This window comes from Equus caballus, chromosome 15 (genome assembly GCF_041296265.1).
Source record: "Equus caballus isolate H_3958 breed thoroughbred chromosome 15, TB-T2T, whole genome shotgun sequence".
NCBI classification, from domain to species: domain Eukaryota; kingdom Metazoa; phylum Chordata; class Mammalia; order Perissodactyla; family Equidae; genus Equus; species Equus caballus.
Genome location: NC_091698.1, coordinates 48,076,591 through 48,295,857, shown reverse-complemented (window position 1 = coordinate 48,295,857; position 219,267 = coordinate 48,076,591). Strand labels below are relative to the sequence as shown.

The following is a 219,267-nucleotide window of genomic DNA, read 5'->3' as shown; positions in this document are numbered from 1 at the left end:
CCCACCACTGGGTATCTATCCAAAGAACTTGAAATCAGCAATTCCAAAAGTCCCATGCACCCCTATGTTCATCGCAGCATTATTTACAATAGCCAAGACGTGGAAGCAAGCTAAATGCCCATCAACTGATGATTGGATAAAGAAGATATGGTATATATATATATATATATATACAATGGAATACTACTCAGCCATAAAAAAAGACAAAATCATCCCATTCACAACAACATAGATGGACCTTGAAGGTATTATGTTAAGTGAAATAAGCCAGACAGAGAAAGACGAACTCTGTATGACTCACTCCACTCATAGGTGGAAGTTAAACATAGAGACAAAGAGAATTGATCGGTGATTACCAGGGGAAAGGGGGGTGGTGGGAGGGCACAAAGGGTGAAGTGGTGTACCTACAACATGACTAACAATAATGTACAACTGAAATTTCACAAGGTTGTAAACTATCATAATCTTAATAAAAAGTTAAACAAACAAACAAACGAGAAACAAAAGGCATAGTACAGTTCCTCCCCAACCAGAGAGTTTGAAATTCTTCCCAGGGTCCAAGGTACAGGGGTATAAAAGCAAAAAGCCTCAAACATCATCAATCACTGTTAACTAGTGGTCAGACTACATTAATGGGGGGAAAATTACTGACTCAACAGCATGCATCCACATGTAATGATAAAGTAGGATAAAGTAGGATAATGATTTTTTGTGAAATAGGACTAGCAAAGGTAAAACAAAATTTAACCGAGGCTAGAGATAGAAGACGTGCAGAGAATCACAGATGGTTAATGTTGGTTCTTATATAGGGTACATATATTTTAAATATGGTTTGCCTTTATTGAAAAATTACTGCCTGGTTGGGGAGGGAACTTATAAGCAAGTGTGATCGCAAGTGTTGCCCTTACCCCACTGTATCCCACTCAAATCCCATTAAAATGGCGTTTAGAATGAGGGAACTCAAACCATGTATCAGAAGCATAGAAGACTTTTTTCCAGATACAGTGCTGAAGATACACAGTGCTGGATAATCTACATCCTGAGAGAGAGCAACTTGATCAGTATAATAAGGAAGCCCCAGCAGAATCCCGTGTCTATCCCACATCTTAAAGGGACAGGGGACATTGGGAGACATCATTTTTCTTCCCAGCTAAGATTAATCTCAGGGCTGTCCATTTAGGGAACTTACTCCTTTGTGTCTTCCTTTCTCTTCTGTATCTTTACTTTTTTTTCTCTGTATTGACTCATTCACGCCCATATTTAAATGCGCTTAAAGTTTCTCCCATCTCCGAAAAACCTTCAGTCACACATTTAGCTCCACCCACTGCCGTATTTTGCCCTGTATCATCAGGCAAACTCCGAAGGGTTCTCCAGACTCTGTCCCCACTTCAAAATCCATTCACAGCTCAACTCCACTAAAACTTCGGAATCAGCAAAGAGCTTGTTGCTAAATCCTATAGGTTAGATGTGTTTTCACTTTTATTGACTAACAAAGTTAACCACTTTGTTCTTAAAAAGCAGTCTTCTCTTAAACTTCTCTGACATCACACCCAGTTTTTCTTCTGTTTCTCTGGCCACTCCTTAGTCTCCTTTTGGAGACTCCTCTTAGTCTGCGGTCCCCAGGCCCTTTTCTATCCCGAGCCTGCACCAGGTGATTTCATGCACTGCCATGGCTTCAAATGAACATCTGTGTTCTGATTCCTTTCTCTGTAGTTCCAATCTAGATCTCTCCTCTGAGTTCCAGATACACATTTAGTTGGCATCTCCTCTGGGTGTTCAAAATGGCACCTCAAATTAGCATGTCCATTTAGCGTGAACATCTTCTTTCCCCAGAATTTTATATGCCTTATCTTAGCAAATGATGCTGCCATCTACCCACTTTCACAAGCCAGAAACCTGGATGTCATTCTTGAATCTTTAATTCCCTCATCCTCTGCATTCAAAAATCAAGTTTTTCCAGTTTTACCAACTATTTCTCAAATTCAGCCACTTTCCGCTTTACCTACTGATACCATTCTAGTACAGGCCACTGTAATTTCCAATCTAGATTATTGTACCAGCCTCCCATTATATTCCCCCTCTAGTCAAGTCTCCACATGACCCACAGTGTTCTCTGAATAAACTCAAATCTGATTCCCTCCCGTCCTTAAAGCTTTTCAAAGACTCCCTATTGCCTTTGCCTCAGGATGACTCTTTGCCATAGGTTAACAAGCCCATTCTGCTCCTTGCTCCCTCGGTGGCTGCCATACTTTAGTTCTCTACATAGCCCACACTCTCCCTTGGCTCTTGCCCTTGCACATTCAGTCACCTCTGCCTGTACAGTCTCTTCCACCTCTCTCCACCACAAACATCAGCCCATTTCACCTGGCTAATTTCTACTCATCCTTAAGGTTTTGTTTGGACATCATTCCCTCCTGGAAACTTTTGACAATCCTCTCCTTCAAAACCAGTTAGGTACAGGTCTTATGTGCACTCATAATATCTTGTTCTTCCCCTATCAATGCCCTTTCACATTATTTGCTTGTTTGTATCCCTCACGGACTTGTATCTTTTTCACTGATTAATCCTCTGGTACATAGGTGTGCAATAAATGTGTGAATCATTGTATTAATCATGCCTTTTTATTTCTTTTATTTTCTGATGTTTTGACATTTGGGGCCTTGCTGAGACGGCCCCTCCACCCAGCGGCTAGCTAATTCCTAGAGATAGCAAATGTCTCCCCTTTTGAGTGTGCCTTTCGTATGTAAAGCAGCCAACCGAAAGCCCATACCCTCCAACCACCTTCTATATCAAACTCTCACACGCCAAGACAATATTCCTTTGCCCCCGGGACCCCAGGGCCAGGTACCAAACAACTCTGGACAGCCCCTACATCCCAAAGCCCGCTGAAATTACTCAAACTAGCCAATCTTAAACCTCTGCCTGCTTACCCTGCCTCTGCTATTCCTTCCCGCAAAAACCACAGTACAGGCTCTTACCCATGCTTTCCCCTTGCTCCCTGTGCCCCTTGACCCGCCCTAGTGCAACTGTTTGCCTATGTTTAGGATTGGTTTCTTATGAAATAATGCATATGGACAAGAACTGGAAAGAGAAATGGGGAGAAAAATGAGAACTGTGTTAGAGTGATGGATATACGGGTTTTTCCAGGCGTTTCTAAGAATAACATGAAGTAGCACATTTTAATGCTCACAGGGGACACTAAAATATGGGGACGCCAGCACGAAAGTGCGGCTGGAGGAGCCGAGATGACAACTCTCTTCTCACCAGCATCTCTGGGAGGCACTGGGGCGGGGCCGCAGGATTCTGGGGTGGCTCAGCGCAGCCTCCCTTCTTTAGACACCGGAACCCTCGCGAGTCGTTTCGCCGTTTTCCAGTCGGCGGTGAAAGCTCAGTACCCTGCCCCCCGGAAGTTGTTCCACAATCGTTTCCGGGGCGGTGCAGGGTGGAGGAGGGCTCCGGATGGGTCGCAGCCGCAGCCGCTCCCCGCGGCGGGGTGAGTCCAGAAGCAGTTTGGAGGGTCTGGGGCTCGGTCGGAGGCGCGTCCCGACCCCGCCAGTGCGAGAGCAGCGGCGGCGGAGGAGAACCGGGGGTGGAAGGGGGAACGAACACCTGGGCCCTAGATTCTTCAGCCCTCTTGTTTGAAGGCAGGGGTTTTTTTTTCCCCTCAAAATTAGAGTTTCGCCAACTCTTTGTCAACCTTATATGACTTTTGTTATACTTGTGGTTGGGGGATTTAGAATCAGACCACGGTTCCCTCGCTAAATTTCTGGGTGACCGTGCGCAAGTCATCCAACCTTTCTGAGTCTCAATTTCCTTAATTAGGAATTGGGGGCAATATTACCTACCTTTAAAAACTGTCACATTCCTTAACATTCAGCATGTGATACTGCCTGGTTCTTAAAAGCTCATTGTTAGTTTCTTTTGCAGTTTATAATAGAGAAATCGATATTTAGAATTTTGCGTCCAGGGAGCTCACCTGGTAATGTTTTCTGGCCCTCACCCCCGTAAACGAGGTAGTGCGATGTAAAGAACCCAGGACTTCGATCAGGAGATCTAACTTAGACCCTCGGTTCTGCCCCCTGGTTAGATTTTATCACCTTCAACTATCCAAGACTGGATTTTCTTAAAAGTTAAGTGAGGCCGTGATCCACACATGGCTATTAAGCGCTTAAAAAGTGCTTATTCTGAATTAAGAAGTGCTGTTTAAGTGTAGAATACACACCGGATTTCCTTGATTTAGTACCCAAAAAAGGATGTAAAGTCTGTCATCAATAATTTTTTATACTGAGTACATGTTGAAATAGTTTGTATTGGGTGAAATAACATATATTGTTAAAATTAATTCCACTTGCTTCTTTTTACTTTTTTAATGTCACTACTAGAAATGGCTCTCATGATATTTCTCTTGGATAGCTCAGCTCCAGATATTTGAGGTAATTTTGTGGTTGTGTGATTTCGTGTGTTTGTATTAGAGCGTAGGCGGTCCCGGTCCACGTCCCGGGAGAGAGAACGCAGGCGCCGAGAAAGGTCCCGGTCCCGGGAGAGAGATCGGAGAAGGAGCCGCTCTCGATCCCCGCACAGAAGACGCTCCAGGTGAGTGCAGAAAATAACCAAAACTTTCACCACAAGCCTCAGAGAAACTAGTCACTGCCTTTAACTTTGTTTTTATCACTTATAAGAGAATTTACAATTTCATGAAATGAAGGGAACTTAAACTCACTTTATGCTAAACCTAACATTTCCATTGGTAAAATGGGGTGTAATTAACACTCTCCATACCCTAGAGTTGCCTTGAGGAGTAAATGAGAAATAATACATGAAAAGCACTCAGCAAGGTGTTTGGCAAGAGTAAGAAATAGGTGTTTTGTATTTTTGTTTTGTTTTTTTATTAGCTTTTTGGCGATAACCATTTATTCAAGGATGTAATCAAGAATGTGAGATCTTGAAAGAACCTTAGAAAGGGACTCTTGATTCTTGTTAAGTGTCAGTTGCTGTTTAAGTCAACTTTTTGTGTGTTTGTGTCCAATTGTTAGAAACTGCCTAGTTATATTTTTCTGCCTTACAAAAAATTTTTTAGCCCTAGCTATACTGAGTAAGACTGATGATTAAACAGTAAACTGTTTTTTCGATCTTTTAGTAGCTATCAGGACCTAGGCAGATCCTTGCACATTCTGCTCTGGGGAGTGGAGCCCTGGTTCTCTGGAGCCTGGTTTTCGCTCAGCCTTTCCCTTTCAGGCACTCATGTATATCTGTGCTGATCGACACATCTCACTGGGTGTGTCTGTTTCTGACATTTTTACTTGTTAAATATTAGATCCCCAAGACGACATAGATCCACATCTCCTTCCCCTTCTCGATTGAAAGAAAGAAGAGACGAGGAAAAGAAAGAAACAAAAGAAACAAAGAGCAAAGAACGTCAGATTACTGGTAATGTTGTTAAATAAATAACTGTAGGAAAAATACAGCCTTGTTTAGATAATATCAGTCATGATAAAATTATAAAAGTATAATTTTTGAACATTTAAATATTGTTTTTTATAGTGTTCTTTGCATATGGTTTTAAGATTGTTTTAATTGTTCATTAGTGAGTTGCTGGTTATCTGTGGTGCTCCTAATGTAGGAAGGACAAGTAAAAACATGAGAATATTTTATTTTGGAAGTACTTTCAAAGCCAGTGTCATGCCTGATTTTAAAGGTGGTCCTGCCTAAAGGCTCCAGGCTTGTCCTTTTAAGCAGTCTCTTCAGATGGAGGATAGAGAGCACATTCCTTCCTTGTACCTTAAGTAACATTCTGTCCAAAATGAAGAGGCGTTTTCTTTCATTAGACTCAAGTCTTTAGCTAATTGTTTTGTATGTTCTCTGCTGGTGAGGTGGAATGACTGTTAATCTATTGCCATCTCTCTTTTTATATATATAAAATGATAGAGTTAAAAGAATTATCACTGGGGGCCGGCTCCATGGCCGAGTGGTTAAGTTCTCACGCTCTGCTGCAGCAGCCCAGGGTTTGGATCCTGGGCGCGGACATGGCACCACTCATCAGGCCACGTTGAGGCAGCGTCCCACATCCCACAACTAGAAGGATCTGCAACTAAGATATACAACTGTGTACGGCGGGGGGGGGGTTGGGAAATAAAGCAGCAAAAAAAAAAAAAACGAAGATTGGCAACAGTTGTTAGCCCAGGTGCCATTCTTTAAAAAAAAAAAAAAAAATTAAATTAAAAAATTATCACTTACTTTTGCAGAAGAAGACTTAGAGGGCAAAACCGAGGAAGAAATAGAAATGATGAAGCTAATGGGATTTGCCTCCTTTGACTCCACCAAAGTAAGTAAAACATGCAACCAGTTAAGCATTCTCATTTGAATTAATCCATTATGACTGTCCCGTTTTTCCAGATTCTTTTACTGTCACTTGTAATTTCTTGCGTTGATACAACTGTCTGTGAGAAGGGCCTTGAGAGTGCAGAGACGGAAGCAGTGAGCTGCTGTTGGAATTCAAGGAGTGTTTGCCTGGGATGTTTGAGCTAGACCTTAAAGGAGATCAGATGAAGAGCAGGAAGATCATTTGAAGTAGAGGAAAGAGCTCATGAAAATACCCTGTAGGTGTGAAGGAGCATAGTGTATTGTGGGAATTTCAAATTCAGTGACTGGTGAAAGGGTGCTGATGGGCTAGTAAGTACGAACGAGGCTAGAAATAGAGGTAGGAGGCAAATCAGTGAGGGCTTTTGATACCCTTAGCCATGCTAAGGCATTCAGAGTTGATTCTTTAGGTATTGTGGAAAGGAAGCAATGATTTTTAAGCAAGAGGATGCCAGGATTCTATGTGTGTTTTAGAAGGATGACCTGGGGTAGCATGGAGGACAGATGGGAGGTGGGTTAGACTGGAGGCAGGAGAACTGCTGAGTTGTGCAAGTGGAAGATGGTGAAGGCCTGAAGTGAGAGAAGGGGACGGCAGATTGAGAACCATTCAGGAAGCAGGGGTAGTGGTGGTGGTGGTGGGAGTGGGAGTGAGTAGTCAGTGATGTTTCTGAGGTAACAGGATGAAAGACTGGGTGATAGTACGGTTAACCAAGAAAAGATTGTAGAAAGGAGGAATGCTGTGAAACAGGAGAGTGAAATTCAGCTGACAGATAAAGATGACATTGGGTAGCCGCATACATATCTCATCGCTCAGAAGAAGGGTGGATTGGAGAGTGAATGCTGTCTAGCCTTGATCGTAATACTGGAGAGAATAAGGAAGTGGGGGAGGAAAAAGAGGGAGGGAGATGAAGAGAGGGCTTTTAGGGAGGGAGGGGGAGAGAGTAGAGGGAGATAGGAGTAGAGAAATAAGGGAGGGGGAAATGGAGAGAAAGGAAATGACAAGAGGGGAAGAGAGGGGGATGGAGAGAGGGAGCTGGTCAGGATAGACAGGGAGAGTGTGTGTGGAAAGAGAATATATTTTTAAAACTTTGTTTTCTAGAATTTTAAGTCCATTTAGTTTTGCAAATGGAAATTGAGACTTCTGAGGAAAAATGTCAAAAATAATCAACTTCCCCTAATCTCAGATGCTGTAAGAGTTTCTCTCTAACTGATGTGCCATGTAGAGCTCACACGTTTCCTTAAAATGGCGGTGTATGACCTAAGAGGAGCACTGGGGCATGACTGTTTTGAGGTGAGAAAATTAAGAATGAGCTCTTGTTCTCTCAAGTGGTTATGTGAACCCACTTTTGGAATTTAATGCAGTTTATGTATCAGATTTTTTCCCTTGAATATACCAAATCTTGTTTTCCAAAGAATATTTTGTAAGTGAAATGGTTTATTGATATATGTATTGGATGAATAAAAATATCTCCAAAGTAAGGCAACTATAATTTTGGTATTTTAGAAGAATAGGAAAGGAATTCAGTGTAATTCTTTTTTTTTTTTTTTTGCTATTGCCTGCTGTTACGTTTGAAATCTCTGAGAATCATATGTAAAGATGGAGCCACACTTCACTTTTAAATGTAGTCTGTGCTAAAGATGTTTGTTTATAAAGGAAAAATTAGGTGAGAATTCATAGATCCCATAAAAATTATGAAGTACCACCAGAACAAATGATGTCAGTTATTTTTTTTTTTTTTTAAGATTTTTTATTTTTTTTTCCTTTTTCTTCCCAAAGCCCCCGGTACACAGTTGTATATTCTTCGTTGTGGGTCCTTCTAGTTGTGGCATGTGGGACGCTGCTTCAGCGTGGTTTGATGAGCAGTGCCATGTCTGCGCCCAGGATTCGAACCAACGAAACACTGGGCCGCCTGCAGTGGAGAGCGCGAACTTAACCACTCGGCCACGGGGCCAGCCCCGATGTCATTATTTTTTTAATGACATCTACATGGATGTTAATTTAGTTCTTATGCAGTTGGCTTCATGACTATTGATTGTAAAATCCCTCAGCCCGTTTCTGTTTTTCAGTAACGTGTATCTTATGATATTTCATCATTGATCTATGGTGGAACCTTTTCATATGCCAATGTAATCACTTATTTTCCCTTCCATTTTAACATTCCAGAAAGTTTCAAAGTTTGGTTATGTTTATTAATGGAAAATTTTCTTTTCTAGCATGTAAATGAAAATAGGGCTAATAACATACAACTCTGCAAATAGTTTTCAAAAATTAGTAAACCTTGGGGCCAGCCCAGTGGCACAGCAGTTAAGTTCGCATGTTCCGCTTTGGCAGCCCGGGGTTTGCTGGTTCGGATCCCAGGTGCAGACATGGCACCCCTTGTCAAGCCATGCTGTGGTAGGTGTCCCACATATAAAATAGAGAAAGATAGGCACAGATGTTAGCTCAGGGCCCGTCTCCCTCAGCAAAAAGAGGAGGATTGGCGGCAGATGTTAGCTCAGGGCTAATCTTCCTCAAAAAAAAAAAAAAAAGAAAAATTAGTAAACCTTTAGGAATTGAACTTAGTAAAAAGGTGAGCATCATTTACTCTTTTTCCAAGCCAGTCTTTCCAGCTCATGCCTATTTCCTGTTCTTGGGAGGTCAAAATAATACACCTCCTGTAATTTACCCAATATCCCACCCCACCACCGCCCTACCACAAAATGTAGTAAAAATAGGACTAGAAAAGGAAGACCAAATATATTTATTTAGTTCAACTTCAAATATTTACCTCACCTGTGCATGCCTTTAGGTCAGTGGATAGGAATACTTTTTTGGCCCTAAATCAGATGTCTGATAAGTATACTACACAGATAGGGTACACTCCCATGAGTAATAATGGGGTTGGGGGGCGTTGGGGGTCTTGTGTGTGTGTGTGTTTGAGATGGCATTGATCAGTGATGTTCATACATTTAACTGAGTCATTTTCTGAGCACCTAGAAGTGCAGCAGCTTAGGATGTCTGAAGGGCAAGGTGACTTGCAGCCATATCCCTCCATCAAGAAGCTTGCAGTCTCATAGGAGAAATAATACCATGTATATGCATCATGATAGTGCAGGGGAGAAAATGGGGGATATTGTGAGGAAAGCACAGTTAACTTTCTCTGGGAGTGAGAGAAGAGGGTGCTTCCTAGCAGCTCAGTCATTTGGATTGGGCAGAACGGTGGATAAGAAACAGAGTTGAAGATTGGATGGGGGTTGGGAAAGCAGTTCAGGCCTAAGGAACAGCAAGTGGTGTGGTGAGTTGGCTGAATCAAAAAGACTCATCAAGCAGTTAGTGATAAAGAGGGTAAATGCCACATAAGTAAGGTCAATATAGAAGTTGACACAATATTAGCATCTGTTATCCTGTATTCTGATTCTTGATTTAAAAATCAAAATTGCAAGGCCTGTGTAAGAAATGAGATTTAGATGAATGGTGACTGTGAGAATGCTGTGAGCTAAAGTCGTAAGTTAAATTTTGTGTGAATGTGAATATTTCTAGAAAAATAGCCGTAACTTGTATTTGATTTCAAAGAATTTTTTTGACCAAAAAAGGTTAGGATCTGCTACCCTGTTTCCCTGCATGCCTTGCACATAATACATATACCATGAATGTTTGTTGCTTTAAATATTGTTTCAGTTGCTTATGTGTGACTAGAAAAATGTGGACAGAGAGTTGTAACACTTGGGGGTTCATAGGATATCATCAGGATCTAAAAATTCTCTTTCTCTGATTGGATTACCCCATACTTAAATGGATCTTGCCATTTAAATGTGTCTATAAGATCCAGCTCTGCATCAGGGCATTTAATATATCCTTTCTGTTTTTAATATTTGTTTATTGCTTTCCTCCAGGGGAAAAAGGTGGATGGCTCTGTAAATGCTTATGCCATAAATGTGTCTCAGAAGAGGAAGTACAGGTATGCATAGCCCCCATTATTATGTTTGAACTCATGATATAAATTATGTGCTTGGGAAAAAATTTATTGTGGGATAATTGTGTTTACACAAAATGTAGCAGTTTTCCATATAGTCCCTTGTTTTAATAGTTTCTGTACTGTCCCTTGTTTTAATCTTCCCTGCTTATGTTCTGATATGTTAAAATAATTTCCAATTTACATATGAATTAAGAACTATTATAGAGAAGGATAGTTGGTGTAAATAATTTAGTGCTATAGATAGTTCTCTCGATTCAAAACAGCATAGTCTCAAGTCTTTAGACTTTAATTTCCTTATAATTATAGGTTTAAAATAGATCCCTCTTGAATTATTTACCTAGATTGATTGTGTAAGGATTTCACCTGTAAATATATTCTTCTGTTAAGTATAGGCGTATTTTATTAATACCATAGAACAAACCAATCCATACTTGAAATCTCCCTGAGTTCCTGATGAAATGAAAAGTCGAGACATCTTCAAACATTGCCTTTCTCTCTACCTTTATCGCTAATGAAAGACTAATACTCCAATTAATTTAGAATATGAATAATGTGATTGAGACTCCTGTGAGTTAAGTTACAAGAATTCTCTTGACAGTCCTTTGTAAAATTACCTTCAAGTAAAGTCGTAAGGGGAGAACTAGTACAGTGTGAAATCGTGTTTGCTTGATGGGTACCTTTTTTTAAACTCTTCTCTATTTTCTTAAACTAGAAGTTTGATGTTACCTGAAATAGATATACATTGTCAATTGATTTTTTTTTAAGTCTGTAGAATCTTCTTAAGTAGTTTTGAAAGTATATTTCCATACTTCTATTTGGATTTTAAACAAATCTAAAAGGTTTTGGCTTATTTTAAAAGTGAAATAACCTCTTTTTAATGAGCATTAAATAACCTTGAATACTTCTTACCCTAGACTTTGCCATTTTAAAGATGATTTATAGCTTTAATCTCTGAAGCATGTGATTATTCTTTTAATAAGAGGAGTCCAGAATTTTTTTTTAATAAACAATAAATTTTCTTGTTGTAGGCAGTACATGAATCGAAAAGGTGGATTCAACAGACCTTTGGATTTCATTGCATGAGAATTGAAATGCTGAAGAATGATTTTTCCCCTCCCCTTGATGAGAAGAGTGGATTTTGTATTTAATAAGCGTCACAAACAGGATCACAGTCCTTCAGCCTTGGAAAGTAAGAAAATCTTATTTATGATGTGTGTACTTCACTTATCCTGCCTCAAAAGAAGAAAAGTTAAAACATTACATTTTTTTCTTTTAGGAAATATCACTTGGGGCAATCATCAACCCCATTTTTTTTGTCCTTATTCCTATGGAAGCTATATGTGTTTTCTTTTCGGACACTCTTTAGGACTTTTTAAAACACATAAAAGTAATTGGGATGTATGTTTCTCAAATAAAGCAATATTTCTACCCTTTTGTATTTGGTAAATATTTTTATTAGTAGATAGAAGAGTCTCCCTACACATTTTCTTTTTTCATACATAGATTCAGATAATCAAGATTCTCTGTAGTTTAAATATTAGAAGAATGAAAAAGTATAACTAGATTTTTGTATTTTCTGTGTTTTTTCCCTCAAATACCATTTATTGTTTTCTCTCTAATGAAAAAGTATAACTAGATTTTTGTATTTTCTGTGTTTTTTCCCTCAAATACTATTTATTGTTTTCTCTCTAATTTAAAAGCAATACGTGCTTATTGTAAAAAAAACTTGAGAGAAACCAAAAAGTAAAAAGAAAAGCCAAAAATCACCTGTAATCTGCTCCCAGAAATAATCAGTGTTAATATTTTGGTGTATGTCTTTCCAGGCTCCTATGGGTGTGTGTTTCTTACCCCTACCCGTGAGATCAAAATGTATATGCTGTTCTCTTTTGCTAATCCTTTTTCTCCCATGTGCTGTGTACATTTTTTAAATACTCTTACATATTCTTTGGAAACTTAGCTTTTAGTAGCTACTTGGTTGTACCATAAATTACTAATTAATCTTTTATTGGTGAACATTGGCTTCCCTCCCCTGACTTGCTGTTAGAATTAAAACTGTGAGTAGTATCCCTGTTGCATAGATCTTTTTGTACTTGTTGTTTTATTTCCTTGGGTTCAGTTCTTAGATGTGGCATTGCTGGGTGAGATAAAGGGGTGTGTGTGCACACTTTAAGGCTTTTGATATGTATGGCTAGAAAGGTAACAATTGACTTTAACCAGTAAAGTATGAGCATTTCCATCTCATGTATGTGCACCAACATTGGGTGTAATAATGTTTTTAAAGTTTCCAATCTGAGCCAACCCTAATGGCCTAGTGGTTAAAGTTCGGCATGCTCTGCTTCAGCGGCCCAGGTTCAGTTTCCCAGGCCCGGAACCCCGCCACTTGTCTGTCAGTAGCCACGTTGTGGCCGGGGCTCACACAGAAGAACGAGAAGAACTTAAACTATACACAACTATGTACTGGGGCTTTGCAGGGTTTAGGGGTGTGGGGTGAAGGAAGAAAAAGGAGAAAGGTTGGCAACAGATGTTAGCTTAGGGCAAATCTTCCCATACAAAAAAAAAAAAGTTTCCAATCTGATGGGTAAAATAATGGTATTTGGTTTTAATTTGTTTAATTTCTAGAGAGGACAAACATTTTAAAAATGTGTTAGCCGTACATATTTCTTTTGTAAAATGCAAATTCCAAATCTTGAATCCATTTGCCTATTGGCAAGTTTTTCTTTTTCTTATTTGAAGGAAGCTCTTTTTATGTTGAAGATAATAATGATTACTCATTCTGTTTTATATCTCGCTGATATTTGAGGCTTTGTGGTTAGATTTTAAATTTTGGGTTTTTGAGTAGTACAGACACACAGAACATAGTTCAGACAGCACAAAGGGTTTATAGCAACAAGATAATTGTATATCTTTTTAGAGATATTCCATATATACACAAACATAATATAGATGGATATATTTTATTTTATTCAAACTCTACTCACTGTTTTGCACCTAGTTCTTTTTCCTTTGTTAGTACATGTTAAGGTTATCAGTACATGTAATATTGCCTCTTTTTTTTTTTTTTTAAGGGCAGCAATTATAGTCCCGTGTAGGATGGACTATAATTTATTTTAACTAATTCCCCATTGATGGACATTCAAGTTGTTTCTAATCTTTTATTTTTTGAAAAAATTGTATAATCACTATCTTTGAATGTACATAATTTTACAACTTTCTTTAGCTGGATTTTAAAATCCTTATTGCATCTGAAATTTGATCACCCTATTGTAGTTCTTCAAAAGCTTTCCTGGTAAATTAGTCCCAGGTAAAGAAAATAGTAGTAATATGACTGCATTGCATAATACAGTGTATAGAGCACCTTGGTTCATTTAATCCTTATGAGATAGAGCAGGTGCTGTTATCTCCATTTCCCAGATGAGAAAGCTGAGGCTATTCAGACCATAAAGGCAGAAATTTTTGGTTTTTATACCACCTGCTGCCTTCTGTACTTAAATATTTGAATGTGCTGCATCACTTGCGCAACTTGTAGTACCCATTGCACAAGTGTCACTGCCCCAGGCAGTTGGGTGATTTTCCTTGGACTTTTTCCCAACTGAGCTAAATAGACTCTCATACCCCCACCCACCAAAATATTGTGTATCTATAAATTATCTCTGACACAGACTACTTGTGACCACATTTGTGCACACCTAAGGAAAGCAGACCCAATTGTTGTGTAATAGGGAAGCTAAAACTTCTGGGATGAAATAATATGCCCCAAACCCAATTATTGGTTTTTGGACTGACATCTTAGTGTGGTGTTAGTAGAGATTTGACTTGAGATCCTCAAGGCAGCATACTTTCTAAAGAAATAATCTGACAATACCTGGTAGGTCAATAAATTTGCTCTCCTTGAACTAACACCAAAAAAATGAAAGAGGAAGAAATCTTTGAAAGTCAAAGATAAGACACCTCTGATCCTAAAAGAAGTCTTGGTTTGAAGGAAATTTTATCCATCACGTCATCTGATTCTGTAAGAATAACAAAGATGGAACATCCTTTTTTTCCTCTAACAGGCTGCTGCCTCTCAGAGGACATAAATTGTGCCAAGTCGTCTTTTTCTAAGTATCTTAAGTGTCAGAGTGCTCCAGGACTCAACCCCTGGACTCTGCAGTCTCTTGCCGGGTCACCCATTCACCCAGTCACCATGTGACTTCAAACATCTTCTGCCATGGCTCTCAAATTTATACTTCCAGCCGTACCATTTTACTGAATTCCAGGCTTGTATATGCACCTAAATTATTAGGCACCTCAAATTTAAGATTAACTGAACTCTCGTTTCCCTGCCCAGTCATCTTCTCTGAGGCTTCCCTCTCTCACTACGTGGCCCCTCCATTCACTCCTTTGCTTAGACCAGAATCCTTAGGGTCATCTTTCACTCCTCTCTTTCTCCCAGGCTTCACATCTCTCTCATTAACAAGTCCTTTTGGCTCTAACCTCAAGAGTATATTTTGAATCCAAACAGCGTTTGTTTTTGTTTTTGTTTTTTTCAGGTTTATTGCGGTATAATTGACATGTAAAGTTTTAAGATGTTTAAAGTGTACATCATGTTGATTCAATATACATTGAATCAAAGCACTTTTCATCACCTGTACTAACCTAAGCCATCTCTCTTGCCTGGACTACTGCACTTAGCCCCCCATAGGTCTGTTTCCTTCTCTTGCTGCCTCAGCTTATTCTCCACCCAACAGTAGAGGTGAACGTTTTAAAATGTGCATCAGGTCACATTGCTCCTGGCTCTGATGGTTTTCTATCAATTAGAATAAAGTCCAGTCCTTTCTGTGGTCTATAAGTCTTTACAGTCTGGACCCTGGCTTCCTGCAGCCTCATCCCCTTGCTACTGCACTCTGTTGGTGGCCTCCTTGCTTTTCCTTAAGAACAGATATGCGTCTACCTCAAGAGTCTTCCCACTTGGTCCTCCTCCTGGAATGTTCCTCCCTCCCCCACCCCCCAGATTTACAGGAGTAGCTTCTTTATTTGGTTCAGGTCTCTGCTCAAAATAAGGTCATTCCTGATCACCCTATCCAAAATAGGAAACTCCCTTCCCTCTCTATCCCTTTACTCTGCTTTATTCTTTTTTTTTTTTAACATTTAAAAAATCAAGAAAAAATTCATCCTTTTCAAAGTATATTATTTCAGTGGGTTTTAGGATATTTACAGAGTTATGTATGCATCACCACTAATTCTAAAACATTTCATCACCCTGAAAAGAAACCCCAAACCCATTAACAGTCACTCTTCATCCATCCCCACCCACCTCCACCCCAGAAATCACTAATGTACTGTCTAAAGACATGCCTATTCTGGACATTTTCACATAATAAATGACATTTCATATAGAGGTTCCCCCACTATCTGAAAGTAGAGCGTGTCTGTGAAAACTTTCATAAGCCAAAATGGCATTAATCGAAGAAGCAACTACCGTTAGTTCATAGGGGACAATTTTTTGAGTGCTCCCAGACCTCAAAAATAACCTAGCAAAATAAGTGGAGATAAAGCCAGATGCCACAGAGTTCAAAGCTATGGCGGCTTGATGCTGAGATGCTGAGTGTAGTTTCCGGGAAGGAGCTTGGCAGCGCCACTCTCGCTGCTCAGGGTGCACACTGCCCCTATAAGGGCTCGCTGCAAAACAAACGCTGAACGCTGTTTTTGATTTTCACTCTTTCTTGTAAAAGTGAAAATCCTCTTTGGATTTCTTTGGGTTAGCAAAAACAGTGTTTAGTGTAGGTCTTCTGTAAAAGCGAAGTGACGTAAAGCGAACTTTTAAATAGTGTGGAAACCTGTTAATGGAATCATACAACATGTGGCCTTTTGTGTCTGGCTTCTTTCGCTTAGCATAATGTTTTCAAGATCCATCCATGTTGTAGTGTGTGTGGGGACTTCATTCCTTTTCATGACTGAATAATATCTTATTCTGTGGATATACCACATTTTTATTTATAATTCATCAGTTGATGGGCATTTGGCTTGTTCCACTTTTTCGGCTATTATGAATAATGCTGCTATGACCAGTCCTATACAAGTTTTTGTATGAACATAATGTTTTCACTTCTGTTGGGTATATAACCAGGAGTGGAATTACTGAGTCGTAGAGTAACTATGTGTAACTTTTCGAGACACTGTCAAACTGTTTTCCACCAGTAGTGTATGAGGCTTCCAGTTTCTGCACATGCTCTGCAACATTTCCCTTCCCTTATAGCTTATCACTGCCTGACACACACTGTCTCCATGTATTACTGTCTGGTTCTTCCGCTAGCCATCAAGCTCTGAGAATTGGGGCTGCTGACTTGTTTGCTGCTGTAGTCCCAGTACCACACGCTGCCTGGCACAGAGTAAAGCACTCAATAAATATCAGTTGAATTCGTGAATATAGTTCAGTAACCATTTTTCACTTAACCACATCCCTTGAGTTCTTTGTTAACCTTTAGTTACCCAAGTAATAAATGAATACATTTTCTTGTAAAAATTTTAAAACATGTCAGCTAAATCCCTTTTGAACAGTACCCACAGTTCTAGTCCTCTTGCCCCTTCTTCCCTGTGAATCTTTTGTAGTATATCCTTCCAGACTTTTTGTCTATGCATGTATGTGTTGGAAATGAGGAACATAATTTGGGCTTTTTTTTTTTACACAAATAATTTGCTGTAGGGATCATTTTACAACTTCCTTATTTACTCAACAATGCCTTGGAGATCCTTCCATGCCAGTATATGTACCTCTACCTTTTTTAAACTACTAGTGTCTTGTGTAATGTATATATCACTGTTTAGCCGTTGCTCTGTTTTTAAAAACACAAATAGGGGCCAGCCCAGTGGCACAGCAGTTAAGTTAGCACGTTCTGCTTCTTGGCAGCCCCGGGTTCACCGGTTCGGATCCCTGTGCGGACATGGCACCACTTGGCAAAAAGCCATGCTGTTGTGGGCATCCCATATATAACGTAGAGGAAGATGGGCATGGATGTTAGCTCAGGGCCAGTCTTCCTCAGTAAAAAGAGGAGCATTGGCAGTAGTTAGCTCAGGGCTAATCTTCCTCAAAAAAAACCCCAAATATTTGTGGAATAACTAATTTTTGCAAAGCAGCATTTTTAAAGGTATTTAAAATTAATATGATACTGGATATCATGAAGTAGCCACAAAGAAGGAGATTGACAATTATTGACCTAGAAAATTCCATCCTGATTTTTACACTTCAAAGAACAACATCAATTCCTTGAAAACTTGTAAAACAAAATTCATATTAATGTCATAGTGGTTAACTATGTCCAGCTCATAGTGTCAAACTTGGTTATAAATAGAGTGTTTTAATTCCACAGTTTGGGAACTTTTTAGACATTTAAGGATTATACTGTAACAGTTGTCTTCCCTGCTGCTCTGAGGCACTCACTAAAGAGGCTTCTCTCTCAGAACTCCCATAGCATTCATTTTATTTTATTTTTAAGATTTTTAATTGCTTTTTTATTTTTTTCTTCTCCCCAAAGCCCCCCAGTACATAGTTGTATATTTAGTTGTGGGTCCTTCCAGTTGCGGCATCTGGGACGCCACCTCAGCATGGCCTGATGAGCGGTGCCATGTCCCCGCCCAGGATCCAAACTGGTGAAACCCTGGGCCACCAAAGCAGAGCGGGGAACTTAACCACTCGGCCCCGGGCCAGCCCCCATCCCATAGCATTTAATGAACCTGCTGCTCAGCATTGGCATTTACATACAATCCTATGCCCATCTGAAGTGTAAGCCCCTCACAGGAAGGAGACTGGGGCTTTCTGAAAGGCGCAGTAAAAGTTATCTGACAAGTATAATGTGTTATGTCTTAGTGCTTCCCTATTTTCAACATTTTTTTTTTACTTCCAATTTTGATTAGTTTATCTTGATCCTTGCTCGAAGACATAAAATATTGTCAGCCCATGTTTATGCTATTACACATAGCTTTTTATTTAAAATTCTCTTCATAAAATATGGGTTCAGACATTTCCTGATTTTTATTTTTGGAGTTTGTCCTTATCAGTCAGTGCTTATGTAATGCCTTTGAGGTGCTAAGTGCTGGGGGTTACCCCGGGTTACCCCATCTACTTTGTTTTAGGATTTTCAGCTTTCTTCAAAACCTGTACTTTGAGATTATTTTATTTAACTAGTCATTGTATACATTTGTGTAAAATAATTTCTAGAAAAACAAAACCAAACCTTTGTTTGATGCTGACTGCTTGATTTCCAGTAGATGGCACCAAATACTCTTTGAAGTCCTTCATGACGCTAATTCCTAGTTGGTGTTGCTGGCCAATTGATCATTTAGCACCAGGGAATGGAAAGGATCCATTCTTTAGTCTAATTCTCTGATTGTTGTATAATTTAGTATTTTTATTTGGAGTTTTAGACCTGTTGGTGTTTAAATGATTAATTTACTATTTCTGACTCAGATTTCAACCTTTTTTCCTTTTTTATAAGCGTGATTTTCAATCAGGTTGTTTCTAGGGGAAGGATCATAATATTGAAAAAAGACTGGGTTAAAAAAAGAGTTGAGGGTAGGAGAAAGAATAGAGAGAGATGCTGAATGTTCATAAAATCAAAGAGAAAATATAAAAGTATACAAAATCCAAAATTTAGGTAGTGAAATCAGTGTTTTTACTATTGGTAGTTTTGGTACTTTAGAATTTATTCATTTCATTATGATTTTCAGTTTTACAAATAACTTGCAGTTAAAAAATGCTCTTTAAAAATGTTGTATCTCCATTCTCATTTCCAGCCTTTTGTGCTTTCTTGAAACCCTTTGTCTTCAGTATATTTATTAGTTTTCATAAAGAATCAGGTTTTAGATCCAGTTAACCATTAAAACCAGAAAATATGTTTCCCATATATCAGGCATGGTTTACTACGTTTATTCTACTTATTAATTCTATTGAGTTTTCTTAATTTTAATGATTTGTCAACTATTAAAAAGGACACGTTTAAAAATTTCCCATTATGTACGTTTTTCTTTCTTTTTCCCTTGTGTTTGAGTGTCGGTGTTTTGTGACTCAATCTGGAAATCCATTTCTTAACTGTCTTGTTTTTTAGCACAACTAGCAGTGGGACATTGGTAGCACGGGCTGGGCGTGAGACACATCTAGTTTCAGTTTCCATCTCTTGTGGAATGGATGGCCATTTAGCTTCTCTGGGCCTCAGTTTCCTCATGAGCAAAATGTAATAACCTACCTAATGGGGTTATATTCAGGATTAGAGATAATATAAGTAAATTACCAGATTAAGCTATTATTGTCATATATTGTCAACAATAAACTTTAAAAAAATCTTTGTGAAATATGTTCGAGCTTTATTCATTTCTATATTCAGGACTCTCAATTTACCAAGACACTTGTTACTACTTTTTAAAATGGAGATGTCAACGTATTAACAATGTAACTTGGATGTCGAGATAGCTTTCATCTCAAAAATCTTGATAGGCTTAGGGAACAATCCTTAAACTTTTTAGTTCTATATACATTTATATTGGTACCACCCCCCACACAAACACCATTTAAAGACGTCTTGAAAAGGAAGTATTTCTTTGAATGTTTTCATTTAAAACGAGAAGAAGACAAGACTCTGAAAGAGATTTGTGTCAAAGAATCTCGGGATTCAACGTCATTCTGTCGGTACAGGAGGTTTCCAAGCTTTTAAAACCCACTCTCGTGAGAAAGTAACTGTGCCAGCACTCGGGGGAGGGACGGGAGTGCCTTTGGCGAGCTCAGTGCTCTATACAGCCGCCCGATTCTAGCGCTTTCTGAGGAGAGAAAACGCTGGGCGGCGAGCGTTTAATACGAGCCAGGCTTTTCCCTCAAGCCCCACAGCCACGTGGCGCCCGCTGGCTGCCGGCGCCGCTCTCCCTTCAGGGGGATTCGCGGCGGGGCCCTCAGCCACCCGGTTCCCGGGAAGCCTGGAGCCGCGGCCGCCAGACCCAGGGCTCCGGCCTCGAGCCCGAGCGGGGCAGAGCGCTCAGGCGACGCTCGGGGCCAGCCTTCCACTCGAGAGACTCCCGGCAGCTCCCGGAACTTTTCCCCGGAGACAGGTCCCGGCAACAGGTCCACGCCGGGTGAAGCCGGGCTCCGCGGCGGCCGGAGAATCAGCGCCGCCCGGCACCCGGGTCTGCCCTCCCAGGCAATGCCAAGGTCCGGGGAGGAGGAGTGGCCACCAGCCACTCAGGGCTCGCCGGGCCTGCAGAAAGGTGACGTCATCGTACTGGGAGGTTTCAGAAGGCTCCACCAATGGGAGGCAGGCGAAGTGGCTCGCTTTCTGTAGCTCTTGACCAATACTAACAAAGTCAAAGTGGGCCTGGTTGTCTGTATAGAACCAATGGAAAACAGGGAGGGAGCAAGAGGCGGAGTTGCGAATCCTGTCACCAATTGAAAAGAGGGGGTGGAGCCCGGACCTTGTCAAGCGTGGCCAACGAGTGAGAGGAGCGGACCCTGGGGGCGGGGTCGTGATGCCCTCCCCCAATCGGACAAGGCCAGGGGCGGGGCATTCTTTAAGGTGCCCAATGAGGAACGCAGCCGGAGCGGGCCTGTCAAGAGAAGGGGCTGGGGGCGGGGGGATGGTGAGTCGGGGATAAACACTCCGCGGCGGTGGCGGCGGCTGCTCTTCTCCGGATCTGTCACGGTGTCGGCGGTGGCCAGCTCACCGGCCCCCTTTCCTTCCCGCGAGCGTGGTCTCCAGAGAGGCTCTCTCAAGCGAGCTCCGCGGGGTCCACAGCGGGGCGCAGGTGTCCGGCGGCGGCGAACCTGTGGGCAGTGGGGGTTGGTCCCGTGGCTCCGGCCCCCGGTGCAGAATGGCGACGGCGGTTCGGATGAACATCCAGATGCTGCTGGAGGCGGCCGACTACCTGGAGCGGCGGGAGAGAGGTGCACGGGGACGGGAGAGGTCCGCCCCGAGCCGGGGCCGGAGGCTCTGAGGGACCGGCCGCGGGTCCGGGCGCCTAGCCGCTCCGGGGGTAGTTGGAGACGCGGAGAGCGCGACCGCGAGCGCTCCCAACCCCTCCAGCTCTCCCCACGCGCGGTCCGAAGGGAGGCCGCCGCTGCCTCGAAGGCAATGAATGGGGGTGGAGAAGGGGCCGCTGCGCCCCGGGGTCCCGAGCGCCGCCCCTCCCCACCCCGTCGCGGTGGGATGCCCGGGGCCCCCTCAGCCAGGCCCTTGGTTTACCTCATCGGGGCTCGTCCCGGCGGCCCCCAGCTGGGCCGGGCGCCCCGTCTCCCAGCCGGAGGAGCAGCGCCTCCCCTGCCCACCCCTCACCCCCCAGCCCCCGGTGTTTGCCCCGCACCTTCGCCTGAGGCTGGTCCCACTTAACACACACCAACCTGCTGGACGTCGCCAGTGGGAAACCCGGGCTCCGTGAGCTCGGCGACTTGCTGTGTCTTTCTCAACAATGAGCAGCTGGAGTGCTCCTTACACCTGCTCCGAACTGACGGCATTCACACAATTAAAAAAACAATCATTGTTCTGAGAATTCCGCCTTGCTCCGTTTAATTGTTTCCACAATATTCGCTTAAGGAAAAATAAATTTTAAAAAGGAAATACTGTGGCGGGGAGAGAGTATTGAATGCTCTGGGCTCATTCATTAACTGGATCCTCCGGTTTTCTAGAAGCTGAACATGGTTATGCCTCCATGTTACCATACAATAACAAGGACAGAGATGCCTTAAAACGGAGGAACAAATCCAAGAAGAACAACAGCAGTAGCAGGTAATTTGGTAAATATTTCTCTTTCTCTTTTAGATGCTCCTGCAGATGACACAAACTGCAGGGTGGAAGTTGCCCGTTGTGATTATAACCCTGTAAATTAAGTGGCGATCAGGATTGAGTCTTGCACACATGGTCTTAAGCCATTGGAGGAAGCAGCCCTTCCCTCTGGGTTGAGGGGGGGACTGAAGAGAAAAGAGAAATGGAAATGTTTTACATTTCTTTATGAACTTTTTTTTCAATTTAATTTTGTTTTTCTTCCCTTTTGGAACAAAAATCTGAAAATTTCAAGTGAGATTAGCAACAGTGACAATATTTTGCCTTCAGAAATTGCAGATTCAGGGCAAGTTTTCTATAATTGCGAATACTGGACATTATCCATTTCTGTTGCTTTTCATAGTGAAGATTTCATAAACATGTTAAAGTATCTGACTTGGCATAGGTGTAGAATTTCCTATTTGACATGAGGTTAAAACCTGCCTCTTTGGTGATGGAGGAACATATGGTATTAAAATATTAATCTGCCACAACCCTATTATGTTCACCTTTTAGTTCTTTAAATCCGTGAATCTCACTGGGAAGTGTTTGGTTAATGGTCAGTGAAATCCCATATTAAAGCCCTGAACATAGTTCCTGGTACATATGAGTACTCCATTAATGCGATTGCCCCATTTTCCCCATCTTTGCCCTTAAAATACGTTAGCTAGGAAATCTGTTTTATTAGATCCATTCAATTATACCTTTCATCCCAGTTAATTAAAATCATTGATATTTTCATCACTGATTTAGAATCCTTACCCCTTTCCTATCCTCATGAATAGCTCTCTGCAAGTAACTGTATCTGGTTAGCCTCTGTGGCATAATACAGACCACTACAAGCCAGAAGCTTCCCACTTAAACCTAAAACTCACATGTTCTGGCTGCCTCTTCTGTCCTTGATTCACCCTCTTGTCCTTAGTGCTGGTAGAACCACAGGATGTGAGCCGCACGCAAGTGCTGAGCTCTTGAATAGGAAGGCACGGGAAGGATGAACCTGGTAATTAATTACCTCGTGGTTTTTCCTTTCCCGCCCTTCTTTAGCATTACCTGAAAGTGGCAGCCAGTAGATGTGTGCATGGGTACTAAGGGCCTTTAAGAAGGATGTTAATACTGACTTGTATTATGCAATGGTATAAAATAATTTAGCTCTGTTACAGTTTGTTACACTATTAATTTTTTAAATGTTGTTTGGAAGAACTTTGAAGCCTTTTGGGTTATTTTTCTGGAAAAGTTTTCTTCCCTTTTGGAATAAAAGTATTTTGGGTTTTTTGTCGCTTTTACTCTTGTCCACTCATGATTTGAAAGGAATTGTCCATATTAATAGTCAAGGCTTAATCCTTAGCGCTTTATTTTTCCTGAAGTTTCACAAGGAAAGTTGTGGAGTGGATGTTCATTAGTAGGGAGAGGAAAAGAAGGGGTATTGTTGAAGAGAAGTAGCTTGGTCCCAAAAGGTGATTAGGAAAGAAAAATAATGATCGTTGAGAATTTCAAACCAAGAAACAGATTCTTTCTCCTCTCTTTAATATCCAGGATTATAACTGAAAAATGGCTGCAACTCCTAATTTTGGGAAAAGTTCTATTACTTCTGTTAATGAGTTTGGTTTGCTTTCCATGGTTAGAGACAGGAGACTATCACACTTGCCCATATTCTTGACTAATATGGGTTAGCCTGATATCGTCAGTGGTGCAAGGATCTCTGAGAGACCATGATTAAACCTGGAGATGGCACGAAGCAAACAAGTGAAGCAAGAGCGGGCTGTTTTGTTTAAATGTGATCACTTCCTTCCTGACATGTTTGGAATGACCCATCCCTGCGCAGTGAGACATCTCCCCAGAGAGTGCAGTTTGACACCTAGATTTGAATCAGACTTATATCTAAGGCCATGTATGGCCAGGATTTTGAACTGAAGTAAGGGCCATGGAGAGATGACTGCTGGTTTGGGTAACCACTGGATAACATTTATTCTTGTTAATTCGGGTTGAAACGCTGTGCTCTTTGCTTGTAGAGTCAGTACTGTACTTTTCCTTGGACGGTAAAAAGATTTAGCCAGATATCAAACTTCTTGGGAACTAAAAATGCAAATAGTAAGTTTCTCTGGTTGCTTGTTTAAAAAAAAAAACAACAAAAACAAATGAAATTATGAGTATTGATTATTTTGGAGTCATCCAGGGAACTACTGGAATACAGGGAGATGGAATCTTTTTTTCTTTCCTGCTGATTTTTGAAATCAGTTACTGATTATTTATAATTGAAATCCAGAGTTTTTAAAAGTATGTTTTGTTAAATTGGTAAAGCAGACTTTGGCACTCCTTGAAAGAGGAAGTTCAGGACCTGCCACTCAGTTCTTTTATGAGACAGTGGCTATATAGCTGACCTGACATGGGGAGTCTTTTTGAACCCAAGGACTTTTCCTATTCTCAGATACTCGGTAGTTTGGCTTAGTTGTCTTTTTGTCAGTTATCTTTTTAATGGGTGACATTCGACCTTTATCAGTGATTCCAGAATTATCAAATCTTGTCAGTAATCACATAGAAAGTAATTTTGACGCAAGATGTCTACGTATTCCTATAATGCTTTAATTAAAAATATAAATGTTTACCCATCAACAGAATTGGCAAGCAATCTCTGAACTGGTCATTTTTTGAAAGGCCTGCTTTTCATTAAAGACAAACTCAGTTTCAGTAAACCAAATGCACTTCAAATGCCGTAGCCATTAGGTATAAGTCTCCTTGTAAAAATCACCATGTGTTCAACACTCTTAAGCAATCAAATAAGATCTGTAGTTTCTAAAACTCTGTTCAAAGTTTTGAAGGAGTTGTGCCTCTTATGGAATTTGTTAAACAGTTTTTGTTGGGGATTCAGAATATTTTTATATGTATCTTCAAAGAATCCAGAAATTTTGGGTAAGGGTACCCTGTGTGCTGTTATTTTCTATAATCAGAGACCATGTTCTTTTCAAATATCCACCCTCCCCTATGCCACCACCTTCCAAGGATGGTCCCTGTCTGTGGTTAAATGGGGGAATCTTGACCAGCTGTTGTCGTATACTTTCGTCCATTCAAAAAATCTGTGAGACTTTGAACTTGTTATTCCCTGTTAAAACTAAAATGCCACGCGCTTTAAAGCCAAAGGTTTGTGGTTGCAGGCCAGATTCTTGTTAACCATGATATCCTGCTCGCCATTGCAGGAAGTAAACCTTCAGAAAAATGTAACTGAAGAATGCTGAGGGATAACCAAGTAAATCGATTTAAAGCTTGTAAATTAACCAGTTTTAAAAGGTTCACATATCCTTTATCTAGAAAACAAATATTCTAAAACTTAAAATATCGTCATTATTGTTTTTCCTCGTGAATAAAAATTGGTATCTCAAGAGCCTTGTGGAAGAGAAGTTTTAGTGCTGTGTTGGAAATTTTTCAGGAATATTCCCCGCCACATACACACTCTCACCCACCCCAGTCTCTGGTGTGAATGAACTTGGTGGCGGTACCCCCTCACCCCCCACCTAAAGGAGTAACTGAGCATTCACGGAAGTAGTGTTCTTCCATGATTACTGTGAGAATTTATCTCCTAGGCCCAGTAAGCTTTCCATTATGGCCCCACAGAATTCATGACCTGAGCCAGGTGATAGTCTCCTGTACTGGTTAGATTCCAGAGACTTTCCATAAGAAAGGTCAAGATTCAGCTCCTTTATAATGCTGGGAGGTTCCTCAAGTTTATTTTATAACTTGTTAGGGAGGAGTTGTGTGAGGAAGACACTGAAGTGACCACATAGACTGACTTCTTGTGACTTCTGTGGAAACCTGTCCATAAATTCTTAGACCCGACCTTATGTTCAAGGTCAGCTATAAACGTGCTAATAATATGATTTCACATCCACTACAGCTTTCATCCAAGGCTCTCTAATCACTTTTACAGTTGCTGCCTCATTGCTCTATGCTTGTTCAGTAGATAATTGGCAATAATTTTTATTCCCATTTTACAGAGGGGTTAACCAAGGACGGAATAGTAAAGAATTTCATTTCTTCCACAGGGCTAGTCAGTGTCAAGGCTGGACTTCAGATTTCACCCTCAGTGCTGCCTTAACCAGTCTGTCAGCTTTCTGTTGGGCTGAGTTTTAGAAGCCCCTTCCTGAAATCATTTGGTAGCTCTTCAACAGTTACTTCAGGGAGTAGAGAGATTGAGGGAAGAGAGGTTACTTTTATTCATTTAAAACTATCCTATAGTCAAACAACTTAGCATAAAATTTTGGTGTATACTACGCACAGAGAAAACTACAGGGCTGGGGTAGGGGTGCCACCTGCACTGTTCTACCCTCAGCCTGAAGGAAGCTGGTGGGATTATATAACCCTAATCCACATCGGATTGTGCAGCTGTTTTTCTCTCTGTAGAAATAGACCCTTTTTCCTTTCTTAAAATGGATTACTTTTCCACTAGGGAATGCATGCCTCTTAGTTTGTCACTTCTTAAACTCTGTTTTAGATATTTTTTTTCGTTTCTCTAACTCCCCAAAGCAACTAATTTCTTTAGTAGAGCCCAGGGAGTTTTTCTCCCTTTCCCTGTCTTCTGCTACCAACTTTGGAGAGAAAGAAGTTAAAATAATTGTGTAGGTGTTGAAGTAGTCCTTTAAGACAAGAATAATCTTACTCTTTTCTTATTGTTTCCTCTTTCAGATCAACTCACAATGAAATGGAGAAGAATAGGTGAGTTGGGGATTTTTGGGAGATGGGGGAGTTTTGATGCATTCTCTATTCATTGAGTTGAGACTTGGTTGCTCTTCTTGACTCCTCCCACAAGTAGCACCTGAGTTAAGAGTTCGCTCAGGGCCGTCTAAGCAGCACTGCCCGTAAATCACTTAGGTAGGTGAAGGGCTCCCCAGTTCCAAAGACCACACCCCAACTCTCACCCCTGCAGTCTGCTCCTCCTGAGGAATACCTTTCTGTGTGACTGTTCCACAGGCCAAAGCATTTTAGGTCATGGACATTGTTTCCACAAGTAGTGTTTTTAAAAAATTACATGCTACTGAATATAATTGGCAGTGCTGTCTTAAGTCTTGTACACACACAGATATATACACATACATACCTATGTGTGTTTATAGTTTACTTGTGAATAAAGATTCTCAAAATTCAGGTAAATATGTACATAGGAGAAATTGGAGATGGTGGCCCAGTAGAGGAGGCCTGCACCTCACTGGGCTCCATCTCGCCGTCAGCCTGAGTTGATCTCTCTCACCTGGATTACCTCTTGCTGCTTACTTAAATCTTTGCTTTCCAAATCAAGTTTTCCCATCCTTCTGTGGTGTAGCCTAATGGTTCTCAACTCTGGTTGGATATTAGGATTGCTTGCAAAGCCTTTAATGTTTTAAAAAATATTTTTATAAGGGCCAGGCCCGTGGCCGAGTGGTTAAGTTCACGTGCTCTGCTTCAGCGGCCCAGGGTTTTGCTGGTTCAGATCCTGGGCACGGACCTAGCACTGCTCATCAAACCATGCTGAGCGTCCCACATAGGAGAACTAGAAGGACATACAACTAGAAAATATACAACTATGTACTGGGGGGCTTTGGGGAGAAGAAGAAGAAAAAAAAAAGAAGAGGGGCCGGCCAGGTGGTGCAGCAGTTAAGTTCACACCTTCCGCTTTTCGGTGGCCTGGGGTTCACCGGCTCGGATCCTGGGTGCAGACATGGCACCTCTTGGCAAAAGCCATGCTGTGGTAGGCGTCCCACGTCTAAAGAAGAGGAAGATGGGCATGGACGTTAGCTCAGGGCCGGTCTTCCTCAGCAAAACGAGGAGGATTGGCAGTTAGTTAGCTCAGGGCTAATCTTCCTCAAAAAAAAAAAAGAAAAAAAGAAGATTGGCAACAGATGTTAGCCCAGGCCCACTCTTAAAAATATATATTTTTAATGTTAAATATATTATACACATATATTTGGGGAAAGAGAACACATTTTTATTTCTGCTGATTTTATTTTAAAAATTTTATAGAATTTTTCAAATATGCAAAAGTAGACTGAATAATGTAATCAACTCACACGTGTCCATCACGCAGCGTGAACAATTATCAACATTTTGCCAATCTTGTATAATCAAAACCACCCCTCTCCGGGGGCTGGCCCCGTGGCCGAGTGGTTAAGTTTGCGCGCTCCGCTGCAGGCGGCCCAGTGTTTCGTTAGTTCGAATCCTGGGCGCGGACATGGCACTGCTCATCAGACCACGCTGAGGCAGCGTCCCACATGCCACAACTAGAAGAACCCACAACGAAGAATACACAACTATGTACCGGGGGGCTTTGGGGAGAAAAAGGAAAAAATAAAAAAATCTTTAAAAAAAAAAAAAAAAACCACCCCTCTCCACGGAGTATTTTAAAGCAAATCTGCTTCTATCTCTAGTAAAGACTTTTTTTAGAAAAACATAACCACTTGCTTTTACCATGCTGAAAAAAATTAATGATAATTCTTTGTGGAGCTTTAAAAAAACAACAAAAAATCCAATGCCCAGACCTCACCCCTAGCAATTCTGATTTAATTGGTTTGGGTTGAGACTCTGCACTAGTATTGTTTTAAAAGCTCCCCAGGTGATTCTCATGTGCAGCAGGGCTGAGAACCATTGAACAAGCCTCATTCTGGTCTCTGAGCTCCCATCAATTTGAAATACAGGCTACCCATCCAGATTGAGTGGCTTTCTCGGTGCCCTGCATGAACAAGATGATGATGTGTAATGATGGCTCAGTAAATACATGTGGTTATTTCATGTAAACCCCCTTTGAAGAGGAAGCCTAACAGTGAAAGGACAGACCAGACCCTTACTAGGAAGGAAAATATTGGAGCAAGGCAAACATTTAGCATTACTCCACTGTGAAATATCGTGTGTGCGCACGTGTATGTGTGTATGTGTGTTTGTGTGTAGGGGGTTGAGTGTGCCTCACTGCACATGTGCTTCTCCCCATCCCTCCCTCTTCCCTTTTAATCTCTCCATGAATGTGACCATATTCTAAGTCAGAGCTTCCTTTACACTTAGGGATTTACATACCACGAACTGGAAACTCAAAACTCTTTCTTCTGAAGGTAGAAAGGTAGTCAGGTGTGGTTTCTCTTTCTCATCTTTAGATTCTTTCCCATTTTTCTGCCTTTGGGGTGAACTGGGTAAACTGGGACTGTTTCTGCTGAAAAGTCTTCTAACTCTCCTTCTCCCTTCTAATATTTTACTTAGGCATGTATTTTTCTTCCTATTAAAATTTCATCCCTTCAAGTAGGGGCTCGTAGGCTTACTGCAGCTTTGTGCCTTTCCCGTCTGCAAGAATGCCACAGAATGTCAGTTTTATCATTTATTTTAGCAGTTCAGGGATGTTTTCTGCCTGCAGTACCCCAAGAACTTGTGCCCAGTACTTGGTATCAATGAGTTCACACTAGAGTATTAAGTTAGATGGCTCCCATTCTAGAGAAATGTAGTTTGTCTAATTGAGAAAGACGCAAAGACAGTTTCAGTTAATTCACTAAGCGCTAAGATGGTATGCACAGGAGGCTATGGAGGCAAAGATTCTGGAAAACTGGATTGGAAGTTGCTACTGGGCAAGCTGCTTATCATTCAGACTGCCTCTGTATGACCAGTCAACTTCTGCTCATTGAAGGGTTAGTTATCTAGTTTCCTTACTGCCCTTTCTTTTTTAGAATTTGGTCTTTTAAAGTCTTGATAATTCTTTCTCTAGTCTAAAGCGTGTGAACAGAAGAGAAGGAAGTAAGGAGTCAAGTTTACTTAATTTAACCAAGCATTGGTTGCTGTAGCTCCGGAGGGGAGGTTAAAGTTGTCGGACTCTTCTCCCTTCTTGCCGTGGATGCTTAAGATTTTAGTCTTTTGAGGTCAGTTGAACAGCTGCTCTTGTAGTCCCCCTCGTTTTGGTAGCTGAATCCTATAAAAGAACATCGCTTTGCTAAATGCTAATACACATTAGCCATTTTTTACCCTAAAACATCACATAATAAGATTGGTATGGCTCTCAAAAAACAAAAAAAAGCAACTTAGGAGAACAGCTTCTAATGATGGGAATGTTTTTCTCTTTGATATTGCAGAGTTGATTATACTTGGGTTAGCTTTTTTACACAGAAACCTTTTCTGTGGCACTTTAGAGATTCTGAATAATTGGTGTTCATCAGGACTCCACTATGAGGATTTTGTACTCAACACTACCATTTTAATAATCTTGGCATCGGTGGGAAGATAAAAGGAAAGACTTCTAGAATGGCAGAGATGGGAGGAGGTGGTGGTGGCGGTATTTTCCATTCAACAGACAGGCCTCAGTGGGGCACCATCGATGCCATGTGCGAGGTGCTGGGAATACGGAGCCCGACGGAGACCAAGCCCCTGCGTGGAAGGCTCAGTGTAGTGTCACTCTAGATATTAGAGTCTGTTACTCAGCCTGTGCTTCTCTGCATTTTAGCTAATTTTGTGGGTCTAGCCTCCTGAGGAAACACCCTTGGTGAGTGTGTGGTATTTCTTTTTTAGAAACTAATCTTGTAGAAAATTTTGAGAAATATAGAAAGTCATACTAAAAATTAGATCATCCATAATTCTAGCAGCCGGAGGAAACCAGCGGAACTTTGAAATGTATCTTTCCAGTTGTTTTTGGAAAATAACTTTTAAAATATAGTTTAGTGTAGAAAATTGGAAAGTTCAGACACAAAGAATATAAACATCACCTAGAATAGAACTTGCAGTGGTAACAACAGCTGACACTCCTGCTAAGTTCTGTATCTGTCTAGACTTTTGTGCATACTTTTTTTTAATCAACATGGGATCATATAGTAAATAATCTCAATCTTTTCAAGGTATGTTATGAACATTTTCCAGCGTCGCCAAATCTCCTTTTCTAGCATTACTTTTGGTGAACGCCCAGTATTACATCATATGGATGTGCCATAACTCATCTAACCAGTCCTCCATTTTAGATTCTTTCCAGCATTTTGCTAATATAAACAAGCCTTCCTTAAACTACTTTGTAGATAAATCTCTGTCAAACATCGTAATTATTTCCTTAGGGTAAATTTATAGTGTGGAATTAATGGTATCCACATTGTTAGGGTTTTTGATGTTGACTGCTGGATTGCCCATCAGGCAGGTTAGAGGCCATGTTTTCCTTATACCTTTACAAGTTGATTTTATAATTAAGACCTTTATGAATTTGATAAGTAAAAAACAAAAACACGCAGACAACTTGTTTTAATTTGCATTTCTTTTATTTCTAGCACAGATGAACAATTTTCAAATCTTTGCCAGTGTGTGTGTGTGTTTGAATTGCCCATTATATAATAACCTTTGCCCAATTTTTTCAGTTTATCTTTTTCTTTATTTTGAAAAGATTCTATAATATAAAGGATATGTATGAAAGAAATTACCCCTTTGTGTATCGCAGAATTGTCCCATTTGTCATTTACCTTTACAGAATCAATCTTCTCTCACTGTTTGAAGTTGCTTGCCTCCATTGTATTCTAAATTCTTGTTTATGGCTAAGTCTGTTTCTAGACTTATTCTTCCATTCCGCTGATCCATCTGCTCCTCCTGTGCCATATACATTGTTTTAATCATTGAGGTTTTATTGTACATTTCAGGATCTGGTAAAGCAAATCTTTGCTCTTCCCTCTTCCTCTCTTTTTTATTTTACCATGTTCTTAGCCATTTTCACCAGTTTATTTTTCCTGATGAATTTTATAATCAACCCATCAATTCCCTATACCCAAAATTCTTTTGGGATTTTCAAAATCAAAATTAAATAATTCCACTATAAGTTAACCTTAAAAAGTTCATGTTTAAGTATTAGATCTTGTTTTCCAGGATTTATAGTGTGTCTTCATTTATTCACATCTCTTTTCTGTCTCTAAGTAAAGTTTTGTAGTGTTTCCATGTAGGTTTTGCACTTTTCTTGTAAACAGTATTTCTGGGTTTATATATTTTTTAATTGCTATTGATTTCCCATTTAATTACTAATTAATTATTGTTGGGGAATAGGAAATCTTTTCATCTTTTGTCATTATGTGCCATTTATTGATAAGTCTGCTGTTTCCTTCTCTTAGCTGGGAATTCCTCTGGTTTGAATGCCTTTCAATAAGCCCTTCAGCAAATGGAGATTGAATGAGTGCATATAAGCTGCTGCCAGTGGGTCAGGTGTCAGGTGCTAGAATGGACTCTTTTTTCAAAAGAAGGCTCTGGCATCTCCTTTGATAGTAGACACTCATTTTTCTGGAATGGTACGTATGCAGGCCTTGCTGGAATTAGGCAGCTGGTCTAGAAGATTACCTCTGCCAGAGTCTTCTGACCCCATGACAAAAGATTTTTGCGTGTGCTCTGGGAGGAGGACTCAGCAGCTTGATCTAAGCTGTTATTTTCGTTTGGTCAAACAGTGTGTTAGTGGCATCTGGTCTGGCATGAGAAACCATTCCAGTCAGGTCTCTTCTGGCAGGCTATTCAAATTGATTAAAGGTCCCTATAGTTGTTTCTTTTGGGTTTTGGCTTTTCAAATGGCCAAGCTCCTTATATGGGAAGGGGCCTGACTTTGGCCCTGGGTCTGAGTTGTGGTATGCATTGCACCACTCTTACTGCTTCTGAACTCCCTTGACCACACTCAGATTTCACTCTAGGATGTTGTAACAAATCCACGTTGCTTTGTTGCCACATGGGGCTAAGGGCCCAGCCTTGTTATTACAAAAGAGAGGGATATAGGTATCAGTGTGCAAATCTTGTCTATGGTGATGATGTAGAGGAGCTCTCAGATTTGTACCGCTAGAATCCATCTTTCCTGGACTGTACCTCTTGGGTAGATGGCATCTGCACTTGTAGGAACTTGGGCAAGAGACATATGCTGGTTATTCAACCAATTTCCAGTCCCCTACCTGGAGTATAGGGGGCACTCCCTGACTTTTTTGTCATAGACATTAGTAGTCAAAGAGTGAGATAGAGCTAGCAAGTACTACTAATAATATATATTTTGTGTTTTTTAAAATTGGGCTCTAAAAGGAAATATTAATGTGGTATACTTATGTATTTCACACTTTTAATGGAGAAGTGATTTTATAACTTCAAAATGTAACCACCATGAATTGCTATTTTTGCATTGTTCACTGAATGCTATGTTCCCATTCAGCTAGCATATATAACTACCTTTGTATTTTTTACAAAGATTACTATCACAATTATGAGAAATCTTCAAAACCTTCCAAGGTTCCAATTAAGTTGGTAATAATGATGCTTTTGGAAATTGTTTATAAAGGGATCATTTTAGAAAAGGGAGTACTTTTTTTCTCAAAGCATGACTTATAGTCTTCACCTGGATTTTTTTGTGTAACCCTGTAAGGCTTTGTTCTCAACCCAAAATCTGGAGGTTAGGATCTCTTGTGACCTGTAATAACTTTTAGGGAATAATTTTTGACTCCTTAAGAAGATTTATTTGTCCTTACTCTATACTAAATAACCTTTTTTTCTCACTATACAGCTCATACAAACCCACATCTGAAATTATTTTTGTTCAATCTCCAATTATCCTATAGGATTTGTGAAGCTATTTAATTGGCTAAGTCTGTCCACAGAAAGGTAGGAGATAAAATGCTGAGACCTTAGAGTTAATAGGTTATTGTTTATGTAGCTCTTTTTTTCTCCTTTACTAATAATCTTAGGCTCAGTTTTAATGAAAACTAGTACTCAATGAGGTACAGTGATTCATGTTTAAGTAGGACGTTTCTCAAAGAAAAAGACATGAATTACCAAAGATGTCAGAGTCTTCTCTTGGGTCAGCATCTGCAGATGCGTTGTTTCTAGGCTCCAATGGTTGACATGAAATAGAAGACTTGGTCTCTTCCATTGTTTGATGATGAAAGAAAACAGAACAGTTAGATACATAGGAGGTCTGTAGCACATAAAGGAATGTGATGTATTTGGAAAGAAAAAAACGGCTTATGATAGGCTATGAAAGCTTGAAAATCTTCACGGAGAAGTTAAGTCAAACAAGATGTAGATTAGGGAAAAGAAAGAATATGTTTGGTACAGGGCAAAGGGGAGCGCATTCTAGAACTTTCTGTGGGAGCTGATATTTGTCATGGTCTGAAAGTAGCTCAGATAAATAATTCTGCAATAATTTGTTTACATGTTTGATCACTCCAGCTAAATTTTGAGTACCTCCAAGGCAGGGACTTAGTCTTGCTCAACATTATGTCCCCAGCACCTAGGAAGGTAGCAGTGCATAGTAATCCTTTGAGAAATGCTGCTGGAGTAAATGAATACAAGAGCCACGTGTACGTTCAAAATTTCTGCTGTGAACTTACTTATCTGCCCTCTTCATTGGCTCCAGGCTGTGTGCTCTGACCTTGTAATTCTTTTATATGTCGTGTACTTTACTGTGAAAGTCTCCAGGAGAGAGTTCAGTTACCCCTTCAGTAAAGAGGAGTAAACTCTGATAACAATGTGTCCCCCACAACACAGACACATAGGCATGCACGCGCAGGTGCACTCACACCTGATTTAACACCATTCCTGGTCTTGACTACCCCCAAGCCAGGGAGCACATCGGGGTAACAGAGTAAATTCAGGAGCACTATCTTCAGATGGCACAGTCTGCCTATAGCCTTACTCTTTTTTGCTGCATCTTTTCCCCAGTTTACACATCTGCCAGCCTGGGAAAGAGACATGGATAGACTCAAGAAACCTTGAGACTGGAGGCAGAAATAAAAAGAGAAGCCTTCAGGATTGTCTGAGAGTGCGCTGGTTAGCCCAGGTACCTTCTCTCAGTGCCAAAGCTCTGATAGGAGGTGGTGCCTCAGACAGCCCCGAGTCCCCTTCAGGAATGACTTCCTGCACTGGCATATTTAGTTTTCCATCATTCGTAGCTGACAGGAGTTAAGGAAGACTAACAACAGAACTATATCTGAATATATTTTATATTTAAATATTTAATATATTTGGAGTTTATTTTGATGTTAACCTCCCTACTCCCCTGCCATTTTCTGAATAAGCCATTCTTCCCTCAAGGATTTGCAGTGTTATCTCCACTATATGCTGGATTCTTATCTATTCTTAGCTCTGTTTCTGGGAATTTTTGCTTCTGTTCACTTGATTTGTCTGTCTATTCTTATATTAGTATATATTGTTTTTAATTATTGAAGCTTTGTAATACAATTTATTATCTGGTACAGCACATTCCTCTTCATTATTCTTCTTTTTCAAAACTTTTGGCAGTCTCTCACACATTTATTCTTCTAGATGATGTTTAGATTAATTTTCCATCATCAACAAATACTGTTTGGATTTTTCTCTTGGAATTATGTTAAATTTGTAGGCAAGCTTGGGTAACATTGACATTTTTACTTTGAGGGTTCATATCTAGGAATGTGCTACTTTTCCCCATTTATTCAGATTTTCTTATGTCTCTCAACAAAGTTTTATAGTTTTTCTTTCCAGAGATCCTTTGAAACTGTTTTAAGTTTGTTCCTAAATATGCTATGCTTTCTTCCTGCTATTGTATGTGAGATATTTTAGGTTCTCTAGATATGGACAGCACATCCAGAGGTGTGCTTGGATTTCCAAGGTCAATACATATTTGCCGCTATTTTTATTTCCCTTTGGCTAGTGCAGTAGAGAGGTAGGAGGCAGGCCCGGGTGCGCTTCAGAGGCGCCCCTCCTACCCCCACCTCTACATGATGTGAGTGGCCACAAAGGAATCTGTCCTTTTGCATGCATTAGCTTTATATATAAAATCCTTGCTAATTTTTTAAACGTAAAAAATGGTAGCTTTAGCATTAGCAAGATCTGTGTTTCAATAGAAAATGGGTTAGATTTTCCATTAAATCTTTTAATGATAAAAGATAACCACTTTCTTTAAGGAAAAGTTCAGTGAATTGGATTTTACCAGATAGCCTGTATCTACCCAGTGAGACACCTTGAGTTCCCTGTTGATTTTAAAAGGAATATTATAGTGCTGTAATAATCTGTGTCTGTTCCTGGTAATTACCCATCTACAGACGAAGGTAGGATTGAATAATAACTGCTCCCATAGATGGAGCGCTCCATGTCAGACTCTGGCCAGGGGCTTCCATACCTTGTCTCAGTTAATACAACAGCCCCCTCCGGTGTTGTCATCCTTCCTCTATGCTGAGGACACTGATGCTACATGGAGTAAAGTAATTTGCTCAAGGTCACACAGGGAGTAAGCAGCAAAGCTAGAATCCCAGACCTTCACTCTGAATCACTAACACTATTTGGTTGTATAGTGACTGACAGATTCAGAATATAAAAATAATTAAAAACAAAAATAAATAAAATTTGAGATACTTAAAACTTACTGAAGAGACTGTAGTTTGTACCTAATTTCGTTATCACTGGTTATAGGCCACACTTGATTCTGAGCATACTGACTACAGCTCAGATCACAGATTGGTTTCTTTATGCTACTGTAGACCAAAGATATATCAGTCCATCCAGAATAATGAAAGCGCTGTTTCTGAAGAGTCAGCAGGTGAAGTTTGTCAAAGTTCATGACCTAGGTACAAAGCAGTTAGATCAGCGCAAAAAGAAGAGACAGTCAGGGGCACGAGGGAACCAGGATTTGGCACAACGCTTTTCTGCTGGGGGTGGGGAGCTGGGAGGCAGCTCTTGGCAACAGGAGGACTGTCTGAAGAAGATGTGATGGGAGGAGATTCAAGGAGGGGTCAGGTGAAGGTATTGAGTGGCTTCCTGTTGAGGATATGTGGCAAAAGCCCTGCTAGTTCCTCAAAGGGGAGTTAGACCTGGTTCAAATGGGTCACTAGGCCCCTCCTAGAGGAAGAGAGCCCTGGCCAGGGGAATAGTTAGGACTGAGGAGGGAGAGCTGAGACAAGAGCTTGACTGCATCTTTCAGATCTGGGTGCTCCATGCGTGCGCTGGGCTGGCTGAAGGATTCTAGATCCCAGGGTAGGGAGCGTATGTGGCTCAGGGTCGAGGGTCCTCTGTGGGAGCTATTATAGAGGGGTCTGTTTGCTTTTTCACCTGGTTCAGGAATCGAATTTCACTACTCTGTGATGGCACTGAGCCTGCTTCACATACCTCATCCCTCCGCGGTAGTTGGCCCAGACACCAGCCTGGGGATGTGTCTGCAGGCAGGTGGCAGGTGGGTAGCCATCAGGCTGGAGCAGTGAGGCACTGGAGAAAGCCAAGGCCGCACTGCCAAAGACAAGTTGACTTTGGATCTCTGCAAAAATCCAGAAAGTGCTCTGGTCCTATTTTCATAGAACTAGGCCAGAAAACGCTGAATGAACATGTATTATCCTGAGCTCAAATTAGTCAAATTGCTTATTTCTAGTTTCACAACTGGGAATGTTCTTTGGGAACTCACATTTGGGTAGTGAAAATTGTACTTGCTGGGCTGGACTCCTTGTGTAACTAGAAATGACGATGCATGGAAAGATGATATTATTCTATTTTTATCTGTAGACAAACTTCCTAAAAAATGTACATACTCATATCTGTAGATAAACCCACATCGTAAAAGGACTAATATGACACTGTTCTGAATCATGCAGTCTTTGCAAATAACAAGCAAGCTGAAAAGTCTACTTCTAATTTTTGAATTTTTTTCTAATTTGAAAATTAATCTATAAACTTTATAGTGAGAAATAAGTTGGATAACTGTTTAAGTGACTAATTATACTTTTTCATGGTGTTTCTAATAACGTGAGCTATTTTCATGGCTCTCTTTGAAGAGTATTATCATCCAAGGTGAACAAGTACATTTTACACACACAGCTTCTGCTTTTTTTCCCCTCATGCAGGAGTGAGAGGAGGAAAACTCTAGCATGAGTCTTGCTTGTGGCCATTCCACCTGGACAGGTTTTCAGAGCAAGAGAAGTCTTATAAAATAGTAGGGCATTTGTCCCGTTAAGTCTTCCCAGCTCAGGAGTGAGTGCTTGCTCCTCGAGTTTGTCAAGGCTAGAGAGCCCTTGGAGAGTCTAGGGCAACTCTGTCAAGAGCCAGCTGAGAAAGGAGGCTCAGGAGGATGTCTAATGCACCACTTGTTAGATCTGCCTTGGGGCAACATCCTGAAGTCTTGAGATGAACGGTGTGAATTGACTTCCTCGGTCAATAGCATGCATATTGACGTGTCTTGGAGTTTTCCGAAGCAGTTTTCTTCTTTTGGTCTGCATTCCGAACTTTTGCTTTTAAGAGGGGGACAAAAAGGGCGAACTAAGCTTTAAGGTAGGCTCCCAGGAGCTCTGCTCCAGGTCGTTGTTTGTGGACAGTGGCCCCCAGGACCCTGAGCACTGCTGAAGGTATAGAGATGGACTCTGTCTTCAAGAAACTTAAGTCTAGTTGGATAGATGACAGAATCCATTCAGCAAACATTTATTAAGCATGCGGGAGGGGCAGACACTGGGAACACAGCCCTGATTAAGCTGCAGCCCCAGCTTTCTAAGGAGTTCACAATGAATGGTTAAGTAACAAATACCAAACAATTCAGGCAGAACAGTGGACTTCCCAGTGAGTAGTATAAAGAAAAAGTATTCAGAAAATGAGGAGTCACCACAGGCTAGAGGGACCTGCAAAGGCTTTAAGGAGGTGGTGGGCTGAAGCAAAAACTGAATCTTGGCCATTTCTCACATTCATGGAATCTGCTAGGTTCTAGAAGAAGGCCCAAACCAAGGTTTCAATTAAGTGTAATCAATTGCCGAAATTTTACGGACTCCTGCGCTTCTGGTCACTCTGTGGCTAGAGGCGCTCTCTTCCGTGGGCCCCTGCAGCTTCTGCCTCACCCAGCCTTCCTCCCTTCCCCACTCCGTCCCATTCGCCATTCCGCCATGCTCCAAGACCTCCCTGTGGTTCTCTCCAGCTGCCCAGCATGCTTGTTGGTATAGCAATACCAATGATGGACTTTTTCCTTATGTTGAAAAACTGTATCTAATTTTCTGAATAGCAGTAGTTTACCTGGTTGAAAAACCAAAAGTAAAACAAATTATTCAGTAAAAACTCCCCCCCTTGCCTTGTCCCTATTCCCTGACTTCTCTCTACCCAGCCACTGTTCACTAGTTTCTTATGTATCATTCCAGACTTTATGGCGGTACAGGAAACCGTGAATATAGATAATTATTTTTACCCAAAGATAGCATATTGTATGCATGGTTTGATATCTTGCTTTTCTTTACTTAACAATATACTTTCCTAATAGACGTAGAGCACATTCTCGTTCTTTTTTCATAGCTGTGTAGTCCCTCACTATGTGGATATACCATAATTTATTTAACCAATTCCCTACTGATGGTCCCTACTTGGGTTGTTTCAATCTTGGCCATTACAAATAAAGCTGTAGTGAATAACCATACGTGTATGTCATTCACATTTGTAAATACTATATACAGCAACAATATAGGCTAGCGATTTAGTGGTCCTGAGTGTTGAAAGAGAAGTATTGGGTTAAAAGGATTCTCACCCTGGCATGTCATTATTTTCTGAATTTGGATGTTCTGTGGGTCACATCATAACCCAGAAACCTGGAGATAACTTGATAAATGTGCCTAATAGAGATTAGTCCCTACCCCAACACCTGTAGAGACAACTTTAGAAAACTCTGGATTTTGCTTCTCCTTGATTTTCACCAGGGTTGTCTAATTTCAAAAGATATTTATTTGACCAGAGGTCATTGGTGGCATTTGCTATCACTGGGCCTGGGCAACTTCACACTCTTCTAGAACTTGCTCTTCCAGGGTGCCTTCTGGCCCACTGTGAAATTCTCAAATGCTGCTCTGATCTTGTTTTTGTAGACGGGCCCATCTCCGCTTGTGCCTGGAGAAGCTGAAGGGGCTGGTGCCACTTGGACCTGAATCAAGTCGACACACTACACTGAGTTTATTAACAAAAGCCAAATTGCACATAAAGGTAAGTGTATCCTTGGGATACCTTCTATCTTTATTTGTCCAGTAAGAGTTTGTCTGTTATGAGGGACAGTAAATGTATGCCTCCACGACAGTCCTCGCCTGTGAACTCCTCCATCCTGCCTCGTGAATGAATCACGGGTACCCCAAACTCAACATGTCCAGAATCCAACGAAGTATTGCTCACCCATATGCACCAGAAGTTAAATGGTCCATCCAGCTGTCCATCTGACTGTACAAGCCAGAAACCCAGGCTCAGCCTTGATAACTCTTGCTCCTTAGCTATCTGTGTCTAAGTCTTCTCCAAGACCTGAATATTTCACAGCCTGGTCTACTTCCATTTCGCCTCACCATTGTCTGCTGCAGTAAAGTCCTCAGAGGCCTCCCTGTATTCCTCTGGCCTCCCTCCAAGCTAATCTCCATGCTTCCCAAGAACAATCCTTCTAAAGCTCAAATCAGTGTGTCACCCTGTTTAAAATTCTTCTGTGGCTCAGGACATACCCTGTCACCAGGTCTGCCCCAGGCTCTGCCTGAACTGGCCCTCACCTGCCTATATAGCAGCATCTTGTGCCATACGCTCCTTTCTGCTCCAGCCCTTCTTTCAGTTCCTTGAACTTGTCATGCTCTCTTACCACAGGGCCTTTGTACGTGCTGCTCCCTCTATTTGGTATGCTGTCCCCTCCCTTCTTCACCCAGTTAACTTCTTGTCATCCTTCAGATCTCAGCACAGGTATCACTAACTCAGGGAAACTTTCCCGACTTGGTCACCTCCTTTCTGGGACTAGTGATCCTGTTATTGGGTATCTCTCTGTCAGCACTTGTCACAGTTAACATCTGACCATGGTTTGCATGACTATTTGGTTGTCTCCATCATTAGAATGTACACTCCACCAGGAAGGGGACTGGATATTTGTGCTCACCTCGTATCCCCAGCACCTCCCAGAGGGTCTGAAACAGAGTTGGCACTCAGTACGTAGCTTGAATAGCAAAGGGTAAGGGAGTTGTATTCAAACTCTGGGAGCCGCAGCCAGGATCACTGTCGAGCATGTTTAGATCGTCATGATTGGACAAATATCACTTGAATTATGGTTAGTAGCCCGCGTACATGACAATTCTGGGGGGAAAAGTACCTCTGTTTACAGCAAAATAACCACAATTAAACAGTCTTAATTATCTGAAGAATATGAGAAGCTAGAGGACAGATTTGTAAAAACAAATGGTCTATGGAAATGTATTTTCTAAGCTCTTATGTTGGACAATTTGGAATCGAGACTTCAAAAGGGACTATTTCCTGCTAACAGAAGTTAATTGAGATTTCGCATGACACAAAAAAGTGCTCATGTTTTTGGGATGTGTACTTGGATAAACATCCGTTTAAATGGAAGTGAGTTTCTTAAGCTACCGTCACATGCAATGCTCTTGTTCAGAGAAATTAGGAGCTCAGGGCACCGCCGCAGACAGGGGAGACCAGGTTTGGCTGCTGCCTGCAGTCTTTTCAACATCAAAATTGAGGAGTACCAGGATGCTAGAGTGTCAGAGTTCACCCCCAGAATCCCTGTGACGGTTCAGGTACCCACAGTATTGTCAATGCTGAAGAAGTTAGGTGAAGATAGGAGTCACTGCCCGGTCAATGTCCTGTCTCTGCAAGAAGCTAAATGAGTGACACACCAAATGGCTTCTGAGGAAGATTGGGTATTCCACTGCTAGACAGGAGGATGCAGGGTCATTGCCAATTTTGAAATCTTCCTGTGGGCTCCAACAACTGCCTCTTTGACTTGCAGAAACTTGAAGATTGTGACAGAAAAGCCATTCACCAAATAGACCAGCTTCAGCGAGAGCAGCGACACCTGAAGAGGCAGCTGGAGAAGCTGGGCATCGAGAGGATACGGATGGACAGCATTGGCTCCACAGTCTCCTCAGAGCGCTCAGACTCTGACAGGGGTGAGCCCTGTCCCTGCCTCCTCGGCCACCCTCCCGCTTCCCCCACCCTCCCTTGCCCTCTCCCATCTGCCAGCGGCAGAGAAGGAGCTAAGAACCTGCTCGTGATTTAGAGAAGCTGGGTAGTGTGACCTCCAGTAATAGCTCCCTCTTTCCTTTTAACAGTTAGGCACCAGCATCCGAAGAAGGGCTCGACTGGAGCCACTTTGATTCAGCCTGAGTTTTCTGAAGAATGCCTTCACCCATGTCTCTCTCTCTTGTCCTCCCCACAGAAGAAATTGATGTGGACGTTGAAAGCACAGACTATCTCACGGGGGAGCTGGACTGGAGCAGCAGCAGTGTGAGTGATTCTGATGAGCGGGCAAGCATGCAGAGCCTCGGCAGTGACGAGGGCTACTCCAGCTCCAGCATCAAGAGAATAAAGCTCCAGGACAATCACAAGACGCGTCTTGGTCTATAAGAGAGAGTGGTCCCTTCGCGGCCTCCCGGATGGTTCTCCCTGTTGGATCGGATTAGGTAGTGTATTGGACCCGCCCACAACTCCCTTGCACGTAAACTTCAGTGTACCACCTTCACCAAAATCAGCTTTGTAAAAGTTCCCAAGGAAGTGCTTAGGATTGTGGGTTTCTGATTGCATCCACTAGCTTCTCTTTCTCCATAAAAATTTGTCTCTGAGAGACTGTACATTCCAATCAATTTGAAGCACCCAAGAATTCTTAGACTGAATAAGCAACTTTCACATCTCAGCAATTTCCCCTTTTATTTCCTGTCCCCGTGTAGTCTACCAGACCTTTCTTAATGTTTTCTGGCTTACTGTGTTATTTGCCTAGCAGAAATGTACAAATGTGTCTTGTGCTTAGGAAACTGAAGGAAACAAACTTTTCAAGTTGAGATCCTGATCTCAGCGCTCCAAAGTAAGCTTCGAAAGCAGCATTTGAGAGCACTTAACCATGGACCTCACCCTGTGAGAAGTCAGGAATACCTCCAGAAAACACCCCCACACCCCCCCCACACCCCGCGCTAAGTCCCCTGAGCCTCGCGGGGATGGGATCAGTATTCTCACTTTAAGATGGACAGCTTGACACCTTGATAGCATGTCTTTGGGGTTGCACATCTTATCAAAGTTCCAACCTTGTTTGTTCTCACAAACAAAACGGTACAATCTCTTTTTGTGCAACGTTCTTGGGACCGCGCTGTGTACTGCTCCCCCAAGGCACACTTTCCCCTGGAAGTTTGTTATGCTACTTGTCTCTGGAACATTTTTTTTTCCTACCTCAGAGATGAATGAGATCTCCATTTCCCACTTAACACGAAGTGATTATGCCTCTCTTTTTTTTTTTTCTCCGAATAAGTGACATTTGGTCCAGTTCTAATCTATTTTCCTATTTAACTCTCAGCAATAACTGAGCTTTGGCACTAGCTGAGCTAGTGTCCATCTTCAGTGAAAGGAAAAGTCCACATTGCTACTCTCTCTGTTGCAGGTGAACAGGAGGGGATGGTACAATGGTGCTGGAATCCCTCTCCTTAGTGTTTTTGGACACACCCAGAAACTTCTTTACGGAGGCTTTTGGGTTGACAGTGGAAAAGGCTGATTTCTTTTTGGTTATGATTTCTCCCTTAAGTGGTCTCCCACTGTGTAGCATTTTTATTTAAGCTAAAACAGAGCACATGTATATAACACACATTAAATCTATAAATACTATTTATTCATTTTATATAAACTAATGTAATGGAAAATAAATTCTTATGACTTTGTGCTTTTTATAGATGTTCTAGAAACTTTGTATGTAGGTATCTACAAAATTGGTTCACTCCCCTTAATATTTTTGCATTCATATTTTTGAGGTCTTGATGTTTTCAGCCTCCAGCGAATCTTTTTCATTGAATTTGAACCATTTGTAAAAATCTGTGACGCTGAAACAGAGTATGTGTCACAAAGTGATGAGAACATTCCTAAAATCCACAGACGCACTGCAACCTTAAGGGCTCAGCGGCTGAACCAGTAGCGGGCGGCCACCGCGTGCTCCCCCTGGCCTGCGGTCTCTAGCACGCCACAGCCTCGCAACTCCTCCAGCGCCTCCACCTTCCACACAACCAACGTAAAGTTCTAAGGCACTCCACATGGGAGCTCCTTCCATGCATGAAGAGCAGTCTAACAAAGCGAGATTACTTTTGTGGGTTTTTTCTTTTTAATGATTCTTTAATGTATTAAAAAAGTTTCAGTTGGAAGTAGTGGATTCCTAAATGATTCCAAAGTCATCTGTAATTCCTTCTGTTTTTGTTTTGTTCTGTTTTTTTTTTTTTTCATTTCAGCTTTGGGTAGGGGGAGGGGCAGGTGACACAAAGGATTTTTTTTCTTGTTGGAATCTTTTCCAATTACCAGCTGAAGATTTGCACTGAAATACAACTTGTATGCCTTTTGCATTTTTAAAGCCTGCTTCCTGAATTTAAGCAGAGTGATAGTGTTCAAAGAGCCAGCTCAGCCTGTAACACGTTTGAATAGATATATCTGCACTTTGAGGTCCCTTTCGAATGCCATTCGCTAGACCTCACAAGCATTTTGTGTAATTGCTCCGTTCAAGCGCCTCACGAGTCCATGATGCTGGATGCTGTACGGCATCGAAACTCAAGACTTTGGGAAAAGCTTGTGGGCTTGCATTGGGGGAGGGAAGGGAACAAAATTTGTGTATTTGTTTGTTTAATTTAGAAATAAGGCATCTGAGAGATGTCATTATTTTCTGTGTTTTAATTGTTGTGCCTTTGAGTTAAACTGCATTTTTGTCTTTTGGTTGAAATATGAACTGTACTGTCCCAATATAAAACAGTCATTATTTGACCTTTGCACTGTTTGTCTGGTCCTTTTCAATTTGATTGCATATATAAATGTGGAACTTGATAGATCTCTATATTTTTACTGCACTTGTGATAAACTGGCACCAGGGTGAGACGTTGCTTTCACAGTTCGAGGTAGACGAATCAGCATGCCAGGCAGGGCTGGCTCTAACCAAAACTGTAAGCTTCAGGACCAGCAAACTCAGCCCAAGGCAGCTACTCCCCTTCCCCGTGGCTGATCGGCAGCCCTGATTCGCCAATCTGTCCTCTCATTCACTGAGCCACCAGCGTGACTGTTAAGAGCTATACAGTCTTTTTGGTTGTTTTGGTTTTTTTAAGCAAAATGAAAAACCTTTCTATTAGGGTTGTTGGGGGGAGGGGATGGGCAAAGATATAAACCCCAGCCTTTAAGACTTTGACAATTGTACGTAACTATAGATGTGTATAAATATAGGCACATGCATATTTTTATGTGAAAGTTGATTTTAAAAAACTAAGGAGATCTAAACTACACTCTTCTTGATACCATTGCAATGCAAATAGGGAAAGAAGAGTATGTGGTCCAGTTTCCTGTAGTGAGAAAATATATATGTGTGCTTCTGTTAACATCCCAGAAAACGTGGCTTTCCATGCCTGTTGGCTTAGAACAGCAGGCCAAGCTCCCAGGGTGTCTGTGCTTTGGTTTTCTTTTCTAAGCAGAGATCTTGAATCCTTCAAGGTGCTGAGAGCGACTGCTGCCTCCTTTCTCTAGTCACAGACCTAGTGCTAGATAGTGATTCAAAGAGCATCACATTTGAGTGGGACCTAGATTCTTCTCCCTTATCAACCCAAAACTAAAATAATTTCAGTGTCAGTTCAGACTTGAGCGTTAAGTAGGCCCTGAGCCTGCAGTCAGCCACGTGAGTGGGTTTGGTTTTTTTAAGGTGGGCATTTTCCTTTAACCTCAACTTTTTTCAGAAGAAACAAGGGTCCTTACCTGGGTTTCCTGTGGGCTTCTCTTCTCCATCCCTAAGTGGCCAAGAGCAAATCCTGAGGTGTGAAAAAAACAAAAGTGTAAATGGGGCAGGATTGTGATGTTCAAAACAACTGTCTAGCAATATCTTGGGTCTCGCTAATGGATTTTGTGGGCTTTGTTCTTCTTGCCTCTCCCCCATCCTTTAGAGAGAAAACTTATTTTTGAAAAGTATATATATACACACATTATTATTTAGGTTTTTATACCATCCTATACTGGCAAGAATACAACTTTCATTGTGCTTTATAATCTGATTATTCCCCCAGATCTCAGTCTTTTCTTTCTTCTTAACTTGTTTCCCCGAGTTTCTCTGTCTTCCCCCTCTACATGCCCCGTGTGAACACCAGGAAGTCCAGGCTGCAAGGAGTTTCCTGCCTGTCAATCTCTTCTTTTTCTGTCTAACTCTTGGATGCAGTATGTTTAGGTAGCTGGCTACTCCCGATTTTAAAAATCCTTCCTAGGAGAAGATGACCCAAAGACCCTTTTAGATGAGGTGGTTTTTCTCATTCTGCATGATCAGATCTCTGTAGACTGTGATATGTTTTGTTTTCGAAATACCTGGGGGGGGGGGTGCGATATGTGATTTATCATGAGTTCATTAATATTTATTACATGGATGATTTTCTTATACCATATCTTTCTGAAAGAAGAAATAATTGCCTGGCACTGCTAGGGTCAGCTACTGAACGGCTGAAGAAATTGAGTATCTTTGTCTTCTCTCAAAAGCATAAAATGAGAATTAGGCACCCAATGTTAAGACTTATCCACATTTTTACTTTTGATTTCTTATTCTCTCTGGGGGTAGGGGGTAGAGGGAGCGTTCTTCATTTTAGCTTCTACCTGAGAACCAAACTTGCCTTTACCCCTTGTCCCTGGAATTGGTGCTCTGGGAATATCACCGTTAACCACCAATGTTGGGGGCCATCGTCCTTGTGGTAAACACAGCCGAAAGAGGGAGCAGCAGATGAGAGAGTATGAAATTCTGTTTCCAGATGTTTATTTCTTTATGTAAATATGACGCCAATGTAAATCCTGTGTCAAGACATAGAGAATGGTGCTTTTTACTACAGTTAGCACATGCATTTTTAGAACTATTACATGTTTTAGAGGATCTTTGCTGTGTATATGTAAACTGTACTGTTCAACCGTTAAATAATAAATTATTTCATTATTAAAGAAATTTTGGTCTGCCTGATATTTTGTACCCTAGTTGAAACTTCATGGTTTTTACTTACAGAACTGGATTAATCAGATTTCTCTTTTTCTTTTAATTTTATGGAAAATTTCATTGGCCAAAAGTTTTCAGCCCTTGGATCCTGTGAAAAGAGTTTAGCTGTGTGGCTCCAGTTGAGCCCATTTGTGGATCAGAATTAGTAACAGTGCCAGCTGCTCCACTTACCCATTTCGCCTGCTCACGCACTCGCTCTTGGCTCACTCTTCACCGTAATGCCTCTGAGCGTGCGGGCAGCGTGCCGGGCTGCATGACAAACAAGGCTTCCCGTCTTTCCAGCAGTCCAGGGTCTGGTGGGAAAGACAGACACATACTCACAATTTAATGCAATATGGTTAGCTCGTGGAATAAAGCTGTACAGGGACATGCCATGAAAAATCAGAGGTGGTGGCATCTGAGTTGGGCCCTGGAGAAAGAGTGGGTGTTCACTAGGAAAGGAGCCTTGCAGGGAAAGAGGACTCCTGTGCAAGGAAGCAAGCATTCGGGAAAGGGACTAGCTCCCTGCACTGGGGTGTGGCCTGGAGGCTGAGAACATGTGGTATGCAGTGGGACGTGTGCGAGGAGGATGCCAGACTGTGAAAGACCTCGTGTGTCACGTGATTCACTGAGAGGAGAAATGCACCCGGTTTAGGAGGTTAGTTCTGTTACATATTGACCCCTTCGGCTAATTTACATTTATTCATTCATGGAACAAATAGAGATTGAGCACCTGCTCTGTGTCAGGCTCTGTCATGGAGCTGAAGGCACATCAATGAACAAAACACACACGCCCCTGCCCTCTGGAGCTGCCTTCCTAACGTAACTGACTGACTCGGGAGCTCAAGTCCTTGGCCCGGCAAGTCTGCTGAGCTGAGCGCACCTTCCTGAGCTGACTCTTCTTGCTCCCTCAAGAGAGCACTTGTTTAGACTCAAGAGGAAGGAAAAAGCTGTCTTTCTCCTTCTTGACCAGTGATTTCTTATTCTAAAAACCACCTAAATTTTTGGAAAGGTTTTTATGGTGCCCTAAAAGTTGACGACGATGGCCTGCAGCCTGCGGGTCTTATGAAAAAAGATCTTTCTGGCACTTCTCCTTGGGAAAAGTGGCCTAGCTCTTCCACTTTCTCCAAAAAGCAGGGGCCACACGCTGGGCCCTTCTGGGATGTGTGATTCTAGGACCCATCTCTGTGGACAGGCTCCAAATGGAACCCAAAGAGTGAATTGTCAGCAACATTGAAGAAAGCTATGTTCTACCACAGCATCAGGATCCCTGTTTGCTGTGGCTGAGGAGAGGAAGCTTTGAATGACAGATAATTACGAAGACAGCGCTCACATACAGATAGCCTCCCTCCCAAGATGACAAATCTTATTTCCAAGGTTTCCTGACTCTGTTTGTTCACAGTAGCCTGGTGGCAAGTGTCCTTCATTATGCTGTGTAGGTCCATGTCATGCTCATGGACAACTCCCAGGTGCTGAGTGCTTACGTGGTGCTGAGCACTCTCCTCCAGTGCCTCATGAGCTCTCACACCAGCCCTGGGGCTGAGTTGTGTCTTTACCCCCATGTCACAGATGAGGAAGCAGGGGGAGGGGTGAGGCACTTTGCCCCAAGTCCACAGAGCCGGTGAGCTCTGACTCCAGAACCCCACAGTGCCTTACCTCAATTTTTGCAAGAGCTCTATCAACCTGTATTCTCTTTTCCATATATAACATCTTTTTCTTTTTTAAGACTTTGAATGCAGCTATTTTCCATGGAGGGGCCTTAGGTTCCAATTAATGGGGCAGGAACTGGGAATACACAAGACAACTGTGGATTGTCATTGCTAAGTCATCAGCCCCTGCTCCCCTCGAGCTTAACTTCTCTCTCTGCCTATCGTGAGGAATAACCCCTGACTCCTGAACCTCATGGGGATCTTGTGGCAATAACCCAGCATGCTCTTGGACAAAGATTCCTGTGCAGGTGTTGAAGTCATTCTTTCCGTACCACGTCTTTTTGATTGTGGACCCTGTGACATCACTGTATTGATTCAACCAGTATTTATTAAACACAACTTTCACCTAGGCCTTGGTGTCCCCATTAGCCAGTGCCAACTTGGTCCGCCTCTTAGATGTCACTGTGACCTAGACAAGGAGGGACACACCCCAAGGCTCTCTGCCAAGAGACTCTGGAATAGCAGCCCCTTGTCCCCTTTACCGACTTGGGCCTTCCCATCAATTAGGGACATTCAGCTTCCAAACGCTGAGGGTTCCACAGGCAGGAAGCATTTTTCAGGGCTCAGCACTGACTAGGTGGCAAGTCAGCTCTCTGCCCACTCTGTCCCACGTGGAACTCTTGGGGTGTCCACGTGGAGATGAGGCGGATGGGGCTGCTGGCTGCTGACTAAGGGTGAACAAGTTGCCCAGAAGAAAAGGAAGCTGCATGTCGGGAGAGAGTGACTGATCCGCTCACAGGCCGGCAGGTAGGCAGGCTCTGCTCGGCTGGAGCGGGGCGGGGAGCCTCCCTCTGTGCGAGCAAAGGCAGTGGCTCTGCTGAAGACACTCTCAGGATATGGTGGGACAGCTGAGGCAAGAGGCAGTGCAGAAGCAATGAGGATGGCTGCAAGGCCAAGACAGAGCTGATGGGCTGGGGACACGGGGGCAGGAGAGGTGCACTGAGGCCCTGGGGGAAGAGGCAGGAGCCTTTTACAGCCTGCCCTTGGCCTCACCCAGGGGCAGAGGTGAGCGATGACTATCAGGGCGGGGAACTCTGGGTCAGGAATCTGTCTACCTTCAAGGAAACCAAGGTCCTGGGAGAGCCTAGAGGACAGAGGAAAGGGAGAGACACACCAGCCTGACCAACCCTGTTGGCCACCCAGAAGGTCAGGCTGGGTAACACCTGGCAGCAGTCCCCGGCCCTGCACAGTGGCCACTGGGGATAAGAGATCCAACATGCATCTGCTGGAAAGGTTGTTTAGTTAAAAACAGAGGGTCTGTCAAATTGTTGCCTTGCTGATGTTCCCATCGCCCAGAAGGTAGAAGATAGCGTCATCGTGAAGCCCTGGAGCTAATTCCGATCAACAAAGATAGGCGGGCAGGCCAAGCAGCGTGGCAGAGCCTCACGGGAGTGCATGTCCCTTAAAGGCCCTGAGAGGAGGTCCTGAGTGACGGTCAGGCACACAGACTCTGGTCAGATGGATCCAAGGGCCAATGCCAACTCCACCCCTTACACTCGGGGTGACCCGGGCAAGTGTCTTGGGCTCTATTTTCCGGGTCTGTAAAGTAGGGATAAGAGTAAGTCGGTCTCCACTTACAATGGTTCGACTTACTAATCTTTCACGTTACGGTGATGAAAAGCGATGGGCATTCAGTAGAAATCCTACTTCAAATTCTGAATTTTGATCTTTTCCGGGCCAGCACTAGATCTCTCTCGTGATGCTGGGCAGTGGCAGCCGCGGCAGCTCCCAGGCAGCCGCGCGATCACGCGGGTGGACAACCCGCACACTCACCCCCACGCTGCACCCGTACATCTGTTCTTCACTTTCAGTACCGGCCTCAGTAAATTACTGAGATATCCAACACTTTATTATAAAATAGGCTCTGTGTTAGATGGTTTTGCCCAACTGTGGGCTAATGCAAGTGTTCTGAACACATTCAATGTAGGCGAGGCTAAACAATGATGCTCAGTAGGTTAAGTGCATTAAATGCATTTTCTACTTAGAATATTTTCAATTGACAGTGGATTTATTGGGATGTAAGCTCTCCGTAAATCGAGGAAGAGCTGTCCTTACTTCCCAGGGCTGTGGGGGGCAGTTAGTGAGGTAGGGTATGGAAAGAGCGCAGCCCAGTGCCTGACGTCCAGGAAGTGTTCACTACACATGAGCGACTGTGATGGTTTTACCAGCGAGGAGAGAAGCCGGAGCGCTACCGGGACCGTAAGCTAGACTTTCAGAAGACAAAATTCCAACATTCAGAAAAGGAGTCAGCCTGGAAGGGAAAATGACATTAGACGGTAGGGAAGTGTTCAAGTATGTCATTCTGACTGTGCTATTTAGACAACAAATAGTGGGCAGGAAGTGGTTAAACTGAAAGGGGGTGCAGGGAAGAGCGTGACTCAGGGACGGAACGGGGCCGACAGTAGGGGAGGAGGCGTCCTTCAGGTGGTGCCTCACCTGGGTGCTGCTCAGAAAGTTGCAACAAACCCTAAAACCTCTCCAGCTCTGCAGGGCAGCTCCGAGCCTCTCAAAGAGAAACCAGGCCGTGCAGGGCGGCTCGGAGAGGGAGACCCTTGCTAAAGTGCCTACCTTTCAAGTAGCTCATCCGAAGAGTGGGGGCTGCCTTAAGTCCAGTATACACACGTGTCTTTCCAACAGCTAATTCAGAACAACGGTAGCTAGAGCTCTAGCCAGACAATCAACAAAGATGCCACACTTCTTGTGGAAACTCTGAGCAACTGCAGAGGTTGTGACAACTCTCTGCAACTTTGCAGTTAAAAGCTTTGGTCAAAGCAGCTGCCTGTCAAATGCAGACCAACCCAGGGCATGGAACAGCATGGGGCCAGAAGAGGCATCAGTAGAAACAGATGATCAGAACAGGACCTGGGCAAGGCACTCCTCTCTCTTCACCTCACTTAGATCCTTTAACGTTGGGTGAAACAATCTTGGAGAACTCAGTGCAGGAATCCCATTGCTTTCCCTGAAGAATGGGTGTGTGTTTCCTTAGGGAAACAGTGAATCATGAAATGGATCATCTTTCTCTTCTTGCTTTGGCTGCCAGGAAGCTCAGAGTCATATTCACACCTCACCTTTAGTAATTATGTAAGACTTTGTGATTTGTATATTTGTGCCCTAAATTCCCCCTAGTCTTTTCTCTGGCCTTGATTTTTATTTAAAAACTTTCCTATTTTAATATATGTGATTTTGAAGTCATTTCAGATGCATCTTTGTAGAGAACAAGGAGGACATGGTCATTTGGAGCACTGCCTGTGTATAATGAAAAAATGTTCTAGTCTTCTTTTGTAAGTAGAGGGAACTGAGGTTGACTAAGCAAGGGTGAGGTTATTTGGGTAGAGAATGTAGAGAGGGAAGAGTATGACTTTTTTTTAAGTAGTGGGAACAAACTTGCCAAAGAATAGAAGGGAGTTGCCTCAGGGCTGAAGGTGATCTCGACTAGTCTAGCGGAGCCGGAGTGTCTCCAGGGGTTTCCACAGAGGCTGCAGACAGCAGCAGAGTTGACCTGCGTCTGAGTCACCTGTCAGATGCAAAGGAACATCACCCTTTCTCCCCAACTCAAGACAGTATATTGGTTTGCAAGTCAGAGAATTGTGCTTCTACAGGACGAGCCTGGAATCTGCGCGGCTGCATATTTTTAGAAAGTATATCAATTGCAAATTTCAGTATTTTATTAACAAACTACTTGTGGCCCCAGTGAGGTTAAGTTAGTGGGTGCAGGTCAACCTACAAGAAGGCGTCCAGCGGCATGAATGGGACACTGTCCTCAGCCCTGGCCCGTTCAACATGAATGCAATAATTTGGAACTGAGGATGGATGACTCACTCTCCACATCCGGCGATGGCCCCAAGGTAGCAGGATGGCACCCGATCGCCCAACAGAATCAGGATCCAAAACATTCTTGACGGACTAAAGTGAGGGGTGGGCTGAAGTGAGGGGCGTCTTGGACAAGATTCATTTTAAGAGATAAGTGCAGGCTCCTGGATTGGCTGTGAATGCACCATTCACGGAGGAAAGCGCTGTTTACTGCCCTGGCTGGGGTGCGGGGGGGAGGGCGGCAAACAGAAAAGGGGGCTGTCTGTCGCAGAGTCTGCAGAGTGAAGGGACCAGCGCAGAGAGAAGCTCCTAGGCCGAAAAAAGAGGCCCAGAAAGCAAACCAGAGCAAGGGAGGGGACACGAGAGCAGGGCTGGGGCTAAAGGCAGCACTGGACCTCAACAAGGCCCTGAGCGGGTCTCCCCGCTTCCTCCCTTCCTCTGCTCCCCCTACCCAACTCAGGGCTCTCCCCATGCCCCAAGGATCCTTTTAAAACTGACATTGGATCCCAGGCTGCCTCAGAGCAAAACCATCCCGTGCAACTCCACTGCTCCACAGCACGTCCAGGTCTCTGCAATGGCAAGTCCCCACCTGACCTGGCCCTGCCCATCCTCCCCCACCTCCTGTCCAGCCACCCTCTGCCTCACTCACTCTGCTCCACCCACCCAGCCTACGGGCTGTTCCACGAATACCCAGGGCCTTTGCACTGGCTACTGCTTCTGCCTGGACTACCCTCCCCTCCCCCTGACACCTCATGGCTCGTTCCCTCACTCCACTCAGGTCTCTGCACACATGTCACCTTATCTATAGAGGCCCCCACAACCCCCTCTGTGTAAAATTGCACCTTCCCCATCACTTTCTATCCACTATCCCCCTTACCCTGATTCATTTCTTCTTGTCCACACATTACGTTTTTATCTGTTTGATGTAAAAATGGGGGCTCTGCGAGAGCAGAGACTGAACTCTCTGTGGTGGCTCAGTTGCAGCATCTAGAACATTGCCTGGCACATAGCAGGGGCTCAGCGGGAAACATTTGTGGATGGATGGATGGATGGACGGACAGAAGGATGGATGGATGAATGAGTGAATGAATAAGAGACAGAGATAAGCTTCAGGCTCAGAGCTGAGGCAGGACAACAGTCTCCAATGTCATGTGCCCCAACGGCAGGTGGAGAAACAGGGAGTGAGGTTTTTGTTACAAATTAAGAATTTTATTACCATCAGAGTTGTAGGAAGGCAGGCAGTGAGGGTCCCAGAAGATGCCTGGGCTTTAGAATAATCCAGATGACTTGGTCAAAACCAAAAGCAATTTGATGATAGAAAACAATTTGGTTGAGAACAAGTTGGAGGGAAAACAATGCAATCCCTCTGTGCCTTTTCAAGTACTTTGCTTAAATTTCAGAAGAGTTTTACCCTCTGCTTTAAATTTCTGGTTAATATTTTAGCCAACTGTTTTAATTCTGTTCATTTTAAAAAATTTATTGTGAAATGTGCACATAGATAAAAGTGCATAAAACATAAACGTGACGTATTATAATTCTATTTTGCCTAAAAAGGGAGAAAGAAAAAACGAGAATTAAAGAGCGAAAGAGAAAGAAACAATGATGAAAAATACATCCATATGAATGTCGACAGAGAAAGGTCTGAGAAAATGAGCCATGTTTGTCCCAGGGAGCCGGCGTAGGTACAAGGTTCATCATGAAGTTTCTTTATATGTTTTTGGACTGACCTAATTTTGGGGTTTTTCTAAAATAAGCACTCAGTTTTCTTCCTTTTCTTTTACGAAAGCTTTAAAAGGAATTTAAACAAACAAAAAATTAACCAAGCAATAATAAGTAACAATCAAAGAAAAAGATCTGGAATTTGGGGGAGGTTTTAGAGATTTTTTTTTTTCCTCCCAGTTTATTTTCAGCCAATTATATCTCCTCTACTTGTTTGGTGGTTTTTGTGAATTTTTAAATTTCGTAAATTGATAAAAACAATGAATGTTTCCAACCACAGTGAATAAGTTCATGGGTTTTATAAATCCCTTACACACTGTTTAATTAACCAAGACCCATTTGTTGGACACCGCAGCGTCTCAAACTCACTTCCACGCACTTTGTCGTGCCTTACTCTACTTATAGTAGATGAAAACAACCTAAATCCATTTTTACCAAATCTTTGTCTGTCCAGACTGCTCCAGCAGACTGAACCGAGCACTCTGAAGTCAGGCAGGCCTAAACTTCAACCTCGGTTCAGCCATTTACCGTTTGAGTAACCTTGGGCAAACTACCCTCTCCTGATTCCAGTTTCCCCATCTGTTAAATGGGGGTAAAACCTACATTACAGGGGTTTTGTGGCACAGAAAGAAGTTGCTAAATCAGCACCCTGTGTGTCACCTCAGGCCAGTTTCTCAGCCTTGGCACTGTTGACATTCAGGGCTGGAGCACTCGGGAGTGAGGGGGCGGGCTGGGGGGCGTCCTGTGCATTGTGGGAGACTGAGCAGCATCCCTGGCCTCTACTGACCCCCCTCCCTGAAGTTATGACAACCAAAAATGTCTCCAGACATTGTGAAATGTGCCCTGGGGGCAAACCCGCCCCCGTTAAGATCGCTGCCTTAGTCTTTCCCTCTCTCACACCCTGACTGATGCCCAGAGTCCTTTCCGTGTCACCTCGGAAATCAGTCCCCTTCCCCACTGAGCCTGCTCAGCTCCTTCAGGACGCACCTGGGCCAGCGCGGACTCCCCACCAGACAACCTCCCTCCGTGCAGTCTTGTTCCCTGTGCCCATCCAGGGGCTGTGGGACATGAAGATACTAACATGTGCTTTTGCTCTTGATTCTTCTGCCTCAGGCAAGTGGCCAGGCCTTTTAGGGCCCTCTTACGTTCCTGGGCCAAAAGCCAGTGTTGCCTGTAAGGTGTAAGACACTTTTCTTCACCATCTTTTGTACCTGCCTAAACCCATGAACGAGAAAATGTTCAGATGCCCTGGTCAGGGAGGTGTGGGGTGGCGTCAGAACGTACAGGAGATGAGGAGAGCAGATCTGGCTGGACAGAATGGACGGTGGTCAGTCCTGGAGAGAACAGGCACCCACACACCACTTGGCAGCCTCACCCCCATGAAGCGGCAGGATATCCCAGGGAGGGGCTTCCTGGCGTCCCTAGGAAGGCAGGATCTGAGACCTGGGCTCCTAGTGCCCCCATGTGTGGCACAGAAGACAGCACAGCCGTGTGGCCTAAAGGGATTGTGTGAACAGGGACATGGACATCTCCGTGGTAACAGTGCGCCTGGGCATCCATGACCTACAGCTCCTCCCCCTCCACAATGAGTCAGTGCTGCCTAAGATTCTGGGACCTTTCCCCAATCCAAAGAAGAACAAGCCCCCAAAATGACTGAGTGACTGTCTCCACAGTGGCTGAATGGGGACGCAGAGTTGGACGTAATTAGCTTTAATTTAAGAAAAACATTTTAATATATTTCTCACACATCTCTGAGTTTGTGGACTGAGGCTCAGATGTGTTACAAATGCAGATGTCATCATGTCACTTCCCTGCCTACAACTCTTGCACGGCTCCTTGTTACCTAAGAATGAAGGTCCCTGATTGCACACAGCCAAGCAAGCTGGTACTGACTCTCCACACTTGCTCCCAGGGCAGACATTGCTAATCAATCATGGCATCTTTCTGGCCATGTCTGAGCATAGTCCCAGAATCCTTTGCAGCACCTCCCACTGGACAGCTGCATGGATCAGAGTTGATACTTGAGATAAAGTCAAGTATTTTCTCTACTTTAGGATCTACACCCATCACCACCACCATCTCCCCCATGCAGAATTTTTTACTGCTTCTTAAATCAGGATATACCATTGGTATATACACTTATTTTACAGGGTTTATTTTTTCTTTCTCGAAAAAATATTATTAAATTTATAAGGTATTTTTTTTAATTGAGTGCATCTTAGAGCTGAAGAAATCCGGCATTGGCTATCCTTGGCCTTCTGGAGTTTCCTCAAAGGTCATACAGGAACTCACACCTGGCCCTTTGTCTACCCGGGACACTCAGTCACCCAGTTAGCTGGCAGCAGCCCAGCTGGTCCTTGCCTGCCTCTCCTTCCTCCCTCCACTCAGCGTCTTCTTGGGAAATGGTCACTTATATTTCAAGACTTGGCTTAAAGATATCCTCTGTGGGGTCCGGCCCCATGGCCGAGTGGTTAAGTTCGCACACTCCGCTTCAGTGGCCCAGGGTTTCCCCAGTTTGGATCCTGGACACGGACGTGGCACTGCTCATGAAGCCATGCTGAAGCAGTGTCCCACACAGCACAACCAGAGGCACTCACAACTGCAATATACAACTATGTGCCGGGGGGCTTTGGCGAGAAGAAAAAAAGAAGATTGGCAACAGATGTTAGCTCAGGTGCCAATCCAATCTTCAAAAAAAAAAAAGAAGATATCCTGTGTGGAGCCCTTCCTGACCCCCACCCCTACCACGTGACCCTCCCTGTGCCCCCACCCCTGCACAGATGGGAGCAGGAGAGGACACAGCACCTGGCCAGTCCCAGGCCCACTTCCTGTGCCTGGCTGCCTTCCTCCGCAGACTGTAAACCCCTAGAGGGCTGGGCTCACTGCACGCACTCCCCAGTGCAGGAAGACACTCGACTAGGAGCCCACGGACACAGGGCAGGCCACGGCTGGCCCCAGGAGAGTCCCGCAGGCAACACGTGCCTTGGAGACTTCACCCCAGTCCAGGCTGGGGGAGGCTGGCCCAAGAGATCTGAGCAGTCAGAACTTGAGAATCAATTTATGAACCCACAATGAGAAACAGAACAGCTGGGTGGAGTGGGTGGTCAGAGTGGCCCAATCAGAGTTTGCCCTCCTCGCAGCCTGGCCAGGGAAGCCACATGCATTCCCCAGGGCTGCTTGGCAGCCATGGACTCTGGATGGGACAGTGACTGATGAGACTGGAATGTGTGGTGGCGTCAGCTCCAACAGCTGCCTCCATGTCTCCTCAGTGGCTGAGGACCATCTGGGCAGGCCAGGTCACCTCTCTGGGGCAAGAGGTTGGCTACTTCCTCAGCATCGCCGCAAGAGAAGGACTTGTGGCCCTGGGTCTCTGACTCCAGCTGCCCTCCTGATTGACACATTGAGTCCTCAAGATAAAGTAATACCTTCAGCCTAGCGCCTAAAGCCTCGCACACCTGGGAGCCCCAGCTCTCCCCCAGATAACCACAGTCTGATTTCCTAATTTCTCTTGTTTGCTGACAAGGACCACCCACACCTGGCACTGAGTAGGTGATTAATAACTGGCTGCTTCTAGGTTTGTTTTTCATAGGCACATGGCTTAGCAATTCTGAAACTACTCTTTGGGTATTCTAGGATTGAGCAAATAAGTAACCGGGAGCCAGGTTTCTCACTGTTGGAGAAAAAAGTTGCAAATATGGAAAGGGGGAAGTTTAGAAGAAACCCTACGGTGCTGGAATTGTAGGTATTCATATGGACTCATATTTTAACATATTTAGAGAGGTAGATATGGAAACATATATAGATTTGCTATATGTCTTTTTTTTCTTAGCTCTGACCTCTGAAAGGACCTAGGGGTAATGACACTCCAGTAGCAATGAGTACACCTGACACCCAGATGCTGGTTTCTGAATATCGGACTCCGCCAAAAGGAATCAGGGTCCTGGGAGAAATGGCCAGTCCCAGGGCCAGTGCAGGGAAAGTACGAGATGAACCTGGGATATCTGGTGACAGAAAATAAGGAAGGGCTCAGATTATGATGGGGACACGTCCCAGGAAGACAGGAGCCAGTTTGAAGAGCCTCGTAAGGCCAATCTAAAACAATTGGAACATCAAAATAAATAATGATAGAAAGAGTATAAATCATCAAATAAGAGTCTGTGAGTCTACAGCGATGTAAATAAATAATAAATAAATCAAAGGGAAAGCTCTTCTTTAGAGCTGAGCACCAGCTCATAAACGCAGAAGGGTAGAATTAGAAAATCACCATGGGCGGGCAGGGATCGTGAATGGATCCAGTGGGTGACTGATGAGAAACAGGCTACTCGTGTAGTCTCAGAGCAGCAACCCAGCAGACACAGGAAAAATAGTTTACAGTAGAAAAACCCGGCGGACACCAGTCTGACCAACTGATTCAAGTTGACATCACCAGTAATGGAACAAACGGGGATCCTGTGCCTCCTGATATGATGCGCTGGGAAGGACAGCACATCACTTCTGGGTATTTCTACCCAAAACACATAACCTGAATCTAATCCTGAGAAAACATCAGTCACCCAAACATAGATTCACATTCTACAAAATAACTGACCAGGCCTCATCAGAAACATCAAGGTCATGAAGGTCAAAGACAGACTGAGGACTTGTTCATATTAAAGGACACTAAAGAGACAGGGCCACTAAATGCAGTGTGTGACTGGATTGGATCCTGGACCAGAAAACAATTGTTTTCTCTTGCTTATAAAAGTCATTATTGGGATAATTGGTAAAATTTAATAAGGTGTGCAGATTAGATAATGGTAATATTATATCAATGTTAATATCCTGATTTTGATTGTTATATTGTGGTCATATAAAAGAAATCCTTATTTCGGGGGAAATAAATACTAAAGTATTTAGAGGTAAATGTGTATCATATTTGCAGTTTCCGAACAGTTCATTTACATGTAGATGCAGAGAAAGATGAAGATGAGAGAGAGAGAGAATGATCAACTTAACTGGTAAAGGTTCCTACTCCGGGACGAGGAGAAGCACACATGGAAATTCTTTGTACTACTCTTGTGACTTTTCTGTAAGTCTGAAATTATTTCAAAACAAAATAAAAATAAAATAAATGTTTTCTGGATAAAAGCATGAAGAATTATCTAGAATAGTCGGGGCATTAGTAGGCATCTGGTGTGTGGTCATTATTAGTGTAGAGGGGGTCTTGTGGGGGCCGTGAGTTAGCCCTTAACCAGAGGTACCAGAACGTTCTAGGTCAGAGTTTTTCAAATATTCGTGTGCATGAGAATCCCCTGGAGATCTTGTTCAGCGCAGGCTCTGGTGCAGGTTTGGGGAGCATTTCTGACCTGCTGCCTTCCTGGGGGTTCAGGGATCACCCTTTGGGTCACAGGGTGGTAGATACAGCTGGGACTTAGGCCAGGGGTTCCCAGCCTGGCTGCACATTAGGACCACAGGAAGAACCGGCTTAATGGATCTTCCCAGTGATTCCAATGTGCAGCCAGGATCAGACCTTTACATTGTTGCCTGCGTCCATCTCCTGCTTTCCATCATCTCAAATTCACCCCCAAGTCTGGATCCTGCCATGGCTTCCAAGCTGGAGTCTTTGCTGCTGCTTTACGCACGCAATCCAATACCCAGAAACCAGGTGAATCTTCCTGCTCCTCCACAGTTCAAACATGCATGCAAATCAAGTGCAAACTCCTCACCCAGGCCTCAAGAACCCCGCAATGTGGTTGCAACCCACTTTTCCTGGCTGCTCTCCAGGGCTCCCCGGCTTGAAACTCTGCTCCCAGGAGAGCGGCGTTCACCATCCTCGGGCCCAGGTTCCACCTTCTCACGTTTGCGTTGGTAACCCCCTCACACACGCGCAGCACCTGTCTTAAGCCTGACTCTGTCTCCAGTAACAGCCACCACTTGGTTCCTTCCTCCACGGGGCCTGTGCCACACGCAGCCCCCTCCTCTCGCCGGGCCCACCCGGCACTCATTTTCTTCTAGGAGAGAGAGCTGGCGGAGAGCCTGGTGGCTCAGCCAGGCTCTCCTCACAAAGAACAGGGGAAAAAGAGTCTCTGAGGCTGGGACACGGGTCCCCCGGTTCCTGTTCTCCCAGGACAAGCCTCCGCAGCCAGCCGTGTGTGGGGAAGGGCAGAGAGGGAACACTGCGGGTGCTGCCCTGGAATTCTGGCCTGGCACTCAATGCCCCAACCCCCGCCTGCCGCCCAGTGACCCACCCACCCCACACCCTCCCTCCTTCAACCTGGCCTGTGGTTAGGATCTGAAGGAAAATAGGTCACAGGGAGGTGCCACCTGGTTTGTCCCCTCAGGGGAGGGTTTGGCCTAGGAGAGAAGCCACATTTGTTAGTGGTGGAAAAACAGATTTGAGAAGGAGGACACGTGACCTGGAGACTCGAGGAGACCGTCTTTTCCAGTTTCGCCTACCTCCTTTCCTGCTTTTCCTACCTCCACAGCACGGCCTCTTGGGGGGCCCTCCCTGTCTCCAGGCCTCACTTTCCTGGGAAAAGACTTCCTCCTGATCTAGCGCCTCCCATCATGCCACGTGCCCTGGGGCTGACGGAGCTAATTCCTGTTAAGATGCTTGGCTGCCCAGGGACAGGGGCTCCAGTAATCATGGGGATTAGGGGCAGAGCGGGTGCCTCAGTTCCCAGGAGAATCACAGCTGGGATCCGAGGGAGGAGCGGCTGCTCTTGGCTCAGATCAGCTTCCAGAGGTCCAGGGTCAAGTCCCCAGAGGCTTCCTGGGAAGAAGGCTCATTCCCACCTCTGCCTCCGGCTCAGGCTGTTTGTCTTTCCCTTGGAGATGTCCAGGTGAAAACTTCCAGAAGAGGCTCATCTCACTCTCATGAAGATGGGGGCCAGCCCCAGTGGCCTGGTGGTTAAGTTCAGTGCACTCCGCTTGGGTGGCCCAGGTTCTGTTCCCAGGCATGGACCTATACCACTCTGTACACAGCCATGGGGGTTCACACACTAAAAAATAGAGGAAGATTGGCATGGATGTTAGCTCAGAGTGAATCTTCCTTAGCAAAAAAAAAAAAAAAGAAGAAGATGGCCCTTCCTGCCTCCCATCCAAAGCTCACAAAGCTTTGCACCCCCCAGTCTCCCTGCAGATCCCTTTTGTCTGCGGAATTTTCTTTCCAGATTCGCAGCCTGGCTGAGTTCCAGAGAAAGAGGCAGGAACTTGGAAGCAAATATGAGGTAGACCCCTTAAAGAGATGAACACCGCATTCCCAGATCTTGGGCGGTCCTCCCCACTCCATCCTGCCTCACTAGTCTCGAGTCCATGCCAAGTCCCTCCAGGAAGAAACTATCCTCCTGCCACCAGAGCCGCCTGCTGCCGTCTCCTCCTCTGTCCTCCAGAGCTCCCTTGGGCTGCCCCATGCCGGTCAACACATGTGCCTGGCCTTGCTGTCTGCCTCCACGTCCCGGCTCCCAAGCAGCTGTAAGAACCTATTTGCCAGTCAGATCCTTTCCCATTTGCCTACAGTAACCATAATTCTCAAATCCCCAATTAAGACCTCACAAATAACTTTAGGGTCACTTTTGGGTATAAGAGGCAATTTGGATGCTAAAATATTATAGTTTGAAATGATTAGAGGAATCATCATTAGATTAGAAATGATGACAGGAATTATGGAGGAAACAAGTCAAAATATTTTAAATTGAGGCTGTCATAGAAAACCCAAGACGTCTAGTCCCTGTATATATATACAGTCTCAAACCTCCAGGCTAGGCACTCAGTAAATACTTGGATCTTCCCTCTCCTTGACATTTACTGTTTTTCCCACCCTCTCACATCCGTTCCCCAAGTAACACATTACATGGTTTTTCCATGAGTCAATCTTTATTGGTTTTTGAAGTAATGAATTATTGACATAAGGCTCAATGCATTTCAAAGCAAATGACAGAAGGAAACAGACGATGCAGGTGAGAAGATTCAACAAGGAGGACTCCCTGGCCGCGGTGACCCTCACCTGTGAGAGCTGGGTATTGCTGGTGAGGACCCTGCAGCCAGGACCCAGCCCAGCTGAGACAGGCTGCATGGACCTGAAGGTCACTGAGCTACATCTCAGGGGATCTGAAGGGGTCCCCAGTCCTCTCTCAAAGACAATCATCTCTAGCCTTCTTGGAACCTTCTTTTAGCCTGAGAGTCTTTGCCAACGATAGCAGCTTGACAAACATAAGGACCCTCCCTCCCTCTGAGAAAGTCGGCCGCTCTCCCTCACCTGCGTCTTTTCAAACGGAAGCCTCCCCCACCAGGGGCAAATCAAGGCCCCTGCAGAGGGAAGAGGAGTGGGAGGAGGAGGGCAAGAGTTGGTTTTAGAGGGTTGGCCAAACCCAGTGACCCCTGAGGGTCTGTGCCCTTCCCTCCACTGTGGTGGGTCTTCCCACTGATGTTTGGGGATGAGGAAAAGGGGCTTCTCAACAGGAGAGCTGCTGCTGCCCCTCCTCCGAGGGCTCCTCCTCTATGAGCTCCAGGTCAAACTCATCTTCCAGGGACCCTCCAACAGGCAGAAGGCGGAACTTCTTCCCTTTCAGGGTGCAGGTGCGATGCTCGAAGTCCAGGACGGCTTGGTGGTCCTGGAGCACGTCGGTACCGATGATGGCTTCCTCAGCACTTGCGTTGGCCACTAGGAACTCTGCCTTCAACTTCAGCTTGCCCAGGGACACCACTGTATCCCAGATGCCCAGGATCTTCATTTCGGCCCCATTGGCTACTTTCACCACGTTCTCAAAGGGCCGCAGGGTGTCCAAGTCGCCATCGGTGACCTCCTCCCACAAGCTTGGGTGGACCACGGAGACCTGGGCCCCAGAGTCCACCAGGAACCTCACCGGCACTCCACCAATCTTCCCCTTGAGGTAGTAGCCCTTGCCCATGCTGTTGGCAAAGACGATCTCCTTGGGCAGGTGGCTGTGGGCAGTTCCGGACCCCCCAAAGGCCTTCAGGAGAGTCTCCTTCACAGCCGTATAGTCCCCCTGGTCCTGAGGACTAAGTGCACGGTAGACCTCCAGGGCGTCTCCCCTGAGAGCCTCCTTCAGGAACCGTAGCTTGGTGCCATGGTCCCAATGGTTGAGGTTGTCTATGGCCTCAAAGCGGTGCAGCCAGAGGTGTGGGGCTACATTAGCTCCATCAAAAGGCTCTGGCACGAAGGTACGCTCCCGGCGGCCCTCCCGGCTCCTGGCTCCGCTCTCGGCCATCCCTCTTCTCTCCCCTGGAACTGCAGCAGCAACGCACGCCAAGTAGAGAAAGCCCCAGAGCAGTGTCGGCGCAATCACGCTGGAGAACAAGGCCGCTCTAAACAGTGTTGCTAAGGTGGCCGGCCTAGGGCAGCCAGAAGGGACCGGGCGAGAGCTGTCTGACCGACTTCTAGGTGCAGAGGCGGGCAGCTGCTGTGGCCTGCTCCCTCTGCAGAACCTTTTTGATGCCTTGGCTGAGCCCCCAGGGCTCCTCATTCTCCTTTGTTCTGGAAGCTCCACCTCTCCTCGTCCCGCCCTCCAGCCAGCATCCTGCCCAACTAGCAGGATCAGTGCCTCACCCTTCTGCATCCATCCACGGGATATGGCGCAGGCCAGCCCACGTTGCAGGAAAGGTCAGCCTCACTCAGAGGGAGCCTACCCAGGTACCCTCCTCAGCCTGTGTCCCATCATAACAGATGAGGACACGGCGGACATTATGACACTCAGGGGTTTGCATCAGCTGGAGAAGGGAGGGGGAGGCAGGGACCGGAGGCCCATCAGCTTCTAGACTGGGAAAGCCCTCTTGCCCTCAAACCAAAGTGACCACAGAACAATTAAAGGAAAGGAGCTTACATTTATTGCACTCCTACTATGTGTGAGGCATAGGGTAGATGTTTCTCGTGCATTCTAAACCAACTATGGAATCCCATAAGATTCCCTGGGGAGGGAGATAGAGGAGGGTCCTAGAAACAAGAATACACAGAAATAGTTTTTGGTGTTTTTTTTTTTTTTTTTTTTTTTGAGGAAGATTAGCCCTGAGCTAACATCTGCTGCCAATCCTCCTCTGTTTGCTGAGGAAGACTGGCCCTGAGCTAACATCCATGCCCATCTTCCTCTGCTTTATATGTGGGATGCCTACCACAGCATGGCTTTTGCCAAGCGGTGCCATGTCCACACCCAGGATCCGAACCGGCAAACCCCGGGCCGCCAAAGCAGAACGTTCAAACTTAACCATTGAGCCACCAGGCTCACCCCAGAAATAGCTTTTTTTTTTTTTTCAAATAAAGGCACACACACACACACACACACACACCAGCATTTTCCATGAACTCAATTGCTATTTTCCCTCATTGATCACACTTAATTCAGAGTCAGCACTTTTCGGGGCTAGGCCTCAGCCCATGCACCCTCCTTAAGGTCCTGAAATGGGCTCCACAGGTGTTGTCTCTTCCCCCACTGGTCCCTCTCACCTTCCAGGAACCTTCCAAGAGCCTTTGCCCAGGTGCTGCAGCCCTGGCCCCACTCCCCCCACCCCCCCTCAGCTGGTCATCTATGGAAAGAGCAGCCAGGGAATTTCACCCCCTTCTCTTCTGAGAGGGGGAAATGTCTGCCATGTCGGTGAAGCCAGTGGTGAGGATCTGAAGTCTTTGGCTGGAGGAAGCTGGCTGTGTGACTTAATGTGGGAAGGGGGTGGGGGTGCAGGGCTGCCCCACAGAAGACCAGAGGCAGATCTGCGGGTCCTAGGGCTGGAGCCCGACTTGGGCCTGTCCAGGGCCATTGGGGCTGTTGGGAGGACCCACTTTTATGACTCTGTTCAAAAGTCACCCCCTCCATGGAGCCTTCACCCCTGCCCCAGGCACCCACTCCCGGTTGAGCCATGTGTTGTGCTGGTCTGTTCAGTCTGTCTCCTGCGATGAACCAGGGCATGAGGCCACACAAACCTGTCATGTATGACTGTCTCCAGCCCGCATGGAAACTGACTCTGGGGCTCAGCAGGTGCTCTCTTCTGGGCTCCAGAACTGGCTGAATGCTGTCACCAAACCGGTGAGGGGAGCAAGAACCAGTGGCACACTTGTGGCTCTGGGCTGTTTTTCCTGGCCCAGAGCCTGTCCTTTTCTGGCTCCCTGTACCACTCATCACCCAGTGCCTGCTTGAATCCCAGAGGACCCTGGCCACAGTCCTGCCTCTGGGCGGCCCCCATGTTGAAAAGCCCTTGGGCCCTGCTGCTGTCTCAGCCCCTTCCACCTGACCCCATGAGCCAGCAGCGAGGCAGCTGGGTCAACACCTCGCATCACAGCTGCCTGGCTAAGGTGGGGCCCTAGTGCCATTCCAGGAGCCTAGAGGAGGGGGAAATGAAGTCACGGGGAAGGTGTCAAGGTGGGTCTCTGAGAAGGTTACACAATGAAACACCTGCACCCAGAGAAACGGCCCCGCCACCTGCAAGACCAGGATGCCTCTTCTGCAAGTCCACTTGTGAAGATGGACTCCCAGCCCCTGGGACGGGCATTCTGCGGGCCAAGGGACTGACCTAGTGGCTTCCTGACTCTCTGGGATGCATCACTCTGCACACATGGTCCCCTGGAAGTGGGAAGGAAGTGGGAAGCTGACATGTGACCCAAGCAGGTGAGAGGCAAGGTGGCTCGTCAGCTAGCAAACAAAGACAGCTAGGACTGTGGCTTTGCAAACCGTCATGGTGGACTCTGAGGTCAGACCTCCCCGTCGCCCTGGACTAGCGGTAGATGGTGCTGGCCCACAGGTCGGGCACTTCACTTGACGGGGTTCGGTGTTCACTTTGGCAAAGCTACCTCCCATCCACCACCTCAGTAGCGCCAGGACAGCCTGCGAGGCAGCCTGCCGCCTGATTCCAGGACTCTCAGGCATAGGAACTTAAACGGCTGACCGGCATGCCTCAGGCCCCAAGGGGCACGAGAAGGGCATTTTGCAAATAAAGGCAGGCAAGAGGTGTGCTGCATTCAGGGAGGTGTAGGTTGGGGTCGGGCGGCCTGAGCTGTTGATGGCCTGTGACGTGGACAGGGATCTAACGCACAGTGAGCGAGAGCTGACTATTAAATACTCAAGAATTTTGTGAGCCAGCTGTTAAACCAACTGGCAGCTTGAAATCGGACTTGGTGGTAATATTACACCACGGAAACTGGCAAACTCTAAATCAGGACTTTTGTTTTTCTGGAAAGTCGGTTCATCATGACACCCCTGAATTGGGGGCCTTGGTCACTCTCTCTCTCTGGGGCAGGCCAAGCCCCATGGCCAGTGATTAACAGGTTTATAGCACTCTCCACTGCTGTCCACCCACTTGGCCCCAAATCCCCTCCCTGGCACACCCCCCCTACGCTCCCTCACACCCTGTACACTCCTGGGTCCTTTGGCTTGGGGCAGGTGGCCCTCCTCAGGGAGGCCCTCCAGGCTGGCTGTTCACAGAGGCCCATCTGGATCCTCAAGACAGAAGCACACAGGGGTCCCATGGGTACTAGGAGAGCTGGAAGGGGTTGAGCTGAGGGGCCGTTTCTGGCTAGGACCAGGAACATGGTGAAGTAAGTTCTCAAGTGCCCATAACCCTTGGGAGATGCCCATATCTGGAACACCCAGAACCACTCAGGGACCTTGGAATTGCTATGTTAATGGTACTAATGAGCTAAACCAGCAGGGGCGGGCCAGGTGCCACTACCTCCTCCCAGAACCTAGGAAATCACGGCTAATTATTGACAAGTATAGGTATTGGGGCAGGAGCACCCTCATTCTTGCCCATTAGCACCTCCTGAGCGTGCTCTGAAGCAGGCAAGCTGCACCTAACCTGAGGGGAGGCAAATCAGGACGTAAACAGGAAGGACCTAGGGAGTCCCCACCCTCCAACCCCTCCCTGAGGTCTCGGGCTGTGAGCTCTGCCAGCCCAGTGTGGGCCCAGGTCCCCGGTTCCTCTTTGCCGTTTCTTCCCCCCAGGACAGGACTGGGCCCACTGGGGCCCCTGGGAATCGAAGCCCTTGGTGGGCAGTGAGGACGTAGCTCCTGCTCTGTGCTGTTTCTGCTGCCTGATGACTTCTGGGAGCAAAATGAAGGCAGGGCAGGCAGGGGGGCTGGGAGGGGACCTGACTGTGCTCAGGTGATCGTTTTGAGCAAAGAGCCGAGAGACACCTTACGGATTTGGGTGTCCCAGTGAGACCCAGACCGAAGTGCAAGGAGGGTCAGGAAAGGAGCAGATAAGCCCTTGCAGGGCGCAGGCTGAGCCACAGCTCCTCTCCAGGCCGCCTCAGCTGGGTCACCCCGGGAGCTGCATGGGGAGAGCACAGCCGGGGGTGGGGGGGTGCTCCAGGACTTTCAGCAAAGGAAGGACGTGGGGAGACAGGAGGTGCATATTCTCCAACCAGGGCTGGCTTCGAGCCATTCCACCTGTGAAGTCACGTGAGCTCTGCCCTCAGAAAGGCCCCAAGCCTGGTTTGATGCTCTGCTCTTGCTATCTTGAAATTCCCAATAATTTTGAACAAGGGGCCCCACACTTTCGTTTTGCACCAGGCCCTGTAAATTACGTAGCTGGTTTTGTCTCCACACTGAGGGGGACTTCTCTGTTTTATTTATTTATTTTTTTTTGAGGAAGATCAGCCCTGAACTAACTACTGCCAATCCTCCTCTTTTCACTGAGGAAGACTGGCCCTGAGCTAACATCCATACCCATCTTCCTCTACTTTATACGTGGGACGCCTACCACAGCGTGGCTTTTGCCAAGCGGTGCCATGTCCACACCAGGGATCCGAACCAGTGAACCCCGGGCCACCAAGAAGTGGAACGTGCGCACTTAACCACTGGGCTGGCCCCATGAGGGGGACTTCTCTTCACACACACACACACACACACACACCACAAACATATGCACACAGACCCATACACACACTCCCTACCACACACCACACATATACTCCGTCTGCAAAAACACACTCCCCACACACTGTACACACATCCTGCACATGTAGAACACACACCACACACACAGTCGCACTACAGTTCTCAGTTCAGAACAGCTAAGAAACTGTGTAACGTGCATATAGAATTCAGCTCCCACCTTTCATTTCACATATTTATTTGCACGCACATTTACACTGAGTACTAGAATCATATTTACTGGGGGCACCTGCTGTTTATTAGCCTCTGGGCACACGTGCTGGCTCAGAAAACTAGGCAGGTCTCCATCACTATGGCTTTCAAGCTAATGAAAACAGGATACAGATGTTTAACAGCCCAGTTTTGAAGAGTTTCAGACCAACGTGTATGCGCTGGCTGACCACCTGAAGCAGCTCCAGTCACAGCCACCCGAGCTTCAACGGTGGGTCATCCAGCCTTCTGCGCGCCACGCTGTGGGGCCAAGGACACGATGCCGTCCATTCTTCCCACCGCTGGGCACTCACCACTGTGAGCAGGGTCCCGTTGCCTGCCCCCATCTGGCCCTCCTCCTGCCCCAGCCTGTCCTGAGGCCCGGCCCCCCGGCCCCCCTGGGTTGGTGTTGGGGGTTGTGCCGGCTTTGATGGCACAGCTCCTAGGAGCAGGGACCACAGCTGCGTCCAGCTTCCGGCATTCTGCTTCAGTGGGTTATGGCGCCAGTTCTGTGAGTTAAAAGAGGGGCAAAGAGGTGAATTCTGCACAGAAGTCTGGTTAGGGATTCAAATCAGAGCCCAAGGGGGTCTGGATGGGCTCTGACCAAAGCAAGGGGTGTGGGGAGCCCAAGGCACCAGCAGGTTCCTTATTTCCAAACCACAAGCCCTCTGACGACCAGCGTGCTCTTCCCGAGTGGGAACCACCCAGCTCCCACATGGGTTATGGCTAAAAGCACTTGGGCAGGACAGCTTGTCCTTGGCTGGTCCCCCTCCTCGGTCCCTGCCACAGCCTCACTGAACGGGCCAGTGTTGCTGCTGAGGGACAGAGCATTCCTGCCGGCAGGGCCCTCCCCCAGTTCTCCACTGCTCTGGAACCTCTTCCTCCACTTTGGGTCGCCCTCCACCCTTCTGCACCATCCAGTTTCGAACCCTCGCCCAGGAAGCCGCCTGGCTGAGCCCAGCTGAACCCACTCTGTCAGCAGGCAGCAAGATGCTTGGTGCCAGTTGTGGCCCTGGAGGATCTTGGAGGGTTCCAACAGTATTTAGGGAACAGGGACCCCAGGCCCCAACGCCACGGCCAGCCCTCCAGGCCTGGGGTCACGGACAGGGCCAACCAAGAGCTGGTCAGAAGCAGTTGCTGACTAATTCCCTGGAAGTCTAATATGCCAAAACCGGTTCTGTGCCTGTTTTATCTTTCAATCGAATATGAAGATTACTTAAGGTGTCCTAAAGGCCTCCCCACACCTCCTCACAGCCTGGCCCTCCAAACTGGGTTCCCGCCTTCTTCCCAATTGCTGATGCCCCCACCCGAGACCTGGCCCACATCCCTTCCTGCTCTGATTCCTGCAGCTCTCCCTCCGGGTTTTGCCCGGCCAGAGGGACTGGCTGTATGGAAAAACCCTATGCAGATCCCCTCATCCTCTCCTCCGTGGTCCCCTCCTCTTAGTTGAGGTTGGAAGTGGGGCTTGTAAGACATTACAAACAGCTCTGGGGACATTTGCCCACTTTCGACAAACACCCCTGCTATATATGAAATGTTCAGGCAATCAAGTCCCCAAATACTAGGCTTCTAATGCCACCAAGAAACTTGACTTGGAGCTAGACTCATGGAGGACTTTGTCCAACTTAAAATACCTCAAAGGCAGCTTTGAACTGATCCTGAAACAGTTTTAATTGCTGCTAATGATACGTGGTATTGTGAGCAATACAAACAGGTAAAATAGCCTCAGCACAGGGAACTGCTTCTCGTGAATCCACTGCCAGCTCAGCTTTGCTCCTGACTCATGGAAGACGGGGCACAAGGCGTGGGCACCTGCCCGCTGGCACATCAGAGTGGTCTCTTTTCTTCACCATGAGGAAGAAGTGGGGGAGGCTGGAAAGGGAAGGGGGAAAGAATATCAGGGCCCTTACATGTAGGGAAGTCTCCAGGTTACTGGTAACAGTAGTAACAAACATTTACTGAGCACCTACCGTACGCCAGGCACCATGCTGGTGGCTGTAAATTATGTAAGGCACTCTGAGAGTCTGCAGCATAGATGGGGATGGGCAATGCCAAATAAGTGGGTTGATTCAATTCCATACATATTTCTTGAGGCCAACTCTGCCTCATGTTGAGAGATGAATCAGACCTGAGCCCTAACCTCAGGGCTCAGGTGAGTGAGGAGACAGATCAGACACTGATGCTCCAAATCCAGAGAGATGAGTGTGGGAGGTGAGCAAGGCGGCGGTCCAGGGAACTTTGGGCAATTTGTCCCACCAGAAATCAACCCCTATTATCCAAGAAAAACAAAGAGGAGAGGAATGTTAAAGGGGAAATCTGCGTTAGCACTGAAACCAGGGAATGAGGGCATCCACAAACCACAAACTTGGATTAACTTGTTGCTCTCAGCAGACTCTCAGTGGAGGGGTTTAGGGTGGAGGCCTGGGACTAAGCCAGCTCATGTGGACACACCAGACAGGAAGGCTTTGGGGGATGGGGTTAGTCTCTGAATAAAACAGTCCAATTAAAAATACGTATGTAAGGAGCCAGCCCTGATGGCCTAGTGGTTAAAGTTCGGCGCTCTCACAGCTTTGGTGGCCTGGGTTTGTTTCCCACGGAACCGCACCACCCATCTGTCAGTTGCCGTGCTATGGCAGTGGCTCACATAGAACTAGAAGGACTTACAACTAGAATATACAACCACGCACTAGGGCTTTGCGGAGGAAAAAAAAAGAAGAAGCTTGGCAACAGATGTTAGCTCAGGGTGAATCTTTCCCTGCAAAAAGAAAAAAAAAAAAATGTATGTAAGCATAGAAAAAAGACTGGAAGGAAATACACCAAAACAATGACAGTAGCTATTTTCAGGTGGTAGAATCCTGAATGATCTCAATTTTCTTCTGTATACATTCTGAGAATAGATTCTCTAATAAGAAAAATATTATATAAAATAAAAAGAGTAGTTCTTGCAATTTTCTGTAAGCTTAAAATTAATTCCAAATAAAAAAGTTTTTAACCAGATATATATGGGAAATCTCTGTACCTTCCATTCAGTTTTGCTCTGAACCTAAAACTGCTCTAAAACAGTCTGTTAAAAGATTGTTTTAAGTTTTTAAAAAGATACTTAAAAGGGAGATCATAAAATAACATTGACATTAGTAATAATTATTGAAGCCAAATGATTTCATTTGCGTTTCCCACGACTTTTAGATGTTTGAAAATTTTCCATAGTAAAAAGTAAAATAATAAGTAAACAAAATCTCTTTGCCAACACCCTCCCCAGCCTGGCCTGCCTAGCTCTAGGCTCGCTGCCTGGGCAGGCTGCATGTCACCCAGTCTTGGGCATGGGAACTGCTGGTCACCTAGGACAGGGCTTCTCAGCTGTGTCTGTGTCCCTGCTCAGCGTCTTCTCCCACGCCTCACCTCAGAGATTCACATCTAACTCTTGCCTGCACACCAGCCCAGGGCTCCAGGCTGCGTGCACAGCCCTGCTCTCCTTCAGCCTCCGCCCCCTCCCGCAACAACCCTGGGAGCCGCACCGGCCTTGTCCTGGCTCCCAGCACATCAGAGGCGTGCCCACTCCGGCCTGGGCTCCCACGCAGCTTCTTGTTGCAGGTCTCCCTGTCCTGTACTCTTTTTCCTCAGGGATTCCCCTCTCTCATCCGAGTCAGCACGCACCAGGCTCTCACATCTTAAATAAACCCCTCACATGGTCCAGCAGCCCCCTTGGTCAATGACTACTTCTCTCCTTCCTTCCAGGTCAGTTTCCAGAAGGGCTTGTCCACTCTTGCAGGACTGTGGCATGCAGATGCCCCACTATGAGCCATGTGGGGCTGAGGTCCCGCCCGCATCCCTCCCTCGCCCAGCCAGCATGCTGGGATGAGGGACTGATCTGCCCAGAGGAAGGGGCACCCCTGTCTAATTCGCACAAAGGCATCACATGGTCTAGACACAGCCCTGCTTCCTCTTTGCCTCACTGTGTCATCTCCACTCGCCCCCAAAGCCCCTGGTTCTGCCCCCACCACCCTCCGCTGTACCCTTCCCAAGGGCATCAGTTGCCTCCCAATGGCCACATCCCACGGGCCCTTCAGAGAATTTGATTTCCTGAAGCATTTGTATTGCTGCTTTTCCTCCTACGTCCTTTCCACCCCACTGGCTCTTGTGACCCAAGTTTCCGGATTCTGTGCCTCAAAGACCACTCTCCTCAGTCTTTCCTGGACTCCTTTCTCCCTGAGGCTCCCTCTACAGCCTTTTCTCTCTCATTCTACATGCTCCCCGGGCTGTATCCCCCCGCCTAACCTCTCTCCGCTGCTCCAGCTGCCCATTGCCATGTCCACCTACAAGGGCCACTTTCAGGATTAAATGCGTTATCTTCTCCCCAGACCCGCTCTGCCCCCCACCGTGTTCTTTATCTGGGCAAAAGGCACTATCATCTAGCCAGTTTCCCGAGTCAACAACCCTGAACTCATCCTCACCTCCTCCCTTCTCTCACTGCCCATCCAATTGATTGATGAGTGGCTGCGTTCTGTGGGCCCCTCCTCCTGAGGCTCCCTCCCGCCTCCCGCTGCACCCGCACTGCCCTACTTCAGGCCCAACTATTGCAATAGTCATCCTACAGGTCTGTGGCCTCCTGCCTCCTCCCTGTTAATCCACTCTCCTCAGGGCTGCCGGAGTCCTGAGATGTAAGTCTACTCGTCATTCTTCTGCTGAAAATTCCTCCATGGCTTCCCATGCCACAATGACATCCTGACTCTCAATACGGCACGTGAAGGCCCCCTCCCTAGTTCATGCTCTACCTATACTGAATGGTTCTACATATACTAAACGCTTCCCCCAAACATGACGGGCTTTCTCGTGCCTTTTCACAAGCCACTCGCTTGGCCAGACAAGCCTTCCCCACACCCCTGTTCCCCTGGCGAACCCCAACTCTTCCCTCAGAAGTCAGCTAGGAAAAAAATTAAATTAAATTAAAATTAATGTTAAAAAAAGGGGCTGGCCCCGTGGCCAAGTGATTGGGTTTACGAGCTCTGCTTCAGCCGCCCAGGGTTTTGCCGGTTTGGAACCTGGGTGCGGACATGGCACCGCTCATCTGGTCATGCTGGGGCAGCATCCCACACAGCACAACCAGAGGGACTCAGGACTAGAATATACAACTATGTACTGGGGGCTTTGGGGAGAAGAAGAGAAAAAACAGAAGTCAGCTAAGGCATTGCCACCTCTTGAAGTCTCCTTTGATTTCCCCAGCAGACTTAGGGACTCCCTCCTCTAAACTCCCATCGCAGGGACTACAGCCCTCACACAACCTGCAAGCTCCCAGAGGCCACGTCAGACCCATTCTCTCTCTTTTTTTCTTTTTGAGGAAGATTAGCCCTGAGCTAACAGCTGCCAATCCTCCTCTTTTTGCTGAGGAAGACTGGCCCTGAGCTAACATCCATGCCCATCTTCCTCTACTTTATATGTGGGACGCCTACCACAGTATGGCTTGTCAAGCAGTGCCATGTCCGCACCCGGGATCTGAACCGGTAAACCTAGGGCCAGGGAAGTGGAACATGTGCACTTAACTGCTGTGTCACCGGGCCGGCCCCTCAGACCCATTCTGAGTTGGAGCACCGACACAATCGAGGCTTGAAAGTCGTCGTCTTTCTGGGTCTCTGCTCATGTCCTTCCCTCTGTTCGTTCACAACCTGGACATCCTCCAAACCAGCTCACCCTCACCCTTTCCCTGGAAAGTGGTGCCTGCTCTTCCTCAGCAATTGCTCTCTCTTCCATGGCTTCCAGTGGCAGGCCTGGCAGTGCCATCTTTATCCAGTAGACCGGTGGAAGACATTTTTCATCAAATTCCGGTACATACATGCATTATAATATATGAAATACCAAAAATATATGAAATACCAAAAATAAATATATGTGAGTATACGGCACGTGACATACACATGCACTGCATAATGATGTTTTGGTCAGTGACAGATGGCATATACGTTGGTGGTCCCATAAGATGTGTACCATACAGCCTAGGTGTGTAGTGGGCTATACCATCTAGGTTTGTGTAAGTGCACTCTATGATGTTTGACAATGAAACTGCCTAGCGACGCATTTCTCAGAACGCATCCCTGTCGTTAAGCGACGCGAGACTGTACACAGCCAAAATAATGTATTTACTAGATGTGATATACTCCAATATTTTCTCTTTCACCCCAGTTCTTTTCTTGTTTTAACGCTGGTAATGACTCACTAAATTAAGCTCCTACCCAGGAATTGGTCCCCGCCCACCCTTTGGAACCTCTGCTGTAGCCAGTGGGGATCACGGAGGGTTCCCAGCAGGGGAGCAACCCGATCAGAAGGGGCATTAGGTCAGTGCTGCCCAAATGTTCTCAGGCGAAGGACCGATTCTGTAAATTTCCAAACTGTCGTGTACTTTACTTTTTTTTTTTTAAAGATTTTATTTTTTTCCTTTTTCTCCCCAAAGCCCCCCAGTACATAGTTGTACATTCTTCGTTGTGGGTCCTTCTAGTTGTGGCATGTGGGATGCCGCCTCAGCGTGGTCTGATGAGCAGTGCCATGTCCGCGACCAGGATTCGAACCAACGAAACACTGGGCCGCCTGCAGTGGAGCGAGCGAACTTAACCACTCGGCCACGGGGCCAGCCCCCGTGTACTCTACTTTTTAAAAATACAATAAGAATGAATTATTAGAAAACGAAATAGCCAAGACAGAAGAAAAGGCAAGCCTGATTCGTTACTATTAGCTTCGGCAGACACTGAGGAGGGGCTCCATGAACGTGCTGTTAGGTGGACACCAGCTTGGGGTTAGAGGCGTGAGGCGCTTGCCAGTCCTTTTGATGCCCTCAAGCCCTTGACATGTGGCCACACCTGCCCTGCCAATCTGTTCTGTAGCCGTTCCAATTTGCATAGTCTGCAGGGCTTTGCTAAGGAGAGAGGCGCTGTGCAGGCTCCTGCCCTGTCAACACAGCCCAGCTGCCTGAGTTCGCATCCTGCTTCTGCCACTAACTGGCTGTGGGCCGTGAATAAAGGGCTTCACCTCTCCAAACCTCGGTTTCCTCCTCGGACTGTCCTGGGAGATTAAGAAAGCAATCCACACTGCGGGGCTTGACTCAGGGCCAGAACCGGGTTTACACCTCACCTTCCAGCTCTCACAGCTGTGATTCTGTTGTTGTTTTCTGTCTTTCTGAGTCAGGCTCATCCTCTCGGGTCCCTTCTCTTTGCCCCTCACTGGCCACGTAGGCCAAGCCTTCTCCCTGCCTCAGCTCTTCGCTTCTTCTCTCCCTCGCGCGTCAGAAGATGGCTTACATCCTACTTGGCAGAGAAAACGGCGAGCTTCCTCCCCCAGCTTCCTTCTCCTCCAGGTTCTCCTCACTCCTACATCCTTCCTCCGGGCTGACCCTCCACCTGAGCCCCACTTACCTGCCCCTCTTCGCTCCATTGCTAGGAGCTTCTTTCCATCAGTGATTCCCTCCCTCTTCTGGGAATCCTTCCAAAGTCACATCTCTGGTCACTCCTCAGCCTAAGGCAGTCTGCCCTGTGGTGTGCTGCTAAATGTCTAACAACAGGCCCTCTGGAGAGAAAATGTATGCATATATACGCAGATATGAGTTTATTATAAATTTTATTGACATAAAGAATGTTTAGCAATTTACAAATAATAAAATATACAATATTCTTCATTGTAATTGCATATAGCAAATTGAATCTTACAGAAAACTTTCACTGATTTTTACCAACCTGCTAAATCCATAACCAACCTATAATTGTAACTGACAAATGAGTGCACTTTTGACACAAATGTTGGCTGATATTTTCGTTTGTGCCAACTACTAAGAAAAAAGTGAAACAATGAAGATGCATGTGGGAACTGCACTCATTTGTCAATGGTGTAAGCAACTTCTTTACTGAATCAGATATAGTTTTTGAATACTGAAAGAACATTTGCTCAATTTTTCTGTGCTATTCACAATGTAATGGCTACAGGCACAACATACATTTAAGTTTAATGTGCATTATTAACATTTTCTCCATAACTTTCCTAAGTGTAGACAGTCAACAAAACAATAACTCAAGCCCTGATTTCTGGTGTTTGCCAGTTTCCACGGTGTAAATGTTCCCACTGTGGCCAATTTCAAGGTACCAAAGTGATGTCACTGAATGCATACTTGGGAAGAACAGGGCAGCTGCATAACGTTATATAGTATTTGCACAGACACAATAGATGTAAATAACCTTAAAAGCATAAACAATAAATGATGAGGATTTTAGGCTGGTTACTTTTAAAACTGTAGATGAGAAGCAGGCTCTGAGGACTGGAATTTGCTTGCTCTTCCAGAGATATTTGCACTTGTGAAGGAAGTGGGGATGACCTTGTAGGGACCTGAAATTGGCCACCCCAGGATATGTCTCTTTGGAATCGGGATTGTTTGGGGCTGATTGTTTTGGGACAGGGAAGAAGGCTCTGAGGAATGGAACTTGCCCTTGTTGGGACACATTTACATTTGTAAGGTAAATCTCTATCTGTAAAAGGTGCCTCCCTCTCTGTACCAGGAAGGAGAAGAGAGATGACCTTGTCCCTAGAAACTCTTAATGGGGAAGGCAAGAACTTAAGTTGGTTGCTGTCTGGCAATCTCATGCAACTGATTTAGGGTGGTGGCTTCTAACCTTTCTAACCTTTACTTAATCCGATTTGATTCTTGTCTAAAAGTCATGGGATCACCCAATGACCAGACCCCACCTGCACTGATACCATTTTAACTTTTTTTCATGTTCTTTCCTTTGTCTTGTAAAGAGATGACTCACATACCCATGCCTTATAAAATTAGCCCTAACCCTCAACTTGGGGCAGCAGCAGGAGCTCTGACTGCCCGTGGGTCCTGTCCCCACGCACCAGCTCTGGCTGCCCATGGGTCCTGTCCCCATGCCAGCAGGGGCAGCAGAGGCAGCAGCAGCAGCAGCTGTGACTGCCCGTGGGTCCTGTCCCCACACACCAGCTCTGGCTGCCCATGGGTCCTGTCCCCATGCCAGCAGGGGCAGCAGAGGCAGCAGCAGCAGCAGCTGTGACTGCCCGTGGGTCCTGTCCCCACGCACCAGCTCTGGCTGCCCATGGGTCCTGTCCCCATGCCAGCAGGGGCAGCAGAGGCAGCAGCAGCAGCAGCTGTGACTGCCCGTGGGTCCTGTCCCCACACACCAGCTCTGGCTGCCCATGGGTCCTGTCCCCATGCTATTCCACACTATTCTCTAAATAAAAGAGCACTACTGCCAGATCTTGAGAGTCCAAGAAATCTTTCTTTTGACTCCTCGGCTCACTGATCCCGCATCAATAAAATACTGTAAAATTCTTAGGAAGTGATGAGTTTTGAGTATTTATCTTTGTGTGTGTTTTTTGGTTTTTTTTGAGGAAGATTAGCCCTGAGCTAACATCTGCTGCCAATCTTCCTCTTGCTGAGGAAGACTGGCCCTGAGCTAACATCCATGCCCATCTTCCTCTACTTTATACGTGGGACACCTACCACAGCATGGCTTGACAAGTGGTGCCATATCCGCACCTGGGATCTGAACCGGCAAACCCTGGGTCGCCGAAGCGGAAGGTGCAAAATTAACCACTGTGCCACCGGGCCGGCCCCTCTTTGTTTTTAATATAACTTATTTAATTGTAATTTTATATAATTTTTTTTTTAAAGATTGGCACCTGAGCTAACAACTGTCGCCAAGGCAGGGACTGGAGAGTGGGGATTCTGGAATCGCTTTGGAACAGAAGTGGAACAGTTCTGCGTGATGACAATGCTCGATGGCTGAGGAGGGTATGGACCACGAGGCCAGGCTGTTCCCAGAATACGGGGTCATGGGCTGGGGGCACGTTTACATTCCTGTCACACCCCCTGTCAGCTAGCCACCCTGCAACCCTGTGTCTCACAGCCCCAGAGCTCCTGGGGGCAGGGCTGGTGCTCAGGCACAGAGCAGGCCCTGGTCACAGGCCTGGCTGCTCCCCACCAACACCCCCGGGACAGTTCCAGGCTAAGGCTTGATCTTCAGGCAGGAGGAAGGAGGGCCAACCTCAGCCAGAGGCCCCAGAAAGCTGAAAATCCCCAGGGCTTGAAGGTCAGAGCTCCCTCTGAGGTGAGATAAAGGCCTGGAGGGGAAGAGGAAGAGGGCATTTAACAGAGGACCTGGCCGTATCCAGGTGCTCAGGGAAGGCTTTCCAGAGAAGGCCCTGCCTGGATCAAGATCTGAGGAAGGAAAGGGGTGTCCTAGGTGAACTGGGGGACCACGGTGAGTGGGGCTCACAGAAAGGCCCCACTTGCCCAGCAAGAGCCCAACCTGCAAACTCACCTTTCCTTCCTTGTCACACTGCCTTCCCTTGGGTTTTTGAAGGGCCCTTGTTCCCTTTCACCACAGGGCCTTTGCCCATGCTGTTTCTCTCCCTAGAAACCTTCCCTGCCTCTTCCTCCATCCTTTAGGGAGTTGGTAAGTTTGGAAGTAACCCAGAAGGACTTGAGGAAACGACTGTTAGTAGCAGATACATTTGAGTTTGCCAAGAAACTTTGCCACTGGCTTCACCCACGAAGAGCCAGAGGCCAAGTCTGTGGTTTTCTCCCTGTGGTCCCACATCTTTGCTGGTAAAATGTGGGCCCTGATGAGCGATAATGGGGAAAGCAGTGGAGCGTGAAGGAGACATGAGCCAGAATCCCCCTCACTGTGGAAGGTACAAAGTCAGTGCCAAAAAATTATCTGCTAAATGATCGGTCAGATGAGCAGAAGAGCCTGGCCAAGGCTGCATAGTTAATACCCCCCAGCCCTTACTCCAGGGTCAATGGATTTGCTTTTGAGTGGGCTGAGCCAGGGTCAATTTCTAGTGGCTTTGGGGCCATAGGCACACCTCAGGGCACACTGGGTTATACCTGTCCTTGCTCAAAAGTTACGGGAAGTTGCTAAAGGGGTCAAAAGAAGAACCAGCGGCCTTGCTGGTCTCTGTTCTCTCCCCCGCCCCCCCGCTGTTGCCTCACAGAGGGTCAAAACAGGCAAGATAAAATCTGTCTGACTCATGGCTCCAAAGAAACGGGACTTAGAGATGGGACCCGACCGCACCCTGCCCTGCCCATCCCTTTCTCTCCCCTCTGGGGCCCTGGGGTCCCGACCCGACCCGACCTGACACTGTGCCCGCCTGCACCCAGCTCTCCGGGCTTCCGCTTTGAGACTCTCTTCTGATCTCACCTGAGATCCAAATCTGGTTTCATTTCTGGAGAGTGGACCCGGTTGTGTGCATCTTCTCTAACAAAAAGTCGGATGTGAGTCAGGGAGGGGTGGAAACCCCATATCCTCCAAGACCTGCCCTCGGCCGCCGGCTTCTCAGCAGAGCAGTGGTGGCAGTTCTCCTGGGGAGCCAGGCCCGGCCCACACACCGCGCTGCCTCCAACCGGATCTTGGTGAGGCGGCAGTGTGGACGGGCACCTTTAGCACCCCGCCAACCCCAGGAGGCCCAGAACCAAGAGTCAACTCTGGATCCCTTGAGGTTGAGCGGGAGCCCTCAGGCAGCCCCTGGGACCTGCAGGAGACAGGAGAGAATATAACCAAGGCACATCCCTGGATATAGCACACATCCCTCCTGGAACCTGACACAGGGCCTCTGCCTGGGGTGATTTTTAGATCACTATTTATTGACTGTTCTCCAGAATAATTTAAATGAATGAATGAGTGACATTGACATTGAGTCAGGAGTCTTCAAAACCTGTACATTTCTGGGTTAAGAAAGCCCTTTACCGGCCTCTTTCCTTTCACTGAGAGCCCCCACCCCGCCTCAGTGGACAGCCACGGCAGACGCCCTTCTCCCTCCAGGTTCAGAGTCCCAGTCAGTAAGACGGCACAAGGTCTCCTTTCCACACAGGCCCAGTTCCCTCTTCCCCACGCTTCATTCCCATTCTCTTCTGTCTCTGTTGTCGTGCCCACGCAAAGCACACACAGAGAGCCCTAACCCAGGTCAACCTATGTGAAATTGTCTGAGAATAGAAAGTGCTAGAATACCCCCCACAAAACACACACATACACTGAAGCAGCACAAACTGGGCAAATATGAAGGAATTCAATTTCACCAAATCATTTTTTTTAATCATGGGATTTCCCAGTGTTTCAAAAGAAAATTACAACCCACAGACAAGCATATATAAGTAAACAACATGCAACACTGGCAGTGAGAAACCACCACCAAGGGGAACTGCTGGCTCTGTCATTGTTTCAGAAGCGTCACTCCTGCTCCTCCAACCATAGCGTGAGTTGTGTAAGATGCTGTTGAAAGAGCACAGGACTGAAAGGCAGGAACTTAATGTTCCAAACCCACAACTGCCCCCAAGTAGCTGTGTGACCTTGGCCGATCTCCTTAGCATCTCTGGGCTGTCTTGTTTCCATCTGTAAAATGAAGGATGGCCTTTAGAACTTTTGTCTTGGCTTTCTGTTATACTCACAGGTGCCTAGCCCACTACCACCTAGGAAGGGCTTAATAAGTACAAATGGAAAGAAACGGCCCAAAGTGATTTTTGAGTCAATATAACCCTAAACCTGGCTTAAGTTAAGATTTGGATAAACAAGGTACCATTTCCCAACCGGCTCATCAGGAAAGTTGGATAGGATACATCTTTGGAAGGCCGCACGGTCTTGGGATTTTGTCTTTTTCCAATTTTTAGCCCACGGGGTGAAGGGAGAGAGGTGGAAATTGGCAGTAGGAGTAACTCTACTCCTGTGGAGACAGTGGAGGGACCCATGTGACAGAATCACTGTAGGGGAGGCTTGCTGGCGTCACTGTGAGGGGCACCATTCCAGGCTGTCTTGGACCTGTCTTTAGGTGGAAGCCCCAGATGCGGGTCCTGCGCTTGGGGATGCATGATGACAGTGGCATGTGTCTGCCCATAACCTGGATGCAAACCCAGACATAGCCCCAGCCCAGTCCAAGGAGGAAGCAGGCTGAGGTATTCCAGACCACCCTTGCCTGAACACAACTGGCCATGTGCCTGTCCCCAGCCACTGGAGAAAGGACAGCCCTCTGCAGGGCAGCTGTGCAGGCAGGGTCCTGGGCTGTATGTCCCGGCAGTGGCCGCAGAACTTTGAGAAATGCTTCTTTCACCCCCAGGGTGTCCATATGCTCCTCCCAGCACTCTCTCTCTACCTCGTCAGGACCCAGGGGACACAAGAACCTGGGAGTCTCTTCAGGGAGAGTTTTCACAGACTGGATCTGAGGACAGTCACACACTGGTCCCAGAACATTTGCCTTCCGGTTCCCTCTGCCTCCTGAGGGGACACAACCCAGTGGGCTGGAAAGCTCAGCTTCAGAGGCAGGCCGCTCCACCTCTCACCCACATGGTGGCTGTGGGAAAGCTACCTGGCCTCTGTTTCCTCTTTCAGAAAATGAAAACAATAGGACCAACCCAACAAGCAGTTAAGAAGATTAAATGAGATAATGCAGACAGAGCACTTAGGCCAAACCCAGAGCAAGCTCATACTGACCGTGAGGATTACACAGAGCTACGGAAAACCCTCACAGAGTAGACCAAAAACAGCCTCAGTAACAATCTGTCGGCGATGCTGCTATAAGGGTCCCGTCTGGTCATATGATAGTGACTGGGAAAGGCCAGGAATGACAAAAGAAAAGAAAAGCTTGCCCCCTCCCAGGAAGTGGCAGACTCTAGGACAGTGAGTGCCCATGACTGCTTTAGAGGTTATGGATCCACCCCTCACTGCACAGCTGAGGAAACAGGCTCAGAGACAATGGGTGGTGTGCCTGAGACCACATTGCAGGTTTGTGACAGTAGTTGGACAAGAGGACATAGCTTCCAGTTTGTTCTTGGTGCGGCCAGTTTATCTTCTCAGATATTAATTTGTGTTTAGATGGTTGCGTTTTCTTCCCCCTCCCACTCCAAGAAGTTCTTGGATCAGTCCTCTTTGAGTTTCAGGACCAGATACAACAGCCCCAGGCCCTCCTCTCCTTTCTGTTTTCCTGAGCCTGGGCTCCTTGCAGACTCTGAGGGCAGTGTCTTGAAGGTCATGCTGACTATGAGAGGGGAGAGAGAAGAGGAAACTGAGGAGTGGGGAGAGGAGCAAGAATGTGCTCTCCACCCCGAGGGGGCAGCCTCAGAGGTGGGGAGGCAGGGCTCTGGACATGAATGCATCAAGGAGCCTGGGGACAAGAGTCTGAGCCACACAGGGCACCTGGCCCATGAGAGCAAACGGCGCATGGAAGTGCCCCTTTCCTGGGCAGCCCCGTGAGCCTCCTGGATTCTAGGGTAACCCTTACTGGGAGGGGACCTATACCGACCGTGATGGAATTTCCTCCTAGTCAGGCAAGATGGGAGCTCAGGGTTGCAACTAGTTGATCTCAGGAGCATCTGCTGCCCTGGTGAGATGGCAGACTGAGAATCACACTGTCCACATGAGGCACTGCTCAGTCCCCTTCATGATGTCATTCCCATGACAATATCACCCATTTGTATAGGGCTTTACAAAGTGCCTCCACAATCGTCTATTGGGTCCCTGAGATTCCGCCTGTTAACCAGATGAAAAAACCAGAGCTCAGAAAACAGACTGGATTTGCTCAAGTTCACACAGATAGTAAGAGAACTAGGACGAAACCCCAGTTCTCCTGACCCCTAGAGAGTGCTCTTCACAAGATGTCACTGCCCACCCTGTACTGCTCTTTGTACACAGCTGGCCTCCAGGCCACCAGCCGAGCCAGCTCTCTAGGAGAGCACACGTCGCTGTCACCTAGGTTCCAGGGTCGGCCTGGGACAGGCCTCTGCAGGAGAAACAAGGCCTGCAGGCAGCATGTGGGCAGGCCTGCCTTTCCTAGGTGGCCCTGCCTTGGGGACTTTGCAGGATGCAGTGACAGCTTTCTAGATGCTCACCTAACACTGGTTGTGTACCAGCTTGAATGGAAACTAAAGTCCTAATCATTGACAAAAACCTCTTTAGATGATGGGAAAAACAAAACCAAAAAGTATAACTGGTCACCAAACAGATGGAAAAATCTATAAACCTACCAGCAGTTAAGAAATGCCCACTAAATTTCACACTGTTGTTGCTGTTGTGCCTATTGGGTTAGCAAAGTCTTTTTTTCCCCTATATTGGTGGGAATATAAATTGATACAACTTTTCTACACATACACACACCAAAAGACTTAAAACTATTCACATCCTGGGGCTGGCCCTGTGGCCGAGTGGTTAAGTTCTTGCGCTCCGCTTCGGTGGCCCAGGGTTTTGTGGGTTCAGATCCCGGGCACAGACACGGCACCGCTCATCAGGCCACGATGAGGCGGCGTGCCACACGCCACAACTAGAAGGACCTGCAACTAGAATATACAACTATGTACTGGGGGGCTTTGGGGAGAAGAAGAAAAAGAAGAAGAAGAAGATTGGCAACAGATGCTAGCTCAGGTGCCAATCTTAAAAAAAAAAAGTATCCACATCCTAAATACAACACGGTATCTTAGATTGGATCCTGGAATGGAAAAAGGACATTAGTAAGAAAACTGGTGAAAGCCAAATAAAGTCTGGAGTTTAGTTAATAGTAGTGTATCAACGCTAATTTATTAGTTTTGATGAATCCACTCTGGTAACCACGTTAAGACACGAACATTAGAGGAAGCTGAGAAAAGGGTATCTGGGAACTCTCTGTACTGTCTTTGCAACTTTTCTGTAAATCTAAAATTATTTCAAAGTGAAAAGTTTATTTTTAAAAATGCTTACATTTTTTACCCAGAATTTTACTTCTAAGATTTTATCTCAAAACTTATCAGAGATGCAGAGGGACATTTATGTACAAGGATATTGCATCACTTGTGATAATCACAAAAATGTGAAATTATCTACATGTCCAAGAAGAGCAGGTTGATTAAACAGGTTATGATGCGCCCAGTGATGACAGAATGTGGTCAGAAAGAATCACTTTATAATAATATTTATTGACATGGAAAATGCTAACAATTGAAGGTAAAGTGAAAGAATGAAGACGCAAAACTATATATAGTTTAAGCTCAATACAACACTTAAAATGATGTACATAAGCAAGACAAGAAGGAAATATACCAAAATATTAAAGGTAGTTATTCACAGGTTATATAATTTGAGTGAATCTTATTTTCTTCTGAATATGTTTATATATACTATAAATTTTCTACAATGAACATATGTTATGTTTATAATAAGGAAAAAAGGTATGAAAAATCCAAAACCCATGGCAGTTCCTCAAAAGTTTATAGACAGGGGCAGGCCCGGTGGCACAGCAGTTAAGTTCGCACGTTCCGCTTCTCGGCAGCCTGGGGTTCACCAGTTCAGATCCCGGGTGCAGACATGGCACCACTTGGCAAGCCATGCTGTGGTAGGTGTCCCACATATAAACTAGAGGAAGATGGGCATAGATGTTAGCTCAGGGCCAGTCTTCCTCAGCAAAAAGAGGAGGATTGGCAGTAGTTAGCTCAGGGCTAATCTTCCTCAAAAAAAGAGAAGTTTATAGACAGAATTACTATATGGCCCAGCAATTCTACTACTAGGTATATACTCAAAAGAATTGAAAACATATGTCCACAAGAAAATTTGTACCTGAATGTTCAGAGCAACATTATTTGTAAGAACCAAAAAGTGGAAAAAATCAACGTGGCCATCAGGATAAACAAAATGTCGTACAATGGAATATTATTCAGCAGTAAACAGGAATAAAGTACTGATACATGCTACAACATGGATGAACCTTGAAAACATTAAGTGAAAGAAGCCAGACACTAAAGGCTGTTTATTGTATGATTCTATTCATATGAAATGTCCAGAATAAGCAAATTCACAGAGAAAGTCGATTAGTGGTTACCAGGGGCTGGGGGCAGGGAGTGACTGCTAATGGGTCTGAGGTTTCTTTTGGGGGTAATAAAATTTCCTGGAATTAGATAGTAATGATGGTTGCAAAACCTTGTGAATATACTAAAAGCCACTGAAGTGTACATTTTAAAGTGTAAATTTTGTCGTTTGTGGGTTATTATAGCTCAAAAAAAGAAATGAAGGAGAAACAAAAAAAATATCTCCTACCCTAATGGCACATGTCACTGCTTCTCATAATTTTCTCTAAAAAAATTGTTTTTCCAAGCCAGCACGGATGGGCTAGTGGTTAAAGTTCGGCACTCACCACTTCAGCGGCCTAGGTTCGTTTCCTGGTCGCAGAACCACACCACCTGTCTGTCAGTTGCCACGCTGTGGCGGCAACTCACATAGAAACTAGAATGACTTACGACTAGGAGATATATACAACCATGTACTGGGGTGTCAGGGAGGAAAAAAACAAAGAGGAAGATTGGCAACAGATGTTAACTCGAACATTGTTTTCTGGGGCTGGTCCAGTGGCGCAGTGCTTAAGTGTGCACGTTCCACTCCTTGGCAGCCTGGGGTTAGCCGGTTTGGATCCCGGGTACGGACATAGCACCATTTGGCAAAAGCCATGCTGTGGTAGGCATCCCACATATTAAGTAGAGGAAGATGGGCACGGATGTTGGCTCAGGGCCAGTCTTCCCCAGCAAAAAGAGGAGGATTGGCAGTAGTTGGCTCAGGGCTAATCTTCAAAAAAAAAAAAAAATTGCTTTCCTTACTTTTAAATGATGCTCCATCTGATGGAGTCCAGCTGCCCTCCTGGCCAGCCAGAACTGTGTAGGCAGAGCAGGCAGTCATGTGTTTATGTCGTGGATGACTGGAAACCCCTCCCCATCAGTCCCTTCCTTCTCCACCAGTTGTCTGTTAGTTCCTTCCATCCCTCCCTCCCTCCATCCCTCAGGCACTAGAGCTACACTGCCTGGAGGCCCCACAACGAGGAGCTAATCCTTAGACTTTCCCTTTGAAATTGCCACTATGTCCCATTAAATCTCCCCTATAAAATACAAGTTTTCTGGGATTTTAAATTTACTCCCCGTGTGGGAATTAATCAGAGCTTTCTAACACACAGCTGGCTGAAAGGGACAGACACACAGCAGAGAGGGGCTTTAACAAGGGCAAAAGGAACGGGAAGGTTCGCAGCAAGTGGCAACTCCTGGAAGGGACAGTCTTGGTGGTCTGGGAGCACTGGCCCTCGGCGTCTTCCAGGAGAGAGGGGAGGACAAGGGCAAAAAGGCAAACAGGCTGACCTACCAATCCTGAGAAGGCAGGCCTGCCTCTCACCCTGGTTGAGCCTGAGGCTGGTCACCATGAAATCTTAGGCCTCTGAAGTGTGACCCCCTCGGGTCTAGAGGCCTTTGAGACATCCTGAGTGGAAGATATTGCTGCGTTAGAATACTGGGAGCAGAAAGGGCTGGCAAAGCTGGCAGCTGGGTCCCTCTGCCAAGCCCTTCCCTCCCACGGCTCAGTGGAGGGCTCAGTACTGTGTTTGCAATCTGTCTCAGCTGAGCCTCTTGTTCTATTGGAAACCCAAGATCTCCCAGTAGCCTAAGAACATACTCCCTGCAGGACTGTGCCAAGAGTAAAGTAAAAAGAAGAGTCAGTTTTGAAAAAGTAAAAGTATTGGAGAAGCAAATGAAAATTTAAAAACTGGCCTGGGCTCCTTTCTGTAGGGTGTCTAGAACTTCGTAAAGTGTGGGCAAGTGTTTGGGCCTGGGACACCTGAGGAGGGACGGGGAGGAGGCAGGAGGCCCTGGAGCAAGGCAGACCTTTGAGTCAAGATTCCACCCTACTGCTCAGGGCCAGGCTGGGCTGGCCTGGGCCGGGCAGACAGTGTATTGAAATGAAAAGTTGGTGGAGAAATTTAAGGAATGGGGGAGGGTGTGGGGAAGCAGTAGTTAATAGTTCTGCACATGGAGGCTCCCCTGGCCAGCCTACATGAGCCCCAGGGTGGGAGTGAGATTGGGGGTAGGGGGATCCTCATGTGTGATGGTCAACAGTTCTGCCTGTCTCTACCTCCCTTCTTCTGGATATAGCACCTTACTTCTCTGAGGGAGAACTCCATCTCCCTCAATTCCCAGTGGGACTGTCAGCACAGAACCCACACCAGCCAGTGAGACTCAACTGAGAGATCACACAAGGAGGCTGGCACTACCTCTACCCAAAGGCAGCCTTCCTGTTCCTGAGACCCCAGGCCCAACTTTCCTGCCTTCCTGAGGTCTCAGAGTCAATCTCTTCTTCAAGGCTGTGAGCCAGAATTCTTCTAATAAGTGACCCCTCTTTGGGCTTACGTTAGCTGGACCCACACTGATATGGCATGCAGAACAGGATGCCACAGCACTAACAATTCCCCTTATTTACTGAGGGTCTCGTATGTGCTAAGAACAGTGTGGGGTGACACACATATTAATCTCTCATTCCACAGACGCAGAAATTAGGACTCACATTAATACCATGTCTCGAGTTCCATAAGTAAAGGAGATGGAAAGGGGATTTAAATCCAGTTTGATCTAGCTTCCAAGCCTAGCTTGCTCTCTCTCCTTCCTTCCTCCCTCCCTTCTTTCCTTCTTTCCTTCCTTCCTTCCCTCTTTCTCTTTTAGATTTGGACCTTGCAGGCAGAGAGCTGAGTTAGCCAGCTCCTCAGGTCCTGGCACTTGATCACCATTGTTCCATGCAAAGCCCCTCTCTTGTTTCATTACTCAAGTTCTTCCCACCTCAGTGCACCACCTTCCTATTGTCCGTGATCATGGCTCACAGGTAATAGAGTCGGGCCCTCACTGCCAGGCACTCTAGATATTTGGGAGAGGCTAGCCTTTGGGTTTCTTTGTTTACTTGTGGATCAAAATCCAGTTTGACCTGAGAAATTTTTCCAGGTGACTCTCTAGCACTCCCATCAATTGGCCAACCTATTGGCCTTATTATGGGCTCAGCTCTGGGCTGCGCTGAGATGTGGACTTGGTGAGAAAGGGATAGACAGTTTCCACCCTCAAGAAGTTTAAAATTCATCCAGCCAGCCACTCAACAAATACATATCTAGCACTGACTTGATGTGCCAGGTCCAAGGACAGAAAGATGAATTCAACAGTTGCTGCCCTCTGAGAGCTAAGAGCGTCGTGGGGGAGAAGACGATTAAGCAATCAGACCGGTGTCACAAGGCTGTGGTAGGGGAGATGCAGGAAAGCTGGGTGGACACGGAACCCAGGCCTGGGTGTGGCTCAGAGAGTAACATTAACCCCAGAAATTATGAAGAAATATACATCTATAAGTACATTTATTTCTGCTCATCTGCCTCAGCATCGTATAATCATGGTGGATGGAATTTTCATCAGATTTGGAGGGGAAGTTTGGGACGACCAGACTTAAAATGCAGCCTATGTGGCATGCAGCGTGGGGAGCCACGGGGGACACCTCAGAGAAGGAAGAAGTCATCCTAGACTAGACCTGTGGGGACTGGGGCCAAGGGAGGCCTGTCTGACTGTTGAATAGAATACAGATGTCCCCATAGGCAGGTGCCTTTACTGGAGAAACCAACCAGGGTGTCTAATACAAATCCCAATCAAAAGCCATGGTGCGGAAGGTCCTGCCCTGCAGGCGGCAGTCAGGACTGGGCTGCTTCCCACAGGGGTAACTGTGTGTGGCCCAGGAGAGGTAGCGGGGGGCCATTTAGCTAACGGTAGTGAATGGCCCTCCTGAGCAGCCTAGCTGCCCAGCAGGTGAGAAGCCAGCAGCGAGCACTCCTCCCACCCTGGGCAGAGTGCACCCAGGACAGAATCTGCTCACCAGAGGCTGCCCCCTGGGGTGGGTCAAGGCCTCCCAGGTCAGCAAGTCCATATGAGGACACCTAAAAGGTTCTTTAACTCAGGTTTTCACATCCACAGCCCAGCTGTGTTGAGCAGGAAGAAGCCCACCCTTGGAAGTGGGAGGACAGTTTCCTGGAAGCCCTGGTCCATGCAGCAGACCTCAGGAGGTGCCAGGGTTTGGGACATGGGTTCCCAGCCCCTTCTCACTCAGAGACTGGGGACTGTTTGACTAAATGGTGAGGGACATCAGGGCCATCAGAACTCCCCCTTCTGGGGGCCTCGCTGCTGGTCCACGCTGATTGGGATGCAGAGTTCGGGGCCCGGACCACTAGGAGCCAGGCGAGTGGGAGGGGATGTGAGGTCACTCAGAGGAGAAGACAAGCATCCTGCTCCCAGCTGGAGCTCAAGAGGGGTCCCCATTGGTGTAGTGCCACAAGACCTGCTGTGGAACACAATTCTTCCCAGCCCTGCTGACCACAGACGTGTGGGGCTGGGGCTCGGCACAGGGGAATTAGAATGGCAGGAAAGCCCTGCAGAGGGTGTGGGCCTTCCTTTGGGCCTCGATGGTTGAGCCACCTTGGGTTAGGAAGAAAGGGAAAGGGTCAGGAACGGTATTCCAGGGAGCAGAAACAGCCCAAACAAAAGTGAAGAGGTAGGAAGAGGGCGTTTGATCAGAAGTCCAGCCTGAGTGAGGAGAAACCACCAGGAAGAGGAGTCCTGGAGACTACAAGACTCCCACCCACCCACCCGCCCCCGCCCTCCAGCAGAAGATGCCCATGTTCCCCTGTCACATGTGCATCTCCTGTCTCTTCTCCTATCCCCCACCTCCAGGGCCAAAAAGCCAAATTCCAGGATCCACAGGAAACAAAGGTGGGCTTTCCAAGGCCCCTCACAGCTTCCCTTCCTTCCTGTTCCTCTCGGCCTCCTGACTCTTATCTTTGCCCTGGATATACTTTTCCTTTCATGTAAAAATAAATCATCACTCACACACACACTTGCTTAAAACTCTCCAGTGGCTCCTCACTGCCCATGGGACACGATCCCAAATTCTTACTCTAGGCCGGCCCTACCTGGTCCCTGGCCCTCCCCAGGCTGGCTCAGCCCCTCCCCTCTCCTCTCTCAGCTGCCACTTGCTCAGGGTCTTCTGCACCCCTCTCCTGGCCTTTGTCCATGCTGCCTCCTCTGCCGGGAAGGCTCGTTGCCTGCAGGCTGCAACTTACTATCCTTTCCTCACAGAAGCCTTCCCTCCTGGTCGAAACCGGGTCCCCCCTCACCAGCTCTCTCAGGACCCTGTTGTTTCCCTTCACGCCGTTCATGCCACTTTCTATAGCCATGTGTCTCTTGCGTGACCCCGTATTTCGTGTCTGCTCCCCATGCTGGAGTGCCAGCTTCTCAGGCGAGGTCTTTGTTTCATTCACCCTAATTCCCCAGACCCCAGCGCACATCCAGACCCATGTTTCCTAAATATTCAAATGACACCCCTCTGGCTGTAGGGTGAAAAATCTAAGTTCTTGGCACAAAGACACAATGTGCCCTTCGCCTGCCCTCCTGCCTCATGTCCCCCTAGTTGGTCACCCCCATCCCTGACCTCCTTAGGGATCCTGGACTCAAGTCGGACAAGGCTACTTTCTATTCTTTGAACATAATCTGCTCTTTCTCATCTCCATACTTTCCTATAAGCTTTTCTCTTGGTAGAGAATAGCAAACTCTTGTTCACCCTTCAAGACCCATTCCAGCATCCTTCCTGGACTCCCCCAGCCAGAGTTCACTGTCTCTCCTCTTCCATCCCTCCCCACAGCAGGCTGTCCCCTTTCTTGTCCTCCAGCCTCTCTTCTCCATTAAACTCCTGGAGGCAACCTCTGATCTTTTTCATCTCAAGTGTCTTTTACACAGCCTAGCACACAGTAGGGCCTCAAAACAAAGATCTTACATGCTGAATGGTTTCTGCTCAATAAGAGAGGAATGTTCCAATGTTACAGTGGACCCCCAAAAAACATGGGCTTCCTTGTAAGGTAGTAGGCTCCCTGCTATGGGGAAGTCTTTAAGCAGAGGCTGCACATGCTATACAAGTGTTTTTTAAACTCTTTGTGACCCATTACACACGTACATAAATATCACACTAAAAACAAAAGTTTCACAAAGTGATACTTACTCTTTCTCCTGTGTTGTATACCCTGGTATTTTTATTCTATTTCATTTTTCATAAATGCTGGTTTTAACCACTAACAACTGGTATCACAAGCCACAAATGGGTCAACACCCACAGTTTGTAAAGCACTCCCATGCTAGCCAACATGTTAGATTCCCTGACCTCCACAGTGCCACATTTTCTCTTTAACGCAGCTCCCAACACCAGTGGGCACCTCAAGGTAACTTACCCCATCGAAAGGGTGATTCTCTTAGAGCTGAGCAGGGACTAGAAGAGGAAGGTTCTGTGGATTGGGTGACAGGCAGGAGGACTCCCTGCTACAGCTGCCCAGAGACCAAGGCCTCCCATTCATTCAACCCAACAAACATTTATTGAGTACCTAATATGTGCTGGGCACTGTCCTAGTCTCTGCAAATATAGCCATGAGCAAGAGATAAAAACCCCTGCTATGAAGACAAGGATGTGGAGAAATTAGAACCTTTGTGAATTGTTGGTGGGAATGTAAATGGTGCATCCTTTGTAGGAAATGGCGTGATACTTCCTCAAAAAGTTAAACATAGAATTATCATATGATCCAGCAATTCCACTTCTGGCCATATATCCCAAAGCAATGCAAGCAGTGACTCAAACAGGTATTTGTACATTAATGCTCATAGTAGCATTGTTCACAAGAGCCAAAAGGTGGAAGCAACCCAAATGTCCATCCACAGACAAATGGATAAAGAAATGTGGTATATACAATGGAATATTATTCAACCTCAAAAAGGAAGGAAATTCTGAGACATGCTACCACCTGGATGAACCTTGAAGACATTATGCTAAGTGAATTAAGCCAAGCACAAAGAGATAAATACTGTACGATTCCACTTGTGAGGTATGTAGAATAGGCAAATTCATAGAGAGAGAGTAGAATGGTGGTTGCCACGATCTGGGGAGAGGGAGGATGGGGAGTTATTTTTTTTTTTTTTTAAGATTTTATTTTTTTCCTTTTTCTCCCCAAAGCCCCCCGGTACAGAGTGCGCGAACTTAACCACTCGACCACGGGGCCAGCCCCCAGGGAGTTATTTTTTAACGGGTATAGAGATTCAGTTTGAGATGATGAAAAAGTTCTGGAGGGGCTGGCCCTGTGGCCGAGTGGTTAAGTTCTCGCACTCCGCTGCAGGCGGCCCAGTGTTTCGTTGGTTCGAATCCTGGGCGCGGACATGACACTGCTCATCAAACCACGCTGAGGCGGTGTCCCACATGCCACAACTGGAAGGACCCACAACAAAGAATATACAACTACGTACTGGGGGGCTTTGGGGAGAAAAAGGAAAAAAAATAAAATCTTGGAAAAAAAAAGAAAATTTCTGGAAATGGATGGTGGTGATAGTTACACAACAATGGGAATATACTTAATGCCACTGAATTGTACACTTAAAAATGGTTAAAATGGTAAATTTTATGTTATGTATATTTTACCGTAATTTTTTTTTAAAAAAAACATGCCGCATGGAACTTATGCTCTAGAGGCACAGACCCAGAGAGGAGCTCATTAACAAAGAGTAGCATTAACTCTCGCCACCTCAGAGTAGGGGTCATAAACTACATCTGGCTCTGCAGAATCTGAGTGGGTGGTAGGAGGGGTCAGAAACAGGAGGGCTGACAGGTTCCCCCACACTCTCCACACAGAATAATTCCCCTTGTATCTGTTTGCAATTTTAAGCATGTTCAGATGAAATTCTGTTTGGGAAAAAAGGCTACCACATAGACTCACCAACTGTAACAAATGCACCGGTCTGGTGGGGGATGGAGATAATAGGGGCTGCTATGCATGTGTAGGCGAAAGGGGCATATGGGAAATTTCTGTACCTTCCTATTAATTTTGCTGTGACCTAAAGCTGTTCTGAAAAAATAATAGCCTTTGGGGGGAAAAAAAGGCTAACACTGCTTTAAAACATGTGTTTTTCTAAACCACTGCCTTCCTTCTCTAAAATGACCACTGGTTGAGAGATGTTTCCATGAAGTGAGCAGGTATGCAGCACTTTGCAGACAGGTGTTGGCTTTGTGAGGGAGGTCCCATGAGTGGGCAGGGATCCAAGGAGCCAGCAGGGGACCAGCCTGGAAGGGCAGTGCTCTCAGAGCCCTTCCGGCCCGTCCCCTGGGCTGCAGTGGTCAGTTATCAGATCTCTGGCTCCATCTCCTCCTGAGGGCAGAGTTCTCAGCTGAGTCATCTCTGGTCTTGCCCAGGGTGGGGTATGGAAACAGCACCCAACGTTGGCCTTGGAAACCTTGGCTCCAAGTCCTGGCTCTGCTCTTTATAACACTTAATGTCCCAGGCTGTTTACTTAGCTGTAAAATGGGGACGACTGGACACCACCCATCTCCCGGGATACAGTGTGCATGACACCACCGGAGGACGCCCAGCACAGTGCCAGGCACAGAGGAAGCACGCAGAGGGAGCTTTAGTGTACAAGCTCGAAAGGTCAAAAATGGGGTCTGTGGGCCCTAGCTGTGCCTGGGAGACCTGGGGGCAGGGCCCTGCCCCCTCAGACGTGCCGAGTAGGCCTGGCCAGTCCTAGCACCAGCTTGGGGTGCAGAAGGGGCACCTCGTGCACAGCCACCCCCAGAGCAAATAGCCAAGGAGAGCACTGGACTGACGAGACAGCAGCCCTCAGATGCCTCCAAATGCTTTGGAGTCAAGTCAAGTTTCAGGAGATGGTTTCCAAGGAAGGATGCCCCAGCCCGCTGCCCCCTCCCCAAAGGGCCACACCCTGCCCTGCCCCCAAACCAGTCTCCACATGTGACAGTTCTCTGCCTTCCATACTGGGCTGCAACTTCTTGAAGGCAGGGATCCAACCTACTCATCTCTACACTCCCAGAACGTAGAGATCAGTAACTGTGTGATAAATCGGTGGTGGCAGTGGTGGTGGTGATGATGACAATGGGGTCGATGACAATCACAGCAGCTATCTGTATACAGCCCTGACTGGGCACGGCACAGTTCTAAGTGCCCCGCTTTAACTCTTTTAAACCTCACAAATGTCCTAACGGGTGTGTACTTATTCCATGACCCTTATTTTTAATGAAGGACTGAGGTGTAGAGGGTAACTTGCCAAAGGTCACACACGAAGTGACAGAAGCAGGACCTGAACCTGGGGGCCTCCGTTTGCCGTTTTACCGCCACTCCCAAGTGCCTGGGCAACGGTGCTTACCCTTCTGCTGACTCCTCATCCATGGCGAAGGGAGCATCTTGAGAAGGGACTTCAGAACCCTCAAGTCCCTTCCTAGGCAGGCTGTGCAGTCCCCTCTGAGATGCCCCCGGCAGGGAGGGCCATCCCAAGACTGTGCAAACCTTCCACTGACAGGGAAGACACAGGGCACCTTTCTCAGACGGAAGGCAGGCCTGCTTCCCTCCAATGTGGCCCAGCCCCTGGACATACAGATTTGTCCTCTCCTTGACCCTCAGGTGGCTCTTCAGGTGTGTGGGCTCACCTCTCTTCTCCAGGCTGATGGTCCCTGCCTCATCACCCACTCTTCCATCTCCAGACCCTCTCCCTTCTGGTGACCCACCTAGGACATTTCCTACTTGGTTAGTCTCCAGGAGCCTGTGCCCCACGGTGGATATCCCCGTGGCCTGAGCAGGGAGTGGAGATGGCCATGTCCTCTCCTTTGTCTGCACCTCTCATGTGTGGGTGGGCTCTCCTGAGCCCCGGACTCCTGGCCCACATGGAGCCTGTGGTTTCCCAGCCCCTGGCACCCCTCCACAAGCCCAGCTCCAGCGCCCCATCATCTACTTAGATGACTGATTTTGTTGAACCCAAACATAAAATGTTATATTTTCCCTTGTAAAATTCCCTCCTTTTCCTCTACTCTGACAAGACTGTTTTGAATCCTGACTTTGTCACCCCAAAGCCATTTACTTGTCCCTCCCAAGGCTGTGTCATCCGCAGCCTAGAGAAGCCTACCTGTAGGATCTTTATTGATTTAAAAAAAAAAAAAAAAAATTGGGGCTGGCCCAGCGGCGCAGCGGTTAAGTGCGCACGTTCTGCTTCTCAGCGGCCTGGGGTGCGCCAGTTCGGATCACGGGTGCAGACATGGCACTGCTTGGCACGCCATGCTATGGTAGGTGTCCCACATATAAAGTGGAGGAAGACGGGCATGGATGTTAGCTCAGGACCAGTCTTCCTCAGAGAAAAAGAGGAAGATTGGCAGCAGTTAGCTCAGGACTAACCTTCCTCTAAATAAATAAATAAATAAATAAATAAATAAATAAATAAATAAATAAATATTAATTAAAAATTACTGAACAGGACAGGTTTCAGTTTCCTCCTCTGTGTTTAAATCTAGGACTAATAAATGGATGTGTCTCTGGTTAGCCCACCTCCCCAGAGGGCTGATTCAGGGACGCGAGTCAACCTGGATGACCACCTTTGGGGAATGTGACAGGTGGACTTTGCCCCTGAAAGGGGTTGAGGGGGTTCCACTAACATCTCCTCTCCTGTTGGGAGCTTTATTTCACTCCATATGATCTTTGTAACTTCTTCTCCCACTTTGAGGACTATTCTCAGGGGAGGCAGAGTTGGAAACAAACCGGAACTGGGCACTCCCTCTGTCTCTCTGACGTTACCACTCCATGCCTCCCCCTGCAGAGGGCCTGCCCTTGCGTTGTTCATCCTTCTGCTAGAAATAGACTTCAATAAGGAAGCAGATGAGCAACCTTTGTGCTGGCCGGGCTTCCTTTATAATCACTGCTAATTCTGGACTTTGGTCCTTCTGGACGTTCTGACACACCAGGCATCATGTACATGTGAAAATCCAGTAGGTTCATTGAAAATCTAAGCTCATCTGTCTTCTTTTGCTGTTGACTCCCCTTCTCTCTGTTCAAATCATTTTGTGATTTCATCATCAGAATCTAATTTCCACTAGTTAGAATGCTTAAAAGCTTGAGTGGTTTTTCTCTACCCCACACATTATTATATTCCTATTGAAAAAAAGAATTTCATTAGGCAGCTTCTTAGAACCACCACTTGACCAAGCCCTACTCCATTTCTGGCCTTAGGGACACATCAGTGAATGGCTTTGCAAACCTCTGAAATCTTTTCAGACTTCTTTTTTTTCCTTCTTCTCCCCAAAGCCCCCCAGTACATAGTTGTGTATTCTAGTTGTAGGTCCTTCTAGTTCTGCTATGTGGGAGGCCACCTCAGTCTGCCTTGATGAACATTGCTAGGTCTGCACCCGGGATTCGAACCTGCGAACCCTGGGCCACCAAAGCAGAGCATGAGAACTTAACCACTTGGCCACAGGGCCAGCCCCTCAAAGACTTTTGATATTGTTGTTTTAGTTTATTATTGTTATTCTCCCCAATTAGGAGAAACAGTTTCATCATTTTGTAATCAAACAGTATTTGCAAATACCAACAACAGGAGGTGCAATGCATTATGCAGGCATACTATGTAATACCCTATTGTGAAGACAGAAACCTCCTGGTGGTGTGACACTTCTCCAACCCCGCAGCCTTCTACTTAACATTCACCTTCTCAGATGGTGTGGAATAAATCACCTTTGTCTCAGAAATATCCGGCTTTTCTTTGAGGTTCCCTCACTGATTGGAACACCCCTGCAGTCACCCAGGGTGACTCACAGAAGCAGATCTGGGGACCAGGTGGCCAAGAGGCCAGGAGAGAACAGCCTACTGGAGAAACAGACCTGGCCCTGCTGCTTGAGTAGGCTGTCCTCAGGCAAAGCAGGGAACAGGGCAGAATTTGTCTTACAAGCCCACCCACCACTGCTCTCTAAAAACTCACCCCAGCCCAAATCCCAGGGGCTTTGTCCTGCCCTCTGGTCATTTAGGCCACCCCACCCAGGCCTGCCATCTCCAGGGAGTGCCCAGCTCAGAGTCCTCTCTCTACACCTATCTTCGGGGCATCAGGGAGCCACTATCAGCAAGCTTTCAGACTGGAAAGGATTATTCGGGAATTCACACTGGTGAAAAAGGAATGCAAGAGTAACAAGGGGTTTGGGGCTGTGAGGCAGACTAGGGCTGGGTGGGTAGGACCCTGAGATCACAGCGTGCCTCAAACCCATGGGGACGATGGATGGCCTTAGTCAGGACTGGCTCAACAGCACCTAATTTATCCAAAATCACTGAGGTTCCCATGGATTACTTTTTCTGAAAAGTGAAATTTCAATTGCTAAAACACTATTTTAACCACTTTAAAGGGAAATCTTGCTAAAATGTGACCGCAGTTCCCTAACACCTTAAAAAAATATCCTTTTCCCACTGAAGTAGTCATCTTTAGGAGCATCCCTTATGGAACTAGAGAGTAAAGTGACTGTGTGTCCTTCTTATTGTTTCTGTCCTTCCCATGGTCTTTACTTTTCTGTTATCTACACATCTGGCTCTAAAAACCGCCTCCCACCTCTCCGGGCCATTTCTTTTCTTCTGTAGGAGTTGGGAAATCAGACAGCCACTCTTGTTAGAACAGTTTGCTAAGTAAGAGTTGACAGAGTGTGAGGCCATGAGAGGAATAAACACCCGGTTTAGAGGCAGGGATTCTGATGTAGCTATTTCTGTGGGTCCTGTTTTCAATAACTTCTGGTTCAGGGCTAAAGTCCAAAGGAAGACGGGGCTCCCAGACTCCCACCTGGAACACTCCTTACATACATTTATGACCCATCCTCTGGCTGGTAAGACGTTTCTATTCTTATGACGCTGCATGCAGGAGCCCCATGTTTTGCTCTTACTCTATCTGCTGTTTGTAGCCCCACTAGGCCCGGGAGCTTTGCCTCCATGAGGAGCCTCATCAAGAGGGATGAGGTGTACAGTCTTATGACGCCTGACGGTGAGCTAGTGTCTTTCTCTCTACTGTCTGGAGTGCTTTATAGGCTGGAACCTCCTTCCACAGCACTGAGGCAGCATCTGTGACCATGACCACTTTATGGCATGAGCAACTGGGGCCCTGAAAGGAGACTCCACGGAGAGAGCAGAGCCCCACCACGTCAACCACCACCAAGAGCACAGAGCTGCCAGTGCCATTGGCTGCCAGCTCTTCAGGAACCCAGAGGAACTGTCTGGACAGGGCCACTTGGCCTGTGTTTGGAGTTTTCCTGAGCAGCAATGACCTCACTCTGTATTTTTTTACCCTGTGGGTTGTGACCTGTTACTGGGTTGTGAAATCAGTTTAGTGGGTCACAACCAACATTTTTTTAAAAAAAATAAATAGAACAGAAAATATCCAAGTGCATCACATGTAGTGAGAGTGTTATTTTTCTAAAGCTTTTGCTTTGGTTGTATCTATCTGTATGGAGGTGTGTGTGGTGGTTGGGACATGAGATATATTGAAGGAAGTTTGAAACACAGTGATCCAATGCACATCCGTCCTGCAGCTACATATTCCTGAGATCCATCCCTGCCACCTCCACCTGCAACGGGGAAGCCAAATGGAATCTATTCAGGGCCCTAAACCTGGCTTCACCTGGAAGGGACAGGAGTCAGGGAAGCCTTTTGGGGGGGAAGTGAGGATGCTATGGCATGAGCAGGAATAGGGAGAGGGGGCAGCAGGGCAAAAGGAAAGGCATGGGCAATGTCCTAGGTAAGGAGTGGGGAGCGCAGGGGCTCAGAGAGGCCTGTGGGGGCAGCTGTAGATACCTGCTTCTTGGAGGGGCGAGAGACAGAAAGCCCATTTGATTTCAAAGTGACCTTTGGGGGCTGCTTGATAGTAGAGTGTCAGGCCTGGCGTCCCTATCGTTCATTGATCCAGTGAATGCAAACTAACAGTGCGTGCTTTTCTTCTGTCAACTTAAATTTAACTTTTAATTAATTAAAATGAAAAATCCAATTCCTCGGTTACACTAGCCACATTTCAAACACTCAATAGCCACATGTGGCTAGTGACTATCGTATTGTATAGCACAGAAGAACATTTCCATCAACGCAGAAAGGTCTACTAGACAGGGATGTTCTAGAATGAGAGAATGAATATTTCATTCCAGGATCGCCTTCCCTCAGGAATGCAACATCTTCCATTATTTCTATTACACCTATAGTTCTAAATGCAAACGCCTCTGGGAGAGGTATTCGAAGGGCTTAAATTCTTGCCAAAGAGCAACTCGTTGATATCAAGGGCCTGAAGAAAGCCAGAGTCTAAGAAGCCATCCACCAGAGGCTGAGTATGTGTGAGAGCATGGGGGATCAGGGGGTGTTGGAAGATAAGACATTGCCCCAACCAGATGTGCTGTCTGAAGATACTGATGAATAAGGATTAAGCTCCTCCATCAGAGGATGCGGAAAATTTTGAGACCTGTAAGGAAAGGAAGTGACCCATAGTCATTGGTCATCTTCAAGTGAGAAGACTGAGCTTATTCCCCAACGTCCTCAGCAAAGGGGTTATTACACGAGAAACAAGCGCTTCTCTATTGCTAGGGAGGAAACAGGAAGTGGACGCAGGCCTTCCCAGAGGTGGATACTAGTGAATGTAGCCCTCTTCTGCCCTCTATGTTTGCACTGTGACCAGGTCCATGGCTTTATCTATCTCCTTGACATCGATGACTCCCTGAAAAACACCAGAAGCCCAGGCCTAGAGATCCAAATACTAACTTGCTATTCCCACCAGGAGTCTCCACTCAACAATCCCAAGGGGAATTATAACAATCTCTGGCCCACTGCCCCACCCCACGCCCCCTTCCTGTATTCCCACTTCTGGCTCATCCTCCACCTGCTCACTCCATTGTCCAGTCAGCAGCCTGTGAGTCACCCCAGACTCCTCCCCCTCCTTCCTCGCTCCTCCACCCAAGGTCGCCACATCTTGGCTACCTCTCCACTCTGCCTCAAATCTGCTCAGCTCTGATCCTCTCCGGCTCTCACTATCGCAGGGGCTACCTGTTGGCCTTCCTGCTTCCAGTCATGACCACCTCCAGCCCAGTGGTTCTCAACCACGGATGAGCAACAGAATGAACCTGGGGAGGCATTTAAAATCTAGATTCTGACTCAGTAGATCTGGCCAGGTTGAGCATGTGTATTTTGCGAAAGTGCCCCAGGTGATTCTGATACATATCCTTCATTAAGAACCAGTGCCTCCTCCTCATTATTAATAACAACAAAAATAACAATTAACATTTTTTGTGCACTTACATGTACTGCCTCGTGTAATCTTCATGATAACCTTGTGAGGTAAGAGCTATCATCTACTCCCATTTTACAGTGGTTGAAACTGAGGCACAGAAGTCCCACGGCTAGTAAGGGGGAGGACCAGAACATGACCTGCCACGCCTAAGCATTCTGCTCTCCACACCACTGTATAGACTTGACGTTCAGCTCCCTCCTTAACACCCTTTAAAGAGAGTTCTAGAAAAAGACGGTAGCTCGGGGACACACTCATGATTTCCTTCTCCACTCAACCTCCCACCAAGAACTTCTCAACTCTAAAAGAAACACCTTGATTGGGGGGGTGGTTACATAGTGTACACATATGTAAAAATTCACTGCAATGTATGCTTAGGATTTGCGACTTTACTGTTCGTTCATTACTCCTCAATAGAAAAGATCCTGAAGAAGTCACTTAAGTAGGAGAGAACCTAGAAAATGTCAAGTAGGGAAAAACATGCAGGCTCAAAAGAAACTAGGAAGAAGCCATCACAATGCTGGCAATTATGAATAATTCTTTCTGTAATAACACACGTAGGAATAGATTAAGAAAAGATCCCCAGAGCTAACCCACAGGAAATCCTTAGAGGAGACAGGCTTGGAGAGGACACTGGCTGGAGGCAGGGTCCCCTGCAAGATGGACAGGAACACCCCAGTACAGGCTGGCTCGGCCACAGTGGGGCACATATGGATGGGTGCTGCAGCAGCAGAGACACAAGAGCTCTGAGGTCCACAGGATTGTCTTTGGACTGGAGACAGGAGGATGCCCCAAGTGGAGGTCAATGGCGGCGAGGGGCTTCTTCCTAAAGAGGCCATGTGATTCTGCATGGAGAAGTCCAGCCCCACCAAAACCAGCTCCTGGGACTTGCTGTGTTTGTATTCGTTCGTAAGCCTGGTGCTTATGAATACAAAAGCCCCTACGGGGGTCACCCATGTTTCCAGCTCCCACTGTGTAGTCCAAAGGAACAAGCAGGACTTGGCACAATGACTTCAAAGCTCATCCTAAAAGAACAAAGAAAATTCTGAGGAAAAAAGTGTGATGAAGTACACCTTACCTTAGCACTTATTAAGATATATTTAAGGAAAATGTGACCAAAACAGATGGTGCTGGTATAGGAACAGACAATTCACTGGAACAGACCAGGGAGTCCTAGAGCAGACCCACGTATACGTGGAAATGCATTGTAAGATATAGGTAGTATTTCAGATCATGAGGGCAAGAATACATATTTTAATCATTAGTGACTTCAGGAAAAAGAAGTTAAATCCTCAACTCTCACAATTCACCAAAACACAACAAATTCCACCCAGCTTAAGATTTAAATGTAAAAAAACCCCAAAAAGCCCCATTAAAGTATTAAAAGAAAATTTACGTAAACATATAATTCTGCAGCAGAAAAAGCCTTTCTGAGCCTGACACAAAAAGAGAAACCAGGCCAGGCCTCGAGATCCAAATACCAATGAGAACTCTACACCAGGAGCCTCCATCAACAACCCCAAGGGGAATTACAACAATCTCTGCCCCTGACCCCATCCCCTCCCCTTCCTGTATTCCTGATTCTGGCTCATCCTCCACCTGCTGGCTCTGTCTTTCAGGTCAGCACCCTGTGAGTCACTGCAGACTCCTCCCCCTCCTTCCGTGCTCCCCCACCCAAGGTTACCACATCTTGGCCGCCTCTCCACTCTGCCTTGAATCTAACCAGCTCTATCCTCTCCAGGCTGGCCCTGACTGAAGACCTCGACCTGCCGCCCCTGTACCAGTCACAGCTACCTCCAGCCCAGTGGTTTGGAAAGCCTATATAGACTACCTTGATTGCATGGACATTTTAGATTTGTAAATGCTTAAATAGTGAACAAAACTGAATGGCCAATGACAATCTAGGATAAAAAATTTGTAATATAAGAAAGACAAAGAGTTAATAGGCTAAATATATATCAAGTACTCTTATAGATCAATAAGATAAAAAGAATAAACCACACTAAATAATAATAATAAAATACTACACAAATGAGATGAAAAAAAGAAAAGAATATACCAACAGAAAACTCAACAAAGCACATAATCAAATAATTTGCCAAAAGAGAATTACCAATGACCAATTGGCCTGTAAAAAAAACCAGTCAAATTAATAAAATAATAATAAAAAGAAAAGCAAAATAAGGCAGCAATGATGAAATACTATTTTTGTTTATCAAATTTGCAATTTAAAAAAAATAGTAATACCTTGTGTTGGGAAGGATGTAGTGAAAGAGATACTCTCACAGGACTGGTGGTGAGAGTCTAAGTTGATACATCTTTTCTGGAAGACAATTGGGCAATTTGTACCAACATCCTTGAGGGGCTGGCCGGGTGGCATAGCAGTTAAGTTTGTGCACTCCGCTTCAGCAGCCTGGGGTTCACTGGTTCGGATCCCGGGCATGGATGTACACGCTGCTTATCAAGCCATGCTGTGGCAGGCATCCCACATATAAAATAGAGGAAGATGGGCACAGATGTTAGCTCAGGGCCAATCTTACTCAGCAAAAAGAGGATTGGTGGCAGATGTTAGCTCAGGGCTAATCTCCCTAAAAAAAAAAAAAAGAGTAAGAGGAAACATGTAAAGCTATTAAAATATATGAAAGATGTTCCATTTCTTGAGTAATAAAGAAAAATGCAAATTCATATTGTAAAAAATAAATCCTTGAAAGTGTACATATTCTTCCATCTAGTGATTCCACTTAAAGACTATACCCTAAGGATAAAAATAAGGAGGTGTGGGGCGGGCCCCTTGGCCGAGCGGTTAAGTTTGCGCACTCCGCTGCGGTGGCCCAGGGTTTCACCGGTTCGAATCCTGGGCACAGACATGGCACTGCTCATCAAGCCATGCTGAGGCAGCATCCCACATGCCACAACTAGAAGGACCCACAAAATAAGAATATACAACTATGTACCTAGAGGCTTTGGGGAGAAAAAGGAAAAAAATAAAATCTTTATTTTATTTTATTATTGTTTTTTTTTGAGGAAGATTAGCCCTGAGCTAACATCTGCTGCCAATCCTCCTCTTTTTGCTGAGGAAGACTGGCCCTGAGCTAACATCCATGCCCATCTTCCTCTTCTTTATATGTGGGACGCCTACCACAGCATGGTGTGCCAAGCAGTACCATGTCCATACCTGCCACGTCCGAACCGGTGAACCACGGGCCGCCAAGAAGCAGAATGTGCGCACTTAACCACTGAACCACCGGGCCAGCCCCTAAAATCTTTTAAAAAAATAAGAATAAATAAGGAGGTGCACAGAGTTAGTATTATACATAGGCCACAACTGTTAGTAACCTAAACGGGCAATAACAAGAGATTAGTTAAACCATGGTAGGTACACAGTGAAATATGAGAGACTCACAAGAAGTTTATTTATTGACAAGGAAAACTGTTCGCAACTAACTACAAAAAGCAATTCACAGAACAGTATGTACAATACAAACCAATTTATGTAGTGAAATGTGTATGTTTGTATATATCCACAAATACGCACAGAAAAAAATCTTAAAAGATGTAACCAAAATAGTAACAATATATATCTCTGGAAGTGTAATTAGTATGATTTGTTATTTTCTTCTTTGTGTTTCCTACTTCTTTTACAAGAAACATGGCAGTGTGATGCAGACTTCGCCTCCTACCATCCACCTGGTGAGGAATCCCTGTCCAGAACACCCATTTGGCTCTGAGCATCCCCATCCCTTATACGTGACATATATGATATTTCCTGTGCTGTGATTTAACTTTTCAGACTTAATCTTGTCTCCTCAATTCTCTAGATTATGGGTAAGATCTGTGTCTTCCATTTCTTTTGTGTTCCTCTCAGTGCCTAGTATACAGCAAGTTCTCAGCAAATGACCCAAGAAAGAATGTGTCACTTCCGTGCCCGTGCCCCTGCCCCTGCCAGCTGCCCAAGCATGGCTGGCTCTACAAGTGAGGCGTCCAAGCCCAGTTCCAGGCCAGGCTGGAGGCTGTGTGTTGTGGGCCACCTGTCAATCTGGTCCTGTGAAGATGCCTATTGTTGCTGCTAATTATTGTTGGGTGATGGGGCTGTTTGTTTCAAGCATAGGTTCTGCCCCCACACCCAGAGGCAAAGCCAATCGCATGGCATCCTATCATTAATGAGCCAATAAGTATTTCCTCTGGTGCGACATTGGCTTTGATCCAGTAATCCCTTCCCACTTCTTCCACCCCCCTCACCTCATTACAACTTCCCATCTTGGCTTTTGGAGGCCTCCTTTGGAAAAGCACCCACTTCGTCCAAACTATGGGCCTTGTCAAAATAGTCCCGTGTCCCTGGTGTCCCAAGCCTGACTCACCAGCTCCTCCTGTGATCCTGGATGATAAAGTTTGCTCTCATGTCTAAGCAAAGCTACTACCCAAGCAGCCTAGCCTGTAGGCCCAGAGACTGAAAGAGCTCTAAGAGAACACTGTAGGAGTAACAGAGGATTTTTTCATGCAAATTCAACAAGTAAATTTTCATGGTTGTCCATAGTCTCTGCAATTAGCACTCACTTCAATTAAACCCTCTGGAGAAGAAAATACAAAAGCCATCAGAAATGGAGGAGTCAGAATCAGGGAGAGAAGATCAGTCAACTTTTTTTCCTCCTTGTACAGAAATAAACAATCCCTGGTGCTGCCAAGGTTCTAGAAGGATCAGAGAGAGCAGACAAGTCCAGGAGCACTTGCATGAGCACGTGTGAGAAGCTATAGGGAGGCCAAGCCTAGACTGCCACCATGAGAACCTTGGGCTAGGCACTTCACATCTCCATGCCTCAGCTCCTCATCTGTAAAATGGGATGATAACAGTAGGGCTGCCTCATAGACTTGTTGTGAGGGTTAAACGAGTTAATGGATATAAAGCACTTAGAATAGCAGCGAGCTATAGGTGAGCAAGACATCAGTGTTTGTCACTGCTAACGAGAGCAAAGGGAGTCACAGTGACAGTCATGTGCTGGGCACTGTCTGCCCTTCTGTAGCCCAGGGTTTCTCAACTTCAACACCATTGACATTTTGAGCTTGACAACTCTTTGTTGTGAGCAGCTATCCTGTGCACTGTGGGATATTTAGCAGCATTCCTGGCCTCTCTCTACCATTAGATGCCAGTAGCAGCCCCCACCCTCCACCAAGTTGTGACAACCAAAAATATCTCCAAATATTGCTAAATGTCCCCTGCTGGTGGGGGTGGGTACAAAATTGCCCCCATTTGAGAACTGCTGATATAGTCCTACAAAAGCTACTGCCGTGGAGAAGCCATGCCACACTCTCTGACCTCCCACCTCTGTGCAGGCCTGGAGATCCCACATTGGGGCCCCTTGTGGTTAGACGTAGGAGCTGCAGGCAGGGAATCAAAGAGTGGCCAATTCTCTCTCTAGGTGGCTGCCAATTTCTCTTCTTGCAGATGGAATAGGAAACTGGGGCCTAGGCAGCCATCTAGTTGGGAGGCACCCTCTCCCCTGAGAGACAAAGAGGGTACAGAAACAAAAGGAGCCCAGGGGCTGACTTCTCTGGCAGCCTGTGGCTGTGGCCTTAGTAAGAGGGAATGAGCAGGGTTTACCAAGACTCCTGGGAGCCCAGTCCAGCCCAGAGGAGAGAAGGCCAAATAGGATTCAGAGCCGAAGCCCTGGCCACGGCAGAGAAAACGCCCTTACAATGAGGCCTCTGGGCACAGGATCTGCAGCCCCTCTATTTTTAGGAAACAAGTGGGCTCTGCACTTGTGCTGTTTTAGTAAAGTAACCTCCTGACTACTTCACACTATTAAAGTCTATCAGCACTTCTTCCGACTCAGCAGCAGCACTGCTACAAATGTACTCTACGGCTATGTTAGCACAGGTACACGGCATCCCTGCAGGTGTTGTGCTGTACTCATCCAGAGTGCAGGCTTGGGACCCAGCTGCCTGGTTCAAATCCCAGACCTACCACCTCTCAACTATGTGACCCTGGGAAAGTTATTGACCTCTTTGTGACTTAGTTCCTTCACCTGGGAAGCAGGGACAATAACAGGGCCTATCTCACTGGGCTGTTACAAAGGTTATGCGACTTACTATATGCCAGGAATGATGTCTGTGGTCAAGAAACGCCAGCTATTATTATGTTCATTGTGCCCTTAATTGATAATAGCTAAAAATCTGGAATCTTATGCCAATCAACTGGTTAAATATATGTAGCACATTCATTCTATGGAATACCAGGTATCACTGAAAGAAATGAAGTCAAACTATATCTACTTAAATAGAATTTATTCAATGATAAGGTCAAATTGTTAAAGAATCAAATGAGGTGCAGATAAGTATATGTAGTTTGATAATATTTGTATATAAAAAGAGCTATATAGAAATATATACATGTCTTTATCTGCTTAGAAAATTTCTAGAAAAACCCTCAAGAAGCTGTTAGCAACAGTTACACCTAGGGTATGGGAATGGAGGACTAGAGAACTTCTGCTTTCTCCTTTGGTACTGTCAGAATTTCCTACTCTGAGCATTTTTTTTAAATAATATTATTTTTAAAAAGAATACGATAAATCTATACATACTGCTGTGGAAACATCTTGAAGATACATTGTGAAATTTTTTTCAAAAGTGGCAGACAATGAACAGTACAAGCCACAGGAATAAATCTTAATTCACAAATTCAGGAGACCAAACTTTATTTTCTATAGCTCAACTCAATGTTTATGGTATGCTTCCATCCTGGCAACAGGAAACTTAATTCTAGGTGTATCTGAGTTCTCCAGAACACTGAGAACTGCAAGCATGGGACAGAGGAGGTGGCTGTGAAGTTGGCCAAGGTCAGGTCTAGTAGCCTCTGCTGCTCTGTGCCAGGGGGCAGCCAGAAATGTTGGGCCAGGTTGCCTGTGTCCTCACAGCTTGGCCCCACCATGTGGCCACCACTCTCTGGGATCTTACTCCTGCCTGCCCAGGAGTAAGACGAGCTGCCAGCAGGCAGGGTGGGACTCCAGAGACCACAGATCTTTCTCCCTCGTCTCTCCAGCCCCTGGCCAGTTTTGGGGGGGGAGGGCTGCAAAGAGTTGGAGTGGAGGTCTTTCTACTCCAGGGGAAATCCTTCTTCCACCTTGTTTCCAGCCAAGGCATTCAGGCTGTGTGCAAGGATCTTTGCTGTGTTGAGCTGTTCCACAAATCCTGAAGTTTCCCTAAGTGCATAAGCTCTTGGCACACAAAAGCCAGAGACACCTGAAGGTTGATTCCATTTTCTAATCTGGGGAGCTGACTCGGGGAGAAATGAGCTTCATGAATGTGAGAATGGAAAAGGGAAAAATCCAGGTGGTAAAAAGAGATTAATTTCTCAAATATTATGCCAGCCATACATATGTGTAAATACACAGCAAAAAGTCTGAACATTTCCCCCAAATAATTAACAGTGCCTACTAGTAGCGTAAGCTTAAGCATAGGGGGAGAGGTAGAAAGGGGGCTTTACCTTTCTACTCCATGTGTTTCTAAACTGCTTGGATTTTTTAATGATGAAGCTGTATTCAGTATTGCTTGTATAATCTATGATTTTAAATAAATAAATACCCACACATCTTTTGCCTCCAGGCTGGAGATGGTGGGAGATGCAGGTCACACCTGTCTGGCCTGCTGCTGGGCAGGACCTTGGGAAGTGTATTTGCATGAGGGGCTGAGCGGCCTGTTGGAAAAGAACTGTTTCTAAGGAAAGAAGGAAACAGGCACAGTGAGCTGACCCAGAGACAAAGCTTTGCTCAGTGGAAAGAGGAAGGTAATCCTGAGCTAGAGTGGTAGTTGTGAATTAGATCTATCTGTGGCGCCAAACCTCACGGCTCCCTAAGGCAATAAGCACATCAGCAGCCCCAGAGCCCTGCTCCTACAGTGCAGCTGGCTGACCTCATGCCAACAGGAGTGTCAGGCTCCCAGCAGGTGTAGGTGCCTGATGGGTGTGGCAATGTCCAGGAGAAGTGATACCTCCATGGGTGTGGCAGGAGTAAGGGGAGGTTGCAGAGCTGGAGGAGGGGAAAAGATAGCTGGGGTGGAGAGGAGGGGGTAACTGTCTAACCTTATCCACCAACACACAGGAGACACCCACCCCGGGGACACCTAAAATGCTCGTGGAGTGAGGGTGTGGGAACTAGGCAGCACCTGGGATTTTGCACTAGCAGGTAGGAGCAAGAGTCAGAGACACACGTGGATAAGCGCTAACCATGGGATGAGTGCACAGGAGTCCAGGTGTGTTCACAGGCAGGGAGCACAGGAGAGGGAGCCACAAAGTCTACGTGGGAGGGGTCAGAAAAGGTCTCCTGACAGCTGATGTTGGTAATTCACTGAGAGTGGGGAGGGTGGAGAGCACGAGGAACCAAGGGCAAAGGCCTAGAGCTGTGAAGGCACGAGCCCAGGTTGGGGGAAACTGAAAGCCGCCTGGGTTGAATACAGGGGAGTGGTGGATGAGGCCACAAAAGTTGTGTTCCTTGGTAAGGAATTTGGACTTTATCCTGCAGGCAGTGGTGAAGCTCAGAAGAGGGCTCTAAGCAGGGAAATAAGATGATCAAATTACCAGGAAACCTTTTCACCACCACACTCCCACCACTTCTGGCTAACTCCCATCCAAGGTGCACTCTCAGAGTGTGGCTTCCTCCAGGAAGTAGTCCCTGACCACCCCTCAGACTCAGCTGGCCCTCAGCTAAAGCTATCAGGGGTTCCCCAGCATGCCGCCCTTTCTCTCCATTGCACTGTGTCTTGATTAACTGTGCCTTGTATTTTTCCCTTTCCTCTCATACACTGTCGGTGCTAAAGGCCAGGGACGATGTCTGTTGTGTTCTATGTTGTATTCCCAGTACCCTGCACAGTGCTTGGTGTGATGAGTACTCAATATGTGTTTATTTAATGGAAAAAAAAAACATGAGAAGATAACTCTTGTGGTTTCCAGCCTGAGCTGTATAGGTTGGAAAGTGAGGGCAGGGGACCAGGGAGAAGGCTCTTGCGATAGTTTGGGTAGGAAGTGATGGGGGCCTGACCTGAGGCAGCGGTAGTGGAGCTGGAGGTCAGGGAGAAATTAGGAAAACGTTTAGGAGACAGAACTGATAGGCCTGGGTGATTAGATGAGGGAAGTAAGGGGACCAGATAAGGGGAGGAGGGCTCCTGGGCTTCTGGCTTAAGCAGTTAGGTGGATGATGGATGTTCTGGAAGAGGAGGTAATGTGTGGGGGAAGATGATGAAGTCAGTTTAGACATGTTGACTTTGACATGCCTGTAGGGCATTCAGGTGGAGAGGTCCCAGGGGCAGCTGGAATCACAGAACTGGAGCCCAGGCCAGACATCTGGACTGAAGATAAAGATTTGGGAGCTGTCAGCCTGCAAGTGATGGTTAAAGACAAAGGAGGGGATAAGATCACCTGAGGAGTGAAGGAGGTGGTGAAACAACAAGGAGGACGCCCACCTCTTATAGGTGGAGGGGCTAACGAGGAGCTACAAAGGGAAAAGGAGGCATCAGAGGTGGGGGGAAGAAAAGAGAGCAGTGTCACAATCGCTAGGGGAGAAATGGCTTCAAGGGCTAGCAACAGGGTTCAATATTGTGAAGAAACTGAGAGCCTGCCCAGGACCCCCTTACAGTTGAGAAAATGAGGCCCAGGGAGGTTGACTGAGGTTTTGTTTTCTGTGGGGGTTTTTTTGTTGAGGAAGACTGGCCCTGAGCTAATATGCACACCCATCTTCCTCTATTTTATATGTAGGACGCCTACTACAGCATGGCGTGCCAACCGGTGCCATGTCTGCAGCTGGGACGCAAACCCCGGGCCGCCAAAGCACAACATGCAAACTTAACTGCTGCACCACCGGGCCAGCCCTTGACTGAGGTATTTGACATCATGAGCTACTACTGCCTACATCACATGAATCAGTGGTTCTCAAAGTATGATCCCAGGACTCCTGGGGGTCCCTGAGACCTTTCCAGGGTGGTCCGAGAGACAAAGAACATTTTTATACTAATACCGAGACTTTTTTGCAGTATTCACTTTGTTGACATTTGTACTGATAACGCAAAAGTTATAGTGGGTAAAATTGCTGGGCCTTAACACAAATCAACAAAGTCACATTCTTTACTCCCATGCACTTATGATTTAACAAAAAGGCCAGCTTCACAGAAGAATGTCCACAATAGAGCACTAATAGTTAATTTTATTAATAAACACAACCCTTGAGTACACATCTCGTTAACCATCTGTGCATAGAGCTTCTGCTGCATACTGCCGTACTGGACGCATTTATGCGATGGTTTGCGTTGAGAACTGAACTACCTGCTTTTTTCATGGAACATCATTTTTTTAGAAAGAACAATTGACAAGCTATGATTATTTAGACTTGAGTACTTGGCAGACATTTTCTCACAAATGAATGAAGTGAGTGTGTCACATTGAGGAAAATAACTGACAGTATTTCTTGCCAATTATAAAATTTGAACCGTAAAGTGAAAATCAGAGTTTTAGAAAATTTGTATCCACACTGTGAGCTTGACAGCTTCCCGATACCTGAGTATTTGCTGATGAAATCAGTGGTAATATTAACAAATGTGATATTGTGGACTGAAATGTGTCTACACTGGGAAGACCTGCATAAACCACTGAGTCGTTATTTTCCAAATGACCAGCCCATGATGTTACAAAATCAGGCATGAGAAAAAGACCCATTCAAAGTGCCAGACAGACCAATGGAATTTAATGTAGCTGAGTATGAGAAGTTCACTGATATGTTTTCAGATTCCACATTGCAACTAATCTTTCAGAAACTGCCATTTGTTCAATTTTGGTGACATCAAAGAAGATATCCACGATTATCTGAAAAGGCTATTAAAATGCTTCTTTTTCCAACTACAAATCTGTATGAAGCTAGATTTTATGCATCTACTCCAAAGAACATATCACAAGACTAAACACAGAAGCAGACATGAGAATCCAGCTGTCTTCTACTAAGCTAGTCATCAAAGAGATTTGCAAAACTGTAAAACAATACAACTCTTCTCTCTAAATTTTTTTATTTTGAATACATATATTTTATAAAAAGTACGTTAATATGTAAAGAACTTATTACAATTATTTTTAACTAATTAATACTTTAAAGCCTCAGTTTCTAATATTTATTTCCATATTTGTACTATGGTAAATATCTATGGCTACAGCCCACATAAATAAAAGTCTTTGAAGTCCAATAATTTTTTTTTTTTTGAGGAAGATTAGCCCTGAGCTAACTACTGCCAATCTTCCTCTTTTTGCTGAGAAAGACTGGCCCTGAGCTAACATCCATGCCCATCTTCCTCTGTGTTATATGTGGGATGCCTATCACAGCATGGCTGGCCAACCGGTGCCATGTGTGCACCCGGGAACCGAACCGGCAAACCCCGGGCTGCCGAAGCGGAATGTGTGCACTTAACTGCTGCAACACTGGGTCAGCCCAGGAGTCCAATAATTTTTTTTTAAAGATTGGCACCTGAGCTAACAATTTGGCAATCCTTTTTTTTGCTGTTTCTCCCCAAATCCCCCACCAGTAGATAATTGTCTACTTTTAGTTGTGTGTCCTTCTAGTTGTGGCATGGGGGACACTGTCTCAACATGGCCTAAAGAGTGGTTCCATGTCTGCGCCCAGGATCTGAACCGGTGAAACCCTGGGTCGCCAAAGCGGAGCATGTGAACTTAACCACTCAGCCATGGGGCCGGCCCCATCCAATAATTTTCAAGAGCATAAAAGGGTCCCAAGTCCAAGACATCTGAGAACCACTGATACAGACCACCCATTTCAGTCTCCCAGTTCTCAGGGCTTGTTTCCAGCACACCTACCCCCTCCACTGGCTTCTCCACAGAATACAGAATTATAAAACCTAAAAGCAAAACTTAAAACATAAAAGCTGAAGAAGAAATAAGACAGCAGGCATAGTGAGCTAAAGAGAGACTAAGACCCTTTCCTTCCCTTCAAATAATGTTCCTTTAAGGGCCAGGGCTGGCTAAGCAGCCCTGCCCCGCTAGGCTGGTTCACCCACAACCCCTGCCTCCTGCCACCTGCAGGAGAAGAAAGATGGGGACAGAGCTCCGAGCAGCAGTTCAGGTGTCTTACCACCTTCAGATTCAGCATCTAATTGGATAAAATAGCCGATGAAGTAAGGCAGATGGGGCCATTTTGTATTACTCATGAGGTCTGTGCCTTGCCTAACACCAGTAAATAAAAGACAGGCTGGGGGCTGTGACCTTGGGGTTGCAATCCAGGGTTCCCTCCACTGGGCACTCCTCTAAGAGGCCTCTCTTCCCCACTCAAGCCAGCCCAGAGGTCAACCAGTAAAGATGCATTATTTTATGTGCAAATAAATATAAGCCACATTCCTTTGGGTAACTGGTCTTTTTATAATAGTTTGTAGGAAAAAGTGACCCTTTGTATTACTTTTCAATTACAAAACTAGTCTAAAAATGACTAAAAAGTAAAAGTTAATGAAATAGAAGACAAAGAAACAATAGAGATAACACAAAAGCTGGTTCTTAGAAAAAGAAAACAGGGGGCAGGCCTAGTGGTGGCGTAGTGGTTGAGTTGGTGCACTCTGCTTCGGCAGCCCAGGGTTTGTGGGTTTGGATCCTGGGCATGGACCTACACACAGCTCACCAAGCCATGCTGTGGCAGCAACCCACATACAAAAAACAGAGGATGATTGGGACAGATGTTAGCTCAGCAACAATCTTCCTTACTGAAAAAAAAAAGAAAAGGAAAATAGACCTCTAACAAAACTAATCATGAAAAAGGGCACAAAGCATTAAATAAGCAATATTGGGAAAGAAAAAAGGAAGATAAATAAAACACAGTAGAGATATGAAAACAGAAGACTATGAAAATTTTATGCTAATGATTTAAGTTTTTGACTTTTTAAACTTTTTTTGAGAAAAATTTAAAAGTACGAAAATTGACTAGAGGAAGAGGGAACTAATAGTTTTAGTAATACTTATAGTAGTAGTAGAAGTAATATTTTGGGGTCTTCTCTTAAAATACAAACCCCACAGGGCAGTAAGTGGTGGTGAGTTCGTTCCTCCGTTGCCTTGTGACAAAAGAGATGGGTCCTTGGAGCCCAGGCCTGCCTGTCTGGTTGGAAGGAAAGAGGGTGCTGAGAGTAAGAGGAGGGCTGGCACTGCCCCTTGTGTAGCAACCCTGGTTGGCCTGGGGTGAGATTACCCCAAGGCTGTACCAGGCTACTGAGACATCTCCTGCTTGCTTCCCCAAGACTCAGCACCTCAAACATGAGATTCTGCCTGGCCCACCGTTGGTCCCAGGTGGGCACAGAGACACCCCAATCAATCTGGCTCTGCCCAGCCTCAAGGTTCAGCCTACAATCCCCTTCTCCTTTACCCCCTTTCTACTTCCCTTTCCTCCTTCTCTTCTTTCTCTCTCTGCTTCCTCTCCCTCATTTTCTATTGGAAAACAAAGAGTAGCTCCAGGTGTGGCTGGAGTCATATCAGCCACCTCATCCCACATCCCGCCCTCTCCCCACTCCCACTGATTAGTACTTCTGGCCAGAGGAGTCACAGCAAACAGGTGGAGTTCTAACGACTAACCCTCAGCCTGTCTTGGCCCATTCCCCAAACTCATTTCTGAGTCTGATGTCAGAATGGGACAGAGAAGGGGCCTAAGGGGTGTGGTGGTATGTGCAGTAAAGGGAGACAGCTGGTTAGCTCTGAGCTCTGGTACTGGAGTTACTACAAGAGATCTATCATTTAAACCTTGCCCTGTCTGTGGCCCAAATGAATGTCCCACATATATAAGCAATACTGTGCCTCAAATTTGTCAATGTAGTTGGATAAATAAAAATTAAATCTATCGCTTATCAGCCTTTTGGCTAAGATCAAGCGTAAAAATTAAATCTACTTAAATGTGTTACTCTGTCCATACCAGCTTGTGATCAGTATTATCCCAAGCAACAGACACTAGAAGCACAACCCCATAACGTGTGCATGCACGCATGTATGTGTGTGTGTGTGTGCACGTGCATGCGTGCACGCATGTGCAAGCGCTGAGGGGTGGAAATCCATTAAATATTTTAATGATAGAAAGAGTGATTTCCTTCAGGGAAAGGATGGGATGACCAGTGTACCCAGCATTGCTGTAGTCAAGTCATGATGTCTCCTTATGGTCTCATCCATGGAGGCAGGAGTGAGAAGTGGGCCGCAACAGACAGTTGAGCTTAGGCAGAGAGGGTTCCTTTGTGGGCCTTGCTAATGATTTAGTCCTGGATTGACTCTAGTCCCTAGCAGGCCCTAAGGCAGCTGCTTCAGTGGACTCCTTATCTTGCTCAAAGCCTTAGAGATGGGATGGGATATGGAGGGCTGTGACCTCACTGTGACCTCCAGCCTCTGCTGACTACTTGGTCTGGAGTGGGCATCCTGTCCAGATAACAGAAAACTGATGCTGCAACGACACTGACCACACCTGAGGCCAGGACACTTGACCAGGCACATTCAAGTGCATTAATGGACATAGTAGGTTAAAAAAATTGAAATCTGGACCATAGCAGATGTGTAGCAGTCCTTACCAAAGTCAGCCTCTGGTAAGAACATGTATAGGAATCCAGCATCAGAGAACTAAAAACCGACAAGAGTAAGAAAGAGGTGCCATGTCACAGGTACTTCCCAGTCCAGTATGGCATTATGATTTGAAAGGCCCTAAGGAAGGTCCCCAGATCCTCCCTCCTATCTAATGAAATGGCTAGACTTTCAGGCCTCTCTTCCTAACGCCACCAAACCAATATTTGGGTTCATTCTTTGGAAACAGTGAGCTGCTTCTTCAAAGAACCCACCACTCTTGTCTGCCACCCAAGATCTACAAAGTAGGGAGTTTTCAGCAAGAATTCTAGGTAGGCTCAAGGGCTATAAGTGACTAACTCAAAACCTCCCTCTGGGGTGCCTCTGCATCCAGGATGGGAGCGTGCCTTGGAGGTGACATAGCAGGAAGCCTGGTATATTTTGATGTCATCTGTCAGGCGCTCCTTCCAAAAATACCCCCCCTGCCCCAGACCTACCTTGTACCTAAAATTTCACCATTAAGAGGGTCCTTGGGCCAGCCCCGGTGGCCTCGTGGTTAAGTTTGGCATGCTCTGCTTTGGCTGCCTGGGTTTGGATCCTGGGCATGGACGTACACCACTCATCTGTTAGTGGCCATGCTGTGGCCGTGGCTCACATGAAAAAGAAAAAACAATGAGGACTGGCAACTGATGTTAGCTCAGGGCGAATCTTCCTCAGCAAAAAAAAAAAGAGAGAGAGAGGGTCCTTAAAGTTATTCAACAAGTCTCTAGAAAAACACAAAGATTTCTTAACTTGGGGTGGGATGGGGGTGGAGATTAGTAAGAAGTCACACAAGAACAAACCAGTGGTAGCCCTGGAATTCCTACATGAGGGGCTTAGAGGTGGCAATCCAGTGAGAAGAGGAGTGGAGTGGGGACAGACAGTGGAAGGGTTGGGAGTAACTATAGTAAAGCAGTGTTTTCCTAGTGAGCACACAGTTTTCAAATACGCTATTTATTTGGGGTGGCTTTGGGAAGATACTGACAGAAATTTGGGATGCTAAAGACTCCCCCATAAACTACCCCTTGACTCTACCACTGCGACAAGAGAAACAAACTGAGCACCAAGACCTTGGAAATCAAGACACAGGAGTCCTGGATTTGGGGGTGGAGGGAGGACTTCAAATTCAGTCCCCTCCCTCCTTAGTCATTTTGCTTGTCAGAGGCAGGCAAACACCCCAAGGCTGAGCTGAGGAATATCCATGAGGGTTTTTTGACCCCGGAATTCTCTGCAGGGTCTCCTCCCTGGAGGAGGCCGAGGAGGGAGTGCAGCCCCTTGGACCAAGAACGGCAGGAGAAGGGCAGAGTAAACTGTGGGCTGGATTGTCCAGTCACATGACGCCATCTCACTGCTTCTTGTCACGTAATCTCTTTTTCCCTCCTCCTCTAGTCTCTCCCTCTCCTCCTTTCCCCTCCCTTTGCTCTCTTTTGATTTGGTTAAAATAGATGCAAACTCTGGTCTTTTCTATTTTTAATACCCAGCCATTACATAATCCACACCGTAATTGCTGACTTGAAAAACTACTGGCAACAGTAGAAAATCCCCAGAGTTTTAAACAGGAAAAGGATTATTACAGCACAAAAGCCTTTGGCAGTTTTACTGACTAGTAAACCATCTGTAATCGTCACTTGCCAGTGGAAGTCACATGGGCCCTGGGAAACACTCTCCCCACCTCAGGGAAAGCAGGCTGGGGGAAGGGATGAATCGCAGCCTCAGCTGGGAGGGGAACGCTTTGTGTGGCAAAGCAGGGGACAAGGTGGTACTCCTGGAGCTCCCACTGGGCCCAGAAGTGAGGGCTGAAGGAGTCAGCTTCAGGTTACCCCGGGGCCACCTTCTACAGCTTTTGTTTCCTGCAAGGGAGTGAAGTCTCCAGAATCCAGGACCTTTCCCTCATCGACTTCCCAGGCGTTCCTACAGGATCCAACACTTCCTGAGTGAGCCTGAGTGAGCATGGACTATTCCAGTTAAATAATTTTATAAAGACACAGGAGCAAGGAAGACTGCTTGTTAATCACAGAGACCTGACCCACTCCTCTGCAAGGCTTTCCACATATTAGGCCAATCACCACAATAGTGAATTCTTCAATAAAATGGTCCAATAAAAATATAAGAAATAGAGCTTTGGTAAAGGGTTTCACAACCAAATCGAAATTAGCTATCTCATTGAGACAAAATTCTCTGTATGTGCTTTAGGGTATGAATAGCATAGGAGATGCAGAGGGGACAAGGACAACTTTCCCTGATTTTGCCAATTCTGCCACAACCCTAACCCCAATAATCAAGGTGGGTCAGTCCAATTTGAGTAACTATACATGACAATTCATTCAACAGATGTTTGCTGAATGCCACACGCTGGGCTGTTGCTGGGGGTATAACAGTAAGCACAATCACTGCCCTGGTGGAACTGCCAGGTCAGCGAGGAAGGCAGACATTAATCAAATATTACATAAAAACGTCATTACAAACCATGGTGAAGGGTGACAAGGGAAAAGGATAGGGCGCTAGGGGCATTTAGAACAAGGGGACTTGATAAGGTCTGAAGGTTCCTAGAGGATTACCCTAAAGACTTCAGGGTTCTTATAATTCAGCACCTCATCTTCCTCCCCTCCCCCTCCCTCCCTTCTTCCTTGCTTCCTACAGTTAATATTTACTGTTTTTTTCTATGTACAGAAGATAAAATTAGGTTCTTTACATATATGGTCTCACTTGATTCATATAGCAAACTTACAGTTCAAGACACTTTAAGACAAAAGGATCTGGTGAGAAAGGTCAAACCATACTTTTTAATGAGAACTATATACAATTCATAACATGAATTAAGACTACTACCTGCAGATGACAAAAATCCAAATTAAATTTTCATAAGAAAAAAAAAGGAAAGCCTGGGCCTCTGTAAATGAAATGTCCAGAGTTAGACTAGCTTAAGGAATAGTTAGGTCTAGGTGCTGAAAAGACGTCATCTAGTCTCCATCTCTTTCCACCTCCCAGCTCAGCTTTCATCTGTGTTGACTTCAGCACTCCCGTGGGGCAGCAAGATAGCCACCAGCCGCCTCAGGGTTACAAACATTCTACAGGCTTGGTGACCCAGTTGGAAAAGAAATGAGAATTCACTTCTTAATAGTTCCAACAAAAGTCAGGAAGTCCTGATTGGCCTGGATTTAACACCATGCCCATGCCAACCGCTGTTCTCTGATAGGCATGGTTATATGTCCCCTATCCAGAACCCAGAGATAGACCTGACCCCATCAGAGCCCAGACTGAGAATGGGGAAGGAGGTAGCCCCAAAGGAAAATCAAGGTGCTCTTACCTAAGAAGAGAGAATGCGTACTGGGCAGGCAAAGCCCACCCATCTCTGCTGTCCTCAAACTTTGGAACTACAATGGAGGCTAAGACTATACAACAGGTTCTTCCATCAACCTGTTCTTCTTCCCTAAGGAATGAGCAAGAGTGCTTGTTCAGTGTGGCACCGGCTGGATTTGCCATGATCCCACTCCTGCTGCTCAGAGACCTTGGGTTCTTGCTTTAGGGCACTCACTCGTCTTAATATTTGCTTACATACTTGCTCAGAGCAGTCTTCAAGTCCCAAGAGTCTGCGGAAGACTTTACCCATGTCCCTTCACTCCCAAATGATGTGCCCTACTCAGTGCTGGTGAGGCTGGGGCGGCTGCAGCTCTCTAGCTCTTTGACCAGCATCCTCAGGATCTGTGGATTCCTAATAGGAAGGGAAGAGAATGACAAGCCCTTTCTTGGAAAGTTTTACTTCCCTTTTGGAGTCTGAACTGAAAAAATGGAGTCCATGGGGCAGGAAGAGGAATATCAGGATAGTTCCTGGGGCATCCAACAAATAGACCTCCATAAGAAGGATCTTGGCAGGGGGGAGCGGGGAACACTGTTAAACATTCTATGAGATACACAGCACTACAGCAATCAGATGTTAGCTGCAACCACCTTATCCTTGGACGTGTTTTTAAAAGCTTCTTGGATCCCCCTATCCCAAATCCTATGGGAAGTCCAATGACCTTCCCCCAATTTCTGCAAACTTCCAGCAGCTAATGCTCTTAGTAATCCCTTCCGGCTCTAACTCCAGCTCCTGCTGGACTTTTGATCTCACTCACATCTCACCTCCTGAGGCTGGTCTTTTCCCTCTGCTCTGAGCTGTCCAGATGTGGGACTCAGCTCTCTTTCTCCATGCTTTACCAAAAGAACAAATACACCTATACAAACTCACTCAAAATATTGTGTATTCATCAGGCTTTCCTGAAGTTATGAAGAGACAGAGGGGTTTTATACTACCATGCTGCTTGTCTTCTTCACCTTCTCCAGACACTTCCCACATTTGGGAAGGGGTCTCCCCTTCCCTCAGGAAACTAAATTCCCCTTATATTATTCAGAGCAACTTAGCTCTCCATCCTCCTTCCTCTGACATCCAATGACCCATAGCTGGAGTCAGCCGCACTACAAACCATCCACTCCAGGTTCCACCCCTGACCAGTGCTGAGGAACAAAAAGAAGTTTTGAATTTTCACTCTCTCATCACCGTTCTGCAGTGGAGAAGAAAATGGAACCATTTTTTCCCCTACAAATAAGAGTTATGCCACTCATCTTTAGAAGCAGAACTGGCTGCAGTCAGTACTGGTTTTAAATAAGTTTCTACAATTCTATGTAAAGTCTCCAGCTCAAAGAAAAGCCTATGTTACAAGTCCAAAACAATTCTCCCATACCCCTACTGGGGTCTACTGACACTGAGAATGTGACGAAGGAAAGCAATGCTTCTGTCCCAGAAGTGTTGCCTGTTTTTGAAGGACAAAAGAGTTTACATCCCTGTGCCACCTTGTGATGGAATTCCTGTTGTTTCCAGGCTGGAGCTCCGGAGCCTCAAACTCCAGTGAAATAGGCAAAACCAAGGTGTCAGCTTCAAGGACTCCTTTCACCTAGGTTGGTGTGGGCCCGAGACCAAGATAAAAACTGGCTAATAGGCTTCTCCAAAGGTGATGCAAGGGCAACCACAAGGAGCAGGTTTCCTCCCAAGACCTAGGCTAGCTCTAAGCCATGCCTTCCTGGGCCACTCAGATAATTCCCTTCCCTTTCTAAGGGGAAGGAGCAAGCAGGGTGTCCCAAAGAGAGGAGGCCCCAGCCTCTCTCAATGCTTCAGAGGCAGGAGACAGGATCTGTAAGGCTGTGAATACCAAAAAAGAGCAAATCCTAGGAAAGAATTCTGAGCTTTGAATTCCTTTGTTCATCACACCAAAAAGAGGAGCAGCAGGCAGCATGGCCAGCCCATAGAATCTCTTAGGAATCCTTCTGGTTCCCACGGAAGAAGGAATAGGGAGAGGTCCCTAAATTCTTCTTGGAGGCTAAGATTTACAATACCAGGTTAAACAAATAAAGAGGAAGAAGGTGAGGATGGGAATACACCTTTCATCTTACATAAGGGGAAGACAAAAGTTGGCATTTCATTCATTAAAGTCATGACTAGAAAAATACACCCTTAAATATTTTTTAACCTAAAGGAATCCTCTAATAAAATTTAAAACAGAATGAATACATTCCAAATCAAATAAATAGGAATGTTTTTTAAAAAATAAATGGGAACATTCTATTCCCATTGCTCTGCACTTGCTTTTCTCACTGATACAGAACCTACTTCAGCGTTTTCACAACCACACTACTTTACAGTCCCTACTCATGGATATTTACTAATGCAATGAACATTCTTGTCCAGTACATCCCTGTACTCAAGGATAACCACTTCTTCAGATGAAATTCCAGTTTGCCCTGCTATGACTTGCCTGTTTGTATTCTTTGCCCATTTTCTATTGGATTTGTTGTCTTTTTCTTATTGATTAATAGGAATCTTTTATAAATTATAGATATTAATCCATTGTCTATTACATATATTGCAAAAATTTTCTCCCAGCCTGTTGATTGTCTTCTACCTTTATTTATGATGACTTTTGCCAGACAGAAGTTTCTCATTTTTACATGGTAAAACCAATTACAAACAATTTAGAAAGTACCGCCATGGGAGCAGCACACCCCGAGCCCTGACCCACCTAGCTTCTTCTGCTGGGGGCCACACAACCTTGCTTAGGTTTCTGTGGTGAAATGGCTATTAGGCAATGATTTTCTGAGCAGTTCCCATCTGGTTTTATAGCTACAGTGGTGGTGTAAATGGATCAGGTTAAGAAGGGGCAAAAAGAATTGTGAGATTTTGTTTGTTTATTTTCAGCTATTTCGGCACTTTTTTTTTTTTTGAGGTTTGCTGAGGAAGACTGGCCCCGAGCCAACATCTGTGCCCATCTTCCTCCACTTTACATTTGGGACGCCTACCACAGGACGGCTTGCCAAGCAGTGCCATGTCTGTACCCGGGATCCGAACCAACGAACCCCAGGCCGCCAAAGCAGAACGTGCACACTTAACCGCTGCACCACCAGGCAGCCCTCAGGGCTTCTTTCTTAATTTTTGTTTAGAATCATGTATTAACAATGTCAAAGGAAACCTGAACCACTGAAAATCCAAAAACATCTTTATAAACAATAATCTGAGTACTTCCAGATTCTTTCAAACTATGTGGGCTTTTTAGGGCATTATTTACTGTCACCATGGAAGGAAAAATAAATTCCAGACCCCACAGGAACAGAAAGGCTCAAGAGTCCATTGCCTCCTAGAGTTTTAAGCAAGACCTTTACAACACTTCCCTTGAGCCTCTCACAGAAGATTAGCACTGGCCCAATCTGATCCTGAACAGTTCAAAAAACCCTGTGGCCAAATGGGATTTTGCCTGCAAGAATACTTAGTCCCGGTTCCCGCAAAATCTGCCTAAAGGCCCCGTACTTTGTGGGGATGTCTCACTTGGCCAGAACTTCTCCCGTCCCCCAACTATTAAAACTCCACTGTATTTAGGCAGGCAGTGCAGAAAGCAGGCCTAAAAGATGGTTCTGGCCTCTTTCCCCCAGCTGAAACCTGACACTCCTTGAGGAACTTGGTTTCTGGGCCATGAAGATTCTGCCAAAAAATCATTCTTCAGTACCCAGCGGTACCAAGAGGAGAAACAGACGAACTGTCTTGATGGTTCTTCAAGCTATTATTCCCACAACCTTACAAAAACCCTTCCTTTGCCAAGTCCACGGCTACACTCCTCCTCACTGCCGTCAGCTACTAACCTCGTGGTCATCAAGGACTTTGGTCCTCGATCAGAGTCTGCTTTTCTACTCCAAGTCAGACCCTTTGCCTCGTCATGAACTCCTAAATTTCTACCTCTTCTTGTCTTTACTTTTCGGCTTCTGTATTTCAACTACACTGAGATTTCCAGTCTCTTCACACCCCAGCCCCCATCATTTTGCTGCCTATCATGCCTCTTTCTCTAGCCAACTAGATGACAACTACTCTGCTACCATATCCTAGACCCCCTTTACTCCAAGTCTTCCATTTGCCCCACAAACCAGAGCTCCTATTTGAGTACAAAAGTCCTCTGCCTTAACCCCCAAGTTGCTGAGCACTTCTAAAGCAACCATTAAGTCACGAGGGCTGCTCCTCTAGAAAGTCAGCATCTCCAACATTATCTGGGTCTTAAGCACAGCTCAACTGTCCTCCTCCACGTCCTCAGATCACTGCCATTGGCACAAGAGCTTTTAAAAACCATGCCACCATACCCACTATGTCCCCTGCTCCCAGCAGATGACTTCAACTTCTTCTGCCCAGAGAAAACAAAGCCCAACAGGAGGAAACTCCAACATTCTGTCTCCCCAAAATCTTACCAAATTCCTCTGCCCCATAACATCTCTCATCCCTAGCAAATGAAACTTAAAAGAGCTCAAACGAGTGCTAACAAAAGGTAGGAAAACAATAAAGGGTGGTAGTCGTGGTGGTGAAGCTAACCTCAGTGGTAGCCTTGTCATTTGTTCAGTTCAAGTTTCAACTCTCCACCTGTGCTCAGGATGCAGTAGCCCCTTCTCCCCAGGGGCCTTGCTCAACAATTTTTCTTTCTCTTTTCTATCTTCAACTTTTCCCTCTCTACTAGCCCTTTCCCCACAGCGCAGGGACATGCTTGGGTCTCAAAAAATAAAGAACTCACCTTAGATGCTGGGTCCCCTCCCTTCACTAACTCTCCTCACTTCACAGACAAGCTCCTTGAAGAAGTGGTCTCCCTGACTGTGTCCACAACCTTGCCCCCATTCCCTAGCTGCAGAGGTACTGTCTAGCAAACAGAGTGGACTGCTCCTGGTTACCAAAGGTCTGCTCTTTGGAAACTGCTTTAGAGATCAGTAAAGAAGCACAGTGAAAGGAAATGTATTGTGTTGATACTAATTCAGTTTTAATAATGTGAATGAGAACATATTTTCCTTTGTATCAACACTACCTTTGACTAGAGTATATGCAAAACTGTTTAAGGTTTTTTTTTTTTTTTTTTTGCTGAGGAAGATTCGCCCTGAGCTAACATCTGTGCCAGTCTTCCTCTATTTTGTATGTGAGTCACCACCACAGCATGGCCGTTGATGAATGGTGTGGCTCTGTGCCCAGGAACCAAACCTGGGCCACCAAAGCAAAGCATGCAGAACTGAATCACTAGGCCATGGGGCCAGCCCCAGCAAGACTGTTTAAAGCATGCTTTAAAACAAAGAAACTTGTTTTCACAAAACTTCCCTGATTCTCTAGGTCCAAAAGCTACAAACCACCTCTCCTGAGTTCCCACAGTTTTAGTCTATATCTCAAGTTACCATAGAACTCTCTGTAGTTAATAAATATTTGATAAATGAATGAATGGATTTTATAAATACCTATTATAGATTGGATAATTCTAATTAAAAATCAATCTAATCAACTAATTCAATAAGGCCCCCTGAAGAACTTCCACTAACATTTTGCTAACTTAATATTTGGCTTTTTTTACACATTGAATTTAAAGTTGCATTCACATCCTGTAATTTAGAGTTTTACTTATTTAAACGTGCCTCTAAGTCTCAAATACTGAGGTATTACCATGTTGTTTTGGGTTCAGTCTGGAAGGACTACATTAAAAGTCAGTGAGGCAGGAATTACCCAATCCGAGGGATATGAGCAGGGCATTCCTGGGGAAGAAATGCGTTCTTCCCCTCCCTCACTTGGAAAACAACCAGAAAAATGCTCCTCCAGGAGCAACTGAGACTTCCTCTCACACAGTGTCTGCTCCTCTCTGCTTCAATTCCTTTCACATAACCTGAGTGTCAGCTCCCCAGCACAGGCACGGCTTTGCCCTTGCTGGACCTCCTGAAGTTTGCTCACTTGTGAAACAAGGAAGTTTGCCTAGAAAATCTCAAAAGTTTTTTTCTGTTGCAAATAATTGTACATTACTTACAGCGTGAAATCAAATTTTATTTTGAAAAGCAGGTTCAATGCTTAAAGAAACCTAGCAGTAAGTCCTTTTGTGATATGAAGAATCTCCAAGTCCCCCAACCACTCCCAATATAACTGTTAGATCATCTATATAAGACCAATAATTCTCCTAAGGCAAGACATGGAGATTGGTGTCAGGAGCGTCTTCCAAAACATGATATTCTTGCCCTGACAGTCCCTCTGAAGAAGCCAGTACTTAATCCTTACCCAGGCAGAATTACAGGCTTGGAGGACTGTGCTAAGGGTAAAAAGGTGGCCAGGAATGCATGCCAAGAAACACAGGGCAGGGCCAGGTGATTGGCCCCAATCCCTCTGGAGCCAGAACCAGAACTTCACAGTTTGCTTTACCCTCATAAAGGGTGCAATTTCCAGGAGGGCTAAAAATCGCCAATGGCTCACAGTCAGAGGGCAGGGCCAGGCAGGATAAGCAGAAGCCAGCGAGGGCCCCACTTAGAATCCAAGCAGTGAGAAGGAAGGGTGGCGGAGAGCCTCCTTCAGAGGACTTAGAAAGTAGCTGCCCTCTTTGGGTAACACCAAGGTTGCCAACAGGAAATCTCCTAACTCCGTGGGCCTCATCACTTGCTCCAGAGACCTTCTCAGCAGCCTGATCTTTTTAGGAGGAGAGCTCATATGACCTGGACTCAAGTGGCACCAGCTTACTGGTTTTGGATACATCCCTTCTGTGGAGTCACCAACTCACAGAACAGCAACTTCCCATGGTGCCTCCATTTCCACCCTCCCCATTACAAAATCCCAAATGATAAGGCTTGTCCTAAAACCACCCAGCCAAGCTGTAGCAGGAGGCTGTGGGAAGATAGCTCAAGACGCCTCAGGGAGAGATTCCTTCTGTCCTTCACTCGCTCGCTCACTCATTCATTCAACCACTGTTTCTCGACTGCCCACTATGCTCCCAGCACCGGGCTGCAGGGATGCCTGTGGGATTCTCTGTGGACACCAGCCCAATAGTTGCAGGAAAACCTCTTTAAAGTGGACCCTGTTGATTCAGAACTTCTGACAGGATATAACTGTGTTTTTTTTAATTTTTATTTTTTTTAGTTGAGGTCATTATAGTTTGCAACATCATGAAATTACAGTTGTACATTATTATTTGTCAGTCACCACACAGGTGTGCCCCTTTGCCCTTTGTGCCCACCCCCACCTCCGTTCCCCGTGGTAACCACTAATAGTAACCACAGAAGTCCGTGTGTTTGTTTAGGAGATAACTGCTTTTTGTGTTTATGCTATCAGAACGGGTTAGCTATATAATTTAATCCCATGAACATGACTGTCAGTTGGAAAACTGAAGTGACTTAAAAGACTTGATTTCTGCTCATTAAAGTAGATCCTCTTACGATCTCTACCACCTGGTGCCTACACAAGTGAGTTACCACGTGACTCCAAAACTAAACAAACCTAATGACTTCACAAAAAAATATGTTTTCACGTGATTAATCCAGACAAGCCTAACAATTTCACACACAAAAAATTTTTTCATGTAATTAATACAGACAAGCCCTTCCCTCATGGGCGTAAGTCAATATGCTTTAACTGTGTTGCCTTCAACAGAATGAAGCCAGAATTCAATAAACCACTAAGCCACCACACTAACTCTGCTGTAACCAAACTGGTGAACCCTACTTCCAAAACACCTCCAGGGATTTATGAACAAATTAGGACTTCCTCCCAACTTGGATGTTTCAACGGAACATCCAACATTCTCTGGTTTAGAGGACTGTCAGGGCCTACAAAGGCCAGGGGACAGGGCAGTGACTGTGAGTGACTTAGTGTCTTCTCTGGCCCTCCTCCTCCCACCTCTTAACTGTGGGTACCCCGAGCTCCAGGTTGCAGCTTTTGCTCTAGTCTCTCTCTCTTTGGAAAATTCATCTCCAAGAGACAGAGAGTGGAGAAATGAGAAATGAAATTTGAGACCTGAATACCTTAGTTTGAGTCCTAATTCTAACCCTCTAATTGAGATTCAGTAAAACGAGAAATTGAACTTCACCCAAAAGGAAAAAAATAATAATGCAAAGCATATAGGATTGTGTTAGCTAAGTCACTGTATATAATGGCCTTTGTACATGATAGAGTGATTTTTTTTTTCAGGGAAGATTAGCCCTGAGCTAACATCTGCTGCCAGTCCTCCTCTTTTTGCTGAGGAAGACTGGCCCTGAGCTAACATCCATGCCCATCTTCCTCAACTGTATATGTGGGACGCCTGCCACAGCATGGCTTGCCACGCGGTGCCATGTCTGCACCCGGGATCTGAACCGGCGAACCCTGGGCTGCTGAAGCGGAATGTGCGCACTTAACTGCTGCGCCACCGGGCGAACCCCGTAGAGTGATTTTTAAATAATGTTGTGGCTGTTGTTTTACTCTGGTGACTATTGCCCACTCCTACCCCTCCTCAAGCTCTACTCTCAGGTTCCAACTGAGACCACTGCCACACGCTCCTCTCCAGGGTCTGTCAAGACTGCCAACAAAGCACAACCAGTAGGACCTACACCTAGAATATACAACTATGTACTGGGGGGCTTTGGGGGGGGAGGAGGAGCAGGGGGAGGAGGAGGGAGGAGGAGCAGGGGGAGGAGGAGGGGAAGGAGGAGGGGGAGGAGGGGAAGGAGAAGGGAGAAGAAGGGAGGAGGAGAAGGAGAAGAAGAAGAAGAAAAGATTGGCACAGATGTTAGCTCAGGTGCCAATCTTAAAAAAAAAAAAAAAAGACTGCCAACAGGAAAAAGAACCAAAATATGACCACCCCTCCCCCAAGTACATGTCGAGGGGGTCAAATCTAGAGAGTGACTCCGGTGACTGAGTCTATTCTAGAAGTACCTTTTCCTCTAAATGAATCCCCAGCCTACAGAACATTTCCTTTTGGATGCACCTCTGGCCCTTCAAATTCAACTCCACAAATTTGTCTCACCCTTCTAGAAGACTGGTTCTCCTTTCCAGTCATGATGAGTAATTTTCAAGCTGCACAGAGTAAATAGACACCTTGGCATTATCAGTGACTTGTTATTCTTTCTTCTTTTTTTTTTTTAAGGAAGATTAGCCCTGAGCTAACATCTGCTGTCAATCCTCCTCTTTTTGCTGAGGAAGACTGGCCCTGAGCTAACATCCGTGCCCATCTTCCTCTACTTTATATGTGGGATGCCTGCCACAGCATGGCTTGTCTGCCACGTCCGCACCCGGGATCCAAACTGGTGAACCACTGGGAAGCGGAACATGCGCACTTAACTGCTGCGCCACTAGACAGGCCCTTTTATTTTTGATTCTTTATCCTCTTCCTGACTGACAGACTATCAGATCAGTGGTTTCTTCCATGAAATGTCTCTCAGATTGGTCCTTTCCATTCTAATCCTGCTACCTACCCCAGTTGATGCTTTATTATCCTAACTGGTTTCTCTAACCTCATTTTTCACTTCATTCATTTCACACATTCACACCATAAAACCTTCCCTGATCACTGCTTTTATCAACACTATTCACTACCTAGTCCACCAGGGTAAAATAACTGTCAGCCCCCACCACCCTCAAGTCGGAATCCATTTCCCTTTTTTTTTTTTTTTGAGGAAGATTAGCCCTGAGCTAACATCTGCTGCCAATTCTCCTCTTTTTGCAGAGGAAGACTGGCCCTGAGCTAACATCCGTGCCCATCTTCCTCCACCTTATATGTGGGACGCCTGACACAGCATGGCTTGCCAAGTGGGGCCATGTCTGCACCCGGGATCCAAACCAGCAAACCGTGGGCCACCAAAGCGGAACGTGCGAACTTAACCACTGCACCACTGGGCCAGCCCTTCCATTTCCTATGTTTTTAAGTGGCTTTTTTTTTCTGAATCATAAAAGATAATTTCTATTAACAATTTGTTATATGGTTTTTAAATATTTACACATAGTTATGGCTATATTTATTTATTTCAAGTGAAACAGGTTCATATGCTACACATTTCTTCATGTATATATTGTGGCCATCTTTCTGTGTCAATAATTATAAATCTACTTTATTTATCATTGTATGGACACACCATATTTGACCAATCTCCTATTGATGGCCATGGTGATTGTTTTATAAGCTCTGTAGTAATAAATATCCTCATACATATATCTCTGCACACTTGCCCTTGGGATAAATACCTAGAAGTTGAATTGCTAGTTTAAGAGTGTAAGCACTTTAAATTTGCTACATTTTGTCAAACCGAATGTCAGAGAGATCATATTTATATTCCCAGCAAGAGTATGAATTCCTGTTTCCTCAAGCCCTCATCAGCAATAAATATTTCCTTCTTTTTAATATTTGTCAATCTAACAATTGAAAAATGATATCTCATTTCTCTTTGTGTTTTCTGGATTGTAAGTGAAACAGCCTTTTTCTATATGCTTTATTAGTCATTTATATTTATTCTTCTATGACTTTGGCCCATTTTCTCTTGATGTTTTTGCTTTTTTTCCTAGAGATTTGTAAGAGCCTTGTGCACATTAGAGATACGCTGAAAATCCTCTTTAACCTGTTTGTCATCTATCTTTTATTTATGCAGACTGTTGTGATTTTTTTTTTATAGCTAATTCACCACACTTTTTCCTTTATAGTTTCTGCCTTTGGTGTCATACTAAAAAAATCTATTTTCTAGTGCATTTATTACTTTAGCTTTTATGTAGAAATCTTTAATCCATCTAAAATTTATTTTGGTAGAAGGTGACAGAGATTTTTTTTAATGGCTAAACATTTGTCCTAAACAATATCCTTTCCCATTGAAACTTACCTCTGTTTCTGGACTTTCTAATCTATTCTGAGCTCTGCTCCCCAAGAATTCTTCTTCTTTCCAGTTGGACTAGTTTTCTCATTGCCCACAATAGGTTTTATGTAGGTTGCTGCCTATATTCACATTGTTGCCCTTGCCTGGAATATCCTCTTACCTTCCCTTCACAGATGCTTCAAAGTAAACCACTCCTGGGGTAAGAGAAGTAAATGCTAGTTAAAACAAGAGATACTTTCAAAAGAGGGAAGGTCATGTAAAGGAACACATCAGAGCTTCTACAAATTCTTTGTGTGGTTAAAGAAGTGGATGAGCTTTTTACACAGCCGAGCCCTTTGGTGGGCTTTGGACATACAGAGGTAAATTTGGGAGGGAGAGTTAGAGTTCACTGGCTTTGCATAATAGAGTAAGAAGTATCTGGAGTGCTTAGTGGCTACAGAGTCAGGAAGGTTTGCAGAGGAAAGAAAGATAAGATAATAAGAGACCAAGGCCATATTCATGGGTGATATGAATAGTGACGAATCCCTAATGGAGAGGTGGGCAAAAGTACTTTAAGGCACAGGGATAGCCAGTATTAGAATTCAAGTTGCTTGCTTTGCTGCAATGTACAATACTCTCCATTATACCAAACCTTTTATAAAGTCTGCTGCATACATAAAAGCTTTAGCTGGGAGATATCTGAGTTCTACATCTGGGCCAATGTGGATGGAAACAGGGACAGCATGCTTGAGACAGTAAGATCATCTATAACCTGAACTAATACAGTGGAAGCAAGAGCTCACAATTAGAGTGACCATAAATACATGATCTTCCAGGAATTTGAAGAAATCTGAGTAAAGGAATCAGACTTTCTTTCTACAAGTCGTAAACTGACACTTTGAGCCAAAATTTTAAGGGAAAGGATACTTCCAGCTAGTAGGTTACACTAGGATGGTCAATCCTGAGAACCTTTTAAAAGGAACCAAACTGAATGAGGTTCAGTGGTGACTTACAGAAGCAGCCAGTGGCTAAGGATCATATGCCCCATCCCTTCTCCACTCCGTATGCCCCCCAAGGGGTCTTCTGCTACTTGCCCTACCTAGGGTGTCCTCGATCAATTCTCACCTCTTTCATGAAGCTTTCTCCCAAGGTTTTAGCCCTGAGATGCTTCCTTTCCAGAACTTCCACTTTACTTAGAATCTGAATGTCAGTTTAACCTTTAACTGTTATTTTTTTCTATCTTCTAACTTCTCTATTGAATTCAACTATAGATGCCTTACAGACAAGAACCACAACCGGAAGGAAGGAAGGAAGGAAGGAAGGAAGGAAGGAAGGAAGGAAGGAAGGAAGGGAGGGAGGGAGGGAGGGAGGGGGAGAGAGGGAGGGAGGGAGGGAGAGGGACGGGGGGGAGAGAGAGAGAGAAAGAGAGAAGAAAGAGAGAAAAAGAGAGAGAGAGAGAAAGAAAGAAAGAAAGAAAGAAAGAAAGAAAGAGAAGAAACCACCCACCCCCACATCCTAAACATCCTACATTACACTCAGAGCCTACTAAATTCCTGGTGGGGGAATAGTGGAAGATAGTGATGCAGAAGCAAGTTTACAAATGACTCTGGATGGCGATGCTCCTAAGTCAAGGCACAAAGGAGGAGGAATAGGAACAGGAAGGAACAGGGGAATAGGAGGAGGAGGTTGGGTTGATGAAAAATATAATTTGGCTTAGGACATGTTGAGTTTAAAATGCCTAAGAGCAGGGCTGGCCCTGTGGCCGAGTGGTTAAGTTCATGTGCTCTGCTTCGGCAGCCCAGGGTTCACCAGTTCAGATCCTGGGCGCAGACCTAGCACCGCTCATCAAGCCATGCTGAGGCAGTGTCCCACCCACATAGAAGAACCAGAAAGACCTATAACTAGGATATACAACTATGCACTGGGGGACTCTGGGGTGGGGGAAAAAGGGGGAAGATTGGCAAGAGAGGTTAGCTCAGGGCCAATCTTCCTCACCAAAAAACATACCTTAAAAAAAAAGAAGTAAAATTTCTCTTTAAAAAAAAATGCCTAAGAGCCATCCAGGTTATAATGTCAATAGTGTTTGGCCATCCTGACTCAGGAACTCAGAAAAGAGATTTAGGTTCGAGACAGAGATTTTGAGAGTTTTTGGTATATCAGTAGAAGCTAAAACTGTAAGCACAGATGACACCACTCAAGGAGAGTATATAGAGGGAAGAGAGAAGGGGGCCAAGGACAGAATCTTTGGAAATGCCTTCACGTAAGGGAGCCTGTTAGGGAAAGACTAGTCAGGGAAAACAAGCCTTCTGTAGTTATAAACCAATTGATACTAGACTGACCAAATAACAAACTGGCTCTATTTTTCTTTTTTTTTTTTAGACTTTTTTACTTTCCCTTTTTCTCCCCAAAGTCCCCCGGTACATAGTTATGTATTTTAAGTTGTGGGTCCTTCTAGTTATGCTATGTGGGACACCTCCTCAGCATGGCTTGATGAATGGTGCCATCCATGTCCGCACTCAGGATCCGAACCCGTGAAACCCTGGGCTGCCAAAGCAGGGCATGTGAACTTAACCACTCAGGCACAGGGCTGACCCCTATTTAAGATTTCTAAATGTCCATTTCAAGCCCTCTTTCCACCTTCCTGTAAGTGAGCTTAGTCCCTGACCTTCACAGTTAAAACTAAGGTCTTTCAGAAGAAGGGGCAGAAATGGACAAGTGCCATAGGCCAAGGCCACTAGGTTGGGGCTTGTGGGTGGAGGATGCCACTTGTTGGATGTTCAAAGAACACCAGAACTAAAGGGCAGGGTCAAAGCTGAGCCTTTCCATCTAGTCTGTCTTAGAATTAGCTCAGCCAACTATCTGAGTTCAGATCAGCCAACCAAAGATCTCACTCATGACAGTAAAGACACATACATCAGGGTCTCAAAGGGCCCTAGTATTTCTTAATCAGGAGTCTCAGTCAGAGATTTCTATCTGCTTCAAGTGGTCTTTTCCTGGCAGTCGTGGGAACGGCATACAGAAGAAGTGACTGGCTTCCTCTTTGGTTACCAGCTATGCCAGCTGGAGCTCATGGCACTTAGTCAAGCACCTTGCCAGATTTAAATGGCTCTCCACCTGCAAGATCACCCTGATCACGGAACACAGGTTTATCTTCACTGAAGGGTTGAAAAAAATTATAGTCTGGACTGTCCATGAACTATAAACAAAGAAGGATTTCACAGGGCAAGTAGAAAATTTATATCACACCCATTCCATAAAAACGAGCTCCATCTGACTTGACACTGACCTCCATATGTAAAGTTAAAATCCTGAACTAGCAGTGAGACTTGAGACTGTTGCTGAGATGAACAGTCTCAGAGTGGGAGGGGAGGGGTGCTCAGCAGCACTAGAGAAATCCTGGAAGAGATCAAACCTGGGGAAAGAAGCCTCAGAGAAGCCCTCCTTCCTTAGATCCAGAAGCTGATGATGTCTGTGGCCATGATGGCATCACTTCATGCACCATTTCCTGTTTCAACTGGAGGAAAGGGGAAGAGGACTGAAATATAGGAGAAAGAATGTAGAACCTCCTCCACTTTAGAGCACCACTCCAGATCAGAGCTGGCCTTATGCAGACACACAGTAAGTCGTCAAACATGTGGTGTGATTCCAGCAGAGAGACTGGTAAATAGTAGGAGTTCGGTGGCTATTTGTTGAATGAAGAGCACCAGGAGAGATTTCCTACCCCAAAAGAATTTTTTTCACTGATTGTCACATTATCTTCACCCGGAAATCTCCATATGCTGTCCATTCCTTTGGGATACAGCCTCATACTTTCCAAAACTGTGTTTCACCAAACACCATTTTCTGTGAAATTTTAATAAATATTCTTTCAAGGAAAAAAATGGTCCTCCAGTTAAATAAGCTTGGAATCTGTTATATTTCTATTTCCATTTTGGAGCTTTATAAATGCATATCGAAAGCTCTTTTTGAGGCAGAGGCAGTTGGAGAGCTAACATGAAATTCAGGACACAGGCCCAACTAAGCTAAGAGCCTTGTTCCAGAAGTACAGCTGGACAGACCAGCATGATATCCAATTAGCCCAAAGAGTATTAGGCAGAGTGCAGGGCGGTCAACACTGGGAGATGTGAGCACGTGCAGAACTCTACCTATTGATACTAGTTGCAAGAAAAAGTTCTAGTATTGGAGAAGGGACCCAGCCTGAGAGAGGCTGGAAAGCAAAGGCCACAGCCCCTGGTAAGGGGTCGACAACAGGGCTGCAGTCCTGGACAGGGATAGGGGTCCAGGCAGAGCAACTGGACAGAGATTGATCCCCTTAACAAACAGCCAAAATAAAGGTGAGATGGAGGGGAGGCAGATTGGTGGACAGAGTTGTCACTCAGGGCACGGTACGCATGCCCAAGAGCCCTTCCCTACTGGGGCCCCTGGCTCCAAAATCCTGATGATCAGCAGATCCAGCTACATCACTACATTTTGTGTATGGGGAAATGGTGGTTGGGGAGAGACGAAGGGATGTGGTACATCCAGAATCCTCCACAGAATCATGCTGATTCCAGCAGGGAAAGAGGTCCAGACCCTGTCAAACTCTAAGAAGTGAGGGGTAGAGACCATTCTTAGGATAGCCCACTAAGGGAATGTGCCAGAAGAAATGAATAAGAAGCCCAGAGTCCTGAAAGAAGCCAAAAGTCTGATCCCAAAGAAAATGCTCTGGATTTAGGGTAGGAAAATGAACAGAGTGTAAGTTGAAGCCTGAGGGTGAAGGGCATTCAGGAACCCAACTGTGAGGAGCTGGGAAAGGCACTGAGATTTGAGTTGCCTCTGTCAAAGACTCCTTGGGGGAGAAAAAGATGTGAGAATTCAGATCACAAAGGCAGTGTGACAGCACTGGCAAACGAAAGATGATGAAGAGTCAACTAGGAAGGCTCTCTCTCTCTGGAAAAATTCAGGCCAAAAAAGTTGTAGATCTGCATCACAGGCACTATGCTGGCAGCCTCTGGATTAGCTATTTTGGCTCTACAAAGTTGGTGGACAAGGAGGAACTGCACCTTTGTATGGACACCCCAAGTGCTTTGTCATTGCTTTTGACATGGCTTACTTTGCTTTCCGCTAAAGCCCTATCTCAGCACAGCTCATTGGGAAATCAAGACCAGAAGGTGTCAGTGACCAGTGGCCACGGAGGAAGTGCCCTGCCCATGTTGTCACTGGAGGCCTCTTTTGCACCACCATTCTACATCATTTCTGGGAAGCTGCCTTCCACTTCCTAACATCTGTGACAGTCTTGTCTGAGGACATCACAGCAAACCACAAACCCAAAGATCCTATACTCCTTGTTACATTATGCCTGTCAGCTGCTCTCCAGACAACGCTGTGCCTGTATACCCAGCATGCTGGTGGGAAATCTTTTTACAGCACCCCCTCTTGGGGTCAAGAGCCTCCATCCCCACCACCCTCAGCTGCTTGTGTTTACTCAGACAAAACTGTGAAGGAAACAAAGCATTTATTTAGGGACCTAACTTCTCTTTTCAGGGCCTTTATCTCAAAATCAGTGGTGCCTCCTTCCTGTCCCTCCAACCTGGGAGCACAGTGCCCTCTCCTCTCTGCCCCTGCTTTACTCTAGTTCTCAGAAATCAATCTCATAAACTCATTCACACTTCCACATACATGACCAAGACTCTTCACAATTAAACTCCTTCCTGGAGTCTCTTCATTTTTAATAGGGTACCACAGACTTAAATCAAGGGAAAGAAATTTCACTTGTAGAATACCAAGCAATAGAAAACAGCTAAGGGAAGTCTTTGAGGGGCAGGACACATTCTTGGGAAATTACACCACTTGACAGACCGTCCAGTCTCTTCTTACTCCATCCTCTGACATCCTCAAGCTGTCTCCCCTGCCAACCCATACACCAGGCTCCCCTGAATCTCGGCCAGCACCCACTGCCATCTGGTCTCCCTTGGAAAGGCAAGAGAGAGACACCTCTTCTTTATTCAGTAATATTCACTGTAAGAGTCACATAACAGGGGCCACCACCTCCAGTACATACAGTAAGGGCATGGCACACCACACCCTCACCTCCACCCCCACCACAGCTTACTCCTTGGGACACATCAACAGATTTTAATTGGATGGTAGGGCAGGGTCTCCTAAGCAGTACTCCAGAGTCACCAGTGGTGTTCTGACACTTGTGGGTTACATTGCTATGAAGACCTAGAGGCAAAGAACAAAGCCTTTTTTAATCCTCCCCTACAGCCAATTGGTATCTTTCCCACATGTGCTGCTGCAGCATCTCTATATATAGAACCTAGTATTCTATAAACAGGATGCTCTGACTAAACGCAACTCAACAAGCAAAACTGTGAGGTAGAGAAGATGGCATCTCCTCATCTGTTCTTTCCCCATCCTCTTTTCCTAAATCTCATCAGAGACAGAAGAGCTCTGTGAAAACAGCATGGAACTGGACAGACCTGAGGAGAAATAAGTCCTGGCTCAGCGCTGTCTGACCTTAGGCAAGTTACATAATTTCTTCAACTTTCAGCTTGCCCATGTGCAAAAACAAAGATGCTATTTTTTTGGTTTGCATTATGATAATTAAATAAGAAAATATGAGAAAAGCATCTAATACATGCCTCGCTCTCCAAGAATGTGAGTTTGTTCTTCTCTATCTAGCTTACTGCACACCTGGTGTCCTCATGTTACTTTCTGGCTGTCCAAAGCCAAAGTGTGTACTCCACACAAACGATCCCTTCCTTTCCTGAACTCTATCGAAGTCCCCATCCCTTAGAAGAACGATCTAATCACACTGCTAAAAAGAAATCAATTTGCAATTAATTCAAGTAAAATGTGGATGATATTGCTGGGTGCCCGTATTAACTCTGTGGGGGGTGTTTCTGCATTTAAAAGAGGAGCCTGGAAATTCAAATGAGAGGAAGGTTCTCCTAGAGGACAAGGGGCCAGTGTGTCAGTCTCTTTCCCTGCAGCACAGCCCATATCACTCTCTGTGCTGAAGAGACCATCAGAAACCACCAGAGCTACAGGACATCATCTCAGATTGCTGCATGTCACACCTCAAATCAACAGGTCCAGAATAGAACTTAGGAGCCTTGGCTACCCCTTCTGCTCTGGCCAGCACACACTACTTCCTTAGCCAAGAAATTACAGTGGCACTTTTTTCCCCTAGGAGGTTTCCAACACTATTTTAAACTCTTTGGAATTAAGCAGCAACAGGATTTGATTATGGTCATAGTGTTGAAACAGCCTATAGAAGGCCTGGGCTCCACTTCCAGAATCACACCTTACTTCTCTGAATGGTCTCAACAAGGCCCAGATTAACACAGGAGGCAGAGTAGGCCTGTGTCTTGACTTCTCTCTCAGTGATACAGGAAGGAAGACCACAGGGAAATTTCTGGGCCTTCCACATACAGGATCATGGAAGTAGATTATTATGACTAAAAACAGCCTAAGCGTAATCACTTGCCACAACGTGCTATGCTGACTATAAATCCTAATTCCACATGGGAATTCTCATATGGAGGTACTCTTCAGCAGTGTACATGTTCTACTTGACTTCCTGGCAGCACCCCTCAGAGCCCAGGGTACTAGCCAAGGTTGGAATCTCAGGACCCAGACACCCCTAGGGTGTGAAGGGGCCTGGCTGGCAGCTTCAGCAGATGGAGTAGAGGTGAGGTGAGGGGCTGGTCCAGGCAGGATTATCCAACAGCACGTACTTAGGGAACTGGCAAAGCAGAGACAACAATAACAAATGTTTTAAATTATTTTATATTTATCCAAGTAGTCACCATGGCAAAAATCAGAATTTTGCTGGATTTTTCTTATACTTTGCTAAATTTCCCTACACTTATTTTGTGTTTAATATTGTTTTTGAAATATACACTGAGGGCTGAAAGTATGAGAGACATCATAATCTTTCTATTGCTTAGGACTCTAAAGTTCTTAATCTGGTCCTTGGCTTCAGCAAGAAGCAAGGAAAACCAGGATTCCAAAGCTTCAAGATCAGTATTCATTTCTTCATTCAGTAAACATTTCTTGAGGGGCTAGTCAAGTGTCAGATCTTTGCTGAGTCCTGGGATTCAGCAGCAAACAAAACAGATATGGTTCCTGAGTTCCTGGAGTTCACAGCCTAGAGAGAGAAGGTAAGAATAAGACCAGGACCCAAAGCAAAAGGTCTCTATTGGGAAACAGGCAAGATTCCACAGCCAGTAACGGGATGCAGAGGGATGCCAGAAGAGACCCTGGGCAGACAAGGAGCTGTTCACGGAGATGAGCTGAGTCAGACAATGTCCTTATGCACCTACTCCCTTCAGCAGGAAAGCGTACCACTGTGGTGAGCTGACTTATCAAGAACAGGTGACCAGGGCCCTCACAACCAGTGCTGCCATGAAGCTGTCCCTTCTCTGTTCACAGCCATGGACTGTGATACGTGCCCTTTGAGCTGTCAGATCCTGAAAGCTCCAAAGAAAAACAAAACTTGAGTTGTCTACTGACAGGAATTCTAGGAAGGATAGCAGGCCAGAAATGGGAAGCATAAAAACAACGGCCAGAAGCAGCTGGGTGACCCTCCCCCTAATTGTCACCCACACTTCTCTAACATTGCACAGAAATGAAAAATAAAAGCCTGATCTCACCTAGAGGGGTGAGGCTGGGAAGAGAGCTGCTGAAATGATCAAGCTATAGTGCACGCCTTCTGAGGAGTTTTTGCTTTAGGGTGTGAAGGGGCAAGGACAAGGAAAGGCTATGGCCTGCTGTGCCAGAGAGAGGAGCCGTTCCAGCAGCTCAGTCCCAGCATTACCAGAAGCTGACGGCCACAGTGGAGGTGGAGCTGACAAAAGCAACAGTAGGAGCTTCAGAGTAAGTGTCCAGCCAGCAGAGCAGTGGCCTGGAGAGATCGCCAAGTATCTGACCACTCTGGGCCTCAGTTTCCTTACCTGAAAATGGAGATGATAATAAAAGCATGTATTGGTTTCCTAGGGCTGCCGTAACAAATACTACAAACTAAGTGGCTTTAAACAACAGAAATTTATTCTCTCACAGTTCTGGGGGATAGAACTACAAAATCTAGGTGTCAGCAGAGCCAGGCTCCCTCTGAAGGCTCTAGGGAAGAATTCTTCCTTTCTTTTTCCAGCTTCTAGCGATTGCCAGGAATCCCTGCCATTCCTTGCTTTGTGGCAGCATAACTCCAATCCATGCGTAGGCTCACCCCCTAATCCAGTACCACTTCATCTTAACGTGATTACATCTACAAAGACCCTATTTCCAAACAAGATCACACTCATAGCTTCTGGGTAGACACGAATTTTTGCTGGGACACTATTCAACCCAGTACAGAGCACCGACCTCATAAAGATCAGATATGTAAGGTGCTTAGAACAGTTCCTGACACATAACAGACATCATGTAAAAGCTGGCTACCCTTCATCACTAAACAAGAATGATCCTCCCTCCATCATGACTCAGAGATAAGAAACTGGATGGCACTAGAGTTCCAAAAAGAGCTGATGAGGGCAGAGCTAGGACACAATGGGTTTATTACCATTCAATACTCTCTATCAAACTCCCAGGCTGGAGTGAGGAAATACCTGCTACAGCCACTTCATTTGGTTTTTCAAGAACACAGAACTTATCCCAAACTAACAATGGCCCGTTCAAAGAAGTCCCCAAATTAGGATCCACTTAAGAGAAGCCTCCACAGCCAGCAGAGAAGCTGCACCAGTGAGCACAGAAGTCTTGTCACTCAGAGTCAAGCTGGGAGTTCTGATCCCGCACTGCTTTACACAGCACATGCATCCCACAGCTTAGCAACTGAACAACTACTGACTGAGTCCAAACATCAACTCCATTCTCTGAAGTGGAGATGTGCCATCTCTAGGACAATCTACTTTCAAATTAGGGGAGGGGAGAACAGATTAAAGGCTCTTGCTGCTGCTTCTTCAATAAATGGGTTCAGGAAACTTTCCAACAGAAAAGAAATAGAGCCAGATCTCAACTGCTGTCTTCATATCCAAATAAATTCCAGATGGATTCAAGACTTAAATTTAAAGATTTAAAAACACACACAAACACAAAGTACTCAAAGAGAATTATTTTTCTAATTTTTTTTGAAGATTTTTTTACTTTTACTTTTTCTCCCCAAAGCCCCCCGGTACATAGTTGTATATTTTTAGTTGTAGGTCCTTCTAGTTGTGCTATGTGGGATGCCACCTCAGCATGGCTTGATGGGCGGTGCCATGTCCACGCCCAGGATCCAAACCGACAAAACCCTGGGCCGCTGAAGCGGAACGTGCGAACTTAACCACTCAGCCACAGGGCCAGCCCCTATTTTTATAATTTTGAGGTAAGAAAGCATGCCTTTTCTAAACATTGGCCTAGTAGCAGAAAAAACTATAAGGGAAAAGATTATTTTGACTACCTAAAAATGTAAAGCTTTCAGAGAGGAAAGAAATTGCATAAACAAAGTTGAAAGACAACAAACTGGGAACAATTCTAAACCATATATAATAGTCAACACTTTAGCTCTCATAAATCATTAAGAAAATATTACTGGGAAAATGTGCATAGGATATGAATAAGTGATTCAAAGAAAAAATATAAATGTCCAGGGGCCAGCTCAGTGGCACAGCAGTTAAGTTCACACACTCCACTTGGGTGGCCTGGGGTTGGCCAGTTCGGATCCCGGGCACAGACCTGCACAGCACTCATCAAGCCATGCTGTGTGGCATCCGACAATCTTTCTCAAGCAAAAAAAGAGGAAGACAGTCAACAGATGTTAGCTCAGGGACAATCTTCCTCACCAAAAAAATAGTAATAATAAAATAAATATGCAAAATACATTTCAAAATATCCAAAGAGAGGCTGGCCGGGTGGCGCAGCAGTTAAGTGCGCGTGTTCTACTTCGGCAGCCCAGGGCTTGCCAGTTCGGATCCCAGGTGGGGACATGGCACCTCTTGGTACGCCATGCTGTGGTAGGTGTCCCACACACAAAGTAGAGGAAGATGGGCATGGATGCTAGTTCAGGGCCAGCCTTCCTCAGCAAAAAGAGGAGGATTGGCAGCAGTTAGCTCAGGGCTAATCTTCCTCAAAAAAAAAAAAAAAGAACGAAAATATCCAAAGAAATGTAAATTAAATCATACTTATGGTGCGCCCTGTCTCAGTTACTATTCGAAGCATTTACTTGGATTAACTACAATCATGCATCACTTAATGACGGGGATATATTCTGAGAAATGCAAAGCTAGGCGATTTCATTGTTGTGTGAACATCATAGAGTACACTTACACAACCCTAGATGATATAGGCTACTAACACCTAAGCTATATGGTAATAATCTTATGGGACCACTGTTATATACATGGTCTGTCATTGACCAAAACATCATTACGTGGCACATGACTATAATTTATTCCTCATGAAATAGGTGCAACCATTATCCCTACTTTACCAAGGATGGAACTGAGGGACACAGAAGTTAAACGACTTACCCAAGGCCACACAGTTAGTAAGTGGCTAAATCAGAATTCAGGCCCCAGCAGGCTGGCTCCAGAATCACATTATCAATTACCACATTACAGTGACAAGATCATGTTTCACCTGTCAGATGGGGAAGATGAAAAGCAGACAACCCAGTGTTACTGACAGTGTGGAACAATAGGCAATCTCACATGCTGTTGGTAGAAGTTAACATTCTTAAGGGTAATCTAGCTCCATGAATTAACATTTTAAAAATGTGCATATCCTTTAACTCAGCCATTTCATTTCTAGGTATTTATCCTAAGGAGATAAGTAGACAAGTGTGCAAAGATGTATATACCAGGGTTATTTATTACAGAATGTACATAATATCAAAAATATTGCAAATAGGGGCCAGCCCCGTGGCTGAGTGGTTAAGTTCGTGTGCTCTGCTTCAGTGGTCCAGGGTTTCACCAGTTCAGCTCCCAGACACGGACATGGCATCGCTCATCAGGCCATGCTGAAGTGGCATCCCACATGCCACAACTGGAAGGACCAACAACTAAAATATACAACTATGTACTGGGGGACTTCGGGGAGAAGAAGGAAAAATAAAATCTTAAAAAATAAAATATTGCAAATAAAATATGCAATAGAGACACGAAAAGTCCAACAAATTCATTCATTCAACAAATATTTGTTGAGCACCAACTGTGTACAAGGAACTGCTCTAAGCACCAGGTATAGCATTGGATAAAAAAGAAAAAAAAATACCTGTCCCCATGGAGCTTACATTCTAATGGAGCAATAAACAAATTGTTCAGCAATAAACAAATAAGAAAAATATGTAGTATATCAAGTGGTGCTAAATGCTACAGAGAAAAATGAGAGAAAGTAGATAGGAAAGGAAGGGGGTTTGTTACAATTTTGAGTAAGGGGGTCAGGGAAGGCCCCACTAATAAGAGATGAAATAAACATTAAATATTAGAGAATAAAATGCATTATGGTATATCCATACATTTAAATATAATTTGTCCATTTATTCCGCATTTATTGACATGAAAAGATATCTATAACACACAATCAAATGAAAAAAAATTCTTACCACACACAAAAACAATAGTAACTATGTGAGGTAATGGATGTGTTACCTGTATTGTGGTAATCATTTAACGATATATACATATATTAAATCATGTTGTACACCATGTTTATGCTTTAAATGGGACAGAGAACAACACAGAAAGAGATTGATAATGCCAAGCCAGGGTCCGGGCTGAGTGCCAGAGAAGCAGCACAGGCGGCTTTTGTTTGTTCTCCCACCCACTCACTTATCCTCCTCCCCACACCTACACTTTGTTCCAGAAAGGATTTAAGGACAGCAAATCCACATAGCCCCACAAGTTCTTTAACTCTCCTCATCCTCCCTCACCTTTCTCCCGCCTCTTCCCAGAAGCCAGGACAGTGACAGGGTGAAAGGGATAAAAGCTTACGATGGAGGTAAGCTGAGGGGGCACAGAAGGATGGAGGGAAACCCCCAGGGATCTGGATGGGATTCCTCTTATTTCAGCACATGGGGAACAGATCCTGAGAAGCACACTTCTTCCCTGCAGATCTGTAAGACTTGAAGCAAGGTATCTGATTCAGATCCCCTATTTCATCTCCTACTAAACCCCAATGCCTTGCAGGGCAGCCAGGAGCAAGAAACTCATTCACAGGGAGGTCACAAGCCACAGGAGACCAGAGCTCTGCCCCGGTACACAGGGGTCTCCATCTTCCTATAAGAAAAAATGACACAGAGCTGAGCCCTTTTTCCCCCTATGTTATCCCCTCCTCCACAGCTGGACCCAACAACCTATTCTGGCTATGTTACTCACGCCCAACCCTGCACCCACCACCTTGCCACAACTACCCTACAGAGTCAGAGACTTCCCCACTAAGATTCTCAAGACTAGGTCCCTACCAAGAAAGCTGCCCAAGGTGATCTGACACGTTAGTTTGATTGGAACATTTTCAGTCTGGGCTGAGGTTTTGAGTAACCAGGTGGACAGGGTCCAGATGTATCTGCTCTCAGATATGTGGGAGCAGATTACATTTCTTGCCTGAGCATAAAGCCACAAACAAGGAATTGGCAACCCAAAGGTGGAATCTATGTTGCTAGTCCCTACTTCTTTAGCCTGAGGGTAGGAGTAGAGGCACATGAGTAGAGGTAGGGGACCTAGGGAAAGACCTGACTGTTTCAAAATATTTCTCACATACTCTCTGTCACCTCTTGGACACCTACTATATGCCAGGCCCTCTATTAAGTGCTTTCATATAATATCACCAAAAATGACAAATTATTTTTATCAAACATTCCTACCAAGTGCTACTAAGTTAAGAAGCATTGGGGCCGGCACAGTGGTTAAGTTCGCATGTTCTGCTTCAACAGCCTGGGGCTTGCTGGTTTGGATCCAGGGTGCAGACCTACACACTGCTTGTCAAACCATACTGTGGCTGGCGTCCCACATATAAAGTAGAAGAAGATGGGCATGGATGTTAGCTCAGGGCCAGTCTTCCTCAGCAAACAGAGGAGGACTGGTGGCAGATGTTAGCTCTGGGCTCATCTTCCTCAAAAAATAAAAATAAAATAAAAGTTGTTTAAAAAAAAAAAGAAGCCGCCTAAGGCACATATAGGTCTAGCTGCCCTGCTGACAGCTGAATACCCAGGCTTAAAATTAGGAAGAGGGGAGAAATCTGAGATTCTACTCAGGGCTGCAACATAGAAGTCTCACTATCCACTATCAGGCCCCAATCCAGCTTCTGATATCTTTCCTTGGCTTTCAGAAGGGAACATCCCTCACACACACACACACACACACACAAATCCTCCAATACACTTAGTCTGCAAGTAGAAGAAATTCTTCACTAGGGAAGAGTACAAGATGAGTCAGAGAAAACCCAAAAGCAATCATCTCTTCGGGAGAGGAGCCTCTTTCTCTCTCTCTGCCTCTCTCTTGTCTTCCTTGAATATGTAGTTACCAAGCAACTTCTATCATGCTCATCACTATAGGATGTAATCATAACACATGTTTCCTGCCTTCAAGAATTTACTCCATTTAGCAAGACAAAATCAGCACACAAGAAACATGTTATAAAAAAGGGGGCTCTAGGGGCTGGCCCAGTGGCACAGTGGTTAAGTTCACACGTTTCGCTTTGGCAGCCCCAGGTTCACTGGCTCGGATCCTGGGTGCAGACCTACACACTGCTTGTCCAGCCATGATGTGGCAGGCATCCCCATTTAAAATAGAGGAAGATGGGCACAGACATTACCCTCAGGGCCAGTCTTCCTCAGCAAAAAGAGGAGGACCAACAGCAGATGTTAGCTCAGGACTAATCTTCCTCAAAAAAAGGGGGAGGGGATGCTCTAAGATTTCTAGTGCATGGAACAGGAAGAACAAAGATGTCAGTAAGACAAACAGAGGGTGGGTGAAATAAGACAAATGGTGGGGTATCCTGATGAACACAGGCATCTTCAATTTCAAACACAATCTCTTCTTTTTTTGTTCCATTCTTAGTAGAGACATGTTTCACTTCAAGAAAAATCTCAAATACAAAAATCCAAGACATAAAGTTGGGGATCATTCATTAGACAAAAAGTCTCTTCCTCTTAGCTGTAAAGTTTAGGGAGATAAAATTGAACCCACAACCCCCAACCCTGCTGCCACACACACAACGTTTACATTCAACTTTTCAGGATCACGCTTACAGGGTGAAGCAAAGTACTCAAAAAAAATGTATAAAAGCCAACGCATTGACAGAAGGATAAACAAAATGTGGTATATACATAAAATGGAATATTATCCAGCCTTAAAAAGGAAGGAAATCCTGCCACATGATACCACATAGATGAACCTCAAGGACATTTGGCAAAGAGAAATAAGCTAGTCACAAGAAGATAAATACTGCATGATTCCACTTATATGAGGTATTTAAAGTAGTCAAATTCACAGAAACAGAAAGCAGAAGGGTGGCTTACCAGGGGCCAGGAGGAGAGGAAACTGAGGAGTTGCTGTTTAATAGGTACAAGAGTTTCAGTTTTGCAAGATGAAAAAGTTCTGGTGATTTGTTGCACAACAGTGTGAATATACTTAACACTACTGAACTATACACACAAAAATGGTTAAGATGGTAAATTTTATGTTTGCTACCACAATTTTTTTTAAAAGGCAATGTACACATGGCCTGAAAAAAAATTTCAGCAATACCAGAAGATATTTAAAAATATAAAAACTTCCAGAAGTAGTCTGAGTATAACAAGTATATAGAGTCCTCCCCTTTTTTCACACAAATACTGATACTAGCATGCCACAAACACCATTCTGCACCTTGCTTTAGTTTTCTCTTAATGATACATCTTGGAGATTGTTCCATATGACTGTGTAAGAGTGTGTGCGTGTCTACCCATCTTATTCTTTTTAATAGCTACATAACATGCTAATATCCACCATAATTTACTCAACTAGTCCCTTATCAATGTATAATAAGACATATTTTTTAAGCAAAATGTATTAAAGACTTTTCACAGCAATTTTGTCTATTTTTTCCCTCAACAAGAATGTTCGGATTTCACTCTTTACATATCCTTCAAGCAACTACAAATGACTGACATCTGCTTTGGTTTGAATTTTATAGTGTTTCACCTCAGCTCATTTCTACTAGGTTGCATGTTGACTTTGTCGTCATCACAAGGAGTCACCAAAGAGATGATCAAGGAAACACATGAAATACACATCATTCTCTGAACATTATGGTCACCCTTTACTCCCTCATCCTTATAAATGGCTGGTCCATAGTATACGTTTTACCATGTTTAACTCTGAGGAAATTCATATATATATATACACTCATACACACACACACATACACACACTTACTTTTATTACCTAAGTAATTTTTTAAAAAGAGCACCTCTTTCACTTCAGTGTCTCTGGGTCTGCTATTTGGTTTCTTTGAGAGAGAGCTCAGTGAAGTTAAATGAGTGAGGGTTCTACAGACACAGCGGGATTCTAATATCAGTTCTGCCATTTCTAAGTTAATCCATCTCTCAGAGCCTCTGGCTTGTCATCTGTAAACCAAGGGCAATACCATCTCTTACACAGGTGAAATCACCACACAAGGCGAAAAGTCCATTTGAGAGGACCAAAGTGCTGTCTCTGTTGAACTAGCACTGCCTGGGGAAGTCAAAGAATTGCTTAGAGAAGTGATAAAGGACAAGAAGGAATCTTGACCAGTTGATAAGAGAAAGGGTGTTCTGGCAGAGGCAACAACACATGCAAAGGGTAAGAGATGTGCAGAGCCACAAAGCACCAACACAGATAGCGACAAAAAGGTGAAAGGCAATTTTAGTTAACAAGTACTTATTGAGTGCCTCTATGCACTAGGCAATGAAGATACAACCATGAGCAAGAAGGTCCCTGCCCTCAAGGAGCTTAAAATCTAGGGAGAGGGGCCAGCCCCATGGCCAAATCGTTACATTCGCATGCCCCACTTCAGTGGCCCAGGGTTTCACCGGTTCAGACCCAGGGCACGGACTTAGCACCGCTCATCAAGCCATGCTGAGGCAGCATCCCACATAGCAGAACTAGAAGGATCTACAAACAGAATATACAATTATGTACTGGGGGGCTTTGGGGAGAAGAACAGAAAAATATTGGCAACAAATGTTAGCTCAGGGGCAATCTTTAACTAAAAAAATAAAAATAAAATCTAGGGAGAGAAAGGCTAACGAGTAAACAGCAATAAGTGGTCAAACCAATAAACAGTGATAGGTGGTCTAATGGAAGCAAATGGGGTGCTAAGATAGAGAGTAACATGGAGTTGCTTTGTATAGAGTGGCCATAAAAGACCTCTAAGAGGAGAGAATGCTTAACTGACACTTAAAGGCAAAGGACAGTTAATGTGGTGAAAAGCAGGTAAAGAGTGTTCTAAGCAGAGAGTATAGCACTGCAAAGGCCCTGAAGCCAGGGAGCCCAAGAAGAGGTCATGGAACTGTGAGCAGGTGAGGGTGCTTGCAGAGACAAGGAGAAGAGGGGTTTGGGATGAGTCTTGAGAAACAGGCCGGGACCAGATGTTGCTGGGCTTTGTGGGCCACAATTTGGGCCAAATTGTGCAAGACTGTTTATTCCAACCTGAGACATTTGGACTTGATTGTACAGGTAACATGAATACAACTGAGGATTTGAAAAGGAGAGACAAGGTTGGGTTATTTTATAGAAGATAGTGGAAACTGTGTAGAGGATGGCCGCAAGGAGGAGTGAGGACAGCTTGGAGACCAAATGAAGACAGCCCACACTAGGACAGGGTGAATGTACACAGGAAAGAGAGGCACCCCAGAGACAAATCTGAAGTGCAACTGGCAGCCTTCAAGGTCTATGTTCTAGCCTATTTTCTAAGTCCAAAGTCAAAGCCCCCTATAAATCCCAATGGTAGTGACCTGTCATGAAGGAGTCATTAAGAAAGAGGAGTAATGAGGCCATCCCTGATGGCCTAGTGGTTAAAGTTTGGTGTGCTCTAGGTTCGGTTCCCTGAACCACTCATCTGTGATGAGTGAACACAACTCATCTGTCAGTAGCCATGCTGTGGTGGTGGCTCACATAGAACTAGAAGGACTTACAACTAGGATATACAACCATGCACTGGGGGTTTGGGGAAGGAAAAAAAAAAAGAGGAAGATTGGCAACAGATGTTAGTTCAGGATGAATCTTTCCTGGGAAAGAAAGAGGAGTGAAAACAGATTATGAAATTTGAAGGCCCCAAAGCAGAAAATAGAAGGCAGGACATTAAAGCAGGAGGCTTAGAAAGCAGAGGAGTCAAAGACAGGGAGCACCCTTGGGGAAATCACTAACAATGGCCATGATCTCCAGCTCTCTCAGGTTGGTTTTCCCAGAGGAGCGCTAGGAGGGGAGTGCAGATGCCTCACCTCATACAGACCAGGTGACCCAGCCTCAGACCGCCCAGTACATGCACACAATCACTCCATCCAACCTTCAAAAGAGAACACACTCCTCCTCAATAAGAACTGTTTCTATCCCCATGATTCCCCTTCAGCCACCACTATGATGCCAGCAACCAGGAAGTCTGCAGAAGAGCTCCAGGTTACGTAGAAAACATATAGAACACCTCCAAGGGCTAGTGATCATCACTACTCACCAAGATCCTCTACTTGGCACATCCCAGTCCCCTAATGCTGCCATAAATTCAAAGACCGTTCCAGGTTAGAAATTTTTTTTTTTCAAAGACTGACACCTGAGCTAACAACTGTTGCCAATCTTTTTTTTTTTTCCTTCTCTCCAAAGCCCCCCAGTATATAGTTGTATACTCTAGTTGTGAGTGCTTCTAGTTGTGCTATGTAGGACACCACCTCAGCATGGCCTGATGAGTGGTGCCATGTCCACGCCCAGGATCCAAACCAGTGAAACCATGGGCTGCCAAAGCAGAGCGTGCAAACTGAACCGCTCAGCCATGGGGCTGGTCCCCAGGTTAGAAATTCTGAAGCCCACTGCCTACACATCTTCAGATCCCACCATCCATGCACGCCCAGTCAGTCGTCCACTACTCCTTACTATGCCTCATCAATAGAGTCTCAACAGATATTCTACACTCCCATGTCCCTCCCCAAAATTCAGAAAGAAATTCCACAGATTCAGGTTGGGCAGAGAGTCCTGAACTCCTAAGGCTGCTGAGGCCAGCTCCTATACCTGGTTTGGTGGGAGGAGGTAGCCAGAAGGAGGGCTCACCTACATGAAGGGAGTATCCTCAGCCTACCTGAAGGGAGCACCAACGCTGCTGCAGGCCTCTGTATACGAAACTTTTTTCAAAGATGAGCTAGTTGGGGGCCGGCCTGGTGGCGCAGTGGTTAAGTGTGCACGTTCCACTTTGGCGGCCCGGGGTTCACTGGTTTGGATCCCCAGTGCAGACATGGTACCGCTTGGCAAGCCATGCTGTGGCAGGCGTCCCACATACAAAGTAGAGGAAGATGAGCACGGATGTTAGCTCAGGGCCAGTCTTCCTCAGCAAAAAGAGGAGGGTTGGCAGCAGATGTTAGCTCAGGGCTAATCTTCCTGAAAAAAAAAAAAAGATGAGCTAGTTGAACCTAGTATATTTAAAAGGAAGAAAGGTGGGCTCTTGAGAGCAGAAACTGATGTGGAGGAAAAAGGTAAGGTAGGATTTTCTGGAGATTTGACTTAAGTAAATAGCACACAAAATACAAACAAAGTAATATGCAATCTAGCTCAAACCTTTGCATGTCAACTACTTGATCCTTCTTATAATCCAAAAGCTGGTTCAATACTAAAGAGGCAAGAATGGTAAAACATGATTTAAGTAATCCCCAAGATTATTTACGGCCCTAATCCTGAACTGCTTACCCTGTTCCTTCTTACACTCCACCCACTATCCTGATTCTCTAGGTTTCTGAGCTAATGATTCAGCTTCCTGTTTCATCTTTGCCTCACCTTATCCCTAAGGCCTTTTGCTTCCTTCCTTGCTTAGGATTCCACTCCACTCTCAGTTATTCTGCCAAGAGCAACTCAGAGTAAATAATCTGCCTACTCAGATCCTCAACTTTTATCCTCAGCACTCATGCCCCCTTCAAGGGCAAGTCTCCTGCCAGGCTTACCCTGATTTTACGAATATGTCTTGGAGAGAGACAGACATATTAGATGGTTCATCTAGGCAAACAGTGGAATCACCAAAGATGTTGGAATAAGGAGAATGACAATGAGCCAGGCCCAAATGTCTAGACCTCACCCTGACATCCTAAAGCACATCTTCCTGGCCTTGAGGTGATAACCCTGATACTCCATTCCTCCTATCACCACTCCATGTCAAGGGATCCTTCCAGCCCACAGCAGCTAGGATTAAGAATACATGGTGAACAAGACACAGGCCTTCGCTTGACAGAATTTATAGTCTAGTGAAGGAGACAGACAAATAATTACAATATGCATGATAATTAAAGGCAACGCATGCAGAGCTGTAAGATTAAGAAAGCTAGTCAGGTGAAGTTACCCTTAAACTGAAACTTGAAGGATGAATAGGAGATAGCCAGGCAATGACAAGGCATTTGAGGAAGAGTGTTCTAGGCAGAAGGAATAGTATACACAAAGGTCCCGCAGCAAGAAAGCACATCTGAAGAGACAAGATGAGATGGGGGGTAGGGAGGCCAAGGGAGAGAGTGTACTGAGGCAGATGATGCTGAAGAGATCAAAAAGGGCCTCATACAACATATAAAGCTGTTCTATCATCCACTTAACAAGTATTCACTGAGTGCCTACAATGTGCCAGGCATTGTCCTATTCACTATGAAAAAGCGAATAAAATGTGCAATTTCCCTGTTCTTAGAGAATTTAATTCTAATTGGAGGAGGCTATAAACAAATATGTGAATAAACCAGAAAAATATCACATATTGATAAGTGCTATGCAAACAATTAAATTAGGTCATGTGATAGAAAATACATGGGCGGCTACTTTAGACTCATTAGGTGGTCAGGGGAAGGGATGACATAAAAGCAGGTATCTCAATAAAAAGGAACCAGCCAAAGATGAAGGAAAAAAGCATCTTAGGTGGGGGTAACACTATGCGCAAAAGCCCAACAGAAAGATCACTAAAGATTTTTTAAGCAGCGGAGTTAGATCACGATCATTGTTCCATTTTATAAACATCACTCTAGCTTCAGTGTGGAGAATGGAATGGAGGTGCAGGAGGATGAAATCAAGACTGGAAGCAGACATGAGAGCAGATTATGTAGACTAAGATGAAGAAGATAACAACAAGAGCTAACACTCACATAGCACTTACTAGGTACGGATCCATCGTTCTAAGCATTTTACATATATTAACATTTAATTCTCACAAATATTTTATAAATTAGGAAACTAAGGTACAGAGCAGTAGCAATGAAGGAGGAAAGAAAGCGACTGGATTCAAGAAGCACTGGGGAGGACAGTCCTGGCAACTGGCTGGTGTGGGCTGTGGGAGAGAAGGGAGGATTACGACGACTAGGCTTTGGGTCTAGCAACTGCATGGGTGGCGGTGCTGTTTACCACATGACAGGACATGGATGAGGAACAGTGAGGAAGCCCAGGAGGCTGCATTTTGCCAAGTCTGCAAAACATCCCAGTGGAGTTGTCCACGTGAGTATTGGATATTCTGGTCTGGAGAGAGATTTGGGCATCATCCAGGTGTAGATGGTGACTGAAGCTGTCAGAGAGGTTGAGATCACCTAGGGATAGTATGAGGAAAATAAAAAAAGGCCTAGGAACAGAATGCTGACATTTAAAACAAAATAAGAATCACTTATAACAACAAAAAACTGGAAATACCCTAATGTCCCTCAACAGGAAAAGAGGTAAATAAAATACAGTATGTCTATGCTACAAAATATTATACAGTAACCAAAAAGAAGGAGAAGTACCTTTATGTACCAACATGGCATATTGTCAAGGCATATTACTGACTCAAAGAAAAAATATCAGAATGATATATAAAATGTGACACCCCCTCTTCGTGTAAATAAATAAATAAAACACGAAAATAACACTTTAAATTTTTTCTAGGTTCATACATATGTATGCAAACATACAGAAAAAATTCTGGAAGGTACATTCCAAACCACTAACAGGTTACCCCTGGGGAACACAGAAATAATTAAAATGGGAGAGGGGGAGCAGAAGTAGTCAAAACATTATCCACAATGTTCTCATTTTTTGGTTATATTACTATTTTCTCTGTAAAATTAAAGACCAATTTTCCAAAAAATAATGGAAATCTCTCCTCAATTTTGCTGTGAACCTAAAACTGTTCTAAAAAAGTAATTCTTCATTTAAGGAAAAAAACGGGCAGAAGCAGCTTAATACAAAGGACACCCTTTACCGCAAAGACTACATTTTCTCTGTCCCTTCCGCCCCTCAGTGGCCTTGATATTCAGATCTTTCAGCTTCCCATCTACCCACATCTGGGATGTTAACACCAAGCCCCCTAATTCCATGCTCCAGCCTGAATCCTTGGCCCCAGGCCAAGCCTGGCCACCAATTCCCTAGCCTGGACCAGAGCCCCAGGAGGGGAGGTGAGACACACCAAAGTCCTAAACAAACGTGGGAGAAGGAGTATCGATGCCAGTTTCAAGGACAGGGATCAGGTGACCTTGCTGGCCATCAGAAGTCTCAAAGGCAGAAAGGTATCTGAAGGTCTGGAAGCAGCTCTGCAGTGTGGGGGGATGGGGCGGAGAGACAGTCGGGCAAAATCAGGGGGAAGTAGTATGGGGTGAGTTGAAGAAAGAGGCAGTTCCACTAATAAAGATTCCAAGTGAAGTGCTGTAATATGGAGGAAACCAGGTTTACAGCAAAGGGAAGAGAGGAAGCTGCATTCTGTGATGGGGTTGGGGACAGGGCGGGGGGGGGGTGGGGGGTGGTATCTAAGGATACCTAGATGAGTCACTTCACATCAAAGCAGCAATTCCTGGAGGCACAGTAAAAAGTTTAGAGTTTGGAGCAGCAGAAAGAGACAAGGGACTTGGCTTCTTCCTGAAAAGAAGGGAGGTTCCTCAAATGAGGAGAAAAGAGCCTGAAATAAAGCCTTTCCTTCCTCAGTAAATCAAAGGCAGAGAGATCAGGGCAGGCCTCTGGTGACCGTGCTCTTAACTTTCAACTTTCTGAGGATGAAAGACAACATATTTGTTCCACATGTTTTCCTGGTTACCCAAAGCAGTGACACTGCCTAGGCCTTACCCAACAGCTGATTCACCATCAATTAGTCTACATCACAATGTGCTGAGCCTCACGCCTCACTCGGTCACATACCAGACGGCTCCGGAAAGAAAACAAGCTGGTGTGAGCTGTCAAAGTCCTCTCGGTACCTGACCTCACCCTCTGGGGTAGGTTTCATTTCAAAACTGAAAGAGACTGAAGGGCTGGGGAAATCCAAAGATCAGCAGAGCCAGGAATAAGTGGTTCCCAGCAGAAAAGGGTCCCAGGCTGGAGCTCAAAAAAGAAACCAGACCACTGATAAGACAGAGTTTATGATGTCTGTCACCAAGCCTTCAGATATCATTTACACGTTGGCCAATATTTACAACAGGGCATGACCATGCTTACCTAACTCCTGATACCTAAATACCTAACTCTTCAAATGTTCAATCAACTTCCTAGCTCTATGAAATTTTAGAGCTTTGGGGTAGCTCCAATAACTGGGATAACAAGGGACTTGTGAACTTTGCAGCCCTTCAAATGGGCCAGCTTTTAATTGTAATGAATTTTATCACCTCTTCTTCCTTCTTCATCTCCCTACAAACCCTTGGCAAAATTACTGTCTCACTAAAAAAATTTCCAAGTTGTTCATGACGGCCCTCTTTCTAGAACAATATTCCATACAGTGAAAGTCGAGCTCATCAAAGGAGTGAGGTTATTTGCTTGAGGTTCATTTTTTTTTTTTTAAGATTTTTTTTTTTCCTTTTTCTCCCCAAAGCCCCCTGGTACCTAGTTGTATATTCTTAGTTGTGGGTCCTTCTAGTTGTGGCATGTGGGATGCCGCCTCAGCGTGGCTTGATGAGCAGTGCCATGTCTGCGCCCAGGATTCGAACTGACGAAACACTGGGCTGCCTGCAGCAGAGCGCACGAACTTAACCACTCGGCCACAGGGCTGGCCCCTTGAGGTTCATTTTTAACCAGCTGAGTGACCCTGGGAAAGTCACAACCTTTCTGGGCTCAGTTTCCTCATCTGTAAAGAGGTTAGAAACATATAGAAGGAAAGCAATAAAACTTCCCTGGGGCCGGCCCAGTGGTGCATTAGTTAAGTGCACACATTCCGCTTTGGCAGCCTGGGGTTTGCTGGTTCAGATCCTGGATGCGGACATGGCACCACTTGGCAAGCCACGCTGGGGCAGGCGTCCCACATATAAAGTAGAGGAAGATGGGCACGGATGTTAGCTCAGGGCCAGTCTTCCTCAGGAAAAAGAGGAGGAGTGGCAGCAGATATTAGCTCAGAGCTAATCTTCCTCAAAAAAAAAAAAAACTTCCCTGAAGGAGAGAAAGACGTAAGCTTTTAAGTCTAAAAGGCTCATCAAGTGGCAAGAAGAGATATTTTAAAAAGACACAGAGCTAAGCATATCCTTATGAAATGCTAAGAATGAAGAAAAAATTTACAAACTTCCAGAAAGAGAGAATAGGTCATCACTTACAAAGAAAAAAGAATCCTATTGGCATTGGACTTCTCATCGCTATCGCTAAAAACTAAAGACAGTAGAAAGCTGTCACAGACTCTGTAGAGACTAGGACTACTATTTAGGAATCTTACACGCAGCCAAGACATCATTCATAAATGAAAGTAAAAAAAGTATGTATATTTGGACTTATAAGGACCTTGAAAGTACCATCTACGCCCTTTTTCTAAGAAAATCACTCAAGTATCCTAGTCAACTTAATATTTAAAATTGGAACAAAGCTTGGAAACACAAAATGTACACAAGACATGTTTTCCTTCTCTATGAAGAAACCTTTTAACAAGGTGGTACCAGATATCGCCTTTCCGGGTACAAACAGAAACTGTCCTGAACACAACCGTCCCTGGCAGTCTGGGTTTGCAAGTTGTTCAGCACCTAGTGGCCTGATGAAGTAAATACAGTTTCATCAAGTACCCGGATAAACTTCCAGCCATTTTGTGAGCTCTGACAGCGTGTACAGGGCAGCAGCCTGACATCCTTGATATTATAAGAGTAGGACACTGCAAACCTTCCAGACTCATATACAACTTTATAGATTCAGCTCACTATCCATTCATTCTCCAAGGATGTGGGAAGATCCCATACTTTGTACCTAACTAATCACAAGAGAAGCATAGATTTGTTACAAGGCTACACTTGCAAAGTATTGAGAAATAGAGACTGCATTTGGCCAGACTAACCTGAATTGAAAACAAGCTTATATGCTAAGAGAAAACTGTAAATGTGCCTTATAAACAGGAAGAGTGTCTTCAAATGCTCACAAGATTGGAATGTGGAAGATGGATTATATTTATCCTGTATGGTTCCAGGAGATAGGCCTAAAACTGATGAGAAGTCACCTCAATCAGATTGTAATTCAAAACAAGAAATAATTTTCTACCAATGAGAGCTATTCAACAACATAATGAGATTCCTGGAGAAGAGATGAGCTCCCCAGCAATGGAAGTATTCAAAACGAACTTGGACGATCATCTGTCAGGCAGATGACAGAAAGCATTCCTGTAACCGGATGGCAGACTAGAGACAAGGAGATTGATTGTATTACCTCAAAGGCCCTTTCCAAGAGTCTATCATTCTAAACAAAACAAGCAAAGAAACAAACAAAAGCCACTAACAGATAACTAAAGAGTCCTCTCCCTGCTTCTTATTTTTAAGCTCCAAGCAGGCAGTACAACTTAGTGAGTTTGATACCACTTTCCACTTGAGTAAATGTGGACAAATTATTTAACACTATTTGCCTCATTTTCATTATCTGTAAATTTAGAACAATAATAGTACCTATCTCATAAGATTACTAGGAAGATTAAATACCATACCTTGTAAAGTACTTAAAACAGTGCTTAACATAGTACATAAAACTAGCATCTTGGAAAGGAAAGGTAGCTAGGTGGTCGGGGTGCGGGGGGGACAGTGAAACCTGAAATGTGCTGCTTGTTTCAGTTATCTCTACCCAACCCTCAACCAAAGCATTCCTGGTCATTGCTGGCCAAATGCGAGGTTCCCTTGGCAACCAACCTCAAAAAAGAATCCAGATCTACCTTCTTCAGGAAGGAGGCTGCTTCTCTGCCCTGAAATCTAGCATCTTCCCTTGCACAAAGCAGGCTCCCTAAAACCTCACAAATACCACTGCTCCAAAATCAAGGACATGAGCAGGTGCTACTCTCCTCACTTCATATCATCAATCATACAACATGAGAGTTAGAAGGGACCATTTAGAGCGACCCCTTTGTTTAATGAATGAGGACAATAAAGCTGAGAAAAGTGAAGTCCTGGATGCAGCAAATTGGTGACGGGGTCAAGACAAGATCACACGCCTCCTTATTCCTAGCCCAATAGTCAAAATCTTCCCATTTTTCCGATGGGAAAAATAGGACTGGCCCTACTAAGCCACCTGCCCATACTGTCTACACAGACAGGTAAGAGAGGAATAGAAGCAGTAGAGTGTAGAGGTTAAGAGCATAGACTCTGGAGCCAGACTGCTTATTCAAATCCCAGTTCTACCACTTACTGTGCGACTTTAAGCAAGTTTCCTAACCTCTCTTTGTTTCTATAAAACAGGGATAAGAGCAACTACCTTATAGGGCTATTTTAAGGATTAGATGAGATAATCCATGTAAAATGCATGGCACATAGAAAGTGCTTGCATGTACACTGCTCTGCTGCTCATCATTACCAGTTGTATTAAGCAGAGAGCCAATCACAATAACAAGAGAGACCAGACAAGCTCCTACTTCTGGTCCAAAGAGCACTGGGAAGGACATAGGTGTTTATTTAGCTCCATTTTCTCGCCCTGGCCAGGGAACATCCAATCAATCAGCAGGAGAAGACCATAATTAACCCATCACTCATTTATTTCTTTGGATCTAGGGAAGAAACAACTCAGGGAATAACCAAGTATATGCTATGGTGATAAGATGCTTAAGATCATAGATAAAGGGATCAGCCCAGTGGTGTAGTGATCAAGTTTGTACACTCCACCTCGGTGGCCTAGGGTTCAGGAGTTCAGATCCTGGGCACAGACCTACACACCACTCACCAAGCCATGCTGTGGCACCATCTCACATACAAAATAGAGGGCTACTGGCATAGATGTTAGCTCAGGGACAATATTCCTCAAGCAAAAAGAGGAAGATTGGCAACAGATGTTAGCTCAGGGCCAATCTTCCTCACCAAAAAAAGGTCACAGATAAAGGTTAGGTAAGTCTGAACACAAGCATGATCTTTACATCTATGCTCATCTCAGTTTTGACAAAATGCAGTTCTTGTCCAGTCTCTTCCCCTCAAGCCATGAAAGTGGTATAGTGTAATGGTTAAGAAAAAGAGCTCTGGAGTGTGCCTGCCTGGGTGCAAGCTCCTGTTCCATCATTTATTTGCTGTGTCACTTTGGCAAATTACCTGACCTCTCTCTACGCCTTTGTTTCCCCATCTGTTAAATGAGGATAAAAACTATTTTAATTATGATAACAGCTGACATTTGGTGAGTACGTTCTATGTGCCAAGCCCTATGCTAAGCACTTTACACAGTTTATATCATTTAATTATCACAACAACCTTATGAGGCAGGTACTATTACTACCCTCATTTTACAGATGAGGAAAATGAGGTACAGTTTTCTTATTCAAGGCCACATGGCTAGCTATGGCAAAGCTGAGATGTCAGTGCAGGAGATTCGACCCCAGAGTCTATGCTCCTTACTCCTACACTGCTCTACTTCTCACAACTCCAGGCTTATATGGCTGTTATGTTGTTAAAATAAGACAATCCACAGAAAGTGCTTACCATAGTCCCTCATTCATCAAGGTTAGCCATTACTATTATTGCTGTTGTTATTATCACCATCATTGATCCCTTTGAGTTTCTCTCAAATACTACCACCTCCTGAGTTCCAGTATCGCCTGGAGGATGGCTGTTTTCCTACCTACACACCAGCTCACTGGGCAGCGGGGGTGGGGTTCTATTATTTCACTTCCCTCATGTAATACAGGGTTAAGTATCTGGGTGGAGAGACAAGGAAATATTTTCTATAAACCTGCTAGTCTATAAAAACAATATATTAAAATCTTTGCTTTTAAACATAAAATCTTCATTACTCTCATCAGAAAAGAAACATGCTTATTAAAAAAATTTTTTCAAAATAAAGCAGAGATATAAAGTATTTACTAAAAACAGAATTATCTGTCCTCTACCTCCTTCCCACTTCCACTCTCCTGTTCTCAAAACCAGTATATTATTTAGTCATTTAGTCCTCACAAGAAGTCAGATTGCTGTCATTTATCTTTATCTCCTTTTGGCAGGTACTGAAACTGAGGTTCAGAGAGGTTCAAGATCAAACAGCTAGTAAGTGGAGGTCAGGGTTTCTGGAAAAGAACTTTCATATAAGGAAGAAGGTAAAGATAGCTAACTCCTTTAACTTACCCTGAAAGGAAGTGGCTATGATAGAAGGTTCCTAGAAGGTACCTAAGAAGAACCAAGACTGACAATGGCATTTTTAAGAAACTCTTGCTCTAAATGAGGCAAGACCAAACAGAAACTGTAACCCAAAAAGTCAGTAATGCAGTGAGCTTTCATCAATCCTTCCCTCCCAGAGAGAGTAGAAATTATTGATAAGCCCAACAAAGCAAGACTTCGTCTCTGAAGATATCCATCCTTTGCACACCAGTCCTTACCTCCTCAATTCCAAAAACTATGTATCACTGTGCTAGAGAGCACAGCACGGTCTAGGTCAAAATAAACATTTTTTAGACTGAGCAACCTGAGGGTATAAACAACGTCTTATTCATACAGATCTTTCCTTTATTATCAGGTAAACAACCCTCTATATATTCAATATATTTTTGTTTAAAAATCAAGTGAACTTATTCATTCAATTCCCATGTGCTAGTCACTGTTCTAGGAGGTGAGGACATAGCAATGAGCACAACAGAGTCCTAGCCATCATGAAATTTACATTCTAGTGGCGGGTGACAAATAATAAACAAACTATAGCAGAGAGAGTCCCTAGAACAGTGCTGACCTGTAGTAGGCAGCACTAAATAAATACCTGAATAATGAATGAATGAATAAGTAGTATTTCAAACAGTGCTAAGTTCTGTGGAGAAAAATAAGACAGGGAAGGGGAACAGGGAATACCGAGGGCAGGAGACGGCTTTTACTTTCCATAGGAAGGTCAAGGAATGCTTCACAGATTAGGTGACAGCTGAGCAGAAACCTGAAGGAGGTAAGGGAGGAGGCCATACTGATATCTGGAAGAAGTGTTCCAGGCAGAGAAAACAACTACAAATATCCCAAGGCTTGGCATGTTGCAGCAACTGCAAGGAGACCAGTGTGGCTAGAGTACAAAGGGAAAGTGGTAGAAGATGAGGTCAGAGTAGCTGAGAGAAGGTGGTGCAGAAGATCCTATGCGGCCCTGTAGACCACTGTAAGGACTAGGTTTTTAATCTGGGTGGGACCCAGTGGACAGTTTTCAGTAAAGGTGTGGCATGCTTTGAAATACGCTTAACAGGATTACTCTGGTCACTGTTAAGATTAGACTCAGGGGACCAAGAGCAAAAGAAGGAAGACCATTTAGGCTACTACAATAGTAGCAGGGGAGGTGGTGAGAAGAGTTCAAATCCTGAATATATTTTAAGGTAGAGCTCACAGGACCTGCTGGTGGAGTAAGAAAAAGAACAGAGTCAGGGCCTGGTGGCACAGTGGTTAAGTTTGCACATTCCGCCTCAGAGGCCTGGGGTTCGCCAGTGTGGATTCCGGGTGTGGACCTATGCACCGCTTGTCAAGCCATGCTGCGGCAAGTGTCCCACATATAAACAAAAGTAGAGGAAGATGGGCGCAGATGTTAGCTCAGAGCCAGTCTTCCTCAGCAAAAAGAGGAGGATTGGCAGCAAATGTTAGCTCAGGGCTAAACTTCCTCAAAAAAAAAAAAAAAACGAAAAACAAACAAACAGAACAGAGTGAAGGGAGAGTCCTCCATACATTCAATACAACTGAAACTGAGATGAGGAGGAATCGCTGGAGATGCAGATTTGAGAAGAAAAGTTCCAGAGCTGATTTTTTTAATACGTTAAGTTCAAGAAGCCATGAGATACCCAAGTAGAGGTATCCAGAGGAATTTGGACATACAAGTCTTGAGTTCAGGGGAAGACACTCAAGCTAGTAATTCACACTTGAGAACTGTGAGGGTATAAATGGTGTTTAAAGTCTTGAGAGAGAGCACCTAGGAATTGAGTGTAGATAAAGAAGGGATCCAAGGAGTGATCTGAGTACTTCATCTTGGAGGCAGAGGAGATACCGAGAAATTAGCCAAAAAAAAAAAGCGGGGGAGGGTTTTGAGAAGGAGGGGCCATTGAGGTGGGAGGAGAACCAAGGGAGCGACATCCTGGGAGCCAAGTGAAACTAGCATGCAAGGAGGGAGAGTCAAATGCTGAGAGGTCACAAAGACGACTGAGAAATGACCACTGAATCTACGTGCTCTTTTCTAAGCATGTTCTTCCCTACTCCACACACATCATTTCTTTTCCTTTAATCCAGATAAAATCCCAGTATTGTCCAATGAATACACATACGGTTTCTGTTTAATGTAACTATATCTGTGTCTCAAAAAACAAAAATCAATGCTTTTAATGCGGACACACCAGATTTTACAGGGTGAATAACACTGAACAGATGCTTTGTCTGGTTGAAATAACTGTCTCTCTGAAACAAAGTCCCTAAGTCTTGCTTGTGCTCAGTAGGTAGAATCAGAGAAATGAGCTATTTAAATATATTTCTTTTGTTCTGCCATAAAGCAGCAATTATTCTTGAACTCCTTTCCCTCCTCCCTAACTCAAACATCCTAACCAGCTAAACAAAGACTAATTTCCACACACACCCCTTGAAAAACAAAGCAGGACACAATCAAATCCAAAAGTTGGATGAGAAAGGGATTTCTGTGCATTACACCTTCTTTCTTTTACTACAGAGAGGGTTAACAATTATTTGCTAATTCAAAGGTTGTGCTTTCTTTACATTTTGTCCTTAGAATCTCTAGACAGGAAGTGAAATTTCTGTTATCTTCATCTTAAAAGAGAATTCTGCTACAAAATAAGGATTTTAACTTTCTGTGCTCTAGCAAGCACAGTCCAGTCTCAATGATCTACACTTCTGAAGCAGTAGAAGAATAATCACCAAAAACTGTATCATGCCAACATCCTTCACACCTTCCTGAAATGGCTACAACTTTCGAATGGACTGTGCTCTCTGCCTTTGGGCCTTTGCTCCTTCTGCCTGGAATACCATTCCCTGCCCTCCACTTTGCAATTTGCTGACTTGGGACTCAGCCTGAATGTCAGCGTCTCTAGGCAGCCTTCCCGAATTCTCTCCATAACTGAACCAAGGGCCCTCCTCTGAGCTCACAGCACCCTCTGCTTACTCATATCCTTACACTTTAACACACTGCACTGTGAATCTGTTTATTCGTCTGTCTCCGTTTCGAGATCATAAACATCTTGAGGGCAAGGACAGGATCTCATTCATTTTTCTATCCTTAGTGTCTGGGACATATAAAGCAAACAAAAAATATTTGCTGAGTAAATGAATAAGATGACTTTTGACCTAGTATTCCTTATGTAATTTTTGTAGCACATTTTCCTTGATAAACCAGTTGAACTGAGGCTAATATTAAAATTATTGGCATCTAATCACATCCCCAGCTGATTGTAGAAACAAAGAAATTTCTCCTACCTGATATTGGAAATAGGGGACAAAAAGACAGATGTGCTGCTCAAGACCAGCTCAGGAGAAGTTATCCTATCAGCTGCTCATCCTCGGCGCAAGACAGCAGCCTATGCTTCTGACACCACAGAGAGGGCCAACGGACCTCTGGACTAGTCCCTTCACCTTCCTTCCACTGATCCTGTATTCTCCTCTTCTCACCCCACTATGCTTTTCTCTCTTTCCTTTTCTTACCGTTTTTTGCTTCCTCAGTTTTCTGTACTTTGCATCTGCATTCTGTTCTCATTTTCCCTTTAACTTTTCTCTGCACTCCCTTCTCCATGCCTCATTTCAGTCAGAGTGACCCTGGGGAATCCAGGGGAATCACTTTGCCCAACTGGGAGAATTCAGGCCAAGGATGTTGCTGTATCTGCCAGTCACTTCTGAAAGGCACAGCAACATATTTCTCAAGTTTCTAAGGAAACCAAGCAGTGACCCCATAACAGCAGTACAGGGTCACAAGCACAAGAGGTCAAATGTACTCCACACAAAGTGGGTAAGCCATGCTTCTAGGCTGCACTCTGTAGTATCCTGCAAAGCAACACGAAAAAGGCCCTCTCAATTTACTAAAATCTTTCTCCTTTTTTGAGGAAGATCAGCCCTGAGCTAACATCTGCTGCCAATCTTCCTCTTTTCACTGAGGAAGACTGGCCCTGAGCTAACATCTGTGCCCATCTTCCTCTACTTTATATGTGGGATGCCTGCCACAGCATAGCTTGACAAGCAGTGTGTAGGTCCACACCCAGGATCCGAACTGGCAAACCTTGGACAGCTGAAGCAGAATGTGTGCACTTAACTGCTGTACCACTGGGCCAACCCCTACTATAATTTTAAATAAAAAGAGAAACGGAAGCTCTATCTGAAGGGCAGAAGAGAAAAGGAAACCACATGTTTTGGAAAAATTGCTGCCACATTGATAAGGCAAATTTAAAAAGCTGGAATATGCTGGCTGGGCCAGGTAGGTTAGCAAAAAAATGTGGTCCTTGCCCCCAGGGAAGTTAGAATCTCATTGAGGAATCGTTCCCACTACTTCTCAAACCCATAAACGTTAACATTAGAGAACAAGAGGGAAGAGATTCTCTTAAACCAAGAGAGTCAGGAACCTAACATAAGTGGAACAGAAGTTCTGGGACAGAAAAATACAAACTGGATGGAAGCTTTTTGAGTTTAAGATAAAGTTATTCCATGTGTCAGTCAGTGTCACAAGCATCAGAAGCCAAGGAAAGGAACAATCCACAGCTGGGAATCAAGAGGCCCAGCTCAGGTCCTAATGAGCTGTGTAACCTTGGGCAAGTCACTTCACTACTGTGATCTAAAGAGGACTCTTCCATAAAATGGGCATAATAATACGTTTTGGCAAACTTGTCTGTGATGCTTAAATAAATAATGTGAAATCACTTTGAAAAGTTTTCTATAATATGCCAATGTGAGGTAAGAGGAGCGAAAACCCTTCCTCTGAATGGAGTTAAGTCCTGTGGTTCAGTTTCCAAAGTCTAAGCCTGACTCACCTTCCCAGCCTCATTTACCCCTTTCGCCAACTTGCAGTCACTGAGTGGGAGGAGAAGAGTCATGCGTGGGGCTCCAGGGGGAGGGCGGAGACTATTTGGTCAGTTGCTCCATATCTCAGTGGCTTCATCTGTAAAACGGGCGGTGTGGCATTCACTCGGTATCCAGAAGATAGTGCAGGCCTGAGGAAGGGAGTGGAAAGCTTACTATAAGTGAGTAAAATATTTATATAACCCTCCCCCTCAGGGATAAATAACCAAGATCACCAAGTTTCATTACTCCCTGGACAGAATTAGAAGCAGCCTTAGAGATCATTTAATCTCTAGGTTTACAGACAGGAAAACTGAGGCCCACATAAATGAAGTGGGTTGTAGAAGTCTCAAAGCTAGTCAGTGGCAGAGATGGAACTAGGGGCCAGAGTCACAGACGCCCAAGTCGAGCACCCTCTCTGCCAGATCTCAGGGTCAGTCAGGGCACCTGTGGCCTGTACAATACATAATCAACACCAAGACACATTACAATTTAATCAACAGCTAAATGTGAGCTACCTAAGGGAGGAGGCTGAGCACCGGGACTGGGAGCAGAGCCCTGGAAGTACTCAGATAAGGAAAAATGATGGCAATATTTCAGGCAGAAAAGGCTTAAAATAGGCAGTGTTAGGAAGAAAGACCCAATAGATAAGTCTTTCTTTAGGGAAAATAAATAGGTGGCAGAACTAGAGGACCACAATGCTTGGAATCAGGATAATTCTTTTCTTTTCTTCTTTTTTATTTTTTTTGTAAAGATTGACACCTGAACTAACAACTGTTGCCAATCTTTTTTTTCCCCCCAGCTCTTTCTCCCCAAATCCCCCCAGTACATAGTTGTATCTTTTTAGTTGTGGGTCCCTCTAGTTGTGGCATGTGGGACACTGCCTCAGCATGGCCTGATGAGCGGTGCCATGTCCACACCCAGCACCCAGGATCCAAACGGGCGAAACCCTGGGCCACCAAAATGGAGTGCAGGAACTTAACCACTCGGCCATGGGGCTGGCCCAGGATAATTCTTGATTATATGTAATTTAGTCCTTTTGCTGTGTCCTGAGTTTTTGACTATTTTTCATTCCCTAATCAACTCTGTCACCCTACAAGACAAAGCCCTCTAAAGAGATCACGTGTAGCTTAGTGGTTAGGTATACAGGCTCTGGACTCAGACTGCCTAGATTCAAATCCTCGCTCTACCACTCAACAGCTGTGTGATCTTGCACAAAGTCCTTTACCTCTCTGTACCTCTATAAAATGGAAATGACATCACCCCTATCTCAGGAGATTTTATGAGGATTAAATGCGAACATTAATCATGTTGGTCACAACCTAACGAGTTTTTCATCACTTTAGCTTTGATATGACCTTTTTTATGTGAAGGAGAGAATTGAAATTACCAGAATACATTGCATGTAGTAAGGATAAGAAATGTTTTGCAAAACTCTCATATCTGTTATAAACGTGTGTGTATGTATGTCTCAGCTATTATTTAAAATTGATCTCTTATGATGGTTTGCTTTTCAAAACCTGAGAGGCACTGAATTAATGCATAGAATAAAGCTTCAAACAGTGCCTGGCATATAGTAAGCACTTAGTGCTATTACTGTCATTGCTGCTGTTATGGACCTACCTACTGAAATCGTTTGTAGGATTATACAAGGTAACGTGAAAGCACTCTGGAAAGTGTGATATACCATATTAATGTCAGTTAAAGGAAGCAAAAAGCCCTTCCCTCCATCTCTAACCCTGACACAAGTCAAGCGCTGTTTAGGTTCCTATCTGTTGCTTGGCCCACAAGTTGTTACCTTGAACTGAAGAGTCCACAGACTACGATTTATCTAACACTCTGTCATGCTCTGTCAATGTTTGCAGAGAAATGAGGCTTGGCGCCACAGTAAAATTATTTATTGTTACCTGGTCGGGGCTTTGGGGTGGGGAAGGCGGAAGCCATGCGGATAGGTCCCTGAAGGAAGCGAGTGAGTCACACAGGGCTACTGTTCGCTTCCGCAGAGCCAGGTGGACTCCACCGCGCCACAGACAAGGCGGGACTGACAGATACTCCAGCCTTTGGGCATCGATGAGTCACTTCCCTCTCCCTGTCCTCACCCAGACACCTCATAAAAAATAGCAGTGGAGCCCCTTACAGGTATAGCTCACACCAGGGAAAACTGGGAATCCCCAAACAGATACGGACAAAAACGGGGTGACTGAGCACCAAAAGATTACCGGGGTAATCCATCTTTAAATGACAAGCTCGCCAAAACTTCCAAATAGCATTTAAATTCTAAAACCCTGACTTACAGAAAAATTTGGAAACGCGCTCACCAATAAGGATATCGGAAGGTCTGGATTCCATCCTGGACACTGTGTGACCTTGAATTAGTCACTTCATCTCTCTGGGCCTAAGTGAATTCGTCTGTTAAAAAAAGAAAAGAGAGAGAGATAACGACACCTACCTCAGAGCATCACTGTAAAATTTAAATAGTATTCGGCAAAATGGCTAGCACAGGATCTGATGCTGGTAAATACACAAGAGATATTCCTTCTAGACCAAGTGATCACCAATTGTGATAAACTTAAGTTCACCGACCAGCTGGTCCGTGAAAAAAGTCATAGGTATCTTACGTCGCTTCATGGGAATTGTTTTTTTTTTAATAAATTTTATAAGACAATTTCTTGGTCTCTCCAGCACAACAGCCTATGCCAGAAGTCTAGGAAAGCAGAAATTTGCCATCTCATTCCTTAAAGCAGTGATTCCGAAGTGCTTCAGTACTGGGGGCCCAAATCACCCACTGCTACTGCCCCCTATTATCCATCATTAAATTTAAAACGCGCGAGACTCAGTATTCTTCCTACACTTTACGGTTATCCGCATTCCCGTTTCAATTAATGGAGGAAATGCATTAAAATTCGCCCACCGAGGTCTGGACCAGCCTGCGGGGCTTTATCCCAAAGCGGTCGGCGCACTCGCCGCGCACGGAAAGGCCCCGGCCCACGGGCACGGGGTGGGGGTCGCCTTCTAGAGCTTTCGGGCCGACCCCAATTTCTCGTTGGCGACGAATCCAGGCCACGTGTCGCCATTTTGTGTTCAGGAAAAATGGCGGCCACCGCCGTGGGGAAGGGAGGGGGCGGAGGGGCCGCCACGTTAGCCGCTATCCCTGCGGGACCCTGCAGTACGGGGCGCACACGGCCTTTTCTGCCTGGCTTAGGTGGAGGAGAGGGGAAGGGGCAGAAAGGAACGGGTACGGCAGCGTCCAGAGCGCCCTTTCTTTGACGAGAGGAACGTGAGGCAGCGACACCCGCAGGAAAGGCCTTCCAAGATGGCGGCCCGCGGGGGCCGCCCCCGGAGCGCGCAGGGCGCGGCGGCTGCACCGAGGGGCAAGGGCCGAAAGGCGGCAGCGGGGCCTGGACTGCAGGGACGCCCCAACGCACGGGTCGGCACCCCCTGAATAAATTCGGCCCCAAGAAGCACACCATTGTCTTAAATGTCTGACGCGGCTGCCAGGACTAAAACGACACTAGGGCAGGAGGTGGGGTTTCTGCGGGTTTAAGCGAAAGAAACTTGGAAAATGCAAACAAAGCATTATGTAAATGGACGCCATTCTTTTTAGGGCCGTGTTTCTAGCACTTCCCAGAAACCATGAACAGAGCCCCGATTCGGACCCCGGCGGGGGGCTGGGTTTCGGTCTTTCTCTTCACCGGACGCCACCGCGGGGTCTGGGCAGGGGTGGGGGTTGGTGCGGGGCGCCCGGACGCCGGGGACGAAAGGGCCCCACGTGCCCGTCAGCGCGCGCGCCCGCCCCGCAGGCCTCGCCTCGCCGCCCTTCCCCCCCGGAAGTCCGCGGCTGCCCCGCCCGCCTCCCCACACCCTCGCGCCTGCGCTCTGGCCGCCTCACGCGCACGTTTTAAAACCGCGGCGTCCCAGCTGCCGCCTGCAGTTACCGCCGGGGCTGCCCGCGTCGCTCCCTGTCGAAATCCCTTCTATAGAGATGGAGAATAATGTGTCGCCGCAATTCAGAACACTAACGTTTCCAAACACTTGCCGGGGTCGCTAGGGTTAATAAAATACAGGTTCCTTTTAAAACGTTGCCGGGCTCACAGCTTTTGTCCATCGGGGCTTTATTTTCAACTCTAGGCTGTTAAAAGGGTTTTTTAAAAACTACCGTGTGGGAGTTGGCGCAATCTTGTGACCTAAAAAAGACGGGTCCTCATTTTTTTCAAGGGGTCCTGCGCAGCAAGCACTTCCGGGGTCAGAGGGTACGCGGGGTTGAAAGCGGGCTTCCCGCCCCGCCCAGACCGCCGAGGCTGCCGCCGGAGTCGCCACCGCCGCGCCCTCGCCCACCCGCCCGCCCGCCGCTCCCGGCCCCGCTCGCCCCCTCCGCCGCCGCCGCCCGCCCCTGCGACGACGCCGCGGCCTCCCGCCCGCGCCCGCTCGCTCCCGCGGCCCTCGCTCGCCTCGCGCCGGCAGTTTTGGGCCTACATCTCCCCTCCCCCCCGCCAGCCACCAAAGACTTGACCACGTAACGAGCCCAACTCCCCCGAACGCCGCCCGCCGCTCGCCATGGATGCCGGTGTGACTGAAAGTGGACTAAATGTGACTCTCACCATTCGGCTGCTTATGCACGGAAAGGAAGTAGGAAGCATCATTGGGAAGAAAGGGGAGTCGGTTAAGAGGATCCGCGAGGAGAGTGGCGCGCGGATCAACATCTCGGAGGGGAATTGCCCGGAGAGAATCATCACTCTGACCGGCCCCACCAATGCCATCTTTAAGGCCTTCGCTATGATCATCGACAAGCTGGAAGAAGATATCAACAGCTCCATGACCAACAGCACGGCGGCCAGCAGGCCCCCGGTCACCCTGAGGCTCGTGGTGCCGGCCACCCAGTGCGGCTCCCTGATTGGGAAAGGCGGGTGTAAGATCAAAGAGATCCGCGAGAGTACGGGGGCCCAGGTCCAGGTGGCGGGGGATATGCTGCCCAACTCCACCGAGCGGGCCATCACCATTGCTGGCGTGCCGCAGTCTGTCACCGAGTGTGTCAAGCAGATCTGCCTGGTCATGCTGGAGACGCTCTCCCAGTCTCCGCAAGGGAGAGTCATGACCATTCCGTACCAGCCCATGCCGGCCAGCTCTCCAGTCATCTGCGCGGGCGGCCAAGATCGGTGCAGCGACGCTGCGGGCTACCCCCACGCCACCCATGACCTGGAGGGACCACCTCTAGATGCCTACTCGATTCAAGGACAACACACCATTTCTCCGCTCGATCTGGCCAAGCTGAACCAGGTGGCAAGACAACAGTCTCACTTTGCCATGATGCACGGCGGGACCGGATTCGCCGGAATTGACTCCAGCTCTCCAGAGGTGAAAGGCTATTGGGCAAGTTTGGATGCATCTACTCAAACCACCCATGAACTCACCATTCCAAATAACTTAATTGGCTGCATAATCGGGCGCCAAGGCGCCAACATTAATGAGATCCGCCAGATGTCCGGGGCCCAGATCAAAATTGCCAATCCAGTGGAAGGCTCTTCTGGTAGGCAGGTTACTATCACTGGCTCTGCTGCCAGTATTAGTCTGGCCCAATATCTAATCAATGCCAGGCTTTCTTCTGAGAAGGGCATGGGGTGCAGCTAGAACAGTGTAGGTTCACTCATAACGCCTTTCTGCTGTTTTCCCATGATCCAACTGTGTAATTTCTGGTCAGTGATTCCAGGTTTTAAATAATTTGTAAGTGTTCAGTTTCTACACAACTTTATCATCCGCTAAGAATTTAAAAAATCACATTCTCTGTTCAGCTGTTAATGCTGGGATCCATATTTAGTTTTATAAGCTTTTCCCTGTTTTTAGTTTTGTTTTGGGTTTTTTGGCTCATGAATTTTATTTCTGTTTGTCGATAAGAAATGTAAGAGTGGAATGTTAATAAATTTCAGTTTAGTTCTGTAATGTCAGGAATTTAAAAAATTAAAAAATGGATTGGTTAAACAATGCTTCATATTTGAAAAAGCTGGGAACTACTATCTTAAACTCTTTGTTGGTGCTTTTTTTTCCTTCCCCTTTTAGTGTTAGGCATCCGTACGGAGAAGGGTGGATGCGTCCTTGGTATTCTCTCCAGCCCTTTTCACCTTACTGGTGAGATTCCATTCCCTCTGTCCCAACAAAGGAACCCGGTAGGCTGGGCCTGCTCTGGGTTGCTTGCAGACGGGGCCTCTCCCACAGAGGTGACATCCCTCCAGCCAAGTTCCAGAGAGAGGCCTCTGCCCGTTTCTCTGGTAGAAAACATAAGGGTTTTCTCGGGTGGAAGAAGTATGCCCATTCGGTGGGAGCTCTGAGGAATGGCCATGTGTCCTCCCGTCTGACTATCCCCCCAACCCCCAATCTCACATGGGAAACTCTTAGCCAGGAACAAAAAAATTGTTCTGAGGTGGGAGGAGCCTGGGGGGACCCAGAGACAAGGGGGGAGGAAAGGGCTGGGCTGGGGGTGAAGGGAGGGGCTGATGGTGGGGGAAGGGAAAGGGGTAAGGGTGGGTTTGAGGGCTTGGAAGAGGGCAACTGCTGCAGGGTGGTGGTAGGGATGGGGGGTCTTTGGTTGGGCAGCAGGACTGGGTGGGGGATGGTACCAGCGGGGTGCACGTGTTAAGCATGCACCTGTGGCAAGCAGCCTGTCAGAGGATGTTATTACACCTGCCAAGTGGTGTATCCAGAAACAAAGGAGGCCCAGCTTCTAATTCTTCAGCTGTGTGCAATGTTTAGAGAAATCATTATACCAGGAAATAATCCTGCCTATATGGGGCGGTCCTCACAGGCAGGAATGTAGACTGATCTATTGACTATGGCTTAGCAATGACCTCGGTGTTAAAAATACAAATTCCTGCGTCCCACCCCGAATATAATCGGAAGACTGCATTGTTAAACACTCCAAAAAGTTCTTAGATTTGAGTGCCACTGATTGTCTTCACCAGTGGATTAGGAAGATCCTGCTGTGAAGGCCTAACAGTCTCTTGTCCACATCAGCTAGCGAGGCTAGGCTGGACTTGATGAGAGGAGGGAAATTCTCTGCATTTAGGCAGACACACTAGAAAAAACAAGACAATAGATGATTGGGTGCTGAAGTGTGTAGTTCAAACCCCAGGTACTGTAGGAGATCACTAAGAGCAGAGAAATTTCTGTAGGAGAATTTTCTCCGTGATCGATTACGTGTTGAGGCTTCCTTTCTACAGGGCATCTGCTTTTTTCTGAGGTACAGACCTGGTTCCCAGCGTCCCTGGAGGTAAGGTTGGGGTCTACCATGCGCTTTACACCCACTGTGGGATCAGGCAGGCAGTCACTGAAACGAGCCCAAATTCTGGAATTAAACCTGAGTTCAAATTTGAATTCTACCACTTCTGGGCTTGGGCAAATTATTTAAACTCTGTGAAAATGGAGGTGTTAAAAGTGCACGTCTCCTGGGCTTGAAGACAAATGAAAGCATACATGTAAAGCAGAACAAGTGCTTACAACGCAGTACGCTTCAGTATGCTTTAGATTGCAAACAGCCAAAGGCCCGCTTCTGCCCACAATATCTTCGGGCAGAGAAGACAGACATTGAAAGGTAGGGAACAAAGCAATGTGTATTAAATGATAAGCTGAGAGAAGACAGTTGGACTGGCGCCAGGACAGATACAGGAGGCCCTAGTCAAGACCCAGAAATGGGTTCACTGTCTTTTGGAAATGAGCACAAGTCAGGCTGGCAGAGTAGGGCAAGAGTGGATAATTAGGTTGGACCCTCAAACACCAATCCACATGGTTTGTGAGGAGTCCCTGAAACTCGCTGGGCGAGGTGGTTCCCATGCCCTATGAAAAGTAGGCCTCCAATTTTTCTCAACCCCCTCCTCTTCCCCTCCCCTCCCCTTAAAAGGCAAAGTTGGCAATTATTTGTAAAATAATGATTTAGGCAGCAAGGCACAGGATAAATGGCAACTTGGAGAGACTAAAGGCAGGAACAGCAATTAGAAAACTACCTCAAAGGAACCGGCCCAGTAGCGTAGTGGTTCACATGACCCAGGGTTCACTGGTTCGGATCCCAGGCACAAACCTACACGCTGCTCATTAAGCCATGCTGTGGTGGCATCCCATTTACAAAACAGAGGAAGGTTGACACAGATAGCTCAGCAACCATCTTCCTCACCAAAAAAAATAAAAGAAGACCTCAAGTAAGAAGCAGATTCTAATATAGGTTGGGAAATGGTATCAATAGGAATCCATATAGAAAGGGACCAATGCAAAAGAGATTGAAACCGGGTGTGGAGACCAGAGAGAGAGACATAAGGACTTGGAGCAATGAATTCAGACATGGTGATGGGAGTTTGTGCAGGTAGAAATATACAGCCAGTAGCTAGAAGCAGGAGACAAACTCTCAAGGAAGTCTGAGCAACAGGGAGACAGGTGAACAGGAGGAAAGGGCTAGAGACTGAGCTTTGGTAAGGGACCTAGTCTAACTGTTCACCACTGTAACTCCAGTGCCTGTCACCATACCTGACGTACAGCAGGGGCTCAGTAAAGTATTTGTAGAGTGAATATGGAAGAAGCAGCCAATGAAGAAGGTATAGGCCAAGCAGCAGGAGAAAAACCGGGGATAGTGCCTTAGAGAGGAATCGAAGAGGAAAGTTTCAAGGCTGATGGAGTGACAATAATGCTACAGAGAGGTTTAACAGATTTGGCTGAAGACCTACTATGCGCAAAACAGTTTGAACTAAAACGATGTTTTGGTACGACTGAAAGAGGTGTAGTCGCTCATTGTACTTAGAGCCTGTGCATGGTAAAGGGAGGGAGGGGGAGGTGGAGGAAACCACAGAATCATTTGAGGCTAAATTATAAACAGCCTTGAATGCCGTAATGAAGGGTTCGAGCTTCATCCTGAAAACCAGTGGCCTCCAAGCATTTTCTCAAAGTAAAAAGTCTTTGGCATATACTCTTATTACATATTTATTTATTTATAAATTGCATATATGTATACTAGTCATGCTTATTTATAAACTATATATAAGCATAATTCTAAATATTATATATATTTGTAAACAAAAAACCTTAAATGTTAACAATTAGATTTAAAAAACTGAAATTTAATTTCTAATAGTTTTTTTTTTTACCCCTTCCCCCCATCATTTTCTTTTTTTTTCTTTTTTTTTAAAGATTTTATTTTGGGGCCGGCCCCGTGGCCGAGTGGTGGAGTTCTCAAGCTCTGCTTCGGCAGCCCGGGGTTTTGTTGGTTAGGATCCTGGATGCTGACGTGGCACTGCTCATCAACTGGAAGGATCCACAACTGAAAAAATATATACAGCTATGTACCAGGGAGCCTTCTTCTCCCCAAGGCCCCCCGGTACATAGCTGTATATTTTAGCTGTGGGTCCTTCTAGTTGTGGCATGTGGGACGCCACCTCAGCATGGCTTGATGAGCAGTGCTAGGTCCATGCCCAGGATGCGAACCAGCGAAACCCTGGGCCACCAAAGCAGAGGGCTCGAACTTAACCACTTGGCCACGGGCCACATACCACCCCCCACCCCCAGTCATTTTAGAGACCACTTCAAGGGGATACTGGGGAAGACAATTTCAGCGTCATGGGTATCCTTGGGGAGCAGGGTTTCAGGGGAGTGATGGGGGGAAGCCAGGTGACGGCAGGAGAGGAAGGACTGGGAGGTGAAAGGGGAGACAGGAGTGTAGATTGCTCAAATGCTTGGTAGTGCAAAGTGGGAAAGAAATGGAACAATAATTTGAAGGGGGAGAATTGGGGCAAAGGTTTTTTTGGTTTTTTGTTTTTGAAAGGAACTTCACTAAAGGCAGATAATAAGGAGCTGATAGAAAGCTGAAAATAAAAGCTACAGGTAAGAAAGCACTGTGGATAGAAGGGGGTCCTGGAACAGTGAATATCAAGTGCAAAGCCCGTTGTTGTGTTTTTTTTTCTTGAGGAAGATTAGCCCTGAGCTAACATCTGCTGCCAATCCTCTTCTGTTTTTTGCTGAGGAAGGTTGGCCCAGAGCTAACATCCGTGCCCATCTTCCTCTATTTTACATGTGGGACGCCTGTCACAGCATGACTTGATAATTAGTGTGTAGGTCCGCACCCAGGATCCGAACCAGCAAATCCCGGGCCTCCAAAGCAGAATGTGCAAACTTAACCACTGCACCACCAGGCCAGCCCCAAAGCCGGTTTGACTATTAGAATTTAATTCACTTTGTTCCCTTTCCTATGGGGACTTGCATTTCTGGACTCTTCCTCTTTCTCTTGGGGGCAGCTTGAGCATGTCCTGTCCTCTTCTGAATTGAGGACTGGAAATCGATGAGCCCCCTCTGCAGTTGCTGTGTTTCTTGTCACAGCCCCATTCCTACCACCAGCTGTTAGGCCACAGCCAGTGCCACAGTTGGGAGGAGACTGAACAGGTTGACAAGCACCTGTTGTGTCATAGCCGCAGGAGTTGTCCCACATGTTTAGAAGGCTGGTCTCCCCTAAGTCCGCAGTCCCCTCCCTTGCTGCACTCAACATGCACACACGTACACCACTACCACGTGCCCCACCCCAGCCAGCAGTTTGGGCAATGAATCACCACTCTTGGGTCACCCCTGGAGCCACTACTTACCCTCTGTCACCTGGAAAGGAAGCAGTGTTTGCCAAGAGCTTGAGGTTTATGAGTTGAACCCACCTCAACCCCTGCTACTCTTGGCTATCCCAAGTAGTGAACCACATACCGTCCAGCATTGCTGGGCCTGTCACCTCCTGCCAATGGGACCAGCACCCAGCCAGACATATAAATAGGCCATCACCACCGGAGAAGCCTTCCACTGCCAAGTTCTCTAGCTACCTTGCCTGGCCTGGCCACCTGAGGGGCCTTCCTAAAATTCCAATCTGACCATATCATTCCCTTGCTTAAAGGCCATCAAGTCCCACCTCCACCCATGGTCTACAAAAGAAAATCCAAACTTCTCAGCATAGCTTGTAGACCCTTAAGGATCTGTTCCCACCAGCCTCACCAGTGCAAGGCCTGCCAGTCTCTTGTCTCTGCCTTCAGCCTCCCACGTAGAATGACTCGCAGTTGCCCAGAGTCATTCCATTTGGGCATCCTTGCCTTTGGGAAAAAATTATTTCCTCCTAATTCTGACTCTGGCTTTCTTCCTCGTTACCTGCATGGGGTTCTGAGGCTCCTAACTGGGGCTTCTGCTCATGAGCATCAACATTCTGCAAGGAGTATTACAACCTGCTGAGGATCAGGAGACCTGAGTTCGAGTCCTGGCTCTGGCATCAACTCCCTGGGTGCTCTTGGACAAGCTCCTCCCCCTTTTGTCTTAGTCCTCCATCTGAGAAGACTGGACAAGATAATATCCACAATTCTCGGGCTGCCTTGGGAATTAATGCTGCCTTTGTGGGCACGCATCCCTGCTTCTGCCTTCTGCCACAGGGCTGAATTCTGACACACAGGACTTCCGTAAATACTCTAAGAGAGAAAAACGGAAGTTAACAAAAAACTGGCAGCACCAAGCCCCAGCTTGGCATTTGGGGTAAGTATTCATGAGGGCTTGATGGAGGAGGAAGCAGAAAGGAAGGAACCACGTGAGAGATTTGCTCTGAACATCCCTGAAGGTGCTGTCACCTTCAGACTTCACGGGGAGGAAGAGAGGACAGTACAGGGGAAGGCAAAGAGCGGCATGCCAGAGAAGGCAACACAGAGGCGGAGTTAGCCCCTAAGAGGACCCAAGCCCCCTTCCCCTCCTTCTCCTGCTCTCATGCCCTAGCAGCAAGGGCTCTGTGAGAGGGCACTGGCTCCCCTGAGTGCCCGCTGGACCCGAGTCCACTCAAGTAGGGAGAGGGCTTGCCTCCCTCTGCTCCCAGTGGTGGATGAGGACTCCAGACGTTTGCCACCAGGCTGAGTGCACCTTGGTAAGGAGCTGAGGCAGCTGTACTTCAGTGACAGCAAACACATCACCCAGTTAGTCACTCGCGGGGTGGAAGGCACCAGATCAGTTATTCCCTGAGCAGTTCAACCACACTGAGAAGACAGACGCACTTTCTTAAACCTGCCTCCATGTGGATTAAAACCTGTGCCTCCATCTGTTAGTTTACCAACTTCAAAAAGCATTTTCTGGGCTTGCTCAGAGGGCCCTTAAGAGAACCCTCCCCCACCGGCTCCTGACAGGACCTTCCTGAGGTCAGATGTGGTCATTCCGCAGCCTGGAACCTGAGCCGCTGCAAGCAACATCTCCAGGATGGGCTAATGTTTGTCAAATGCTTACCATGTGCAAAGCACTGTTCCAAGCACTTTAAGTGAATTAACTCATTGACTCCACTGGGCCCTATGAGGTAGATATTATTTTGATGTCATTTTACAGGTGAGAAAACTGAGGCACAAAGCAGTGAGGTCACTTGTCCAAGGTTACAGAGCTAGCCAGTGGCAGAGCCAGTATTTGAACACAGGTGACGTGGCTCCCAAGCTGCTTTGTAACCACTATTCTGCATTGTCTCACAAGGCCAGAAAAACTGCCCCTGGGAGAGTCTAAATGAACGGATAGTATGCACATTGCTTTATTTTGTCTTTAATAACTTTTTTTTTTAGATTTTATTTTTTCCTTTTTTCTCCCCAAAGCCCCCCAGTACATAGTTGTATATTCTTCGTTGTGGGTCCTTCTAGTTGTGGCATGTGGGACACTGCCTCAGCTGGTTTGATGAGCAGTGCCATGGATTCGAACCAACAAAACACTGGCCCGCCTGCAGCGGAGCGCGCGAACTTAACCCCTCGGCCACGGGGCCAACCCCTGTCTTTAATAACTTTTATTGCCCAATGTTTCAATTACGACAGTGATACATATTTTTATAGAACATATATTAGTATGTAATATGTATGAAAATGCATATTGCTACTAGTATCTTCTACTCCTTGTTTTATATACTACTCTCTCTTTTCTTTTAAATTTTTTTTTAGGAAGATTAGCCGAGCTAACTGCTGCCAATCCTCCTCTTTTTGCTGAGGAAGACTGGCCCTGAGCTAACATCCGTGCCCACCTTCCTCTACTTTATATGTGGGACGGCTACCACAGTATGGCTTGCCCATTGGTGCCATGTCCACACCCGGGATCCAAATTGGCGAACCCCGGGCTGCTGAAGCGAAACGTGCGCACTTAACCACCGTGTCACTGGGCCGGCCCCTATATACTGCTCTTTTAAAGTAGTATACTATTTTACTATTATTAGTATTTACTATTATTTACTATTATTTCTACTAGTAAAGTAGTATATCCTTTTACACTATTTTTAAAATGGGACCATACCCTCCACACTAATTTGTATGCTATTTTTCTTTTTATTAAACTGAGATATCATTCATAACCATAAAATTCACCAAAGTGTACAGTTCAGTGGTTTTTAGCATATTCACAATGTTGTGATCATCGCCACTATCTTATGCCAGATGTTTTCATCACCTCAAAAAGAAACCCACACCCGTTACCAGTCACTCCCGTTCCTCACCTGCTCCGTCTACCTCGGGCCCGGGCAGCCAGTAATCTACTTTCTGACTGAATGGATTTGCTTGTTCTGGACATTTCATGTAAGTAGAATTATACAATCTATGACCTTTTGTGACTGGCTTCTTTCACGTAGCATAACGTTTTCAAGGTCCATCCATGTTGTAGCATGTAACAGAACTTCATTCCTTTTTATGGCTGAATAGGTTCCATTGTATGACTATACCACATTTTGTTTATCCATTCATCAGTTGACAGACATTTGGGTTGTTTCCACTTTTTGGCTATTATGAGTAATGCTGTTGTGAACATTTCTGTACAAGTTTTGTGTGGACATATGTTTTCAATTCTCTTGGGTATACACCTAGGAGTGAAATTGCTGGGTCATATGGTAACTCTGTGTTTAACTTCTTGAGGAGCTGCCAAATTGTTTCCCACAGCGGCTGCACCATCTTACATTCCCACCAGCAGTATATGAGAGTTTCAATTTTTCTACCTTCTTGCTAATGCTTGTTAGTTTCCTTGTTTTTTTTTTTTTGGTAGTCATCCTAGCGGGCATAAGGTGTACTTCATTATGCTTTTGATTTGCATTTCGCTAATGATTTGCATTTCGCTAATGATTTGCATTTCCTTCATTGAGTATCTTTCCTTGTGCTTATCAGTCATTTGAAAGTCTTCTTGGAGAAATGTCTATTCAAATACTTTGCCCATTTTAAAAATTGGGTTATTTGTCTTTTTATTTTTGAGTTGTAAGTGTTCTTTATATATTCTGTATACTAGAATCTTGTCTGATAGATGACTGCAAATATTTTCTCCCGTTCTGTGAGTTTTCTCTGACTTTCTTGATAGTATCCTTTGAAGGACAAAAGTTTTTAATTTTGATGAAGTCCAGTTTATCTTTGTTTTTCTTTGATTGTTGTGCTTTTAGTGTCATATCTAAGAAACCATTGCTTAATCCAAGGTCATCAAGATTTATACTTATGTTTTCTCCTAAGCGTTTTATAGTTCTACCTCTTACATTATAAAACTCTTTAAAAAAAAAAAGTGTAAATCTTCATGATTTGGATTTAGGTCTTTGATCCATTTTGATTTAATTTTTCTACATGGTCCGAGTAGGGGTCCAAATTCATTCTTTTGCATATGGATATTGATTTGATCCAGCACCATTTGTTGAAAAAACTCTTCTTTCATTATATCCTATTTTTAACTTAATAAATTGTAAACATTTTCACTACAATAAATGCTATTTTGTAACAGTATTTTTTTTTTTGAGGAAGATTAGCCCTGAGCTAACATCTGCTGCCAGTCCTCCTCTTTTTGCTGAGGAAGACTGGCCCTGAGCTAACATCGCTGCTCATCTTCCTCTACTTTATATGTGGGATGCCTACCACAGCATGGCGTGCCAAGCGGTACCATGTCCACACCCGAGATCCGAACCGGCGAACCCCAGGCCGCCGAAGCGGACGTGAGCACTTAACTGCTGCACCACCGGGCTGGCCCCTGTGGCAGTATTTTTTATTAGCTATATGTACTATATTACATTGATGTAATTTATTTAACCAATCTCCTATTTACAGACATTTAAGTTGTTTTTACATTTTGCTCTCTTAACTAATACAGTAGTAAATATACTTATAAAAATATCTTGAGATACATCTCTGATTATTTTCTTAGGACAAATTATTCAGAGGAAAACCTGGTTTAAAGGGTCGCTCTATTTTCAAGGCTTTACATGCATATGATCACTTTGCTCTAGAGTAGCAGTTCTCAAAGTTTGTGGTCTTGGGACCCCTTTCCACTCTTAAAAATTATTGAAGTTCCTAAAGGGCTTTTGTTGGTGTGGGTTATTCCTATCCATATTAACTGTCTTAGAAATTAAAGACAGAAAAATTTTAAACATTTATATATTAATTCACTTTAAAATAACTATAAAGAACTCTTTAAATGTTAACATGTGACATATTTTTTATTAAAAATAACTATTTTCCGAAACAAAAATACTTAGTGAGAAAAGTAGCAGTTTTACATTTTTGCAAATCTCTTTAATGTCTGACTTAATAGAATATGCTGGAGTCTTATATCTATTTCTGTATCAATCTGCTGTGATATCACACATCATCTAGCATCCAAAAAACCATACTCTACACTCATGAGAGAATGAGAATAAAAAGGGCAAATAACATCTTAAAACTATCATGAAAATAGTTTGATCTCTCAGACCCCTGAAAGGGTCTCAAGGAGCCCTAGGGGTCCCTGACCACTCTTTGAGAAATGCTGCTCTATAGAAAAAATTTTTACCCAAGTATAGTCTTACCACTGTGCCCTTTGCCCTGCACCTCCATCATTTTTTTTTTTTTTAGCATTTGCTAATTTGTTAAGCAAAAAGTGTGCTCTCTTTGTGATTTTCATTTGCATCCTGTCATTTCTAATAATGTTGAAACTTTTTCCATGAATTTTTGTAATTTAAATTTTCCTTTTATAAATTGCCTTCTCTACATATCTTTTGCATATTTTCTTCCTGGGATGGGCATCATTTATCTTAATGATTGTAAGAGCACTCTTCATATTCAGGATATTAGCCCTTTGCCTTATAGAGTTGAAAATATTTTTCTTGTGCAAGAGTTTTCTTTTTATTATTATTATTTTTATATAGGCAAACCTATCAGTATTTTTAATGGTTTCATCCTTTCTTCTTGCCCTACCTGAAGTCAAATAAATTGTCCTCTAATGTAATTTCCCACTGGCAGTGTGTGAATGTGGCTGTTGGGCTTAGGATGGCATCAGGAGGTACCTGATTACTGCTTTTATAGTATTAATAAAATCTTCCCATTTTTATTCTATTGATCATTTGAGTATTACACAATGAAAATGAAATCACATTTGAGCCAGAGCAGAGATCACCTTTGACGTCATCCTCCAGGACACTTCCCAAACAAATGTCCTTGGGGAGAAGACTCCTGCTCTCCCAGAACTAAGTGACGAAGGTGGGCTTTATTGTTTGTGTGTTGGATGAGGTGGGTCTCACCTGCTCAGGAGGCTGGAGACTTGTGGGTCTCCTGTTCCTCACAGGGGAGGAGATGATCCATCCGGGTGGGCCTCCTGGCCTCATGCCAACACTGTGGTGCCCAGCAGGGGGCTGTCTCCTTGAACCCTGAGGTGGGGCCAGTTTATATTGAAAATTTTAGCAAGGGATTTGGGTATCCAAGAAGTTAAAGCTTTATTAGGGGACAATAGCCAGCACTCATGACCCATTTCTTAGGAAGAGACATTTTAAAATAAGAAAAAGAAACTAGAACTTAACAGTCTGACAGGATATTCTAGCTAACCACAAATTTACAGAATTATAGCTTAGCTACAGAGGTCTTCTCCTTTCGCAACTTTTTGCAGATCTCTCCAGTAAATGCTACCTTCTATAGCTTGACTGCTCTCTGCAAAAGGTAATCAGAAACCCTTACAAAGTGGATTCTGTGTCCAAGGTAACTAGGCGCCATTAGCTGGGATTTTCTCAATATTGTCTCCCACATTCTTAACCACACTAGAGACTTTTCTTTGCCAGTCTGGCAAGTGAAAAGAATAGCATGGCATTGTGTTAATTTTTATTCCTTAGATTACTGATGAGTAAACAGATTTATATATTTCTCATTTTTTGCATTTCTCCTTTGGCAAATTACCCATTAACACCTTTTTCACCTTTTTCTATTGAGGTGTTCATATTTTTCTTATTTATTTAGGTGCTCCTTATAGAGTATAAAATTAATCCTTCATCATATATACTGCTTTTTTCCCTTAATTTGTCAGTTTCCTTTTAACTTCTGCTCTGTAGAAGTTTCTAATGATTGAGTAGCTAAATCTGTCAATCTTTAACTTTATGGTTTCTGTCTTTAGTGTCACGCTTGGGAAGTCCTTCCCTTACCACAACAATTATTAAAAAAAAAATTTCCTCCTTTTTCTTCCAACATTTTATGTTTTCATTTTCTACATTTACATCTAATCCATCTGAAATCTGTTTTGGTATATATGATGGGAAAAGCTAATAGTTTTTTCCCTAAATTGCTGGCTCGTTGTCCCAATGATATTTATTGAATAATCCAGGAATGGCAAATATGTGGCCTGAGTGTAGGCTTCCCCTCATGGGCCCCAGGAAGACATTTTAATCAAATGCAGAATTGCTGGCTAACCCTAGACTAGGTAGGCCTCACAGCCCTTCGAGAACTTTAGGCAGCTACCTCCCACCTGTAAGATTTGGCACCAAGATGAAAATTTTTGTCATTCCCTAGACTAATCCATCCTTTTCCCCATTGATGAGAAAGGACTTTATTAGATAATGCATTCTTTTTTATTTTAGACTTTCCTTTCTGTTTTATCAATATGCCTCTCTTTTCCTGTGCCAGCTCTATCCTGTTCGGTTGTTTTGTGTAGGTACTAAGTGATAGTAACTGGTAGCACAAGCCTTATACCCTTTCAATGCTTTTTTGACCATTTCCTCTCATTTAAACTTCTGACTAAATTTATTGTCTCAAAGTACCTCCAAAATAAATTGATTAAAATTTAAAATTCATGTTAGACTTTCTAATCTAGGTACATAGTATTTCTTTCCACTTTTAAAGATTCCTTTTATTTCTCTGAATGGTTTTATTCTGATAGGTCCTTCACATACATTACTGGTTAAGTTTATTCCTGGATATTTTATATTTGTGGTGGCTATTATAAGTGGGATCTTTTTTTTTCAATATAATCTCTAACTTATTCCTAGAATGTAAGCTTCATGAGAACAGAGACCACATATCAATAAAAGTTTTTAAATGAGCGAAGGAATAATGGCACAAAGCAATGCTATTGTCTTAGTGTGTCATTAATTTATAACAGGCAACCTTGCTAAATTGTTTGATTAGCTTAGTTTTTCAAGTGATTCTCTGGAATTTTCTGCACCTGCAAATATTGATAATTTCCTTCTTTCCAACATGTATTGTTCTCATTTGTTTTTCTTCTAAGACTTATTGAATTGCATGGATCTTTCTATTCAGATTTCTATTGTTCTTTCAGAACAATTCTAAATAATAGTGATGGCAGCGGGCACCTTTTTGTGTTCCTAACTTTTATGGTTATACTTCCAGTATTTTGCTGTTAAGTATGATGACTAGAGAAAGAGCAAATTTGATGGGAAGAATATAATGGGTTCCATTTTGGACATGCTCAAAGGTATTTTAGTGTGGAGATGTCCAGTAGACAGCTAGACACACAAGAAATCTGGGCTAGAGTCAAAGATTTGGGAGTAAGCATCATATAGGTAGTAGTTGAAGCCTTGGGATAGATAAATTCACATGGAGAGAAGGCCAAGGATAGAACTGGGGAAGACCAATCTCAAGGCTGAGTAGAGGAAGAGGAAACCCTCAAAGAGATGAGTGGAAATCAGTAAAGAGAGGAGTCACAGGAGAACAAAGATGGATTTCAAGAGAGAGGAAGTAATCAACACAGCCAAAGAGTAAAGAGGGGGATGATGGAAAACAGGCCAAAGATTTAGAATCTAGGAGGTCGCTGTGACTTTAGTGAGCGTCAAGAGTGTTAGCACTGTGATGGGGCTGGAGTCACCTGCAGTGGGTTGAGCAGAGGTGAGACAGTGCAGACTGCCATAAGGACTGCTGCTTGAAGAAACTTAGTAGGGAAGAGAAGCAAAGAGATAAGGTACTAAGTTGAAGGGAAGACAACTGAGGAGGAGATTAAGATTTTTCAGGTGGTAGTGACATGAGGATGTTCATAAGCAGAAAGGAAAAAGACAGTGAAACAGACTAAAAGTTTGAGAAGGAGACAGAAGAAAATAGAACCCAGCAAAGCCCAGAGGGTGTGGGAGGGATGGGCCCCCACGGTGAGTGCTTGTTAGCCTCCATCTCTGCTTTCTCTGAAGTGGGAGGGGAGGATGTAAGATGGGTGAGGATTGGTGCCTTGGGAGAAAATAATTTCCCACCTCTGTCCTTTCTCAAACAGACTGGCCAAGGACGGAGAGTGGGAGCCCCAGGGAGCAGTGGAGGTGTGCAATCACTGCGCTGGGGCCTGCCGACAAGGGCTCTGGGCAGAGCTTAAGGTTCTGGTCGAAACTGGAAATCAAAAATCCACCTGGTCACAGAGTAAAGGCCTCAAGAGAGTCTGATTTAAGTGGTCTGGTTTTTGGCCTGGGCATCAGAAATTTTAAAAGCTGCCCTGGTGATTCTAATGTGCAACCATGGTCGAGAGTTTCTGAGGTCCAAAAGTAAATTTGTGTCTGTGGAGACTGAATCTCCACATGCTAGGTGGGAAGGCAAGGAGCGGCCCGGCTGTCCTGGCTGAAGCAGTGGGTTCCTGTGGGGACCGTGGACACCGGAGGATGTCAGAGGTGGATGAATTCCTGCCTTGTTCTGCCCTTCGGTCAGGATCTGAATTCCTCTCCAACCTCTTGCCTTAATTTAAACCACAGAGAGCTTCCCCAACAGAGAGACCCAGCTACCCCTGGAATGGCACTGGAGAGCCAGGTTCAGGAACATGGTAGTAATTATGGCAAACAGTATACTTTCCTGCTTAAGAACCAAGCCCTAGTTCACTGCGTGTGTGTGTGTGTGTGTGTGTGTGTGTGTGTGTGTTTCGGGCTGCCTATTCAACTGAAAAACAAAAGCGGCTCTGAGGCTGCAGCGAAGGTTTAACCAGTGACCGTGATGACTCATGCTGCTTGGCGGCGAGGGCGGGCGCTGGGCTGCCACCCCAGCAGGGCGGGCCTGGGTGGGAAGAGTCGCAGGTACAGAGGCTCCTGTGAACTTCCCACCCTGCCCCTGGGCAGGCTGCCTTTTGGGCCAACCAAATATTTTTGTAAAAATTAAGACAGAAAATGTAACTTTCCTCTTAGGGCCACAAATTTCCCAGTGCAAACAGGCAAGCTGAAGCAAGGATGAGGCCGATGGGTCTTGCAAAGGCGTGAGGATGTTTGCACAAGGATTGGCATTTACCAAATTAGTCTAAAAACCATGGCCTTTTTCAAAAGCGGCTCAGGTTGGAACAACAGAAGTCCTGGACAGAGCGTGGATGCCCCTGTGAGGAGGGGTTGGGAGACACGACCAGCCTAACGGATCACACTCAATTGAAACAATGTGCAGGTTTGGGGAAGGAAACAAACCTTTGCTGTCCAACATGTAGCCACTTGCCACATGTGGCCGCTGAGCACATGAAATGTGGCCGGTCTGAATTAAGATGTAAAATATACACCAGGTTTCAAAGTCTTAGTATGGGGGAAAAAAGCATAAAATAGCTCATTAGTAATTTATTAATACTTTTTTATAGTGACTACATGTTGAAATGATAATATTTGGATATACTGAGTTAAGTAACCTGTGTTATTAAAATTAATTTCACTTGTCATTTTACTTTTTAAAATATAGCTACTAGAAAATTTGAAATTGCATCTATGGCTTCCATGATATTTCTGTTGGACAGTGCTGCCCTATGCCCGTTAACCAATGAATTTTTATTGGACACCTACTTTGCCCAAGGAAGCATGAAGGTACAAAGCTGTATATTAATAATAATAATAATAATAGCTCCAGTTTTTACAAGGTTGACTACTTGCCAGGCACTTTGCACTGAGTTAGTAACTTGCCCTAGGTAAGAAAGTGAGTCTGTTTCCAGAACCCCCATTATTAACCAATTGGCCAGACTGCCTTCCTGGTGGCAAAGACCTTGAGGTCTAGTTAGGGTGCATCACAGACACATGCCCTGACACAATAAAGGAGCTGTCACATGACAGAGAACACCCAAGTTAAAAACCCACCCTCAGGAACACAGACACTTTAAATGTTTTTTAACATGATTGAAACACCCCTGCATTCTCTTTCCCAATTTCTTTTTCCTTTTTTTTTTTTTTTTTTTGGTGAGGAAGATTGGCCCTGAGCTAACATCTGTTGCCAATCTTCCTTTTTTAGCTTGAGGAAGATTGTTGCTGAGCTAACATCTGTGCCAGTCTTCCCCTATTTTGTACGAGGGATGCTTCCTCAGTATGGTTTGGTGAGTGGTGTGTAGATTCACAGCCAGGATCTGAACCTGGGAACCCCACACCATGGAAGCAGAGTGAGTAAACTTAACCACTAGACCACTGAGCCAGCCCTTCTTTCCCAATTTCTTTTACAAGGATTGCCAAAGTTTTTTGACATGCTGGTCAGAGTAAGAAGTTCAGGAAGTGATCTTGGGAAAGAGCAGTGGTTTTCCACCTTGGCTGCCCAGTGTAATCACCTGAGAAGCTTTGAGAAATCCTGATGCCAGGGTCTACCCCCAGAGATTTTGATGGAATTAGTCTGGTTTGGGGCCTGGGCTTTGGAATTTTTTCAGGTGATTTTTTCAGGTGATTCTTTTTTTTTTAAAGATTGGCACCTGAGCTAACATCTGTTGCCAATCTTTCTCTTTTTTTCTTCTTCTCCCCAAAGCCCCCAAGTGCATAGTTGTATATTCTAGTTGTAGGTCCTTCTAGTTCTGCTGTGTGGGATGCTGCCTCAGCACGGCCTGATGAGTGCTACTAGGTCTGCGCCCGGGATCCAAACCAGCGAAACCCTGGGCCGCTGAACCGAGCGCAGAAACTTAACCACTCGGCCACGGGGTCGGCCCCTGCCCAGGTGATTCTAATGTGCAGCCACGCACGAGAATCACTGAAGGAAAAAGTTAACTGGTCCATATGCAGACCAGATCCCCCAAGCCCAGGCTCCCTCATTTGCTCTCCCAGTCCATTCTGCCCACCTGACCATAACCCACTGAAGCTGTGCCGATGTCCCAAACTCAGACAAGGGGTTGCTGGAGTGAAGGGAGCTCACTACAAGGAAGGAAGGGCACAGGGCCATACAGCTTCTTAAAGGCTCAGCATTTTGACTTGGGCTCTTTCTGAACTGGTGCATTTTTAAAATATAGTTACTTTAGGGCACATTCTGTTCAGTTTTTTTCATCTCTCAACTTTTATTTATTTATAAACCTATACCCCCATACACGCTAATAGATGAAAGCAGCAGGAGGTTGTAGAAAGTACACTGGACATAAAGCCAAGAGCACTTCCAGTGAGTAGTAAATAGCACAGTAGAGTGAATAGAGACAACAATATTGTATTATAAGTATCAAACTTATTAAGAGACTAGAACTTAATGATTTCAACCACTAAAAAGAGAGAATAATTATGTATCGTGACCGAGGTGCTAATTATTGCTACAGTGGCAATCACATTTCAATATATAAAATGAATCAAATTAACATGTTGTACACCTTAAATTTACACAATGTTATATGTCAAATATATTTCAATTAAAACAAAAAGCCAAGAGCACTTGTCTCCAGGTCTGGTCTGCCCCTTCAGGCATGTCAATTTCCCTATCTGTAAAATGGGCGGGTTGGCCTAGATAGGCCGAAGGCCCCTTCCAGCATAGACATTCCAGGATTCTAAATTGAGGTCACACTCTGCCCTAGGTTTTGTATCTGATCCCACAGCCAGAGAACAGGGCTGGTTCCCTTGCTAGTACAGATCCAGTGCTGCGGGCCATGATGGAGACTTCACCTTTGAAACAGAAATTTCCATCTGCATCCCCACCCCCACCCCTCCTCAGGTAAATCAGCCTGGGGAATCAGATCTTGGAGAAACTTTGATCTCTTTATCTGAAGGCACAAAGATAGCATTGCAAAGCCTGCTGCGCTGTGGAGGTGGCATAGTTAGGAATGCTTCACATTTTTCTAGCAAGTTTTGTTCCTACTCTATTCTCAGAGGAGGGAGTTTCCTCCAGCAAGGCTGTGGGGAAACTGGCAATGGAATGAGAGGAAGGACATGGACCGGGTGGAAGGGAGTCTTCTCTGAATGGAAATATCAGCAAATTCTGATATGCAAAGCTTTGAAAAATCCTTCATGTTGTAGTCACTTAGGAAAAACCTGAGGCTAGGCCATGGACTTGGCTCCCTCATTGTGTGATTTTAAAAAGACATTCTTAGTTTCCAAGCTACTAAGTGCAATGGCCCCTCACTGAGCCCCCAGTCCCATTTTGCACCCTTTAAGCCCACCATCTGTCTGCATTGCCGTCAGCGCTTGCTCTGAAATGCACATCTGATTGTGTTGCTCCCTAGTTTAAGATTGGACTCCAGCTCCACTTTCACCTCACGGCCTCCGTTACCTGTAGGAAAAAAATAAAATCTAAACTCTTCTCTGTGTCATTTGAGGCCCTTCAAAATCTGGTCCGAGGCTACATTTTTATCTCCTCTCCTGTAGATCTGCACCTTTTTCCTGCTCTCCAGCCCGCTGAACCCATGGCCCTACGGCCCTCTGTGACACGTCCACTTCTAGACATGGATGAGCTCCACCAGGAAGAACAGTGACATGGCCACTCCAGCTGTGTCTGTCCTCCAGCACCATCCCAGGTCCTCAGACACAGGCTCAGTAAAGGTTTGAAGCCTGAAGGACCAACTAAATGGGCAACTACGTGAATTAAGGCCCTTGGCCTGGACAATTCCTAAATTCCCTTCCAGCACTGACTTCTGAGCACTGTTCCCTGGAACAGAGCTCAAAACTGCTTAGAAGTTGACCCAGTTCATACTAACAATTGCTGCAATTTCCAATCCAGAAAAACAGAGACAAGTGGTCTGACATAGAGTTTAAAAGGTTTTTGTTCATTTTTAGTAAAGCATAAAAATTTTTAGTAAAAGTTTTAGTAAAGAATAAAAATTAAATTATAATGCAATTAAATATTTTATTTTTCCTTTTTCTCCCCAAATCCCCCGGGTACATAGTTGTGTATTTTTAGTTGTGGGTCCTTCTAGTTGTGGCATGCTGGACGCTGCCACAGCTTGGCCTGATGAGCGGTGCCATGTCCGCGCCGAGGATCGAAACCCGTGAAACCCTGGGCCACCAAAGTGGAGCGCCTGAACTTAACCACTCAGCCACAGGGCCAGCCCCTGCAATTAAATATTTTAAATCACATTAAAACAGACCATCCTATGGCTGCACAGCAATGTGAATGTACTGAATGTCACTGAACTGTACACTTAAAAATGGTTAAGATAATAAATTTTATGTATATTTCACAATTTTTTTAAAAAGGACCATTATGAATGTGCAGTTGCTAACAGCATACCCCTAGCCCTTCTGTCCAGTGAGATTTTGAGGTGATCAAACAAATAAAAACCCTTTCGAGTAGGAAAAGTATTAAAACCCTTTATTCTTTTTTTTTTTTTAAAGATTTTATTTTTCCTTTTTCTCCCAAAGCCCCCCCCGGTACATAGTTCTATATCTTTTAGTTGAGGGTCCTTCTAGTTGTGGCATGTGGGACGCAGCCTCAGCATGGCCTGATGAGCGGTGCCATGTCTGCGCCCAGGATCCGAACCGGTGAAACCCTGGGCCACCGACGTGGAGCGTGCAAACTTAACCACTGGGCCACGGGGCCAGGCCCAGGAAAAAACCCTTTATTCTTAAAGAAGATGGAAAAAGAGAGTATTCCTGGTGTAGTCAAACGTTCAAATGTAGCGATACTTAAAGTACCCTAATATCACTAATAATCACAGAAGCTGAAGCTGTCTGTCACTCAGCACAGGACTAGGAAATAAGTAAAAATAGCCTCCGAGTGACCACAATAAATGTCACTTGACTAATCAGAGAACCAATTTTCTGAGGTAGATAATCTCCATTTAAGTCAAAGGAAATTAAGACTCAGAAAAAGGGTAACTTGCCTAAATTTATACAGCTGGCCAGTTAAAGAACCAAGATTCAAAATGACACTGGGTGTGGAAAGAGTTAAAAAAAAGTCCCTGCTCTTTCCACTTCACTATGCCTCTAACGCATATATAAATGCTATCACATCTATAATGGTTTTCTTGTTTGGTTTGACTTAGTTTTGTTTTTTTCTGACTCCTCCCAAAGCAACTTTGACTACATGATCCAAATGGACTCTATTGGAAGGAGGCCGTGGGGGCTCAGAGAACTGAAAGAAGAGCTAACAAGGCCAGACGGGCAGCTGGGCAAACCTTCTCTCTAGAATGCCGTGGTTCATGTGACGCGGCCCCAAGCTTGCCAGGCTCAGAGACTGTTATGTTCCGGTTTCAAATTCCCAGCAGAGAGAATCTGGTTCTCCTGGCTGGGTTAGGTGTCTGCGGCCCTATCAGTCAACTCTGCCCAGGGAAATGGAGTCCTGGACCCCAAACATGACCACTGGGGCTTATCCTGGGTGTGAGCTCTTCTCAGAGAGGGAGAATCCCTGTGGGCCAGGCAGACTCCCAGGGGTGTCCCCCACAGGAAATTTTCTGGGGGAGGGAAGAAGCGAAGCATATTGCAATTTTTACCTCAAAGTAGACTTCTGAAAGTGTTACAACTCATCTTAATTGCACCTAGGTGTCTACTCTGGAGCTTGTCTTCCAAAGGGACCCTTGGGGGTTTAGCGGGTCAGAGGGAGAAATGAAGGCACACATTCTAGAAAGCTCAGAATTGCCTGGGAAGCAGGCTGTGCTCAAGATGCAGGAAGCCCTACAGGCTCTCTAAAAAAGAAAATAAGAATGGATGCCATGCGTTTGACTCAATTTAGCTTGTACTTGGGCTCTTTGCATAGAAACCTGCCCATGCCCAGCCAGTCCTAACAGCAATAACCAGAGGTGCCTGGCCTAAATTCTAAACTCATTCACGGCTATTAGACCCATTAGCTCTAACTCGAGTTCAGCTATAGGAACAAATCACTAACCAAATTAAATGGCCAAGTGGTTCAGCCAGGCTTTCAAAATCAGGAAGGCCTGTACACAAATCAACAACAGCAGAAAGTGCCATTGCGCAGTGACTTACTGCTGTTTCGGTTGCATTTCTCTATAATTGAGAAAGCTGCAATTATTATAGCTATTTATGGATGAGAAAAACGAGGCACAGAGGAGTTTTGACTTCGCCTAGAACAAAACATTGGGAAATCTCAGCCAGAATGAGGACTTGACTTTAGGTCTGCTGACCCTTGGCTGACGCATCTCCTGAGGACGTTCTAATGGACTCATCAGTTCTTCGTTCCCTTTACGTCATCAGGCTTCTTTCAGAGTATGTTACCTAATATGCTCCACCTTTACATGGAGGGGCTGGCTTCTCCATGCCAGTCTAAATGGACGTTTAAAGAATGCATCGGATTAGTTTCTCTGCCCAAGAAAATAGTGTCACCCTTTTCTTGGGCTCTAATTGCAAGAACAGCTGAGCTGGAGCAGATCCTGTTGGCCATTTGTTGCCAAATCCCGGATTACGCAGTAGACAAGAGGAGTTTTCTAGGACAACATTAAAGTGAGTATAGTTAGGGTGAGCGTTTCAGGACCAAGGAATTAGAAAGAACTTTATTCTAAACCTTAGGATTGAAATCCAACACCTGAGTTTTGGCTTTTGCTGTTAGATGTCAATCAAAGCTCAGTTCAACCCCAGCAATTATACAAAGGTCTTCAGTGTTCTCTACGGATTGACGATGGTCTGGTCTCTCCCTCACCCCCCGGGGTGGGACATGAGTGAAAGTGGCTTGGAAATGCATATGATTTGGGGAGAGAGAAAATCGGCCTCTTCACGGTTCTGATCTGTGTTTTTCAAACTCTGGGTCAAGGCTCCATTGATGGGTTAAGTCAATTTACTAGGTCAAGACTGACCTTTTTTTTTTTTTTTTTTTAAATGAAATAGGATAGAATAGAATTAGTCACATAAGAAATATCAGACTATACTACATGTAGTTAGGGTAAGTAACGTTTCATGAAACATTTTCAAATAAATATTTCTGTGGGTACTGGTTTGCAAAGGCAAATGTATTTTTTACAACAACTCACAGCAAAAAAATTTTAAAGCCACTAGCTAGGTGGACCGAGAGCTGGAATTTCCAGGTTTATAATCCTCTCCCCTTAATACTAGGTCTCAGCTGTCGGGGAATATTATGGAGGCTATTTAAAACTTGCCGCCTAGAAGCATGAAACTAAAACCAAAAGCTGCAAAGAAAAAGATTTAGAAACTTGACTTCATAAATATTCCTAAATTTTCTATGTTAAAAGTGTAGGGCTGGCCCTGTGGCCAAGTGGTTAAGTCCATGTGCTTTCCACTTCGGCGGCCCAGGGTGTCACCGGTTCAGATCCTGGGCGTGGACGTGGCACCGCTCATCAGACCATGATGAGGTGGCGTCCCACATGCCACAACTGGAAGGACCCACAACTAAAAAATACACAACTATGTACCAGGGGGCTTTGGGGAGAAAAAACAGAAAAAAAAATATTGGCAACGGTTGTTAGTTCAGGTGCCAATCTTAAAAAAAAAAGGCCTAACACTTGGGGACAGTCCAGTGGCACAGTGGTTAAGTTCACACATTCCACTTTGGTGGCCCAAGGTTCGCTGGTTTGGATCCTGGATGCGGACATGGCATCGCTTGGCAAGCCATGCTGTGGTAAGCGTCCCACATATACAGTAGAGGAAGATGGGCACGGATGTTAGCTCATGGCCAGTCTTCCTCAGCAAAAAGAGGAGGATTGGTGGCAGATATTAGCTCAGGGTTAATCTTCCTCAAAAAAAGAAAAAGTGTAACAGACTTGAAAGGTAAAAAACAAACTGAAAAAAAATACTTGAAGACACATTTCAAAGAATAAATGTTCTTAATATAAAAATGATTATAAATCAAGAAAAGAAAAAGGCTAATATCCCAAGTGAAGAAAAAAGGGCAGAAGCAAATCATTAAAAAAAAAATGCCCAACTTCACCATAATGTCAATTAAAACAAAATATGATGTTTGCACCTCCCAATGTTTTTGTTTTTGTTTTGCTGAGGAAGATTGTCCCTGAGCTAATACCTGTACCAATCTTCCTCTATTTTGTATGTAGGTCACTGCCATGGCATGGCTGCCGATGAGTCGTGTAGGTGCACCCAGGATCCAAACCTGCAAACCCAGGGCACTGAAGCAGAGTGTGCCAAGCTTAACCACTAGGCCACAATGCTGGCCCCCAATGTTCCTTAAATACCCAGTTTTGTAAAGGATGTAAGACTACCAAAGGCATCACATACAGCTGGTGGGACTATAATTAGATAAACTGGAGGAAAAATTGGCAATACACACCAAAAGCTTTAAAAATCATGTACCCTTTGGCTCAATAATTCCTCTCCAAATAATTTATCTCAAGGAAACAATCATGGGTGTGTTCAAGGTTGCCTACAATGCTAAAAACTTGGAAAACACCGTAATTGTCCAACAATAGGAATGTTATGATCTCCTTTGTGTAAAAAGTTCAATAAGTAAATAAATAAGCACATGCGTAGCAGAGTTCCCTAGCAAAGCCTGGCCTGGACCTAGTGTTTGGGCCTTTTGTGGGGCTGGAAGCCTGGTGACTCCTCTGGCTGTTCACTATGCTGAGCTGACAGGTGAAGGCAGGAGGAGGGAGGAGTTTGGGAAACATGCACTTGGGGGTGGGGAAAGGCAGACAATGGGACTGTTGAACATCAACGGAGAGAGAGGTTTGAAACGGAAGCAGAGAAGATGTTTGCGTGAAAGACTTTGTGAGACATTAAGTCTGGGGCCCAGGATTAACAAAAAACATATCGGGGGCTGGCCCCGTGGCCGAGTGGTAAAGTTCGTGCGCTGCAGGTGGCCCAGTGTTTCGTTGGTTCGAATCCTGGGTGCGGACATGGCACTGCTCATCAAACCACTCTGAGGTGGCGTCCCACATGCCACAACTAGAAGGACCCACAACGAAGAATATACAACTATGTACTGGGGGGCTTTGGGGAGAAAAAGGAAAAAAATAAAATCTTTAAAAAAAACAAAAAAAAACAACAACAAAAATCATATCATAGTGTAAAGGTGAAGAGTGTCTTGGAGAAAAGTAAAGCAAATAGGAGGGTCTAGGGAGTGTGAGAGATGGGGGGACTTTGCAGGTTTATTTAGCGTGGTCAGGGAAGACCCTCTGACGGGTTGACATTTGTCAGAGACCTGAAGGAAAGGTGAGAACTACCAAAGGAGTCTAGGCAGAGGGAACAGCAAGTACAAAGTCCCTGAGGCAGCAGCATGCTTGCTGTATTTGAGGAACAGCAAAGACGCAGCATGGATGTAGTGTAGTGAGCAAAGGGGAGAGTGAGAGAAGACAAGGTCAGGTCATGTAGGACATTGTAGCCATTCTACGGATTTGCCTTTTACTCTGAGTGAGATGGGGGGCTACAGGGGAATTTTAAGTAGAGAAGGGACGTGACATGACTTATGCTTTTAAAAGATCACTCAGGAGACTGCAACGTAGAGAGTAGACTTAGGAGACAGGTGTGGGGGCTGCAGACTGGTTAGGAGGCCACATCAATAATCCAAGCAGAAGGCAGTGGCTTGGGCCAGGGTGATAGCAGAGGTGGTAAGAAGTGTTCAGATCCTGGATACACTTTGAAGGTAGACTGGCAGGGTTTGCTAACGGATGGAGTGAGACATGAGTTTGTGTGTGTGCGTGTGTGCGTTCATTGAGACCCCACCCCATCCCAAGTGAGTCAGAGTCTCTGCAGATGGTTCATGACGTTTCTTAGAAGCTCCCCAGGAGATTCTAATGTGCAGCCAGGGTTGACAACCACTGCTCTAGGTGGTATAGGTCATAGGAGACTTTCACTCTTTTTCTTATCTTTGTTTTCCACATTTCCTACAATAAAAGTTTTCATAAGGGAGTAAAGGATATTTTAAATAAAACGTCTCCCCTCCACCACCCTGGGATATGAATTGGGGGGTAAAATAATAACCATACGGCTTTATGTTAACGATCATGTCTCTAATTGCCGAATTCCTACCATCCTTCCATGGCCAGCACAAATGCTACCTTCTCTCTGGAGTCCCCTGAGCTCCCCCAACCACCTACGATGGCTCATTTTTGCCCATTCCTGAGGCCACTGGCCCCTCTCTTTGGAGTTTAGTTCTGCAGTGTTTGTACTTGGAGCCTGTTTTTTGGCTGGAGGAGGGCTTTCCTGTAAACTCACTCTGGAAACTGTCAGAGCAGGCCCTGAGGGGTTCTATTTGTCTGAAGTCCACAGTCCCGCTGGACGAAGCGATGGAGAGACGACCCTGGAACGTCAGGCCATGGGGACACAGAGGCAGGCTGGATCTGGGACAGGCCAAGGCCTCCTCCGAGGCACCAGGCCCCTGGTTCATCTGTCCTGAATCCCTGACTCTGGGGAGGCAGGAAGTGACCTATTTCTGTAAGACTCAGGCCCAGGAATGTGTCCCAAGTTCTCTGGCACCGGGTGTGCCATTTGCAGGCCTAATATAAACCTACGAAGAGTGGTGGGAAAAACCTCTTCCCTCCTACACCTCCTCTCCACACACGCTATTTAGTATCCTGCTTTTTTAACTTTTATATTATAACTAGTTTCCATGTCATTAAATATTCTTCAAAAATATAATTTTGATGACCACATATTATTCCCATTAACCATTCCTTAATCATTCCTCCATTGTTCAAAATTTAAATTATTTCTAGCTTTTACTATTATATTTAATACCACCTGGTAATTGACCTAAAAGGAATAATTAGAACACAGTCCCCAAATTTTGAGACTGCAACTAAGAGGAAAAACTCATTTTCCAGTTTTCCCCAACTTCCTTTTTTCTATTCTGCGTTGGAAAGGCAATCACTCTTGCCGGCATCTGAGTAATATTTATCTTTACTATCATTATGTACATCTGTAGATAGCTTTACAGTTCACAAAGCACTGTCTCATATGTCATCTAATCAGTGCAACAACCCTATTGAATAGGTTATTATTCCCATTTTCCATTTGGGGAAATTGAGGCCCAGAAACACCAGGTGACATGTTCAAGGGAACACAGTTACTTAGTGTCAGGGCTGGGACGTGGGATTCCCAAAATCAGATCCTTTATCATGTACAAAGTATGATGCTAGGGGCCATGGGGTGAGGTGGACGGCAGTCAAAGGACAGCTATGGAACGATGCCACAAGGCCAAGTGGTCAGTGCTATTAGTGAGATACACATAAAGTGCTATGGACAGCAGCCTTGCAAGGACAAAGCGGTTCACCTCACTGAGAGACAATGAAGAGGCTTTTTGAGAAAAATGACAACTACAAGTCAGGTCTTCAAGGATGAGTAGGATCCCGATATTCAGGATAAGAAGGAGGGCTTTCCAGAGGCACAGTGAGAGGGAAAGGAAGGTGGGGCTGACCGGGGAAAGGGCCAGCACAGGGAGCGGGAGACGGGGAGGAGTGGACCTGTAATTGTAGCCTCACAGAGGCTGGAGCCAGGCCTGGGAGATCATCTGGTGAGGAAACCAGAGATGTGGAGCAATTTGCTGAGGGCAGTACCAGGCAAGGAAAGGGCAGGGTCCAGATTCTATCCTGGCCTCTGGTCACCCAGGCCAGCGCCCCCTCCACGCAATAAACTTTCTCAATCTCCTGAAACTAAGGGGCCATTTCCTTAGAATAGTTTTTTTTTTAAAGATTGGCATCTGAGTTAACATCTGTTGCCAATCTTTTTTCTTTTCTTTTCTTCTTCTTCTCCCCAAAGCCCCCCAGTACATAGTTGTATATTCTGGTTGTATAGAATAGTATTCGCCATGGAGTAGTGGATCAACGGGCAGTGGCAGGATGAGGGATCAACACCACATCTTGTGAGGGGACAGCCAGGAGGCTACTGCAGTGGCCTGGCAAGGTGACACAGGAGGCCAGAAGAAGGAGGAGTCAGAGGAACAAAGAAGAGGGAGTGGAGAGAGAAATATTGCAAAGGTTGCACTGTCAGGGCCCAGCACCTGATCCGATTTGGGAGGCAGCCTAGAGGAAGGGACTAGACACTACTTTTCAGCCCCTTAGAAAAAGCAGCCTCAGCAGTGAAAAGAGCAAAGGGAGAATGGGGGATAAGCTGGTGAACAGCCAGAGAAAGCCAGTGGATTTCCAAGAAGTTATGCGGCATTGCAGACCGTCTGCACCTTATGGCTACTGTCTGTGAAATACATCCATGGCTGTAATTCTTCCGGAAAAATATGCAAGAAAGCGGTACCAGTCGTAGCCTAGGGAGAGGGCAAGGGGTGGTTAGCAGACAAGGGTCTGCTGTCTCTCCCTTTTATATTATACCTTTGGATTGTGAGCGATGAGCATCTAATATCTAACAGCAAACTAACTAGTTTTTCAAGTTGTGTAGTAAATGGAAGGAAAGAAATAGGACAATTAACAGAAAGGAGGAGCAGGTTGTTTTTTCGTTAGGATGGTGAGATTTGAGCACCTTTGGAAGATGAAATTGAAGACGTGTGGGGGAGGGGTTCGGTGAAACAAGGCCCGGGAGTGGGAGGAGAGAGCTCTGAGGCCTGGAGGAAGTTAGTCTTGCAAGGGAGGAGAAAAGGCCTTCTGTAGCAGCCGGCTGGCGATGGGGAGGAGGAAGCGAGCAAAATGGAGAGCGCCTTGCCAATGAGTCCGTCTCAGCGGAAAGCTGCGGTCGGTGTAGCGACGTTTACGCCCGTCGCAGCGGCAAAATGCTCGTGGGCCTGGGGAGAACGGGTTCTCAGACCTTCCTGGTGAAAACGGGAGTTGTTCCGGCTTTGGGGGCAGTATATTCATGACAGCACCGTTTATGGTGATGAAACAGAGGAAACAAAGGAAGGGGCATGAACGGCAGAATTATTAAATGAACTGAGATGCCTTCATGCCATGGGTTAATATGCATCCATTCACAGATTGAATCCCAGCTGGGATTTGGGGTTTCCACGATGTGCTACAAAAGCAAGATGCACAGTGGCGCACGTTACATGATGCCATTTTGGAAAACAAAAGGAAGCGCCGTGTGTGTGTGTGTGTGTGTGTGTGTGTGTGTGTGTGTGTGAGAGAGAGAGAGAGAGAGAGAGAGAGAGATTTTACGTGGGCATGTGGAAAATTACGGAAGCCATATACTTATGCTAGTTAAAACTGGGATAGTGGGAGATGAGGAAGGGGGGGGGCAATCCTTCATACTTCCAGAGTAAAATGAGCAAGTGCAAAACAATAACCAAACACCACCCACGGCCCTGGGCTCGGCGATAAAGGGCCCGAGGCGAAGACGATCCCGGGCGCAGGCGGAGGAGCACCAGGCCGGGGGACGTCCCGGGACCACGCCGCTACGGGTTATTCCCCACCGTGGGCGTCAGCGCTGCGCCTCACGCGCCCTGTGGGGCGTCTCCGAGCCCTTTGTTAGAGGAGGCTGCGGAGACGGGGAGGCGCGCGGGGCCTCCACGCTCGCGAAAGGGCAGGAGCCGGGCGCGCGGGGCCGCGGCGGGCGGGAAGGATGCGTGGCCCGGGGGCCGCTGCGGGCCAGTCCTCGGCCCCGCTGCCCGCCCGCCCTGGGTCCCCTGCCCCGGCCCAACTGCCGGGTCGCCTTCCGCCCCGCAGCCGAAGCCCCCCCTGCCCGAGCCGCCCCGCGCCTGGCTGCCTGCCGGGCTGCTCTCGCCACCCGCCCAGACAAAGACGCCTGCGCCGGGCGAGGAGCGCGGCCGCACGGCTCACCTCCCACCTCCCACCTCCGGGCCCTGGGGCCCCCTCTCCCTGCTGCCGCGCGCACGCGGCCACCCACTCCCGCGTCTCTCCAGGCAACCGTTTGCTCCTGCCCTTCTCCGCTTCTTTTTTCGTAACCTCCTCCCACCCCTCAGCTCCTGGTAACCTCTTACTTTCTGTCTCTAGGAATTTGCCCATTCTAGATATCTCATGTGAGTGGAATCATGCAGTATTTATCCTTTTGTGTCAGGCTTATTTTGCTTTGCATGATGTTTTCAGGGTCCATCCATGTTGTAATATGTATGAAAACTTCATTCTTTTAAAAAATAGATTATTGTGGTAAAATGTACATAAAATGTATCATTTTAACCAAATTTAAGTGTACAGTTCAGTGGCGTTCGGTACATTCACGTGGTTGTGCACCCGTCCCCACTATCCATCTTCAGAACTTTTCAGACGTCTCAAACTGAAACTATGTGCCCCTTGAACAATAACTTCTCCAACCCCTGGCAACCACTGTTCTACTTGCCGTCTCTATGAGTTGGGGGCAGGAGGTATCTGCAATGGCCCTGTTCCCACTGTGGGGGGTTTAGGGGGACAAAGCCGTACACACTGGAGAATATTCAGATGCAGATGACAAAGATGACAAATCGTGGTCCTATGAGAAATCATGTATGAGAAAGAGTGGAGGAAACTGAATGTTGAAGAAAGTGAGGTCCTGGGATGATTTTAATTCATGTAAAAAAACCCCCACAAAACACTGGAGCTTTTAGTTTAACAGCAAATTTAAAAGAAGCCAACAAACAATATGATGTAACTGGAAAAGACTCAAGGGACCGTGAAGACTGTCTTCACCCAAGTGAAGGATGGCAGTGTAGGAAAGTGGTTAGAGCCATCCTGTCTGTAGAAATATCATGTGGTTCATATTTGAAGTTTTATAATAGCCACATTAAAAAAATAAAAAGAAACAGTAAAATATTTCACTTTGCCCAATGTGTTAAAAATATTATTTCAACAGGTAATCAATTTAAAAATTAATAATGAGATGTCTCCCATTCTTTCTTTCATTCTTGGACTTGATCAAGCTGGCCACATTTCAGGTGCCCAACATTGACATGTGGCTACTTTACGGGACAGTGCAGGGTTGGGACCTGGGACCTGGGAGTCGGAGAGGTCTGGGATAAAGACCCATATTCCATCCTTTCCTAGGCTACGTGATTGGGTAAATTACTTAACCTCTCTTATCTCTTCCTTCATCTATAAAATGGAACTAACAATAATATCCTCACTGTAGGGTAATTGTGAGGATTAATGGCACATGAAGCACTTAGTCCGTGCTAGTAAATGTTGGTGACTTTTAGTGGTAAATTAGGTGATTTTTAATTTAAATTAATGAGATTTCAGTGTTACTGTTAGTGTGACCTCATTCATTTCCATCAGGTGATATGGCCTGGAGACATTCCGAAGGGACAAAGTTAAAAGACAATGGACAAACTGGGAAAACCTACTTGGAACACGTAGGACAAACCAGATGTTGCTTTTGATATGTAGGAAGTGCTTACAAATAAATAAAATGAGGAATATGGATGGGAAATTTTTTAAAAAGAGACAAACAAAAAGTGATTTTTTAGAAAAGGAAGATTCATTTGAAGTAAGTTCAATTCTCTTAGGAATCTGATAAAAATAAACACATGATACTATTGTTGAGTAATAAATTGGCAACAACCAGAATTTGGTGGCACCTGATGTTGACGTAAATAAAAGGAGATCGGCCCTCTCTTCAATCCAAGATTTTCTGAAGTTCTGATTGTCAGATCTGATCCCAGATAATCAGGATAAACAAGCTGAGTTCTTGCTTCAAGGGGGAACTAGCCAGACCGCCTTTTCTACCCACCTTTTTTTTCTTCCAAATGAAGCTGAACAGCCAGCAAATACCTTCCAGCAAGTTTGGTTTTCTTCTTTATCACATGTGCAATCACCTCACATTCGCTTTGCTAAGAGTCCTTTACCACCACTAGTGTTGACATCTCACATGGCTTGAAATAGCCCCAAGGTTGTTCCAAATTTGGGCAGGGCTAACTGTCATTCTTACTTAAGCCACAATACCCCCAGAATATCCTTAGACTTTGGCAAACTCCTTCAGGAATGCTTTATCTGCCAACAGGGTCAGCTACATGATTTGCCGGGCCCAGTGCGAAATGAAAATGTGTGGAAAATGCCTTTTCCTTTCTTCTGCCTTCTCTCTTTCAATGTGTCACAGTGTTTTATTTGCTATTTCTTTTTGTGCTCGCAGGCATGGGGACTCTTGGGCAAAGGCAGATCCTCACAGGTGCCCAGGGCCCCTCCCTGACACAGCTTGCCTTTTGCATTCTGGGAAAACTTGGTCTAGTGGTGGGGGACGAGACTAAGTCAGACTGTTCTGTCCTTAGATCTGTTCTCTGCATCCTGCTCTGCAGTGGTGCCTTGAGGCAAAAGATGCCTCATACTGCAACCATCTCAAAGGGAGGGAAGGTTACAGGTTAACAGGAAACAGAAAAAAAACATTGGTTAGGAGATCAAAATATTATCCCTGCACGTACATCAGTGTCTGAGAGCTGGGTTAATGAGTCAGCCCCCAGAGAGCTGATCTACTGTGTGTGTTCATAAATCACGTCTTGAGCCAGGCAAGACTGAGGGCCAGACTAAGCTCTGAGGTGAATTGACACTGTGGTGAGGTGAGTCGATCTCTATGGGTGGCCGGCCAGTCTTACGGAGGTGACCCTATCCTGTCTCTCTGCACACACATCTAGAAAGTGCCTAGACTGTTCAGGGGCCCAAATGGGAGTAAGGATGTGGTTAGTTAGGGACCAGCAGTGGGGTGTCATCCTTTACCCCTCCCTTCCTTCAAACCCTGTTTTATTGCGTTACTAAATGCCTCTCTTGAGGGGCACTTCCAGGCCCCTGACTTGGAGGGAAACCCACAGCTTCTGTACGTTCAGAAAAGGATACTTATGTACACGAAGCCAGTGCTGAGGATGCCTTCAGTTCAAGTTCAGAGACCAAGCTGCCCCGCTCCATGTAAGGCCATCCTACACATGGGTGTTCCCTGCCTCCTCCACTCACTGGAAGTCCCGCAGTAAAAGAAACCAACACAGGTCCCTCACTGTAGGCAGACAAAAGATGAGAAATGATTCTTTTCTGACTCAGAGGGAAGGGCACCCAAACACTGGAAACTACACGAGCCAAAAGAGGAGGGCTGGCATGGGCTGGGAAGGCACGTGGCTAGCCACTTGGTGTCCTCTCCAACAGCAGCTGCCCCAGTGTCTTCAGGGCCCACCTCTTCCCTGGGAGAGTTCGCTCCTGTTTCGTGGGTGTAGTCACCCTCTGCCCCACCTGGACCATGTTCCTGTGACCACTTGAGTTTTGTGAAAAAGAAGAGTGAGAAAGCTGAAGGCCTCTTATTTGTCAACGCTGCCCTTTTCCTGTTTGCAGCATTTATATTATTAACCACTTTCTTCTGAAAATCTCTTTTTCTTTTTTTATTGGATATATTATCTCTCTTCTAGTTCATTCATTGATTTAGTCATTCAATCAGCAAACATTCATTGAGCACCTGTTGTATGCCAGGCATAGTGATGGATGTTGGGGAGACAAGGTTAAGACGCCTGTTCTCACCTTCAGGCTCCTTACTCACAAGGGATCTCCCCTTTCCCCGGCTACTCCTCCACCACCCTCACTTCCTCCTCTTCTTCCTCTCAGTTCTCAAAGATGACACGTCCGGAGGCCTTTTCCTTCGGTCCTCCTCTTTTCTCCTGCATGTCTTCGTTCCCATAACTCCAATACCACCACAGTGCAAAAGTCCATTAAATCGTACCCCCAGGCTAAAACTCTCTCCTGACCTCCTGATTTTCCAAAAACTGACCAGTTGTCTCCATCTGGATGTCCCAGTAGTAACTCAATTCATAAGGTCCAAAACACCAGTTCTCCAATTTCCCATCACCCCCACCCCATCCTGCCTCACTCCTCCTCCTAAACATCTTATCCTCCTGACGTCAATGCTCATGTCAACAGAAACACTCTTTTCCCACGTATCCAGGATAAAAAGTTTGATTTGACTGCTTACCTATGCCTCTGCCCTTCCATGTCCAATCAATGGTCAACTTCTGTAGATTCTGCTGCCATGCTCTGTCCCACAGATGTCTCTTCATGTCCATTCCCACCGCCACGCAGGCTGAGTCTCTCCTGGAATGCTATCCAGATAGAATGCTTCCTATCTGGTCTCCATGCTTCCGACTTTCCCTCTTTCTAACGCAGAGCTCCCAGCATGCCTTTTTCTTGCCTGAAAAGTCTTCAGGGTTCACCACTGTCACCAGAAGAAAATGCAGAATCCCAAACCTGACATCCAAGGCCTCATCAAAACAGTCCTGTCCTTTCCCACATTTTCTATTTTTCCTGAACACAGGCCTGAGCTTCAGCCAAACTGAACCACTGTTTTCTCCTTCGCTCATGCTGTTTGCTCTGCCTAATATGCTTCCCCAACTCCCATTTCTCCTGGTCCAAATCAAAGCCCAACCCCAATCTTTCCTATTCCATGAAGCCTTTCTCTTCTCCCAAATAGCTGGAATTTTTTTCTTCTCTAAAGAACCACCTCTCTGAGACCCACACATCTTGTTTTGTCTTACCTCTCCTAGTGAATTATAAATTTGAGGGCAAGGAGAGTTGAATTCCCATGGCTGCATCTTTCAGAGCCTAGAACCGAGCTTTCTATAGAGTAGCAACAAAATGAAGTAGAAAGAACAAGGACTTAGAATGAGAAGCCCTGGTTACCAACTGTTAAACTTTGGTCACATCACTAAACTCTCTCACCCTGTTTCCTTATCTGCTATTGCCTACCTTATGGGGTTACTGTACATGAAATAGATATATATATGTGAAAGTCCTTATAGATCGCAGAAATAACCCACATTAACTTATTTGGTCAATAATATTTATTTCATTGAAAGAGAAAAGGTTGAGGAGAATCATAGAGGGGCCGTGGGAAGATGTTCAGGAATAGAAAGCGCAGTGGTAAGTGCTGGCATAGAGGACTTCTATGTTGCCTAAAGAGCCTCCCCTCCAACTGCACCTGGTCACACCGTGAAGAGAAAGTACTCAGGCCCGCTCCTAACATTGGTGGGGCTTAGGGAAGGAGTACAAATGGAGGCTCATACACCACATGCCGTGTACCTTCATAATAACAAAACTGCAATATACGAACGAAACTATGGTTTTTATAGGACTGACAGTCTGCAAAACACCAAAGTTGACTGAATTTAATTACTTTTACATACGTCGGGGTGTACTGTTGATAGACTGGTAACGTAATGAGTAAAGAAGACAAACGTAATTCTTAAATTATCATATATTCCATAAAATTATTTTTCTTGTCTTCATTTTGGCAAAACCTCTAATGATGTGCTATATGTGTAAAATACACATGGATTTTGAAGAGACTACCAAAAAAAGGTAAAATATCTCATTAATAATTTTTATATTCATTACATATTGAAATACAAATATTTTGGGTACATTGAATTAAATAAAATATATTATTAAAATTAATTTCACCTATTTCTTTTATTTCTTTTATTTTATTTTATTTTTAGGAAGATTAGCCCTGAGCTAACTGCTGCCAATCCTCCTCTTTTTGCTGAGGAAGGCTGGCCCTGAGCTAACATCTGTGCCCATCTTCCTCTACTTTTTTATATGTGGGACGCCTACCACAGCATGGCTTGCCAAGCAGTACCATGTCTGCACCTGGGATCCAAAATGGCGAACCCCGGGCCACTGAAGCGGAATGTGCAAACTTAAACGCTGTGCCCATCTTTTACTTTTTAAAATGTGTCTATACAGAAAATTTAAAATTATATTTGTAACTTGCATTATATTTCTTTTTTTAATATATATATATTTTAAAGATTTTATTTTTCCTTTTTCTCCCCAAATCCCCCTGGTACATAGTTGTACACTTTAGCTGTGGGTCCTTCTAGTTGTGGCATGTGGAATGCCGCCTCAGCATGGCCTGATGAGCCGTGCCATGTCCACGCCCAGGATCCAAACCGGCGAAACCCTGGGCCGCCACCGAAGTGGAGCGCACAAACTTAACCACTCGGCCATGGGCCAGTCCGATATATTTCTATAAAACCAGAACTATTTATAATTCTGCCCTTTAATACGTATTTATTTACAAAGAATCATGCATATTACGTAGACATATATGTAAATTTAAGAATAACATGAGTCGGGCCGACCCCGAGGCCGAGTGGTTAAGTTTGCACGTTCCGCTTGGGTGTCCCAGGTTTTCACCAGTTCGGATCCTGGGCTCGGACGTGGCACCGCTCATCAGGCCATGTTGAGGCGGCGTCCCACATGCCACAAGTAAAAGGACCCACAACTAAAATATACAACTGTATACTGGGGGGATTTGGGGAGAAAAAGCAGGGGAAAAGAAAAAAGATTGGCAACAGTTGTTAGCTCAGGTGCCAATCTGTAAAAAAAAAAAAAAAAGGAAGACTATGAGTCTATTAACGTTGAAAAAGGCCATTTCCTCAGCGGTCATGTGCAATGCTGTGAATATTTGCTAATTCGTGAGTAACTCTGTAACCATGAACCAGAACACAAAGAGAAGAAAGAAAATCCATGTTCTGCACTAGTGAGAAACAATACTTGATTTTGCAAGAATCTGTTTATCTCTGCTGTAGTACGCTGAAAATAGCCCCCCAGAGACGGCCATATCCTAATCCATATCCTAATCCGCAGAACGGGTGAATATGTTACTTTTTATGGCAAAAGAGACTTTGCAGGTGTGATTAAGAATCTCGATATGGGGAGATTATCTGTGTGGGCCCAGTTTAATTGCAAGGGTCCTTATGACAGGGAGGCAGGAAGGTCAGATAGAGAAAGACAGAGGGACTGGAAGATGCTACATCACTGGCATTGAAGTTGGAGGATGGGGCCATATGTTCCTCATTATCCTCCCTGAATCCCAAAGCAGTCTTTCAACATAGAAGCACACAACACACAACCTTCACAACATTTGGATGCAGTCCCCTTTTGTTTTGAGGGCACAGGTTAAGAGAGAGAGAACAGTGTTTCTATGGGCCTGAATATAGTAAGTCCTAAGAGTAGACGTTTAGAGCTATGAGTAACTAGGTTGGCACTGACTACCAGGTCCTGAGCGCCAAAGATTTCCATGAGTTCTTTAAATAATTAATTATTTTATGTGTTTGTGATATGTGGGAACCTCTAAAGTTTAGCTTCCGAAGTAGGGGCCTCTCTTACTTGGGTCTAAGCCCTAAAAGTAACAATTCAGTAGAGAGGGCAAGACAGAGCAGGAAAGAATGAATCAGTTGTTGTTGGTTTTCAGCACTGATCTAACTAATTTTAAATCTAGAAGTAAATGCAATTGATAGAAGACCTGTTTTTTTAAAGTGGTTAAAAATTCATAGAATCTTGTAAATTTTGCAAACCAATAGCCTGATTATACTTAATGGACTAATTCTAGAGTTATTCCTTTAAATTCAAATCCAGAACAAGGAAAGAATGCTTACTATTTTAAAACATTGTTCTAGAAATTCTAGCCACTGAAGTAAGAAAAAGAAATAAGAGCTCTAGATATGTGAAAGACAAAAGCATCAATATTTGCAGATGATATGCTACTTTATCTAAAAACACAAGAAAATTTTCTGAAACACCACTAGCACCAATAGGCAAATTCATAATTATGTATATCACAATTACAAAATAATTACAAAATAAATATACACAAAAAGTTGTTCTATATGCCAATAATATACAGTTAGAAAATATAATGGTAAAAAAAAGAACCCTTATATTAGAAACATGCAGAGGTTATGTGAAGAAAACTACTGACTTTACCTAAAAGAGCTAAAAGAATAACTAGAGAAACATTCTGATTTGCATGGAAAAACTAAATGTTATTCCAATGTATGTGTGTGTGTGTGTGTTTTCCAACAACACCAAGCAATTCTCCAATTCTCAGTGGACACTGTCGGGGTGTCCTACAATTTAACTCAATTCTGACACTATCTACCTGGAGATAGCATCAGATCCCACAGATTAAGGGCTAAATTCCACGAGACTGCCCCCACTTCAGACCCCAGTTCCAAGTCTAGGTCATTCTCTGTGCTTCTGACCAACTGGTTATAAACAGGAGGTTCCCATGACCCCCTTCTCAGGTTTGATTAATTTGCTAGAGCAGCTCACCGAACTCAGGGACACAGTTTACTTACTAGATTACTGGTTTATTATAAAAGATATTAAAGGATAGGAATGAACAGCCAGAGGAAGAGATACATAGGGTGAGGTCCAGAAGAGTCTGGAACACAGGAGCTTCTGTCCTTGTGGGGTTTAGGGTATGCCACCCTCCTGGCTCGTGGATGCATTTTGGTTCACCAACCAAGCTCTCCAAATGCTGTCTTTTGGGGTTTTTTGAGCTTTATTACATAAGCATGATTGATTAAATCGTGGGCTATTGGCAATTGATTCAACTTCCAACTCCCACAGAGGGCGGGACTGAAAGTTCCAACCCTCCAGTCACCTGGTGGGTTCTCCTGGGAACCAGCCTCCATCCTCAGCTGCTCTCCAAAAGTCATCTCAATAACAGAAACTCAGAAGTGTTCGAAAGGGGTTGTTACGAATATCAAAACACCTTTATCACTCTTATCACTTAGGAAATTCCAAGGGTTTTAGGAGCGCTGTTCTGAAAACCGAATGAAGACTAAATATATATTTCTTATTATAAATCACAATATCACAATTGTAAGATGTCACTTTTTCCCTGTAGTAGGCTAGAAAATGCCCCCCCAAACAATATCCACATCCTAATCTCTGGAACCTGAAAATGTTACCTTATTTGGAAAAAAGAGTCCTTGCAGATGTGATTAAGTGAAGGATTTTGAGAGGAGGGGATTATCCTGGATTATCTAAATGGGCCCTAACTGCCATCACAGGTGTTCTTACAAAAGAGAGGCAGAGGCAGATCTGACACACACAGAAGAAAAGAGGATAATGTGACCACAGAGACTGGAGCGATGCAGCCACAAGTCAAGGAATGCCAGCAGCCACCAGAAACTGAAAGAGGCAATGAGTGGATTCTCCCCCAGAGCCTTCAGATGGAGGGTAGCGCCGCTGACACCTTGACTGGGGCCCAGTGACACTGGTTTCAGACTTCCGGTCTCCAGAATTGTGAAAGAATAAATTTCTGTTGTTTTAAGCCACAAGTTTGTGGTAATCTGTTACAGCAGCCACAGGAAACTAATACACCCCCAAAGAGATGGATAAATTAAATAAAATTCAACTTTCCATTCCAATAGCCTTTTTTCTAGAATTTGGCAAAATTATTCTAAAATTCTAAAAGGATATAAACATAAGAATGGCCAAGACATTCTTGAACAAAAGAACTGTAATGAAGAAGGACTTGTACCACTAGATATTTAATGGACTTTAATGAAATTGTGATTGTAAGAATAGAGAAGCTAATCCATAGAATAAAGTCTAAAATCAAATCTTTGTACAGTTACGCACTGCATAATGACATTTTGGTCAACAGTGGACTGCATTACGATGGTGGTCCCATAAGATTAGTACCATAGAGCCTAGATGTGTAGTGGGCTATACCATCCAGGTCTGTGTAAGTACGCTCTATGATGTTCGCGCAACGACAAAATAGCCTAATGATGCATTTCTCAGAACATATCTCCATTGTTAAGTGATACATGACTGTATATGTATATAAGGATTTAGAATATGATTGAGATAGCATTTTAAATTGGTGAGGTAAGGACGGCTTAGTCCATAAAGGATGTTGGGCACGTTGCTAACGAACCATTGGCAAAAATATTAATTTAGATTACTTACCTCATATCATGTATCAAAATTAATTCCAGGGAGATTAAATATTTACATATAAAAATGTCTACTCATACAGATTTATTAATAAATTATTGCATATCCATAAGATGAAATACTATGAAGTCATCTAAAACAATGAGAAAAATATTTTATAACAGAGAGATGATTGGACGCAATGTTAACTGAAGAAGGCACGTTACAAAACAGCATATATTGTACCATTCCATTTAGAATTTTATGTTATATGCACATTTGGTTAGAGAAATTAACTAGAATAACATATATCAAAAGTTAGCAGTAATTTTTCCGGGTAGCAAGGTTATAGGCAATTTATATTTTCTTCTTTTTGATTATCTGGAAAACAATAATCATGTATTTGTTCTGAAAAAACAATAAAATGCATTTAAATTTATATAATTGCTCTATTTCAGCGGGAGCAAAGTATCCTATTTTTCAAGAATATATTCTAATATGATCAGTTGCAAGGTATACTGTTTTCACTGAGCACCTACTATCTCTCAAGTTTTTTTATATTATTTAATCTTTCACAGCAATATTATAAGACAGGTAATATAAATATAAAATAATCTCCATTCTACAAATGAGCCAATGAAGCCCTAAAGCCAAGCATCCAGTAAGCATCAGGACTGGCATCTGAGGCACACGTGTCTTTAAACTCTATGCCCTCATTTGTAACACCAAAAGATTGGAAACGACCTAACTGTCCCTGGCAGGAACCAGTTAAATTACAGGACATCCTTACCCTGTCAGAACTCTGCAACCTTAAAAATAAACATGAGAATGCTCCATCTATACTGAGAAGAAAACGTCTCTAAGATAGAGTGTTAAGGTTGGGGAGAGAGGACAAAAACGAGGTGCGGAAGGTGTGTACAGCATGGCACTACGTTAAAATGAAGTAAAGAAGAGTATATATTTGCTTTAGCTTGTATATGCATAAAAACGTTAGTAGGATAAACAAAGACCTAATAACGGGGTATCTATTTGGAGCAGGGGAACTGGGCAGATGGGGCACAGGAACAGGAGAGAGACTTTTCATTATATACTTTTTGAGTTTTGAACCAGGTAAATTATGAATTTGTGAATTTGTGAATTATCTATTCAAAAAAGTAAATACTATAAACATTTTTAAAGCAAAAAATAAAATAAAATTCCTGTCCTTTCAGCTCTTCCACAGGCCGTTGACATCCTTGGAGAGCAGTCTCCGTCCCTCTTTTCAAGGAGACACGAAGGGCAGCAGGCCTCCGGACCGCTGGGCTGGGCGGGGGGACACGACCACTGCCCTGCCAGCAAAGCAGTGCCAGGCCAAGCATACCCTCTTTCCTTATCCCTGACTTAGAAAAACAAAACCAATGGGCAAATCCACTCGTCAGCATTTCTGAAGCCAGCTGTTAACCAATCCTCTTCCTGCCCTTTACTCTCTTTCTTTTCTTCCTTTTTCCAGAAAAACCTGGAAAGCTCTGTAAAACTTTACAAAACGCCGTACTAGCTCTGGCTGCCTTGTTGTTTTCCTTCTCTTTCTTTGGCCTGTGTCATTCTCTCAGGCAAGAACCGCAGTCTGACTTCCTGCCAGCTTGCCTGCTGGGTTCATCACAGTGTCTAAAAAAAAATCTGTATTTTCCTAAACTTACAGACCTCAGGTTAGAGGTCATTTTGTCTAACTACCCACCCAAAGTAGAACATCCTAGTTATATAATTTAACAGAGTAAATGTATTTGGGTTTTAAAACACAATGCCTTGGTTTCACTTTGTCCATCTAATCACCTCGAAATGACAGCTTTCATAAAATATCTGCTCTTGCTAAGAATCCCAGGGGGCAGGTCTATTTGTGTGTGGAGTCTAGCAGTGCAGAGAGCCCCAGTAAATTTCCATTGAGTAATTCAGTGACTGTTAATCGACACCTAATATGTATCCATGGCTGTCTGAGGCCCGGTGCTGGGGACAGAAACAAACCTGAGACCCAGCTCCTGCCCCTAATATCTAACAATGCTGTTAGGACATCTTCATCTCGTAAATGTGTCTGGACTCATTCGTTTTGTTCTTTAAATGCATTTGCAAGGTATCAACTATATCACTGAGTCACAGACATTTTCACGGCTAGCTGCATGTCAGAAATATGATTTACAGGAATGGCTTTGTCCCTCCTCTCCTTTTTTAAGGTTTGGGGAAACAGCTTTTACATTCCAAAGATCATACCCAGAGTTCAAACTCCAGGTAAGGTAATCCACATCAGGTTCACTAACCTTTCAGGGTGTTAATTTAGTCATAACAGTGTCATAGCTTTCAGCTTTCATTAGCTAGAATTCCTTGGCTAATGTGCAGGAAATTTGAAATGTATGCCAGCTGTGTCCAATGAAAGGTTTTGCTCAAATCAAACGTGAATGTAAAAGCAAGTCATTCTCAGCACCGATGAGCTTGGCAGGAATTCAGGTGTCTAGAACCAGACCATACACCTCCCCTGAGAATGCTGGGCCAGAACACTGCCATTGTGTGTTGTTAAATTTGCTGGGAACCCAGAGCAGAAGGCCCCACGGAGACTGCGTGCCCTTCCCTATTACACCCGTACGGCATCACCAGGAATGATACCGCAAAATTCATTCTGTACTGGCTTATTCGCAGAGGAAAACCCCAGCCCGGCTGAGGATAATGAGCACACAGACTGTAGGAAGCAGCAAGAAGCTACTGCACGGTTGTGGCTTCCACAGATCCACACACAGCACACCAGCAGGAAGAAGGAGTGTTATGTTACTCAGGTTTCCTGTCAGGACATCCTGGCTTAAAATACAGTTCTGTCACTGAAAAATATAAGATAACTGACAGATGGGAAACTGCCAGATCATGTCCTTGGGAATCTCAGAAATCTGTCAGCTTGCAAAGGAGAGCTCAAAAGCAGTTATGAAAATTGCCCATTCTCATTAATGACTTCCAGGTGAAGAGGAATACGGGCACATGGGGGCACAGGGAAGGTTCCATGCACAAATTCTGAGCAGACAGGACCCTGTCTCAAACAAACAGCCTTGGATCAAATTTGTCATAAGGATGTACAAGCTTTACCGCATAAAATGGAAGCCCCATTTTGCTTGGGATTCTGATGATCGCCTGTGAGTTCCCCAATGCCCACGGGCTTTGCCATCTGGCATTGAATAGTGTAGGCAGTTCAGTTCAGCAAAACAGCATAAGGCTATACATTGAACAATATAAGCTGTCTCCTTAGGGGAACCACAAGATGAAAGACGATTTATTAAAAGGAGGGTGTAGGCCAGGGCCCTGTTCTCCAAGCTTGTCATGCCAAGCTCAGGATCAGACAGAGGACTCATCCATTCTTTAATTTATTCATTCACTCATACAATAAACATTTACAGAGCACCTCTGAGGTTTCAAGCACTACGAGAGGTGCTGGGAATGCAAAGGTGAATAAGACTCAGTTCCCTGTCTTTAAGAAGTTCACAGTCTAATGGCAGAGAGCCAAGAAAACCAACAGTTACAGTAAGGCATTATGATGGATGTTTACACAGAGCGCAACTGCTCTTGTTGCTGTACGTCCTGTCTTGCTGTACGTCCTGTCTTGTTCCAAGTATGGTAGCACAGAGGGAATTAGGGAAGAGTAACCAGAGACTGTGATGCCTGAGTTAAACACCTGGAGAGGACGAAGGACTTAGCCAGGGAAAGTGGGGGAAGGAAAGAATGTTCAGGTGGTGGAAGCAACATGCGCAAAGATAGAGAAGAGACAGAAAACGTAGCGTGGTCAGAGCTTCGCGTGATTTAGTGTGGATGGAGAATAAAGGGTGAGAGAGGGTGGGATGGAAGAGATGAGGATGGATGGGGAAATTAGAACAGGTCACCAAGGCTCTAGTTGTCATGCTAAGGCAGGGGCTGTGTCTTATGTTTGTTTTGTTCCCCATGGGGCTCAGATAGTGATGGATACATGTTAGTTGCCAATAAACATCTGAAGACAATGAGGAGCCACTGAAGCGTTTTAGGCAGAGCAGTAAGAGGACCACGTTTGCATAGGAGACAGGCATATTGCGGGGAGACTTGAAGTGAGCGAGAATGGAGGTAGGAAGGCCAGGTAGGCACCTTCGGTGATCCAGGTGAGAGATGAAGATGGGCTGAACTAAGGCAGTGTGAGTTGGAGTAAAGAGAAGTGGGTGGACATAGGGTTAGCACATGATATGGGAGAAAGGTGGCTGCCATTTTTAGGTCAAAGAGTATGGACACTTTTTTGACTTCTCATGGGCACTGCTGATCACATGCAGAAAGTATTGGTCAATCTGCAGATTCTTCAAAACCACAGACTCAGACTATAAAGCTGGTGGTCTCTACTGCCCATTACTGTGTCTGGGCAAGATGCCACTTCTCAGATCCCTACAGAACTTCTCTTGTGCTTATTCCCATTGTTTCTCCTGTGCAGAGGAAGCAAAAAGTGAAGACACCATTTAGAAAAGGGTGACGCCTAACTACCTTGAAGTGACCAACCTCCTTCCACATGAACAGGTTGGATCATAGGTGAAGAGGCCCCCATCTTTTTAAGAAATGTCTGAGCCTGAAGGACCAACAGAGATCAATTCAAGTCCTTCTTGTGCTGAAGATGAAGCTAGAACTCCAAGAGACAGAGACTCTTGCCCATGGACAGAGTTAGCAGAAGAGACATCCAAGAACACAAGCCTCCCCACCTCCCCCACTGCCCCTTTCTATTAGGAAGTGCTTTTAATTTCTCTAATCTTATCATTAACAGAAGAAGAGGGGGAAGGGGCAGGTAAAGCCACGAGATAAGTTACTGAGCCAAGTTCACCAACCAGCCCTACTCCTTTTCTATCGTATAGCTCCACACCCATTTCCCCAACTTCAAAGAGAATATAGGTCACCACTAACCCAGAGATCTCACAGGATAGCACAGACCTTTGAGGACCTGTTATACATCTCTCAGCCTTGTTCCAATGGGTACTATCTTATTAACCCTAGTACTCGCACTGTCCCACATTTGATCTTTCCCACATTAACCATATACTTCTATGTCCTTCTACTATTCTGTCCTATTATGCTCATAAGCCATCAAATGTCTTCAGAATGCCAATATATTTGTGTCCCAATTTCCTTTCTGGCACCAAAAAGGTGTATGACACATTTTATAGTTCTGAAACTCTTGATTCAGAAAATAGTGCTGTGGATCTCAAGGTGGGCAGGTCAAGGTTCCTCTCTCAAGTTCACTATCTCCAGCCTCATGCCTGCATCTGTGAACAGGGAACCTCCTGAGGAAACACGTGTGGACTCCACAGATTCCACAGCCCCCCACCTCACGCCTGACTTCCTCCCCCTCCCCAGTCGCCAGTCCCCACCCCACGCACAGGAAAAGGAGCTGAGAAGGTGCTTCTTTAGCTCTTTCCTCTTCTCCGCTTAGCTCTATCATATCTCACCAGGTCAACACTTATTTTCCTAGAACCATAGTGTAGGACACAGTTTCGTTTTCCTCTATCATTGCACGTGGCTTTTCTGGCTTTCAGAAGAAAATGCTCCATTCAGAGATCTTTGGCTTATTTTTCCCCAGGCAGTGAGTCCGGAGTCACAACTGGTCAGTCCTCCCAACTCACAGAAAATGATCAAAAACCGTGTGTACTTTTACCTTCATATTAACTTGCACATAATCCACTTAAAATTTGGAGGGAAAACACCTTAGCATATCCTCCCACCTCCCCACCCCTCATTTTAATTTTCTTCAGAGCACATCGGACATACTATATAGTCCTTCCTTCCTGCCTCCTTCTTTCTCTCCCTGCTCCTCTCTCTTTTTGTCCTTCCTTCCTTTCATAGTCTTTGTTTCTCCCTCCTCACTAAAATATAAACTTCTTGAAGGTAGAGCTTTTGTTTGTTTTGTTCACTTCTTTTTTCTTTTTTTTTTTTTTGAGGAAGATTAGCCCTGAGCTAACATCTGCTGCCAATCCTCCTCTTTTTTGCTGAGGAAGACTGTCCCTGAGCTAACATCCATGGCCATCTTCCTCTACTTTATATGTGGAACGCCTACCACAGCATGGCGTGCCAAGTGGTGCCATGTCCACACCTGGGATCCGAACTGGCAAGCCCGAGGCCGCTGAAGCAGAACGTGTGCACTTAACTGCTGTGCCACTGGGCCAGCCTGTTTTGTTCATTTCTGTACCCCCAGGACCTAGCTCAGTGCCTGGCACATAGTAGATGCTCAATAAATATTGAATAAACAAATTGTTGCATGAACAGTTGATTTTTCCTTCCTTTCCTCTGGGGCCTCTCACTCCCTCTCATGCCACAACAGTGTTTTTCTTTGGCTTAACAGCTAAAAGATCAGATCACCATATATTTTACAACAGCTCTAGAAGGGAACTTCACTGAAGTGGCAGTGGGTATTTCCTCCCCATCCGACACCTCCACCTACTGAAATCATATCCATTTGGCAAGTCCTACCCATCTCCTCTGTGGTACCATCCTTTAACCTCCCACAGTAATCTCACCTTCCTCTGAATCCACAGCACTCAATGCCTGTATCACTCATCTAAAATTTAGCACTTTTTGCCTTGTGCCAATAATGTCATTTTCCTGAACGTGATTGCAACAGGAAGGTCAACAATAAGACAAGGGTAGTATTTTGGCAAAGCTGGCTTCCTGCCCCCACTCCCCTTCCTCCTACCCCCTTTCCCATAGGTCCCCACTAGGCAGTGCTTATCTTGCTGAATTTAAACAAGGACCCAGATCTGGGCCTTACACTTTCAGGCTGGCCCACTGTGATGGGCCCCATCTCTCAAACACCTATTAACCAAGTTCACACACAGGCTGAGGAGCATATAAACCAAATGCCAAGGTACTGATTCACACCAAAAAATAGTGGACATTCTAGTGGACTGAAATGCTTGAATTGACCTGACTGGCTGATTTTTTCCTCGTGAGCTAAAGATTGCTTGGTGAATATCGACTTAGAACAAAAGTGACCAATCTAAAGTCATGTCTCTCCTTTATGGCACAGCCCCTCTTCCCTGCTACACGGAAATCATGGAGCTGAAGTCCCTTCAGTCAAGACCTGCCTTTCTTAGGCAGTGCCACAGCTGACTTCTGTACTTCCGAGGATGGCCCAAACCCTTCTGCTCAGTTCTCCAAACTGCTTTATAACACAATCCATTAGACTTAATCTAAATTACAACCACTTTCCAGCCCTTCCATCCTGAGATTGCTCCCAGCCGTTTGACCAGTATTTGGGGTGTCCTCAAACTTTTAGGCAACAAATTTACAGGTAATTTCTAGGTTTATGTTCATGGAAGGCTAGTCATCCATTACATGTGAATTTTACTGGTCTGAAGGCAAACTTATTTCCTGTCACTTAGGTACACAGGCTGTATCGACAAAACAAAAGACCTTTCTCGAATTAGACTGTAAGTACCTGCGGGTCCGGGCCTTGTAGGTTTCAAGTATGTTAGTATGATTCAGAGCAGGAAGGACTGCTTTGGCAGAGAAAGAGGAAGAAAAACCTCACTCCTCACTTAAAATGGCCCTTGGTCAACTAGGCTTATCTGCTCTCTTGATCTGAAACACAGAAGCTATCTGCCTTGTTCAAAACCAAGGAGTATTCACCTACAAAGCCCTGGGGTTGGAGGAGCTACTCCAAAATACCTGGGCCCTTATTAGTTTGCCTTATCCTGGGAATTTCTCTATTGCAGGCTCTAGCTAAAGTTCAAGACTTTAAAAAAGTGAAAATGGAGAGGGGACTTCTGCCCTTGTTGCCTTTCTTGTCTCCTGCAACTCCACATACAACTCAGCTGCGAGTACGAGCTGCCCTTCTCACGACATAATACAGAGAACACAACCGTCCCTGAGGTACATCAAATCCAAATTACAGCCATCACATTTCTGCCTTCTGCACTGCTGACTGGGAAATGAGCAATGGTTTCTAGAGTAGAGCAGCAGGTGCAAGGAGAGGTGACTTCTGCCAGATGGTTCTAAAAAAAGGCCCAAGTCTGATACACAGGAGTCTTTCCATTAACCCATCCATGACCAAGGTAATGTGAGGGGGAGGTTGCCCCTTTTGGGGTTCTCAAGTCCTGCTGCCCTTGATCCATCACCTAACCTGGTTTTGCCTTGATACAAAAGGCCGGTGTGGCCAGGGGAGTGGGGATACGGAGGGGGAAGCCCACAGTGTAATTTGCCTTCTCTCGTACCCTCTAGGATGGTCCTGAGCATCTCATACCCTAGAGGAGGGCTGACTAGGTAGTGCCTCTTTCTTGCCAGCACCCTGTTACCGAACCTTAACATGGCCTCCAAGAGCACTGGCCCTACCATATCCTTGCTGCAAGATGTGAGGCTTGTTACCGAACCTGCTGAATCAGTGTCCTCCTCTATATAAAGGCATAATTCCACCTAGCTCACAGGACCAGTTGTGGGAATCAAATGAAATGACAGCTTGTTTGAAAAGCCTAATACAGTCCCTGACCCATGCTAAACAAGCACTTCAGGACACATTAGTTTTCTTCCTTCCAGGAGCTAGTCTCGCACTCTGTCAGACCAGCCTCATATAAACTCCTGGAGGCTGGCTTGTCTCCAGGGCTGAGGCCATCACAGGAAAGATGACTTGGCCAAAGCAACGTAATATGAGTGAAAGATTCTGGAAGGGGCAGAAAGAGGAGAAAAACAACCGAAGGGTGCCCGAAGGCAGAGTGTGCCCTAGACAGGGCTCCCAGCAAGGAATTCTGTGGTCTCTCAGGTAAGTAGTTTCACACGTTCTGGGGCCCAGAGAAAATTCCAGTAACCACTCCTCCCTAGATTCTGATCAGGCCTCAGGTTCAACTCATCAGATCACAGATGAGCCCTCTGCCACCTTTTCTTCCAAAGCCGCTGGGCAGGCGAGGGAGCTCACGCTAAGATAAGGGAAGTTTCTGTCCGTTAAAAACCAGTACAGAGAACACACAACGCCTTTTTGTCCTAAGGACGGCGGAAGGATTAAAGCCCTTGCAAACTGGCTCTAAAGCACCTGGTGCGAAAAGGAAATTTTATATTTTGACTTACCACCTACCATGTGCTAGACTAGTAAGTCTGTGAAGTGGATGGTACTATCTGTATTTTACAGGAAAATCCGACACTCTGAGATACTGAATGACTCAAATTGCTCAACGCAACTGTGGCAGGCCTGGATTGGAACCCAGGTCTCCTTCCAGAGCCGCGGCTCTTTCTTCTCCCACCCGGCGGCCCATAGCAACCGGGGGAGGGGTGGCCCGCCCTGGGCAGGCGGGGAGGGCCCTGGGCGGGGGCGCGGCTGCGGCCAGCCCCACGTGCTCCTAGCCCAGGCCGCTGCCCCGGGGGACCCGGGGGCCGGAGTCCAGGCTCGGGCCAGCCCGCACGAGGGCGCGGCCGCCCAGGGCGCCAGGAAGTCGGTGCCCGGTCTAAAAGCGGGTGTGAAGGCCCTCGGGACACGGGGGGCACGCCTGGCGGCGGCCTGGCCACCCAACAACCTCGGGAGAGCCTCGCGCAGGGCCCCGGCGCCCCGCCCGCCCGAGCCCGCTTCGTCAGCACCTTCCACCGGCTCAGCCAGCCGGCGCTCTGGCCGAGGCTCGCCCTGCAGTGGGTCACGAGGCGGGCGCGGCCCAGTCAGCCCCGGCGGGCCTGCGCTGGGCGCCGCACCCCTCCCCCGCCGTCCCCTTGCTCCCCCCGCCGCCGCGCCACGTACCCGACCCCGCCCCCGCGGGCCACGCGGGGAACCCCGGTGACGTCACCACCCTCCAGCCCTCGCCTTCCCGCGCTCTCCAGAAAAGACGCGAAGGTGGTGACGTGTCGCGGGTGGGGGGCGGGCAGTGCGGCTGCGCAGGAGGCGACGGCAACAGAACGTCCTGCGGCGCCGCCTGGTGGAAGAAAGAGCCGCCAAACCGGCCGGAACCGGCGGCGCGGGCGGGAGGAGAGCGTGATGACGTCATCTCGCAGAGGAGGAGGGGGCACCGCGTGACCGGCCCCCGCCCGCCGCGCCCCGGCTTCTTTCTCTTTCTCTTCCTTACAGTAGGGTGTGAAAGCTTCATTTTTATGCCCCTTCCTTTAAGGTTATAACCTTGCCTTTTTTCGAATTTATTAAAGTAAGTAAATTGTTTATTGGAAGACTTGGGGAGAAAAAGATATGAAGAAAATGAATACCAGCTCCGAATGAATACCAGCTCCGCTCCCTTTCCTGTTTACTTCTAGCCTTTCTTTTACAGTAAACAAAATTGTGATCTTGCTTTAAAAGCGGTGTTAAGTATATACGGAAATTCTTAAGGAGGGACAAAGCACTACGGGAGCGAGCCTCGAGACTAAGTTAGGAAAACAGGGTAGAAGAGGAACGGAGCAGTGCAAACAATGGGCGAGAGGGGAATGGCTAGTATTTAACGAGCGCTGCACACATAGTCTTTTCTACGATGCACATCATCCAGAGGAGGAAACGGGCGCAGAGGGTTAAGTAACGTGCCCAAGGTCGCACTATTAGTCAGCGGGTGGCAGAGTTGAGGTTTGAACCCAGGGCTTAAAATAGGAACCTTAAAATGGCAGGCGTGGGGAGGACAATGAAAAAGCGGGGCTGGGGAGAAGGGAAAACCGCAGGAAGTGCATTTGATTACTGACCTGTTTGCTAGTTCTAACTATCGAATGGGGACTAGTTCTGGGGAGCAAGGCTGGTGCCTCCCTCTCTTGGCGCTCTTTGTGGGAGAGCGCCCTAAAGCACCTGGCACTGACAGGCTGCCGTACACCTAGCTGCATGCTGGCTAGTGCCCTAGCTGCGTGCAAGGGCTGCTAGTTGCTGAGTGTCACCGGCGTCCAGCACTGCCGTCTCCCGTTAGTGGCAGTGGAAGGTGGGAATCGCAGTACTAGTTCAGGCATCAAGTCTTGCTTCTCAAAGTGCGGTCTGCAGTCCAGCAGCATCTCTGCAGTCCAGCACTTTTGGCCTTCAGCTTGATAGAAATGCAGAATCTTGGACCCCACCCTAGAACTAGATCCCTGGGTGATTCCTATGCACATTCAAGTCATCCTGCTCCCATGGTGAGCCAGGTGAGATGGTGCAAAGATGTACAGGGAGCTTGCAGAGCTGGATGGTGGGAGGGCAGGCAGACTAGGAGCAAATCTGTAAGGAGGTTTAAAAAAGAAAATCAAATAGGGAGTGTCAGAAAATATCACAAGATGCAAAGGAAGAAAATCAGGAAATCAGACTCCGGGAGATAAAAAAGAAAAAAGAGGGAAATAGGTTGAGGGGGTAAGCAGATCCATCTTGGGAGAATTCACACAAAAAATCAGACAGAAGGGCTGTTCTCTAGCTGATTTTTCTGTGTTGTCTGTGACTCACGCGTGAGAGGGTTCAATTCGTTCAAAGGGCTGCAGGAGGGCAGCCCCTACCCCTTCTCTCACCTTCAGCAGATAGAGTGGGGTTTCCCTGGGTTCTTTTAGTGGAGGGCAAGGTCTGGGCTCTTTCTGACATGGGAGAAACAGAACAGTTTCTCTTGGATGACTACCCAGGCTGCACTCTGTAGGTGATCAGGGCTGGGGGCTGGAGTGTGTGTGATGTGTGTGCACGTGTATGCACATGTGGGCTGGAGGGAAGCGCAGGTTATTGGTAGACTGGCTATAACAGGAATCAGTGAAAGAAGGGGTGGACTTACATGACTGGGAATCGCTGGGCCCATAGGGCCACAGGGCTGAGGCATCTGGTACCCTGAGAGAGCCAGGTGGCAGGCCTACAGACCTTCACTTAGGTGGGGGCTTCTTGGAGTCCGATTTTCTGGAGGTCTCCAAGGGACCTGTCACTCCTCTAAATACTAGCAAGCTGAGGGGATGATAGCAGTTCTGGTAGAGGCAGGGACATGATAAGTTAGAAACAAAGTGGTGTGTGTGGAGGAGTAGCAAAATCGTTCTCATGATGCCTGGGATGTTAGGGGCCAAGCCGTGTTGCCTGGAGAAGGACTTAAGGTGGCATTCCCCCTCTATCCATTAATACGCTCAGTCTGAGGACTCTGTCTCTGCATTGGCAGGAAGCTGTGTGGACATGGAGGGTTTTGAACTGTTCACTCCAGAATACAAATGGTGGTTGCAGCCTGGAAAGGCAGCAGCCAGGCAGCCCTTAGAGCGCTTTCAGTGACTAACAGAGGAGGTGTGCAATGGGTAGTACGGATGGCAGCGTGTATGGGGAGGCAGATGGGTGCAGGGTTTGAAGAGCACTGTCCTGGTGAGAGTATCTAGGACCACTCTGATTGTGTGGAGTGAGTCTGAGATGAGATCAATGCTGGTGGCCAGGGGTGTCTGGACGCTGGGAGCAGGTACAGCCATTCTACTAGTACTCCTAGGCCCATGCTTGACCTGGTAAAGAGGGTGTCAAATTAGAAAAAAGGGTCGAAGTAACTCTGAACTCCATTCCGGATTCTGATGGGCTGGGGTGGTCCTGGGTGAAGCACTCGAGTGGGGGCCTCTGGGCAGATCATTTGCCCCAACCCTGTGTTTTATAGCCCCAGTGGTTCTAGTCAAGTGCTGCTAGACCCAGGCATTTGCCTGTCATTCACAGGTTTGTCTTGGTCAAAATGCTGTGAGTGATGTCCTCAAAGTACTCAGGATGAAGGATTTCTCAGAATGGGCCAACCACTGTGTTTCCTTGGGTGTTCTTGCTTTTCAGGCAGGCTCTCTGCTTCACTTAGTTTTAATTTCTCCTCTTCTCTGTACTATGCAAACCCTTCCTCTCCTTTAAAGCCCAATGCAAGCTCTAAGTTCTCCGTGGACTCCTCTGGATTCTCCTCGAAGGTTTCCCCCACTGTCTGAAGCACTGAGGAGCTCTCCACAGCACCTAGCCCCTCAATCATACAGGATAGACAACACTTAATTTGCCTTCCCATGCCCCTCTTGTAGGGGCACGGCTCCTGTTAGCAAAAAAGCTCACACCCCTCTCCCCTGCAAATTAGGCCAATCAGAGCCTTGCTTGGAGGTTTTTGCTCTTTGGATCAGGCACAGAGCAGAGGACTGAATCCTGCTCTAGAGTGGAAGTGGAAGCCACACTTGCAGGCACCTCAGGAGCCAGAATTCCAACTAGAAGGAGCTGCTCTGTGCTCAGAGTGAGTGAAGCCCCTG

The 219,267-nt window shown here is 45.3% G+C and overlaps 4 protein-coding genes and 1 long non-coding RNA gene across 14 annotated transcripts; 3 read left to right on the top strand and 2 right to left on the bottom strand.

The window, feature by feature from the left end:
- The first annotated feature begins 3,339 nt into the window (after window positions 1-3,339).
- Window positions 3,340-12,392, top strand: SNRNP27 (small nuclear ribonucleoprotein U4/U6.U5 subunit 27). Its single transcript, XM_001490697.5, has 6 exons — window positions 3,340-3,493; window positions 4,473-4,593; window positions 5,315-5,427; window positions 6,243-6,322; window positions 10,231-10,295; window positions 11,342-12,392. Exons 1-6 carry the CDS (start codon window positions 3,460-3,462, stop codon window positions 11,394-11,396), a joined length of 468 nt encoding a protein of 155 aa, XP_001490747.1. The 5' UTR covers window positions 3,340-3,459; the 3' UTR covers window positions 11,397-12,392.
- A 7,770-nt stretch (window positions 12,393-20,162) lies between these two features.
- On the top strand, window positions 20,163-44,739 carry MXD1 (MAX dimerization protein 1). Of its 2 annotated transcripts, XR_288396.4 has the most exons (7): window positions 20,163-21,213; window positions 21,952-22,051; window positions 26,759-26,788; window positions 39,850-39,964; window positions 41,742-41,901; window positions 42,171-42,414; window positions 43,865-44,739. XR_288396.4 is itself a non-coding variant. In XM_001493028.7 (6 exons), the coding sequence occupies exons 1-6, from the start codon at window positions 21,141-21,143 to the stop codon at window positions 42,356-42,358; spliced, it is 666 nt and encodes a 221-aa protein (XP_001493078.2). In that variant the 5' UTR covers window positions 20,567-21,140; the 3' UTR covers window positions 42,359-44,739. The 2 variants fall into 2 exon arrangements, 1 of the variants encoding a protein (XP_001493078.2); XM_001493028.7 differs by having other exon boundaries at window positions 20,567-21,213; window positions 42,171-44,739.
- Window positions 44,740-62,025: 17,286 nt separating this feature from the next.
- On the bottom strand, window positions 62,026-63,868 carry ASPRV1 (aspartic peptidase retroviral like 1). The gene has a single exon (XM_014731103.3). It carries the CDS (start codon window positions 63,745-63,747, stop codon window positions 62,623-62,625), a length of 1,125 nt encoding a protein of 374 aa, XP_014586589.2. The 5' UTR covers window positions 63,748-63,868; the 3' UTR covers window positions 62,026-62,622.
- Window positions 63,869-68,228: 4,360 nt separating this feature from the next.
- LOC102150720 (uncharacterized) lies at window positions 68,229-166,187 on the bottom strand. 9 transcript variants are annotated; one of them, XR_011426004.1, is made up of 11 exons: window positions 165,281-165,707; window positions 164,688-164,778; window positions 162,342-162,521; window positions 148,131-148,426; window positions 140,357-140,465; window positions 79,449-79,779; window positions 75,654-75,804; window positions 70,921-71,011; window positions 70,227-70,525; window positions 69,891-70,128; window positions 68,229-68,765 (listed from the first exon to the last, which is right to left on the bottom strand). It is a non-coding gene; the product is annotated as an uncharacterized lncRNA (long non-coding RNA). The 9 variants fall into 9 exon arrangements; XR_011426005.1 differs by lacking the exon at window positions 70,921-71,011; XR_011426007.1 differs by lacking the exon at window positions 79,449-79,779.
- Window positions 166,188-166,790: 603 nt separating this feature from the next.
- Window positions 166,791-168,384, top strand: PCBP1 (poly(rC) binding protein 1). The gene has a single exon (NM_001256921.2). It carries the CDS (start codon window positions 166,924-166,926, stop codon window positions 167,992-167,994), a length of 1,071 nt encoding a protein of 356 aa, NP_001243850.1. The 5' UTR covers window positions 166,791-166,923; the 3' UTR covers window positions 167,995-168,384.
- Window positions 168,385-219,267: the final 50,883 nt, after the last annotated feature.

Coding starts and splice junctions, on each gene's coding strand:
- SNRNP27 (XM_001490697.5), top strand. CDS start 3,460: ATGGGTCGCAGCCGCAGCCGCTCCCCGCGGCGGG. Junction 3,494..4,472: donor CAGCCGCTCCCCGCGGCGGG/GTGAGTCCAGAA, acceptor TGTTTGTATTAG/AGCGTAGGCGGTCCCGGTCC. Junction 5,428..6,242: donor CAAAGAACGTCAGATTACTG/GTAATGTTGTTA, acceptor TTACTTTTGCAG/AAGAAGACTTAGAGGGCAAA.
- MXD1 (XM_001493028.7), top strand. CDS start 21,141: ATGGCGACGGCGGTTCGGATGAACATCCAGATGCTGCTGGAGGCGGCC. Junction 21,214..21,951: donor CCTGGAGCGGCGGGAGAGAG/GTGCACGGGGAC, acceptor CCGGTTTTCTAG/AAGCTGAACATGGTTATGCC. Junction 39,965..41,741: donor AAGCCAAATTGCACATAAAG/GTAAGTGTATCC, acceptor TTTGACTTGCAG/AAACTTGAAGATTGTGACAG.
- ASPRV1 (XM_014731103.3), bottom strand. CDS start 63,747: ATGCAGAAGGGTGAGGCACTGATCCTGCTAGTTGGGCAGGATGCTGGC.
- PCBP1 (NM_001256921.2), top strand. CDS start 166,924: ATGGATGCCGGTGTGACTGAAAGTGGACTAAATGTGACTCTCACCATT.